General features: G+C 38.6%; 6 protein-coding genes and 1 pseudogene across 6 annotated transcripts; 5 read left to right on the forward strand and 2 right to left on the reverse strand.

Moving 5' to 3' along the window:
- Positions 1 to 223: 223 nt before the first annotated feature.
- On the reverse strand, positions 224 to 56628 carry LOC139708656 (uncharacterized). The gene is made up of 21 exons (XM_071620592.1): positions 56098 to 56628; positions 41268 to 41414; positions 40634 to 40729; positions 33471 to 33614; positions 32587 to 32637; positions 32165 to 32179; positions 30617 to 30784; positions 29730 to 29864; positions 17959 to 18144; positions 13746 to 13868; positions 12976 to 13050; positions 12394 to 12504; positions 11812 to 11987; positions 11260 to 11319; positions 10393 to 10494; positions 7801 to 7938; positions 6885 to 6890; positions 2517 to 2624; positions 2011 to 2058; positions 1164 to 1263; positions 224 to 601 (listed from the first exon to the last, which is right to left on the reverse strand). The coding sequence occupies exons 1-21, from the start codon at positions 56626 to 56628 to the stop codon at positions 224 to 226; spliced, it is 2898 nt and encodes a 965-aa protein (XP_071476693.1).
- A 2992-nt stretch (positions 56629 to 59620) lies between these two features.
- On the forward strand, positions 59621 to 64104 carry LOC139708649 (ligand of Numb protein X 2-like). Its single transcript, XM_071620585.1, has 5 exons — positions 59621 to 59699; positions 61021 to 61129; positions 61791 to 61837; positions 62913 to 63142; positions 63812 to 64104. Exons 1-5 carry the CDS (start codon positions 59632 to 59634, stop codon positions 64102 to 64104), a joined length of 747 nt encoding a protein of 248 aa, XP_071476686.1. The 5' UTR covers positions 59621 to 59631.
- Positions 64105 to 69164: 5060 nt separating this feature from the next.
- On the forward strand, positions 69165 to 84432 carry LOC139708650 (chitobiosyldiphosphodolichol beta-mannosyltransferase-like). The gene is made up of 10 exons (XM_071620586.1): positions 69165 to 69435; positions 71044 to 71121; positions 72080 to 72186; positions 72759 to 72907; positions 73384 to 73543; positions 73987 to 74176; positions 75030 to 75209; positions 76346 to 76460; positions 81400 to 81475; positions 83271 to 84432. Exons 1-10 carry the CDS (start codon positions 69165 to 69167, stop codon positions 83397 to 83399), a joined length of 1455 nt encoding a protein of 484 aa, XP_071476687.1. The 3' UTR covers positions 83400 to 84432.
- A 30757-nt stretch (positions 84433 to 115189) lies between these two features.
- On the forward strand, positions 115190 to 139735 carry LOC139708658 (uncharacterized). The gene is made up of 14 exons (XM_071620593.1): positions 115190 to 115333; positions 119748 to 119923; positions 125590 to 125751; positions 127051 to 127163; positions 130182 to 130274; positions 131105 to 131209; positions 132067 to 132255; positions 132619 to 132795; positions 133671 to 133796; positions 135099 to 135263; positions 136227 to 136265; positions 137354 to 137853; positions 138605 to 138724; positions 139334 to 139735. The coding sequence occupies exons 2-14, from the start codon at positions 119758 to 119760 to the stop codon at positions 139566 to 139568; spliced, it is 2190 nt and encodes a 729-aa protein (XP_071476694.1). The 5' UTR covers positions 115190 to 115333; positions 119748 to 119757; the 3' UTR covers positions 139569 to 139735.
- Positions 139736 to 158080: 18345 nt separating this feature from the next.
- On the reverse strand, positions 158081 to 183356 carry LOC139708651 (uncharacterized). Its single transcript, XM_071620587.1, has 12 exons — positions 183203 to 183356; positions 182378 to 182558; positions 178681 to 178795; positions 176264 to 176473; positions 172127 to 172322; positions 169728 to 169887; positions 165235 to 165458; positions 162785 to 162921; positions 161857 to 162076; positions 160546 to 161533; positions 159891 to 160002; positions 158081 to 158942 (listed from the first exon to the last, which is right to left on the reverse strand). The coding sequence occupies exons 1-12, from the start codon at positions 183345 to 183347 to the stop codon at positions 158877 to 158879; spliced, it is 2754 nt and encodes a 917-aa protein (XP_071476688.1). The 5' UTR covers positions 183348 to 183356; the 3' UTR covers positions 158081 to 158876.
- A 5989-nt stretch (positions 183357 to 189345) lies between these two features.
- Positions 189346 to 196975, forward strand: LOC139708659 (uncharacterized; annotated as a pseudogene).
- A 12707-nt stretch (positions 196976 to 209682) lies between these two features.
- LOC139708664 (ethanolamine-phosphate cytidylyltransferase-like) lies at positions 209683 to 236099 on the forward strand. Its single transcript, XM_071620599.1, has 12 exons — positions 209683 to 209914; positions 214728 to 214816; positions 218476 to 218637; positions 219445 to 219511; positions 221129 to 221176; positions 222756 to 222849; positions 230507 to 230645; positions 231497 to 231573; positions 232062 to 232139; positions 232706 to 232837; positions 233949 to 234037; positions 235237 to 236099. Exons 1-12 carry the CDS (start codon positions 209787 to 209789, stop codon positions 235403 to 235405), a joined length of 1272 nt encoding a protein of 423 aa, XP_071476700.1. The 5' UTR covers positions 209683 to 209786; the 3' UTR covers positions 235406 to 236099.
- The last annotated feature ends 52259 nt before the right edge of the window (positions 236100 to 288358 follow it).

Raw genomic sequence — 288358 nt, forward strand, 5'->3', positions numbered from 1 at the left:
CGGATTCACTTTGAACGCAAGAATGGATGGAAACGTGTGGACGGAGATGCAAAAAAATGGCAGCTATGCAGAAATCAAATTTGTACATGGTTTGAGTAGACAAGAAAAAAAAAATCATACAAAACAAATCATGCTCCTCGAAGAAGGGACAAAGTCTTCACCAATCACTGAGAGTGACTTTGGGTTCATAAGAGATAACTCAAAGAGGGTGGAGTCCATTATGCTATGACTGGACTGGGTCTTGCGGCGGCTGGGGTACGGTCACATCGCTTGCTGGTGGCAGTGGCGGTTCCCTGGGTGTGGGAGGAGGGGGAGAACCTCCACCTGTTACTGCTCCCACATCACCTGCATCTACCGTGTTGGCGGGGGCAGCCATGGGCGAGCCACGCCCACCGGAAGAGGGAGAGCTCGGGGGTTTGGCACTGCCGGGGCGGGCCGAGGTGGGGCGCTGGGTCACCCTGGCAGAGGTAGGGCGTGGCACAGTGGCACCAGTGGGTATGACGGGGGCGTTGTCCATGACGTCGGTGTTTTGCCGCGACGGCGGCTGAGTGCGACGCCCTCTTGCACTGCCCAGTCGGGGTGATTTTGCACGAGCCGACATCTATGTGGAGCAGAAAATATATGGGTCTGTCAAATACCAGTAGGAGATCAAATACACGTGGTCACATGATGATGGGTCTTCGTTACGTTCTTCCGTTCATGTACAGAAATGATAAATGACACCAAACTATAGAATGATATTCCTCATGCAATCTACAGAATAAAGTTTTGCATTCTACAGGAACATGTTTACAGATGGATCATCCTGTACCACACCACTTATCATCTACATATTCTAAAATTAACCTTATACTTGCAGTTCTTTATCAATACCATCACAAGTTATCCTTACTCTCAAAATATATTCCTGTGAAATGTTAGCCAATTTATCTGATTTATCTTCTTTTTTTTTTATCGTACAACATTGCTATGGCATGTCCAATGTCATCAAATTTCTATCACGGCACAGTAATGTAAGCACACTATATATCACACAACATAGTTTTTCCAAAGTAGAGGCTAAGTATTGAAAGTAACTGAAAAATCATTACAAGTACTGATGTTTTGGACAAGGAAACTTGAATATTTTAGGCGAGGCGAGAGTATAAGTTACTATAACTCACCCTTGGCTGGGTCAGGGTTGGCAAACGCTCTGTCATGTGACCCGTGTCCAGACGAGCCCTGTATATATGACCATCCTGGCCTTGTATATCAGCCTCCACTCTGAGAGTAAATACATAAAGAAAGAAGTGAATGAAAGAAGGAAGGAAGGAATGACCGCAGATGAACGAATAGATTCCAGCATAAATAAACAGATGCATGGATGAATGCATGGGAAAATTAATGAAATGAATGACTAAATGTGGTCATGAATGAATGAATGAATACACCACTTCAGTGAATAACCAAACTGTTACTTTTCCCACACCAATTTGATCAGGTGTACAAATCTATACGAACTGCTCTTAATTTCTGGGTGTTATGAATAGGTGGGGAACATTGTTTTGAAACAAAAAGGAGGTCATGAATGAATGAATACACCACTTCAGTGACTAACCAAACTGTCACTTTTCCCACTCCAATTTGATCAGGTGTCCAAATTTACACATACTGCTCTTTATTTTCGTGTTATGAATACATTGCAAACATTGTTTTGAAATAAAAAGGAACATATATATATCAAGAATGTCAAAATATACATAGGCACTGGAGCTTCACTTCCACCAGTAACGTCATCTCAAACAGAAAGGGTTGTGGATGGAATAAGATCTCAATAAGACTGCTTTCTAGGAAAATCTGAATTTCGGCTTGTATCTCAGACTGCTGAATAGTCCACACTCCTCGAATCACTCAAACACTTCATGTTTGGCAGCGACAGAGCGATTCTGTTTGTACAGGTGCATGTTTAAGCATTGATGTGCAAGGGATGAACATGGTTGGGTAATGAAGGTTGCAAATCACATCACTCACCGTCCATTGACTACAGGAGTAATATCTTCTGCTGTGGTGACAACATTCCTGTATAAAAGAGAAGGAAACACAAAAAAAGAATGACAGACTTCTAAAGAAAACCAATCAAAATACAGTAGAATGTAAAACCTGACATATAAAATCAAAATGATGTAGTAATTAAGTCTCTAACTTCTTCCCATTTCCATTTTATTTTATTATGACACATGAATTACAATGTATAATTGTCAAGAAGGACATACAGACATGTAACATTTCTACACAGAAAGGCACAAACCCTCTGAAACACATCCTACTATTACAAGTGTTGTATCTTTGGCTGATGACAAACACATCTAATGCTCAGCACTTTAAATCTGCTTTGTACATGAAGAACAAAGAACTGCCATTCACTCAAATAAAAAACAAACAAATAAAAGTACAATTTTGTCTGTGCATAATTACTTAAATATATATATATATATCCTTTCTTACTGGAGGAGCACATGCTCATCTCTACAACTTACGTGAGCTGAGAGACTCGAGTGATGCGGCGGTGAGGGTACGTGAGCGTGTGACTTCCTCCACAGCTCCGGTTAGCAACAAAATAGTCCGGGACATCTTGGAAATGAGAGCTACAATTGTAGGATGGGAGAAAAGAAAAAAAGGGGCGGGTAAAATCCAAGAATCACACATGTTTCTTCTCATTACAGTTCACTACTGCAAGCTGTCTCTAAAGCAGTATTTATCATGCTCACTAAAATTTGTGATAACCCTAAATTTGGAGGATTTTTTTTTTTTTCTGTTTCATTGTAATGGGACTAGGATATGGTGGTATCTCTTAATCTTCAGGATATCGCTTTTTTATTTAGAGTTTTCATTACCCTACAACGTAACAGAGAATGCATCAACAAGAAACTACATCCCTGACAATTCAAGTAGTGCCAGAGAACACTCAGCTGGACTTGCATGTGTGTTGTGTGTGAAGTGATACATATAAAATCATGACAGCTTGAATCATATTCAGACTTGTTCATGATGTTCATCCTTATCATTCACTATAATCTCCCATTTCTTTGTCCTTTGTTTCCATTTTGTTGTGTTGTTTTGTTATACTTTTTATTTAGTTTAGCTTAGTTTTATAGTTTTGTTTTTGTTTTTTCATGCATAGTCTTGATCTGTTCATCAATAATGTACTGTGGCATATAAATACCCCTCTCCCCTGGATATCCAAACATACCAGTTCACTAACACATATATCTAAGCTTATGCATTCCTTTATAACAAAGATTCTTCCTGACAAATATAGAAAGCTTGTCTGATGGGGCTTGTGGAACGTAGCAACAACCACAGCATGCAAATTGCATACCAGGTATTGAAATGCACCGAGTATGTACAGGTGAATGGAATAGTGGTCACTATAAAGTCCTTTAATTGAGACAATATCCATAAATTTGAAAATGAAGTAGTGAACTGGCCTATTGTGGAGTACAACCATAACTTGTATGACAGCTGAGCCAAGAAACGAAGATGTTCGACTATAAAAGCATCTTGCCTGCTGAGATATCTCACTGTTCATTCACTGAGGGATACTAATGGTCTTGGTCATGCAAATGAGATATGATGTGTGCAGTCAGTGCACGGGCATGTATGGCAACACACAATGCAAGATGTCCTATCTTCGTGTGCAGGGAATCGATCCTAGACAGAAGTGGGAGGGTGACTTGTCCGAGGATCATCCTGGAAGTGATGACAGGGTGGGATGGGTGACGTGACTGACAGCTGCACTTTCTACTATCGGATGCAGTTATATCATATTACATATTATATTCCACATACTAAGAATCTTGCTATAGGATTGGTCAAGAGCTGATCACGTGATAAAGCGTAGTTTTGCCCATCACATCACCTGAGAAGAACTAGGTCACTTGATAGTACACAGTGCAACGCACTTTCCCTTCAGTGTCGCGCGATGCGCGCAGCAAATTCATTGTTTTGTCATCTATACAGACAGCTGTTTGTTTTGCTGATCTCTGGCAGTCCCTACAGTCTTAACGCGAGATGAGTACGCGTGAAATAAAAGTGCGTTGCACTGTGGACTATCATTTAACTAGGTCATTTGACAGTACCCAGTGCAACGCACTTTCACTTCAGTGCCAAGCGGTGCGCGCAGCAAATTCATTGTTTTGTCATCTATACAGACAGCTGTTTGTTTTGCTGATCTCTGGCAGTCCCTACAGTCTTAACGCGAGATGAGTACGCGTGAAATAAAAGTGCGTTGCACTGTGGACTATCATTTAACTAGGTCACTTGACAGTACCCAGTGCAACGCACTTTCACTTCAGTGCCAAGCGGTGCGCGTAGCAAATTCATTGTTTTGTCATCTACACGCACACGTAGCCTAAGCCCTAAGGATAACTAAAGACAGCTAAAACGGTTTCAGATGTGGAATAAAATGGGAATTTCTAGGACCCTTGATGTGGAATATAAAGCAAATAATCAACTTTTAGTTTCAGGCAATGAGACAAACTATCACTTCCTCGGCGATCTGAATGTGTACGCTATCTTTCCTCAGCTGCGCTTCAGAAAGATAGCTACATCCAGATCGCCTCGGAAGTGATAGTTTGTCCCATCACCTTCACTAACGTTGATTATTTGCTTATCATATACGTGAGTATGTCAGCTAGTGCATGCATGAAGTGGTGGTATTCTGTGAGGTCTGTCTGAGACTGGTGGAAGCACACCGGCTATTAAATGGAAGCCCTCAATGATCTGGGCTGTGATGAATGCTAAGGAAGTCCTATGTTATGTGACTTTTTTTTCTGTAGCTCATTCTTTCCCTAGCTTTTCACAGTACAGCCACAGGGTAAGGCAACACATTCTAACTGGTCATCTAGCTGTGCTATCCTTCATGCTTTAAAAAAAAAAAAAAAAAATCTAGCCAAGTGGAAGTACATCACACAGTGTATGGTGACTTGGGATATTGCTACTATGGGGATGCAGTCTTATTCAAGTGCTACACAGTGCATATTTAGCTAGATACTTTGAAGTACACTGCCAACCCTGAGAATCTGGTCTGCCAATCCAACTGAGGTAATACCTAGTCTCATTACTTGTTAAATTGGTATCTCATCACTTGTTATGGGGCGGTGTTCATACATAAAGAATATAATCTTATCGCAAAAGGCCCTCTATAGGTAATCTTGCAGCCCACTTGTATTTACTTTTTCTCATTTCTACTTTCATAGCATGCCTCAGATTTATTTCTACCAGATGGATTGCAAAATAAAAGTGCCTGTATGTGGATTATTGTCCATGCTATCATTTTCAGGATTGTGAATTGATGTAATTCACACACCTTTGCCCATGGCAAGCAAACACATCCTACATATGTAGGTGTTATCAAATCAAACAGATGCAAGAGGACCATTAATTCATCTTAGAGCAGAGAAAAAAAACCATTGGAACCAAGACAGCAGGCAAAATAAAAAAATGCAAACAGCAATTAAAATTGGCGTCACATAATCTAACTACATATGAATACTACGCCTTTCCCCAAAAGGAAGCAATCAATGTCAGTACAGTCCAGCTGTCATTATGTTACAGAGCCCATTTTATGGAGAGACAAGCGTCACAGACTGTAAGTTACAGTAACAGCACTTGCATGTACCACAGCAATAATCAAAATCCTTGCGGATGACTGATTGTTATTTCCCCTGTTGTAACATCAACCACAATCATCTTCACTCACAATTGTTATAAACGACCTGATGTTTATTGTGTCCACTTTGTTTGACCATCAGGTCAATAATTTGAATTTTGTTGTTGTTGTTTTTTTTAGTTTTCTATTATTTTATTGGGCATATATAGTCACATGGAACTAAAATACAGATACGTTATTTAATATATTGTTTAGCATGTAATGCCAAGCATTTCATCCTAGACGAGGGCCCACAGATGGGATGCCAGGTGTGGGGAAAGCAAAATCAATTACTCTGAATGAATATACCTGTACTAGTACACAAAGGTGTCATCTAGCCAGGCTTAAGACTGTATACAAATGTAAAACTCAACTAGCAATTGAACCTGTTGATCGATTCTAACATAAGAATTCATACCCTCCTTCTAGCTTTTTGTACCTATCTGCGCTAATTTACTGTTAGTATTTACAAGTGAAAATGTTCTACAGCTTGCAACTGAGATGCGCACAGACCAAACTCAAATGATCGAGTGACTACTAAAGTGGGTTTATATTGTGAAGGGCATGCATGATAATCAAGGAAGAGATGATAAGATTATAAAAGCCTAGCTGTCCCCTGGGGTTGATTTCGGCTATTTTAAATGCATAGAAAGTCATATTAGACAATATTGAAGAGAGCTCATTTCTGTAATACCAAACAGGTACGGTAAGCTTGACCTCAGGGACATACATATTGCATATGAGCTGTGCAGGGCCCATTTCATAGCAAGGTTTGACAATATTCGCTGCAAGTTGTAGCTACCAAAGCATGACTCTAGTACCATGGCTGTATTTTTTTTTTTTTAATACATATCTTTATTTTAGCAGTAGTAGTTTGCATGGATAGCTGTTACCACAGCACCTAGCTGCTATCACAGTAAGTTGTGACTGTTGTAAACTTCCTTATGAAATGGGCCCCCATGTTTACATGGCAGTGTAGTATACCTCCACCAATAGTCTGACAGTATGAAACAAAAAGAAGAAACTCATTCAACATATCTATGGGATCAGGCACACATGTGAATATAAGTGGAAAATACAGAGGTAACTGCTAAAATACATTGCATAAAAATGTGAGATAAAGGGGAAAAAAGACAGGCATGATGACTGCATGGACTAATTAAGGCTAACGTCACTTTCACAAGACTGTACTTACCGCCATCTTGGTTCAGAATAATAATATCCATGCATAAGAGAAGAATAAACCATTTAGAATATAAGCATTAGAAGAAATGGCGACCTTTTGAATATCAGTACCAAAGCCATATCAGACCAACCACATACATGTAACCCACACAGAACGATACAAGCAAACCATGAAACAATATGACAATACACAACTTGTTACGTACAACAAACAACAGTTACAAATTCAAAACATTAAATGTACATTGTAGTAAAATAGGGATCAGTGTCAAGCAACAAATTATCTAAGCCCAAGTTAATGAATATCACATTTGTTCTATTTTTTGTCTTTTTTTGGTCACATAGCAAAGTGTCAACAATTCAGAAAAAAACAACAACATAAGTGCAGGAAGCAATAAAATGCCAGCAAATTGTATGACTGCATTGATGCAATTTCAGCATATGATAGCAGCATTTTGATCTTTCTTTGTTGGGGACCAAGTATGAACATATAGCAACAACCACATAAGCTAATATTTGTATAGTTTCTTACTGACAAAATATTCAATGATCACGAAAGTTAAAGCTTTGGAAGCTTTGATATTCTGGACATTGCACAGCTATGTATGTGATTTGACATACACTGTAGATGTTTACAAGCATAGAGCAATGTTATATCGATGTGTTAGTTAATATGTGTACACTAGTAGTCTGTCCTATTGCTAGATTGATGGTCCTGTTAACATGAACTAATCTAAAAATATTTCAAACACAGCTACAATACATTTCTTGTTATATGACCAACACAAATCTGGATGATGCGTGACAAAGAAACACTGAAATGGAAGTGACAAATGATGTTAGAAAAAAACCACCGCAAATGCCTTCCGAGAAGGCAATTAAGCCATAAAATTTTTGTCAAAATGGCAGAGGATTGGTCTGTATACCTTGGAGAGGAGGCTTGGCCTCGGAGATAGTCCGTCATCTGGCGGGTGTGTTTGAGTCGCATGAGCTCCCCAGGGATGGGGCTGGGGATGGTGTCTATGTAGGGGAGCTCATTCTCAGGGGGGAGGGACATTGCCATTCTGGGGACGCACAGCAATTTTTTTTTTTTAATGGGATTTTGGTGTTAAGGGGGAAGGGGATGATGGGGGTAAGAGCAGGGTAGGGCGTGGCAGGTGGGAGGGGGTGTGAAAGTTTCATTCATTTTGATCAGTGGGTAGGTATGGACAATATAGATTTTTTTTAATCATTTGGATGGAGTACATCCAGTTTATAGCAATGTAGGAGTTTACAATTGATAATGTTAGCCATTGTTTGGTTTTGTTTTGTTTTGATGTCAGCAATAGTTTCAAAATTGTTGGGATGCCAAATGATACAGGTATGCCGAATGATTGTGTTGGTTTAGTTTATGGCAAATGTGAAGGAGAAGTGTTGTTATGCAGAATCATTTCATGTAAAGGAGGTACGTTGTAATCATAATGATGTAAAACAGAAGAGAGGAGGGAGAAACCAGGAATCCAAGCAGCATGCAAATAAAAACACATGATAAAGACATAATGAAATGGAGAGCAAACAACAAAAAAATGAATCATGCAGTCACAGTTGATGACAAAGCATATACTTCTTAAGCAAACATTCATGCAAATAAAAAGACATGGTCTACAGAGTAATTATAGTATGCTGAACCTTGGTTAGTACAGAATCACCTTGGAAGAGCGACATTTGTGACTCATCACCATGACACTGATAAAATTGCAACCTCACAGTTGAGAAAAATATGAATTAAGAATGTGATTTGGATGAAAAATATTGGACTTGATAATTGATTAGCAACAGAGAGTTAGCAGTTAAGTACATCCTGTCTGAACTTGAAAGTACATGAATGTTAAGAAATCTGAACTTTCACTTTTACGGAGCATTAGATGTTCCCATTTAAGTGTTAATTAACTTTGCCAGTTTTATGTCCCTTATGCGTGATTGCATCTAAACTTCAAGGCTGGTGGCCAGCCTTTTTGTTTCTATAGTAGGTTTAGAGATAGGGTACGGAAAATAATATACACACCACTAGAAATTTAGCTACAACTGTGGAAAATCGAATGAAATTGAAATCAAAATATTGATATTCGGCAAACTTTATCAGGATTTCATGGTGACGGGTTGCGTTTACCTTGGTTGAAAACCTTGCCTAAGATATTTTGACCCACCTATCCCCAATCTTGTAGCCATATGTGTGTTGGCATTGGAAGTTTCTGAGTGGGGGCATGAGGGCCACCCCCTTAGTGCCAATCGGCTCCAGAGGGCCCCTGGTGGCGGGCTGGGCGGCCCCGCCCTTCTTGTCAAAGTGCACCAGGTAGGCCACGATGTCCTGGCGACGCTGTCGCGCCAGCTCCTGCAGGTACAGCGCCCTCTGGTAGTGCTGCACATTTCTACCGGGACGCGTACTGATTGGCGTGTGCAGCGTGACATTAGTGCAACCCAGCAGAAGACATGACAGAGTGTGAGAGAGAGAGAAGGTGAAAGGAGAAAATGGAAAAGTGCGGAAATGATAACAGTAAGAGGACAGGAACAACAGAAAGGTACTGCAGGAAGAAAGTGTGGAGGAGCGGCAGAAGAATATTGGGGTCAAGTGTACTTAGACATCAGTATCACAACTAAAGTGATTCTTAAAGGCAAGGAAAGTTATGAGCAAGTGAGGGATCTTGGTGTAAGAGAATTGTTAATGATTATAGATGCTGATGAACAGATGCATCAAACAATGAAGAAAGGTACACAAGGATTAAAGTAAATGGCTTTGCAAAGACTTGCAATATGAAGGTAGCAGACAAAGCACTGGAAACAAAAAAGTGGCAATTAAAGAGAACAGGCAGCTTTAAAGAAATAGGGGATAGAGAAAGGGGGATACACCAAAGACAGAGAGACTGAGTAAACGCGGAAAGAAAATTACAATAACTGTATATAGAGAAAAGTATGTGTGAAAAGAGGAGGTGACAGGCTGCACATATAAGAGTGATTATATTTGTGACTTTGAAAAGTAAGGAACACAGTGTGAAGAAAGTTTTAACTGTGAGAGAGGGTTTCTACTCAGTAAAACTTGAATTAAGTATATAACTATGCATGATGAAGGAGAATGTTATTTAAAGGTAGCACAGTGATAAAAAGTTAAATGCAAACAATGAAGGATGAGAGCAACTAGGGAACAAGGTGCCACACAACAACACTGAACAGAAGACCAATCAATCTGGCTACAGTGTTGTGCAAGCTTTCTTTTCTTCTCTCTCTTTTTTTTTCTTTTTTTTTTTTTACAATTTCAAAGCACCTGCTATTAATTAAAGAAACAAACAAGAATATTAAGATGTGGATGAAACACAAAATACCATAGCTGGTAAGCAACACAACTGCTTTAGAGTGAACATTTAGAAATATGGGGTCAAACTGTCCCATGTCAGATTTAGTGAACGCAGACAGAGCATGCAGAAAGTACATGGATTCAAGGAGAGACTAAAAAACAATTTCAGAGATGCACCACGGGAACTCACTTTTTCTGCGCTGCTCTGATCTGCTCGAGTTCAAAGGTCGTGTAGGGTCGTCCTGACCTGTTGGCTGGGAGACCTTTATTCTCTGGCAGCGAGGCTATAGGTCTGTTTGTATATGATCACAACAGTAGCAAACAGAACTGAATAATATATTCTAACTTATACAACATTACACACATACAAACATAGCTCTCATTCATCCAAATATTAACATCATCACAAAAACTCTCACAGGGACAAGAGGGAAAGACACATGAGAACCAATTCAAGGCAGCGACACAAGAATTGTTTAACAGACAGTTACTGATATTGTATGAAAGTTTAGATACATATTATGCTCCCTAATGGATCACTTCCACATGCCCTAGACTATCTGTTTTTAGCTGATCTTTTCTATGTTCTGACATGTATTGTGCATTCTGATTCCCAACTGGGCATCCATTGTGCCCCTCCCCCACCCACCCCCCCCCCCAAAAAAAAGAAAGAAAGATAAAGGTAAAATGATATACAATGAAACGATATAAACAAATATAGAAATCTATTAACTCTAGGCAAAGACAAAAAGCCTACAAGTATATTCATTCTTTTTATGTGGGCCGATAATATACTCTGCCAAATCCCATGAAGGAGTTGGCATGATGCCTTGGGTAGATGTCTTGGTGGGGAGACATAAATATTATCACCCTCACATAGTGGTTGCACGTTGTCAAGCAACAGGACATTTAGGAAACATGAAATGCCATAAGAATTATTTGGATGGCATGCATTGGCCTTCATTTAGGGATACACTTTGTAATTACACATGTACAATCTGATCTCAGTAAAATGACACACACAAAAACAAAAACCAAGAAACAAACAAAAACTCACGTTTGCGGTGTCATATCAAGTGGCCGATCGCAAGATATACAGTGGAACTTTTGTAGAGGTCTGTGTGGAATAATGTGAGAATACAAAAGACATGATTGCTCACTGAAAGAAAGATAAGATACAGAATCCATACAGAGCATGATGCCTGCATGACATAAATACTATCCAGTGTGAACATAAATATAAGAACATATTCCTCTCTTTGTCTTCACTTCGGCCAAGTTTTGACTTCACCTCTCTCTGACCATCAGTGTGAACACAGACATATGACTTTTTCTCACAATTCTCATCTTATTTTAAAAAGCATCAGAAACATATCGGGGCAGATTTCTAGTTTCTCACACTGCTTGCAATATGTACAGATACACAGGGGCATAAAGGGTATATTTTAATCAAGTGTTACATTTGCCTTTTCCCTTCAGGTCGGGACATTTTCCTCTGACAGATTGATGCATGAAATACCATTATCACAAAATTGTCCATAAAACTGATATGCAATGAATTCAGCAGTTACAGTTATAGTCACAGCCAGGAAGTGACCTATGACCTCACCTCCTGAAGCCGGCCGCGTCCTCGCCTGTCTCCACCTCCTTGGACCGGACCATCTTGGCGCTGACCGCCTTGATGCGGTTGTCCAGGTAGGACTTGAGCGGGTCCAGCTCCATGCGGTCCAGCTTGTTGTCGATGTCCAGCTTGAGCTCGCCGACCGCCGAGTCCCAGGCCACTTTCTGTTGACGTCAAAAGAAGCATCCAGTTTTAGATTTAAATGACAGATTAGAGTCAAGGTGATTTCCGACGCGTAATGCTGCTAAATGGGGATTACAGTCAGTGGTGTTCTGCAACAACGCTAGTGAATAATGGGCTTCTTGTAACTTTACATCATCATGTATTACTAACACATGCATTTTTTTTTTCTTTTTGGCAAAAATGCTTCAATATCAAAGCACAAAACAGGGCCTTGTTATATCGTTTTGAGGCACTACACCCTAGAACTAGTTACAACTTGCAAGGCAAGTAACATATATATTGCATACTTATTAGGCACAACTACAACACATCAAGGAATGGAAATATTTAATCTACATATTGATACGTGATGCAAATCTCCTGATCAGCATCAGGGATTAGACTCACATGCCCAGTCATCTTGTCCATGACGTCGTTGAGGTTCTTGGACAGTTCGTCCACTGCTCCGTCAAAGTGTGACCGGCTGACCTTGCTGTCCAAGGCGCGCTTGTCTGCTTTCTGTGTTGGGGATTGTACAAGGAAAGGAGCATTGCTCAGGTTCCCAGGTTCAGTAGATTGCAAACCTTGTACAGTATGTGGTTATTTCATTACCCTTTGCTTCCTCACTAGAGGTGGATTATTGGGTCTTAACTTCATCATGAATGCAAAACTTTTTTTGTGGATGTGTGAAGAATACAACAAATCACAACACTTATAACGTTTTAGCCATGCTCCTGCATTTCATAGGCAGGAAATAATAAATTTTAACATTTATATGTGCTCCTGAAATTTCTCGGCTTAAGAGCTTTAGAGAAACAAATAGCTAACTTGAAGGTTTTTGCTTCATTCATCCCTATTTCTACAACTTTCTCTTTGCCTCATTACTAACAGCAAATATTGCAACATCTACACATTGGGTGAATATTGTAATGCGGGCATCCAAGCATTCTCCAGGAGTAAATGATCAATGTCACAGACAGAATATCTCACCACGTCAATCTCCATAATGACATGCTCCTTGTCGGCCTTGTTTTCTTGGAGGCGATCCACAAAGGTGTATAGTGCCTGGGGTAAGAATGGGGGGGGGGGGGGGGGGGGTTGGGTCATCAAAGCGTCATTTGAGAACACTAAATATTGTCACACTCCACAGTGCATTTTTCAACTTGATTCAATCATACACACACACACACACACACACACACACATACTTACACACACACACACAAACTACTCAGTCATGACAGTATTCAGAACAAATGCAGTAATGCATGAGAGTGACACTTTCTTTCTTCCAATTGTACAGTCCTGCACAGTGCAATTCTGATATTCATAGCCATCTGTTTTGGTAGTGTTGTTGTTTGCAAACAGTGCATGTGTGTGCAACCATCAGCGATATGTATTTTACAAAAGATATACACGTGAAGTGTATTGTCCAATATGTATTTTTTGTGTAAATCATATAACCCTACAAACCTGACACTCTTTTTTCAATTCATTGTGCAATATGGATCTGACAAGGCTACACCTTATACTGTGGGAACCATTCCATAGTATTCTTATTGGGTAATGTATATTCTAGACAGTAACAGTTTTTACATACTTGTACATAAAGAACAGGAATCTAATGAAATCTTGATTATTATTACATGTGTCATCTTTTGGTCCAGTCACTGCAATGTAGTCTCTACTTCTCTTCATTAAATATTCACATAAAACTTACTCAGATTGACTTAAACTAATTTGATTTGAACATCACTCACATCGATGTGCTTCTGCTTGACATTGTGCTCATCCACCAGGTGAACGTAAGATGAGTTGAGTTTGTCCACGTCAGCCTGGAGCTGGGCAATGGTGCTCTTCAATTTCTCCAGAGCATCCTGGTCCTGTATAAAGATGATTATCAAATCATTAACCTTATGTTTATACTACTTTATACTACTTTATACTACTTTTTCATCATGATAATATATTGACTTCTAAACGAACTCAGTTTTGGAGTTTATCCCTCTTTATTTCCTTTGTAAACTTAGGGATGGCATATATATCCAGAATTTTCAAATATTTCATTCTTTCTCCACCCTCATGAGTCTACGTGCATGTAAACATACACAGTCTGTCACTGGATGTGTTTTACAGTTTATATGTGAGAGAAGTATATACTTTGACAAATGAATGTTGAGAATGCTACAGGTATATGGGAACACATTTGTGTCAAACACCAAGGCTGATGCATTCTGATGCAGTGTTGGGATCTAAGATGGGAGTGTATACTACATGTATGTTTTTGTGGTAGGAAGTAAAATTGCATGTGAAGATGGTACTTCCACTGAGAATAATGACACTACAAAAAATATTCATATGTCTGCACACTTACAGCGAGTGATGAATAATGTTGCACAGAAGTGGTGACAATCATGTAGCAAACTGACATCCTTTACAGATTGGGTAAATTAGCTTTTTGTTGAGCTTTATTCTTGCTTTGAATTCTATCTTCTATTTCTCTTTACAGTTTATTGCATACAAGTGCATGACAGAAGTGGAAATAATACATTTATCGCAACCAAATTCCTTTATTAAAAAAAAGTTTTAAAAAGTGTTGCTGTTGTTATTTTGTTTTGCTTTTTTTTGGGGGGGGGGGGGAGGTTCTCTGGGGTTTGAACATTCTAACATGCATGTATTTTATCAAGAAATTCCAAATGCTAATCTAAAAATCTGAAATGTAACCTTTCAATACTACAAATATTCTGAATGAAAAATGTAATATGATAGTTGCAGATTTATTCAAGTATAGAATCAACCAACTTTTCCTCTATAATGCATGGGTAGTATGTTTGCTACATGATATCAGCTTTATGTTAATCAATACTAATTACATTTATGATTATTTTCTTTATAAACAAAGGAATAATATGTATATTTCAATACTGCACATGCACATGAAACAATCAGCTAAATAATACAAAGCTTGATAAATGTAAACAAAATGCATGATCCGTATTTTGCATCCAAGTTGCAAAAATCAGCAAAAATAAAAAAGGGGACAAAATAAAGTAATGCATGCTGGGAAGGATAAAAACAATGTAACAGTATATTCTAAAATGTAAAAATATTGCCATCAAATATTCACAGGCATCTTAAATTAACTTCTATCTTGAAGCTTTAAACAGACGTAAGACCCCGAAGCAACAAACATAAAAGATAAGAAAACTGAAAAGGAAGTATGCACAAAATATTCATGCAGCAATACTCTTCACGTAATTCATAAAACTCACTATTCATACACTACGGACAAGAAATGTTGCATGCACAAAGGGCTACATGCAAAAAGGAGAAGAAAAAAAAAACATTGTCAATTCCTTTTGTTTACTGAGTGTGACCATTTCTACCAGTTGAGCAAGCGCAGACACAAATTCAGCGATTAAAAGAAAGCGTTTCATGCATATCATCGAACTGAAAAGTGAACAGTCTTGCTAGGGAGGGGTTCAAAAGAAGAAACCCCCAAGCATCACTCGTACCACTGATGGCGCCAGGACCACCTGTTCCTCCACGACTTTGCCAGCCTGGGGAACTGATTTAACCCTGGCGAGGTTGGAGCTGATCATGGCCCTCAACTCCTGCAGCTTATCCCTTAGGCTCTTGTCCAGGCTGCTGATCCTATCCCCCACATGACCCAACTCAACCTGGACATTTCCAGACAGTGCCTGGAGGCTGGTCTGGAGTCTATGCTCAAGCTCTGCTAACAACTATAAGGAGTTGTTTTGCGTCACGGTGGCAATTTTTTTTTTTTTCATCCAAATTGAGATTATTTTAGATCATTTTTTTTTTTCAAAGGAAAGAAGGATTTTAAATTGAATGGAAAATGGACACATGCATCAATTGTATTGAGAAATTACTAACAGGAATATGTACATGATATATTGATTTTTTTTTTAATAATCAATATTAGTCAGTGCATATTATCATTACACATAGCAAGGCACATTTGGACGTATATATGTGAAAAAGAGGATGTTAAAGTATGATGGGGATATTTGGTTAATGGGGTTATTACAAGAAAATGTCATTAGTGGCAAGTTGAATCAGATATCAGTTCACATAATAAGTGGAGGATGGAAGAAAACAGGAAAATAAGGGTGAGAGAGGGAGAGAGAAAAGAAGGAAATGAATGCCAGTAATGAATGTCATCGTTAACATGAGCAGCACATGTGTTGTACAATGTCTACATACACAGGCAATATGACAGGTTTCTGCTTTCATTATGCACAGGATACATAATACAAGATTGATGGTGTAAGAAAAAAAAAACCTGGTACATAAAATATGCCTTCAAAAGACTGTGTCATGACTTGATGTAGCGTCCCTGCACATCTACACTCAATGAAGTATTCACCTCACCTAGCTACGGGGGAATTTGAAGTATACACGATGCATCAATCACAGAGTCATGTCACCATAGTGATATCACTGTAGCGATTACAGAGGTAGCAAAATTTTTGTACCATGCCGGATCTTCCAGCATGACATTTAAGTACCCTATTGAATGCTGCTCAGAATCTCTCTCAGTCCATGACAAATGAGTTATCTTTATTTCCACAATCAAGAATTTGATAGACTGTCTTAAAAAAACCTCACCATTCTTTTGGTGATCATTACTCACTTTAGGAGGAACTGGGTGGATTCAGTCTGAGGAGGTATATTATATCTTTTTCCTACATATGGCACTATCAATCATGCAAACTAGCAGAATGACAACATAATTGCAAACATCATCCAGGAATCAGTCGCATTCCAGATTACAAACCCAGATATGATCGCACATGACAATTACAAGAATTGCTGCCTGCGAAACAAATAGCATATGTCAGCCAGTTCAATATAACTCTGTACATGTAATTGTAAAAGTTGAAGTTTTGGGGCCTTGTTACAGGTCTATCTGCGTACATGCACATACTTTTCAAATCATTGTTTACATAGAAGCATAAATTATACAAATTGTATATGCACTTACTTTTTTCTAGTGAATTCCACTATATTACTGTAATTGTAAACTTAAGCCAAACAAAGCAATAAAGTCTGTGAAATATACACTAGTATGGCAAGATGCGAAGCTTTGAAAGCCATCTCTTAAAATAATCTTTACTTTATGTCGGTTGCATTTGATTTGTACAACCTTTCTGCATTTGGAAAAATCTAATCATGCTGACTTTTCAATCCACTATGACGTACACTACATAATATGTGCATACTGTTTCTATCTATATAAGATATGAAACTACTCACGAGCTCAAATACACTGTACAGCTACAAATGTAGCTTTCAACTATCAATTCACACTATGATTTACAACACAAAGAAGAACACAATGATGAATGTGGATACCATGGAGCAAACATAATATACATGTACAATAGGATGCTCATGATAGTACATGTATACAAGATGACAATATACATGTCTGCAAGATATTCTATTTGTATACCAGTTGTAGCTTAATCTTGTAAACACAACATATTGCATTATACTACTGGTTTACATTCTGGTACGTGGTACGTGTATAAATAAAAGATTGAATTATGCCTCCCTTGATTTCAAACAAACATTCAAATGATATCTATTCTGACAATCATGTTGGCATTGACCCTGAAAACTGAATTCTTACAATAAATTTCAAAATAGATAAACATTTATTCAAGTTATCAAATTTGGTTAAACTTAAACCTTGCTAATGTCCATAAATCACAAGGAAAGAATAACAATCATCTCTTGGTTTGTTTATGAGTTATCTCTGCAAGTAAAGCATTATTGGTTAAAGGATCTAAGTTGGCGGCAATGATTTTTACATCTGCTCTATGATAAAGTCACATTAAACATCATGATGAAAGATTTTATTAAATCCCTCTTGATGTCATCTACACTAACCCTTGCATCAATCCCTTCCTCCCGCCTCTCTTCTTTCACTTCCGCCACCGCCACCCTCGGCACCTCCCCCACCATGGGCTCCACGGCGCCGATCTGCGAGACGTCTTTGGCGAGGGCGTCCTGGGCCTCGGCCAGGTCAGCCAAGGCCTGCTCCAGGTCACGACGCAAGGCTTCCAGGTCAGCCAGGGTCGCCGGACAGGTCTCACGTTGTTCCATCATTCTCTGCTCTAACTCTTCAAGCTAAAGTCATTCGGCATAGAATTACAAATACATATACACAGTGCACTCCCATTATAACAAAGTCTTCAGGACCAGCAGTTCTCTTTCGTTATATTGAAATTTTGCTATAGCCAAACAGTAAAGTATATATAAAAACATATGGATGATAATTTTGAGACATGAATGTTTACTTTGTTGTAACAAGAATGTTGGTATACATAACGTAACCATTTTTGTTACAAAGGGAGTGCACTGTATCTGCTGCATGAATCTCAGTGCCCTTATTTCCTCATGAAGGTTTAATACAGAGAATGGAGGTCTGTTGTGGGTAAATGGTGGGTAGGTTGATGACGGAAAGGACGTATGTTTCCATGGTGATGATGGCCGACCCTGAGTGCCTCCGCCCACAGCTAATCAGATTATGGGATTAGCTGGCTAATTATTGATGTTTGCTTTCATTGACATTTCCGCAAAACAACAAATTGTACCAAATGTAAATTTAACAAGGATACTCCAGTATGCAGTTCCTACATTCCCTACCTATGGAAAGATGTTCACAGAAATATAGATAAAGTGACAGTATAATGGTTCAGAAGTGGTCATTGCTCTAAGACTTAAAAAGTACCTGGTAAGGATACTTTCTCATTTTTAAATACTTGACAAATATGTTTATAAGAGTTAAAAATCTTATTTGGAAGAAACATGCATTAACTGTAGATAGAACTAGACTGTATTACAGGACATATGTTTTATCAAATCCACTTACACTACACATATACACTACTATTGTAAGTGCAAAAATTTTACAGAGAAGAATTCATTATCACCATACAGACATCAGTCACTGGAAGAACGGATGCCAGTTATTAGATAAAATTGGCAATATATACTGTATCTTGCCGATAAAAAAGAATTATACATGATAAACTGTTTTGGCCAGGAGCCACTAAAGATCAATGTTGGGCCACCAAATTTCCATAAAGGATATCTTTTGATGGCCTGATCAAGTACGAATTGTATCATACAATATAGGTTAAATGGATTTTTATGTTTCCTTTTATTTTAGGCTCGTGAGTTTCTTTTTTGGGCCTCTAATATTTCAAATTCAAAGATTTCAGTGGCCCGAATGAGGCACCAAGAGAAACAAGAGACCCGCGGGTCTAGCGCTCACCTGAGTATCGCAAGTTCACCTTTCACGCAATCACTAATCTAAATTATTCACAGCTCTACCAAAATTTGACCAGGCATTCTCAAGTAGAAGATGAAAATGTACAATAAGGGCCCAAATTTTTACAGATTCCTTAATTTGGGGGGATTGGAGCCCCCTGGGGCCCTCTGGGTGGGGCATGGTGCTCATTTTGATAAATTGAGATCCTGACCCCCTCAGGATGCTACCTGCCAAGTTTGATGAAAATCCGTCACGAGGTGTTCAGGAAGAGAAGATGAAAATGTACAATTCAGGCCCCCATTTGGACCTTCCCAACCACCCCCCCCCCTCACCCCTGCCCCCAAGAGGGGCACCCCTGGATCTCCTATGAACAAACTTGAAACTACAGTCATTAATGTACTCACTCGTAGTATTATCTTAGCTCTATAACTTCTGATTCTAGAGAAGATTTTTAAAGATTCCTTCATTTTGGGGGTGTGGGCCCCCCTGGGGCCCCCTGGGTGGGGCATGGTGCCCATTTTAACAAATTGAGATCCTAACCCCTTAGGGATGCTACCTGCCAAGTTTGGTGAAAATGGGTCATGGGGTTCTCAAGAAGAAGATAAAAATGTACAATTTAGGCCCCATTAGGACCCCTCCTCACCCCCCTCCCCTGGGTCCCAGGGGGGGGGGGGCACCCCTGATTCTGCCATGAACAAACTTGAAACTACAGTCATTAATGTACTCACTCATAGTATTAACTTAGCTCTATCACTTCTGGTTCTAGAGAAGAAGATTTTTACAGATTCCTTAATTTTGGGGGGTTTGGGCCCCATGGGGGCCCCCTGGGTGGGGCATGGTGCCCATTTTCACAAATTGAGTTCCTAACCCCCTACAGATGCTACCTGCCAAGTTTGGTGAAAATGAGTCATGGGGTTCTTAAGAAGAAGATGAAAATGTACAATTTAGGCCCCATTAGAACCCCTCCCCACCCCCCTCCCCTGGGTCCCAAGGGGGGCACCCCTGATTCTGCCATGAACAAACTTGAAACTACAGTCATCAATGTACTAACCCATAGTATTAACTTAGCTCTATCACTTCTGGTTCTAGAGAAGAAGATTTTTACAGATTCCTTAATTTTGGGGGTTTGGGCCCCATGGGGGCCCCCTGGGTGGGGCATGGTGCCCATTTTAACAAATTGAGATCCTAACCCCTTAGGGATGCTACCTGCCAAGTTTGGTGAAAATGGGTCATGGGGTTCTCAAGAAGAAGATAAAAATGTACAATTTAGGCCCCATTAGGACCCCTCCTCACCCCCCTCCCCTGGGTCCCAGGGGGGGGGGGCACCCCTGATTCTGCCATGAACAAACTTGAAACTACAGTCATTAATGTACTCACTCATAGTATTAACTTAGCTCTATCACTTCTGGTTCTAGAGAAGAAGACTTTTACAGATTCCTTAATTTTGGGGGGTTTGGGCCCCATGGGGGCCCCCTGGGTGGGGCATGGTGCCCATTTTAAGAAATTGAGTTCCTAACCCCCTACAGATGCTACCTGCCAAGTTTGGTGAAAATGGGTCATGGGGTTCTTAAGAAGAAGATGAGAAAATGTACAATTTAGGCCCCATTAGAACCCCTCCCCACCCCCCTCCCCTGGGTCCCAAGGGGGGCACCCCTGATTCTGCCATGAACAAACTTGAAACTACAGTCATCAATGTACTAACCCATAGTATTAACTTAGCTCTATCACTTCTGGTTCTAGAGAAGAAGATTTTTACAGATTCCTTAATTTTGGGGGGTTTGGGCCCCCTGGGGGCCCCCTGGGTGGGGCATGGTGCCCATTTTAAGAAATTGAGTTCCTAACCCCCTACAGATGCTACCTGCCAAGTTTGGTGAAAATGGGTCATGGGGTTCTTAAGAAGAAGATGAGAAAATGTACAATTTAGGCCCCATTAGAACCCCTCCCCACCCCCCTCCCCTGGGTCCCAAGGGGGGCACCCCTGATTCTGCCATGAACAAACTTGAAACTACAGTCATCAATGTACTAACCCATAGTATTAACTTAGCTCTATCACTTCTGGTTCTAGAGAAGAAGATTTTTACAGATTCCTTAATTTTGGGGGGTTTGGGCCCCCTGGGGGCCCCCTGGGTGGGGCATGGTGCCCATTTTAACAAATTGAGTTCCTAACCCCCTAGGGATGCTACCTGCCAAGTTTGATGAAAATCGGTCTTGGGGTTTTCAAGAAGAAGATGAAAATGTAAAAAGTTTACGCACGACGCACGACGGACGACGCACGACGGACGACGGACGACGGACGACGGACGACGGACGACGCACGACGCACGACGCACGACGCACGACGCACGACGGACGCCGGACGAAGGGCGATCGCAATAGCTCACTTGAGCCTTTGGCTCAGGTGAGCTAAAAAGTTAGTGCCAAGGACTGCATTAGTTACAATGTAATTGAAGGTATACTTCATGGCAAATCACATGAAATGACAATGGGTGCTATGCATTACATTAATGGGTCATGATAAAAGCAAAGCTTGTAATCAATACATCTCAGGTTTCTCAGCTTGATTTCAAAATAAAGTCACAGAGTATCCTCATGAATCTGCTTTCTATTTCCAAGTTTCTCTTAGAATGGATATGAATTTTCCTACAGACACAAGGAAATTTGTTTCAGAGATGACATCAAACTTCCAATACAGGAAAGAACTCATTTAACCCGTTGAGGATGGTTTGATTTTGCTACAACACGCATTTCCCATAGAAGCTTGCCCGAGTATACTCGGGACTCGTCCTCAACGGGTTAAGAGTGCTTTCTTTCAAAACTTGATGTTCTCCCCCCCCCCCCCCTTTTTTTCCCTTCATTTCTGAAGAGAAATGTTTAAAAAAAATGCTTTTAACTTTTATAAATGAAAAGATCACTGTGGGTGAGATGGATGGAATGATGGACTCATCAGACACAGTAATTATTAAACTCATACTGACATTTGCATTGTACATAACATGACATCAATTGATACAGGCACTGCACGCGATGGCAGTGCAGTCTCCCGTACAAGTTCACAAGGCTGATTTGATGCAATTAATGCACACTCGTCATAAGCGTGCTATTTACACTGTTTTTCTCATGATGGGTTTGATGAGACTGCATTATATTGGGTCAAGCTTGAACTCATGAACTTTGTACAAGGGGTGAGGTTATGAAGAGAGGAGAAGACCATACATTGTATAAACATAGAATGTGCCAAAGTGCTGGCAGGAGAAGGAAGCACACAGTCGAGTGTTGAATTAATGACAGCAAAGTGAAACACTGTTTGATTAGTTTTATATCACAAAGGATGTGTTATCGAGAAGTCTTCAATTCCATATGGCAAAAGTCTGTCATTGTGAGTTCTGGTACGATATTCATTTAAAGGGATAGTACAGTATTGGTGGAGATGAGAATTGGGCTTTTAAATTTTTGCAAGATACCAAGAAAACACTTATGATATAGCACAGAGCATACCATTTTAAAAGGTATTCAAAGTTTATTTGATGAAAATTGGGTTTGGAATAACTGAAACATCCAAAAACAAAGTAAAACAAAGCGATTGTTACAAAGTGTGGGTCCCACACTTTATTAGAATCGCTCTTTTTTTGGATATCTCAGCCATTTCAAAACCAATTTTTATCAAATAAACGTTGAATTCCTCATAGAATTACATGCTCTTTCATATTTCATAAGAGATTTCCCATTATCTCATCTAAAAATGTTAGAAACCTGAAATTAGGTCTCAACCAGAACTGTACGATCCCTTTAAAGAAATTATACATTGCATCAATTTTGGGGGTTTTTTTCCCCCCTTTAAGAGTCAGGCCATGCCTTAATGTGCAAACTGTTGAGATTGAGATATTGATGATATGATGTTGAGATATTTTAAATTGATGCTAGAACATTACATTTCCTTTCCAAGAGATGAGGGGCTAGGTATGATTATTAAAGAAAAAAAAAAATCATGATACAGTTGATGTTTAAAAGAGCCATAATTTCTGTCTCTACCTAAATGATAGTCTGGGCTCCTCATTTCATGAAAAGCTCAAAATACATGAATGACAATTGCAAATGCCAGAAAACATTTTTTCTGATGCCTAGACCCAACCAGAAATTGCTGTACACGGTTGGGCAAAGTTACAATATGCTCCTTTTATATTGCCACTAACTTTCATCATTTGGCATTTCTATGTATAAATTGCAAGATGTATATGGTTTGATTTCTGTTCATGAGTAGCTAACTTTGGGTACATTCTATATCAGCAAGCTTCTGGCTTTCAATGATGTCACACATGTACACACTAGTAGTTATGTACACGTACATGTATGATGTACTGTATGCCGGGCTGTTTTAATGTGTATGTACACAGGTGGACCAGATTAATGGAGAACATTCTATGTGGTATAGATATAGTACATACAGGCTGACCAGATCAGTGGAGAATTTTCTAGGTGGTATACAATGTAGCTATACAGTACATGCATGGAATAGGAAAAACATTATACTGTAGCTCACTCAATCTAGAATGATTTCACCCATTTCCAGAATGTTCTGGGAAGTGCTAACATATTTGGCTGAGTGAGGCACTGTCCCTGTAGCCCAATGTGATTGGTAGTTAATTTTGGTAATGGTGTTTAGTACATAGTTAGGCAGTGAGTCATCCAGGTTTCCTGGAACTTGGACTGGCTAGTAGGTTGGAGAGAGTTATAGAATGTGCTAGAAGGGGGTGAATGGATAGTATATAAGCCAGAGAAATTCTGCAGTAGGCAGAGTACCCAACACCTCTGCTCTGAGAGTTACGTCACTTCTGGCTCTGAAGCGACTTGTTATAGTCAGTCCTGTGTTACCTGCTGACCTGTTATGTTTGTGGAGATACTTGGCCTGGGAGACATTTTGCCTGCAGATAATTGATTTGCCTTCATTGGGGAAAGACACCATTTTTGTGTCAATGGACATTACTACGGAAAAGCTGTGACGGGCTGGATTCCTAGCTGGACAATATTAAGTGAATCATCATTCAACGCATCAACTGGACGTGGTCATCACAACGTTTGGACTCTGCACGTTTTGCCGTGGACGTATATCGTGGATTTTACCCCAGATCTATACCGTGGACTATCGTAACCTGTACCTCTGGAGTTACGTCAGAGGAATCATTCATCGGTGCATCGCGGATCATTCGTTTGTGCATCGAGCATCGTATTTGGACATTTCCAGGGATATTGCGTGTAATGCGTACGTAAGTGATTCCATTACTGACTATATTTGTTTCTATTGATCATTATTGTACTGATGTGAAACCGATTACCAGTCTGTACCCACAATATCACTGTTAATAAACCGCCTGAACATCAGTTGATTGTTTCTTTTGTGCGATCATTCTCAGAGTGATTTTGGTCGTAACAAAATTGGGGGCTTGTGTCCGAGAATTGAATTTAAAGCCAAAACTTAGAATTTGGAACGTTCCGGAAGCCAGAATATTGGTACAGACAAAATATCAGTTGAGTTGATTGTTCAATTGTATATTGTGTGTATTACAGTGTGACAATGTCAATCAGTACAATGGATGTTCAGGCATTTGTTCAGAGGACAGATTTGTCCCTCAAAGATTTGCAAAGGTTACGCAAATGTGATTTGACTGCTGTTGCACAGCATTTAAATGTGGATGTTCCACAAGGTGCTAGAAAGGCAGAGATTCTTGACTTAGTAGCTGGTCACATGGAGCTCAAAGAAGAAATTGACACTTCAGATCAAGCTCACATTTCAGATCAAACACGGCTTGAGCTAGCTAGATTGGAAATAGAGAAAGAGAAGATGAGATCGGAAAGAGAGCAAAAGGCTAGGGAAATGGAAATGCTGGAAAGGGAAAAACAAAGAGAAATGGAAATGAAGAAATTCGAAATGGAGCAGCAAATGAAATTGCGTGAGATGGAATTGACTCATGCACACGCTGTTGGAAATCGTGAAAGGGCTCCTTCTGATTTTGATTTGGCAAAGAACATTCGATTGGTGCCCAAGTTTGAAGAAAACAGAGTTGATGCATATTTTGTGTCATTTGAGAAGGTGGCTAACAGTTTGAACTGGCCACAGGAATTTTGGCCCTTGCTCCTTCAAAGTGTGTTTGTCGGCAAAGCAGCCGATGTGTACTCATCTCTCTCTGAAGAGCAATCACGTGACTATGCTACAGTCAAGAAAGCAGTGTTGAATGCTTATGAGTTGGTGCAAGAGGCATATAGACACAAGTTCAGAAATTCGTACCGCAGACCAGGCCAGACACATGTTGAGTTTGCTCGTGAAAAAGAAATGATGTTTGATAGGTGGTACAGATCCCTGAAAGTGGATCAGGACTTTGATAACCTACGTGAGGTTGTTCTCTTGGAAGAATTCAAAAAGAGTGTTGCTTTCAGTGTGAGGTCACATTTGGATGATCACAAAGTGACAAGTTTGCATAAAGCAGCCTTGATGGCTGATGAGTATGAGCTGACCCACAGAAATGACAACAGACCACCTTTCAGGAATTTCTCTGGAAATAAGAGAGACAAAAATCAGTCGAGCAATCCAAAGAATGCTGGTCCTGAAAAAGGCACGAGTTCTGAAACTTCATCGGCACCAAAGCCTCAATCTGACAAAGGGTCCAGTACAAGTGCAAATGTCATCAAATGTTTTCACTGTAACAAGACAGGGCATGTAAAGTCACAGTGTTGGAAGTTGCAAAACAAAACAAAGAAGGACTTGGGATTTGTCATGTCAAAAAGTGTCCTACCCGAAAACAGTGTCCCGTTCAGTGAAACACAGGCCATTGAAAGTCAGTCTCCCAAATTCAAAGAAAGGCTGAAGCAGGTGGATGAGAGCTATCGTAGCTTTTTATTTGATGGTGAGGTGACCCCATGTACTTCTGGTGAGGCAGGTAAGCCAGTAGTTATCCTGCGGGATACGGGGGCCTCTCAGTCGTTGATGGTGGATGGTGGTATGACTTTTCCACCAGATAGTGCAGTGAATGCAAAAGTCTTGATTCAGACTGTTGATGGCAGTTATATGTCAGTGCCACTGTATAGAGTGGATTTGAAGTGTGACCTAGTTTCTGGTCCTGTTACTGTTGGAGTTGTTCCTGAGTTGCCCATGGTAGGCATTGACTTTTTGTTGGGGAATGACTTGGCTGGAGACAAGGTGGTTGCGTCTCCAGTTGTTTCGGATAAACCAGTGGTGGTTGCTGAAACTGAGCAGTTGCAGGAGGAGTTTCCTGGGATATTCCCAGATTGTGTTGTGACTAGGTCTCAGGCTCGTAGAGCTGTTCAAGATGATGCGGATTCTGTTGATGTGGAGGAGAATTCCGGTGTTTGGTTGGCAGAAACCTTTTTCAAGGATTTGAATGATGGGGTTGCTGTATTAGGCTCCGAGGCTAACAGTGATGGGCTGTTTAGCAAGTCTTCCTTGGTTGAAGCACAGCAGGCAGACTCTGAGTTGAAAGGCTTGTCTCAGACGGCGTGTTCTGAGGCTGAGGCTGAAAAGGTCCCTGAGTGCTATTATGTCAAAGATGGCATTTTGATGAGGAAGTGGAGACCTCCCCATAGGCCAGCTGATGAGGATTGGACGGTGGTCCGTCAAGTTGTTGTCCCTCCTAGTTACCGCGGTGAGATCTTGAGGATTGCTCACGAGTTACCAGTTGGCGGCCATTTAGGCGTCAGAAAGACAAAGGATCGGATCATGAGGCATTTTTATTGGCCAGGGTTGAATGTGGATGTGGCTGAGTTTTGCAAGACTTGTCACACATGTCAGGTGGCTGGTAAACCACAGCATTCAGTGAAGCCGGCGCCATTGATTCCGATACCTGCGTTTGAAGAACCGTTCAGTTGGGTTTTAGTCGACTGTGTTGGACCTTTGCCTAGGACTAGGTCGGGTCACAAGTACCTCTTGACAATCATGGATATGTCTACACGGTTTCCAGAGGCTATCCCATTGAGAAATATCACTGCTAAGACTGTGGTAGATGCTCTAGTGCAGTTTTTCACTAGGTATGGGTTGCCCAAGGAAGTGCAGTCTGACCAAGGGTCAAATTTCATGTCAGGCATATTTCAAGAGGTGATGTATCGTTTGGGTGTGAAGCAGCTGAAGTCGTCAGCTTATCATCCCCAGTCCCAAGGTGCGTTGGAGCGCTACCACCAGACCCTAAAGACAATGATTAGGGCGTTCTGTGAGGAGTATCCCGAGGATTGGGATAAGGGCATCCCTTTCCTACTGTTCGCAACGAGGGACTCCCCAAATGAGTCGACAGGTTTCAGCCCATTTGAGTTGGTGTACGGTCATGAAGTTAGGGGCCCACTGAAGCTCATCAAAGAGAAATTCATGACTAAGGATGATGAGGTCCACCTACTTGACTATGTGTCAAAGTTTCGTGAAAGGCTTTCAAAGGCTTGTGAGGTAGCTAGGGAACACTTGAAAGTATCACAAGACTCTATGAAGAGAAAGGCAGACAAAAATGCCAAAGCACGAACTTTCAACCCAGGTGACAAAGTTCTTGTACTGCTGCCCATACAAGGTGAACCACCGAAAGCCAAGTTCAGTGGCCCATACTGTGTCAAAAAGAAACTCAATGATGTGACCAGTACGCCAGACAGACGCAAAGAACAGAAAATGTGCCATGTCAACACGTTGAAAGAGTGCTATGACAGAAAGTCAGTTGGTGTGACATAGATAGTGGATAGCAGAGTAGAAGTTAAGGGTGAAAAGTTTTCACCGCATATCATTTCCAGTGTATGTGTTTAGCATATATTCATTAATGTGTGCAAAACAGTTTGATATGATTGTATAAGCTGCGAGAATCCAAGCAATATCGTTTAAAATGGTATCCATGAAAAGAGAACATGGAATTAATGCAGCTATTCAAAAGGCATGTGATAGTATGTGATTGTTGTTGCTTGACTTGGACTTTACCTCACATTCGTTGTAAATAACAATGAGAAATTGTGAAGGTAAAAGAAACCCTTGCTACAGCAAGGCTTTCTTTTTCCCATGGGGGATGGTGTCACACATGTACACACTAGTAGTTATGTACACGTACATGTATGATGTACTGTATGCCGGGCTGTTTTAATGTGTATGTACACAGGTGGACCAGATTAATGGAGAACATTCTATGTGGTATAGATATAGTACATACAGGCTGACCAGATCAGTGGAGAATTTTCTAGGTGGTATACAATGTAGCTATACAGTACATGCATGGAATAGGAAAAACATTATAGCTCACTCAATCTAGAATGATTTCACCCATTTCCAGAATGTTCTGGGAAGTGCTAACATATTTGGCTGAGTGAGGCACTGTCCCTGTAGCCCAATGTGATTGGTAGTTAATTTTGGTAATGGTGTTTTGTACATAGTTAGGCAGTGAGTCATCCAGGTTTCCTGGAACTTGGACTGGCTAGTAGGTTGGAGAGAGTTATAGAATGTGCTAGAAGGGGGTGAATGGATAGTATATAAGCCAGAGAAATTCTGCAGTAGGCAGAGTACCCAACACCTCTGCTCTGAGAGTTACGTCACTTCTGGCTCTGAAGCGACTTGTTATAGTCAGTCCTGTGTTACCTGCTGACCTGTTATGTTTGTGGAGATACTTGGCCTGGGAGACATTTTGCCTGCAGATAATTGATTTGCCTTCATTGGGGAAAGACACCATTTTTGTGTCAATGGACATTACTACGGAAAAGCTGTGACGGGCTGGATTCCTAGCTGGACAATATTAAGTGAATCATCATTCAACGCATCAACTGGACGTGGTCATCACAACGTTTGGACTCTGCACGTTTTGCCGTGGACGTATATCGTGGATTTTACCCCAGATCTATACCGTGGACTATCGTAACCTGTACCTCTGGAGTTACGTCAGAGGAATCATTCATCGGTGCATCGCGGATCATTCGTTTGTGCATCGAGCATCGTATTTGGACATTTCCAGGGATATTGCGTGTAATGCGTACGTAAGTGATTCCATTACTGACTATATTTGTTTCTATTGATCATTATTGTACTGATGTGAAACCGATTACCAGTCTGTACCCACAATATCACTGTTAATAAACCGCCTGAACATCAGTTGATTGTTTCTTTTGTGCGATCATTCTCAGAGTGATTTTGGTCGTAACAATGAATTGTTCCTGTCACATTTTGTGAACATTTTAGACTGTATTTCCAAACAGTTTTTATCACTGAATAAACATATAAAATTGGATTGAGTTGAATATTTGCTTTTGGAAAGCGTTCCACTGAAGCACAGTTATAGAGCTCTAATTGTAAAGTCGCTGTTGATGAGATGACTTGCCACACGATAGGGAAAGATAGTCAAGCTGCTGCAAGTAGATGGTTGCATTAGAAGGCAAGTTTAATGGTACCAATTAATCTCCAGTTCTGCCGATGGATTCTTACCTTTTCCCTGCTGTCTCTTAAATGGTTGAGTCCTTCTTCCAACTCGGCCAGCTTGTTGGCCAGGTCCTCTGGAACATTCGTCTGTGATAGGAGGGCTTCTATCTCGGACATATCAGCCTTTTTGGCCAGGAGTTCCTATAAATGGAACACAAAATGGGATTGCATGAAAATACATTCTCACCATATCTGCCAGAATCACTGTAGTACTGCCTACCATGGTGCATGACTCTAGCGATTCGACTAACTGCACAAGGGAAGCAGCCATAGAACTGCTCATTATGAAAACAAATACAGCATTTAACGCCAGAATACATGTGTGACGGCCCAAACTTGAAACCTTTTCCACCTTCACTGTGGATGAATCTCATGCATGTCATCTGCATAGCCAACAGACGATCGCCCAATTCTGAGTAGGTTAACTGACAAAGATGCAACGAATCCTCAACTACAGGAACACCACATATTAAACTGCGCATATGTCATGTATTTAAGTAGTTCTCATTGGTCCTGCCTTTGGTGATTTGATCATGTTTTAAGAAATAACACACCCAAAATAACAGAACAACAACACACACAAATAGAGTACTGAAGTGTTACATCATAACCATTCATCGCCACAAAAACTGGCTCTAAGCAACCTCACTTAGTCCGAATATCTTTGAAAACAACAGCTGCTAACCACCCTTGTACCTGCATGGTTCCATATCACTGCCCAAAGCCTTCTTGCACAAGGACATCCTGTTTGGAACCATATCACAAAGCTATAACGAAAGACTGTGACATCACTTTAGTACTCTATAGAGTAGACTGTGCTTACGATTCAGATGACCTCTACAAACATATATAGCCATGGAGTACAATCAATTATAGTAATTATAGAGACCTACCTCGAGACCATTGACCCTGTCTTCCAGGATGTTGTGTCTCCCAGTCAGCTCTCCGAGCTCCCTTAGGATTCGCTGCAGCTCCTGGGTGGGCTGCTGTGTGGAGACCGACGACACAGCCGACCTCACAGACTTGCTGGAGACAGGGCGGGATGGGGGCGGGGTGGGCGTCTGTCATGGCAAAGGGTTAAAAAGGGGAGGAGCTTGATACCTTGAAAATACATTATGATATGTTATTGTGTGAGAATATGAATGTTTTCTGGAAGGCGTCGAAAATGTGTCACAAAGCACAACTTCAACTCATGAGAAAAAAAGGCCCATAACAATAACAGAATAATATTGACAAACACCCTACACTTATTTCTATAGCATTTCATTACACTTGTCCACAGATATGACATCTATCAAAAATTTCTGTAAAAACATCTTGAACTCATCTATCTTACAGAAATACAGCTTTACATTGCATAGAGTATGTGCATGGTAATAAAAGCAAACATTAATGGACCTGTAAATCAATACAGATCATGTACTTTTGAAGTCATCGTCGTCATCGCAGAAAAAAAAGGGGGGAATATTGATATGATTGTAATGATACAGACTGTAGCTGAAAAATAGAAAAAAAAAATTCTCCATACTTGCATCTTTGAAATCAATATGGGATGCACATTCATATAATTTATACAAAGGATTTGCACAATTAAAGATCACCTTACAAGTGCATGCAGCCCCCAAGAGCATTCAGGTCTGATTCAAGAGCACTACATCCCACTCCATCTGATTTAACAGTAAACTGATACAATGCCTCTGAATCTATTGGATAGCAATCTAGACCTCAACATTCCCTTATGATAACAACAAGGATCTTCTATTTGGTAAGCTTTAAGCTTTGGGGAAAACTGTCAAGTTTGCTACATCCTACTCCACCCGATTTAACGATAAATGATACCAAGCAGGGTTCGAAATTGGCAATGGTCCGCTGGCCATTGGCCACCCAAAATCACGTCGGACTAGCTAAAAATCATAAAATTCTGAAGTAACTACCGGTAGTCCGTCTGGCTAGCCAAAATATTGCTTCAGTGTCAAAATTGATTCTAAGTAGTCCGCCTGGCTAGTCAAAAAAAAAAGTTAAATGCGACCCCTGCCAAGACTGTGGATTTATTTCACAACACTCCAGACCCCAACATTCCGTCATGATAACAACAAGGATCTTACACTGTTTGTGGAGCTATAAAAAGCTTTGGGGGAAACTGTCAATTCTAATCCATTTCAGAATCTACAAGTTATATGGACCTTGAATGTAAACATGCATGGCACCAAATGTCAAGAGCTGTGGTTAAGTTTTTACTGTTTGCATTCTTACTCCTGAATCCACTCCCGTTTTCATTTGAAAATGCAATATTTTGTAGTTTTTGTATGGCAATCTATGCAAAGGATATGTCTGGAGGAAGCTTGCATGGATTGTTACCCCACACCACAGCTCATCTTTTATGAGGAATTAATACTGCAATGCTAACGGACCAGTCACAATATTCATGGTTCTACAGATGCAGGGTTCAAAGGGCACTTTTTGGTATCAATTCATTAACAGCTACATTTTGTTTGGCTTGTCAGTCTGCATTGCTGACAGTTTCTGGACTTCAACTAGTTGCCATCCTTGGCTACTGCATGTGACATGCTACAGGGCTTAGAAAATGTGTGCATATCTACAACAAATGCAATGTTAAATATTATTGAAGTACTAAGGAAAAAAACACAGTCATGAATTTCAATAAAGCATCTTTCAAAAATTGTTCAGCAAAGTGAAGTGAACAAATTGTGGTAGAGCGAATTAGGATATACTGCAGAACTGGAGCTCACACAAAGTATACTACCAAGAACTACTTCAAGTGGGTAAAGATTCCATCAATCAGAAAATAAGCTTTTACTACATGTATATAGAATTTTCAGCTACTTAAGATATGGCCACTTACTGTTGTCTGTGCTGAAGCATGTGTGGTAGGCATAGTCTGCATACGGGTATTCTGAAGAAAAGAATAAAATTTCAAGACGTGAAAAACTCGCCAATTTCTATGCTCATTCATACAAAGTAAACCTGGACTGATTGTGAAAAAAAGATCCCTTACATTTACTGCAAGATGCATGAACTCTAGCTCCTATTGTAACCACTTAATTTACGAGATCACAGCAGATATACGTGTAGCTGTTGCTAAGCCATTGAATTACCATAAGAGCTAAAACTTGTACAAGTTTCCACTGAAATGTCTCACACAAAAGAGGTCTGCTCTACACTGTGATCACCTTCAATGATGGAGCATCTAAAATCTAATTAAGAGAAATTCAAGGGAGAATCTAAGAGTAATGACATGGAAGGCACACTGTAACTCTGCCATATATATTATGTGAACTTAATCCCTGCCTGATACCTAGAGAATACATACTTAAGATGCAGTTACAGTATGATTAAGTGAGATGTAGTAGCTACATGTAGACCTTCTGTAGAAAGAGAAGCCATACAATATGAATGCTATTTTTTGTGTTTTTTTTCCCCCTGAAGTCATCCAAAAAAGGTTATTACAGTACTACAAACATATGAAGACCTTCTCTGCATAAATCAGTTCTATTTCCATCAAAACAACAGTTTATATGAGGACCCAAATATCCCTGCTCCTGTCACGAGATGCTCATATAAATACTGTTAAAAGACAAAAAAATAATAAAAGATTTCCATTTTAAGATCAATTTTGATGAACCATTTCCATTCAATGACGCAAAAAGTGCTCGTCCCGGTCAGAGTTTGACGCACTTTCAATTTCCTCTTTGGTATTAAAACGCATTTGTCATCTCACACACTCACATCTACGATTGGAGCCGTCTGCATGCTGGAGTCATTGTAGTCGATGGGTTCCTTGTACGCTCCCTTGAGGGCATCCTCAAAGGCGGGCCAGGTGACAATGGAGTCCACGTCTGGCAGAGAGGCCAGCTGATTTCGTAGGGCATCCTAGTGCAAATGAACAGACGTTTTAAACACCTTTATCATCCAAACAGGAAACAAGTACTTGAACATAAAAATAAACATGATTATCTCAGTTGTCAAGAGTTTGAAAGGTATCGAGTCAAATAAAATTACTGCTGAAAGTTATGCATGTAAGTCTTCTGTGATGCAAGCACGAATATGATATCATCCTCCCTTTGGGGTCAATGTACTACACATAGCGCAATTGATGAGAGGAATTCAGATGATTACACAACTGGTGGCAGCCTTATACCCCTTTCAATATTCTGGAATAGCAAATTATAGCAAATTTCACCTGAGTGCACCTGGGTCTGGGTGAAGGGCAGAGATCTTATAGCATGGCGAAATCCCAGCTGAAGTGCCAGTTCACTAAATGACAAAATTTTACCCTTGAACAATCCCTGCTCTTAAAATTTCTGGAGGCTCCTAAGAGCTCCCAGGTGAAGTTGTAGTGTGAAAGATATCACAGTAAAAATCCTGGGTAAAAACCCAACATTAATGGGAAAAGTCATGTTTTGTTTCTGGTCATAAAAATGCTTTTTGCTTTTTTATTTTTGAAACACTGGAAGCAAAAGGCCAGAATACCAAAAATTTCTATCAGGTAGGAAATTCAAATTTCGGGCATGCGCAATAAAATACCCCATACATGTTTATTGTACCTACTTCTGCTGCTGAAGCGCAGATGAGAGAAAAACATCCAGAAGCTTATTCACCAGCAGGGAATAATTTTCAAACTCAAATTTGATCAGCAATTTCAGCTGATGAAAAATATCTTCAATGATATCCTGTACACTTCTATGTAAGAAAACTGCTACACAAAAGTTAGTTTGTATAGCAGTGGTGTAAAAATGCATAGCAAATTGCGATGCGATTACCAGGAAAATTATTCCCTGCACCAGTATGGAAAAAAAAAAATTCTTCCTTGTTAATAGTTTTATTCCCCAGTGAATTTTGTGAGTGATCCCTTGAGTGACTAGCATGAAAGAGGTATTAAATCTCTATCACGAGGAGTATTAAAGTCTCTATCAAGAGGCTACAGTATATGTACACCCTACTTTGAGTAATGCCAGTCTACTTTATTCATTAATTTGTTTTGTTAGGGTAACTCTGTCAGTGGCTGCAACCACTGTTATTCCCAGAGGCCCTACTTACTCAGGAGTTTTAACAATAATGCATACAACATTATTGTATGTGTAATCTGCATGAATCACTCTTTGACAAATGTATAGCGAATATAACGAAGTTCACTTTGATCCTCATAGCACTGTACATGAATCTATAATGATACATGTATGAACAGCACAGGATTAGGCAAGTAAAATCTTGATGGGCCTTCCTAGATTCATGCTTTTTTAAAACCCAAGCAACATCAGAAAATTAGATAATACATTTGCAATACCATGGTAACAGATCTGCATAATGCACATTAAGGTATACAAGTACTACAACTTTCAATCATGAATAGGAAAACAAAAAATATGCCTGGTTGTGTGCACACATATCGGTATGCCATCAAAATATGAGCAATTTAGAAGTGAAGTAAATGAAATAAAGCTTGAATAATCAATTAAAATTTGATTTTTGAGGCTTGAGATTTATGATGGGCTCTCGGGGCTTTTCAAAGTGTGCACAAAACAAGAATATACTGTACATACTTTGCTTCCTATGAAATGAAGACAAATTAAAGAAATATTGAATGTGCTATCTTTCTCTACACATATACAAGTTGTACATGTGCTGGAAAAGCAATGATCACGAAACAAACATTCAAGTAAATCTCAAGTTCTCTATTGTCACTTGGATTACTTTCCAAGCTTTGGTCAACCATAATGCTGAACTTCCTCGGAAATACAACAAATTGATTTGGTCTGCGACAGCAAACTTATGGAGGTACATTAAATGACAAAAAAAAAAAGAGAGGAAATTCATGTACATTGTACACTTGTTTTCTGCCTGGCTTGGAATTTTCAATAAAGAATATGCCATGCATGCGGCCTGAGGTTTACCACTGTTGCCCTTCACACAGTTAGTGATGCAGTGCGGGTCTTACACATCAGTAATACAGCTAGCTACGAGAAACAAAGTGATAGAATAGATCAAGCATTATTCAAGCTTTCTATCTTGAAAGGCAGAGCAGAGCCCACCTGTCAATGCAAATCAATAACGGTTGTTTATCACTGATGTATACATTTACTGCAGTCATATCAGGTGTATATGTCATGGAATCTTGTTTAGTGCAAGTTCATGGTTTGGGCTTCTCATAGCACCAAAAAAAAAAAAAAAAAAAAAAAGAGAGAGAAATCAATACGGCTACAAAGGGGTTCCATTAATATGACCTTCGCCGATGAGGTACCATGATAATAAGAAGCATGATATCAATCCTATGTATATTTTGTTGCCATGGAGACTGCCAGATCAAGCGAATAAAGCAGGTGACATCGACACAGTCAAATGCAACTCAAATATTCCTGGTTTTGTTGGCTTTCATTTTGATGGAATGAGTCACGATCAGTACATGCCATGTACACAACTATAAATGTTAGTAATTGGAGCATTTTCTTGTGGAACCAAAACTAAATTGTGCAACTACAACAATTTTTCTTTTCTTTTTATGCTCACAGCCCTAATACTGATATCAAGATTTGTACACCTGTGGTTTTTTTAAGTACACATGGTTCAGACTATTTGGTTTGAGCTGTAAGCTAAACCTGAATACATTACACTTTTGCATCTCCCTGTGGATATCACATCAATTTTATCTCAGCTAGTTTGTTTGTAAATATTTGGACTGTTTTTCTTGTATGCATCTCTTTTTAGATACAAATTGATACTCACTCTCTTGTATTCAGGAGTAAGAAAAGTAGGGCAAACAATTAATGTTTGGTGTGACTTTTCCCCCATGAGCTACTTTTGTGTGCAAATGGGTGAATTGACCCAAACAATGCATGCCCACTGCGGGCACACCTACCATATGACATTTGAGCCTTATCACTCTTTGAACCTTGTTATCTTGGGACAGGCAACACGATCCACTATTTTGTTTAGTCTGCATTTAATTCATGAAGTACAGAAGGAGGAAAACATACAGACGGATAGAAAGACAAGAAAAGAGAGGGCAAGAGACACAGAACAAAGAGATAGACTGAGCGAAAGAGAGGGAGTGTGTGTGAGTGTGTGTGTGTGTGTGTGTTAAGGGGCAAGTCCAAGATAAGGTCCCCTCAGAAGGCAAAATTTCATCTTTGCTCAATATTGACATGTTTGGTATCATTTTGAAGCTTATGAGTTGAAGTTTTGATTTCCGTGAAGGAAAAAATGATATTATGTAAATTTATGCAAATTTCAAGGGCTTAATTTGCATAAATGTGAAACACAGCGTTACGTATGGGACATTTATAAAAATTCATATTAATTCAAAGGAAAGCAAATGATATTTGATTAATATGTGGACATAAGAAGTTCATCACATAGTTTACACATAACTTGGTATGAACATTTAGGGATTATGCAAATGATTATGCAAATTAGCTCGTGTCCTATCATGAGATGTCCCATACGTAACAAAATGAGGTCATTTTTTTAGGTTTTTTCTGAAATTGCTAAGGTTATTTGAATGCCCTTTTGGAAAGTTCTAATTTATTGTTTAGAGAAATTAAATACCAGAGAAAAAAGAAAAAAAAGTAAAAGAAATATTTTTTATTAGGCATTGAAATAATGTTATGTATGGGACAAATGCATTACGTATGGGACATCCTCATACATATTGCATGTGAATGCATGTAGCTAGCTGGGAAGGTCTCTCAGTACACAAACAGAGACTCCAACTCTCCCGTTTTCGACGGGAGATCTCCCGCCGAAAACCCATTTTTGCAAAATCTCCCGTTCTCCCGCTTGAGATTTAATTTCTCCCGCCCTGGCTCTTTGTCTCCCGTTGGAAAGGATTTCTTACTTATTTCTATCGTATACTGAAAAAATAAGCCTTAGATAGCACCAGAGAGCATCTAGAACCCTAGGAACTTCGCGCTTCGCACACATCAAGTTGGAGTCTCCCGTTTGCTAGGGGTTTGAAGCGGGAGAATCTCCAGATCAAAAGGTGCTTTGGGTTGGAGTCTCTGCACAAATGGTCAATCATCCTGAAGAAAGCATCCCAACATTGTAGCTACTTTTTGAGTTATAGACACTTGAAACAATACATGAACTTGACTGAACAATTTTCAGAAAGGGGGAGTGGAAAATGGCAAAATACACAATGAAAAATCAGCATTAAAGGGATGGTATAGTTTTTTGTAGAAATGGAGATTCAGTTTTCAACATTTAAAGAGATGATTGGAAACCAATTATATGAATCACCTAAGAGCATAAAATCCTAAGACTAGAGGAATTTAAAGTTTATGTGATGGAGATCCAATTTGAAATGGTTGTGATATACAGAAGAATAAAAAGTAAAATGATTTTTTTTTAAATTGCAAGTGATACACAAATTGTCCTTATTCAGTTTTCAAGTAGCCACAACAAAATTCATGGGTATACATACTGAGTTGTGACTCGAATCAATGACCTGACTGCTAGACAGACATCATATGTCTACTCGATCACTGGGGTTCCACGCAGCAGGTATTGCTTATTTATTAAACTTAATATTTCTTGTGTCAAGTTGTTTTTTATTGAAACTAAATGGCAAACTGCCCTTCATCAATGCAAGTAAACACTTTAAACTATTCAATTTTTCAGTAGTAACTATCCTGATAAAAATAGGGCATACATACTCAGGTTGGTCATAAAAAAATATAGAATATGATTGAATGTGATCATGATGGTAAATATCTGGGGAATATTGTTCCCTTGTCAATCTGGATCAGTATTTGAGTGATTTCAACTGATTCCACCTCAATAATTATGCAAAAATTTGTTTAAACGGGTATTTTGCAAAATTATTTTGCAAAATACCCATAAACATGGTTCTCCACACACTAAACGAATAGGGGACAAAGGGCATGCATACCCAGGTTGGTCATAAAAATATAAAAATATGATTGAATATGACTATGATGGTGAATATTTGGGAAATATTGTTTCCTTGACAATCTGGATCAGTATTTGAGTAGTTTCAACTGATTTTACTTCAATATATATGCAAAATACCCAAAAACATGGTTCTTCACACACTAAATGAATGGGGGACAAACTGTCCCATACGTAACTGTCCCATACGTAACACGTCATGTCTGTCTTTAATTAGAACCTGTAATTAGAGCTTTTTGCCTAATGACATGAAACTTACCTGTGATAATCTTGAGTGTTGTGACTTTCATCACAGTGAGTTACAAGTTGTAGAATGATATACTTTCAGAGAGTTTTGAGGTTGAAAAAAATGTTAAAAAAAACAAAATTTTTCTGGTCCCATACGTAACGGCACATATTTTCTCTTCTAGAATATAATTGTCAAGGTCATTTTTCTCAATTTTTTACATGATTATACTTCTTCTAGATATCAATCACCATGATGAATTTCAATATGATCAAAGGCCATTAACACTATTTTTCAGGTCATAAAAGTCTCTGAATGTCCCATACGTAACGTGCGTGTTATCTTGGACTTGCCCTAAGAGAGTTTTGAGTAATGGTGTTCCATTGATTTATTGCTGTCACTTCATTGGGAAAGAACACAAATTCATTTGGTTCAATATTCTCTTGTTCTACATTTTAAGATTTAGGATGCAGCTAACATTGACACACCAGAAATGCATCTAGAGCTTGATCATTACCAGCAGTTCATATACATGTTTTTCCACAGACTTTCAGCTTCACAATTTTGATAATTTAATTTCGATCCGTCATCAGGCTTTTGGTTGGCAAATATTAAAATTCCCTTTCAATTCAACAAGCAGGTATAAAAGTGACAGTTTAAAAACAATTGTGATAGTTACAGAAAATTATTATTTCTTATTTTGCCATTATATAAGACTTGTGCCCTAATACATGATAAATTAAAAACAAATAAAAAGTGTTTGCGTCGGGGGTGAATAGCAACACAGGCGGCACTATGGAACCATTTCCTAAATGTATTAAAACAAGAGTCAGCTTTACACTGTATCTTATAATGCAAGACAGTGATCCCTATGACAAAATCAATTGACCTTTTCTTTGGCATTGAAATCTACGTACATGTTCCAGTAAACTCTTGCTTAGAATCTAACCTTGCTACAATGATACCTTGAAAGGAAACAAAGAGGGAAAGGAAGAAAGAAAAAGCTGCCATTGTTTTGGATTCTCCTCGCCTTTCTCATGTACTTGAAAACTGCCATTCAAGATGCCTTAGTGTTAATCGCATGACTAGCCCCAGCCAGAAAGCACAAAAAGAGATGGCACTGTTTATCCTGACCTGCAGTATCTTAAATCAATTCAACCTGCCATGACATCAAAGCTATAGAAAGGGCACTTTTGTTTCTGCCAGTTTCCATTACATGGCACAAAGTTGTAATGCTTCTGTTTTTACAAGATAAGTGTCCAGGCTGCTGAATTTGTGTCAGGAGTCGGTAGGTAATTTTGTTTCCAGAAAGATATACAGTTCAGAAGTGTCTGAACCATAACTACACAAGAACTATGTACTAAGCATGCCACTGTGGCAAGAATGGATTTTGATAATAAAATCCACTATACTGTCTGCAACTCGACTTATCATACATCTGATACAATCTGACATTTTCATCAGAGTCAAAATTCATAAATCATTAAGGCCACACAAGATTGAATATGATGTGCTTGAGCAATTGGGAGACTGGATATTAAACTTCTTGGTACAAATACATTCTCATTCATGATTTCATGAACGAGCCAAGGTTACCTTAACATTGTCAAGAGCTGGACAAAAAGAAGAGATTTTTACTTCTATATTTTACATATGTGTACAGTATATCATCGCATACAGCAGTGAGGGAGAGAGAGATTGCTAAACTACTTAAGATAAACAGACAGACAGATAATATCTGTGTTAGATATTGACTTACCAGCAACTGGTGGAGTTCATCAATCTTGTCCTGCTGACCTGTTGACATTTCCAATTTATTGAGTCTGCTCTCTACTGTCTTATTGTACTCATTAACCTGTGAAAGAGCAGAAAAAACAGTGTCACTTTCTTTTCAAGGGGGGACAGTGGGAGAAATAGTGGGAAAAATATAATTCATGTCATGCCCACTGTTCGACCAAATTACCTACAGAATTCAAAGCATTAAAGACTAGGACTTTTGTGTGAAAAAAAGAAAGGATTGGGTCATGAAATCCACTATATTGTGAGAGAGATACAATGTTAGATATGTAGAGTGGGACTATTAATCTTACAATACATGACAGCAACTGATCAATTACCCCTGCCCTACATGTACAATGTGGGGTAAATTAGACACAGAACCTGCAAAGTTATTCAAAATGCAAAGGCCATCAGTATTTTGATGACTTTCAAATGGCAATTAAAACGAAAAGTTGTACCAGCTGGCTATGTATCAGTGTCAACAAAATATCAAGGTATGGTAGGCCCCACTATTTTAATAGCAAAGTTAACATTTAGTATGTATATGTTCAGCCATTGAGCCACACAACATTAGCCTAGACACACAAACAAAATGATATTGCAAAATAGCAAACCTTTTCAATCTCCTTTTGAAGATCTCCATGCTTATTGTCAAGAGCTGCAAATTTCCTCTTCAGGTCTGAGATGTTGGTAGAGTGTTCATCTAGTTGCCCGGCAACGCCACGCAGTTCTCTCATTATGTCTTCAACCATGCTCATCAACTGCAAGGGTCATTACAAACACAAACAAATTTGTTAAGAGAAATGGATTGGAAGTGTTCTGATCATACACATGTGTTACATGGAATATTGAAGAAAAAAAAATTAATCTCTGAGAAATGTGCATGGTTTGGATACACAACAGGAATTTCACTTTCAATGTCAAAACACCAATACATAAGAGAAGCCCTTTTTGTAATTAGTGTCATTTACTGCAGACTTCGTCTTGTTCAGTTCCTGTTTCAAATGTTTCGATTCAAGCACTGGTGTTGCTTAATCTTAATTTGGCTCTGACATTTATCACAGAGACAAAGAAATGAAGTAAAGATGACAATTATGACTGCATTGTCCTTAATAATAAACTACTGTAATTCTAAATCTGCATCACAAGCAAGTTACATTTTTATAAGCCTCAATAATTGCAATACAATCCGTAAAAATGAAAAGATAAATAAAAAAAAGAATTAATCACCCACATACTGGTTCACAGAACAAAGCTTTTTGTGTACAATACATGTTAAGGACACACCGTTTTCCTTCCTTTTCTTAACTAACAGATCAAAGGTGCACATATGATACGTACAAGTATGCTATTACGTGTACAAGTACACCTGTACAGCTGTACTCAAAGTTCCTCATTACTACATTTTCATCATGGTGATAATACGGCTCTAAATCTTCATTATTGTGATGAAACAAGAAAAGTCCCTGAGGAGAAACAACTTTCACATAAATGAGGATTTGAAAAGATTCACAGAAAACTCAGTGGCGCCATGGTTCAAGAGCTGTGATCACCATGGCAACCAGACATTTGATGTGTGGTAATTTGCGCAACCTAATGAGCCTCCTCACCAGGATACGTCAATCAATCCCTGTGAGATAGGGTCAATCAAGCATAGTAAGCAAACACTCTGCTGCTCAGCCGATAAAAGAAGGTCAAAAAGCACATCAATGATGACTCTACATTACAATGGCTATTTCTTTTAAACAATGGTGAGGATCCAAAGATAAAATACCACAGGGGTGTTGCGGTTTTCGATTCTGCCCTGAAGGTGCTTTATTCTCCCAAGATCCATGTTGTTTCATTGATTTTTAGTGAATAGAGTCTTTTGTTCAGGACAAGAATCTACAGGCTATTGATGCTTTTGTACAAGTGTACATCATCTGCGGTGTATATTGGGCTGCCTACAATATAATGGAAATGACAGATACAGTGTAGTAGCATTGTTATTTGCCTCCCAAATGAACAGGTGATTTTTTTTTCCCTATCAAAAATAAATCCTCCTTCCTGAGTTGTTTAACAATTATACATTTTGTTGTAAACAACTCCTTGAACCGCTTCATTGTATGATCTACAGACCAAACTTCATATTGTATTCTAATTCACTAAAATATATTATGTTATTTATTAAAGAGGAATCAGACCTTGTTCTCAGACACATGTGGCCCTGTTTTACAGTGTATGAAGAGTTATAATTGATTATATAGTTGATTTCTATGGTAAGTCTATGGCAGCCTGTGTGGTATGGAAATTTATAATCGATTATATCAATTTTGATAAAACGGGGCCTGTACAATCTCATAAAGTAGCATTATCTGCTTGGAGGTACATTGTATGCTTTACCCAGTGTTCTCAACAACAACATAAATTTCTATTCCAATATTGGTGTACATTATATAATTTGTACTGCACATGTCTGTGTATAACCCAGGTACAAGTATATATTGTTGCTGGTTTTTTTTAATTAGCAGGCATTTTATGGTATTAATTCCTTTTTCCATTTTTTAAAGTCATTATTTCTCATTTTAAAACCTTGTACAATACTATTAATTTCTCTCATTTGAATCACAGTGTATCAAGAAGGGACTAGAAAAATGAAATCAGTCAGGAAAAATCAAGTATAAAGTTTAGCAATACAGTGCATCAAATTGTGCATGCATGAAGACCTTGTGATACTGTACATTGCCCAATTACACTGTACACACTGTCAGACTGTTATTGCTCTGTTTAGATACATGTCACACAATGGTATTCAAATAGTTCTGCAAGGTACAATGTATGTGCTCCTTAGCTGAAAGGGTAAGGAAATAAACTGAACATTACATATTGTTGATGACATGAAGTGATGCTAGGAGCCAACTTTTAACCCCACCCCCCCCCTTTTCTTTTTGTGACAGACTGCTGCTACTATAACCAGCAGAATGTAGATCTAATCCAAAGCAATCAATCTGATCTGTCCGGAGGGTAGCTGATGATGTTCATCATGGAACTCAGGACAGTATCTGACACACTTGCTCAAGTACACTTTATTCTGAAAACATTTAAGTAATCTCCACAATCACACAGTCAAGTCTATAGGGCTCTTTGATCAGGATACAAGTGTACTTTAACACCAGAGATCAAAAGGAAATTATCATACAACTTACAGTTCATGGCCTGGTCCACGGCACATGCCTAAACTATTTTTACCAAAACCAATTTGGTTGACAAACAAATGATGTACACTGTACAGTACCCTGCTATACTATGTCTCACAAACATACTGTAAGTTGTCTACATTTCACTTTTAAAAAGATCGAAGTGTAACAAAGGAAGGAAGAAATGTGCAGTGAAAAACATGGTCAGAAGAGCTTCCAAATGTTATGAAGAAAAAAAAATTACATGTGAAAATTTCATCATAATTGTGAATCTGCATGCAAGTTAACCCACTGAATTCTGTATAATACTTTGACTTTGTGAAGTTATTGCCTCAAATTAATTGATAGTACAAATCACTTGGAACATATTGTATTGTGAAGAGCACTTTTTATACAGAATCTACAGAGACTCCAACTCTCCCGTTTTCCACGGGAGATCTCCCGCCGAAAGCACATTTTTGCAAAATCTCCCGTTCTCCCGTTTGAGATTTGATTTCTCCCGCCCTGGCTCTGTGTCTCCCGGTGGAAAGGATTTCATACTTATTGCTATCGTATGTTGAAAAAATAAGCCTTAGATAGCACCAGAGAACATCTAGAATCCTAGGAACTTCGCGCTTCGCACACATCAACTTGGAGTCTCCCGTTTGCTAGGGGTTTTGGGCGGGAGAATCTCCAGATCAGAAGGTGCTTGGGGTTGGAGTCTCTGAATCTACATTATCTGTTTGATTATTACATCTGACGTTGATAAATACCTGCTGGAAAACATAAGTGAGCACTCTGAAGCTGTAACTGTACTTTGGACAGTTAGTATAATGGCTACACTGTAGAACCTACATTTGCAGTACCGTACTTAGAGAAATGCTAGATCTTTCTTATTCTTGTCATTATCTTCTTAATGGCACTCTTATTCACACATCGCTCAAGCTCAGTTCATAATCCTCATAAGCAGATAGTAGATTGCTATGTACAATGTTCAGTTTTAGACAGATAACATTGTAGATTAACTCCAACCAAATTAAGAAGGTTCAAGTTTATTTGATGACAACATTGTACAGAGACGATACGAAGTCTGGGCTTTGGCATTTGGGTTGGGTTCTATTTTTGGTGTCTCAATTTCCTGTTCACGAAATTAAAAACACGCAAAAATATTGACTGGTTGATGATCCTGATATGGTTATGAATGTGAAATACGCGTACACATTTCTCCGTTCAGTACAGGACTCCACGATCGTGAATTTAACCACTCGTGAAATTGTCAGGAAGTCTTGTTTCGTGAAAATTTAGACTTGCGAAATACATGGCATATACAGTCAGACTAGTATGTGAGCAGACTTCCCACTAGACAGAAAGATCCGTCTGTCCGGAGGACTCTTTTGTATTTTGCCATTAACGCCGTCCTCCGTAGACAGACGGAAGGTTGTAGTACCCATTGCTGTGTGGATGTTCTTAACCACTGTCTCTATGGAAAATTGGGTGAGGTACCTCACCCTTCTCGATTGCGTCTAATTCACGGCCCTAGGTCGGCAAATTTAAACTTGAATAGTTAAATCAACTATTCAAGAACAGACTACACTCACCAGATTAATGAATAATCCAATATTTCGGTCGAATTTTCAACGCAAAACACACATCAACCAGCCCGTCGCGTCGTCACGTTCAAACTGCAGAAACATACAGTATGAATCTATTAGCCAATCACATGCGAGGTAGTTTCTACGTGTTTTTTTTACTTAATAAAGTACCTCGCATGTGATTGGTTTACAGATTCAAAATGGTGACTTACAGCTATCGAACGGCGATGTTGCGATATGGATAAAATTTCTGCATTATAACCGCGTTACTGTGAGTATTTCGATTGCAAAATGTGAGAAATTAACCCCAAATATTGCTGCATAATGTGTCATATCATGTCAAACTTGTTTGAATGTAAAAAAGCTGCCTGTAATTTGGTTTATCGTAACGTTTTATCTGTGCGCTACTGCCACACAGTAGCTGGCATCATTGACTTCGGTCTGTATACGGAGGGGATCCGTGAAGCCAGACGCAGTCTCCGCGGAACATTCCCCGACGGACAGATACAGACCGATCTTTCGGTCAAACTTCCCACATGCTAGCCTGACCAGACCGCTGTGCACAGCACGCTTCGCGACAGCGGCTGCGTGTAGTTACCCACATGCCAGACTTCTTAACTAGCTGTTTAATTACACTTGATCGTTAGAGTCTATACTAGAATAGTGTTGTGTTCGGTACCCGCGCGGTCAATACCCCCGGCGCGGGTTAGCAAACACAATGTGCACTAACGATGCCTCGCTAGTGTTGGTGGCTAAGCGGGGCAACTTAGCTACTTATAAACTACTAAAATACGGTACCTTATCTACGCCTTACTTTAACAGAACTTACTCTACCACTACTATAGCTACTGCTCCGCTCACCTCGGTAACCTTGAGGGTCTTGCGTTGCTAAACCGGCTGATGGCTGATGATTAGAGAATAGACTCGGGAATAGACCTCCGTTCGTATCAGCATTCATCCAATCAGCTCTTAGTTGACCAATCACGGTGCAGGATGGCAGCCCCCCAATTTACATAAACCCCGCCCCGACTGACCCATTAACTAAATAGGGGTGTTCAGCCCTACAACCCAAGGATAAACCCAATTTGCCACTACACTCCCCCCCGTCCTATAAAAGAGGAGACGCTCGGGGGTCTCGTCTTTAACGTGGGTTCTCTGGTGGAACTCGCGGTCCCTTTGGAAGTCTACAAGAGCTTCCAGGGCGCTCGACAGTCCCGGGAGAGAACTTAGCCCAAGACGGAGACAGCCCACGGTTCTCAACTTATAAGAACACCCCAGGTGCCTAACATGTGTATATCTGCGGGGGCTCCTGAAGGGGTCGGGTAGTCTGGGCAAAACTACTCCCGAGTCCCTGTGGAAGGCCTCCCGCCATGTGTTCCCTTATCTTACAACTGATTAATTTCCCAAAAACCACTAAAATATTAACCCAAATTTCTGCACCCCACTATCACCATAACAAGTGATACTCCCTTGGGAGTACCCTTCAGTATTCCAACAATAAATGTGCCCCACCAAATTGAACACAAAGAACTAACCAAGCACCCAAGAAAATGACTATCAAATACAAAACCCCCAAGAATGTATTCTTACTCAAAACTGATAGGAGAGAGTGCAGAAAAGGGAAGCGACAAGGAAAACACCAAAAACCTAAAAAATAAACAGTAGGCCTTGCTCCGGAGCTTACTCACATTCTATCACTCTGCAAGCATATACTCTCAGGCAGCCTAACAAATCAGCTCCACTGGCTCCCCTCAGGTCAGCGCAACTGCTTCTGACTCCCCTCTCGAGGTAAGAAGGCAAATTGCAGCGCAACACCAAGGGTGGTTTCAAATGAGGGGCATCTGCCTCCAGAAGCAACCGCTGGAGGGGAAAGAATCCGCAGCGCTTACTGGGCCGTGAATCCCATTTGGGCAATAGCCATGGTATGCCCAAAATAGCACTCCAGGAATGCCTCCATCCATTTTCGAACCTGAGCAGTGAAACTGGCGCAATGATACCAGTGGATCCATGTGTTCGGTGGACAGTGCTTCTGCATACAATCCCTGCAATGCAGGTACACAGCTTCCCCTTCGGGATCTTCCCGACTGCATCGTGCATGCAATACACGCACATTCCCCATGGCTCCAACTCTCAGGATTCTTTCCAGGGCACCCTACTGGATGATCCCATGAGAATCGGGGACGGAGTAGTCCAGTCCCAGCCCGCTGATCCCCGTGACGTGTGCATCTTTAAACAGCTGATTTAGCTGATAAGATTGCCAGTCTGCGACGATACCAGCGTGCAAAGGCTGGATGCCCACTACTCCTTGCCACCAGGCGTCCTCCAGTAACACAATGCTGGAGCATGGGTCAGGGTCACAGTAACTTAGGACTCCACTAACCACACTCCTATGCACCTTGGGTAGGTTGCCTCCAACCTTCCCCAAGAATGGATCCAGTCCTTGTACCCTAAGGAAGCGCTCCATCCTGTCCAAACAGGCATGGGAATCAATGACAAAGAGAGGGGAGGCTACCCCTCTGACCGTCAGAAGGTGTGAAACCCAAGGGGTCCGTGTGGCTGGCGTGCAAGCGAATGCTGGCTCCAGCCCCAGAGCCACCTCAGGCCCTTCCTCCTCAGCCCTAGGTTTGTCCCCCTCCCTCGCATCGCTCCCACACTCCACTGGAACAGATGGAGAGCCCTGGTCTTCTGGGCTACCTTCCAACCCAGGATCTTGTGGCATACTGGGAGAGGATGGAGGTCGCTCCCCACCAGCGAACTCCTGTGGAGGTGGGATAAGCTCCACTGGAACTTTATCCAACTCCCCTTGGGGAGTCTCCTCCACCTTGAGATCCACTAATGGGAGGATCTCACCACTCCCGCCCACATGGTCTTCAACCATCGGAACTGCGGGGGCCGTGGCCTTAGCGCTTGGCTGGGCCGGCCGACCCACAGCTTGAATGGGGGCCACATGGCCACGGGGCTCCCTTGGGTGCTGTCCCAGCCCAAGGAACTCACCCCATTGGCGGGTGGTTACCTTTGTAGCAAGGAACCAAATCACCCTCCGGTGGATCAATGATGCACGAGAATTCGGTGGTCTTATTGTGAACTTCTCGGGGACATCCCATCCATGGCGATGGGCCATCTCCTGCATCTCGTTGATCACACCCCCTGAGGCCACTTCCGTGGGTCCTTCCCATTCGTTTGTCACCTTCTCCAATAGGACGTCAAGATCGGCACGTCCAACGATGCACACCGCCAGGTACCGGAGCGCATTACACCTAGTCTGGTGCAAAACATCGGGCTCCCACCCCTCATACCCAGGGAAGCGGAAACAGTCCGGTAGGTGACTGGCCAAGTGGCGTCTCCCGTTCGATACGTGCTTACCGCAACCTGGAACGAAACATGGGAACCGATTTCTCCGCCCAGGCAATGAGGTACGTCTTGGCACCGATCGTTGATCCCCTTGAAGATGTGGCCTTCCCCCCGCGCTCCTCGGAGGCTCAGGACCAGGAGCAGGAGCAGGAGGCTGTTGTCCCCTTCGGGCAGAGCCTGCACTGCGCCCTTTCCTGCGAGCTTTCCTTTTTGTCCAGGAGCCGCTGAGGGGCGTCACAGAGCGTGGACGAGGGGCTGCCTGCACCTCTTGAGGCACCGGAGCCATTGCAACTGCGGCTGCACGCCCACCAGGAACGTTGCAAGAAGGAACCTGATGGGGAATATTCACCCGGATCCACTCCTCGCTGCGCACAGGCTGGCATGCCAGCTGCATCGCTCTCACCCACCACCTTTCACTGCGACTCATAGCCAGCTGGTACTGGGCCTTGATGAGCGAATCGACTCCCACCTGAAGGTGGAAAACGGGCTCACCCTGTCCCTGCACCTGCAAGACCGGGTCTAATAGCTCTCCCCGGTGGTGTCGGACCCAAAGGCACTCTAGAAGGGACAATTCCCCCAAATCGCGGACGTCCGCCCCCTCTCCCATTTCCTGACCTCCATTCCCCCATGAGGAGTTGGGCGGGATGGGGATGTTCGGTTGATCCACATGGACCAACCGAACCCTCTTTGTTCGGCGTTTACGTCCTAAGACTAAAGGGATGCTCTCCTCTCCGAGTACCAATGTGGAGTCCCGGATGTTGATGTTTATTTCCATGCTACGCAGCAGATCCAACCCCAGAAGCATGTCGCCCTGTATGGGTGCCACGTACAGGTTGGATTGGAACTTGGAGGAGCCGAGTTGGAGATCGATTGGGCCGACCACCATCCCACTCATCTGCAAGTCCTTGCCTGCTGTGTTCAGTTTGACTGTCTTCAGACATGTTGGTTTCGGGTCAAGTGACTCGTAAACCTCATCTGAAATGATAGAGACCTCCGCCGCAGAGTCTACAATAGCGCGGAGATTGCGGTTTCCCACCTCTATGTCTACGCTAAATAGCGACGACGATTGCAATAGGCACACCACGACCTCCTCTGCAGTGGGGTCTCTCGTCATGATCGCTGGATCCGTCACATCAGGGGCGTGGTTCTCCTGAGTCGACTCTGAGTCAGGTGGGTCCAGCTCTTCTGTGTCCCTGACAAAGGATGGAGTACATTCCTCTGCCAGGCCCGGATCCACAACTTGATCTAACAGCCAATCTGGTATAACTTTCTCCTCACCCCTCGAAGGGTGTGCAGAAGTCTCCCCTGAGGAAGCCTGCTCTGCTCCCTCTTCGGGGGGCGGGAGGACCACTCGAGGAAAGGAGGCCCCTTGGGCTAGGGGAGCCGGTGCTTCTGGAAACAGAGATTCGCCCTTCACGGTGCGGTCCTGTTCCGCAGCACGTGAACCCCCTACCTCCCCTTCGACTCGAGAGGCGCTCAGATCTGCACGAGTTACTAGAGGCCCTGGGGATTGTTCACCCTCCTGAGGCCCCCCTTGCCGCGCGAGGTCGGGGTCAGCTCGGGCCAGAGGTCGACCTCCTCCTCCGGCCCGCTCCCGTTTGACTCCACCTCGTCATCTAGCATCATCAGCACCCTTCCCCCTGTCGTCTCGGGGCAGTCCCGCTTGAAGTGGCCCAGCTCACCACAGAGGAAACACCGACTCTTGGACGGGTCAAAGAGCGCTGGTTTGATCGGGTCCTTAGGTGCCGGATGGGGGAGAGAAGCACTAGGCCGATCCGCTGCCTCGGGCTCGGGGGTCAACTTCTTGATCATGGAGTACAAGGAGCGGACTTGTGCCTCCAAATATTCCACCCGCTTCTCTAACCGCCTATCATGCACATCGGTTCGTTGGACCGGTTTAGGTTGAAAAACGCGACAGATGTGTGCGTCCGAGTCTAGCTCTGCGTCTGCGCTGAGCGTCGTGTGTTTTACGTCCTTCCGGGAGCGCCCATGTATCGCGCGGTGAGTGTGTTGGAACCACTGGACCCGTTCCAAGGCTTGGTCCAGGGTGCCAGGCTTCATAGTAAGCGCATGGAACCCAGCCTCCCTGTCCACGCAGCCTTGGCAAAAGCGCAGCGCCTGCTGCCGCTGCAGCTGGTCAGGCGGCAGGCCTGGGAACGCGCGCGCACCAAGATCAGCAACCCGGTCGGCCCAATCCAAAATGGACTCGTCCGCCGATTGCTTCGCGCTTCCGAATTCCAACTGCGTCATCCCAGGATGTTCATAGGACCCAAAACGCTTCGCGCATTTCTCAATTAAATCGAAATACTCCATATGGGGCTGGGCAGAGGTTAGGGCCACGAAAAATTCACTGGCCTTTCCCTCCAGACACCAACACAGCTGGTCCTTGCGCTGTGTGGCGTTCCAACCGGACGAACGCGCGTAAGAATCAAACTTCGCGTGGAAAGCCTGCCAGCTGCCCTTACCATTAAAAGTAATGGTCTTAGGCATCGAAGCCCACGCGGGTCGCGCAGTGCCATTCACACGCTGGCTTGCGCGCTCCTGAGAACCTCCCATCCCCTCCCATCGATCGGGAGTACGGCACTCCATGCGCGCGTCATGAGCTGGGGCCCCAACTGTATCGTAGGCGCCATAAGGAGGGGCCGGCCGGAAACCAGACCGTGGTCCTCTTCCCTCTGGACTGCCCGGTGACGCGGGAGTCCCACCACCCATGAAATCGCGCGGGGTACTCTCCATGCGAGGGGAGTCCCCCACAGCGGAGAATGCCGGCCCGCGGGCAGACCCCAAACTAGCGTCAACCTGCGACGGTGCAGGGCGAAAGTCGAACCGGTCGAACAAGTGCACCGCATCAGGCCAGGAGGAGAACAAGCCAGGGGAAACTCCGCCACGCTCGTACCTCGTGTCCATAATGCGATAGACCACCTCCCGAGCCAGTCCTGGTACCCTGCACAGCTCTTGGTACGAGCAGGAATTAATTAAAGTCTTGCTCGTAGCCATAATACACTATGCAATACTCCTAGCGTCAACAAAACAAACAGTGCTGCTAATAAAACACCTAACTTTTAATACCTACACTGCTAATACGCGCAGTGCACTGAAACAACGCAAACACCTAAGACAGTAGACTTATACTGTCCCTCTAACAAACGCGAAATGCTAAAACACAGTAGCGTATACTGTTCATATGCCAGGACACACAAAATGCTAAAATATGATAGTCCCCATATCAAAAAGCAACTACAAGCTGAATAACCTGAACTATGTGTGAGTGTAGGACCGCAGTAGCATATACACTAAATAAAATCAACTTTGTGGTAGACATGCGCTACCGACGCGTAATACAGTCTAATCAAACTTCAAATGTGGTAGATTTATACCCTAGAAGTAAGTTGCTGACTCGCAATAATCGAACAATTAGTAAATATAAACTATCCTGTAAATGCGGTCGCAAATGAGATCACGTAGACCACAAAAACAAATGACAATCGAAATAGCGCGTCAGGAAGGTAGTCTAACGCGTCAATAACAAACTGTACCCCTAAATCGGGATATAGCCAATACAATGCCAAACTATGTGGTTGACTTAAACCACAAAGCGGATGACCGCCTACAAAACACAGATGTGTGGATGTATTACACACAAATTAAAATAATAATATAACTTATGTGCCAACCGGCAGTAGACTTATACTGCCTGTGCGACACAGAATCAATTTACAATAAGATGAGTGTGCGTCTCCGCAGTAGATTTGTACTGCCTATCGCCACTCAAACAAAAAGAAACAGGGCACTACTCAACGGTAGGCTTGTACTGCACGTAAGTACACCGCCTATACCATCAATAAGTGCACAAGAATGCACCGATATATGGGCGTAAACAGGACGCAACGACTAAATAACAATGCTGTTGTCCACGGTAGACTTATACGGTGGATAGGTGCACTGTTGATATGCAATGAACACACTAATCCGAAAACATGCAAGTTTAAATATGCAAAGAACAGTACTACTCGTAACGGTAGACTTATACCACAAATTATACTGTCGATATGCTAAAAATCCACTTACAATATGTATAAACAAGATTTAAATGCGCACCAGTAGTGCACGTGACAGTAGACTTATACTGCCAAGGCACTGTCGATACACTAGTAACGCGCAACAATGACGAGCATGAATATCGGACTGGTAAGAACACGCAGGGCGCCCCACTACGCTTGCTAACTTACCCAGTACAGCAACAATATATCCGCGAAACAGCGCGAAACTCTGCTGCGGGCTAAGTAATTATAGCGTGAGGCTGTACCCGAATGTGACAAACCAGAAACACTAAACTACAAGGCGCACTCCGATGTGTATCAGCCTATACAAACACCAGTAAGCCACTAGTACGCTGATCACAACAATGTACTGGCGTGCGTACACTGCAGACTTATGCGGTGTGAACGCAACCGTACAAAATAGAATAACTGTATAGGATAGCACTATATCGTAGCCTTATACGATAAGTGATATGCGCGAGCAAACAATGTACCCTTCGTTTAAGACTACCGGGGCACCAGAAAAAACTCTAACACAAATCGTAAGAGATAATGCACAGCACCCAACACTAATATGGAACTCAATAGGAGCTGCACTGCTACGATGGTGGAGCTGTGCTTACCCGTGTGGACAGGCCCCTACCCAGTTAATCACAGTAGGTCTATGGGTGCACCGTATTGAAAACACGATCCTACTACACCGAAACAAGTTGTAACAGACAAAAATACCTACGAAATGGTCACAAATTAAGCTGCGCAACCTTGGAGCCTGCTTGTGCAACGCACCCTGGTACGTCACAATCCACACTGTGTTCCTAGCGGCCCTACCCGAAACGGAGTCGTAGTGTTAACACTTCCCTGCTATGAAGCTAGGCCGTAGTGTAAACACAACCCTGTCACGGAGCAATGGCTGGGCAGTATAAACACACCCCTGCTATAGAGCAAGGCTACGTGTAAACACAACCCTGCTAGGGAACTAACTCGAATCCGTGTGAACACACCCCTGCTATAGGAGTAAGTCGGTGCAGTGTGAACACACCCCGCTATACCCCTGCTATAGGACTACGTCGGGGCAGTGTGAACACACCCCGCTACCTGCTATAGGAGTAAAGTCGGTGCAGTGTGAACACACCCCGCTACCCCTGCTATAGGACTACGTCGGTGCTGTGTGAACACACCCCCGCCGTACCCCTGCTATAGTACTACGTCGGTGCAGTGTGAACACACCCCGCTGTACCCCTGCTATAGGACTACGTCAGCGCAGTGTGAACACACCCCCTCTGTACCCCTGCTAGTACTACGTCAGTGCAGTGTGAACACACCCCCGGTACACGAAAACTAACAATAACGGAACGAACGCTCTAGACCTAACAATGTTACGTGAGGGATGCCCGGAGTGAACAACACACGCAACTAATTAACGGCGCCGAGTAAACTCGACTTAACATACGATACACAGACCCACGAAACTAAACAACGATAGGACCTGGTCCTAATATCACACACCGTGCACACAGTACACACAGAACGCGCACTGAGTGCAGCACTGCTATCCCCCGGGTCCTAGTACTAATCACCGGCAAATGCAGTAGCAGCGAACCGGCACTAAACCAGTGCGCAATAATACTAACTACCTACGAACCCACCGATGTAGATCTAGATACCGCAACTGATCACAGCTAGCCAGTGGCTACTGATCCGTAATATAATCAAGTAATATATAAATCACTCAACAAATAAAAGAGAATCACGTACCTCGATAGGATCAATCACTGGCCGTCACTGCACTGCTACCGCTGGCTTGCAGTGTGCAAGCGGAGACAATCAACAGACTCTCACACACACACACACAATCGCAAGTATACACACACAATACCGACCCTTATTGGTCCTGGTACAGAAAATCAAGTAGCAAATTAACTAACTGCTGCGTTGTAATTAAATCCGCCTTATAGATTTCGATCACGTATAATAAAAAATTGAGTTTACCCACGATTTCAATCTGATATTCTTCACCTTCCGAATCACTATCCCTCAAAACACCCAGTCACACACACAATCGACCGTAGCAATCACCAACAGAAAGAAAATACAAGACAACCAATCACCAATGTAATATCACATGCACTGACACAATCACCGATACTCTAACACACCGCACTCCCCGTAACAAAACTTGAGACCTGAGGACCAGGACCGCTGCGCACTAAAGAGCACGCAACGCTATGAACACGGTCCCGGACCACCGCCAATAAGTTTGCGAGTACGGAATCGCTAAGCAAAATACGCCAAAAAGATACCAGAACAACGGCTCGAAAGAGGAAAAGTGTACAGAACACGAAAAAGACAAAAGAGAATATATACGATCGACAACCGAAGAAAAACCCAGCACTCGCGCTAATCCCAGGCCGCTATTAAAACAGACAACCTGAAAAGAACGAATAAGCAATGCGGGGCAACCCAGCTGTATGACAATGCACGAACGATGAAGTGACACACAAAACCCGTAAAGTGAAAATCACGGCACACGATAACATAAATATTAACAAGATCGTTTGATACAAACGAATAAAACGGACCGTCGGGGTGTCCCCAAGTTCGACGCGACCGATATGGCTCAATAGCCGACTACGCCAGTGTTGTGTTCGGTACCCGCGCGGTCAATACCCCCGGCGCGGGTTAGCAAACACAATGTGCACTAACGATGCCTCGCTAGTGTTGGTGGCTAAGCGGGGCAACTTAGCTACTTATAAACTACTAAAATACGGTACCTTATCTACGCCTTACTTTAACAGAACTTACTCTACCACTACTATAGCTACTGCTCCGCTCACCTCGGTAACCTTGAGGGTCTTGCGTTGCTAAACCGGCTGATGGCTGATGATTAGAGAATAGACTCGGGAATAGACCTCCGTTCGTATCAGCATTCATCCAATCAGCTCTTAGTTGACCAATCACGGTGCAGGATGGCAGCCCCCCAATTTACATAAACCCCGCCCCGACTGACCCATTAACTAAATAGGGGTGTTCAGCCCTACAACCCAAGGATAAACCCAATTTGCCACTACAATAGGTTTTATATCAATTATCATTTTGTTCTTCTGTTTCTAAAAATAACTTTGAACATGAATTTATAAAGGCGTAAATATTAGACCCCCTAGACTTCTATAGAACCCTCGTACAATAAATGATGAAGCCCTCTCTTAAACAACAACAGCAACACATTGTGACTTTTTGGAGCTTTGACCATGCAAGTCGTGAGATTAATAATCTCAGTAAAGCCTTAAAAGCAAACAAATATCTCACCTTTGAAACACCCTCTTCATTTGCTGCTGCTTTCTTCTGAACCTGCATGAGCTGCCACATATCCGAGACAGGCGTAGTTTTGTTCCCATCCACACTCGTTCCTGACCTGGCCATCAAACTCTGGTTCGATGGCAGGGAGTTCAAGGCATTTAGCTGTCCTTCAATCCTTGAAACTTTGTCTTCTATGTTTTGGAGAGCTGATTTATCAGACGAGAGTCCTGCTGCATCGCTGCTACTTTTGCTCTTTTCCATGCCATCTGTAACCGTGATGTCTTTATGATTTGTGCCAGTTGCAGGCCTGTCTGGTAGATGAGCAAGTCCGCCATCGGCCTCTCCTTTTGCCTTAGCTTCCCTCGCAGCATTTAGGTCTTTCTTGTCGCCCTCGTTTAATTCCAAGTTTACAGAACTTACGCCAAGCTTGGTCACGATAGCAGAAAGCAACACTCGCAATCCCTTGTAATTTACAATTTCTGGGGTCCCAAGGGATAAATCAATTAGTTCTGCAAAGTTGATGTCTACAGTAGTTGCCATTCTGTCAGATAATTTCCTTATATTCCTTCACAAAATATATGCGGTCGGTTAAATATGTTACAGCTAACGTTACTTGAGCACTCGTTGCATAGCCTGCCAGCGGCCCTGTCGGTGCATCCTCGCCGGGGACATCGGGGATTGAAGCCTCTAGGTTTCCGCTTCACACACACACACGCTGAACAGAATGCATTGCCATTGAACAGGTTGTATACCGGTATCCATGCTCGAGCGGACGATGCCTTTGCTTGGTAAGCAGATGAGGATGCCTGGCAACGCCGACGCACAAGCACAATGTTCATGCGCCAATTGTTAGATAAGTGCATGTTGAGAGTAAAGATCTATTTGTTGAAATGATACACTTTTTGACAAATTATCGATGTCAATTTATTCCCTAAGTGAATTCTGATATCTATCGGATTTTCAGTGTATCATCGGGAAGAATAAAAAACATTAAAAAAGTTTCAAGAACCGTATTACAAGAGTTAGCTTTGTGGTATACATCCGCAGCGCAAGTCATGTCAAAGGTTACATTTACAACGCACTGGACGCACGGCACGTGCAACCGCGGCCCATTTTATCACTCAGTGTACAGAGATCAGCAGCGCACTCTACTCTCCTGCGTAGTCTGGGTGTCACAGTCATTTTGGTCTAACCTTGTTTTACCATCTGCCCGATGTTGTTGTTGTTTTTAATGGTCTTACCTTTTTCAAGGGTGCTGAATCCGAATCAGGATGATGCAACTTTTGCATCCTTGAGGATTTTTAGATATTCAAAATGCGCCAAAATGGCCGCCAAAATCTGAAATTCCTAAATATTTCCTTCTAAACAGTGAAACAAAAGGACACAAAATGAGGTTTAACTGCATTTCCAGGGTGATGAATCCGTATCAGGATATGATGCAACGTACTTTGCATTCTTGAGGATTCTGAGATATTCCAGTTGCCGCCAAAAAAAAAAAAAAAAAAAATCCGGTAGGCCTATATTTCCTTTTAGATGACGAAAAGTTGAAAAGCTTTGGTTACTTTAAAGGGACTGCATAGTACTGGTTGAGGTGAAGATTCAGCTTGTAACGATTTGCGAGATATTTAGAAACCACTCTATAAAGAGATGTGTTAAAGAGCATACAATTCTAAGGGGAATCAAAAGTATATTTAATGAAAATCGATTTTGAAATGACTGAGATATCAAAAAACAAGGTAAAACAAAGAGATCCTAATAAAAGTTGTGGGCTGTCAATTTTAATAAGATCGTTGTTTTTTTTTTTTTGTTTTTGTTTTTTTGGCTATCTCAGCCATTTCAAGACTATTTTTCATCAACTAAACGTTGACATCCTCTTGGAATTATGTGCTCTTTCATATTTCATATGAGGTTTCTCATCTCATTATCTCACCCCCCCCCCCCCCCGGAAAAAAAAAAAATGTTATAAACATGACGTTAGGTCTCGACCAAAACTATATACGATCCCTAATTTGAGGATGCTGAATTCGAATATAGAGATGACAACCTTTGTATCCCTGAGGGTTTTGAGGAATCCAAAATGGCCGCCAAAAATTGAAATTTTGATATTTAGTATTTCCGTAGGCCCTATAAATTGTACAGAATTGAGAACAAATTGATGGTTTTACCTTTTTTCAAGGGTGCTGAAATCGAAACTGGTCGATGCAACTCTTGTTTCAATCATGATTTTTTTTCCATGTCCAAGATGGCCGTCAAAAATTTGGATACCAATCTAACTATGGAGTCTTTATAAATGGGGATTTCATCAATACAAAAAAAAAAAAGTTTACCCTATTTCTAGGGTGCTGAATCCTAATCTGGTTGATGCAACTCTTGGAATTCTTGATTCTTTTTTTAAATATGTTGAAAGATTTTTTTTTTTTTCATATTCAGTTTGGCCGCCATCTTGAATATCTCTGGCAAAAACCTCAACGATGCAAAACTTGCATCAACCAGATTTGGAGTCAGCACCCTCGAAATATAGGGTAAAACTATCACTTTATTTACTTCCAATTTGTTTACATTTCATAAGGAAATACATCAGAACTGTACCTCAAGAGTCGCTTAATTTGTCTTTGAACAACAGATATACGGGAACCTATAGTTTGCATAAATGTATGTATAGAATAAGCCATTATTTTGTTTGTTTTCATATTGCATTGTGTCAGAAAAAAAATGTTGGATAGGGAATATTTGAATTAGTCATTTATTTGTTTTAACTGTCAGATCCAAATTATATTGTGCTCATTTAGTTCGTTCAATTGACTTTGCATTTCATTTATGTATGAAAAAGAAATTCAGAAATAAAATCAAAATCAAATCAAAACTTACGTTTTTGGTGCCAGGCCTAAATTTTACGTCTGGGATGCAATATTAAGAGTTCGATCTTTTATCCAGATGGTGCAGATTCAGCACCCTCGAAATAGGGTGAGAACATAAACTTTGCACATTTTTTTTACTGTTTCAAAGGAAATATTTGGGAATTTCCATTTTTGGTGGCCATCTTGAATATCTTAAAATCCTCAAGAATGTAATAGTTGCATCATCCAGATTCGGATTCAGCACCCTGGAAATGCAGTAAAACAACGTAACTAGTGTTTTGTGCCCAACCTTGTAGGCACCATTTTTAATGTAAGGAAGGCACATTCGATTTTCAAGTTTCGGCGTCCATTTTGGCAGCCATTTTGAATTTCTCAAAGGTCAAAACCCTCGAGGATGCAAGAGTGGCATCATCCAGATTCGGATTCAGCACCCTTGAAATAGGGGTAAACCATCCAAAAGAGATCTCGGGCAAACGGTAAAACAAGGTTCAGCCTCGATCTGTAGCTGCAATGCGCTAACTTTAGATCGATCCCGTACGTTGAGGGCAGCATACTTCCAATTAATTAGATCCGCAGTACGAGTTTTGAATACTGGTATCGGGCCACCGTGACCGCGCGGGCATGTAAAATGGTGTAAAACAAGTGTTTTATAGAGTATCAGTATGTATTACACTTATCTTACAAAATGAAGAGGATCAGGACAGAGCCAAAAGGCGTTGGACATCTGGAAGAAGAAAGTGAATACAATGAGAGGTAACGTAATTTTTAACGATGCTTTGACGTAACTCGACTGCGTAAACAAAGTTTCTGCTAGTCCCGAGTGTTTCATTTTGTGTATGGCAAAATACCAGTATTCTCTAGCATGTGTGTGTGTGTGTGTGGGGGGGGGGGGGGGGGGGGGAGGGGGGGTCCCACATGCGGCATGGGCATGCATGTTGGGTGTTGACTTAACCCGGGCGGCCGCTTGTCCAGGGCCCCGTCTTATAAAGACACGTGTGTTTTAATGGGCGCTCTGCATCGGTTGATTAAAACTCGATTTTTGAAAAAAAAAAAAACAGATAGGATTTTTTCTTCTTTTCATCATGGATAGTGGACATGTGTGTGTAACAAAAAATCACTGTGCAAAGTTGCGACAATTTATACGTCAGATGTGAGATGAATAGAAGTGAATAGGGGGCCTCATGAGGCGTGGGGGCGGTCCTCATGAGGCGAGGCAGTCCTCGTACGCCGGAGCGGTCCTCATGAGCGGGTTTCCCGGACTGAATTAAAGTCTAAAGACTGAATATTGCCATGCCCAAGCCACAGCCAGCCGAGAAGCCCCCTCGGGGCCCCTTCCCCCCCCCCCCCCCCCCCCTAAAAAATGTTATGATTTGTCCACTATGCATTCATGCAGTCTATTTAAATGTTAGAATCTAGATATGTGTAATTTATAAAAAGACAATGTTTTGCCTGGCCGAATATCTGGCTGCTGTGCTGACCTGGCTGAACAGAAGGAGGAGTCTTCCAGCTTCCTTCTTCCTATATCCTAACCAAGTTCAATGGCTTGATATGACATTAAATGATTAAACATTGCATTGCCGTTATTAAACAACACTAACAATGCAATTTTTGTTAAATCTGAAGCTGTTTATAAATAAATCTGCATTCTAGTCCTAGTGTAGCCTGCAGATATCTATGTTACGTTAGTATTAAAGGGGAAATCCAGTCCAAATATAGGTTAGTATGATAAAAAAGAGTAAAAATCTTACGAGTTCTACGGTAAAAATTTGACTGAAATCGGATGAAAAATAAGGATGTTTTGACATGTTGAAGTTTTGCTAATTTCTGCAAAACAGTTCTTGTACAGTGGATATGAATATGCAAATGAGTGAGCTAACCATGTCATACCCTCATACCCTTTCATTACATGTATGATGAGGCACTTTTTGTTTGTTATTTATTGTTTTTTATGTTAGCTGCTTTAAAAGTGCCTGTTTGATGTGAGGGTTCTTATTTGCAACTACCCTGCAATCTTCTCATCTCATCTCTTTTTTGCCATTTACATTGTTTTTGTGAAAAATGTTTCTTTCTCTAGGTATTTCTTGGATCCCGAGGCAGTAAGTCGTCACCTTTTTTGCTCCGTCTGTCAGGAAGTCTTCTGTGAGCCACAGAGAGCCCCATGTGGTCACAGCTTCTGCAAAGAGGTATTGTCAATGACATTATATTCAAAATTAAGTTGTAGTTTGTAAACTCATTGTGGTATATACACAACTATTGCATCCCTGACTATAGCATCTCTCTGATGTGACAATATCATACAGTGAGCCCTCTTTGAATCTCAAACTCTAGTTTGTTTGAAATTTACAGTGAAGCCTCATAGGAAGTATATGTACCACTTTCATGTGCAGGACTGTTGCTCTGAAGTTATCTCCCCTGACATGTTTGAATATTTATTATTTAAATTTTTCAAGATCTGACTGCAGTGACACTTTGCTCCAGTCATGCATACAATAGCTCAAAATGACCACAACATGACGATCTGTGATCTCTCATGGTTGAAGACCATTGTACCTCTGCAACAAAGCATTGGGGGCTTAATTCTTGGTTGTCCATCCATCCATGCTATCAATCTGTCAATCTAGATGAGGTCAAAGGTCAAGGTCAAGATCTGCAATTCTCTTTCATTATTCAGAAAAGTTGTCATTGGGTCTGCAGACTTGCATGATATCCGGACTGTTTATGTGTTAAACATGAAGAAATAGTAAGATGAAAACCTTACACAATTGTCCCATATTAATACAGTGTAGTTTACTGCATTGATGAAGGTAAATGAGATGTTGTTTCTGACTTTCACTCAAACCACAGTGTATCTTTACCTGGCTGAAGCATAAGAAGAACTGCCCAGAAGACCGGTGAGTATCATTTCTGCTCTCATGCGCATTTATTTGTGCATTCTTTCATTCATTCATTTGTCTATCCTTCCATCCATCCATGAATTCATTCATTCATTCATCTGTGAACATTGATATTTAGAGTCAAACTCTTTCTGTAGTGTAAAAATGAAAAGGAAAACATTTTTTTTTTCATTATGTTATCATAGCTATGACGATGATGATAATGATTGCTGTTCGTATTATTGTTATCATTATTCATATTTTCATTCATGTATAGTTTATTCCTTTATCTTGGTGTATAAGGAAGTTTTCCCAAGATAGTGTGAGAATTGTCTGTGGATTTAATAAATGCAGAGGTTTTTAATATTATGAGGGCATTCAGACGATTTGTTGAAAAGTTGAAATCAGTATTTCAATAAATTTTACATGTGATACGATATATGCCTGAACATAGCTCATTGGCATGTCAACGGAATGAATATTTGTAGAGCAGGAATGAAGTTCAAGTTTGCAGCTTGTACGCTTTCTTCCTGAATGAGGATAACTGCATCTTTCATGCAGATGCTGTGACAGCATGTGATTTGCTGTCTTTGATTTAATCAGTTTGTGTCATCATCACAGACCATAGTCAACACATAAGTTTAGACCTCTATCAGCTTAAATTCTTATTGAGGAATGCCTATAAACAGGACCTTGATATCATGTTGTAAACATAACTTTATTCTTATGCTTTGAGGAAGGAAAGTCAGGGGGAATGAAGTTTTATCCTAATAATCATGTCATTCACGATGTGCGAGCTAGTGGTTAAAATTTGATGAAGAGCAAAGTCAGCTTTTGTGAAAGTCAGTTCCTGTAGGATCAAAGCAAGGACCTCGACTTGGTACACATGAATTAGGTATTCATCAAGGCATCAAATGGGAATATCATAGAGGTACAACCTTTGCAAAACTGACTTATTAGAGGTTTATTAGGAAGACATCATGCACTGACATGCAAACATGTTGGTATGTAGGGAATTCTTTTAAAGCAGTGACCGAGTTGTAGATTTTGTGTGGAATCCACTACATGAAGATGTCGTTTCTTTGAAAATCAGACGTCCCTTGAAGAGTTCTGACCTCCATTACGACTTCATCGTCGCCAACATCATCGGGGACCACACCGTGGCCTGCCCATTCCGAAGAAAGGGCTGCGAGTTTCTCGGCAAGCTGGCCAACCTGTCGTCCCATCGCAAATCCTGCGTCTTCAACCCCCACAATTTGCCGCAGTTCCTGCACAAGGAGAAGACTGTCCTGACAGAAATCCAGATACAGCCAACAACTTCAGGTACATTTGTACCAGTAGTCGCAAAACTACCTTAGGCTTTGTGCATGTGCAACGACACTATCACACAATTGCAATTACGCTTAAGTGCAAAAAGCTATCATCTGTTCCAGAACAATGTGATATGTGAATGCATGTCACAAAACTTACAAAAAGTTGTTTTGAGTCAATTCCATGGAGAGCCTAGAAATGCATTGCTTACGTCAATATTGGTGTACGATTTTTGTGTAAAAGTGGAAATTTTCGCGGTGTTGACATTTTTGCGCATTTTGCGTAACCAGAAACTAGCGCAAAAAAAAAGCACGCGAATATTTTTGCGTGCCATATGTTTCTGTACTTGGTGTCTTGATTCCACGGAATTAGAAACACGCGAAACTCTTCTCATCCAGCCAAGCGCGAAAAATTAGTCACGCAAAGATATCCACTTTTACAGTACATAACTTCAGGTTTTAAAAAAATGGTCATTTCTGATACAATTGTGGTAATGAAGTTCTCTAGAGTTTTCTAGAACAAACTCAAGTCAAGTTATATTCAAATGAACAAAATCGAAATATATTTGCTTCAGAAGAGGACCATGATTATAGTTCAAACACACATGAGAGAGAGGTAGTGCCAATTTAATGATTTATGTGCATCTCCTGTTTTGTCACTACAAATTTGTCCATCATGCAGATGTGAGTGATTGTTTGTCGCCCTCTGTGGACGAGGATCGCCTACCAACTCCGGCCAAGCCCTCCCTCAAGATGCGCCTCTTCTGCAACGGAGGGGGCCAACGGGACTTACTCTGCTCAATGTTTGAAGAGAGTAAGACAGACTCCAAGCCATCATCTTCCTCAGCATCTTCAGCATTATCTTCATCATCATCATCATCATCATTATCATCTTCAGCTCGCGGGTCCTCGAGATCTTCATCACGTGCAGCATCACGGAAAAGGCGTTATGATGACGTGATTGTATTAGATTGAGACGATCAGTTGTATACTTAATTTTCATTCAACTAAAGCTGCTATCGTCATTTGCTCAAACCAGTTTCATTTCTACCCAAAGCACACTTCTGAGCCCCTTATGTTAGATGCCGTATGCACTGACCTAAATTTGTATTGGTAGTTTGAATAAACTTTATGCTTTGAATTTAGTCCACAGACTAAAACAAGCAATAAAATGAGCATACCTTTCATTTGAGCTTCTCAGTGTGTTCATTTTAGGGTGTTTTTTGGCATACGTGATTTGTCAACCACACTTATGCAGATGAAATCTGCATATAAATTTCCTTTGTGAATTCTGTCCATTGTGAATTTGATTAGAACTACTAGCTCATACTAGAATGAGGTAGAAGGATGATATAGCAGTACAAAATATCGAATAAATCAATAAAGATCTGTTGTCTATACAAGATTTTATTGCTGTGAGGGGACTTTCCCTTGTATGGATTTTGTCAACATGCATGTCTGTGGCACAAATCACTTGTTATATCAAGCTGATTTCAGAAATACATAATGAAATGTCATAAATGGAACTTGTGCAAGAGGATTTTACCAGTTTAGCCTGCTATTATATCCTGACTTGTTTTGAGGAAGAGATTGAGAAAAATCACTAGAAAATGTTTGACTACCCAATGGATGCTGTGATGGATTCACAACCAGGCGCAGAACTTGGAAAAATTACATGCACACAGGCATTTGGTGCCTGCCTCATCTCATTACACACAAAGTGGAGACAGAGGCAGAAAGTCACTGTGCTGCATTCATAAGTTTTGTGTCTGCAGCATGCTGTATACTGTGTACTACCCTACCAATTTATGCACATGGATGGTAGGACTCCACAGAAAGCTTGATATTGGAAAAGAAGAGAAAGTTCCAAACAATTCTAAGGGTTGAACAGAGTGATTTCTTCTTTTTCTTTTCATGGAGATGAAATTTACTGTTAATAAATGAAAATTATTGAGTATATATTAATGTCTGTACACATATATTAATATAAATCATTGACATGAATCACAGATGTTTTAAATGTTCAATTTCAATTATTTTGCTGATTGAGCAGATAATGAGTGCCTGTACATGCTGCTTTATCTTGTAATTTCACTTATACATTCATCTTGGAATCTTTGGAGGTGCTCAAGGCTAATTTCATGATTCGTATAATTATGGTTTAACCTTTATCAGGCCCGGCTTTTTTCGCTTTGCTAAATCCAAAGGGAGCAGATCCTACACCCCGCCCCGATCACACAACATCCATGTCGTAATCTACAAGACTGTGTTTTAAGATTTTCTTAAATTACTATTTTCTATTTGAATTAATTAGTAAATCAATTAATTAATCGATTGGTATATCTGTTTTAACATATTCAACAGTTATACATCATAAAACTGCCAGAAGTTATTTTAATTCTTATGTATTTTATTGTTTTTGGAATTTGTTATTTTTTTTCAACTTTTGGGGGGTTTTTTGTTTTGTTATTGGAAATTATCATTGTCCACTTTTCTACTATAATTAGCCTAAAATTCATCAAAGGGATTAATAGTAAGAAATAGGCTTTTATGAGTTTTTCATGACAGCACTGTTTTCCATAGGAAATATACACAAAATCACAAAATTCTGCCCATTTTGGGGTGACATGCAGTTACAAAATTGGCTTTGTACTGTTACATGCAGCATTGCAAAGTTGGTCTCGAAAGTTGCGCTAGACTTGAGAGAAAACAGTCAAGAAGCTTCATGTGGAGACTTCTTGCGTTGCAAAATTATTGCACAAAATGTCTCGAAGAGATGGATTCCGCCCCCCACCCCCCGGACAGGTCAATGAAAAATTATGATGAGCTCACAGTCAAATTTGTGCTTTCTTTTCTCACTCAGGCAATTCTGATTTATTAAAAGCTATAGTTTACCATTGGGAGCAGTGATTAAAAAAATGTTTGAGTTGTCACATGTGATGCATATGCATAGGTAAGTTGTATCACAAAATATCCTACTAGACAAGAATTTTTGCATTTAAATCGAAAATATAAGGAGATATCACTATTTTTCTCACGAATCATCAGGGGTGGCACTTAACTTTTTTTTAACTAGCCAGGCGGACTACTTAGAATAATTTTGACACTGAAGCAATATTTTGGCTAGCCAGATGGACTAGTAACTTAAGAATTTTATGATTTTTAGCTAGTCCGACGTGATTTTGGGTGGCCAATGGCCAGCGGACCATCGCTAATTTCCAACCTTGATCATAACTGTAGATGGTTTATACTAAAAGCAATTTTATCATAACTATTGTTCACATTTTGTATATTTGTAATTACTATACATGTATCCTTCCTTGCTCAATGCTATGTCTGCATTTGATCTTTGATCAAGCGTCAATGTATAGCTTGATATTTTGGGAGGCAAGGTTTTCAATGAGGGCCATCTCTTGACTTTTCAGGCCTGAGTCACTGTGTGAAGAACTGCCATTGTTTCCTATAAGACTCCTATTCACTGACGATTTCTTCCAGGCATAAGCTTGAATATGAATATTTAGAATGACTATTTATAGTGTTATGATATCCACATTTTTATGTTCATATTGTGATATGAAATTGTAAATGGGTGAAATGAATGAGTGAATTATAGATTTTAATAAAATGGAATTCAATTAATTGTTTCAGTGTATATATTTCGTGTCTGTATGATGCTATACTATGTGAGCATACTTTGTGGCTGTGTTTATGTGTGGGTGTTAGTTTGTGTGTGTATGTGTATGTGTATGTGTGCAGAGACTCCAACCCCAAGCACCTTCTGATCTGGAGATTCTCCCGCCCGAAACCCCTAGCAAACGGGAGACTCCAAGTTGATGTGTGCGAAGCACGAAGTTCCTAGGGTTCTAGATCTCTGGTGCTATCTAAGGCTTATTTTTTCAACATACGATAGCAATAAGTAAGAAATCCTTTCCACCAGGAGACACAGAGCCAGGGCGGGAGAAATCAAATCTCAAGCGGGAGAACGGGAGATTTTGCGAAAATGGGTTTTCGGCGGGAGATCTCCCGTCGAAAACGGGAGAGTTAATGGAGTCTCTGTGTGTGTGCTTGCGACTGATGCTGAAGATAAAAGTTTACATCTTTTGGCAGAGAGATTTAATAGTTTTCTGAATACACACAATCCACTATGTGCAGTTGACAATTAAAGTTACTGAATGAATGTTGCATGACATTCTTAAATACCTAACATACATGCATCTTTTCTTTTATACCTTGGTACAAGTACAATGTAGTACATAATTATGAGTGTATTGGTACATGTGTATTATGCATCTAGACTACTTGTGAAGAGATGCTCAGTTTCTATACAGCAGGCCATACAAGTTTGCCTGCAAAATTTCATCCTTTGAATGTGAGACTCTGACATTCCATACATTTCATATCATATGTCGTGCTGATCCTTAAAATCTAGAGGGAGAAAAAAAAATCCTGATACATGTATAATTATGTACAATATATTACAGCCTCAACCTTTTGTGTTTACACTTTCAGGAGGAATGTGTTATTTATTTAGCTCTGTGGATGATTCTTCTTCTTCTTCTTCTGATTAAGTCTGCCTCCTTCAATAGACTGAAGATTCTTGCAGACTGGTGCTATTTACATTATAATACAATTTATTTACAGATATTTACAAGCACATAGAAAATTTGACGAAAATACTAGCCACTGTGATCAACCGTTAGACGGTTTCGAAATGATCCCACAGATGGCGCTGAAACAATTTCTGACGACAGGGAATTCCAGTTCCTTACAGTTCTTGGGAAGAACGAATGGCGATGCGATTCAGTTCTCGAATATGGTACCTGATAGGAGTGTGGTTGCGAGGCTCTCGTTAACTGAGTAGCCTGTTTGATGATATAGTCCTGTGCTGAAAGAGGAGTGAGATTATTGTGTATTTTGTACATCATAATTAGCCTGTCATTTTCTCTGCGCTGTTCCAGAGTGGTCCAATTAAGTTCTTGTAGCATTTTGGTGACACTCGAGGTGTTATGGTAGCGATTTAAAGTGAATCGCGCAGCTCTTCTCTGGACCATTTCCACTTGGTGGATTAGGTTCTTGGTAGATGGGTCCCAAACTGTGGAAGCATACTCAACAATTGGTCGAACCAATGTTTTGTAAGCTGTGGCTTTAACATCAGAAGATTTTATGCGAAGATTGCGTTTTAGAAATGCAAGCACGTTATTGGCTTTATTGACAGTATTGTTGATGTGTTGGGTCCACTTCAAATCAGAAGTGATGGTTACACCCAAGTACTTCACGGATTCAACAGATTCAAGAGGGGCGTTATTTAGATGATACACGTGTTGCACCTTACTTCTTTTCCTGGATATCGTCAAAACCTTACATTTATCTGTGTTCAAATCCATCATCCATTTTTTCGCCCAGTCACCAATTTTGTTTAGGTCCTCTTGAAGATTTTGCGTATGATGTTGATTGTCGATAGTCATGTAAGAAATTGAAGTCTTAGTCAGAGAGATTGGACTGGTATGGAAACGAAAAACAATACACTGAAATAATGCAACCGATTGTAAATACCTGTATGTGAAAATTCTATCTTGTGTATTCCCATTGTGTCTATGCCTCCTTCAATTTCCCCACCTCCCCCCCCCCCCCTTTTTCCGGGCCCCCATCTTTTTATTTCTACCAGGCTTTACATCTGTCAAGATAACTGAAATACAGTGTACTCATCAGTAGTGATGATGTTAGTCGTTTATATACAAGTATATCTTTGCAAACCGCATCTGTATCAAAAACAAACAAACAAACAAAAACCACTGACTTTGGAATATCGAATTAACGCGTTGGAAGTGCCGCCGAGCTATTTTACACCTTTGATTATCTTGTCGTCAGTGCCGTTTTGAGCTGCAATGTACCGCAGTACTCTATGATTCAGCTCTTGCGTAATCGTAGCTAGCTAGCTACGTGCGTTAAATGTTTTTCTCTATCAGCGTCAGTCACGGATGCGGCATTTTCCAACATCCTAATTTGTCCCTGTAGAGGAACGCGGTCGAAGAAAGATGTCTAATCCAACGCCGATTAATTTAGATATTTTGACCCAAGGAGGGTTGATTGTGTTTATGGAAGTCTACCTGTACAGCCAGGGTCTGTACAGCGTCATGTTTGTGTCGCTCCTCTTCGTCTACATGGCTTCTGGTTACCGAGTCGCCAGGACTGGGAGTCGGGCGTGCGTGCTGGTGCTGGGCGACATCGGGAGAAGTCCCCGCATGCAATATCATGCGCTGTCGCTGGCTGCCGAGAAATTCGACGTTGAATTGGTCGGTTATGGAGGTACAGTTTGAGCTTCTTGTTTTCATCGTACATCACCTTCCTTGATTCGATGGTGTGTACACTTCCCTTTCTGGTCAGTTGTATAGGCCAAGTAATGCCAGTCTGGATCGATGTATTTTCGGGATTATTAATTTGCAAGAGGAGGGAATGCAAATTGTTGAAGTCGAGCTGCTGTTTGCTAAGTCTAAACTAAAGTTTAATAGTCCAGTAAAGTGCCAGTATACTCCCCGGTAGAAATTTACATAAACTTTACAGACATATTGTACATGCATTGATAATTGTCTAAACCATTTAGGAACTTGTTTTCTGCAGGCAAGTTATGTAGCACTAGCAAATCGCAGATCGAGGATCAAGGTAACTACGATCAGCCCGAATGTGAACTGTGTGAAGGAGCGCCCTGGGTTAGGATTGAGTGTTGAGGATGGTCATTCTGTCAAAAACAAAATGGTAAAACTGAGGTACCAAAGAGTTATTGATTTCATGTTTACGATGTGGGGCTTCAGCCCCCCCCCCCCCCCACCTTTTGGCTCATAAAAAAAAAGAAAGAAAGGAATTACAACATCCATGAATTTCCTTCCAAAGGCACAATTACCCTTGACACCACCGCCCCCCCCCCAAAAAAAAAAAAAAAAAAAAAAAAAAATTCTAGGTAGGGCCTACTGCCCCTTCACTAATGCGTACAGTACTAGAAGTAGTACATGTGTATGTGCACATCGGCCATGTTTCATTCATTCATGCTTTTCTTTCACCCCCCTCCCCACCAACGTCCTTTTTATTTCTTTTGTCTTTAATAACCAAAAGTAAAGAGGGGGCACGCCCGATGTGCCCCCCTCTGGATCCGCCACTGGAGTGGGTATGAGTAATATTTTGACTGCAGGTCAAAGTTTGTGCAAAAATCTTAGGAGACAGACAAAAACATTCGGAAGAAGTATACTGTATCTATTGAGCAGATTTGATTTAAACAAAATAAACAAGTTAGTCATGCAAATCTACCCAGTCAGAAGAAATGACTGTAACACACTTTCAATGTGTGAGTGTGCAACCACTGGTTAATGGTATGCAGAATATGTGTCATTGATTATGCTACCATGTGCTGTTTTCATGGACTTCGACCCTGTGAGTAATAAATACTCTGTCGAGTTGTACGTGACCATCTGTGAGTAGACCGTTTGTTTGTACACTGTGCGGGCTAATTCAACAAGGGAACAAGCTGAAAGATTGCAATTTAAGAACTGAGCCAATTTTCACTTTATTTGGTCAGTGAAATGTCTACTCTTTTTAAATCACACACATCTTATCATTCTCGTTGAATTTTAATGTACCTCATCATAATACCTCATTTTGGTTGATGGGACAGGGTAGTGTATGGAGGGGAAGGGATGACCAGTGGTGATAATTATACAAAGTCATGATAAGGTTGAGAGGATGGGAAAAAGAGATTGACACTTTAACTTGTTCAGATACTTTATGTTCAGTGAATATTTTTCATGGTAATGGTTCTCATTAGCACCATGGTATTTTCGATCAACTTTTTCAGTTCCACAATATTTTCTCCCCAAAACCTAGTCTTCCACAAATTGTATCTTTTCCTTTTCTTCACCTTTACAGGATCCAAACCACATGAAGACCTGCTGAGTAATGAACGCATTGTGCTGCATGTCATGTCAGATCCGCCATCGTTTAAATGTGAGTCGACAACTTTGGCACACATGTGTGGCCCCTCATTGTCATATGCTACAAAAATACAAAGTGCAAAAGCATTTTATGCAGGCATTAAAGAATGTCATTAAACATATCCATGCATTCAAAATGTCATTAAACATATTCACACATCAAATGGAGTTATATACTTTGGGAGTTACAGGGATAATTATTTTCAATCGTGATAAGTGCTGCATATATGCAGGCCTCGAATTTCGCCAGTTTTAGGGACAGGCAATTTTTGGTTTTAGGGGCACTCTCTCTCAAAATTTTTTAAGGGCAGCAAGGAAAAGTTGCAGTGAGCATGGTAATTTTGAGAGAGGCATTGCGGCAAGTAGATAGGGCATTGCGGCAAATTGCCTTTTGCCTCCCGGGCAATTCGAGGCCTGTATATGTTTTTGTTTGTATTTAGTAATGACAAAATGAACTTTTGTGGTGAATGTCATCATATCAATAAGAGGATAATCATTGTTATGTGTAAGTCAACTAGATTTTGGACTTTCTGAGGATTATGATAACTACATAAAGTACCTGTAATACATTGAAGTCTTTATGCAATGCCTGTCACCTGATGTGTTGGTGACAATTTTACTTTATAAAGATTCTGTTGCATGTTATCCCATGTATGAGAAAATACAGCTGTAAGAGGCTTTGCTGTCATATTTGCTATATTCTGGTGTATTATTATCTCTGCAATATAAAGTAATTTCTACTGATATAACTCAAAACTCATATAATTTAGTGTGCTTTTATAGCATGAAATGTACAATTCTATTACTTGAAGTACTATGTAGCCATCATTTCAAATTTTCAAATTCAACAAATTCATCATTTTGTATTCTTATGATAGAATTTCATGCAGAGACTCGCATACATTCAAATGTAATGAGATTGAAGATTACCAATGTTTTGTATGCTTGTGGTTTTACCTTTTTATCTGCAGTTGTGCCTTCCCTTGCAAGATATTTTCTGAAGGTGTTGTACCAGTGTTGTCAACTTGGCTGGGTTCTCTTCTTCAAAATGAGATGGCCCTCACACATACTAGTGCAGGTTGGTTGAGGATAAGGTAAAACAGAAATTTTAATTACCATTTTGGAAGAGAGATTCCAGAATGGTGTCTGCATATGTTTGGATGTGTAGAAGATATATCAGATAGTTTTGAAAAACTGAGCTGTGTGGTTATGATTTTTAAAAATAAACCAAAAATTGCAGTTTAAGTAGACCTGTTCACAATTAGCATGGTTCAAATGACCCTGAATTTGAACATTAAAATGAAACAGTTTCAAGCTAGATATCACCCTCTTTCATAATTGAACTTGGTGTGATATTAAATAGCTCCCTTGAATGTATAGAAAATGCTCTTTCACTGCCCTTGATATTTCTCATCACAACCCTTGTGTCTCAGTATGTCTGTTTATTTTCCAAGTATCCTTTATCTTCTTATGTGCACAATGTAACTCCTAACTGGCTGATAAGTGCCTCATTACGTGGTTCCCCACCCCACCTCATTCCCCCCCCCCCCCAAAAAAAAAAAAAAAAAATCCATCATCTGTGTCTCTCAAAGTAATTGATATGAGGTATTAAGATTAATTTCAGCTTGTTTCACTTTCTGTTTTTGCCAGAACCCACCAGCCATACCGACATTAGCAGTGGCCTGGTTTGCCTGCAAGGTGTATGGCAGCAAGTTCATGCTGGACATGCACAACTACGGATACACCATCCTGGGGCTCAGCTTGGGAAAGGACCACCCGCTTGTCAGATTTGGAGAGAAGTAAGGGCTGAGGACTTTAACAGTGTTTCTCTTCCTCCGCTTCTACTCCGCTTCTTCATCTTCTGGTTCTTGTTCTTGTTCTTCTTCCTCTTGCTTTTCTTCTTTTCCTTTTACCTTTACATCTTCTATTCCTTCTCCTTTTCCTTCTTCTTCTACCTGTCTTCTCTTTTTTCTTCTTCAGCTTCTTCTTCTTATCCTTCTTATGCTGCTACAGATACAGTGTACAGTTAGTATCTCTATGATCTTAAATCATTTCATAATCACTTGATGATTCTCATCATGAGTAGTGTCAATACATTTATTGTCATCATTGATAACAGTTTCCAAACCTAGTCAGATGTGATGTCCTCCACATTAGGAGTAAAGAAATATTTACAGGAATACAAATAAGAATCATCTTTTTTTTATCATGTATAGTGATGTTTATCAATTTTGTCATTGATGAAGAAAGTCTTGTTTCTTGTATCTCTGTTAAGGTTTGAGCGTTTCTTTGGTCGCCGTGCCGACGGTCACTACTGTGTGTCGGAAGCCATGAAGGCCGACCTGACGGACAACTGGCAGATCAAAAGACCCGTCACGCTCTACGACAGACCGGCCGAGAAATTCAAGGAGACTGCATTAGAAGATCAGCATGAGGTGACTGTCATGCTGCAGTATGGAATATAAGTGATCTTATCATGCCAGATGTACAATGTAAATCATGTGTACTTCAGGCAAAATTTTTACACTTGCCTCCTAGAGCAACTTCAACTGGAAACCATGACATGTTACATAAATGTTGTTTGAACAAAGCAGTGTTTGTCCAGTTTGACTAAGATTCGAAAGGAAATGAGAATAATGTCTATTCTTGGGTCTGCATTCTAGAAGAGAAAGAGAGAAATAGAAACAAAGGGATAGAAAAAGAAAGAGGTGAATTAACTCAGTGAAATTATACAAGGAGATGACCAAACAACAAGAGGAGCTATAGTATATAAAGTTGTTGCCAAATCATTTTGTAAATGGGGGCACTGCTAGACACTTGGAAGTTGTTATGTTCTCAGAGATGAGCTATTTTATGCTGCATCATTGTATCATTTCAGTTGTTTACAAGGCTGGCAGTGGACTACCCAGAATTCCGTTCTCCGTCGGACAGCAGTGAACAGACGGCCTTCACCTCTTCGAGCTCGTCGGACGGTGTGCAAAAGCTGGATGACCGACCCGCCCTGATTGTCAGCAGCACGAGTTGGACAGAGGACGAAGATTTCTCAATTCTCCTCGGAGCTCTGGATGGTGAGTTGTGAAGATCTTTCTTCCCGAATGCTCGTTTTCAACTTATACATAACCAGACCTCTCGGGATGGCAAGCTTGACAAATATGTGATTGTGAAAGCCTCCTTTTCATTTTTTTATATTTTGTATTAGTGGAAAAATGAGCAAAGAAAATGGGATTCCAACGGGATTTTTATGTTTTCAACAACAGCAACAACAACAAAAAAAAAAGCCTCTAATTCCCCAAGATGGATGCTCTGGTGTACATACCACTGATTTCTTGTTCTGAAAGCCACTTCATTTTCAAATCAAATCTATATCAAGTGTCAATCAAGTGTATATTGGTACTCTATGCCTGTAATTACATTGTAAAGTGTCAGTTTTGGTACATTCAGACATGGAAATGCCCAATGAATGCATTTCTTGTGTACATCATATTTTCATTTTTGGCATGTATGTTCTTTTACTTTAACACTTACACAACATAAAACTACTTCAGTGTTTGTTTTTTGTGTTCTGCATGTACAACTGTAAAGTAAAAGTCTATAGAGGGCAGCATACCACTGCAGAGCTCAGGTATTTCCTTGGCGTTCTCCATTGTTTGTACTGTGGAGCGATGTAGTACAGTATATAGCATGCAGTTGAGAACTTGCCAGTGGAGATGCCCAGTAAATAAAACACACAGGACAAAAACTAAGTATGAGGTTAAATTTGTAATTGTTTACGTCAATGAAGGGCAATTTCTCAATCAGTCACAATAAAAATAACTCACTGCAAGAATCATAAATTTGAATCATTACTGTCATCATCAGCATCATGATTATTGTCTCTGGAGTGTGTTGCTAAGTTTACCATCATCCTCATTTACTTCACAGAGTACGAGGCAGCAAAGAGTGCAGGTGGGGCGGGGTCCAAGTTGCCACGCCTGGTGTGTGCGATTACGGGCAAGGGCCCGCAGAAGGAGCACTACCAGCAACTCATAAAGGAGCGCAAGTTCCAGCACATCCGTGTCTGCACCCCCTGGCTGCTGGCAGAGGACTACCCCAGACTACTGGGTTAGTACCAGGAGCCCCTGAGGAAGAGTTTGGCAGCATTCAGTCCCGATTTCCCGCTACCGATTTTACCAGGCTTTATTTTCCTACCTGATGTATCAAAGCAAATTGCTGTGCTTCGAATAGTTTTTAGTAGTTTTTAGTCCAGATTTAGCTTTCCCTGTTCTGTATTTAGCGCATCTCATGCAAGCGTACTGTGCGTAATTAGCTTTGCAAACATTAAATCAGGGCTTAGCAGCTCCTGTTCTTTATGAATGCATGTTAAGCCAGTCATGATATTTGCATAGAGTTTGGTAAATGTTGGTCCATATTTTAAAAGCGTGCTAATTTTTGCATAATAAACAAGCTACTATATTCAAAGAATTTGTCACCTTGGAGTTCATGTTTTGCACCCATTTTACCTGTATTCCATGCATCATAAAGAAATTGCTGAATTCTGGACTTAACGATAAAATGGAGTAGAAGTACCAGTGTTATTTCTGTACTCTTTTATCTTCTTTTTCTTGTCAAGAATTCCTTTCAAGAATTCTTGTGAACTGGTGCTTAATGACTCTTATTCTTTTTGTTTTTGTTTTTGTTTACCACACTGGCCAGGTGCAAGATGCTCTTTGTTTACATGATGTAAATATTTTTTTTTGTAAGCTTTAAAAAAGGAAAAAAGAGACAAGAACAGTTCAGGGGCTTAACTGTGCCCATCAGACAATTGATTATTTAAAGCTCCCAGTAATGGAGCGGTTGCAGTATTCTTCTGTTGGCTAATTCCGTTCTCTTCATTCTCATACCAACTTTGGTACATATTCTCCTTTGCAGTTCATAAAGAACAGTCAAGTCATTGGATACGAGGTTCCCCAGGAATAACATTATTAAATAGTCAGAACCAGCCTGCAAATATCTTCATTTGGATGCAAATCACCTCAGATGAGGTACCTTGCTTTGGGTGAAATGGATGATTGGCTTAAAGTTGTATCAGAGTGAGGCCTAAGCTAAGAAGTAAGACCGTGTCTTTTCACCTCCTATTAAAGGATGTCCATTGATACAAGTTGCTAGCCACAGAAATGTCACTTTAGATTTACACGTATGTCCATCTTGTGTATTTCATTGCAAGATTTTTCTTTCTTCCTGTTTTTATTCCACCCCAGGATCGGCAGACCTGGGTGTGTGCCTCCACTACTCCTCCAGTGGCGTTGACCTGCCCATGAAGGTGGTGGACATGTACGGCTGCGGACTTCCCGTGTGTGCAATAAACTACAAGTGGTGAGTTACGACAGGTTGACACAGGCCCCAAGAGAAGTACCCCACATCAGGGGTTATATTAAACCATTCAGTCATATTAAACCATTCAGTGGTATTAAACCATTCAGTCTTGGGATGAGTTTTGCTACAGAATTTTTATCTTGGTCCTCAGTGAATTGGCAACTCTGAATTGTACATCATATCCTATACTAGAGATTGAGTAGAGCAGATTTGTCTAATCTACACAGGCTCAAAGAGGAATTAATCGATATATGCCAGTTTTTAGCAAGGAAATTGAATTCAGACTTTCTCAGTATGTTGCAAATTGAGGAATCAATGATAAAATTAGCAATCAAGAGGCAATTCAGAGGTGCCAATTTGAAGATGACAAGAAGATTAATTTACTGCAGCAGAGTTTTCCCACGACTTGATGTGTAGAGAAGGCAAATGTTTGTTGCTATGGTTGGATTAATTGTAAAGATCAAAATCAATTCCTTTTTTTATGCTCATCCGGCAATGCGTGGGAAAAAAAAGGTTCGAGCAGTAAATGCTGGGCTCATTCATGCATGACAGTGAAATGGCCCAGCCTTGACACGATTGTGTGGTTTGGAATGCGAGTGCAGGACACGCGTGTGTGCCGATATAAGCAAACTTTTGACGCCTCCAAATGTGTACATGTATGTGCAGTGATGTGGCATGTTTGGGGTACAGGTGGCACGTCTTGATCGCAAAACATGTTGAGGCTTGAATAAAACAAACTCAGTGTCACATGAGAGGACATGACATAAAGAAGTGTACATCATAATTTTCATAATCACTGCCGTATTAGTTGACATAAAAGAAGAATTTTACCAGACTAAAAATCCACCTTTAGAATTCCAAGACGAAAAAAAAAAAGTGTGAAATGAACAGAATAGCAGTCATTCCTAGTTGTCAGCCAGGGGATTTTCAAGGAGGAAATTGTTGAGAGGTTTGGCAAAGTTTAGCTCTCAAGTTTATTTCTCAGTTGTTATCACATTTTTGCCTGATATGATATGGTGTCCTTCCTGCATTTTTTTTTCTTCAAAATTTATAGATTGACTGGTGGAATCAGTGGCAGATCCAGAGCGGGCGCACCGGGCTTGCGCCCCCTCTTTATTTTTGGTTAAAACAAAAGAAATAAAAAGAAAACTAGAAATGTCGCTATGGCGACTGATGCCTCCGCCATAATGCATGATTCTCCCAATAGGTGTGTAGTGCAATGTCTTCACAATGTGTGATGACAGTTTCACATAACTGGCAAAATATTGATATGACAGGTTTGTCAGAAATGTCTTGAATGTTCACTTTCCTCAAACTGGGTTTGCTATAATTGTCTAAGAGTGCAGGTACACATATTTGGGGAATTGAGGATTTTTACTTGACTTCTGACCGACTCTGTTATAAGTTTATGCATTGAGTAATTTTCAAGGTATGAAGCAAGATTGTAATTACAGTACAAAATATTTTTTTTTTCATTCAAACCTGACCTTTGACCCTTAACCTTTGACCTTTGACCTTCTGGCTGGAAATTTCCCAGAGAATCTCCATTAGGTAATACATGTATATATTAAGGTTTAAAACTAATAATGCAAGCATTGCATTATATACTAGTATATGAGGGATAAGTTAAACTTTTGAGGAGTTGACCTTGACCTTTGACCCCTGACTATTGACCCATGACCCCTAAATTCCCTACATAATCCCAGCCAGTCTGTACATGCATATGTATCAAGTTCCATGAAGATACATTGAACCATTTGCGAGAAAAGTGAAATTGCAACATTTTCACCTAACCTTTGACCTTTTGACCTTTGACCTTATGACATGAAACTCTCTCTGGAGAATCTTTACGCAGTAGTACATGTCTACACTAAGTTTCAATAAAATACCTTTGGGCATTGCATAGATATGGGGGAAATAGCAACATTTTTAGCATTTGACCTTGACCTTTTGACCTCTGACCTCTTGCCAATGTCACTTAAATCTCCTCAACTAATTGCCCCATCATACATCATCCTTGGACCAAGTTTGGTGAAAGCTGCTTCATCCAGTTTTGAGTTATCACGTAAACAAATAAATTTTAGGATTTGACCTTGATCTTTGACCTTTGACCTCTCTCCGATTTCCCTAAAAAACTAATCATGTAATTGTCCTATCATACATCATCTTCGAACAAAGTTTGGTGAAATTTGCTCAATCCAGTCTTGAGTTATCGCGTAAACGGATACAATTTCATGATTTGACCTTGACCTTTGACCTTTGCCCGATTTCACCCAAAATCTAATCAAGTAATTGCCCCATCATACTTTATACTTGGACCAAGTTTGGTAAAACTCCAGTTAATATTTTTCAAGTTATCACGTAAACGAATGCGGACGGACGGACGTACGGACGTACGGATGTACGGACGGACGGACAACCCGAAAACATAATGCCTCCGGCACCACTTCGTGGCGGAGGCATAAAAATGGGAGGGGGGTGAGTGCAAACCCCTTTAATTTTGCAAAGGCACCTCCCCTTTACGGAATTCCTGGATCCACCCCTGAGAATTTTATGTAGTACTTATTAGTCAAACTTATTAATTTAGAACTTCAAAAGCTAGTACAAATTGTAGCAGAATGTGGTTCAGTTGCTAGCAGTGGTGAGAAGTGGGCCAATGGGAATCAATAGAATTATTTGAAACCACTGGGTACATGGCAACTCCATTGTCAATTTAGGGATCATAGGCAAGTGACTAAGTTATTCAAAGATTGTTGGAGAAGAAGTAAATGAGGAAGATCAAGCATAAGTTACCAAATCATCATGATGAATCAAAAAGTGACGCAGAGATAAACAAACATTCTGTCGTAACAGTTAAGGGCAAAGTGATTGGGTGCACGTCACGAGACCATCACCCACAAGTCATACAGCCCATGAGTTTGAAACTAAATAAACACAACCCACGAGACAGACACATTAAGCCCCGTGTTGTAATATCAAACTCTTGGGTTATTTTTACCTAGTGTCAAACTTCTGGACCTTATTTGCGTAGTGTCGAACTCATGGGCTGTATGACTCTTGGACCTTTTTTCAATGTTGAACTCGTGGTTGTTGGTCTCGTGGGATGACCCCAAGTGATTGGCATTGATACAAAAATCTGATCCCTCCCTAAGTTAAGCTTGAAAGATTTTGAGTTCCATGCACATTTAATAGAAATATCAATTTAATCCCAATTCTCTTCCTTTGCAGACCATCCAACACAACTATCCCCTCCCCCCCCCCCACACACACACTCACGCACACACTCACACACAAACACTCAAGTGTACCAAATGTAAAAGTACCCTAGGCATTGAAACAGGGAATGGTGGGAATGCACTCTCCGTGGATAAAAAGAAATAAACCAGACAAACAAACAAAAAGAAAAAAAAAAAGCTTTTGTGATTGCTATCAGGACAGTTCAAACTTGAAAGTTTCTTATGCCACCTCTGACATCTAGAAGCCATTTATTGTGGCGAATTTCCTTTCATTTTAAAATTTACCATTGTTCCCTAACAGTGCAGTGCACTATTAGAAATTGAAACTGTATTCAAGTGTCTCAAAGCCATTGATCCCTTTGAGTACTGTATCAACTACCTTACATTTCCATATTGGGTCACTTTTCTTGGGAGTTTGAGATATATATGTGGAGTACTGATTTTATGTCAAGGGATGTATACACTTTTACAGGCAGTTTGCCTCTTTATTCCTTGAGATATATCTTTGATATTTAAACTAAAAGTAGCTGGATATCAAAACCTATATGCTTGGTTGGTTTATACATGTTAGTGCTTGAAGGGGACTGCAGGGTTAAGGACAACTTTTGTTTTCTTTTTTTTTTGTTTGTTTGTTTGTTTGTTTGTTTGTTTGTTTGTTTGTTTGTTTGTTTGTTTGTTTTGCATTAAAAACATGTGGCAATGAAATACCTACAGCGGTTCCTTGACAGTTGCTCCTGTGACAATTGCTTCCATGAAATATCCACACGCCCAGCCAAACACAAATTCTACCCACAAACATTACCCTAGCCCTAATCCCAACATCGAACTAAACCTAAAACCCTATCATAACCATAACCCTAAGTCCTCAGAGAAAATAAGACCGGAGCAGCTGTCGCAGGAGCAAATGTCGTGTCACCCCCTACAGCATTGCTGTGATTTCTGCGGAGGAAACCAAGAAATTATTACTGGCGCTTACAGATTTTATCAAGTGCACAAACTCTGTGTGTGACTTTTGTTTGTGCATCTGAGCATTAAACATATGTTTAATGCTTTTTCTTGTAAATTTCTTGTCAATTGAATCATAGTTAAGCATTAACCACACATGCATTCCTGTACACGAGGTAACTAGCTCTTTGTAATCAGGTATGCACGCATGGTGGTTGCAACTTGATGCATGCAAGGGCTAGCGACATATTGCTCAGCATTGCATGAATTACATGTAATGATGTATCGTTACAGAGTGTCAGTCTGGCAAAAAATTGCACACACAATGTCTTTATGTGAAGTCAGACAAAGTTTTTGAGATGGAGAGATGACATTATTGGTACATTACATTACATTACATTACAACAATACATTGTAATATGTAAATAAATAATGGAGGTGTGTGATGGCGACATTATCACTTCTCTTAATTTAAAAAAGTAGTCGTAATAGTTTTCACTGTTCCATGAAACTTGGTGGTCTCAGAAGTTCCACAGGTTTGCTCTCTTTGTTCGTATTGATTGTAATGAAAACTCCCCGTTTGCGTGATTTTCATTGAGTGGAATCAACCTTATAGCAATGAAGTAGAGTTGCCTTGCAGATTGAGTTGGCAAAAAATGGGCTTCCCTTGCACTATACAGTGTTTATACTCGTAATGTTTTCCCCTTTCTTATTTCTTTTGTTCCTACACCTAAAAAAACCAACAACAAAATATGCAGCATTAATGAGCTGGTCAAGCATGACGAAACTGGATTAATCTTCAAAGATTCCAGCGAACTGTCCAAGCAGTTGCAGGTAAGTGGGGATGGTTTGCAGTCATTACCCATTCTGCAAGCATGGTAGCGTTAGATTGCAGACACAAACCCTTGTGGGTCATAAAGGAGTCTGCGCCATAAAGCCTACATGCACCACTAGCACTGTCCCATAGGCTGTGAACACTGTAGCTGTTCCAAACAAGGGAGCAGTTACAATGCGGGGAATATGGTACATGTAAAGACCCTGAAAGGGATGCAGTGGCACAGACTCCAATACGACTGACAAGGGTTTGTGCTTTGCAAACTACAGTAGCCTATCTGAGATGAAATGATATTGTGCGTGTGTGTATGTGTGAGTGTGTGTGTTCAATTCATCTGATGACTGTACTTCATGAAAAACACTTCTGGGACCCATATTTTCCCATTTACTTGTCGTTCTACATGTCGAGATTCATTTACAAAGGTTGCAGTATGTACCTCTGTAATTGTTCCAGACATTCACATTTTTCAAAGTTTCAGTTCATCAAATGTCACTTACAATGTAATCATAGGAAACTGCATAACATGTAGAAGACATCTTCCTCATTCTTGAATATTATATTGAGGAAAGCTTTTTGTTTGTTTGTTTTTTGTTTGTTTTGTTTTGTTTTTACAAGTAGGAAAGAATTGACTAATATATTATCCAAAGATGAAAGCAGCATATATAGGAAATTCATGTGTGGACTTAAGGCATATGTAAGAATTGATTTGTATTGCCTGCAGTGGTGTCACAACATTTGCTCCTGCGACAATTGCTCCTGGGACAATTGCTATGGTCTTATTTGCTCCAATGACTTAGGGTTAGGGTTGTGATAGGGTTTTAGGTGTAGGTTAATTTGAGGATTAGGACTTGAGTTAAGGTTACAGTAAAACAAGGAATGTTCATGTTCATTTTAATTTCGTGAATTTCACAAGAGCACACGAAAGTTCTTGTCTGCACTGTATGCATCGAATGCCAGAGGCCATTCGCAAAAATGTCATGCCGTGTGAAAGGCTGTCGGCTCCAATTTGCAAAAGTTATATGCCACGAAAATATCTTGCTTTACAGTATGTTTATGGGTAGAATGTATGATTGGCTTAGCTTGCAAGATATTTCACTACAGCTATTGCTGCAGGAGCAAATGTCATGGAACCACATACAGTATACCGTTATGAAGTAGGTGAAGTGTGGTGCAATGATTTATTTGTGCTCTCACACTTGTATGCTCTCTCTCCCTCACTCTCCCTCTCTTGCTTCACCCTCTCTCTGTTCATTGCTCTCCCCCATCCCATCTTTCTGCTGATCTCTCTCTCTCTCTCTCTCTCTCTTCACCCTTTCCTATCTCTCACGCTCCCTGTCAAGCTATTCTATTCTTCTTCACCTCCTTCCCATTCCATCCTTCTTTTCTTCTCTCTGTGCATGTTGTATCTCATTCCATCCCTTTCTTTCCTCTCTCCCTCTTCATGTATTTCTATATATATATATATATATATATATATATATATATATATATATATATATATCTTTCTATCTCTTCCTCAATCCCCATCTCTCACTATCCCTGTCAAGCTATTTCATTCTTCTTTACCTCCTTCCCCCTCCGTCCTTCTTTTCTTCTCTCTGTATCTCGTTCCATCCCTCTCTCTCCTCTCTCCCTTTCTCATATGTCCATTGATATATCTCTTTCTATCAATCTATATGTTCTTCCTTCCCCTTTCTCACTCTCCCTGTCACCCTCTTCCTTCCATCATCACCTCCCTCCCTCCTTTCCTCTCTCCTCCTCCCATTCCTCCTCCTCCTCTGCTTCTACTCTCAGGAGCTTCTCATCAACTTCCCCGCCGAGCAGGAGAAGCTGCAGCAATTCCGGGAGAACCTGAAGACTTTCCAGAGCCTGCGCTGGGAGGAGAGCTGGAAACGAACCGTCAAACCAACCCTGTACATCTAGAGGCTGACGACCCAATGCCTTTCATCTCTCCACCCCAAGGAAATTTACTGTAGAAACCTACATTTTTGCGAATTTCGCAAATGGCCAAGATTTGTGAAGTTAAAATGCGTGTGAAAGTTCATGTCTACACTACATACATTGCATGCCAGTGGCAATTTGTGAAACTTTCATGCCGCGAAAAGGCCATTGGCTACAAGTCGTGAAACTTTAATGCCGCAAATATTACTGGTTTCACAGTATTTTGTTTGCAGAACTCCTTCCCAGGGGGTCTCGCATAAGGATTTATACTAAGCTGAGTGTGGAAATGTACTGTTTATTTATCAAGATAATAATCGACATCATTCTCAAGTTGGCCTGAAAATTTTTCCTTTGTGAAGTCTGTAATTGACAACATTCCATTCATGGCTGCAGCATTATTTATTTATTTTTTTTTTTTTATAATGAGAACGTCAATACTTTCAACTCATTTTGAGACTTCTATGTAGCTCAGATTGTGAAAAGAAAAGTTAGGAAGTTATGATAGGTTTGTTCAGCCAGCCAGATGGCAGTTTGATACAGGTGGAATTCTGCAGAAGAAATCAGGCAATTTGATACAGATAGGATGTTGTGAAAAAAAAGTGAGTTAGTTCAATACAAATGGGATGTTGCAGAAACTATGAAGCAGTTTGGTGCAAAGGGATGCTAACAAAGAGGACACTGAGTACATTGGCTGTTTCATTTCCTTTGTCCATGTATACTCACCTTGCTTCAGCTGTTCTGGAACAAGTGTTTATTTGTTGTGTTTTTTTCTTCCTTTACTCATCCCTTTCCAACTGCAGAGATTTCTGTGCATAACATGTAAAGAACACTTTCACGAAGGTTACGATAGTTTGTACGACATAGGTTATTGAATGCTGTAAAAGTAGACATTTTTATGCGACTCGGAGTTGGTACTTTGTGTAGTTGGGCAAAATTTGCATTTGTAAAGATTTTGCTGACTCTCAACCCTTCACTGATGATGATGTAAATTTGTGTGGACAATAGTAAGAATGTGTACACTTTTATCTTTTTTTCTATTTTTTATTTTTTTGCTGGTTTCACCTCTGGTGAAATATGTCATGTTTTCTACTTTTGTGTCTTTTTTTTTTTTTTTAATACCAGGATAACTGTTCTCATTTCAAATAAGATCAACATAGTTTCAGTTTTATGGGTCTTTTTAAAACCGTGATATCAGATTTCCTGCATATCTCATTTCATTTCTGGATGTAAAGTTAATTGCTCATGGTCCTCAAGTGGAATAAAATGAAAAGATTGTGGTTTTAATGCAGTCCTACCTAATATCCCTGTATGTGTTTTGGTCAATGTGTTGGTGTTGCATAATGTTTATATTTGCTGTGGAACATTTTCCTGCTTCCAACAAATATAACATCAAAATGCCAAACTCATAATCAGAGTCAGTGGTTTTCTTTCGCTTATATGGTATTTCAAATGGATTATTACTGCAAGAGATGACCATTAGTTTGCTTATCATACGTTGGTGCTGAGGTGAATTGTTTCCAAGACCATAGTCAAGTCAAACCTTAAAGGGATCATATAGTTTTAGTTGAGACCTAATTTCAGGTGTCTAACTTTTTTTTTGTGAGATAATGAGAAACCTCTTATAAAATATGAAAGAGCATGTAATTCCATGGGGAATTCAACGTTTATTTGATGAAAATTGGTTTTGAAATGGCTGAGATATCCAAAACAGAGCGATTCTTATAAATGGGGGACCCACACTTTATTACAATCGCTTTGTTTTACTTTGTTTTTGGATGTTTCAGTCATTCGATTTTCATCAAATAAACTTTGAATTCCTCTTAAATTGGTATGCTCTGTACTATTTCATAAGTATTTTCTTGGTATCTCGCAAAAAGGTAAAAGCCCAATTCTCATCTTCACCAATACTGTACTATCGCTTTAAGATTGTCATTTGTTCAGTTTTTAGCGAAATTATGTAGTAGCAAGATCACAAATACTATTGCTGAACAGGCCCGTAACAATAGGGTTAAACCTAGTTGTTTTCTGCGTTAGTTCTCATCATTTGTTGTTATAATTTTGTTTAATTAAAAGGTTAGGGAGAAATTTGTAGTCCTAATTATGTCAGTCGGATGGAAAGACACCACCTCAAAAGATGCCTCAAACAACGTGTGCTTTGCAGGTTGCCACAGACTTACGGGTATAGAGAATTGAGTGGGGGACATTTATAAGGGTCCATTTCAGAGACAAAATCTCCCTGCTGTGTTCCTAAACACGAACAAGTCAACAAATACATGAAGACAAGCACTATTTTAGTTGGCATTTCAAGAGGAACTTTCACTAATGTTGATGTCCTTTAACCAGTTGTCTACGGGAACCGGGTGGCCCTGTTTTGAAGCAATGGGAAATTGAGTAATCTCGGAAAGCAACGGGTTCATGTGGATAGTAGATAATATTTTTAACAACCTTGAACTCCTTCTTAGTTTACATGGAAGTCATTTATAGCTGAAACAGGCATTCACATTAAAAGAAGAAGTACTTGTGTGTATAAGGAATAGTATACTACCCTGCACCTTTACCTTTTATAACTTCATTTCCTTGTATTTATGTCATAAGTCAACATTGATTAGTGCCAAAAGAGGAACTGTGATAAAAGTATATAGTGGAAATTGATGTGTAATGGGGTGTTCTCAATTGCCGACCACTACCGTTTAGAGTTGTCTGTCGGGAGTCATGGGTTGGCGAGTAAAGTCTACTAATTGTTTAATCATTATCTGATGCCAAAGTTTAATTTGCTATCAGTATTGATTCTAACATTAAGTTTTACTGAGGGGTGACATTGTGATGTTTTATGTTTGTTGAAGTTTAAAGTGCTGGTGCTTAGTATGAGCATGGGAAATGCTGTGTCATCCAGAGCTACATTCACTGTTATATCATATTCACATACTTGATGAATTACAGTACATGTATTAGCAAGTGACATTGATTAGCAAAATAGTTCAGCGATACACGTTAGTTTGGGGATTGATGATATGTACATTTCTGTAATTATGTGAATGTATTACAGTATATTAATTCTTTTGTAGACTTTTCAAAAATTTTTGTTTTACATTTTCTTTCCCGAAATGTCAATCAAATTCAGCATTTATGTTTGAGCGAATCACCTTGTTTTTTTTTTTCCCCCTTGGTTCAAATTCGATATGAAGGATTTTTGACCCCGCCGAACGAGTTCGAGCAGGGGACTATGAAACGGGCTTCGTATGTGTGTGTGTCTGTGTGTCCGTCCGTCTGTCTGTCTGTCTGTCTGTCCGTCCGTCCGTCTGTGCGTACGGTCCGTGTGTGATCAAAATGTTCAAAATGCTACTCCTTCGCCATTTCTAACCCGATTTTGATTCCGTTTGCTTTATATGATGGCACTAGGTGAGGGCTTCAAAACTTCTACACAGAATTTTGACCTTTGACCTTGATTTTTGACCTATATTGTACATTGCCTACAAAATGCTACTCCTTCGCCATTTCTAACCCGATTTCGATTCCGTTTGCTTTATGTGATGGCACTAGGTGAGGGCTTCAAAACTTCTACACAGAATTTTGACCTTTGACTTCTTTGACCTCTGACCTTGATTTTTGACCTGTATTGTACATTTTGCTATCAAATGCTACTCCTTCGCCATTTCTAACCCGATGTCGATTCCATTTGCTTTATGTGATGGCACTAGGTGAGGGCTTCAAAACTTCTACACAGAATTTTGACCGTTGACTTCTTTGACCTTTGACCTTGATTTTTTACCTATATTGTACAATGGCTACAAAATGCTACTCCTTCGCTATTTCTAACCCGATTTCGATTCCGTTTGCTTTATGTGATGGCACTAGGTGAGGGTTTCAAAACTTCTACATAGAATTTTGACCTTTGACTTCTTTGACCTTTGACCTTGATCTTTTTACCTATATTGTACATTTTGCTACTAGATGCTACTTCCGGCGGGGACATATATTACGCACCGCGTAATTTCTACTTTTCCTTGTTTATTTTTGTGTTGTAGATGATCATTTCTGGCATCATGATATCATTCTAATTGGTGACAGATTAGTTTTTGACGATTGGGGAACAAGTTAGTCACTTGTCTCGTGAAGAAAATCGTAGTTCGTAGTATTTTTCTTTACGAGACAAGTGATTAATTTGAAGAGTTTGTTCGCAAAAACCGGTAAGTCCATATTTGCCAAATGGAGATATTTGCGATTAAGGGTCAAGAAAAATGAAGAGAATAATAAGAACATTTTTGCTTCTTTTGACCTTAACTTCAAAAATGTACCTTTATATGTAGTGACCAATATATCATTTAAAAGGTATTATTTTGTACTTTATGACAGATACGGTACTTCAAAATCTTCAAAAATGGACTTATCGGTTTTTGCGAACAAACTCTTCATCTGTTCCCCAATCGTCATAGTATTCACCGCGATGGTCAACATCTTCACAAGATTAGTTTTTGTTTGTTTATGTGTTTTTTGTGGGGTTTTTTTGGTGGCACAACATCTGCTTTCAGTTTCCCACTAGTCGAGTTTAGGGCATGATAATGTCATAAATGTTAGTTTTAATTTCGTTTTCAATAATACAAGGTCATATTTTCAGCAATTAATCTCATACATCACTGCCGAGATGCTGCAGCTGTTCAGTTTGGGGTTTTTGTGACTTCCCAATTTCTTTTCTGTTAAATTCTGGGGGGTTTTATCAAAATTTACAGAGATCATTCATATTCATATTTGATTTTTTTATCTACAAATCATATCAAGTTCAACAATCTTAAAAATGCTAACTTAATGATCATGACATCACCATTATTGGAAGTCGCAAGTCTCAATTTCGTAAAACCAGTAATGTATACATGCACGTCATAGATGTATCATTGACTTGCAAACTTTTTAGTCAAAAAACAAGATGGGAATGTGCAGTGATGTTTACATTTTCCGTACTGTTTTTTTTTAATCATCATTATCATTATTTCTGTTACATACATCAGTCTTTTCATCGGTCAATTTCTTGCCGTGTCATTGTAGGCATCTTAGCAGATATGTCTTGGAGAGTGAACCATTGACTGCTCCCATGGTGTAAACAATATTCAAAACCTCAATACCAAGCATGTTTTCCTCTTTACATACTTCAATGCTTGAAGGCTCCCACTCGGAAAGCCAGGGCAAGTTTGAGTGATACATTTGCACATATTTTAATCCTCCTATATACATGTATAACACTTCTGTCTTACAAAATCATGAAATCGCATAACTGTGCATAGATTAAATGGAATGCTCATTTTAGGGTTATTATTTCGATGTCAGTCATTCGAATTTTGTCCCAAATTGAAAAAAAAAAAATGTGTAGTTATTTGGTCGAAATAACTATGATATGAAAGGCCGGAAATGTATAATAATTAACATCCAAAATATACTCTTTAAGGAAGTGACTTAAAATGACTAAAAAAAGCAACAACAACAAAAAAAAACTTCCTGTCTTGTCGATTACCGACAATTTGCAGGTAAAGCTTTTATCACTTACAGTGACATTGATTTGGAGGAATTATACGTCAGAATGACTCCGACAAGAGATTTCTGAATAGACAAGCGCCACATTAAAATGCCGAGGTGTTCGGTACACGGTGGTCATACTCATGCGTACGATACAGACACTGGCAATGACTGCTATCTACTAACAGCAAGTTAACAGGAACGTTTTACATTCCACAGTACGCTATCTAATGGAACATGAGCGTGGCAGTATCGAAGGTTACGGCCTGGGGTAAGCACACGTGGACGTGGCGTGTTAGAGATAATGGACAGGACAAAACTATTGAAAATGAAAGTCTTTGATAGATATGACAAAATGAAAATAGATTGAATTTGTGAGTTTTATCTGCTTTCATGAGAATATGAGATTGTTTAGGACAGTGCTATTGTCGAGAATTTCTTGTGCAGGTTCCGTGACATTTGCTCCTGCGGCCATATTGCTCCCATGAAATATCTGCATGCTAAGCCTCACATAAATTCTACCCACAAACATTACCTTAACCCTCATCCTAATCATCACGTCAAACTAAACCTAAAACCCTATTGATCACACAGCCCCAACCCTCTAAGTCCTTAAAGAAAATAAGACCGGAGCAATTGTCGCAGGAGCAAACTAATGTCGTGTCACTCTTGTGCAGGCCTACCTGTTGGCATTGTCATGGCATTTTTAACATCCACTGTATCCTCCTGGTGTTTGTGCCGTTTCATGGCAGTGTATAGCATGCACTAAATGGTCAGATAAAGTTTCACTGCATTCCCTTTTCTAGATCTGTTTTAGAATTTCTCCTTCATGACGTCACTTTTGCTGTAAATCTTTGTATATTAGGCACACCCATATGTGTATGAAGGCCTATATTATGTTTTCCGTCATGGATATTTATAGATCAAACTACAATGTATATAGCCGTATTTGAAATCGGGTCGGCGTGTTTCACTGTGTAATAGGAAACTCTCCGAGCTGTGTGTGCTAAGATGATATTGTATAAAAGTGCGGACAAACGCACTGGGGAGCTTCCACTTTATGTTCGAAAAGTCAGAGATTTTACTTAGACAAACCTTCCTTATACGTCAAAGGAAGTTTTAGAAATTGAATTTCTCATATCTTTTCGGGAGACAGCGATGTCGATTGCAAACATCCATATGTAAATTAGATCTGCTGATTTCATCGCCTCGCAAACTCCCTATTGGCGTGGGCGCCGAAATTTTCACAAAATATCCTCGTTTGAAATTTGAAATTGACTTACAAAGTGGAATTATATGCACTGACTGCATGAAACTTTCGTGGTGGAGCTGAATAATTTGACAAAGATTTATTGATCTATTGATTACAAATTGGATTTTTGCAATTACAAAATTGGATCATTAAATACATGAGTTTACGTTCAAAGTATATGGCAAAGGTATCTGAGCTACTGGGCGACGACGTCACCTTATCTAACTTGCATATTACAATTTGATTGGAACCAATATTAGTCTTTGGCGCTATTCAAATTAGTCTTTGGCACTATTTAATATTCAAATTATACTGTGCTCAATTAGTTCGTTCAATTGACTTTGATTCATTTATGTATGAAAAAGAAATTCAGAAATGAAATCAAAATCAATCAATCAATATAAGTCTGTGGCGCAAACATGTTTGTTTAAGTGTACGTATAACCAACTTTTTTCCCCAAGGGGTTTTGCCATTAAAGATATGATAAACCTGAATGTGTTTACAACTATGAAGTGGAATTTTTCTGTAACGCAACCAAGCAGCAACCTTTCTGCTTCAATGTAAATCATCCTGTGGAACATTTGATGAGGTTCCTTTGTTTTTGTTTTTTTTATCTGACTCTTTTCCATTGAACTTTTAAAAAAAAAGGGTAATTGGTAATTGGTAAATTGGTAATATGTGAAGACGTGCGTGACATATGCACGTTCGGGGGAGGCATTTCATCAAGCGTTTTATCAGATATTTTTTTCTGACAAATTGTTTTAAGCTACTGAAATCCTTGCATCTGATTGGCTGAGAGCAAATCCAGTGTCTTGGACCAAAAAAACAACAACGACAAAACGCTCGATGAATGCCCCCTCCCCCTCCCCCCCCCCCCCCTCCCCCTTGGTGTGTATCATTATATTACGTGGGTGTCTTGTCTGTTTTGGTTTTTGTTCCAGTTCAGCTTTACTGAGATTGTATGAATTTAAGTTATGAACAGGGCATGGAATGAAGTAATGCAGGAGTATAGCTGCTTGTCTTCTGGGAAATGCGAGAAACGAAATGCCTCTGCCTCTATTTATGAATAATAAATGTGTTTCTGTTGGAATACAGATTTGTCAATAAATAGATAACTTGATTTTCTTTTTGCGTATACGTCTGTTTTGTCTTCTTTTTATTTTATTAGAATTCACGTACAGTACGTTTAGTTGAGTGTGGTTCTCTTTGAAGTGACGGCCGATGTAATATTATACTCCATTTATCATTGTGAAATTTGCAAAAGATCAGTTATGCTATATTCCGCAGTCAATTTGTACATGAAAAACTCTCCTCTGAAACAAGACATCGTTCTATAGTGAATACCAATGCAAATAACGACAACCCCCCCCCCCCCATGTACATCCAGTAGGCCTACTAGCTGACCACTTGTGAATCCAGAACGCAAAGTATTTTTATAGTAATCGGGCCCCTATTGCATAAAAAGATGCAGTTAACGTATGAGTCATCAGAAACTTATGTTTGATTTTTTTTTACTTATGTTTGATCCCAACTTTTATTCAACAGGGCCCTGATTGCAATCATTCATAGTTTTTACTTCGCGACTATGCTTGTATACTGTATAGTGTATAAAATGTATATTATTCAACGAGTTTACACAATTACACAGCTCTGCAAGTGATATAAATTTCGCTCTTTTTTTTTACATAAGTGTGTGTGTGTCTGTCTGTCTGTGTGTTGTGTTGAAGAATGGACACTGGTGGACATTGCTTTCGCAGATGTGCCATTGTGTCTATTTCGAAGGTTCGTTTATCCGAAAACGAGAAGGTTCATCGGTACGCATTTTTTTTTCTATATTGTAATGCACCCCATTGACGAAGAACACGCTAAATATGACGAGATTTTGAAACACAAAGTTCACGTCCCAATCAAGTCATAGATGTCACTGGAAGAAAATGTCATTTCAACAAACAGGACTATACAGCTGAACAGAAACATTTTGATGGACTTTCAACGAACAGCCGGGCTGTAGCCGAACAGAAACCACTTTTTGATGGGCTTTCAACGAACAAGGATATAGCCGAACTGAAACCATATTTGGTGGGCTTTCAACGAAAAGGGCTAGCCGAACAGAAACCATTTGATGGTCTTTCAACGAACAAGGATATAGCCGAACTGAAACACAACATTCTGTCCCTCGGATAGAACATAAAATGGAAGTCCAGTGTGCCATGCACGTAGAAGACAATGAAGATGCCGCCTCATTCATTCATTGCGAAGAGCAGAGTGCATAACCACACTACTGGAACCTCCAGGACTGGAACCCATGGAAGACCAGCTAGTGCCTGGGCTATCCAGCCATCTTCTCAGGTGGAAAAATGAAAAAACAAAACAAAAAAAAACCAAACCCTCACAACAACACAATAAAACAAAACAAGACGACGCCTCCTCTCTGATTGGACAATAGAAACAGCTGTTTCGCGCATGTGCAGAACACCATTTTTTCCCTATGATAGCGTCGTCTATAGCGTTCGCGTCGTCTATTGTATAGCGTTCGTCTATAGCGTTCGCGTCGCTTATCTAAATCTAATCTAATTTAATCCAATCTAATCTAATTTGAATCTTAAATCTTGAATCTTAAAGCTCGCTAATATCTATTACAATGTACTTTACGCGCAAGTATTGTTAGCAAAATTTTGTTCTATAAATTTTCATTTTTATATTATTATCTTTACTATATTAATGACGTACTGGGATGATCCACTGTCAGAGCTTTGTGATCTTCCCTTATTTCTGTTCTATAAATATTGCATTCATGTATTCATGTTGAAAGTTCTGCAATTAATGTTATATTTATGTTATTAATGTTTTATTGATGTATACTTTGTAATGACATTTTTTTTAATTAATCTGATGGAATCTGAAATAAAATCGGTCAATCAAACTCTGCGGTCTTTCAAATCTCTTTTCGCGCGTTTTTCACGCAGCGTGCGAGTACAACGCGTATACATCAAACAGTCGTCAAATCTGATGTTGACGAGCATACGACTTTTGTTTCCAAGTGTATGTGCAGTTATACTATTGAATGTGTGACAATACCCATGTCAGTACACAAAATACAAAGCAATATTCACAAAAGATGCGTGTTTTCAGCCTGTACGCTCTTTATGCAGGGCTCGACATTAGCGGTGGCCCGGGGACAGGGCCACTAAAAATTGATGTCGGGCCACCAAATTTTCAAAATGCTATCTTTTGGTTGCCCGAAGAGGCACTGACGATCCAAAATGGATTGTTGTGTGTTTTCGTTTATTTCGGGCCACTACAATTCTTTTTCGCGTCCCTGAAATTTCAGAATTAAAGATTTAGTGGTCCGAATGGGCCACTAAATCTTTAAATGAGATGTGAACCTGTGATCTCTGGTGACCCGAACGGGCCACCAGAGAGAAAAAATAAAAAGAAGTTAGCTATGAACTACGGTTAGTTATTATAACGAAAGTTTGATAGTTATAACGAAACAAAGCATCGGTACCAATGACCTCAATTTATATATTTTTCTTTCTTTAAGTCTTTATTGATCAAATCAACAAATCAATCATACAGAATCAAAATATTTACAAGATTAGATAGAGCGGTTTTCACATGATTACAAAAAAATGTGTCCAGATTGTATAGTGGAAACTATGAACACAAGAATCAGAGATACATGTACAAAAACAAAAATCTGACCAAGTCAGTCTATCTCCTTGATCCCTATGAAATTATCTCCATTTCCATATTATGTATTGGTACAAATACCTGTATACTTATGAAACAAAAGAACTAATATGAGAAACGAAACCTCATGGCACCAAGGGTATTGTAATAAGTAGTACGTATTACCCATATGATAGATTAGCAGACACATAAAAGACTAGCAAAAAATTACTCTAAACATCAAATCTCCATGACCTCAATTTATAAGAAAGACGCCTACAATAATTTATTAGGCCCTACTTTAATTCTGTATAGCAGTGAGGATACACTAAATCTATATTAGCAACTAACTTAACAGGGCCTTTTCAACGTCATTAAACCACATCATTATCAGTCCCGGTCACCGGATTTAGAAGTGCACGCAGAGAGTGCATGCACTCTATTTCCTTGTACTATGTATATAGTATACCAAGGAGGTACTAAAAGGTTATCATAGGTACATAAAGTTCACTGCCCTCTTCGGACTATACATAACTCTCCGACCCGATCTGAAGCAACCTGAAATAAAATTATTTGTAATGATTAAAAAAAAAAACCAGAACAACGCATTCTCTGAGACCGTCATCAAAATCCAAAATCAAGCTTCTGCTTACATAAGATTGCAGCCTCCTGCATTTGTTCCCAATAATTTGATTGAATAATCAACGATTTTCCATTTTGTTCGTGTATGGTTACAAATTACGTATATACATGATTACACATAACAATATTCATTCTTTGTCCAATGTATTCATTTTGGATTTTTTTTTTTTGTTGGATTAAATTTACTTTGTGAAAAAGCAGAAATCAAATCGAATCAAATCAAACCTCACTTGTCTTCCAAGTAGCCCCTCTAAATTGTCTCTCCTCTGTAAAACCACTTCCTTTATGACAAGATTGCCCTGTTCCTGAGTTTATACATCGCTTTGTTCGTCTCATCTTAGGACATAATGCAAGCCCATACGTGTATGCGCCCTTTTCCTGTCCCAATCTATCCAGCTATAATCATCTTGGATAATACAGCGCTCACTCACATCTGCACGTCCCTTCTCCGTTCTTATTATTTCTGTACGCCAAAGAACAGCAAACTAACTTGAATCACACCACACCCCGGTTCTCCTGGCAACTTATGTACTAGTACTTAATCTAAATATATTTAGATATAGATTAATCCAATCAGGATTCAGCTTTAGATGTGTTAGAGAAGAAGATCTCCAGTTATGGAAGTCTGAGATGCTATAGAAGACCATAACTGAAGATATTAAGAGATAATTCGGGGTCCCGTTTCATAGAACGTGTTATCAGTATCATAAGAACTGCCAGATTTATATGACAAATTTGCTCTCAGCCAATCAAATGCAAGGATTTCAGTAGCTTATACCATTTATCAACTATCGTAACTTGTTATTGATAACAGGTTTCATGATACAGGGCCCAGGGCCCCGTTGCTATAGAAACTTTGCGGTTTAAACTCAACTCCCAAAATCAAACCCAAGTTGCGGGCGATACTTGCGTGTCATGTGCAGGAAGTTGCGATTAATCGCACGTCGAGTTTCTAGCAAAGGAGGCCCAGATCTCTCTTGGGCTATAACTGTCATTATAGCGTCGAGCTGCGTGCTGACATAGGCCTATACTCTCTCAGCATTTGATTCAAATCTTCTTCAGTATCACAGCGCATTATTATTATCATTTTTAATGGTATCTTTATTCAACAAAATAATCATTGATCGCAGTCAGAGGCTGAATTACAAATGATTAGGCCTATATAACATCTATTGGCCAATGATGTGAGATTGTGCTGAAAATAACTCTTCCAAGAGATCCAAGCTTGGAATTTTAGAATAAACCATCAAACTTTACTCTCATCAATGCATTTCGGTCTCCTGACTCACTTTCATCAGTGCTGGATTCCCGAGATACATCGCACACTTCTCACACCAAATAAACATCATGAAAAAACAAAACACTAGGCATCATGCCAGATCTCTCGGAGATATGATATCATGCTACATGATATATGATTACATATGACTCTATCATGCACTCCACCACTGTAACTCTAAACTTCCCATTACCGGAAGTATAATGTGAAATCGTGGTCTGTCAGAGCAAAGAGGTACTAGGTACGCGTATAGTATCTCCTTGATATACCGTAATCTTTGTTGAAATTTGAGGAGCGTTACTCTTCATGGTTACCTTACTGCGACATCTGACCAACTAATATTATATATAAACATGTATTATATATATATATATATATATATATATATATATATATATATTATATCTCATATATGTGTGTATATACATAAATATATATACACTTGGTGATTCTATCCTACTATGAAGAGTGCTCGATATCCTCAAAGGAAATGCTTTAGACAGAAGTATTGGAACAAGTTCACGCGGTTGACTGCAGGTTCATCCGTATTTATTGCAACTCTGAGTTTCATGCAACCTCCATGAGGTGCAATCATCAGGCAATTGCCTGAGAATTACCTGATGATTGCACCTCATGGAGGTTGAATGAAACTCAGAGTTGCAATAAATACGGATGAACCTGCAGTCAACAGCGTGAACTTGTTCCAATACTTCTGTATGAATATATATATATATATATATATATATATATATATATATATATATAATATGTGTATACATTGTATATATATATTATATATATACCTATATATATATTTTTTTTTTAAATAAACATTATGTTTATATAAATACACCATGCATGCATATGTGTACTATGTTATATGCAGTATGTCGAAATCTTTGAAGGCTTCCGTGGCGGTAGAACGTTGGGTAGTAGAAGGCTTCACGGTGCACCACGTATTCTTTCTATAGGGTAAGTGTGTGGCCCTGAAAAGGGCCTACCTAGGTAAAGCCACAGGGATTGGGTAAAGGCCCTTTTCAGGGCCACACACTTACCCTAGAAAGAATACGTGGTGCACCGTGAAGCCTTCTAACCAATGCAGTATGTCATTACCAAAATAAAAAAAAAAGATAATTAGTAGTATATGTATATCTATTCATTCATTTATTTATACAGTCAAACCTGTCTTAGCGGCCACCTGCCGTATCGGCCACTAAAAGAAAATCCCTCCGAGAGAAAAGCCACTTTTAAGACCCTATTTATAGCGGCCACCTCTTCGTCTTCCTTGAGTGGCCGCTATAGACACGTTTAAATATGTTGCTAAGTCAATATTGCTAAATCAACTGTTCTTTAGTCTGCAGAATGTGGTTGTCTGTGTATCACTATTTGTATTGTATGAGAATATTATGTTTTTGCCCCGGGTATTTTTGCCTTTCATTTTTGTTTTCTTTATTTTGGTCCTATGTTGCATCCGTGCTCCTCATCTGTATCTTACACTCTGCTCAGAATTTGGGACCTACGCTTAAAGGACAAGTTCACCTTCATAAACATAAGGATTGAGAAAATGCAACAATATTAGTAGAACACATCAGTGAAAGTTTGAAGAAAATTGGACAATCGGTGCAAAAGTTATGCATTTTTTAAATTTTTGAGTTGGAACCGCTGGATGAGGAGACTACTACAACTTGTGAGTCATATGCGTACAACAGTATAAAGAAAATATAAAAGAAAATTCATCATATTTTCACTTTTTTCGCATAATAAAAGAGCAATTGACTTGCCTCTTTCTAAAGGCAGGGGGAATAATATTACCCATAACATTTATCGGTAACGAGTCAGAGGAATGTGTACTTTTTTCAAAAGATGGAATTTTGTGAAATTCTCTTTATATTTTCCTTATATTGTTGTACGCATGTGACATCTAAGTTATTCATACACTGCAGTAGTCTTCTCATCCAGCAGGTACTGCCCAAAAACTTCAAAAATTCATAACTTTTGAACGGATTGTCTGATTTTCCTCAAACTTTCAATGACGTGTTCTACTAATATTGCTACATTCTCTTAATCCTTATGTTTATGAAGGTGAACTTGTCCTTTAACAAGCTCGCTTTTAAGTAGGTTCCATCACATTTCTTTAACGTTATACATAGAGCGAAACCCATGACGATTGACCGCCATGTTTTATGTGTTTATATTGATTTACTGTGCATCCAAGCCGGATATTGTGATTCACTTCATGTTATTATTATGCACATTCCTTCATTGAGAAATCTGAAAATAAATTGAATTGAATTAGAAAAAACGAAGAAGTTTACAATAGATATTTGCGACTGATTGCAACTCGACTTAGAAAAAAAGGAGAAGTTTGCAATAGATATTTGCGATTGATTGCAACTCGACTTTCTTGCAACACCCCTTAACTTGATGAAGGTTTGTCAATACAAGACACGAAAAAGCGATCTCGACGCTGGATCTCCAGTCTCGGAATGTGTCCGAATCTAAGAGTTTGCGGGGCATTGGTTTCTAAAGATTTGATAAGTAATTGTACACCATCTTCGCTCCTCGATAGGTCCACCACTCATTAATGACATTCGCATTACAATCGCATTTGTAGCAATATCTTGAGCCTATTTCAACGTGCTGGCAGTTCTGCTTCTTTGAGTATGTGTAATTACTGCAAGAAAAATATGAAAACAAGAAGGTAGAATATTGGAGCTGATAATATTCTGCGGTTCTCCCACCAAACTTTAGCAGATTTGCATTCAAATCAATGTGAAGGCGTTCATATGCAAGTGATTTTCGTCAACGCTCTGCTTTCACGATTCATCTTATTTCTTTGATCATTAAGTTCGTCTCATGTCATTCCTTTCAAATTCTATTTCACACAGTTTAGTGAAGAATTCATTCAACTTAACGACGCAAAACTTTGCATTCAATTTCGCGCTGGCTGGATGGACGTTCAATTTCGTCTCAAGTAGGCCTACCAATTTCAATTTCATTTATAGGCACACAACTTTAAACATTTAATCTTCGAATTCAATCAACATAAACAAGTTCTGTTTTGTGATTCATACCGCATTTATAAACATCAAATTCCCATATTTCACTGTTGAATCATTGTTGATTTCATGATTCCATCTTTATTTCAAAGTTTCATTTAATCAGTTGATGTCAGTCATATTTCATGTATTCCTCTCCTTTCTAATCTTTCTTTCAGTTTCACTTTATCTCTATCAATAATATGAATATAACACGTTAAAGTTCATATCTCTCATTTTCTTTTTTTTTACACGACCATAGACCCATATTTACATTATGGACACTTCCCCTATAGCAGGAGGTCAATTTCTTACCTTCCTCTACTATCTACATTATACGTTGCTCGACCCAGCCGTAGACCTGTTTTTTTTTTTCTCCGAAGAGAATATTGACAGTTAATTTTGCGTCTTGCTGGTTGTCAAATGCTTCAGCTACTACAATTCTGTCCATATTCAAGATATTTATGTAATCTGATCCTCGAGCAGTTGCAAAAGTCGTGCATGATTATAATGCGTATGAAAGTTGTTTCTTCGGATGACGATTGAAAAGATTGAATAGAATATTCAGTGAAAGCGCAAGGAAAATCAAATAATCCGCTCAAAGGTTATTATCAATTCTAAAAGTTTAGATACTTCGTGGTTATAATTATCTCTAGATGTGAACCAGAACAATTCACCACGTCACTGTATTAAAATGCTATAAAGAGAATTGAATAGATGGGATTCAAAAAGAAATAGGACAACGGAAGAACACTTGACCTATCTCCTCAAGAAGGTATAAAGAACAATATTTGCACTAACATAATTATAACAGTAACCCTATCTCAGTGACTGGTAAAGGAAAGGTGAACGTACCATTAAGACTTGTGTGGCATAATTCATGCATTCAGAATACCGTTCTACGCTATTGTGACAGCATTCAGGCACGTTTGGAGAAATTTGCCTTTAATGTTGATTCGACTTGAGAAAAAGTATGATAAAGTATAGCAATGATAAAGGATAACTTTCTTCGTGATGGTGTCTTGACGAAATCAATGGGGACGGTTATGATGAAACGTAGAAGGCATTGCTGATTATGTTGATGAACTATTTGCAATAATGATTTTAATAATCAGTCCTTTAAAGGTCTGTTTGTTCATCGGTTTTGTTTCATTCATTTCATTTCATTCATTCTATTTTACCACGGATAAAAAGCCCAATCAGCAAATATGCTGTTTTTCAATGGGGCCGTGAATCAGTGTACACAAATCATATTAACATGATAAGAAATGATTTGAGTAAAAACAAACAAAAACATCAACATTTGTTGCACTTCATCCACAAAAGTAAGGTTCAACATGATAACTTTCACAACACAAATCTACACAATAATCACAAAATGAACATAAATATAACAAACTATGTATCACCGTCCCACCCTCCCAAATGATATATATACCCCAAACATCCAAAACATTTACTATTTATACCTAAAAATCCATTAAAACATCTACCGACTGAGTTGGCTCAGTCGGTAGCGCGTCTGCCTTACGATCACGCGGCCCGGGTTCGAACCCGAGTCTGGTGTGTAAACATACCGTCCCCTCTAGCAAGAGGCAAAACACTCTGTCCCTCGGATAGGACATAAAATGGAGGTCCCGTGTATGAGAGAGTCACAGCTCATGCACGTAAAAGATCCCGCTTCATTCATTCATCGCAAAGAGCAGGGTGTCTAACCCGGTGAAGTGGTCCCCACCCCACATCCAACTGGACCCCATGGAAGACCAGCTTAGTGTAGCTGAATATGGGCTATCCAGCCATCTTCACAGATGGAAAATGAACAACAACAACAACAACAACAAATATTAAATTATATGCAATACTTAAATATATATATATATATATGTATGACTTATCTGTCATGTCATTTCTAAACAATTTCTTATTTTTTTCTCGAAAATAGATATAAATCTTATACTTTTGAGATCAGTAGTTAGATTATTCCAGGCCACTGCCCCCCTGTATCCTAATCATCTTTTCCCATGTTTTGGCTCGAGGAACACAGATGCTGTATTCTGACTTCCGTGTAATATAATGAGGATTTCGAAAACTAAATCTGCGACTTATATAGTCAGGGACCACCCCGTATAAGATTTTAAGCATAAAAAATAATATTCTTTGATTAATCATCTCAATAACTCTATTAATCTTAAGTTGGTGGAAAAGTTGTTCCGTTGAGTATCTTTTATTTACCATAAGCACAATCTTAAGTGCTCGTTTTTGTAATAGATTTAACTGTTCAATATGCCCCTTTCCAGTGTTTCCCCAAACTCCATCACAATAATCCAAATGACATTGTATCAAAGTTTTATACAGTATCAGCGCTTCATTCTGAGATATACACGATCGAATCCTCTTTAAAAGGTATACACATTTAACAATCTTGGTCTTCATGTGTTTAACATGTGCTCCCCATTCCAAATACTCATCGATAACAATGCCAAGATATTTTGTAGTTTTTACTCTCTTAATCACATCACTATCTAATGATATTGTAATTGTTTTATCTACCTTCTTCAGGCGATTTCGTGTACCAATTAGTAAAAATTCACATTTTACTAAATTCAACTTAAGTTTATTGCAAGCAAGCCATTTCGATATAGCTTGTAAGTCACTTTCAAGACTTGACTTAATTTTAGGTACATTCTTGGAACTGTAATATATACAAATATCATCAGCATACAATGATAATTTCGATTTTTGTACTACTTTACCGAGATCATTAATGTATAATGAAAACAGTAACGGGCCGAGTACAGACCCTTGTGGTATCCCACATTCAACTGTAGCCTGCTCTGATCGTATTCCATTCATGTAAACATACTGAGAACGAGAGGACAAATATGACTTAAACCACTTGGTGGGTAGTACCCCGTATGCCAATGAAATGGAGTTTATCCAGAAGAATCTGATGAACTATACTATCAAAAGCTTTTTTTAAATCTAACATTACCATGCCAGTAAGCAATCCTTCATCCACATTATTTAAAACATCTTCTGTTGTATTCAAAACTGCAGTATAGGTGGAGTGATGTGGTCGGAAACCCCATTGGTATTCGATTACGATTTTTTTATCCGTGACATATTTATGTATTTGTTCAAATACTATCTTCTCAATAACTTTAGCTACTACAGACATAAGGGAAATATGTCTACAGTTGTCCATAACTTCTCTGCTACCTTTTTTAAATATGGGACTTACTTTTGAAATTTTCCAGTTTTCTGGTACATCCCCACTCTTCAGAGATAAATTTATGATATGATGGAGAGGTACAACTATATATAGTAATATTTCATGAATTAATTCGGCTGATATATTATCAGGTCCACAACCTTTACCCTTGGGGAGACTTTTCAACAGATCAGTGACCTTCTGAACTGAAACCTCATGAAACTGAAATGAATCTTCTAATTGAGTAAGGAAATCCAATGCAGACTTTTCCGCGTGAGGTATTTCATTCTGAACATTCTTACCTACATTAACAAAGTGGGTATTAAATGCATTTACAATTTCTTTGGGGTTTGTGACGTAGTGACCATCACCTAGTTTGACTGAATTGACCAGAGAGTGCGTTATTTTGTTTGGTAGTAAATGCTTGAGTGACGCCCACATCGAATTTCGATCTCCATTATTCTCATTGATACATGATGCAATGAATTCACGTTTTCGTTTGCGAATTATTGACGTGATTTTGTTTCTGACCGATTTGTATTCATACCAATCCTTTTCTGAACAGGAATTTTTTGCTTTCACTTTCTTTTCGTCCCTCTCTCGTATCAGACCCAGTATTTCAGATGTCATCCAGGGAGAAATTTTATTTGTTATTCGGCATTTCTTTGGGGGAGCATGTTTTTCAATTTTATCTGTGATAGTTTGATATAAATTGTCACAAGAAATCTGGCAATCAGAACATGTCAAAACATTCTCCCACTTCAGTTCATTAAACTCTTGTTTTACAACATCCCAGTTCACTTTTTCCAATTTCGAAAATACTTAAACTTATGCTTTTGTGGCTTTTCTTTTTGCCTACCTCTGACGTAAAGTAAACCATATAATGGTCACTGATTGTTAACTGCACAATCCCCGAATCTTGGATTTTTGAACAATCATTTGTTATAACCACATCAATTAGTGTTTGAGATAAATCTGTTACTCTAGTCGGATCTTTTATTATTTGTCGATAATTAAAATAATTTACAATATCAGATAATTTTTCTGCCTGCCACTTCTTAGGACTCGACAGCATGTCACAATTAAGGTCTCCAAGGATGATATATTCATACACTGCAAAAAGTCCGGTGTTAAATAGTGAACACCGAGCTGGTGTTAAATTTTCGGTGCTCATTTATGGTGTTAAATTAACACCTCCGGGTGTCATTTCCAAATTTTAAACTGTTTATTGAAGAGTTTCTTAGTAACTGCACTTCTTGTTGATTATTAATTTCAACAAGACGATCAAGAATTTTACATTAAAGTACTAGATTTTTGAAAAAAAATGTGAAAATAAATTTACACCAAAGTAACACCAGCTGGTGTGGTCTCTTTTTGAAGCTGGACGGGTGTTAAACCATTGATATTAACACCAACAAATATCAAATCAACACCATGTGGTGTCATTTTTTAATTAACACCAGTACAGTGTCAAAATAACACCAGATACAGTGTCAAATTAACACCACGAAGTGTCAGGTGAACACTTTTCAACACCATCACAGTGCATTTTTAACACCTGTGGGTGTGGTCCTTTATTGAAGTTTGATCGGTGTTAGATTTAACACCCGTGGTGTTAAATCTAACACCGATGTTTTTACAGTGTAGCCTGTGTCTTCCAGAACTTCAAAACATTCTTGTATGAGGCTAAACATTTCTGATCTTGCATTCGGTGGTCGATATAAGGTTACAACTAGAAATGGTTTTTGTCTTTCTAAGCATATTTCAGCTACCATTCTAAATTATCATGCATTAAGTCATATCTCATATGATAATTGATGTTGTCATTAATATACAATGCAATGCCTCCACCTGATCGATTCCTGTCTAATCTTTCTAAATTATAATTCTCTATGTAAATCTCATTATCAAATCAAATAAATGAGTTTCACTTAAAGTGAAAATATATATTTTAGAATGTAATAATAGCAGTTTTATCTCATCAAAATGCTTAGTGAACAGACATTTAGATGTGAAATAACAAGACCTTTACTTGAGGATAAAGATTGAAGTTTCTCATCTACCTCACTGCGTTCAGAGGGATACGGATCAATTTCATCGTTTACATTTGCATATAACAAAGAAGGATGGTTAATTGACTTCTCTCGCTCACATTTAGGCTCGTCTAGGCATATACTGAACGGAAGTTCTGAAAGTAGACTGGGATCACATATCCAATCATTATCTGAGTTAAAGACAGCTTCAGACACAGACGTACATCTGAAGTGGCACCAAGGATGACAATTTACACACAGTAATGCTCTTTGATTTCTTTTAACGGACTTTTGCCATATGTTCTGTTTAATTCAATAGGGGGAAAATTATCCTCTATCAGCCAAGTGAGGGTGTTTGGTTAGGTTTGGTTTTTTCAGAGAGGCCATGAATACAATATATAATTAAAATGAAGAAATCAATCATAATCATGTTAAAAAAATAAACCAAAAAATGCCAGGTACATATAAGCTATTGCAGTAGCTTTGCACTAAATCTACTTCATATCTCCTAACACACATGTGTTCTTTCAAATTATGATGATGCATCTGTTTACACACTTCACAATAACATCAAGTTGTTTCATATCTAGTGGTTGATGTTCTCCATTTTCCATATCCTTTGTAGATAATTCACAGAACTGGTGCATGTACAGAAGAAACGAAACAGTCTGATTAGCCATAGAGGACATTGACCCTTGACCCGATAAACTACGAGCACTAACCCCCCCCCTCCCCCCCCCCCCCCACACACACACACGCACGCACACATACATGCACACTAACAAACGCTCCGCGGCCCCTGTTGTTGGAGCCTTGGAGGACTCTTGAACAGAAATGACGCACGAATAACGCATGGTTCATCAACACATATCTATAAGCCATTCATCAGCTGTCTGACTTTTTTACCACGTTACGGTTGATTAGCAAGAAAAGGGATTTTCCCTCCCATTGTGGATGTATCGGTATCGGTATGCGCTGATACATGAATTTCACACGCCGTTCTGTCAATACCAATCCGTTTAAGGGGGTATCTCACTGAGCGCGAATGCTTGCGAGCTTTTAGCGAATTTAGTTTTCCGCAAACAGTTGCATGCGTTTGCAAAACAGTCTTAAGTCTTTACAAACGGTTGCAAGACGGTGTCGCTGACGTTCCGTCTACTTCACCGATGCTACCGACAAGTAACCGTTATATGCTTACTGTATGAAATCAGCATATTGAGAGAAATTTGCCATTGGGGTCGCCATGCGGAAGAAATAAGGTATTCTCTGACCCAAACAGTCTTTCTTTCCTTCGTCCTTTCTTCTTTCTCTTCATCTTCTTTAATTCTTTCTCTTAATTCGGACGATAGTTGTAGCAGCAGCAGCTATAGGCAAAGCAGATCTTCAAGGGCAGCAGCATGCTGGGCCTCTTCCTGGCAGAAGTTCGTTTCCATCATATTCTGGAAATCCATCCCGAAAATATTCTTCGACTGCATTCTGAAGATATCGGAATGCGTGGGAACGTTTGCTCACCCTTTTTTTTAAGGGTTAGGTCCATGATTATATAGATTCGCCTGGTACTTTTCTAGGAGTTAGCAAAAGTTCCCAAACATTCACAAATAGTGGTAAATGAAAGGATCGGCAAATAGTTGCTGATCTTCTCAAGAACTGTCGCTAATATTTGCTTGCGGTCGCAAATATTCGCCAACTCCTTTGCGCAAACACTTTTGCAAACATTCGCTCAAATGTTGCTATTTATTGCTAAACATCGCTAAAAGTCGCTATACTATTATGGCACGTTATAAAGGGGAGGGGGGGGGGGGTAGGAGTCAATTCAAATGAATTGTTGTTTGATATCATTCCAGTAAAGAATTTCTTTACTATCTATTTACCATCGTCAACTTGTACAAGGTTAAGGATCATTTGATGAAGGCGTTGGTTCTCAGAGAGTTGGGTGGTTTGTTGCGGCATCGTTTCCACGTTACTAATATGATTAATAAAAGACATTTCAGGAAAACATGCAGGTTATGCTTCGCCGGAGGGGATGTGTATTTTATGATGTCTTTTGTTAAACATAATTATTTTCCCTTTAGCAATGATTAACAGAATGACGTCACCACCAGAATCCTGCTTTTGAAGGATTATTCCTTTTTTTCTTTCTTTTTTTTCTCTCTCTTTCTTTCTCTCTTTGGTGGGGGTATCTTAGTAATCTGAAGAAGGATAATCCGGATACAGAATTACTATAATTATGATAATAATGACAATTATAATCATGCTGATAATGATAATAATAATAGTTATTACTATTAGTATCATATTATTATTATTATTATTATCATCATTATTATTATTATTATTATTATTATTATTATTATTATTATTATTATTATTATTACCATACAATATAAACATATCAATTTTTCAGATATTGTGCTGGCGGCGTATCGATGATCAGGGTATCATGATTCAATAGAATTCAAACATACACTTGCACTGCAAAGTCTCTTTAAGTTGCACGCTTTTTAACAAGTCGCTGAATTGCTAAAGTTGTACGACAGATTCTTATAATTTAGAAGAGATTCATTCCTGTTTCTTTCTTGAAATGATAAAGATTTTAATTCTGAAGAAAACAAAAGATTCGTTTGAAGTTTTGCAGATAATAGTGAATTTATCAATGGGCACCTCATCTTTTTTTCCAGTGGCATATAGTGAGATGAATTAATGACGACATAAGATTATAAACTTCTCCTGTAATATTCTCTTGGGACCATAAACAAGATGGGATGATTTACTAAACTATACATCCCAGATTTTTCTCTCCATGATGTTGTTCTATCTCGGCGTGGCCGGTGTTCCCTGAAACACGACACGATTAAAAGCATAATATAGGCAGCGTAATCAGACTCCTACAGGATATTGATGTACATTATGGCGCTTTCAAACATTTCCTTGACTTGTCGGAGCGTATGTATACATAGGGTGCGAAGTAAGGAAAAGAACTTCTTACTATTGAGCATGCCACTAGGAATGGCTAAAAATGAAGCATTTGTGCACATTACTATACTATATTGAGAGTGCTACGCGAATGTGTTTACTATCTGCAAAAAGATCGGTGTTTGATTTAGCACCATGGGTGTTAAATCTAATACAGTGTACCGCTCAATATTAAGGGTCAAGAGGACCACATCTATAGGTGCAGAAAGCATGCCGTATGATGGTGTTGGAAATATTCCCTTGGCACTTCGTGGTGTGAATATTTGACACTAGATAATTATGCTGGTGATATTTTTGACAAAGGTTTTTATATTCTGAAGTGACACCAGGAGGTGTTAATCTAACACCAAAAATGAGCACCGGGAATTGAACACCAGCTCGGTGTTTCATGTCTAACAACCGACTTTTTGCAGTATTACGTCATTAATCTGTGTATGTTGAAGAAACGACCAAGGACGAGCACGCTGACTGCATAGAAGCGTATTGCAGGGTCATATCAGAACAATGTTATAAAAAACATGTCAAGAGTCAACCTTTTAAGTAAAAAAAGAACGAAAAAACACTTTGTATTCTTCAATAAAGGCCGACATTCGTAACAATGCCTCTTAATTCAGATTTAGATTTTAAAAATGTATAAAAAGTCGTAACTAAAAGAGAGCACAAAAAATAATGAGGATAAGTATGCTTCACACAAAAAGGAAACTGATCTTATTGTATATCATACACCTTTAGGTATTGCATAATTATGATCAATGCTTACATTTACTCTGTTGAACATACAGTCATTGTAATGCTATTTAGTCGGAAAACAACAAATACTTATATATGTAATAAGTTGAGGGAAGGGATTTGGTTGGGTAAAGTACATTGAGTATGCAGTCCAGTATAGATCACCATGCTTTGATATAGGAAAACATTTTTCACGTTACAGATTTCCTTGTATTTTCCTCCCTTTTCTGTGGACAGGGAGAGGTAGGAAAGTACCTAAAATCACCCAAATCGTCACTTTAAGGATTGTGACAAGGTTGATTGCTTATCATCATCATCATCATCATAGCATCGCCCTGATAAAAAGTTTTAGTGTAATGTTGGTGACCCAGAATATCTGGCAACATTGTGGGAGGGGCAAAAAATCAATTTTGGGGAAAGAGCTTAAATACAGTAGCCTCCAAATGAAGTTCGAGTGCAGTTATGGTAGTACGTGTATGGAAGCGATCCAGTAATGCCCATACAGAGTGACGACTTTTAAAAATCTGATCCCAAACTCAACTCCTACTCTGCAGATCCCATAAAATGTAAGAGCCCATCACGAGCTTGACATTAGGCAATTAATAAGGCCAACCAGTCACTAGGTAAAACAAGGACTATACGAAACTGACAGTACATAATGGGGTTTCATGTAAGCCTAGTCGGACTTGTGGGCCTTGTTTGCTTAAAGGGTATTGTACAGTTCTGGTCGAGGTGAGGATTTAGCTTTTAACATTTTGCGAGATATTCAGAAAACACTCTATGAGATGCCACAGAGCATGCAATTCTAGGGGTATCAAAAGTTTATTTGATGAAAATCGGTTTTGAAGTGGCCGAGATATCCAAAAACAAGGTGAAACAAAGAGATCCTAATAAAGTTGGGGCATGTAGTCTTTTATTATTATCACTTTTTTGGATATCTCAGCCATTTGAAAACCAATTTTCATCAAATAAACGTTGAATCCTTCTTAAAATTACATGCTCTGTCATATTTCATAAGAGGTTTCTCATTATCTCACTTAGGAATGTTAAAACCATGAATCCCAACCTCAACCAGTATTGTACATGGGTGTCGGACTCGTGAGATTACCCCCATTTAATTGTAGGCCCATATTTCGTACCAGTCCAATCAAATTGAGTACTGTCGATGATATTCCGAGACACGAAACCTTCATAATGCAACTTTACCAGACCTATGGCATTCTTGCTTGGTTAATTCTATATAACTGTGCTGAATGCCATTAATGCTGTATCCGGCAGAACTAGCGAAACAGTAACATCAAAACTCTGTAAAATCTGCACGAGATCAGTGGCAGTAAGAATTGATGAGATCCGCTAATGAGAACAAAAGTGCATGTACCTATCTCTTCTCGTTTTGATTTTGATAATGTTCTCATTTATTTTGTTGCGGTGGATTCATTAAAAAAAAATGATTGTCGAATTTCAAAAAACACCACAGGTCGGGATTGCCATTGGCCTTCTCCAACATTGTTCCCTGAGCAGCCAGATCAGATTATAGATATTGATAGAACATGCTTGAAAGTATCATATCTCGTTATTCCACAGTACAAACAAACAAAAATATTGCACTTACAAAAACAAAGTGATCCTCTCTCGTCAAAATTGCTGTCCTTGGTGTGTTTCAAGTTTCAAGTTGTTTTATATCTCCAACAAATTGAGCATACAATGAAATATTTGGGTAAACAAATAGTGTCACGTAATCAGCACAACAATGTAATGACATAATGAACTCGAAATGTGTTGTGTGTTGTGTCGTGTTGTGTTGTATTGTAATATTATGTTATGTTGTGTCTTGTCTTGTCTTGCCTTGTCTTGTTGATTGGACGTCACTGCAATTCCAAATTCATTTCCAATGTCTCAATTTGGCAAACAAGCTGCACTTTGTCCTGGTTAAAAGTGCACTTTATAGGCTTAGCTTCACAAAACTTGTGTAATAACTGGATATGAATTAGATTAGTTCCGTATATTTCTTGCTACATCAGTGCACAGCAACATCATAAGGCAGACAAAAAAAAAAACAGTTAGGTGGTATATTTTCTTCTATGTATGTACTTCTTAACGTGCTTAAAGTGTAGATTGGGGGATTTGGGGATTCCTTGCACAGTTAAATAGTGATATACAAAATTTTAATTTCGCAGTTTATTTCTACAGTATTTTTGCATAACATCCCTCATAACATTTACGTTTTATATTTTGTGCATTGAATGGAAGTTGGTACAATGTATACATCTGCACAAAATAGTAATAAGTAAGATAATATATTACAATGATAATAGCTATGTTGTCCTCTCTATTGATACCCAAGCATGTACATGTACATACCGATATGTAATATGATATATATATATATATATATATATATATATATATACATACATATATATATATTCCTTTATTTATTTATTTATATACATGTTAATGGTTTTTTAACATATCTATATTTATATATATAATATATGTATATATGTATATATGTGTATATGTGTAAGATAATAAGGAGAGCAATCGGAAATGGATATATTGAAAGACATAATATATGTCAATATGACTCGTTCATTAATGCGCTGGCCTCCTGGTTCAATCTACTTTTTTGATTCAAAAGAGTCATAAGTTGGTTGTATCAGTTCCTTTCTAGAAACATACACACACCATTTATGAATTTTTAACATTCCATTCCTTGACCTCAATTTTTTTTTTTTGTTTCCTCCCAGTCAACTTATTCTTGCATTTTCCTCTCCTTTTCCTATTGTGTTTGTAAAGGCATGATATACGATATATAAGCACTCTTTTTCTGTATGCGGCCTTCACTGAAACCGACAAAAAAAATCCCGGCCATGATCGTGTTCACTGTCTCTGCGGTTTGTTTTTCCTTTTGTTTTATTTCATTTTGTTTTGTTGTTTATTTTGGTCGTCCTGGTATATTTCAAGAGGGCACTTCCTCCCGTTTCCTCTTTCTTGCCCTGATGAACGGATATACCACGTTCAATTGCCATCAGTTCACTTCAGTTGCCATCCAGGCTGTGATCACAGACCGCGAGTGTATGAATTAATATAAACACCACTGAGAAGAAAGTTATAAGACGCACATCGTATTAATTTTCATTATTGTTCTGAAATTAATTATAAAGGTATATACACACACAAAGTCATATAGTGTATACATATTCATATATATATATATATATATATATATATATATATACATATATATATATACATATATACATATATATACATATATATATATATATATATATATATATATATACATGTATGGTACATTATATAGGGTCTGTAGCCATCACAATACATACGCATATACATAATTATATACATATATTATGTATGTATAATATGTATCATAATATGGTGTATGTATGTGTGTATGCATGTATGCGTATGTGTATGTGTGTGCTACTGCTATGAAGCTCAGCAGTGTCCGTCGCAGTTAGAATAATAATACAAATTTAATTGCATTATCATTACACTCGTTATTGCTTTTAATCTCGTTTCCACTTCTTTCATCTCTGAAGTTCCTATTAATAGTTTGTGCTTCCATTCTTCGAACTTTGCAAAAATAGTTCTTTCAGATATTCTTGGTGACGTGAGAAAAACTGAAACTCGGAGGCACCGAATGAATCATTAATCATCCTGTTGTTTGCACCCTAATGAATTCTATACCGAGTTTGTTTGTTTGTTAGTTTGTTTGAATGTTTTTCTTCAACACGATTTTATACATCATAAGTCAAATTTCTTTTCAGTAATATCAAACAAAACATCAATATACGGATCGCAATATACATGATTAAAAAAAAAAAGAAAATAAATGTTTACATTAATTCCATTGACAATTTTTTTTTAATGTATTACCAAATTTGCAAATAATTCACTAAGGAATTATGCAGAAGAAGGACTGCCACTATTATGTGGTTGCTTGAGCTATACGAGGAAGCCCAAAAAACTTACCTAGGGGTGGGGGGAGGGGGGGTCAGGGCGGGGTAGAAACTATTGTTTAACAAAATGGGAAAAGAGACCTGAACATGAGTAATGCATTATAGGTTAATATTCTAGTGCATCAGTACTATAAATAAAGATATGGTAAATTTATGATGATGATGACAGGGTAATAATAATAATTTAAAAAAATGAGTTCACACTCGTTCCAGTCGTGACCATAACATAATATCATATACCTTGTTACACTATGTTACTTTCCTTCACATTTGTTCTTCTTACGTTTGTATGTTTCTGTGTGCTTGCACATGATATTATTTTTGTGCATAGTACTATAATTATATTAACGTTATTAAATTTGTGTAGCTCAATGCACGGTTCCGATAAAGTCTTGAGTTGATATTTAAAGGAGAATTGCGCTTTCTCCCTATAATACCCTATAAAGAGAATTAAAACTAGCAAAAACAACAACAACATATACATATATATATATTATAGCAACACAGATGACAACAATAGTGACAAAACTTTTCTAACAAGCACTCGAGTCCCTCATTAGTTAAAAAAAAACAACTTCTAATCCTCACCTTATACCATCCCGACACATCGTTATCATAGTAGGGAATTAGCACTAGCAACAACAATAAAATAAGTATACAATCTACAATAATGACAGAAATTGTGACAAAACCTTTCTTTTCTAACACGAGTAACAGGCGCTCGAGTCCCTCATTCGTTAAAAACAAAAACAAAAACAAAAAATCTCCTAATGATATTCAGAACGTCGTCGTCGACCTACTTACAAAAATTGCTTGAAGTTTAGCCACGTGACAACTGTGATAGAGAACATTCGATCAAGTAGGCAATCAAAGTTTGATAAACAGTTAACTTATCAACAATAGCTTCTTATCATTCAAGAGCCTTCATGAGACTTGTGAGAGGGAGATGGTCTGTACTGTTCTCTTGTGTTTTCTTTTCCTCCTTGATATGTGCGCGAAGTCTGCTGCTACAAAGGTTGAAGTGCACACCTTTTAACTGGGCCACTTCTCTTGTGGAATATTAGTGCCCTCTGAACCAATTGATAATCATTTCACAGTGTTCTTATCCTGTGGTCTTTACATCTGGAATGATACCTCAAATACGACATTTCAAAGTAGGAACGTCAAAACCTTTGTCAAAATATTTTTATCTCATTTATATGTATTTATATACATAATATAACATATGATACAGCATTGGAGATGTACTGAACCAAGTTGCTGTCAACCAGCACATCAGTAGCACAGTTCAACTAGACGAGTTGAGCTGTTGAGCGCAAAGTTATTGAAATACTTAGACATCACTTTCTACAGAATAGAAAGGGCAGTAAAACTCCACTATACTATTACTATATCTACACTACAATTCCTACTACAAACTATAATGCCAATAACTACAACTACTTCTTCTACCACTACTTCTACTACTACCACTACCTTTACTACTGCTACTACTGCTGCTACTACTATTGCTACTACTACTACTACTACCACTACTACTACTACTACTACTCCTTCTACTTCTACTACTACCACTGCTACTACTACTACCTTCACTACTGCTACTATACTGCTGCTACTACTATTGCTACTACTACTACTACCACAACTACTACTACTGCTGCTACTACTACTACTACTACTACTACTACTAGGATCACTGCTACTGCTACTACTACTACTACTACTACTACTACTAGGATCACTACTACTACTACTACTACTGCTACTACTACTACTACTACTACTACTACTACTACTACTACTACTACTACTACTACTACTACTACTACTACTACTACTACTACTACTACTACCACCACCACCACTATTAGAAACTACTTATACAACAATCACAACTTCTCGACACTGCTACTGCCAGTTCTTAAAAGTATGTCGCCGAACCGTGTCTGCCGTATTGACACTGCTAATGCGGGCTGCTGAGCGTGAATGGTTTCTACGGCATCTGTATGTATCTTGGAAACCAGTATCTCAAAAAGGCTCGTGGGAACGCGAACCCACTTCGGTTCCCTAATCTCACTCAGTCATTAAGCAGTTTTTTTGCTTTTTATGTTTAGTTTTGGCTTGATATGAAAGAAATGAGTGTACCACACGCCAAATTAAGACGCTGAATCTATAGACTTCGGACATGCGACAACGGCCTTTTGATTTGGTTTATCATGTGATCACGTCACCTATATCCAAACAAAGTAAAGACAAAAGTTTTAGGGTGAGGATGAACAATAAGATAAGGAGAAAAAAAAAGATATTGCCAATCAACAGTGTATGCTCAAATATTTACTTGGGTGGCGTAATGATATCCCAAACATCATGTACATATACGAAGAGCTTTCAACCAAAAGGCTTATTACTGTGTTATATTATACTTCCTCCTTATAGTTCCACATCAGATACCATTGATTTTTGTATGTTTTGTGTGTATGTGTGTGAGTATGTGTGTGTGTGTGTGTGTTGGTGTGTGTGTGTGAGTGTGTGTGTGTGTGTGTGTGTGTGTGTGTGTGTGTGTGTGTATGTGTGTTATGTCGAAGAATGGAAATTAAAGGACATTTCTTTCGCAGATAATAATTGGGTCACTGTGTCTGTTTTGTAGGTTGGTGTATTAAGTTACTAGGTCGTTTATTCCGAAGGTTCGTTAAGCCGAAAACGAAATAAGGTTCGTAATTCCGAAGGTCCTGGTACGCACTTTTTTTTAAAACGAATCCTAGGCCTATCTAATTTTCGGATTAACGAACATCAGCTATGTAATGTGATTTCGGAGGAACGAATCTTCGAAATAACGACCCTTATTTCATTTTCGGATTAACGAATTAACCTTCGGAATAACGAACATCGCTCGGTATGATATAAGACGAAGCGGACAGAGAGATAACAGTTTGTTCATTTGTTCGTGTTTGTTTTTGTGTGGTGTGGATGTTCTAGGGTAGATGTAATTTCTTCATCGTCACTGTATAAATTTTGTCGTAGGCTCCATGAAAATCCTTCAGTATTCGGCGCAGCAATCTCTTGCCAGCCTGTTGATCATCCCACCCCTCCCCCTTCAAAATCAGAAGAAAAAAAGCCAGAAACAATCGAACAATCTTTTTATCACGGCTTTCTAGGCTATTTGTGAATTAGACGGACTTGTGGGCATTCTAGAGACATAATGGTAAGGATTTTGTTTTCATATCCTCTTACTGTTCTTGATTAAATAGCTAGCTGCCTATATCATAGACATGAACAGTAAGTTCTGGCTTCGCTGAACAACCCGCTCCCCCTTGACGCGCGCGCGTCTCTGGCCGCATGTTTGCAGATTGCGCTGTGCGGAAGCTTTCGGCATCGTAGTTCCTCTCAAAGCGACGCGACGGTGCGTTCGTCAGGAACCACTTCAGTTCGCTTTCCAACACCGCTCTTGTCAAACGTTGCCACTTTAACGTTGTCCGCACAGGACCACTTGTTGAGAGAACTAACACACTAGCTTACACACGGACGGATAAGGTTCCATCGGCTTTGGACCAACCACACTGGAGTACGAACACAAGCCAGCAAGGAAAGTAAGTTGCGCAGAATAATTACCCCGGTGCCGCGGGTACCTATAATGTTATTGGGGTAGTCAAGTTATCAATTTTATGTGACGAATACTTTTCCAGCGCACCAAACAGATCGAATCGTATCAATAGGTAGCATAGTGTAATGGTTCCATTTTTGTACCACTACATATACAGGCCTACTAAAGCTTTTGATGTTATGACCTATCGCTAGGGCCGCTTTTTCGAACGCATGAACTCTGTGATTACAACAGATAGATAGATAGCTAGATAGGTAGATAGATATAGATGAATAGATAGATAGAAAGATAGATAGATAGATAGATAGATAGACAGATAGATAGACAGATAGATATGTATTATATCAAAACAATTTTTGCTATTACTCTTCATACTGCTATAGCCTCCTACTGTAACACTGATTCTGCGACAGCTCTCTCTCTCTCCTATGACTAATAGTGATACCCCCCCCCCTTGTCAGATCCTGAGACTGATACTCTTTAGGGCTTCTTTATCTAATTGCATCTATACACGGTAATGACGTCGTTAAGAGAGCTCAGTCACATAAACGCAGCAAAATTAATTATCTCTCTCCTGCGCATCTGTACATATTGATGTATATATATAAATATATATATAAATATATATATATATATATATATATATATATGTGTGTGTGTGTGTATGTATATATATAACCATTTGTAAGGGAGATGAGGAGGGAAAACGAAACTTACTTTTTTGTTACCATGACAAAGTGTGCATTGGTTTTTTTTTATATAATATCATTCGTGCATATACTTTATATTATTTTCTACGAACTGTACATTATCAGATGAATGAAAGTCAAATTGACTGTACCGCTTTGAATCATGTTTTCATTTATCTCTTTGATGGAAATAGATAAACTACTGACTTGAATTGAATTGAAAACGAAACAAGCTGATGGAAAGTGTGTAAAAGCTTCTTGGAGGCAAAGCATTGATGGTCAACAAACACTGAATGAAACAATAATGAGACGTCTGACGATAGTTTTCACTGTCATAAAGCCTTATCTCCCTGTCTTGAGATTATCTAGTCTTCTTCTTGCCATCTTTTTTTATCAGTCACCAGAATATCAGGTATGCAGTTTGTTACTGTTATTTCTTATGTAGATGAGCAACGGAATATAAATTTGTGTATCAGCCTTGTCCTCACTAAAAGGGTATCTCAATGCAGACTAACAGTTCGTAGGAATTACGAAATATTAATGCACCACCCCACGCCCACCCCAACCCCCCCCCAAAAAAAAAGAACTATCATTATATATGAGTGGCAACTAAACCATACCCAGACGATCCTTCATTTCAAGATTTCAACTGATATTGAATTATGAAGATGTGACAGTTTTGGTTTCTTTCACACCATGCATGACACAATAAGCAGCTATAAGCTGTCGGCTGTAATGACTACATGATGGTCTGCTGTGGTGCATTTGTAACTCGTATTTAAAACATTCTGCCCCACTGGAGTAGAGCTTGTATACATTTGATACCCATGTCTCATTGTCAGCGGAGTTCAAAGTCCAAAGAGGAAAGAAGCGATGTTAAACTAGATCTGTCGTCTTTGGGACACGATACATAATGGTATAATTTTGAAATTGATAGGCAGAGGACTTTCTGAGCTAACCTCTACACAACTTTTGAGGAGAAAGAAGAAAAAGAAAAACAAAGAATCAGTACCGATACAGAAGGTGATCCGAGAGGATACTCGGATCACCTAAAAAAAAATACATATCAAGCAATCCCTGCTATCCGCTGGTACATGAAAAGCACCCTTGTACCATGATTGTATGGCATAGACATACAAATACACGGAATTGAGACTCATGCTGCATTAAACTGATACCAATCGCAACAAAAGGCATGGAACAAGCAATATTATCATCTTTGCAACTCACACAGAAGCATCAAGCACGACCAGGATCAGTCATTAGGGGAACTTACAGCGTTTTAATCTTTTTAGAAGAGAGAAAGAGCATTATGAAGGGGGAGGGGAAAAAACAGAGGCTCTAATGTGGAAAATCCCCTCTTACGTACAAATGTATGGACAGTAAGGTACCACGGCGTATGATGTCACAGCCATTCATCGCCAAGTAAACGTGTAAACAATCTTACCTGTCCTCGCGTATTAATTCAAATGCATCCAACCCAAGCTATAACAAAATACTGTAGCTTTATTTCGGTACTCTCTATTACGGAATATGCTATGAATTCTTACGCATTGTTTTGCTTGTGTGTGTGTGTGTGTGTGTGTGTGTGTGTGTGTGTGTGTGTGTGTGTGTGTTGGTGGCGGTGTTTGAACGGTTCCGAACCAATCTAGTTTATTCGTCTGCTTTGTTTTAACACCTTTTTTTTTGACAGAGTACGCTAGGTTTTGCTTTTTGACAGTATTACAGGGATGATATTGGTTGAGATGAGGATTCAACTTATAACTTTGTGTGAGATACTCAGAAACGATTTTTATGCAATGTTAAAGAGCATACAATCTGTATGAGAGGAATTCAAGGTTTATTTGATGGAAATCGATTTAAATTTGCTGAGATGTCCAAAAACAAAGTAAGACAAAGCGATCCTCAAAAAAGATGGCCCACCTTTTATTATAGGATTGCTTTGTTTTGGATATCTCGGCCGTTTCAAAACCAATTTTCATCAAATAAACTTTGAATTCCTATCAGAATTATATACTCTCTCATATTTCATAATGGGGTTTGTCATTATCTGAAAAAAGTAATCATAATAAAGTTGGAAAGGTGAAGCCCCATCTCAACTGGAACCATCCCTTTAAGGGGATTATATAATTGGCGGATATCACTTACATGCGAGTTAAGATTGCGTATCAGTATGAATAATGTGGATGTAAATGTATTTGTTTATTATTCTTGACATACATTTAACAACAAAATCATTCATACCCTTGGGAAATTTTTAGTTTTGAGCAGATTTCTTACAAGTAAAGGATGGAGTGACAGTGATTGGGTGTTGTATCTCAACATTTCTATTGTTATGCAAATGAGGTGAAACTGGAATTAATGTCAATTCATAGAGGACGAATAAGAGTAAAAAGTTAACACCAGCACCATCACTCCATCCTTCACTTGTAAGAAATCTGCTCAAAACTAATAGTTTCTCAGGGGTATGAATAATTTTGTTGTTAATTGTATGTAATTCTTGGTAATGATAATTTGTGACCAATGCGTACACTTTCACATACTAGTAATTAATTTCATTTCGTATATTTCATCTTCAACAAATATTGTCATAACATCTGAATTCACAAATGATGTAGAGACGGTAATATAGTATATACAAACATACAAACCGTTAACTGAGATGCAATCTTGTAGATTTTATGCCAAATACCGAAAGAAAGTTGTTGGAAATGTAGGGAACTGCTAAAAGGCAGGACTTGTAATTTACAGTCCCCTCATAGAAAATATTTTATACGTGAAAAATTGAGCAAAGAAAATTGGAATCCATCGGGAATCCCATATTTTTTGCTCAATTCTTCACTGGTGAATTCCATACATATTTGGTCAGTTTTCCTTTTCGTTTAAAAGTATCTCATTACAAAACTGACAAAAATAGGCAAATTGTTGAAAAAATGAAAGGAGAAAGACAGAAAGGAAGTACACAGGTGCACAAGATACATAAACAAACACGAGACAGCCCTCTTGTTAAAAGAAAAAGAAAAAAAAAGACAGTGAGCGTGGAATGAATGACAGGAAGAGATTATAAAGTAGACAGGGAAAAGGGAGAAAAAAGAGGAGATAATGGATCAAAACAAGGGCATGTAAGGCACGACTTTGGATATATGGACTCACCAAAATACAAGGAGGTATAGAGAGGAGTTGTATAGAAGACGATAAATGATTGTGATAAAAGGGGGATTTGAAATTAAGGCTTATAAAGGTACAACTCATTCTGAAATGTAAGTATATGTCTGCTGAAAATGCCTTTCATTTAAAAGTTAAAGTATCAATACTAACAGTTTCTTTCATATTGCTATCAAGAGAATTCAAAACTTTCGCGCCGAAATGAGAGAATAGGCCTACAGATTTGGCAAAAAAATAGTCCTGGTCAAAGGCGAGTGAAATTCATCAGATTGTCTGGTACGAATGTTATGAATGGACAAGTTCTTTTTTTGACCAACGTTGAAAAACACGAGGGAGAAGTTGCCGAGTTTAAATACATAAATAGTCGTAAATTGCAAACCATGCAAATCATGATTTTTTTTTGTAATGTGCAATAAAACAATAGCTTGGCATCTCCATGATTCACTACAAATAAATATACGACGAATAGCATTAAATTGATTCTTGTCCCTACTGTGATTAAGCAAAATGATTAATTTGACGTCTTTATATCTCGATCGCATACAGACACAAGACTATGGAGAACTGGCAGGACGCGCTGGAGGACTTTCGCGACGAGCTGACCAAGGTCCTGCGACCCGACCGATATTTCGACAAGCTCCGGGCCAACGGCATCCTCGACGAAAGCGACACGGAAGAAATCGGCAATGACGTCATCAACCCGACGCGGTCGAAAAAAGCAGGTATATATAATTATGATTATACACTGACGGATAGCGAACAGGGCGATTGTTTTGACGAAACTTCTTCACAATTCTGTTTGTTTGGTTTCGATACGTGCTAGCAGCGCGAAGTAGAAAATATTGATTTCAGCTTGACGTTGAAATGCAGACCGTTTGCTGTTAGTTTCCCTAAAGAGAAATTCCAGGGCAGTTGAAAACTAGTCTGTAAAGAAGGAGTCAGATTTTCTAAGGGCAACAAAGGAAATTTGATCACAATCGGATGAAAACGAGGAAGTTATGACATTTTTAAGTTCTCAGGGAACAGTTTTTGGACAGTCAATAAGTATGCAAATGGTGAAGTGATGTCATCACCTCACAACTAGCTAAAGAGCTTGTACATAAAATGTAAGTTATATTTTCATTTATTACGCATTTACGCCCAAGTCTCAAATCCTGACATATCTAACGTATCATTGTATCATATGTTATGAAGCTATCAAGCCAGAAATAACATAAATGAATTTAAGTCAGTTTGTACACGTTCAATGGAAAATTGTGTGGTTATGACATCATCAGCTCACTCATTTGCATATTCATATCATCGAGAACAGTTCTGTAGAAATTAGCGAAACTTCACAATTTCGTAAGTTCCCTATAATATTTTCATCCGAGTTTGATCACGTTTTCACTGTTGTATACTCGTAAGATTTAACTCTTTTTTTTATCAGACTAACTTATAACTTGACTTGAATTCCTCTTTAAACATACCCCACCACCCCACTTCACACACAAACACGTACTCATTTGACTTCGAACGACTATACAAATATAATCATTTCCGATTGTATTCCTCCATTATCTCTAGGTTTTACGGAATATTATTGTCAATCACTTCCGCCTAGTCGCAATTGCATGTTATCGATGGCCATAATGCATATAATTCATTCATCATTCCCCCCCCCCCACACACTTTTTGCAGAAAATATAGGGTTTGACCTTTTTTTTGGTTTATCTTTGCTTGTCAGCACCCGATGTTGATTGGGGAGTGGAATAAAAAAAAAATGTGTACCTTGTCAGCCGACTTTGGTAGGGAAATGGGAAATGGCATGCAAAAGTATGACGACCTTTTTCTTTCTTTCTTTCCTTCTTTCTTTCTTTCTTTCTTTTCGTTTGTTAGGCGCTTAACCGGAAGTGGCACCAGAAAATATAAAGCTTTTTTTAAAATCATTTTTACTGTAAGCCAATTTTGGGACACAATTAACTGTCATCAAAATGTACCCCCTTCCATCCTCGAAATGAATCGACGTCCATGTTCCCACAAACTGGACCCCTCACTCTTAAAGACATAATTTGCCATTTGCAAATGAAACAAAAACCTCGCATTAGTTCTTCAAAATAGTTCTAAAATGTTAATTAGGGCTAAAGACAACCACTATATAGAAATATGAATAGCTTAATTTAAGTATATTGTAAAATGCACAAAATGTGAACAATAGTTATAATAAACTTGTTTCTGAAATAAACCGTTTTCAATTATGGTTTAATGAGAAAAATCGTGATATCTCCTTATATGCTATGCTTTATGGTGAAATGTTTGTAAGGTAGGATGCTTTGTAATATACAACTGACCTGCACATATGCATGAAATGTGATAACTATAATGCTCCCAATGGTAAACAATACCTTTAAAAACGTCGCACCGGCCCTGCTGTTTTCCGTACCTTTTCCTTGTAATTGGTTTGTAATGTGATTCCATTTTAACTTACTCTTCTTCTCCGTGACTGTTTGTATAAATATGTGTTTCTACATGTTTTAAAGGCTGCATTTCATCAAGTGTCATTGCAATATGCACTCGAATTGAGTAATCTGATGGTAAACTATAAAATCAGTGTTCTTTCTGTAAAAGAACCTCCCCAGATATGACCGAGAGATCATTATGATTTATTCTGACGGCGGAAGTCATATGATTTGATTTTTGAAATAACCACAAAATACCGCAATTGTAAATGTGGGTTTTCAATTAACTTTTGTGATGAAATATATAAATGACGGCGCAAATCATTGTTCAAAATCTCTTTATGTGTTTCTATTTTACTTGATACACAAAAATGTCAAACGATCTCTCGGTCTCTTTAAAAAGCGTAAGGAATAATCAAATACACGCAATAGTACAATTTGACGTTTGGCATTGTGTTTTTTGTTGCCCTGCTTTCAACCGTTGATGGATGATTTGTCGGGTTGTTTGAATCTGAGTAAATATTTTTGTGCAAAGGTTGTGCTTGATGGAAGGAATATGGGATATACATGAATACATTTGCTACTAACTCATAAAGAACGATTAGAAGTTGTGGTATTCTGAGGTGCGCTATGGTGGAAACTTTCTTTACAGAGTTTAATCGAAAGCTGTAAATCACCCATTGACACTCTCAGAACCTGCATCTTGTAATTATGTTTCACAACTGTGAGGCTGTGACGTTTATCTTTAAATAATTGAAACCTTATACGGCGCTACTCATTGGCAATATGTGTGTGTATATATATATATATATATATATATATATATGTATATATATATATATACAGGTGTATATATATATATATATATATATATATGATAATGGCAAGTTGGATGATGATATTGATAATGACATTAATAACAATAATAGTAATAATAATAATAACAATAATAATAACAATGATAATTGAAATGAAATATTCCTTTCATGCCAGTCAAACGTGGCAAAAGTGACTGAGTACGAACGCCTTTTTTTTTTTTTTTTTTTAGATTTTGAGTGAAAAGGAAGATGTCAGAATTCAGTTAAAGGAAATTGAGAAGAATAGAAGAAAAGGTACCTCGAGTAGAAATGCATGGGAGTGGCAAGTAAAAAAAAAACAACAAACAAAATAATGTGGACAGGTTTTCAGTCTATCTGATTCCAAAAGGAAGTACAGATTATTAACTATTCCGGGGAAAAATTGAGGCCTGACGTCTGTCATGTATTAAATAAAAAACTATCGAGCCATGAACTATCTCGAAATGGAAGTTTACAGTCAGGAATGGAAGTTTACAGTCATTCACCTAGATCTTTCGTGGGCATTATAGTTCTTATTCTTATTCGACAATGGGAAAAACAAAAAGTATTACTGAATATTTGTTTTTCATTATTCATGACTCAGAAAGCTGTGAAAATAGTTACAGGGACTCCAGAAAACCCTAAATGTCTCGAACAAAGAAAGATGATTGGTGATGCACTGTGAGATTATACGTTTGTCTCTTATAATACCAGTTATATTTGACTGCCGATTTCGATTGTTTAATCGATGAATTGTTTTTGTTTCTGAATTTCTTTTAGTTTTCATTAATAAATGTAACATAAAGTCAATTGAACAAAGTTAGTGAGTACAGTTTTGTTTTAATCTACCAATCATAACAGATAAGTGTTTAATGAAATGAAATAAATACGAGCAGGTGTTAGGGCAAACTTAAACGGATGGCATAGGATTTGTAAGGTGAGAATTCAGCTTCTAAATTTTTTTGCGAGATACTTGGAATCCCCTCCGCATGACATGTTAAAGAGCATACAATTCTAATAGGAATTCAAAGTTCATTTCGTAAAATTCAGTTTTGAAATGGTTGAGATATTAAAAAAAAGTGAAGCAAAGCGATCCTAATAAAAGCGTTTCCCAATTTTTATTGGGATTTTGGATTTTGGATATCTCAGGCATTTCAAATGCAATTTTCATCAAATAAACTTTGGATTCCATATAGAATTATATGCTCTTTCATTATGTCTAAGAGGCTTTTCATTATCTAAAAAAAAAAATCATAAAAAAAATCATCATCAAAACGTTGGAAACCTGAATCTCCATCTCAACTGAAACTGTATCACCCCGTCAATAACCACAATATTAGATATATGCCTGCCTTTCAAAGACAGATGAAGCAACTCTAGGTATATAACAGAATTACAGAAGACGGTCATCATAAGCAAATGCTTGCAACACATGATGATGATTCGCCGAACTGAGAATACTCACAAAGAGATACAGTGCCTGAGGGATAAATGGCCTCAGAAATAACCATGTATTCAGTACGACAAACTAAAGGGATACTCGAGTCGCCATTCACTGAGTGGAGGAGAAAAAAAAGGAAATACAAAAAAAAAACCCAAAGTGCAGCGATGTGTCGTCATTATAGTTCGCATTAGTGTAGTGTAGTGTAGTGTTACTAGTGTAGTGTAGTGTGTAGTGTATTGTTGTTGTTGGTAGTGGTGGTGGTATTATTATTATTATTATTATTATTATTATTATTATTATTATTGGTGTTGTTGTGGCTGTTGTTACTGTTGTTATCATTATTGTTGTTGTTGGTGGTGGTGGTGTGGTTGTTGTTGTTGTTATTGTTATTGTTGTTGTTCTTATTGTTGTTGTTTTATCTTTTTCTCACCGCAAATTGTTGCGTGACTATCAACCACTCGATGTCTTTGTTTTTATGCAACGATTGATAGAGACTGGGAAGTGATATTCACTTCACGGATAGACGGCAGACAGGAAATAGAGATTTTTTTAGAAAGATTAAGGAAGAAGATGGAGAGAGAAGGGAGTGGGAAAGGTAGAGGTCAAAACGTTTTATGACCGTCCGGAGCGTTGTGTTGCAATAGCATTCATTTGGAAAGATTCTAAAGCGGGAATTTCCCTGTAAATTTCACGGCTTCGATACACGCGGATATAATCATCGTATGTATCACTAGTATAGTACTTGAATAATCCTGCTCTGTTGAACACGAACGGCAGTGAAGGACACCACGCATGCTTTTATACTGCATAAAAATGTTGTCATGCGATCAGCATTGCTGCAATGTTTACTTGGTATAACAAGTCTTGGTAATGACAGAAATTCTATCTGCTTCCTGATTGGTTGTTGTTACAATTAAAGATACTATACTTTCAGCGAGGTTCTGCTTGCCTCTTTTTCGTAGCGCATCGCTTCCCCGTAGAATTGTATCGTTTTGGCAGGTTGACATTACATTCCATTTCAAGATTTCGTATCTGTTCATATTTTTTCTTCATATTCCTGAGATTAAAGGCATAATTTACCATTTGCAGATAAAACAAAACCCCGCTTTAGTGCTTTAAAAAGTTCTAAACTGTGAGTTACGGATAGGGATATATGTATATATGTATACACACACACACAAACACACAAACACACATATATATATATATATATATATATATATATATATATATAATGTATATATACATATTTATGTTTATATATTGGTGTGTATTTCTTTTTTGTGTAGGTTGCTTTATGTTATATTATATGTATAACAGAAACCAAGTTCATGCTGTTATTACCAACAGTTTATATTAGAGCGCAAATTTATGAGCGATTTGACATTTCTCAAGTGTTGTAAGAACACTTGAGAAAAGGCGAATCACTCGAAAATAATTATGTGTGCTAAAATAAACTGTTCGTAATAACAGCATGAATTTGGTTCCTGTTTTATTTTGATACTATTACACCAACACGTGGCAACACGTGGCCCTAAATATATATATACATATATATTGTTATTATTATCATCATTATTATTATTATCATTATCATTATTATTATTATTATTATTATTATTATTATTGTTGTTGTTGTTGTTGTTGTTGTTGTTGTTGTTGTTGTTTAGGTTGCTTTTTGGACATTGTGCGGAAGCGAGGTCTCCCGGCCTATCAGCTGGTACTGGAATGTCTGGAAGCAGACCATGGTGATCTATTCAAAAAGATGACAGGACGCGAACCCAAGCCGAAGGAATGGACGCTACAGCTCAAGCCTCTCTGTTCATGCAGCTGTAAGCAATATAGTTCGGTTTCCTTTTCGTTTTCAGGGGTGAAGTATAGATGAAAGAAAATATGTAGTGGATATATAACAATCTCTTTTTTCGATCATAATATGTTTATCTTGTTGCATGACTGCTCTTGGCGTCATTTTACGGAAGTAGACCTTTCTTTGTGTCACCAAGTGACCTGCTTCAATTTAACTCGTCTATTAAATCCGTACGGCTCTTATAATTACAGTGATGCAGGTTTGATATTGTTGTTTTTTTTTACACAATGATTTCTACATGCAATTTCGAACAAATATGTGTGCATATATTTTTGGAATATTCGTATCTCAGTATTGAATTGAATTTCTTCAGATCTTATATTAGGTCACATGCACACACACACACACACACACACACACATATATATACATTCACAACATGCACATGGTGCTCAAAGTTGGAAGTCAAATAAGGCATAGTGGTATGGTGAATAAGGCTCTGGATTTGTTATGTGAGTGTAGTGTCTGGGGTTTGAATCTTGCCCGATGCGTTCATCCTTGGACAAGATGTTTTGCCCACAATGTCCCTCCTAACCCATGTGTACACCAGACAACTTTGGGATAATGATAATATTATAAACGAAATCAAATTTATTTTAAAAAAAAGTTTTAAAATGACCTTCCAAGAGTATATGTCATACCATTTGATAAATGAAGTGCGAGACAAACTATATAATGATGATCGCGCTTCATAAAGGTGTGGCTATATTCGCATTTACACTCCCGCACTAAGTCATACACAAACAAACACACACAAAAGTACAAACACATATAGACCTTGTATTGTACATCGACCAATCACCATTAATTAATAACACTATAATTATTGTATAAACAGTCACATAGACATTCACATTGCTCTTCAATATGTATTTTTCCTACTTCCTTATTATTTTTTTTAAACCAAAACTGCAATTCAATTAAGTTCAGTTCAGATTTTATTTCTATTCTTTGACAAACATAGAAATAAAAACGATTCTCTTTTTGTGTCGTAGTGAAGCCAATAAATGATGTGGGATGAGCAGAGTATGTAATACAAAAAGGCAAAACATTGTAATAAATAATTGGAACGAAGAATATGTAATGAACGAAAAGTGGTGGGACCTACTGAAAAGACAATAGGCTTAATTATGCTTCTCTGATTAAAAAAAAAGACAGCGTAACAGCGTAACAAAGTACTGTAATACGAAACTCCTGCTTTTGCTCTACATGTATTCTTAAAAATAGTAATGATAATGATTAAAAACAAATCGACTTGTTCCAGGTCACGATAGCAGCCGAAGTGACATCGATTTCGTCGAGGCGCTTAAACAGGAGAAGCAGGCGACGATCAGCTTACGGAGCCAAAATAACCAGTTGAAGTCAAGTCTGGACAAGGTCAGACAAAGTTTAAGGTTCACGTATGATCTCACTGAATGAAAATGTTTGCAAAGATGTTTACGAAAAGCTGTCGATAATCTGTTCACGTTGCAGGACGTTATAACGGCATTACACAATACTAAGTATACAAATATTGCACAGTGGACATGGTATCTAGAGTGCGTTATAGTGGATACACGTTGCAAAACATTGTGCATCTTCACTGACATCACGACCTTAAACAAAAGCATTATCTGTTTTATAAAAATGGATCTAGGGACCCACTATGAAATTGATAAATTTTGCAATATAAACAAAGGGTCCAGTTTTGACCGGCCGTGTAGACAACCGTCTGAATGAAAGCAATTACTGGTCGGATAATAGAAAGTGATATAATGTGTTTATGCAGTGTTTATGCAGTGTTTATTTCATTTACTTCAGTATATTTCTCAAGTGAAAATATATAAAAACAAAAAAGTGCAGTACAACTGAATGCTCTTACTTGGCATATTATTTTATAAACATAAACACAACATATATGTATATGTATATACACGTGTATATATATATATATATATATATATATATATATATATATTATGCAATGAACAATGTGGGGGCGCTGTGGCATAGTGAGACTCTTGACTCCCAATCGGAGGACCCGAGTTCGATTCCGGCCCAGTGCTTATGTTCTTACACAAGATGTTTTTACCCACCATGTCCCTCTCAACCCAGGTGTATAAATGGGTAACTGACAACGCTATAGGGTGATAATAATGGCAGGGCCCTCTGGTAGAGCAGTGGCAACACTGAAGAAGCTACTCTGGATGAATAAGACATTATTATTATTATTATTATTATTATTATTATTATTATTATTATTATTGTCATTAACAAAATGGTAAATGACGAAGGAATAGTGGGGATACCAATGGAATATAAATGAATTATAGGCTGATGGGAACCCTGAGAGAAGTAGTGTATATATAGCCTGGGGGTAGGGGGCTTCAAGACAGTTCCTTTTCCAAAGACATAAATTTATTATAATTTATTGAATTTATTATTTTTTTCTCACCGTATGTAATGATAGAGATTAACGATATTACTTATGACCCTAACTGGCAATCGTGTACATTTTTGTTTATCTGTTGAGGCACCTCATATTGATTATTCACAATCAGAAACTCGAATGCGGGTTCATGTTGACTTCTGTAAAAGGAGCATTGTCAAGGGAATAAATGACTAAAAATTTCACTGAGATCGGGCAAAAATTCAAAATTTACTAATGCTTTCAGAAAGAAAAGGATATTGGTCACTCTTACAATTGTATATCAAATAAAGCAGTAACGTCATTATAGCATTACAGCTCGCCCGTATAGTTTGGACTTTGAATAAAACTAAAGCCCATCAAACACAATGTGGATTGAGTTACAGCAGTAATATTAGAAGAATACATCAGTGAAAGTTTGAGGAAACTCTGACGATCCCTTCAAAAGTTATATATATATTTTTTTAATTTTGGTGCCGTCGTCGCTGAAAAAATGAGACTCCATCACCTCGTGGCGTGATTATGGGTATATATGTCAAGAAACTATGAGAATTTGACAAATTTCATTTTTCCTGAAAAGTAGGGTCCTACACATTCCATTGACTTGTTACTGACATACAAAGGATTATTTCATTCCCCATGCTTTCTGAGAAAGATGACTCAAGTGTTCTTTCATCGTTCTAGAAAAAGAAAAGAAAAGGAAAATACGTTGACTTTTTTAATATATATTTTAATCCATCATGACGTCCCGAAGTGTATAGTCTCCTTACTTACTAATCCAGCGATATTGGCTCCGAAGCTTTAAAAATCTATCACTTCTGAACGAATGATCCGATTTTCCTCAAACTTTCACTGATTTACTCCAGTAGTATTGCGGCTTTCTCTTAATTCTCAATCATATTTCGGCTTTAAACAATATTCTCTCAGTTTTCATTAAATGTGAACCCTCTTTTAGTCTCTCACCATTTTCTTATTTCATACTATTATTCTTTATTTCTTTTGTCAATAAAGAAAATTGAATGATAGACAAAGGTACAGGTTGAAATGAAAGAAAATGTTCTCAGGTGCGAAAGAATTAATATGGATATTTGATTCACATTTTTTTTTTGTCTTCCGTTGACACTCCTATTTTCGGTGCTGTTATGGGAGTACAGTTTGAATACGTCAACAATGATGCAATACTGAATTTAGAACTGGACAATTCTATAGTTAATCAGTGCTGCGTATACAAAGGTATTTTTAGCAATATACAATAAGATATTTGCACAAGATTCACCAGCACGATGTTTCATGATCTATTTAAAAGCATAGAGTATATCAACATAGGCTTGCATTTTATGAACGATGTGCGTCATCGTCAATGTGAGTTCATTAGTTCGTACTGCTCTGTCAGATAAGATCAATATTACTTCCTGCAAAAGTAAATATTGTAAACTGTAAGTCCGCTTCCTATATTGAAACCGTGCCGTCAGGTTTGATAGCACTCTAGATAACAAGACAGTGTGTTGACTTGACATCATTTCGTTCCAAAAAAAAGAAGAACTTCTGATCTCTTCTCTTTTTGTTGGTAACGTCGTTTTGTTGGAGCCGTTTCCGGCCGCGACTTAGAAGACGTCTTGAAGATGTCACCGCGACTTCGGGTCGAAAAATTAGCTGTCAGCGTTTATGTTTGTTTGCTTGTTTTTTAGACGTTTCAAAAAGTTGCGCTGGAGTTGACTTCTTTATGAATGGCGCAAGCTTTTTTTCCCCTTCTTTTTTTTTTTTGGTCTTTCGATTCGCATAATATTATGTCACGTCTCCTCCAAAAAAGATAGGCCCTTGAGGCTTGCCCCAAATTGCTTCAACTAATGCTAGCAGGGTAAATTCCTAGTACTGGAATACATTGAACATGCATAATACAGGTGCTGGTACGAGGCAGTTTTTTCTAAATGAAAAAATTAAAATATTTGATTTTCCTCCTTACTCAATAAATATTCTATCCCAAACAGATAAAGGAAGATAGGATGAAGATTCGGCACGACTTTGACATCTTGCGGAGAGAATTTGATGTGTGTCAGTCCGACAGACAGGAGATTGACAAGGTGAGAGATACACTCTTCCTGTAATGATACACAAACACAAACACAAACATGAATACACAATGCTGGACTTGAAATGGACTCTTCTCTACCCCCACACCTCACCCATGACAATATCAACCTGGTATATACATACACTGCAAAAAAGATTGGTGTTAAGATTTAACGCCACGGTTGTCAAATCAAGCACCGATCAAGTGTCAATAGTGGACCACACCGACAGGTGCAGAAATTATGTTGTGATAGTGCTGAAAAGTGTTCACTTGGCACTCCATGGTGTAAATTTGACACTGTACCTGGTAATATTTTTGACACTGCGCTGGTGTTAATTCAATAATGACACGCATGGTGTTTGATATTACTGGTGTTAATGTCAATGGTATAACATCCGCCCAGTGTCTGTAGGAGACCTCACCATCTGGTGTTACTCTGTGTCAATTGTTTACAACTTTGAAATAAAAAAATCAAGTATCTTATCGGCAAGTTCTTGTTTATCTTGTTGAAGTTAAAGATCAACAAGAAGATCAATTACTAATTTTCCTGTCTATAAAAATGAACAAAAACAAGTTTCATACTTTCGAAGTGACACCCGGAGGTGCTAATTTAACAAACAAATATGAGATACGAAAATTTTAACACCAGCTCAGTGTTTCATATAACACCCAACGTTTTGGAATGTAGTATGTGATAAACATTAAGAGTAACATTCGTCGTCCCTTGGGTCCAAGAACAATAGTGGTACCCCTCCTCCCAGGAGACCATGTCAGAACCAGACTGTAACCAAAAGCAAACCTTTTTTATCTCTCTCTCTCTCTCTCTCATCTTGTTGAAAGCTGAAAATGGACAACCAGTGGAACGCGAGAGCAAATCTGCAATCTCCAGGCCCAGGCTTTGAGCTTCAGCGAGACCTGATGTACGCTAAGGAAGCACTGAGAGAAGTAAGTCTTCCGTTATGCTGTAAATCAGTGGTCACTGAAAATACACTCATATATATATATATATATATGTATATATCAAGTAACAAAACTGCCACAAAGTTCATGCTGTATTCACCAACGGTTTATTTCTTCACACAAATTTTCGAGCGTCTCGCCGCCCTTTCTCAAGTGTTGATACTGAGAGAACAATAACAAAATTGTTATTTTTCAATAGCAATTTTGTTATTGTTATCATAATTTTGTTATTGTTCTCTCAGTATCAACATTTGAGAAAGGGCGGCGAGACGCTCGAAAATTTGTGTGAAGAAATAAACCGTTGGTGAATACAGCATGAACTTTGTTGCAGTTTTGTTACTTATCTTTTTATCTTGCCAACACGTGGACTACCTTATCGACATAATATATATATATATATATGTATATATATATATATATATATATATATATATATATATGTATGTATATATATATCATATAAATTATATATATATATATGTATACATTTGATATACGTATATATATATATATATATATATATATATATATGTATACATACATACATATATATATATATATGTATATTATGGATCCAGCTTTAGGGAGACATTAAACCATAATTGTTATAAGGAGACACAAGACCTTTATGAGACAAATTGTGTCGTGTTCAACTACTTGAGTATATTGAATCCCATTCAATCGCATGCTTTTGCTGCCGACATTGTTTATCTGCTATCTACACAATGTCTTCCTATCAAAGTTTTATCCAGAGTTATTGATGTATATGTATGTATATATGTATGTATGTATATGTCATATATACATTATATTCACTTTTTTTCATATTCCCTGATTTGAAGTCGAAGCTGGAGAACAACACGTTGGAAAACAAACTGCGAGAAGCGAGGGCGCGAGAAAACCTGCAGCGCAAGAAGTCGATTCGGCTGGAGCAGGAGCAAGCCGAGTCCACGGAGAAGATGAAGCCAGCAGACACCCTGAAGAAGCTCGTCGAGCAGCTGCAGCAAGAACTCTTCAAGGACAGACTCGCCGTGAGTCTGGTTACCCCCCCCCCCCCTCAAAAAAAATACAATTATAATCGGATTTTCACATTGATAACTCCCCAAATGATAAAACTGTTTAAATGATACTTCAGGGTCTTACGATATAACATCTTAGCTCTATTTTTCAGAAAACCCCATTCAATTTGGTTAAGTAGTCACAGAGAAATTTGGATTGTTGTAAAGCAGGTCATGGGTCTGATTCTTCTAAGTTTAGCACTTGGATGCTCTTAGAACTGCATATGAATGTGTGAACACAATGGACAGAACTTGGAGGGAAGGGATTCCTGACATCCTTAATATTACTATCATTATTATATATCATTCTCATTTTTATATTCTTCTTTCTTTCAGGGGACGTTGAAGCAATCTTCCTTCGTGTCTGAGCCGGAGAGGGAGATGCAGGAGGACACCGCGCGGGACATCATGAGGGAAGACCGGGATGCTGCCCTGCGGAAATGCGAGGAAGCGGTGACGGAGCTCTATGAAGTCCGCCAGGCGAACTACGAACTGCGCAAGATCAAGGAAAAGGTGAGCACGAGGCCCCGGCCCGCGACTCGGGGACAAAGCCCGCTATAAATACACGGCTATTGAAGAAACTATGATACGGTGACTACATTGTGTTGAAATCCGGGTGCGAGGTACCCGCGCGGCGCGCCAAAATTCTCAGGCTGTCTTTGTGCCAGGAGGGAAGTGTCGTTCGTTCGTTCGTTCGTTCGTTCGTTCGTTCGTTCGTTCGTTCGTTCGTTCGTTCGTTCGTTTGTTTGTTTGTTTGTTTTTTTGTTTGCTTGTTTGTTTGTTTGTTTGTTTGTGGAACCGAGAGATGAGAAACTGTCTAATTCAATCCGTCTACGTTTGTTAAATGCACCAAACGAGATTTGATAGTCTGCCCTGTATTTATGTACGCAGAAGTATTTAAGCGTGTGATTTTTTTAAATAATATTTTAATCAAAATAATATAGACTGATGTACTGGTGTTTTTTAATGAATTGTTTATGCCTATCCTTCCGCCACAAGGATCATTTATTACAATCAAACAGCTTGTTTAACAGCACTATAGCAACAATTCAAAACAGGGGGAAATGAGATAGATAAATTACAAGAACAGGAGCACTGTAAGAAAAACACTGAAATGCTAACAAGAGCACACAATTTCGTCGATGCATTTCGACGATGGTGTATAAGCAAACATGAACTTTTCACACAATCATACAATTAAGTTACACTGTATGTTGCCCATTCCATTTTGAAAACAAAGGATTTCATTACAAAGGAATCTAATTGGAGGCCTATTCATAATGTAAATTATACAATAGTGACATGCTGGTGTGATAGTGACGATAAAAATTATGACTTTCATAAGAGGAATAGCATCAAATATATTAATTCAATGCTTTCACCATCAGTTGGAAACGAGCAACGAGGACCTGGAAGATCACGTGATTCATCTGAACGAGCAGATCGATATGATCACCGATCGCCTACAGATGGCGCAAGATCAGTTGGAACAAGTTAGCTCCGAGCGAACACAGGTGAGTCTGTCTACAATGTTATGTCAAGGTCTATCCATATCATACAAAATAATAAATTGAGTAAGTGAAGTCGACAAACACGTGATAGGAGAACACCTTACGACTTCTGCGAATATCGACTTAAGCGGAGTTAGCGGTATCGGAGTTAGCGGTATCGTCACTACACTTTGATTATGAATACTGGTATATCTTGTTCTGTTGTGGGATGATTACGTGGGTTGCTGCTGATGTTATGAACTCGTGGAGTTACAATGATCTTTGAATTCCCTTCCCTACACTACATTATTATGACGGAGACCTTTGGGATAAACAGAAATGGAAGTTCAGCCAGTCGCCTTGAAAAATGAATATATTTAATAAATAAATAAGTGAATTCACAAGTTGCAGCTTATTGTGAACTATGCCTTAGCGTCCTTTTCTCTCCTAATGAATTAATGCGTTGAACTGGAGCGTTTATTCAATTTCGATGAGGAAACCTGAAAAATTATGTGATAAATTTTACAAGAAATCAAAATCTTATAAGCAAACATTCTTACTGCGTCGACTTACGTAAATTATCAACATATGCTATTTCGACTTTGGCGAGGTTTACTGTTTATTTGTATAGTTATAAAACGTGTTGTAGGAACAGACCACTACTGTTGTCCTCTCATCTCCATAAGTAGTCATCTAGACCACAAACATAGCAGTGGCACCCTTGTTTGTTCTTGATCATCATCACTGGTATTCATTGAACATACCATGTCAATGATGTTTTAAAGTACAGTCCAACCTCTCCTATCCGGACATGTCGGGACCGACACTCATCCGGATAAGGGATTCGGCCGGATATAGGAGACTCAATGTTTTATACACGCAACTACCTACCCAATGGTATAGCTACATGCGCATGTATTAGTTTTGCGTGAACATGTCACGTCCTCGTCAGCTGGTCTGCTTTCAGCATTTTCTGATAATTTTCTCAATGAACAATCACTTGTACCGTGCCCTAATTTTCTGTCAATGTTCTTGCTGTGACTTGGGAATAGTGATCTGCATGATGTTATTTAGATGAAAATTTGATATGCCAATGTACACTATGTTGAGAATAATATGTTATTCGTGTGAGTTTGTGCAGGAATTTTGTCTGAGTTTGGAATTCCCCCTTTCCCCGTAATTATTAGACTGGAAAAAAAAAACCACGGCGAGATCGCGTCTGGATAATAGAGAGATCCGGATGAATAGGAGAGGTCGGATTGTACCACTTGTGAAAAGTTTAATCGTTAGCACTTCTGTCGCTATGATAATAATTTCCCAATATAGGCTATGCAAGAGAGAAACCGATCCTTCTCCGAGATAGCGCAGTCCTTGGTGGAACGGGACGATCTAGTGAAGAAGCTCAACACGGAGCGAGCCTCCTACCTGAAGATATCGCGGCAGCTCTTCGTGGCCAAGACCAAGATTCAGCACCTCCGACGAGAAAAACAGGTATCAATCGCTGAATGTCAAATAGATCATGAAATCCCCCTCCCCATCCACTTCCCCATGCAATATAAGCTTTATTGCCTCCTGACAACTTTTCACTCTTTCGTCACGACTCTGTCATTTCTCGTGCGATTTCAATGAAATTTGTTATTTGCTTTTGATTTGGCATTACTCTGTTTATCATTAGTTTCCCTGAAAGCTGCTCACCCTGTTCCTAATAGTTTATGCAAGAGCACTTTATTTCCATGACCAAATTCCCTGTATAGATTACGTTCTCAATTGTTGGCAAGCTCAGATGAGTTGTTGTTGTTGTTGTTGTTATGTATTATCTACTTTTTCTTAAAATCGTGCGTGCGTACATTTTATGCGGATTTAATAATAAAATTATCAAAATGACATTATTTTCTCGTTTCTTGTTGTTGTTTTACAAGATGATCATGTTGACTATGTGATAAGTCCGTAATTATTTTCATAGTTCTCTATTGTTCATCCACGATATCATCTTGAATGAATATGTTTACTTCAGTGATGCCTATATACACGTTATAATCTTTGAAAGTTTATAACATATTATTCAATCAGCTGTAAAATAGTGTCACTGTGAAATGATGTTATTATAGTGTCATGAAAAAGAATGAGGCGAAATACTGCGGGTTCCGACAGATCTGAACCCATGGTAACGTCCTCACGATAACACTGCTGCATTTTTCTTCTTTTTTTAAACAACTGTAGTTATATTGACTGTCGTGGTATTATTATCATGTTCACTGCCATCATTAAAAAAAAATCTGAACGAAGACTAAAATTTTGTAGCATGATACCCTGACTGTGATTATACTATTACCAGCTAGCTGAATCTAGCAAGAGGAGCAAACTTTATGATTGATGGTTATGTGTTATTACCTGCTTTGAAGATCTATCAGTTATGTATATAGTTATACAATTTGAACCATCGATATTTTTCAGACGTTCTATTCAGATCGACCGTCATCGCAGTTATCTACGGTAAGTTCCATAGGGTACACGTCACGAGACCGACACCCACGAGTCATACAGCCAACGAGTCATAGATCTCACGAGTCATACAGCCCATGAGTGTGACACTAAGCTAACAAAGCCCACGAGACCGACAAATTAAGCCCCGTGTTGTATCTGTCGAACTCGTGGGCTGTTTTTACCTAGTGTCGAACTCATGGGCTTTTTTTCGCCTAATGTCGAACTCATGGGCTGTATGACTCGTGAGCTGTATGACCCATGGACCTCTTTTCAATGTCGAACTCGTTTGCTGCATGACTCGTGGGTGTCGGTCTTGTGGGATGACCCCAGTTCCACGTTCCTCCTGGTATGTGTGTCTCTTTTCAGTTCTCTTTTTCCTCTCTCTATGCCCCCCCCCCCCCCCATTTCCTCCTCCCCTCTCTCACTCTCTCTAGCCTTTTTCTCTCTTTTTGATTTCTCTCGATTTCGATCTCGATCTCAATCTTCTTTAGATGTGAAATAATTCCTACATCCACACAGTGAATCTCTATATGTACGGCAAGTGATAATAATGTATGATACCACACCTATACAAAATCGCAGTAAAGATAACAATGATGATAATATTATAGTGACGTGTGTAATAATGATGGTAACTATCGTGATGATGCTAGAGCTATTTTTGCACAGCGAAACATGTCAGTGGTAACGTCTCTTGAAATCAAAGTTAGAACATTGAATACTTACAGTTCAGTTGCTCAATTTTATTGGAATTCATTTCCACCATTCCAACAAAAATTGAAAGAAATTACAAAGCCTACATTATACAACTATTGTTTTATAATTTTGAAGGCATGCATAATAGTAATAAGGATCATAAAGTATGTAATAAACTATGTGCAATTCGTAAAGTCGTACAGTTGCTTAGATACAGTAACCAATTCTATGGGTTTTCTGAGCGGCTTTAGACCTGCATTAGGAACTGCTTACTCAAAATGACATTGTCACGTAAATCAAAGCGGTATGTTAATTGTAGGCAGGGCTCCCCGTAGGGAAAAAACAACAACAACAAAACGAAAACAAAACCAGACATTTTCATGATCACTTGTCACCTCCAGGATGGCTCAACCAGCAATGATTCGAAGAGAAGCTCCACCGCCAATGACCCGCAGTCCCCGGAAGTGTCAAGCGAAGCTCTACCCCTGTCATACAGCCAACAGTCCAGCGTCTCCTCCTCCCACAGTAAGCCAACTAGCTCCCACAACGGCCCCCATTCGTCCAGATCGAAATCGACCCCATCTCTGGGGAACAGCACGGTACACTCGAGCTTCGACGAGGACGAGGAGAGTGCGGAGGTGGAGGATGACTACGAGCATCCAACAGGGTTCGGCAATGACGCAGATTTGCAACAACGATATAGGACAGCAGTTCTTACCAAAGAGCCGGCGAGTGTTACACGGCGGAAAAGCAAGGGCACACAGGAGGACGTTGGGCGACTTCCGGCTTTGAACGGGAAGAACCAAGAACCAGTTCCACGGGAGACCGATGAAACGGAGAATAGCTTGCCCGAACTGCCTACGGCAGAAGGGCACTGGGAGGGCTTCGATTACAACGCAGAGTGAGTGTCTTCAACTCAGTCTTGCAAATCGAAAAGGTCGTAAATCCAGACCATTCACCCCTGATTGAAATGATCCAAAGATGACAGACTGCTTTACTGAGACATTCAAAGTGTGTTCGTTACAGCCTGAAAACATACTTAGATTTACTCCGATGTACATAGTAACAACTGGTGCATGCAAATTGGATGTATTTATTAAAAAAAAAAAAGTATAACTGAACAGTTCGTGACTGGTAGTCTTTGAAAAAAGAATATTCATGAATCTGAATTATGCTTACATTGGGTTGCTGGGTAAGTCTAAATTCTTAAAATGATGTGGCGTGCCTATTTAGCAGAGTGTCAGTCATAGGTCGACTTTCTCCCGAAACATCCAAACACTGAAATTTGTTGAGAGTTCAATTACAAGACTGCATAAGCATTTTGTAATGCAAATCGGGCAGTGTGTTTGGTATGTACGATCACACTTGCTACATTATTCAGATTTTTTTTTTCTTTACATGCTGCGGTAAATTCTAAACACGTCTGTGTGATTTGATCAATTTTCTTAAAATTCTGTGCAAATAAGACCGCATACGCCATTATTTTCTATGTAGACGCCGCCAAGAACTCTAAAACCCTTCTATTACATGCAACTGGCAAAGAGAATAAAGGGGGGAGGGGGTCTCCCCCCCCCCTCTCTCTCTCTCTCTCTTTCTCTCTCCATTCCCTTCCCTCACTCGATATCCCCCTCTCATTTCTTTGCACGTTGCAGCGATAGTCCTCTGCCCTATCTTAATCGGTCGCGGAGAAGCCTGCCTCAAAGCGACTCGATGGAAGTCCAACAGGGCTCCCTGAAGGACAAGAACAGACACCCAAGCCCCCGCATCAGCACGTAATGTTGTTCAGTCATGATGTATACAGTGCACTCCAGTTATAACGACACGGTTTTAACGAAACTCCGGTTACAACGAAGTAAAAATTCAGGCCGCAACATTATCCGCTCTGTGTGTTCTTATTGTTAATTTGTTTTGGTTTTAACGAAATTTCGATATAACGAAAGAAAGCTGCCGGTCCTGAGGACTTCGTCATAACGGGAGTCCACTATAGTAATGATTTTATCATTTTCATTTGGAAAACCTCATTGCATACTCAACTCATTCATAATAGAGCGATATCTAACAATACAATTAGAACAGTGAAAGTGTCCATATAAATTGGCAAGAAATGAGATATTTATGCATGGTCGTCACCAACTTCATGAAAAAAATGTTTCTTTTACGCTCATTTTGTCATTTACAAACACACACACACACACACACACATCCACACATACACATGATGCCAATGATCGTTACAGGAGGAAAGCTCTTACATCACAGCATTCTTTTTAAAGCCATACCAGTCTCTATTATTATGATTTCTATTCGACAAATCACGGACGATTGAGGGATAATCTTGCATTCAAAAATTGTCTTCATTACTTGACATTTCCCACCTACAGTAGTTTTGACGTGCCCCCAGTGCCTAACTACATGGCCCAGCTAAATCGAAGGAGTAAAACGCTTCCCGGTAAGTATTCTTTATATTATGTTAACACTTTATTTGCCACAAAAAACCCAAACAAACAAAGAAACAAACAGACAAAACAAACCAAACAGTCACGCCATTTTGTGGTAAAAAAAAAGCTGGTCCATTTCAAGCCGAAAAATCAGCTGTTTGTGCACTTTATATTCTAGTTTTTAGACATTTATGCCTCCGCCACAAAGTGGCGCCAGTGGCATCGTGTTTTCCGGTTGTCCGTCCGTTCCTCCGTCCCTCCGTCCCTCTGCCCATACAATGATCGATTCGTGGAGGACGTATAAACCGTTTTAGGTATGAAAACGAAACTAGGCATGAGTATATATGTATGAGTAGACGAAGCTGTGCCTGTAAACTTTTGGGCGCACTCGCTCATGACAAAGGTCATAGGTCAAGGTAAAATTCTAAAATATAGCCATTTCCCCTTATATAGATTCTCAGCAATGCCTCAATGTATGTTCATAAAACTTAAATTTCCCTAGGGAAAGTTTTGGGTCAATAGGTCAAAAGTCAAAGGTCAAGTGAAACTGTGGATAGCTCAAGGTATCTCCACTATAGTTAGCACATGGCATACTGTATGTAGATCCCATTGCCTGTCATTGATTCTCTCTGAAGTTTTGGGTCTTGAGATCAAAGGTCAGGGTCAAAGGTCAACTTAAAACGTCAAATTGACACTCTTTTATGCTGAAATTGCATTATTTTCTCCATACGCTAGAAATCATTGTGTGTACACACATAGCAGGATGTAATTAAACTCGGTATACACACAATTTTGTGCATGCAATACCCCACAATGATTGTGTAGAGAGCTTTGGGTCCATGGGATTAAAGATCAAGTGAAAGTGATAAAATTTCACATTTCATTTAATGTTGAAAGTGTCTCAAAGTATTGTCACGAAAATCGGTGTATAATGTACGAGCTAATGATAATTTGCCAATCACGTGACATGATTGTCGCCTCACATCGACAAGAATGTACTGTAGACCTTTTGGGAGAAAAATGCGATTTAGCGGAGACATTCTATCGCCATACCATGGTATTTCTAATCTTATCTTTAAATCAACAATACTTATTTTCTTCGCTGGGCAACTTTTTATTTTCCTTACATTGAATCATGGTCTGATATTAAGCAACATTTTGCTAAGTGTAAAGGGTCTGTAGCTGATAAGAATAAACCATTCATGCTGTACAGACTTCAAAAAAGTTCAACTCCCCGGCGAAATTTAAAACTTTCCGGGAATATTTCTTCGTTTGTTTTTTGTTTTTTGTTTTTTTTTTTAGATTCCTACTTATCGATGTTTTCTTTTCTCTTCCTTCTCATCGTTTTTTTTCTCTCTGTCTTTTTTTTCTGATGTGTGTCGGTGTGTCCACGCCCGCTTGCGTGCGTGGAGTTTGTGTGTTTGTGTGTGTGTGTGTGTGTGTGTGTGTATGTGTGTGTGTGTGTGTGCTCGTAGAAGTACCTATATCGGACTACTTTTCTTGAGACCTAATACTTCTAAAGCATCTGTTTTGCTGTTGGTTCTCCCATACAGCATTTTAATTGCAAATATAAATGTCATATTACATGAATTGATAAAAGTGTGTCCACATATTCTGTTTATGAAGTGAAGTTTATTCTGTATACATGGGATTTTTTTAAATCATTGTTACTATTGTTTGACAAACATGTCACGAATCCACGTATATAAAATTGTAGAAGAACTTGATTATTAACAATGAAAATTGATATGATTGCGTTGATTTAAAAAAAAATACTAGCTAGGGGGAATGAGTTAAATGAGATATGCTGGCATTGATGGTTTAACCGCTCCATATTAAAGTGTATATGTACTTTCATTTTTCTCGTTCACATAGAATACTCCGCGGGTCCGTAGATTTAACCCTTTCTGTGCCGGGGACTTTGGACAGCGTGTATACAACGTGCGTTGGATGTGAAGTTTTCTGTGACATAAATGTTGAAAGCACGAAAAGGGTCAAACATGTCTGTCACCCGTGTCTTGTGGAGAAGATATTAAAGAGATGTACACGTTTTATCTGTCTGCTTCGTATCTGTTGGTTTGACTGTCTCGTCGATTTGTAAATAGCGAACTTTAGATCTGCGACGCGAACGCTAAGACGACGCAGCCTCCCGGGTAGGACAATGGAAACAGATGTCTGGCGCATGTGCAGAACACCGTTTTTTGTCTAATTAGCGTCATCTTAGAAATAAAGCTCGCTATTAATCGATATTGTGGAAGGATGCAGTGACGCTACAGCTTTTAAGGAGAACACAGATCTTAACTAAAAAGCCAGTACTGAGACTAAGCATCTATACAAGATGGCCAAGCTTGAACAGGGTTCATTATTTTCAATTTTGTTGTTGTTGTTGTTGTTGTTGTTTTTGTTTTTGTTTTTGTTTTGTTGGGGGGGGGGGGGGGCTGAAATACACCCATACTCCTTATATGCTGTAAAGACTAGAAACTTTATATTCTCTATCATACTAACTCGTCTTTCTCGGGTTGTTGTTTTTTTTCGTCATAGACAAGTCATTTTGTCAATTCTACAGCAACTCGTTTATTTGCATGGTCTTTCGTCCTAAAATCAAGTCGGCATGTTGAGATTCAACAATATCCGTCTTATCGCGTTCCACGCAATTCAACTTCCGGTTCTGCAGTTATACTCGTTCTTCCCGCCCTTGAGAAGTTTGCTTGACATGTTCCAACAACTCGCCTTCCCGTCTTTACTTATCAGCTTCCATGCGAGTTGTTGTTTGTTGTTTGTTTTTTATTTCCGAAACAATAAAATCATATACAAGATAAACAGTGTTGAACATGACATAACTGAAACATGAATCAAGATTGAAGTATCAAAATACAATGAAAACAAGTTGACATGTGATAATGATGATAACATGTAACGGTGGATAGCCCATTTCAGATCTGTCAACATGATAGATCTGTTCTTCCATGGGGTCCAAGATTTATAAACATATAATAACTAACATGTCTTTCATTCATACCAAACATAATATCTAAAATCATATCACAAAACAATCCCTCAAACACCCCCTCCCCCCCCCCCCCGAATCATCTTAGATCTCTGGTAACATAGGGTAATATACATGTAAATACATACAACATATATTCATCAATTCATTTTCAATAATTGTACTATTTTACGGTTCAAAATCTACACATACGATTTTTGATTTCTCTGTGGAAATCAGTAAGGCTGCTCGACTGTCTAATAGACAAAGGTAGATCATTGTACAATGTACTACCACGATATAAAAATGTACGTTTGCAATTCTGAGAATTAGGTTTCGGTAAAATCAGTTTCTCACATTGTCTTAAAGAGTAACCGGTTTCTTTGTAAATAAATTTATCACGTAAATAGGTAGGTGCCATTTCATGAAGAATTTTGTACATCATCAAATAAACATGCCTTGTGCTGCGACTTTGTAAAGTTTCCCACTTCAGATTATCATGAATTTCACTTATTGATTTATGTTCAGACGACTTTACTTTGAGTATTATCCTGCCTGCTCTGTTTTGTAGTTTCTGTAACGTTTCTACATGGGATTTGGCTGCTGAGTGCCAGATCATATCACCATAATCAAAATGAGGTAAAATTACTGAATTATACAGCAATTTCATAGTTGATTCGTTGACGAATCCTCTCACCCTGGCCAAAAAACTTATCATCTTACTAATCTTTTTACACAATTGCCCAATATGTAAGTCCCATTTTATAGAGTGATACGGAGCACGTTCTTTAAATAAGATTTCGAGGGACAAAAAAGTCTAATACGAGCGCTTGCTGTCTTCTATGAGCTATATGACTTTCACATGTTTTTTTTTTTTTGTTTGTGTGCTTGTTTGTTTTTTGCTTCGGAAAGCTCTTTAAAAGAAAATGGAAATAAAACTAGGATATAGGCTTAACCTTTTGATTCCTTAAACGTCATTGCCGCTTGCTTTACTTTTTTTTTATAAAAAACAAAAATACAAAATTCCTTCACTGCTCATTACATATCTCAGTTCTTCCGTTTAAACAAAATATCCACTGTTGATATTAATTTGAGATTAAAGAATTAAAATGCCATTTATCATATATTCATACTCTCAGTCTACAAAGAATTGCAGGCCCTTTTAAAACTTCTCCCAAAAGAAGCCATTGAGAGAGAAAAACAAACAAACAAACAAACTAGGTTTCGTGCTCTTCAATAATGAAATGCTAAGTAGGCACGTTTTGTAGACAATTTTGTGGATGAAAAATGTATATTATTCTCTTTTGATGTCAGTTCCAGGTTTGCACAAACATTTCACTTAGCGATTGTTGTACCTATCGGCTCATGCGCCTCTCTGGCACTAACGCTATACTGTTGATCTATATATACAGATTGTAATCACTGGTTCCGGGTATTTGTTACTTTACTGACATGACACATTTTGAAATACGAGAACGTTTTGTGTGATATTATGTTTCAAATACATTATAAATTTTTGTTAAATTGCTGATATTTTGTTTTTCTTGTATTCATCTAGGCATCAATATCAGGTTGTCAATTTTACGCTAATCTTGCTCAACGTATATCAAGTAACAAATTCGACACGAAAGAGCTACGAACATGAATTCGACAAATTAATCCGGACGAATTATTTCAGATTATTGTGCGCACGTATACACACTTATTCTACGGATATACTACGCGTTTCGGGTATCCATCAACGCACTCGTCAGTTTTATAAAGTGTGATAGTATGAACTTTATGGTACCCCATGTCAGCACAATGGGTGTAATATCGATATGAAATACAAACAATAAATGCATATACAATGCAATATTGTTATATTGTCAATTTTCGAACCGAACGCGTGTTTGCATGCGACATGTTGGGTCCGCACCATCACCGAGTGCAACACAAGAGTTAAGAACTTCTTGGGAGTCCCCCCAAAACTTTTTTAGCAACCTTTTAAAATTCAGGTTGGGATTTGCCCAACCTGAATTTTTTAAGGTAGCTAACCTAAGAATGTAAAATCCGTTGCATAAAAACTCTGGTTGGGAGCTTCCAACCGGAATTTTGTGATTTCAACCGGTAAAAAATCCGGTTGGAGTTTTATGCAACGGGCCCCTGAAATGGACTGCGTGTATACACAAATCACAAAACTCGCCAATAGTCGTCTTTAAAAGATACATGCACTACGCACTCTCTTGTAAGTGCCGCTATCTCTATACAGGCCTCATCAGTGACCTATAAAGTGATGCTGTACAGCATTCATGGAATACATGCGTGGCGCCACATGTGGTCGTTTGGTCTCACTAAACATCACAAGTAAGTCGTGTAGACCATGCATAAGAGAGCGCTGAGCATTATTCTCGACAGTCCCTATCACACAATCATGTTATGAAAACGCACCAACCTGCTATAAACTTCCAGGAGTACTAGTACCTCAGTTGCAAAGTTTATTTATTTACCCATAGGTTATATTTCAGGCCCGTAGCCAGGATTTTTCAAGGGGGGGGGGGGGGGTGCGGTCACTAAAAAAACGGACCTTCGGTACCAATACCAATGATGACACACACACACACACACACAGACACACACACACACACACACAATTATATATATATATATATATTCTTTGGACGACCGAACTACAAAAGTTGTATAAGAATTTGCGCGCGAAGCGCGCCGCAAATTGTGAATTTTGACTGTTTTAATGACGTTTTAAAGTCTCGAGGAAATTTGTATTTTTGTCTGTTGCATGCAATCGCGTTACGGTATTTCATCTAGGAAATAGTAAAAACTCATTTTGCCAGGAAGTTGCCAAGTTTAATTGTGTTCGAGACTCTGCGCGCGTAGCGCGCCGCAAAATTGAGAATAGTGATTTTCCTGGTGTTGTTTTAACTTTTATTTTTTCTATTGTATACCCGCGTTAGCAGGCCTGAAGCCAGGATTTTTAAAGGAAGGGGGGATTGCGTTAATTAACAAAACGGTCCTTTGATACTGTCCCGGGAGGGGTAGCGACAATTAAAAGGTGGACACCATGCTCATACATGGACTTTCAAAATGGCCCCTAAATGAGTAATGATCATATGATTTCTTCGGGCCTTAAAAACAAGTATTCCTTAAATGTTTCCTGCACCCTAAAGAAGTACTTCATCATGATTGAACAATACACCATTTTCCCAAATTTCGGCCTTTTTGATACCCTTTGATTATATACGCTCGTACATCACACTTTCCATCTAATCCGTGAGAAAAAATCGACCCCTATAACGCGTTTTCTTTAGCGAGTATGGTCACGGTGTCCACCTTTCAGTTGGAGTTTTCCATCCCATTGGATGCTGTTTGGAAGATGAAACATTCACTTTACTATACAGTATATCAGCCGTTGGTATGCGAGTTTGTCAAAAACGAAAATAAATAAGAAAATTTTTAAAACAAAATGAATTGTAAATGTGAACCATTTATATTTTGCCTCCTTGTGGTAGGATATTTCCAGCATTTCCGAACTTTCAAATAATCATTTTAGATTTAATAATATTAAAGGTAGTAGATCCGATTCGCAAACATCTCCAATATCAGTCAAATGTCATATTAACCATCATGCTAAGGTTGTTTTCTTTGTGAAATTTGGAGGTCAGTGAAATTCAAAAATTAAACATCCGTTAGCCATTGGAAGAAGTTGAGTGCAAATTCAGACCTCAGGCTTAGTGCTCAGATGTTTTCCTATTTGATTTGATCTGTCTCACTGTGCACACTAAGATACATACTGGAATGGTTATTTCTTATTTATTAAATTATAGTAGCATATTTGGTTACTAGCTGTCTCTAGGCATTTTCGAATTTGGGCTGCAAAGAGATCCACTACCTTTAAGTTAGAAGAGAGATAAGTAAATAATGATAAAATAAACAAACAAAAAAGAATGAGTTTCTTTTGTAATACTATCTGACAAACTTTTTACTTTACCATTTTACTTCATAGCTCAGCACTTTCCATTCTCTCTCATACCCTCTTACCCATTACATTTAAATGAAATACAACTAAAATGAGTTTGCGTGCCTGCATAATACTCTTTGGAAATTATAAGTGAAAATGTTCTTAGGTTTTGGCTCACTTTAAAATGAGAACCAATAGAACTGTCACAACATGAGAAAATGAATAAGTAATAATCAACACTACATTTCCGAATTTGGCCTGCAAAGAAATCCGCTACCTGTAAATCAGAAAAGAGATCAGTAAATAATGATAAAATAAACAACAAAAAAGAATGAGTTTCTACCGCCGTATCCAGAACAGAGCCTGAAACGGTGCAGGCTCAAGAAATCGTTTGTACTATAATACGTCTTGAAGTACTGTGTGATACTGTTGACTCAGACTTCTACAAAGCTGTAAGTGAGAATTGTAATCCAATCCGACTCATTACCTGAGATATTTATGAAAATATATCAATAAAGAATGTAAATTAAATAACGATGCGTCACAATGCAGTCTAACGCTCTCACAATGCTATCATACATAAGGTTTTTCATTGACTGTTTTTACTCCGGAGCTCTTGCAATATTCAGGCTTTTGTAATACTATCTGACAAACGTTTTACTTTACCATTTTACTTCATAGCTCAGCACTTTCCATTCTCTCTCATACCCTCTTACCCATTACATTTAAATGAAATACAACTAAAATGAGTTTGCGTGCCTGCATAATACTCTTTGGAAATTATAAGTGAGAATGTTCTTAGGTTTTGGCTCACTTTAAAATGAGAACCAATAGAACTGTCACACTGCTGACAACGGCAGACAGTGAAGGTCAACGGCTCAAATTTTCGTTGGTAGTCTCGTCACGTGATAGTTCTGTATGGATTGTACACGTTCCCTATGACAGCAATTGTGAATGGGTAGTCTAGCTTTACTGCAAATTTGCGTCAGGACTGCTCAACCAATGGACAAGATTCTTATGTCACAAAAATGGGCAGAACCTCTACGTTCTGAAACCGTGCGCCCCAAGTTTGTGCGATCTTCCGTTCTCGAGATATCCCGTCTGGAAGAATTGCAAGACGGCAAAATATGCTCAAATTCGTCAAATTTGGACTGTTCGCCATAGACAATTCTACTCATAAGGTACTTTTCTGATCTAATTTGCGTCACTGCTACAAATTGTAACACCCCTAAAAGGGTATAGGGGCTAGAATGATGAAAGAATGAGGAGAAACAAGTCGTTGGTTGTGGTAGCAGCATCTATGCATGGAATGGCACATTTATTGCTCTCATAAAAAGTCACAATCAGACAATTAAGTATTGACAAACACTGCAGAGCAATCAATGTGTAACAAAACAATAATAATCAGTTCTCAGTTTAACACATAAATACACACGAGCTCGATGTAACTGTATCCAAATCTGTCATAAACAGTGTTTCCACTTAATACATGAGCTGCATACTGACACTCGTAACCAATAATCAGTATAATATCTGAACGTCAATGACTGTAATTCTAACAAACTATTGTCTGATTTCATTATCCTTCTCTTTTCATCAATGATATGTTCATAATATATTCTAATATCTTCTTTATACAAGTAACTAGTGATTCCCGCCTGTGCTGAATTCTCATTACAATACAAGTCTCACATCTGTTCAAATCTTTCTTCCGAATAATATCAATTCTTATCAGTTTGAAGTGTATGAACACATCTGGCCTTTTCCTCACACGAGTGAGATAATTCTAAATATTAATTGTAGAGTTTGCCGAATCAAACAGTCTTCTCATATAATAATTCCCAATAATATTACCCCTTTAGTATGAGTCTTCATACTAAAGTCTGAAGCTTAACTACGATTCAAACAATTATATTCATTCCACAACCATAAACCAATATTTCTCCTAACTAGTTCATCTAACGTTTTTCCCATAAAGGGAACATTGGGAATAACTAACTTTTCTGCTTGATACTCTTTCTTCAGATAAATTTCTACAACTCACTCACTAGTACAGAGCCATCAAACATAAACTGAGGGAGGAAGTCTATAAACTCCTTTCTTAACAAAGAGCACCACGGCCCTTGCCTTCATGTATACATTAAACTTCCCTTATCCTCCTACCTGTAAGTTTGCTCTTCTCTGTGAGCTGGGGGGACAACATCTCGCTGGAGACTGTACTAACATACAGCATTTCCTGTCCCCTTGATAGTGTATGACGCAGACCACACAGCTATATGTACACTCTATAGTCTTTCTTTCTATCAATGTATCCCTACTAAGAAAACTTACTCCTATATGCTTCTGTGAATTAACATCAATAACATATCTACATAACGTGCCTGAAGATCCTTACAGATAAAGACACAAATGACATACAAATTATATACATGCATAGTAGTTAAATATTTCCTCACTTGTAGCGGGTCTGAATAATTCAGACTAGCTACACAGGTTGGCAGTCCCATCTACTGACCATAAAACTCTTAATCTCTGCCTAGTCAGTGACTGCATCTATTCAGTCTCTCACACAGAACAATAGCCTAGACCCCATCCATGGGCAGAGTGATAAATGTACTGGTACTCTAAATGCTGCATCTAGGCATGAAACAAAGGACCAGTTCTCAAGCCAGTGCCCTATGGTATAAACCATGTGTGTACACCTGTATTGCAGGGTGCAATGTACATTCACATCCAAAACTTGCTTCTAAGTCTCTATACATTAACTACAAACTAGACATCCTCAAAAATAACATGTACAAGTTATATACAAATTACACATTCAGAATGTATATCTCATCATGTGCAACAAGCCACCACCAGATACATATTCATTCATCACTGGTAAATCAGAATTAGCATAGTAGCAACACTCAAACTCAATAATATACATACTCACATAGTTACTATGCCATACAATGCTTTCTGACTGAAGTGTTCTCTCAAAATAAATCTTATCCTTGAAATGAACATATGTCAGTGTATTTCCAAGAATACACATTTCAATGTTAAATAAATAACATTCCTTATTGCAATAACATTACAAATATATGAAATCAGAATGAGAAGAGACTAACCTAGAATGATGAAAGAATGAGGAGAAACAAGTCGTTGGTTGTGGTAGCAGCATCTATGCATGGAATGGCACAAAGGCTGCTGTCACTTCCTGCCACTGCCTCTCCTCACCCAAACTCCTTAGACTCTTCCATTCTCTAATAGGGAGGGGTTATGTAATCTGGGAGGGGGTGCCTTTTATCAAAGTGTGTATGGTAAGCATGTGTTATAACCCTTTAAGGTAAGTAATGAAAAAATGGGGGGGGGGGAATTTCCGTCTCATTCCCAGGATCACAAAATGTTACAATAAAGATATATACACATAAATAATCCCTTAAGTGTCCACTTTCAGAATCCGGGCGCCCCAAGTTTGCTTCTTAAACAGTTTAAAAGTTATGGCAGATTTCGTGGAAAAATGCGTTGATTTTTGACCCGTTTTACGTGTTGTAGCGTTCGCGCGGAAGCGCGGCTTCGCAGATGACCGAAAGTTTTCAATATGTAATAGCTCGCACAAATTGATACATAACATTTGTGTTTGTGTGCATGGGGACGATCCGATGGTTCATACAACAAAAGGGTTTCGTACAATTATTTTTAACATTGTTAAACGTACTCTTCCACATTTACGTAGCATATAAATGTGTCTTTATATTTATTTGGATTGTTATCTTGAGAATTGCTAAAAACCGTTATTATGAAAAAGTGGACCTTTCAGAATTTGGGGGGGGGGGGGGGGTGCGTACGCACCCGACGCACCCCCCCCCCCCCCCCCCCCCCCCCCTGGCTACGGGCCTGTATTTCACACCGTAACACAGCATTAACTGTAACACCGAACTTTTACTCACTTTATAATCACACTGTATTTCTCGACTATTTTATCGTCAATTTATGCTTGGGATCATCGGCGTTCACTGAAACGCATGACAAAATCATACCGGTACTAAGTATTAAGCGAATGCGCAAATGTTTACAATTACGGGAGATTGCTATGTACTATAGGTGATGGTTGTTTGCAAGGTTATAGAGTTATTCAAAGTGCTGGTGCATCATGGGTTTGTATAGAAGTATTATTTGGTACACTATGGGTGTGTATATAGTGTAATTGATTATGAGTACTATTAAGTTATAATTATAGGCCTATAATGAGTGGCACTATGATACGGTTTCATGATATAAATAATTTCAATGATATACAAATTGTAATGACATAAATCGTAATGTTAAAACATTATGTTATAATTATCCTCATTTGGGTAAAAGAATGTTAGTTATGTACATTACAATTATGCTATATTCATATTTAGAAATACAAACTGAAGTTTGTGCTCCATTCTCTAGAGAATGTCTAAGCAACCTATATTTTTGGTAAATTCCAGTGAATATCGTGCTTTTTGCGAGATTTTCATAGCAATGTATAGTCGTAGAATGCACTAAAGGCAACAATTCGGTTTTGGGCGGCGAATCCTTTTCTTCAAAATATACAGTCGACCTCGCACGAGTCGAAAAATTGGCCAAGATGAAGGAAAATTCTGCCCTGAGGTGAGGTGGAATAAACATTGTTTAAATTCTATCGTGTTCATCGAAAGTCAATCAATTTTCACCGTTCCCTTTGGATTTGTCTATGGCGAGGTTGACTGTACTTCTTCAAACCAATTCAAACCATATTCCGTAGTTACCATTAGCCGACCTACTTCATAAACGTTCATGGCCTTTTAAAGTCTTTGGTCGCTTATCACGTTTATGGGAGGGTAAACGATCATTAGGTTACACGTAATGAGCACGCAATCTGTGTCTGGGAAGTTTATAGCAATATGCTAATAATATAATTAACCTAATATCAGTATTTTGTGTCTATACTATGAGCAACGGGTGACTTTTTTGCGAAAGATAATGGTACTCTGAGAGTTAAGGTGCCTTCTATTTGTCTTGGCTTCCTATATGATCTGGAAAGAAAATGTAATGATGATCCACGGAATTCAGAATGGTATTCTACAAAGTGTTTACATGTCGTGCGCCTTTGAAATCGTGGCATCTGAATAACAGAGAAAAGAGAAACAGCTACTTTCCCACACTGTACAAAATCCGGGAAATACCTAATCCAGTTGTAATAGTCAGCGAGGTTTAATATAATAGTTAATACAGATTAATAAGACGTTTTTTCCCTTGTTTGTGCAATAACAGGAAAGCCTTTGTTACGTTTTGTTATAATTATGCAAAATTATTCTTCACATTTGTTTTCATAATTCTTATATTACATTGTTCCCAAGTTTACGAATACGAGAAGTCACACCACATAAGCCTTAAAGTACACTGTACTGTTGCGAACATTACGAATATGTATACAAACTAAGTATCAATCAAAGTTACTTAAAAACGCACGGCACAAGCATATAACACTCGTGAGAAACAAAAGGTAATAAGAGAATATGTATGTATGTATACTATAGTTAATGCCCTTCTGCCTCTCAATAAACTGCTGCTATGTGATGATCTTTGCACAACCTATAACATTGTGTACGTGAAATTGTTGAACATTCCATGGTGTGCGCGGACAATGTGTTTTACATACTATGACTGTGATGCTCATTGAGGTAAATCTGCACCACAACCTTCAATGTACCAACGACGTTTCATGAAATAAAAATCCACGATGCTAATTTCAACTAAGAACAAAACTTGATCCCATGAATCTGTCCTCTTTAGATTTTAAATACTTGTACAACGCCAAATGTGTATAGCTATGCAATCGCACATTTAACGCCATCTAAGAATTTGCAATGTTTGCCAGGTTACAGTTGGTTATTCCGAAGGTTCGTTATTCCGAAGGTTCTTTAGTCCGAAGGTTCGTTATTCCAAAGATTCGTTATTCCGAAGGTTCGTTAATCCGAAAATGAGATAAGGTTTGTTATTCCGAAGGTTCATTAATCCGAAAATGAAATATGGTTCGTTATTCCGAAGGTTCGTTCATCCAAAATGAAACAAAGTTCGTTATTCTGAAGGTTCGTTACAAATCACATTTCATTTTCGGATTAACAAACCTTCGGAATAACGCCACAAATGTTCGGATTAACGAACCCTTTTTCATTTTCGGATTAACGAACCTCTAGGTATAGGGAATTTGTGCGTTTCGGAACGAACAGCACCCGTTTGCCACGCTCATCATTTCATTATCTCACAACCTCTCAGCAAGATCTTTATTTCCTTACAAAGAAAAAACGGTCCCGTATCTGAATAACATTCATAAAATATCGCAATGACTAACTTGTTTATTGTCTACCTATATATAAACAAGACAGACAAAACATAATTTTTAATATAAGCATATATATAATTTTCACTAAAATATATTTCATATGCATAAAATTGTTGAAACTCGAATAAATGTATCTACATTGACATTAACTCTTGCTGTACTTCATTTTTGTCTCTAAACTGTTGAGTAACTCCGGAGAACGCTGCTAGAACTTCTCCAAGGAAAATGCCATACTATTATGCTGAAGCTGTACAAGCACCACTGAAATAGACAAGTATTGATAAGAGGGACAACCTCTCTTTGAAACGGTCGATTACATTTACCACACAAAATATGGATATCTCACTCACTGAGATGGCTACACAGAAATTGGTCAAAACCACCTTAAAGGGATATATAGTTTCCATTGAGAAAGGGCTTCAGGTTCCAAAGGTCTTTTTGATGGTGATTTTTTGAGGTAGTGAGAAAACCTCTTATGAAATATGGAAGAGCATACAATTCTAAGAGGAATTTAAAGTTTATTTAATGAAATCTGGTTTTGAAATGGCTAAAATATCCAAAGCAAAGCCATCCTAATAAAAGGTGCATGGGATCCACCTTTTATTAGGATCACTTTGCTTTACTTTGTTTTTGGATATCTCGGCCATTTCAAAACCGATTTTCGTCAGATAAACTTTGAATTCCTCTTAGTTATTGTATGCTCTGGAAAATTTTATAAAGTGGTTTCTAAGTATTTCTAAGTATCTCACACACACACAAAAAAAATAAAAGCTGAATTAAATTTTAATTGAAAAATGAATATTTTTGTTGATGAGCTGGTCACTAAAAAAACAAAAACAAAACAAAACAAAACAAAACTCTTTCCGCTTTGCCAGGTTATATCAAGACTATATACAATAATTTGATGTGAGGTTCAAGACTGCTTGCTCTATTGCACTTCAGGCCAGTAGAGGAATCTTAAGATTTATGTTCATGTTACAGGTCACCTTGCGCATGAAGTGAAAATATCCTCGCCTATACCCCAATTCACTTAGTCTTTGTGACCCAATATCACTCTTTTATGGCAGCACAAGAAAAGTTAAAATTCCACTTAACTTGTAGGTCCGATTCTAATGCAACTCATTTATTAATTTATTTGTTTGTTTTTGCTCTCTTTTTCAAAACGGCCATCTTGATCCTCGGGTGGAATTACTGAAGCAGCCCCGATCAAGCAACAGCTGCATCTTCAACATATCTTTGTATGGGCCTATCAGAAACCTACGATATATGACCAAGTAGAGACAGTTCTATTGCACTACACACCTATGCATGCTGCTAACAGAAATATACTAATCCACAGTACACACAACACGACTACCTAATCACAGACAAACCAAATAGGGACTTCGTAATCAGTAAGACAAGACTACAATCTACCATAATAGACAATGCAAATATATGGAAACATCAGTAGAAAATATCAAGGGTATTATACAGAGAATTGTGGACATTCTAACATCCTTTCCCATGGGAATTGTCGGTAAATGTTTATGACAAGCTATTTAGTACATATTTCAGATATTCTCGACAGGACTGGGTCACAAGTGGAACTTATATATGTACATCAGTTTTCTGAATCTCCACTAAGGATGTCGAAAGGGAATGTTAATATTAGTTCAATACGACGTATGAACTAGTATGGTCTCAAGGATACACTACAGGAAATGTACAAAAAAATAGAGCATTCGAATGAAATCAGTGTTTAGATTTCTCTCTGGATACATTCAAAACTCTCACAATGGATACATATATGAAAATACAGTATACATGATTTACGAGTTCTGTAATGTTTTTTTTTTAATGTAGTACAGTGTACTCCCGTTATAACGAACACGGTTATAACGAAATTCCGGTTACAACAAAGTTCGGGCCACAACGTTATCCACTCTGTGCTTTTTTATTGTTTATTTGTTCGCTTATAACAAAATTTCGACATAACAATAGAAAACTGCCAGTCCCGAGGACTTTGTTATAACGGGAGTCCACTGAATGAAATATGGAAGAATTCTTACGCTTTATCATATAATCATCTTGTAAGACAGCATACACCTACATACAGTATCATAGATTGCACAAACCTACAAAAACTAGAAAGAATATTACTAATAAAATCTGCTAAACTTGCAAATACCCAAGCAGTTACAAAAACAGACAAAATAATGATAAATTTTGAAAAGACTCTTTTTTTTTGGTTTCTTCACTTTTTTACCTGGTTTACATCACCCACATAAAAAGCTTGCACCATCTACTTCATTTAGCTTGGTAAGTTCCCCAACCCACAGCCCATATGGCAAAGAAAAACTATTGCAAAGAAAAATGGGTAGTCCCCCTATACACTCCACCATATCCAAACTAGGTGTAAAGAAAATATTTCCCTAAATATACTTCTATCAGCCTTTCAGAAGGTATATGTACGAGTACCATGACTTATTGCTCTGACTTCATGGGTAAGTCCCTGCATGACTTTGTGATAGAAAATGAAGAGTATCCACATGCTTTCATATGTAGTTGATAAAGTACTTTAGATCCTGAGTTTCTTATTTACCTGAAAACACATAACTGCATGTGTTGTAACCAATTTGTGTATATTTGTATTGCTTCATCACCAGAAATGATAGACAGTATACTTTCTCTGCACATACGGTACATCCTGATATACAGATGATTCTTTTCTTCTTATGGTTCATTGCAAATTACCCTCCCTGCCTCCATTTACTGAAATAATTCCAGAAAGACAAGAAAGATACTGCACTGGTTACCAAGAAAGTCTGGTACATTCCCCACTTCTTGGCAGTGCAGGTTATTTTGGCAGTTTTAAAAGATAATGTACACACGCAGGTAAGTCATTCGCTCCATCACAGTAAAAACATAGCGTGGTGGTCTTTCCCATGCAACTGAAATGTAGAGTACATGTCATTTCCCCCCGACATCTAAAATGATCACACACACACACACACACACACACAAACAAACACACCAATAAACAAACAAACACACACACCCACTGATGAACATAGAAACTTAGAACAATGAGCTGCTGTTGGTTTGTCAACATGCCATACCATGAAGAAATCCGATTCTGAAATGTGATGGGGAACACCCTCAAAATCACATGCGTAAGTAGACTTTTACATGTGACCATCACAAGCACACATTATGACCTGCAGATATTCCTCGGTCTTATTCCTTCTCTTCTTTTGTGCCTTGGTTCAGTTTTGTTTGGGACTGTTATTCCAACGTGCAAGTCCTAAACTGATCGTCTCAATAAATAAGACTGTAAGTGAAATAAATAAATCAATAAACTAGAAATGTCGCTATGGCGACTGGTATGCCTCCGCCATAATGCATGATTCTCCTAATAGGTCTAGATAGTACATGCGGACAATGTGTGATTACATTTTCACAAAATTGGCAAAATACTAAAATGACAAGTTTGTCACAAATGTGTTGAATGTTCACCTTCCCTGGCCTAGGTTTAATTGGATGAATAGGAGAGCATGTATTTGGGATTTAAGGATTTTAACTTGACTTCAACCCATTCATACATTTATGCATTGAGTAATTTTCAAGGTATGAAAAAAAGTGCAATTTCTGTATTGAATAGTAAATAGTTACAATTTTCATCTGGTCTTTGACCCTAAAATTCATAAGATAATCACTGTCATGCAGAACATGCATAAATATGTAGTACGTTTCAAGATAACTTGAGCCACTTCCGAGATATGGAGGAAAAAATTAGCTCAGCACTTTCACTTGATATTTGACCTTTTGACCTTTGAGGCAAAAACAAAAGAAAAATAAGGAAAAGTAGAAATTACGCGGTGCGTAACATATGTCCCCGCCGGAAGTAGCATTTTGTAACAAAATGTGCAATATAGGTAAAAAATCAAGGTCAAAGGTCAAAGAAGTCAAAGGTCAAAATTCTGTGTAGAAGTTTTGAAGCCCTCACCTAGTGCCATCACATAAAGCAAATGGAATCGAAATTGGGTTAGAAATGGCGAAGGAGTAGCATTTTGTAGCCAATGTACAATATAGGTCAAAAATCAAGGTCAAAGGTCAAAGAAGACAAAGGTCAAAATTCTGTGTAGAAGTTTTGAAGCCCTCACCTAGTGCTATCACATAAAGCAAACGGAATCGAAATCGGGTTAGAAATGGCGCAGGAGTAGCATTCTGTAGCAAAATGCACAATATAGGTCAAAAATCAAGGTCAAAGGTCAAAGAAGTCAAAATTCTGTGTAGAAGTTTTGAAGCCCTCAACTAGTGCCATCATATAAAGCAAACGGAATCGAAATCGGGTTAAAAATGGCGAAGGAGTAGCATTTCGTAGCAAAATGTACAATATAGGTCAAAAATCAAGGTCAAAGGTCAAAGAAGTCAAAGGTCAAAATTCTGTGTAGAAGTTTTGAAGCCCTCACCTAGTGCCATCACATAAAGCAAACGGAATCGAAATCGGGTTACAAATGGCGAAGGAGTAGCATTTTGTAGCAAAATGTACAATATAGGTCAAAAAATCAAGGTCAAAGGTCAAAGAAGTCAAAGGTCAAAATTCTGTGTAGAAGTTTTGAAGCCCTCACCTAGTGCCATCACATAAAGCAAACGGAATCGAAATCGGGTCAGAAATGGCGAAGGAGTAGCATTTTGTAGCAAAATGTACAATATAGGTCAAAGGTCAAGGTCAAAGGTCACGACTGAAATTCTGTGTAGAAGTTTCAAAGCTCCCATGTAGTGCTATCATATAAAGCAAACAGAATCAAAATTGGCTCATAAATGACAGAGAAGTAGCAAATTGAAGATTTTGATCACACACGGACGCACACACGGACACACGGACACACGGACGGACGGACACACGGACGGACGGACACACGGACACACACACGTACGGAGCCCGTTTCATAGTCCCCTGCTCGAACTCGTTCGGCGGGGACAATAAATTGATCAAACACAATGTTAATCAGTGGCTTTAAACTGAAGTTTATGGGTCTAACATCTGTAATATTCTAAAAATATTTTATTTTTGTTATATCATAAGGACCCTTGTGACCTTTGACTTTTGACCCCAAAATACCAGTGAATATTTGTCTTGTCATAATCTACCCTCACACCAAGTTAAACGTTCATGTCTCATAGTATGTAAAATACTGTACCAAAAGGTTTTTTTTCACAAAATAACCTGTGACCTTTGAACTTTGACCCCATGACCCTAAAATCCAACAAAGTATTATCCCCCCAGGATATACCCTCATACCAAGTTTGATGTAAAACCACCACACGGTTCTTGAGATATCGACAAAAACAAAACAGGACGGACGTACGGACCAATACGGACGTACGGACCGACGTACGGAAGGACGACCCGAAAACATAATGCCTCCGGCCACTTCGTTGGCAGAGGCATAAAAATATGTCACGCACATCTTGTTAATTTTACACTAAGCTTGTTCACAGACAAATTGATCAAATTTCTTTCAGTCACAATAAAGATAGGCTCATCAGTCAATACCAAGTACTGATTAAAATTACTAGATAATCCCCATCATTCAATATAAAGTAATTGTCTACACCACACCACTCAGTATCATATATCATACTTCAGTCACTATAGAGTCATTAACGTTAGTATTGAAAAAGGAAAAGAATCCCATCAGCCAATATGAGGAAAGTTGTGCTAGTGTATATCAAAAGCCATTCACATTGTACAGTATTACTGTAGGACATAAAGTGGAGGTTCCCTTGTGCAAGAGAGTCACAACCCATGGACGAAAAAGAACCCCGCCTCATTCATTCGTCCCAAAGAGCAGTTTGCATAACCCTGTGAAGTGCTCCCTTTCCTCCCCCCACCCCCACCATACATCAAATTGAACCCAATGGAAGACCAGCTAGTGCAGCTGCAAGTAATGGGCTATCCAGACATCTTGTCAAATGGAAAATGAAAACAAATGGACAAGCATTCCACGTATAAAGATTCTCATAGGTCAATATCAAGATGTTCACTCCAGTCAACATCAAAACACATTCAGGTCAGCCAACATCAAAGCAATCCAAACCAGTATTCAGGAATATTCCATCCCGTAACCATTCATCTCCTAGGGGGCATATATCTCTACCGATGACTGGCCATCTTCTGTCCTGTGCAAGCCATAAGTGTTTTCCCATCTCACATAACGGCACAAGATTTGCTCCCTTGCTTGGGTACGGACTGAGATGGAACCTCCAATAGGTACTGCTTGGAAAGAAGAGGAGATATTCTATAATTATTTGGTTGTAGTTGTAGTTATTCATGACAGACTTTTTTCCCCCACAGAATTTGGAGATGTTAACGGCAAAACAAAAATCAGAAAAGTGATAGACACTGGTAAACATACAGCAGAGATACCATAACAATTAAGATACTACACCCTGGCTTACACAAACTTTGATGTTAGAGAAGTACCCTGGGGGTTACTAACTATATTGCACTCCCGTTATAACACACACTGTTATAATGAAATTCTTGTTACAATGAAATAAACAAGCCATATCCCAACTTATCATCTATGTATCTTTATATATTTCACTGTTTGGTTATAACAAAATTTTGATATGACGAAAGAAAACTGCCACTCTCGAGGACTTCATTATAATTAGAGTAATCTGCACATATGAGTTTTTAATAGATGATGGGTCTTTACAGAGACTCCAACTCTCCCGCTTTCGAAGGGAGATCTCCCGCTGAAAGCCCATTTTTGCAAAATCTCCCGTTCTCCCGCTTGAAATGATTTCTTACTTAATTTCATTGTATGTTGAAAAATAAGCCTTAGATAGCACGAGAGATCATCTAGAACCCTAGACCGCAAGGAACTTCATGCTCATGATGGGTGCTTTGCGCACATCAAGTTGGAGTCTCCCGTTTGCTAGGGGTTTCAGGCGGGAGAATCTCCCGATCAGAAGATGCTTAGGGTTGGAGGCTCTGTCTTTAAATCATCCTACCTATTCAAATCAGCATCGTTGAAGAGAATTCACATCGAATGATTACCAGCTGTCTCATCCAAGCTCAACAAAGGGTTAAAAACTCATGCACACAAAAAGTTACCCCAACCAGATAGGGACAAAGAACAAATACTTGATCCATCACCAATCACATAAACAAATCAAGATAATTTGGGAAAGAGTGAATATAAGACTACCCCACCTTAGCCAAGGATGGTGATTTCTGGCCTTTCAGGGTGTCAAGCTCCGCCTGTAGCTTGACCGTGTTGACCAGGGCTGGGCGGACTTTAGGTGGATCCTCCACTGGGATGGTCCTACACAGGTTGGAAGGCATAAGAGGTTATCAGCGATGCAAGCATATTCCAGCATTGCATCTCTTGGTGTGGAACAGTGGTAGCGAACTCTTGGTACAAGGAGCAAAAAAAAAACAATTTGTCTCCAACTTAATTTCCTTCCCTTTGACTGTCTGCCAGAGTTATTACTTTATGAAATAATCTATGCAAAAAAATTCAAGACAAATTACCAACATCAATATATTCAAATCTGCCTTGAAAATGCATGTTTTTACAGTCTAGACAAATACAAAACTCGGTACAATTGCAATTACACTTGCACATTCCATTACAGTAGTTCCTTTTCTTGAGTGCATAGGGACATATGTCATACACTATATATATGTTGTTAATTTTTATTATCATTATGTCTTTGGTACTTAGGTCACCAAGGTATCCATACGAATTAGCGAGATAAATCAAAATACAAACAATGACTGCATTGTTATATAAGGCTTTTTCCCTTTCTCACAAATTGCATCACCATCATGACTTTACAATAAATGTCAAGGCATCTGTACAAACCTTCTTGCTTTGATGGCCATCATGAGAACCTGTGCCGCTTCTGTCATCGGGAGCAGCTCGTCTGGGGACAACTTTGGGAGGTCCTGCCTCCCGAGAGCATGCCGGATCTCCATGATCTTCCCCGCGGACTCTATCCGCTGGACGCCGGTCAGGTTGGCCCAGAAGGCATCCCAGGTATTCACCACGCTCCCAACCAGCTGGAAGTAGGAGGGGCGCTTCGGCAGCATGGCCACCTGGACCGGTATGAGGAGGGGCGCCAGGGCGGGGCTGACCCTCTGCCTCCAGAGACCGATGTGGAACTCCTCCACGTGCTGGGGTGACTCGATGTAGCTCGGCGAGAGCAGCGCCACGATGCTGTCGGCCGCCTCCAGGCTGTCCAGTCGCTCTTGGTCGCTGGCAAACTGCCACCTCAAGGCCACGTTAGGGGCGAACTCTTTGAGAAGGTCACGCAGGTGGTACACAAACTTGATATCTGACTCGTGATAGCTGAAAACCACAGTGGTCTTGTGCTTCTTTGAGCTGGATTGCTCCGGCATGTCCCCAACATCAGAAGATGCAGCTGCACCTCCCTTTTTGTCAATTCCAGCATACGCCACATCACTCTTTTCTCCTTCGTTCTGTCCATCATCCACCTCAGTTTTCTCCTCCTCACTTGCCTCCTTCTTCTCCTCATTCTTCTGTTCTGCACCTTCTTTCTTTGTCACTGCACTTGTTTCTCCTTCTGCAGCTTTACCGTCCATCTCTGCCTCTGCGCCTTTCTCTGCCTCATCTGCCTTGTCTTCCTCCTTGGTCTCAGAATTTTCCTCATTTTGTCCCTTTTCCTGCTTGCCATCATCACCTGCTTCCTCCTTTCCATCATCTCCATCTGCAGCATCGGTGAGTTTGTCCAGAGTCGGTGGGAATATTTTCTGGCTCTTCAGACTGTCCCTATATTCTGCCATGAATCGGGCACTCCTCACCTCCTCCATCATGCCTTGGACATCAAATTCTTTTGCCTGCAGAGAAAAAGGAATGCATTTCATGAAAAAAAAATTCTCTCTCTCTCTGAATTGTGCTTTGGTTAAAGTTTGCATTTGGCAAAAAAAAAAATGTAGTGCCTGCCATTTGTAAAATCGTAATGGTTCCCATCAAAACACCAATCTCAAAGCAGTTTCTGATTCACTCTGCATGCACACGACTGACACCTCATTTACATTTGGTTGCATTGATGTAATAGCAAGGATCTTTCTAAAGATTTTCAATTGGTTTCATCAACATTTCATAAGGTTTCATGTATCAAAACTTTTTACTGTGAGAGGGAAGTTTGAACACCATTATGAGGACTCCAGATTAAACTTACGTCCTTCTTGAGCAGATCTGACAAGTGATTGAAAGAGTCTGTCTCAAGCCAGGACACAACGGCCGAGCAGATGCTGCTGACGGACTTCTCGTAGACCTGTGGACGAGCATCCAGCATTGGGATGCAGGATATCTTGGCGAAGTCGACCTCCTGACCATCGGCAATGCAGACCGGCACCAGATGCAGCTTGTCCTGGAAAGGAGACAGACTTTGTCATAAAGCCATTTTATATTGCTTTCCCATTCACTAGTTTCTATTCCATCTCTACTCTTCAGTCCCCTTTCTTTCCATGGAAGACTTACTCTGATAACATGAAAAAAACATGAGGAGAAATAATGTTTTTTTTCTTTTTCTTTCCAGCAGATTCTGGCCAGCAAAATCACCCCCAACCAAAGTTGCAACTTCTGTTTCATTAACTACATTTGAAATTACATTTGCTTCTTCATCATTATTCAATTGATTCCTATTTTCATTTCTATTGACTTGTTTTTTGTAATCCAGGAAAAGCTTAAATGACAATTACGACACTCTGTCAGTCTGGTCATATTACATCACATACCAATCCAAGTTTGCAAATCAAGTTTTGGCATTTTAACATTCATTGATATTCAAAATGGCTGTCTTACAAAAAAAAAAAAGCATCATTTCCTTCTGTCCTACCATTAACAAAATCTTGTGAAAAAAATTAAAACCTATGCTCTCATTTACAGTGGACACCCGTTACAATGAAGTCAAGACTGGCAGTTTTCTTTCGTTATATCGAAATTTCATTATAACCGAACAAGAAAACTATAAAGAACATAGAGTCGATAATGTTACAGCCTGAATTTCTATTTCATCGTAAAAAGAATTTTGTTACAACCGTCGTCCATTATAATGGGAGTGCACTGTATTCCTTACCCCAGCCAGGTGCTTCATCTGGGCCAAACTGTACTCCTCCATACAGACAGCTGACTTGAGGTACTTTGGCGAAATCAGGGCTATCATGCAGGATGTTCCATCGATGGAGTGGTAAAGGGTCCGCTGCCACTCGTGTCCTGTTGGCAGACAAGTACAAAGTTAGAAGAGAAACGGTTACGATTAGATATTATGTGTGCTAAACCAGCCGCAACCCCCCTCCTCAAAACAAACTTGCCAATAGCCATAATAACAAACTCAGGATCATTAATTTTCATTGAAACTACGGTATTGGCATTTCTGAAGAATAAAGCTTATGGAGGTTACAACGGTTCACTTTATGGCAATTTCTGTTAGAAGAAGATGTAAGCAATTGTTCTTATCTTCTGCTTGGAAATGCCTCAATATCTTCAATATTCACAAATGAAATGGTTTTTCTATTTAAATAAAAAATTCATATGTACTTCAGGATGCTTTTATAAACTTTGCCCATTGGTATCATATCAATATACATTGGTCAGAGATCATTTTCATACAAAGAATGAAAAACAAACACCTCAGATTTACAAGAGTTACGTCTGACTTAAATGGAAATAGGCTTAAAAGATAACAGGACCGCATAAAGCTGAAATTTAGTACACCAATGTGAAGAAATGGGAAATATATGTGAACTATATTCATTATTTTTTAAACCGTCTTAAACACATCATTGACATATACAAGGGTCAGTAAAATTGAAAGTTTTAAGTTAGTACTTAATGTTAATTCAGTGAGGGAAATGAAACAAATGAATCAGCGATTTCGAAAGAAAAGAAAAAATATAATGTTAATATGTCTGTATGTATGTATACATATATATTATCTGAGCCTTTGGTCTCTACCTACAACAATTAAAAAGCAAGATCACAGGCATTCGGGTACAAGATTACTGATGATTCAGACACACATACATTGTGCTAAATAATATATTGCTGTTAAATAGTGCAATGACATATTAACATACACCATGTGCGTATGTGTATGTATATGTGTATTGTTAGTGTGAGTGCGAAGTACAGAATAGCTTCATTCATTTCAGTAAAGCTGATACTGCCAGAGACTCCAACTCTCCCGTTTTCGACGGGAGATCTCCCGCCGAAAACCCATTTTTGCAAAATCTCCCATTCTCCCACTTGAGATCTAATTTCTCCCGCCCTGGCTCTTTGTCTCCCGTTGGAAAGGATTTCTTACTTATTTCTATCGTATGTTGAAAAAATAAGCCTTAGATAGCACCAGAGAGCATCTAGAACCCTAGAAACTTTGCGCTTTGCACACATCAAGTTGGAGTCTCCCGTTTGCTAGGGGTTTCAGGCGGGAGAATCTCCAGATCAGAAGGTGCTTTGGGTTGGAGTCTCTGTACTGCAGACATACAAAAACACGGATATAGCATGAATAACACAAAACTTCCTCTCATCTTATTTAAAAAAAATAAATAAATTGGTCTCAAGTTGATGAAATGATGACAGATATTGAAGTGACAAGGGATGATTCCATATTTCTAGTGACACACAGAAAAAATTGAGTGGGGGAATGCCTGTAGGCAGCTGCATTTTTCATCTGAAAGTAAGGAAGATTTCTTTAACACAAAATTAGTTTCAGGGTGGAAAAAAAAATCACATTGCAGATATTACGATGAACAGCAGCCTGCTTACCTGACAGCTTAGACAATATTCAGGTAATTAGAAGATAAATGAGCATGCAAGCAAAAATAGAAAGAAATACAAGGAAAGCTCTCATTTCTTATGTCTTCATTTGACATTTTACAGACATATTCCACTATTCTAATGTCTCAATGTCCTGTGCACACAGAAATCTAGGGAAAATGATATCCCAAAGATTGAAAAAAAGTAATAAGTGGGACCTGTGCTTTTAATCAGAAAATAAGGATATTGTGATTTAATATTTTAGATTCATCAAGGGGGTGCCAATGCTGTGTGAAGACAATGGCCACTATTCCACAGACGTTGACACAGATCAGCAAAGACGTCATTTCCAATATGAGACCCTAGAACTGAGGAAAAAAGGACTGGACAACAACAACAACAACAACAACAACAAATTAATCTGGGCAATGTTAGAGTCTGATATTTGTTAGTGGTGCATCAAGGTGAAAACACAATTGTTAATGTCTCCACAACAGAAATATCACTGGCTGCCCAAAAAATCATGAGTAATCAATTCAATTATGAGAACACTGATGTTGAGATCTTTATCAACACTTTGAATAGAAGGGCAAGCACACTCAAAAGAAGTTCATTCACTTCAAGTCACCTACGTAATGAAAGAAGAACATATACATTATTACACAGACAGTGATATGAACAGGACGAAGGTCAGAGTGGTAGCATGTCACATTTGAAACAGAAGGGCACATACACATGTGAAAGCTAGCAAACTTGAGATGTGGCTCTCACCAGTCTTCAGCTCCTGTATATCATAAAAGATCTTCAGGCCCGGGTTAAGGCGCTTGAACTTGTTGACGAAGGGCGTGGCCTCGTTGGAGTCCGCGTGGCAGTACGAGATGAAGATGTCGTAGAGATTTGGGTCAGTGGTGGCAACTTTGACCACTTTGTCTGTGGCGGTCAGTGATTTGACCAGCTGACCACAGGCCCTGGCTATGCCATTCTCTAGGTCCTCCCTGCATTCAGACCATTAGTGATAGTTGTCATGTGTTATTGATGGAAAGAGACGAAATCGGTTTGGTGGAAGTTTCAGAGACTCCAACTCTCCCGCTTTCGACGGGAGATCTCCCGCCGAAAGCCCATTTTTGCAAAATCTCCCGTTCTCCCGCTTGAGATTTAATTTCTCCTGCCCTGGCTCTGTGTCTCCCGCTTGAAATGATTTCTTACTTAGTGTCATCGCATGTTGAAAAAATAAGCCTGAGATAGCACCGGAGAGCATCTAGAACCCTGAGAACTTCGCACACATGAACTTGGAGTCTCCCGTTTGCTAGGGGTTTCGGGCGGGAGAATCTCCAGATCAGAAGGTGCTTGGGGTTGGAGTCTCTGAAGTTTGTCAGGAAAGTCTTTGCTCAAGTGATGAGGTTGGAAAACTAAGCATGTCTCCTTTTTTTTCTGTTGTTGTTTCGTTTTTTTGTTTTTTTTTTTGGGGGGGGGGGAGGTTGGGTGACATATACTCCTAACTTATATGTTTACTTTCAAGACACACAAAAACACTAAGTACTAACACAGACTAACAGAATTAGATCTCCTTGCTATGAATGTTTTTGGTATCTGGCTTGACTTGAATTTCAGGTATTCAAATGCAATTTGTGCAACATACAAAAACTTGGAGCAATTATAAAAATAAAAAATAAAAAAAATTATCACAACCATCGTCTTGTTAGATTTCAACCCTGCCATCAGTGTGGTCCACAATTTGGTCCACATGCAATTTAAAGGAGTATATATACCACAAATGAAATTCAAGTGAAAAGCAATCATAAAGAAAAAAAATATATATATCCTCTGTAATTTCCAATGGAAAAATCATGATGTAATTACAAATTTTAGGCCAAAGTGCGGTTCAATGTATATCAAAAATGATTCACATTTCACACAGAGCATGATTCTGCCACAACAAATGTAATTTGAAAACAAAGTTATGCACATACAATGTATCCTCAGGCAAAGTGCTTTGTGATAACACAGTAGCAAATCATCAAAATAATTTCAGAAAGATGCCACAACACTATGAATACTCCAGAAAAAAAAAATCTTTCACATGCAAAAACATTTAAAACTTTTTTATCCAATCATTTAAATACTTTGTGGAGCTTAATCTTTACAAAATAAATTAATTGATGGCTATGAATATGTAGAATATCTCAGGTAATGCAAAAACACAAATATACTGCCACAGAGAATATATTTGCAAAGGGTTTAAGACAGTGATTTCAACAAAGTCTAACTGCAAATGAAATGACTGTAGTTGTTTTGACAAAAAGCAGAAGCCAGACACAACAGCAAAAAACAACTCTTTACAGAGTCTTCGTAAACGTGTTCTAAAAGACCTCTGATGGTCCTTTCCCTCAAGTGATATTGCTTTCAAATCAAATGAAAACTTTGGATGAGCAATTCTTTATTTGATGCTAGCAACAAAGCATAACTTTTTCATCTTAAGTTACGAGAAGAATGAGTAGTATACATTTCATTTGTAAATTGAGCTCCTATTTAACCCTTCAAATTCAACCCTGCCCCACACAAACACCGGTCTTAATATAATCTATATAAATATCCAGCTTGCTGCTCAAAATCTTTAAACTCAGGCTAATGGTCCTTGAAGTCCTTATTAATGGTCATTGCATGCTACACACACACACTCAGGCATCGCTAGAATTCCTAAAATGCCAAGTCTGGATACATCTTTGGCTTAAACTTTGTAGAATTAGGGTAATTTCTTGTTTTTTTTTTAGTTATAAACTCAAAGGGGTGGTATAGTATTGGTAGAGACAAGGATTGGGCTTTTATCTTTTTGTGAGATAAAACAAAAGTACAGAACAAAAAAAAAACAAAGTAAAACAAAGTGATCCTAATAAAAGGTGGGTTCCCACCTTTTATTAGGATCGCTTTGTTTTGGATATCTAAGCCATTGCAAATTCAATTCTCACCAAATAAACTTTGAATTCCTCTTGGAATAACACATGTTTTCGTATTTCATAAGAGGTTTCTCAATATCTCATCAAAAATATTCGAAAGCTGAAGCCAGCTCTCAACCAAACCTTTACCATACCTTTCAAGACTGACACACAAACACAAAAGAAGGTTGCTAAATTTGGAAGCTCACACAGAAATGAATTAACATACAAGTGCACAAATGAATGAATGAAGGAACACAACAACGGATTGATTGTTCTCCGCATCTCTTTGGAAAAGGCATCGAATGGAATTGCGTTACTTTAAATAAAAATGATAACAAAGATGGACAGACATGTGCAGCTCAAAGCACTAGCACTAGTAGTAGTGCTCACTTACATTCTCTTGATTTCTACAACATAAGAAAGAAAGGTAATAGGAAGAGACCAGTATGAGTTGCCGTTGTTTTATGATGCTTTCTACGATTTGGTAAATAAAAAGTGAATACAGAACTCTCTTGCTGATGTTTTGAGATACATAGACTTGATAATTTGTCAATGTCAAACACATTAAAGGTTCCCTGAAATACAAATGCATGTTGATTTGTGCTGATTTATGATACCCTCAACATCACTTTTGCGGTGAAATGAATATCTAGAAACATTCCATATATTTTTACTAATTTTTCTTCTATTTTTCCTCAGATTACTTGGATATGCCCACAAAAAATCCTTCCAAACCATTATTCCTGTTGTGACCTCATCTGTCAATCATTGCTAAAGTACTGATATGTTTAACAAAAGACATTGGAATGCACCTTCCCCTTGATTCAGCATAACTTGCATGTTTCTGTGATATCAATGTGATTAACAAAAGACATGGCGAAGGAACATGCAAGTTAAAAATATATGAAATGTTTCTAGATATTTGTTTCACTGCAAAAGTGATGTTGAGGGTATCATAAATCAATGTAAATCAACATGCATTTGTATTTCAGGGAACCTTTAAACATTACTCTACTGCAGACTGAACTCCCCTCCCCCCCCCCCCCCCCCCCATACAATATTATCACACCTATAAGCCAATATGACAAGCAACAACTTTGTTGGAAGGAAAGTTTATATCACTGTCACATAATGCAAATTCAAGGATGTCTAACATTCACTATTCATGTGTAGCGATAGTCCCTTATAATTGCAAAGGCCTATAATCAGTACCACCTGAATGTTTTGAAGCATTTGTGCACATGTGTATGTGTGTTAAAATGATACAGTGCAAGTGCCAAGAAAACTGTGTGGATGCGACAAATTACTTTGTTCTGTATGGGAAATCTGGAAACAAATGTGGCTTGATCACTGCATATACATCTTTAAAAGCTACCCTCAATGAACACTCTGGAGTTCTCGAAATGTCACGGTCAAAAGACATTAGATATTTGTAACACATACAAAATATTTTGGTCAGTCTTGGGACAGTCAAGATATACAACAGATTCTTTTCATCCCCTTTATGAGTTTCCATTGGTCTTCCTTTGTAAGACAAAGAGAGTACCTGATACTCAATATCACTTTTTAACAAACAATGATTAAATAAAGCAACCAAAATATTTCCTATCACACTTAAACCGGAACACTGACATTTTTCTTTGGCGGCCTGTTCGGGCCACTAATATCTTTAAATTTCAAATTTTGACGGCCATATAAAGAAGTATTGGCCCTAGGAAATATATTATGTACAGGAAACATAACAATCCATTTTGAATTATAGTTGTCCCATTGGGCCCTTAAAAGATAGCACTTTTGGAAATATTGTGGCCCAACTTCAATTTTTGGTGGCCCTGGGCCACCAGGCCTCCGCTAAGTTGAGTTCTGTCTGTAAGACAAAAAGTGTAGGTTACCAATATACCTGTGGCATTAGTGAACTTCCTGGATATATTAAACAACTGCAAGGTATCATGTACACATAATCAGAAATAACTTACACTTCCAAAGTTATAAGGGGTATATACCAATTTGGTTTCGGTACTGTTTTATGGTAATTTTTAACTGGAAGCTTCCAGTGTGCCTAACAGGCTCATTGCATAACCCATTAAAAGCGCTTTTGCTCTTCTTTGAAAGCCCCCCAGTTATGGCAGCCATAAGTTACAGTGCTCTGAGGCCGGATTTATCTATAATCAAGATATGTTTGCTATCATTCAGGGTTGGCACAGATGACTGTCTTTGTCAGAGATGACAGGAATCTTCATAAAACAGAAAAAAAAGGGTGAGGAAAGATGAATGGAGGACCTAGGTTGGTAGAGAAACGAAGCTGTCATGATAACACGATTCAGGTACCTGCAGTCTGCATACTGCACGAGGCCCATGTACGTCGGAAGGGACACCGTCTCCACAAAGAATGGGGCCAAGATGTTCCGATGCGCCTGCCTATTGCAGCAGAGGGCGATGTTGTACTGTTCCATGCAGGCCTCAGACGACAGGTAGCTGGGAGTCAAGACTTAGATAGTTACAGGAATCGGGGAAAGGAGACAAGGTAACGTTCAGTACACCAGTTGATGAAAAATTTACCATGCAGCTGGCATACAGGTATACTGGGTATTTGAAATAACATGGTATACCAGTTTTCTGCCAGATAACATTTTGCTGCTTTTTTTGGTATGTATATTACACGCACTCTCAGCCCTATGGGTAGCATGAATCATACTCTAGCTGCAAAAATATGTTGATTTCCCGTAAACTTTATACATAAGAAACCCACTTCTTTGAATCATGTCAATGTGTTCTTGTTCGTAGGTAGGCCTATATATTTCACATTAATGTCTTCTTGTAATGTGTGCAATTGTGGAAGTTTTTTACATAAAGAAAATGAATTGAATCAAATTGAATTGCACCAAGTTTCTGTTAATCATATGTAATTAACAATGGATTATGTGCTCACTATAGTATATGTTTGTATACTATAAAAGTGGATATTTTCGCACAACAATTTTTTGCGCTTGGCCGGATAAGAAGAGTTTTGCATGTTTTTAATTCCACGGAAGACATCAACTACCGGAACATATGGCAAACAAAAATATTTGCGTGCTTTTATTTTCGCACTAGTTTCTGGTCGCGCAAAATGTGCAAAAATTTCAACACCGTGAAAATTTCCACTTTTACAGTATCTGTGTGTATATGTATATGTATGTACAAATGTATGCATGCATGTATGTATGTTGTATGTCTGCATAATGTACAAATGTATTGTGTGTATGCACTGAATATACAAGTGCATCACATGGGGTGTAGAAGCACAATTTTGCTTCTATGGATTTGTCCCACTTTTGATCATTTTCTGTCTAAGACAGGGGCGGATCCAGGGAGGACCGCAACCGGCGCACGCCCCCCCCCCCTTATTTTTTGTTGAAACAAAAGAAATAAAAAGAAAAAAATGGGGGGAGGGGTGCGTGCATCCCCCTTTAATTTTGTAAACGTGCCCCCTCTTTACGGAATTCTGAATCCGCCCCTGTAAGATTATATATTTTTCTGTCATGTGCACTCACAGCATCAATAAAGCCGAAAACAAAAATATAATTTATGTGGTGGTTCATGCAAATATGGCGTATCTAAAGCAGCGTAAACAAGCAGGATACCCTATTGTAAAAGTAGATATTTTTGCACGAGTAATTTTTCGCACTCTGCCATGTATTCAAAACATGAATTTTTCTATGTTTTTGATTCCAGACATTACATAGTGTTACATATAACAAGCAAAAATACTCACACACTTTTTGTTTTTGCCCTAGTTTCTGGTTGTGCAAAATGGCAAAAATTTCCACTCCACAATGATGTCCACTTTCGCAGTATTGCAAATGAGTAATGATGGAGATGAAGCCAAAAGCCTGCATTAAAGCCATGCACATGAGTTCTTGAATTTGGAATAATGTTTAATAGCCGCTAAGAGAGTCATTGAATGCTTAGAGTTAGAAAGCCAGGCTGGTGCCACATTTTTAATAGTGTCAGGGGGGCAGAGGAGACAAGCAAAAAAACAAAGGCCTTACCCGCACTTCTAAGCCCTCTCATTCCAAAAAAACAAAAACCAAAAAACGGAAGTTTGTTTCTTTCTTTTTACTGGTGCCACTTCCAGGATGGAAAAAAAAAGTTGGATGTTGAGGGGGGGCCCAAGTGATTAGACTTTATGTATTCTTATGTAATTATCCAAAAAAGTCTGATAACTCTATTCATAACTTAGTGTCATTTTGGTTGCTGGGGTTGTGCTGACAACATTTTAATTAAGGTAGCAGGCGTGAAATTAAACACCTCTGAATTTTGAACATTAATGCTCAAAGTTCTACGTTCATAAATCAATTCACTGCAACCTATGTAAAACAAAAACAAATAATTAATTTCATAACTCAGTGTAATGTAACCCTATCATTCCAATTTCTATCACACAGTATTCCACTCATAGCCATTGTGTTTTGACTCAGATTGTAAAAAAAAATAGATGTTAATTTATGAGTCAGCAATAGCAGTAGTAGCAGTAGCAGCGATCAATAAATCTCCCCAAATATAACAATGGCTGGGTACAAGTATTAAAGGAGACACAGGTATAACCAGCAGGCTGTGATTAACCCGTTGAGGACGGGCTGATTTTGCTATAACATGCATTTCCCATAGACACCCGCCCGGGTTTACTCGGGATTCGTCCTCAACGGGTTAAAGGAAAAAGATTAGTCTCGCAATCCGCAAATCACCTGTCAGGACGCGGGCCGACTTGGTCATCAGCTCGTACATCTGGTCCTGCCAGAAGGACTCCGCGTCGAGTTTCTGTCGTGAGTTGTAGATGCGCACGTCGGGCTTCTCCTCCAGGAGGCATGCCTGGATCCTGTCTGCGACCTCCTGATCCTTCTCGCTGTAGGACAGGTACACGTCATACTCAAGGGTCACCTCCTGAGGGCGTTATCATTTTTTATATCAATTAAAGATACAAGCAAATTAACAGACATGCCATCGAAATGTTTGACAAGTATGTACTGTACCATACTAGGGTCAAAGATCCTTCTCATGTATCATTTGACAGGTTTATGTCATACGAAATGTTCACCTCCCACTGAAGCTTCAGCTATAGCTATAAAATATCTGCTGTCAGATATATTTCATTTGTCAGTATTATGTCGCATTATGCTTTAACAGAATAAAATTGATGGAAATCAACTCAAATGAATTGAGGCTGATTTGGGAAATTCTTCTTCAGTTTGGTGTGCTAGCCATGTCTTAATAGCAATCACTATGAATTATGGAGTTTGAGTGCCTGGTTTAATGACTGAAAGTCATTGATTCATTGATTCATTCATTCTTTTCATTTCATTCTTCAGATCAAAATGGTAAAATAACAAGCATTTATATATACACAATTATGTACAGGTATAAAAATGATGTAATAAGATATTTCAGTAAACAAATGCCATAGAACAAACAGAGTGCATTATAATAAAGAAAAATGAAATAGGATGTATTAGTAAGAGCCTATGAGGCTTGAGAGGTAGATACATCCATCACATATGACATAAAAATAATTACAGCACAAAATTACTCAATGTGTGTTTGTGTGTGTGTGTGTGTGTGTGTGTGTGGATGTGTGTGTGTATACAAGAATGTTTAACCTTTGTCAACAAATGACATAAATTGTGGAGTGCTGCCAGCTTTTTGTCCACCTTGTATCACGTGATCAGTGCATATGAGTAACCATAAAGATGATAAAAAACAGAAACCAGCTATTTGGTACAAACAAATATTGAGACAGAAACTTCCCTGATAATTTAAACATTGTACTCGCGAAGGCATCCTCTGGCTCTTTTTAATAGTTAATGAGAAGGCAAATAAGACACTGAAATGTCAACAGACAAGAGTTTCAGTTATGTCACAAACAAAGAAAAAAAAAGCCCACAAAGATACCTCCGATGAGGACTTTAAAACAAAAACAGCAAATAAAATAAGAACAGACAAGTAAACGTAGGATGTCTTTAAAAGGATGGTATAGTTTTGGTTGAGATGGGGATTCCGGTTTCATACTTTTTTGTGAGATAATGAGAAACCTGACATATGAAAGAGCACACAATTCTAATAGGAATTCAAAGTTTATTCAATGAAAAATAGTTTTGAAATGGCCGAGATATCCAACAACAAAGAGGTCCTAATGAAAGGTAGAACCCATCTTTTATTAGTACCACTTTGTTTTACTTTGTCCTTGGATATCTCAGCCATTTCAAAACTGATTTTCATGAAAGCAACTTTGAATTTGTCTTAGAATTATATGCTCTTTCATATATCATAAGATGTTTCTAATTATCTTGCCTAAAGTTACCCGTTGTAGACGAGTCCCGAGAATACTCGGGCAGGTGTCTATGGGAAATGCACGTTATAGCAAAATCGGTTCGTCCTCAAGGGGTTGAAATCTGAATCCCCCATCTCAACCAAAACGCTGCCATTCCTTTAAAAATGCATCCTCACCTGTGCTGTTACTTTTCAAATCACACTCATTTTGACTATAAAAATCAATTTTGACTTTAACAATTTCTAGCCGCCCATGCGTTTACCTCCACTGCACGGTAGACACCAGTATATTAATTGTCAAGTGGCTTGCTGTATGAAAAAATACAGATGCCTCTACCAGCACTACAGAGTAGTATATGTTCTCACATGTCAGTGGTGGCCAGCTTAGATTTCACCTCTCGATGACAGCACTCCAAATTGTGCACTTGTGTCTTGTTATGTTTCAAACATCTGTAAAACTCAGGTCAATTTTCTTCTTGGCATGAAAGAAATAATGCTTTTGTCTAGTCTGCTGTATGAAAATCCGTCAATTTTACCAGACCTCAACTTTATTCCATCATTGAGTGTATATTTATGTGTCCAGTCACAAAAAACAAAAACAAAAAACTCAAGAGTCATAAAAAATAACATAGATTTGTTGATTTTGACTTTTTTAAATACTCAAGACCTCAAATATTTCCAGTGACAGGCAATTTGTTTTCCTCTGTATATTGAATAAAAAAACGAAAAGAAAACCGCAGAAATAGTAAAAATGACCACTGCAGGTGAGGGACTCAAACCATGGACCCTTGATTTGATTTGATCGATTGGTTCCCGCATTATCATTGCACATGCAGATACATACACACATGTATATATACACTGTTGGTGCCATACATATTATATATACATTGTTGGTGCCATACATATACATAAACATTAGTTGTTAACAATGTAAGATTCTTCATTGCCTTTACAATGTACAACAAAACACATCAGCAATACAATGAATAATACAGAAGGGCTAAAACTTAATATCTATGATGATAATGATAAATGACAATAAAATAATAATAATGACAATAAAAATAATAATAATAATAATAACAATAATAATAATAATAATAATAATAACAAGGAAAAGTAGAAATTACGCGGTGCGTAAAATACGTCCCTGCCGGAAGTAGCATTTACATTGTAGTAGCAAAATGTACAATATCGGTAAAATATCAAGGTCAAAGGTCAAAGAAGTCAAAGGTCAAAATTCTGTGTAGAAGTCTTGAAGCCCTCACCTAGTGCCATCACAAAAAGCAAACGGAATCGAAATCGGGTTAGAAATGGCAAAGGAGTAGCATTTTGTAGCCAATGTACAATATAGGTCAAAAATCAAGGTCAAAGGTCAAAGAAGTCAAAGGTCAAAATTCTGTGTAGAAGTTTTGAAGCCCTCACCTAGTGCCATCACATAAAGAAAACGGAATCAAAATCGGGTTAGAAATGGCAAAGGAGGAGCATTTTGTAGCCAATGTACAATATAGGTCAAAAATCAAGGTCAAAGGTCAAAGAAGTCAAGGGTCAAAATTCTGTGTAGAAGTTTTGAAGCCCTCACCTACAGACTGTAGTGCCATCACATAAAGCAAACGGAATCGAAATCGGGTTAGAAATGGCGAAGGAGTAGCATTTTGTAGCAAAATGTACAATGCAGGTCAAAAATCAAGGTCAAAGGTCAAAGAAGTCAAAGGTCAAAATTCTGTGTAGAAGTTTTGAAGCCCTCACCTAGTGCCATCACATAAAGCAAACGGAATCGAAATCGGGTTAGAAATGGCGAAGGAGTAGCATTTTGTAGCCAATGTACAATATAGGTCAAAAATCAAGGTCAAAGGTCAAAGAAGTCAAAGGTCAAAATTCTGTGTAGAAGTTTTGAAGCCCTCACCTAGTGCCATCACATAAAGCAAACGGAATCGAAATCGGGTTAGAAATGGTGAAGGAGTAGCATTTTGAAGCAAAATGTACAATATAGGTCAAAGGTAAAGGTCAAAGGTCACAACTGAAATTCTGTGTAGAAGTTTCAAAGCTCCCATGTAGTGCTATCATATAAAGCAAACAGAATCAAAATTGGCTCATAAATGACAGAGAAGTAGCAAATTGAACATTTTGATCACACACGGACGCACAGACAGACGGACGCACAGACAGACGGACGGACGGACACACGGACACACACAGCCCGTTTCATAGTCCCCTGCTCGAACTCGTTCGGCGGGGACAATAATAGCAATAATGATAACTAGTATTACTATTATTATCATTATAATAATGATAATAATAATAATAATAACAATAATAATGATAAATATTATCATTATTATTATCATTACTTGCATGTGTAATCACTTCACCAGGATATCTCTCTTCTCTTCACATGAAGTAACGTGGGTTATTTCACTAGCATAGGCTATGACTCTCCTAATTATGGGACTGAGGTTGACCTGGACTTTACACTAGTCTAGCACTCCTTGGTGACATGGTGAGGATCAAAGAAAGATGACTGAAGGGCATTTGACCAGTATACTTAGACTCACCATGGGAATGAGGTTGGCAGACTCGTAGCGCTCTTTGAGTTCCTGGAACTTTTTCAAGATGTCCTCATTGCAGCCTCTCAGGAACTTGGGCTTGCTGTCATCTAGCTTGGCATAGACAACAATCTTCAGCAGCTTAATGGCCAGACCTGCCTTGACCCAGCTGACTGCTGCCTGGACCATCCCATCCAACATGACACAAGGGTCATAGCCCTGGTAACAATAATCAATACGGCATTTTATTTTTCTCTTTTAGCACAGTCACAAATAGACTTCAACTTTCTTTATTCCTTTAATTTTTTAAACAGGAGATAATAGTTTTATGGTGTACATAATAATTTATATTGGAATTTTTTTGTAACAGTTGTGAAGTACTTTGCCACTGTCTGTTTTGTTTTACTGTTTTGATGGTTTCACTAGATCATTTCATTGCAATCAAAGAGAATAACATTGTACGGTGAGAACTGGAACCCAGCCATGTTGAAAGCTGTATGTTTAACCATATCCCTTGAACATAAATCTCTACCAATTTGCGAGACAATACATCACTACGTTAAGGTAAATACAGCTTCAAATCTCTAGCTCAAATGGGATGATTGATGAAACCAAGTACAAGTCAAATAAGAAGTGATAATACACAAGCCCCCCCCCCCCCCCCCCCCCCCCCCCCCCCCCCCCCCATCATTTTGCTCCCCTGTAGTTGTACAGAAGAAAACCCACATGATTTATTACACTGGGACATTATTTATCACAGAAACTTAATTTACAGCAGGGTAGACCATTTTTTAGACAATTCATACTGACAAGCAGGTAAAATGCGATCAAGGATAAATCCTGATTATGCCACCGAATAGTTTAAAGGATAACTTTCTTTCCTGTGAGAGAAGTTCCCAGGCAGATATCACTAACTTAGTTCACATGAGCCACGAACGAACAGTAGAACTTCTTGTTCTTTAGGAATGGCTTCTGTGCCTGACATCATGCACTGAGATTCCATTGCTAACCCCTGATCCATTTTTTTTTCTGCAATCTGATTTAGGCATAGGCTAAGCTGCAGACCAACTTAATCCTTACATACATTTTGAAGAAGAATTCACAGGTGTAAATTACTGTCATATTTAAATTGAAGAAAGAAGCAACCACTAAACAACTAAAAGTAATCAAAACAGATTAAAAGTTATTTTTTTAAAAGGAAACACATTAAAAGTTTTTTTTTTTTAAATGAGAAAACTTAAAGGGATGGTACACTTTTGGTTGAGATAAAATATGAAAGGGCATACAATTTTAAGAGGAATTCAACATTTATTTGATGAAAATTGGTTTTGAAAAAGCTGATATATGCAGAAACAGAGAGGTCTTAATAAAAGGTGGGACCCACCATTTATTAGGATCATTTGTTTTACTTCGTTTTTGAATTTGTCTTGGTGTCACTTGCACTTTGATATTTCATAAGTGGTTTCTAATTATCTCGCAAAAAGTTAAAATCTGAATTCCCATCTCAACAAAAACTATAAAATCCCTTTAAAGAAATCAAACATACACCAAGATCACAGAACAATCCCCCCCCCCCCCCCCACACACACACACACAAATGATATTTTATCCGTATAGAACTCACATGTCTGGGGATGAGACTACTAAAAGCACAAAAAATAATTTTTTTTTTTTTTTTTTGTCATCAATCAAGGTAGCTTCCTGCCACAAATGGCAACCCAACACTAATCTTCCCACAGGATAGGATAGTAAGGTCTGAGGTCATGTAGAGGAAGGACATCCCTATCATCTGCAGCCCTCATCTGTATTGACACTACAAGCAAACCTCTACATCAGACACTGGTTACTTCTGTAGCTCTCAAAGTGCCTGTTTAACTTTGGGAGCAGTGATTTTAAAAATGTTCAAGATATCACATTTGATGCATATGTGTAGGTCAGTTGTATCACAAAACATCCTACCACAGAAGAATTTTGCAATAGAACCTTAAATACAAGGAGATATCACTATTTTTCTCAATAAACCGTAACGGTAGATGGTTTAGTCTGGAAACATCTTTATCATAACCATTGTTCACATTTTGTGTATTTAACAATACTTAACATTGATTATACTTATTCAAATTTTTATAATGGTTGTGTCTATCCCAAACTCACATCTTGAAACTATTTTGAAGCACTACTGCTGGGTTTTTATTTCATCTGCAAATGGCAAATTATGCCTTTAAGGAAAGTTTCCCAAAACATGTATGTACAGATAGAAATATCCCTGTACTCAATGAAAGCTTGAGGAAAAGTGGACAATCCATTTAAGAGAACTGGAAATATTTTTTTTCTTCTTTTTGATAATTCCAAGTGTAACCCCAAAATTACTGGCCTACTTTCCCACACAAAAAAAAAAGTTGCTCCAATGTCATATAGAATTTTACCTGATTCCCTGTGCTGAGAAGTGGTGTGATCACACTGGCATCCTTGTTCTTCAAGATGGGTACAAGACACCGAAAGGCGTGACCGACGAGCTCTTGGGGGCGCCCTGCTCGAAACCTAAAACAGACATCAAAAATATGATTCTCTTGGGAATTGGAGTACTGGCTTGCGTCAAGATGAGAGATGATTCATTTCTCTTTTGTTGTTGTTTTTTTCTGTTCTTTGGTTTCTTTCTTCTTCTTCTTTTTTTTTTGGGGGGGGGGAGCCTTTCAAAGAGGACAGAATATTGACAGTGTAAAACAAATAGAAACAATCAAGGTGGAACAGATCTGAAACATATGTGGATGATTCACTCAGAAATATATGTTTCATATACTTTTCTAAACATATACAGAAAATAGACATGAAATACAAGACATATAACTAAAAAAAGAAAATAAAATGCTCTATATGAGTGCATATTGAATACAGGATAACACTATTTATCTGCATATGTCCCTTTCTCTACCTCTTTATCTGTCTGTCTATATATCCACTATCTACCTAATAATCAATACATTAATCATTCACTCACTTACTATCAACAATTAACCAATCAATCTATCTACCTATCTATTCATCTCTTTTTTTTCCTCTATATATATGTGTGTATGTAATATCTATATATATATATGTGAGTGTGTGTCTGTGTGTCTGTGTGTGTGTGTGTGTGTGTGTGTGTGTGTGTGTGTACGTGGGTGTGGAGAAGTGCAGGAAGCCAAATTACCGGACATCCCATCAAATCACTAATCTATTATCCCAAAGTTATGCTTCATTGAATGACTCATGCAATTCACCTTGGGCACAGCCATGTCAAACATCAGATTTAAGAACAAAAAAAAAGCCCTCTATTATAATTATGACTCACATAGCACTGCATACAGCAGGCAAGATTGCATGAAGTAGCACCCATATTATATTCTTGTATGTGTGGGTGTGTGTACACGTATACAGGGTTGCACACTAACCTGTTTCTTCTACTGGTCCGACCGGTACGTCGGTCCAGTACATACATGTGGGTACCTATTTTTCCATTTTCTACTGGTAAATTCCTGAAAAAATTACTGGTCCGACAGTGATTTTTATTGGTCAGGGACCGTCAGACCAGTGCCAGTGTGCAGCCTTGATGTATATGTGCAGTGCCGTATCTAGGGAAAACAGCGCCCGGGGCAAGCGCGAAAATTGCGCCCCTAATTTCTGAAAAAGTGTTCAACAACAACCCCGTCCCGGTAGGGACTTTTAAAAAGTCCACATGATATGTTTTTTCAAGCATGTAAAAGGGGTCTATTGAGGGTGATTTAAATGTAATAAATTTTGATAAATTTTGGCGAGTGAGCACAGCGACCGAGCCGAAAATTGTTGTATTTCAGCTTACAAAACATGGAATCCTTGTCATTTTTTGCTTATTAAAATAATCTTACAATACTAATCAAGATATAGTGACGGCCTTATAGATAACGATTTATACCAACAAGCTGAGGACTTGAAAAAAAAAACCCTCTAAATTAGTACGCGCAAGTGAGCCGAAATACCAACAAGCTGAGGACTTGAAAAAAAAAAACCTCTAAATTAGTACGCGCAAGTGAGCCGAAATTTTGTATATTTCCGAGTCATCATCACGTTTTGTTCTTATCTTCTTCTTTCTTGATAAATTTTGGCGAGCGAGCCGAAAATTTTTGTCTTTCAGCTTACAAAACATGGAATTCTTGTCATTTTTTGCTTATTAAATCTTACAATTCTAAACAAGATATAGTAATGGCCTTATATATAGATAATGATTTATACCAACAAGCTGAGGACTTGAAAAAAAAAAATGCTCTAAATTAGTACGTGCGAGTGAACCGAAATTTGTATATTTCCGCGTCATCATCACGTTTTGTTCTTATCCTTTTTTTCAAGTTTTGGCGAGCGAGCGCAGCGAGTGAGCAGAAAATTTTTGTATTTCAGCTTACAAAACATGGAATTTTTGTCATTTTTTGCTACTTAATCTTACAATTCTAATCAAGATATTGTGATGGCCTTATAAATAACGACTTATACCAACAAACTGAGGATTTGAAAAATGCTCTAAATCAGTACACGCGAGTGAGCCGAAATTTGTATATTTCCGCGTCATCATTACGTTTTGTTCTTATCTTTTTTTATTTTTTTTTTGCGCCCCCCATATGTTCGAAACCGATGGCAAACTCTTTTGATCCAATCGGCGGTCGCTTAAGAACGAAAGAAATTGCAGCCGCTGCTCCGTGTAACATTTGCCTTCTAACGATGGCATGTGTGAACACGATACATTGTCATTTTGTCCGCTTCAGCATCACGTTTTGTTCTTATCTTCTTTTTTTTATATGAATTTTGGCGAGCTAGCGCAGCGACGAAACTGAAATTGTCGTATTTCAGCTTACAAAACATGGAATTCTTGTGTGAACACAATAAACATTGTCATTTTGTCCACGTCATCATCATGTTTTGTTTTTTATCTTGTTTGATTTGGTTTTGTGCCCCTCCCCCCCCCCCTCGTCCGGGCGAGATTTTTTTTTTCTTTCTTTCTTTCTTTTCCTTTTTTTTTTTTTTTTTCTTCTTCTTCTTCCTTTTCTTTTTCTTCTTTTTTTCATTTTTGGCGCCCCAAAGGAGTGGCACCCGAGGCACGTGCCCCCCTTGCCCCCCCCCCCCCCTAGATACGCCACTGTATATGTGTGTGTAAATGTATGTTTTGTTTTTGTTTTTGTTGTGTACATACATTTAAGACAAACCTCATGTTATATTATTGAAATCAAATAAAGATTTGGGGAAAATAATAGAGGGTGTGAGTGCATGTGTATGTGTGTTCTTGCAGATTGCCTGCATGTGTCTATCTCTGGGATGCATGATAGGCCTGTGGCCACTGTTTCAGTACAAAAACACAATGTGTGCTTTGCTCTTGTTCTTGATGATTAGGAAGGGGAAAAAGAAGACAATTCAGCTTGTACAGTGCCTTGTGAGTGTTAATTGGATGAAAGCATTTAAAACACTGAATCCCTAGTGTATAGCTTCAGGAGAACAAAGCCAGGAAACACTTACATGATAACATCCCCTGGTGTTTCTTGTAAAGTTATTGCTTGAGGTGTGAAACTGATTACTACAACATTCGCTATGGCCCAATCAGCGTTGAGCAAAAGATCTACAATCTAATATCTGCATGTCATAATAGTCAGTATGTGGATGTTTCACGTTTCATAAATCATTGGCACTGAAGATAAATGATCCCCTCCCCCCCCCCCCCAAAAAAAAAAAAGTACACAGAAACACATACAATGGAAGACAGGAAAACAAAAACAAACAAGCATGACTGCCAATACTCTCTGCTCAAGATGACAGACAAGGCCTGACCTTTGTCCTGACCTGACCTGACCTTTGACTTTCAGAAGCACTCTCTAGCTTACTGTGTACACCATAATATTTAGCGAGTCTAAATTTTTTGCGAAGCAGGACTTCCCAACGATTTCACGTGTGGTTAAAGTCGTGACCCTGGAGTACTGTACTGAACGGAGAATTGTATACGCGGGTGTCACATTCATATCGGGATCAGAATCATTATTTTTGCATGTCTTTAATTTCGCAAATAGCACCTGACTCGCAAAATTCGTGAAAATAAAAACCTCCCGAAATATTTGGTGTATACAGTACCTCCTGCTTTCAAAGCAGAGCACCCTCCTGTAGGGCAGATTGGACGGGAGGGGCTTCGACCACCAGCAGGAGTAGAGCACCCTCAGGTCCTCCTCTTTGTCCTCCGCCAGCTTGGCGACGTCGATGCCCAGATTCTCATACAGGGCCCCGATGACTGTCCCTGGAATCTTCTCATAGTTGCCTGGGAGACGAATATTGCATCAGAAAAAAGAGTTTATTGGTGAGAATTCTGGTATGAAGGGGTACAGAATGATCAAAGGGTGTGTAGGAAGTCAACTTTGCTCTTGATGAGATGAATAATAATTAAAGAAGGTGTATAGATCTGTCATGTGCAACCATTTCAAATTGGGTTGCAACTGATCCTACAGTTTGTTGCATGTAGGCCTACACTACTAGTCAGTGAGTTACAACATGTGTGAATATTACTGTATTACTGACAAATCACAATCTTTCTCAAATATTATGATCCTATGTGTTGATGAATAAATACCCTCTCATTCAGTTGGCTTTTAGTATATCCATGACAGCCCTTCACAAAATATAGTTCCACAGGTAATGAGTAAGATAAAGAATTTTGATACACACCGAATCGCTATGTCAACTTGAAATTATCATTATGTTCCAAACAATCAAAGTTTTAAACCTAATCTAACTTTAGGAATTCAAACCTGAAGTATAAAGGCTGGTTTATGTGATCAGATAAAGGGTACATGTCAAGAATCAAGCATGCTAATCATGGTCATCTTTTAACTTACAGTTGTACAATATCATGACTCAAGGTTGCATAGTTTGGAAGGAAAGGAACAAACTCTACTGCCGATTTACCTCCAAATGACGACACAAAGATGACATCCACTTGTTCTTTCTTCTGGAGCTTTGTAATGTCCCCCAAGCAAAGCTGAATTTGGCAGTCGCCCTCCTGAGTTTTCACTGTGATCACATCGTGACCTATCAATTCCTTCTTCGGCATGATGGAAAATAATCTGTCTTTTGGAGCTGTAGAATGTTAAAAAAAACAGAAAGACAAATGGGGAGTCATCATTCACACAAACACTTACTGAATTAAACAAGATTATTAAAAGAGAAATAACAGCACAAAAATTACGTCACTCTTTGGTAGCTTCAAGCAACTAACAAAACAAAAAAATGCATGTTTTCCTTTCATGTCATTGACCTTTTAGTGAATAGAAATTGGTTGTAAATAGAGCTAAATTTGTGGATTATTATACACTGATTTCAAGACATAGATGCCATCATAGAGTGTATAATGATACATATGCCATCATAGAGTGCATAAAGATGTACAAGCTATCGGCTTCTGTCGGTAGAACAAAACAGATATTTGCAATATTTTTAAACATTTCAAAGTAAGTCCATCATCAGATTAAGTAAAATCAAACCTTTCTCATCATACCTCACTTGTAACATAATAAGGAATATTCTAGAAGTTGTAATAGCAAACATCTTGTATTTTATTATTTTCTTTGTTTTTAGCAGCTTTAATCACAAATAACTCAACAAAAAGTGGAGTCAGCTCTTTGTCTCGTTTTGCAATAAAACTATACTTTTCCTTGAAAGTTTGTGATTAAAACTATGGGCAGAGATGACTCCAAAATACTATTCACTGAGAAGTGAGAAATACTATTGGAGGCTCTGAGGCCTATACTTTTAACCAATAACTCAAATAGGCACAGTATGACTGTTTTATATTTTGGATCAACAATTTAAACAAAAGAATATTGGAAAATGTGAGGCAAGAACTCATGTCGTGGATGCAATGTTGTGCAGGGATCTTGCATTGACAGTACAAAGCACCACACAATGTCAGAATTGCTTTTAATTGTGATGTTACAATTGTTCAATTCGAAATTGTTACATTTCACAGAGTGGTGGTACAACGCAGAAAAAAACTTTCAGATTTGCTTTAGTTGTATGATGTCACAAGCATGCTTTTTGACATCATTTTACAAATACTGTAGTAATATTTGGAAGATATCTATAATTATGTGAAGCTTTTTCAACAAATCACTAGATGATAAATATTTGATCGAAAATCTAACATATGTTTGGAATTCATGCTCATATTCCAAAGCTAAAAGATACACACACCACTATGGCAAAGTATAAAATGTATCATTCAGATAATTATGATTGCTTGATATCATAAATTTCACAAGGAATTTGATATTGATGTGTAAATGTTTTGTTGGTAAGTTACAAATACATTTTAGACATGTAACATTATAGTACATATAGGCGCAAAAATACATAAAAATATAAATGTATCTACATGTGTAAACAATAAATGCACATATCAAGTAGAGTAGGTATCTGTCAGCCGCTTGAAACAAAGTCCTGTAACCATTACCATTATCAATACTTTAACAAAATGCTCACTTGATATCTAATTGTAATCTTATGGTTTTCAGAGTTTTGCTAAACTTATTATTGTAAATACACAGTCTTTCCATTCAGACACTGTAGGCCCAAAACCACTATTTCGGCGCAATTGGTCAAAAATCGTGTCGCTTATGTTCCTACTCACCTAGGAGAGATAAAAAGCTCTTTCAAAATGCTCCTGTGATTTTATGTGATGCCAAGGGACATATAAACAAAAACTGAAATCATTTCAAAGGCGAAATTATACCACTAAGCCATTGGTGGAGGGTTAAGTTCGGCCAACAGGCTTAAAAGTGCATGTCGCCAACGATGATTTTTAATGTTTTCTCAACTTTGTGGGAAAATATGAGCATAAAGAGGAAGCTTACTCACAGTTTCAGAAAAGTGGCTTAAGGTTCTATGAAAACTTAACACAACTTTTTAAACTAACCATTCTTTAACAACAAAATAACTGATGGAAATGTGTCGCCAGATCCGCTGAAACATACGTTACCATCTTTGTACTGCCAACTTGGTTATGCTATTACAGTGAGTACTACACAATTGTATTGTTTTTCTGACCAAAAGGGGTCTAAGTTTATGTTAAAAGATATTTCATCACTCAGCTTCAAAAGACATGCGACTGCTAATCTCGCAAATATAGATTTTAAAAAGGTAGATTTAAGAGAAGTAACATACGTTACCATCTTTGTAAAAAGTATGAAGGTGCATGGCTCTGAATGATTGTTCTAGAGTTGAGACTAATGGAGTAGATTGTCGTCATACCCATGGGTGGCAAAAGATTCATTATTATGTTGCTAACTTATACGATTTAATCCACAAGTGTAACATACGTGATGTAACTTACGTTACCACCAAATGACAGAAAGCTTAATTACACCATTAATTACCACCTTAATGTACATTTCTCGAATCTGTGCCGTCGATTTGAGGTCATGGGATAGCTCAGCAACTTCTTTCAATAACATCTTGAGCATTGGCAGCGCGCAAAATACCTCTACATGATGTGTTGAAAAACTGAGTAAGTATTTGATTGTTGGAAATGTGTTGTTGTTTTTTATAGAATCATGCTTTACTTCTATTTATTGTGTGTTTATTAAGTCAGTAGATTCCACCGTAAAAATCCAGTTATTACTTTGCTGTACAGGTTTATTCTTTTGAAATAAATCACTCAATTTATTACGTAACGTATGTTTCAAATTTTGGTAACGTAAGTTTCAAGATGTTGTCATGTTGATAACAGACAATCCACAGAAAAGCCCATTTAATTTGAGACAATTTAATTGTTACAGTTATGATGTTGATGAGTTTCTCCGTCAAAACATATCAAATTCATTTACAGCTGTATGTTCTTGTTTGTTAGGAGGATGCAGTAAAAAGGGACATAATCATAGTATCTTTGAAAAAAATCGTTTGGTGGGCGTTGATGTTCAACTCGGCTTTAATGATGTCACATTCCAGGTATAAACAATGAATTTAACATTGTTTTAAGAAAATTCAATGAATAGCTAATAAACTTAGGGATTGCGCAGATCTCTACTCCAAAACTATTGGATCAGGTCCCTGCATTAATAGTAACGTAAGTTTCTAGTTTTGGTAACGTAAGTTTCATCAATTCATGTCATTGAAAAAGGATATTTTAGAGAATGTGCGTGGATAAAAATAACATTTAATTGTTCTAGAACTATAGTTGAAGGAATTCCATAGGGAAATAAGTCTTTTCAATTATATTTATCTTCGGTTATCATAAATCAATATGGTGACTTACACTACCTGACTATTTTTAGCGGAGAAAATTAACTCAAATTTGTGTCGTTATATCGTTGATGATCTCAAAGTGAAGAAAAACACACTTTGAATGAAGAAAAGGTAACAAAAATACATGTGCATTAAAGAAATGTAATTTTAACTATTACTGAGTATACTATCATAGATCAGGCCTACATGATAATAATAATGATAATAATAATAATAATTATAGTGATGCATGTTTCAGTAAGATATATGTTTAAGACATCATCATTTTTTGTTCTTCCTTCTCGTTGAAGTTAATGCAGTTGCAATGGGGAAGAGCAGTGCTGAGATTAAAACCCCACATATAGGGAACGTATAAGCTGCAATCAGATTGGCGAAAAATCATATCTCTAAGCAAAGATTCAAGAAAACAAAAGCATGTACCCGTCGCGTAGTTGACAAAAAAAGAAGAAGCAAAGTCACGCATCTTTTTTTTTTTTATTTACCCTACCAGGGTAACTATAGGGGAGGGGGTTCGAGGTCCCCCGCCCCTTTGCTAGCAGTCAAAATATAAACAAAAGGAAATCAAAAGAAAAAATGAATCGCAGAATCCTCCTCCCCAGTTTGAAATAAACAAATCAAAAACCATGAAATTGGGCTTGTACTGGCAGCATAGAATTAAGCTGAAGCCTTTCTTTATATTTCTTCAATTTTCTTTTCTTTCTTTTTTTTTTCTTGCTTGTCAGTCGATGAAACCCGGTAAAAGAAATGAAACAAAAGAAAAAATGGCACGGGAGCTTTTATTTTTCTCCCTGTCAGGTGATTAAAACTGGAAGTGGTCGGCTTTTTCTAACTCTGACCCCATCCCCCACCCCATGAAAATCCTACTTACGGGCCTGCCTGTAATCATTATCAGTACCTTTGTTGTGCATGTATAGCAATGTGTCCTTTCACTTTTCTTTTGAAAGATTCAAAAACATTTTTCCATGCAGAAGACAATTTCCAGATACGGCAAGAATTATTAATGCAAGACTTGTTATTCTTGTTATCCTCGTGGATTATACTGTCTTATGCATACATAACAAGGACAATCGAGTACATCATTTCACTAATGACAATTTCATTCATCCTACCCAGTATTGTGCTAATGCAACTATGTAATTTGACGTTATTTCATCGACCTCATTTGCCATAGTCAACTTAGTAAAGTGGTCATTTATTTAATTAACAAAGAACATTTCTTGGTTCCTTCTTTCCCTATCTCTTGTTTACCGAGTTCAGAAATTTCAAATACAAGCAATACGGCGTTATTGTTCATTATGAAGCACTTTGATAGTGTAACCATCTCGTTTCTGCCGTTTCCTGTTTCATTAAGTGTTAAAAATTTTGTGAATACTATTGTATTGCAACTGCTATTTTCAAACTGTTCCTGCATAGAATAACTGTTGCGACAGCAAACTTATGGAGTCTGCAAAGTTATGGATTCCAAACATATCTTTCAACAGCATGAAGTGACAGCTGAAGATAACAAGTTACAAGACATCAATATGAAGATAACACGTTACAAGACGTCAAGCATACGAAAACTTCCATTATGATAAAATTGAAGTGAAACCTATGTTACCCACCACTCGTTTTATATTACACGTACATCATGACAATATTTTCGTCCATGAAGGCACGTGAAAGCATGTTCGCAACTTTTATCATTTCAATGCCATAAATTCATACCACATAAGTATGAAGCCAATTGTCTTCAAAATATCAACAGTTACGGATTAATGTTCTACTCCAGAGTTTATACGCGGACATGTTATAAAGTCTTGTAGTTTTACAACTATTTCAATTATAATTTTTGAGAATTGTATCACCATGATATTGCGACCTCTTAGAGTTGACGAGAAACTAATGTCAGAATATATACCAAAACCAAAAAGAAAAAGTACCAAAATCAGTTACACATGTAGTAGTATTATCTTTGTAACTTACATTACATTAACGTGAAACATACGTTACGTGGAATCTGACGAATATATTATTGCGCGCATAGATTCACATGTTTCATCGATGATACTCAAGAATTGGCTGACAATTGGGGACTGATAAATGTTGAAAATATTTTCTGAAGAAAGTCTGACATCAAATTATCGAGAAAACAAATGAACATTACATGACATAAGGTTTAACAAAATAGGACATGCAGTGTTCAGTATAGCATACAGGTCATTTTCCATCCTTCCCATCTGCAGGCAGCATTTACAAACATGGCAGCCGATGGTATACTTCACATCTGACGCATAATTATCTCAATCATAGACTGTAGTCACCAATTTTAAAGCATTTGAAATAGAATGACATTGGTAACGTATGTTACATGATGGAATCTACGCCCTATGAAAGAAATTATCACACCACAAAAATAAAGCAAGATTGTGTGTTCATATTTTTCAACTACAAACTTGAATATTTGTGTCGTGGATTAATGGTATAAAAATGAAAACTATTCTAAAAACTTTAATTTTCGCGTTTTGCCATTGTCCAATTGTGCCGAAATAGTGGTTTTGGGCCTGTATGCCACTCATTCATTCCTTTGGACGAGAACATGAAAAACAAAATCACACACCAGACAAACAAAAAACGACAGAGAGCGCCACGCACCCACCATTGGTCAGTATGACGGACGGGGGAGGGGAAGGGGAAAGGGGGAGGGGACACAAAGGGGGGTGGGGAAGAGGGTTGACACCAATGCATCAGAAACTCGACGACATTCGACGTAAATACGTATACAATGTATATCAAACTTTACCACAGAGCTCAATGGTCATGGTTTCACCATGCATGCATGGGAGCTAGACAGCTGCCACATCACTGGAACTGGCTTTCCAGCTTTCCTGTGCTGTGACAAGAGGTTGACATCGTGCGACGCGCCGCAGAGCTATCAAAATGCACCGGCAGGATGCGGGGGATACATAGGCAGGGTAATGCCTGTCAAGACCGTTCCCTGCCGCCCAGTGTTTAGACCTAGTGTCTAGTAGTAGTTGGCTTTGCTCTAATGCTGTGAACCTCGACTGCTGGTATTCGATCGTTGACATGGTCATTGAAAACAGCACATTTACAATGGCTTTTAGCCATACATCTCTCTCTCTCTCTCATTACGAATGATAACATGAGAAGAAGAAGAAGAAGATATGCGTTCTGACTTACCACGAGAAGGAATGATTGTGATTGCTCTGCCCGTCAAGTAACCGAGCAGCGGAATGCGAACAGTGTACTAGTAAACCAAAGAGCGTTAGACGGAAGGCATACGGCCGGATGCACAATGATTGTCCTTGCACACCATTTCCCACATCCCAACAGAGAGGTGGTCATAACGCACCGTGAGAGCATTCTTTAATATTTATATTAATTATGACGCGAGAATCCGCAAGCAATTATCCTCCTGAAACTTGCTCAGACACGATAAAAGTTGTCGGATCCATCATAGTGTATTTTCCTTTTCTTTTTATTAATTGAATAATTTCCGTTCATCAGCAAAACAAAGTTAAACCTCGAACGTTACGTGCAAAAATCACACGCGCCATACGGTTTCTTTGTACAGTAGTACCCTTTTCTCTTTTATCGTAATCAAGACTGGGTGAATAATTCACATACTGCTACTTAGCAGGGACAATAAAATATAATTACCTTTGTTTCTATTTTTCAACCTTTTTTGGCAAAGAAATTCCAGCTACGACATGACAACCACAAACAACAAAATTTCTAGCGAGAAATGTTTATTCCGGTTGATGTAATTTGCAATAATCCATTCAATGATCATGATTACGTACATAACATGATATTAGGTTTGCTTTTGCTTTGATTGATCTACTGAGTTGCACACTTGTGGAACTGAAATAACAATTAACCAGCAGTAGCAATAGCAATCACAATCGAATCAGTGTTAGTTAATTGGACCCTATAGAAGAACGTGAAGTTGAAATTGGTAATCCATCCATTTTTAAATCTTTATTTGATGCATCATATGATTTATGTATTGTGCTGTGAAATGGAGAATAAATGAATAAACAAACAAACAATATCGGGATCTTAATCGGCATTCTTCAGACAAACTGTGCAAAAGTTGAAAGTGTGATAGAATGTCCTATACAGAACTGTAGCCCTATATACGGGAGCTTGAGATTTTGAATAACTATACTTATCCGCATACACAATATAAGACTGTATATTTAACCTGTTCTTTACTGAATTCTGAAATGCCCATAGACTTAATGCGCAGGCCACCAAGCTCCCGTTCGGAACGGGTTAAGGGACTAATTCTAATTTCTCAGAGGTAGAGTCAGGCAGGTTGTGTTTGTAAAGAAGTACCGGGTAGGTTTATTCATGCTAATATACAGTATTGAATACGGAGTCATATATATTTGATCTGAAAATGTGCACATTGTAAGGTAGCCTATCTCTCTTTGTTCAACATGACTTCTTGTTGTAATTCATAATTTGCGAATGACCTCCCACTAGCTGAAATTACCCTCAGGATGCGTTAAGATATTAGACGATCATTTTTTTTAAGTGTATGGTTAATGGTTATCATGATGTGTGTTAATTATGTGAAATAAGTATATTCCCAGGTCCATTTTCTCTTGTTCTAGGCCTATATAGCGATGGAGCTGGAACCCTTTCGCTTAAACGCATGACCAGTCGCGTGTGATACCCCTCGGGCGTAGTCTGCAACTTTTCCATAACTTGGCCATACCTCGCATTCTGATTGGTCAGAACGTCTTTAAACGCGCGCATAGCCAACCGTCCAATCAGAATCCATTATTTTTGATACGCCTAACCAAGGGAAGTTATGGTGTGAGAGGTGACCGGACACGCCGCTTGCTCCTGCCTTACATTTTTCTCCAAGGACATAGGGTTAGGGTTAGGGTTGTGATATGGGGTTTCTAGTTTAGTTTGACGCGAGGATTAGGATTGAGGTTAGGGTTATTTTTTGGGTAGAACTTATGATGCGTGCAGAAATTTCGTGGGGTTTCATGGGAGCAATATTCATTGTCGCAGGAGCAATCAAGAACGTCATGGAACCCGTGTGAGATGCCTCCTTTTACCTAACTGCATAGTCCGCAACTTTTGCATGTCCTGCTGTTCGAGGCATTGTTGATAGGTCTTTCACTGGCACAACGGCCCCTTAAACCATGTATAAACTTCCACACTTGTGCTTCAAGTCATAGCATTGATTTAAAAACACCCCCACCCGCTACTAATATTTAATATTACCTACAGAGGTCCATGATGTCACTGAATTCATGCAACAAACAGTTTATTACTTACATTATCTGGTTCTTGCTAGTTTTATCATTTTTTTTTTATTGGGGAAAAATTTCAAAATGTACAAAAATGCCGCTGCATATTACAGTACTCTGAAATAATTCATTGTTCTCCGGCGGCAACAAGTATGATACTTTACTTGACATCTTTGAAGTTCGCAACTGTTCTTGATGTCACAGGAATGCAACAAAAGGAGAAGATTCCGTCAATTATTTATTTTATTGCTTGATAAGCATTATGAAAGAAGGCAGGGAACAGTTTAGAAGTTCTTGGATTTTTTTAATACTTTTTGAAAAAGAAAGGACATGATGAATATTTGTTTTGTTTTGGGATTTTTGGGGGGTTGTTTTTGGAACATGAAAAAAGAAATGAGGCGATAAAGTTTAGAATTTTTTAAATCAAAATGAATAATATTGTGATGCTTTATTTTTTCCTCAGCTGGCAATAAAAAAAAAATTAGATGAATGATGCAAGCCCAGTTGTATGTTTTCACCTCTCATAACCTCGAATGAATAACAGATGGAATTTGTAATGCAGAATAAAGATACATGATTCTATCACAAAGATATAAAATCACATCTTAATTGGAACTCCATAGAATCTAGAAACAGCAAAGATCCCTAGTGTATTAATTTGAAGAAAAAAAAAACATGTATATTTCACATAAATTCCATGCTTAGGAATAAAATAAAACAAAAAAAACTATTGTAAGTAAAATGTTGGAATGGGAATAATTTCGATGATATCAGACAATAAACCTGTCAGTGTTGCATACGCGACTGAAGCCACTGTGTGAAGTCAGGGGAATTGAAGGCTTTGTGTATTCGTTATGTGTGACGTTTTGTTATAGCGCCATCTTCGAGGAAATGATTGTAATATTGATAAAAAGGACATGGCGAAGGATGTAGCGTCTCGTTTCTATGGCGGTGTACTCAGCTTCCTGTTTATCCTGTTTATCGGTATGAAACAATATTTATATTCTGTTCCATGTCTCTTTAACTGGCAAACTCACGTACTCTAACATATTGTCCAGATGATGATAAATGATAAGAAGTTAAACTTCAACATATAGGTCGTCTCTTCTTCCTCGATCTCGAGTAGCCGTGCTACGTCGTAGTCGTATTACTATTATTACTATTAGTGATGCCCGGCGCCCGCAAGGGTGCAGTTTGTGGCATATGGTGGTGCAGTGCCAGTGGTTAGGCTGCGTTCACATAGAAGTATACTATTCGGGTATTCGGGCTCGTTTTTCGAGGGCACGCGAATAGCTTGAATCGAACGATAAGATTTCCTCACACCGGTTCACATAGGAGGGCACTATTCGAAAGTACCGAATAGTTGCGAAAAGTATAGCAAAGTGGGAATCGAACTTGTTCGATTTTCTTGCAGCGTATAGAGGTCTAGATACTACCGTCTCTCGTTTATGAAATAATGACACTTTCGGTCTGGATTTGCCCTTTAGCAAAAATAAGCATGTAGACTGACATTCTGATGCAGTTTAGAAATTGTTAATAAGATTTGCTGGGATGTAGGAGGAAGAAATCCTCACTGCATGGGATGGTGAGTTGACGGTGCGGGTGATGGTGTATTCGGTGCTCGAATAGCGAATACCGAGTACCGAATACCGAATACCGAATACTTCTATGTGAACGCAGCCTAATGGTGCGTAGTGGTTGGTTGTAGCATGGTTGTGGGTTAACTACACGCAGCCGCGACGTCTATACACACATCGACACCCTAATGTTTTTCATATCAATAGTTACTGAAAATATGTCACAATTTGCCTGAAATTTTACTAGCATGTATACTCTTAATTCACAAGCTCTCATTAAAAATGTGATTTGCGGTACACACTCCTAGATAACTGCTTTGAATGCTTGGGTTGTTATTTTGATGCGCTCTATAGACAATACGTGTGAAATGTATGTAGTACTTTTCCTATGTGCATTTAAATCTACGGTGTCATTGTTTTGCTGTTGATCTTGTTTATTTTTGGGTTTTTCAGTATATTTGGACATCTTCAAATCTCCAGTGAATGTGGTGAAGAATGCAGAACCACTGCGCGTAGTTGCATGCATGAAAGTTTCTTTCTTTCATTATCTCGTCACAACTGACAAATAAAGTTCAGAAAGACTTCCTTATCTCCCCCGTCCCATTTTGTCCTAGCACTCTACACTACTCTACCCTTGTTTGCTTACAAAGTGTGAATGCATGCACGTATGCGACACACACATTTGGCAAGTGCTTAATAGACGGAGTGGTGGGTTAAGGGGGTGGGGGAGTCCTGTTATAGATCTATCATGAGAGTCTTGCCAACTGTAAATAATGTAGATCTCCAGAATTCACATTACGAGGATATTGTGAAATCTTTAATGCCAACAAAAAGCTTTAGGGATAAACAGCGTTGGTAGTGGACTAGTGGCAGTAACTAATTCAGGTAAAGGGGAGGGGGGATTCTTGATAGGAAATATACACTGATATTGTTGTCGGATGGAAAGCAGCCCACCACTTCCTAAATGTAGGTGCTTGCATGCATCCGTGTTAAGCCAACATCGAAGGTGGGGTAATGTAGCATGGTATGGCAAAATTAGTGGGGGTGATACTAGGAAGACTTTATCAATATTTGTGGGTAAACAAAAAAGAGACTGTGCAGTACAATGTACCGTACTACTAAGTATTAAAGTACTGTAGCTTCTAACCTTAATCTACTCCACTAATATTACTAACCTACTTTTACTTCATAGAACATTGAAATAATCATCATTCATTATCAATTACTGCACAAGGAAATGTGAAAAGAATAGGAGCTCCTTTTGTTATGGAAAGAGTAATCATGCGTGGATATGACTAATTAGTACAAATAAGGTATATTTCTTGTTTGTATATGCAGCTGCAGCAAATGAGTGGCACTACCCTTCATGCGTCGTGGTGGATCCAGACGACACGACTTGCCTCAGCAGCTTCTTCAGGTTTAATGATGGCTATGCCTCAGCCATAGGAGGTGGGGATCTGGTTGAACACATCTGGGTGCGCTACGAGGATTACATCTACGACTACAATGACATCAGCTCGACAAACTGTGCCATAAGTGAGTATTAAATGCTGTTGCTCTGTGGTGCATTTTACAGTTGATGCATGTTAAACTTTACTAACTCTGTCAATCCTCGTGAGCAACATGTTTATACTGTGCACTTCTGCTATAATGAACACCATATGACAAAACTCTTGTTACAACAAAGTAAATTCTGGGGCCCGTTGCATAAAAGTTGCTATTATGGTAACTTTGCCATCCAATGGTAACTACCATGGCAACAATACTCAACAGCCCGTCAAAATCAAGAATTCTATGGAAGTTACCATTGGATGGCAAAGTTACCATAATAGTAACTTTTATGCAACGGGCCCCTGGTCCCATAATTATAATATCTATACTTTGATCGGCTTTAACAAAAGTTTGATATAATGAAAGAAAACTGCCAGTCCTGAGAACTTTGTTTTGAGGAGTCATTTGTATGATATCAAAAGGATTTTACACAGGTGATTCTGGAAGGGTTAATCAGTGTGAATTGTTTTTTGTATTTGATGTGTGAGTCAAAAGTTTTAAAGGATTGAAGGTCTTGGTCTAAATCTGATATCTATACAAGATATACACTTGTACAAATTAGCTTAAAAGACAATATATTTGGCAAAGGTTTTCTTTGTTTTTAGATGATTAATTTCACAAAGTACAGAATAAATCAATGATTTTTGTTCTGTTTTTGCAAGGCTACATGACAGAGATAATGGGTCAGCATAAATGTATGTTCTCTGACAAGAGTTTGATAAACTTGACAAGAAATACTCAGTTGTGTATATCCATGTGAGACATGTTTACATAATGACAGATTTATTAGAAAGGAATAGAAGGCCTCAATGCACTCATAAAAACTGATTCAAAGCACAGGTTACATGAACTTCTTTTAAAGGAGTATCCACCTGTGCATTGTTGACTGAAATGGAGCTGACCAAGTGGAAACTCTCTATTCCACAAAATAGTTCTTACGGCCAAGAAACTTGGGTTACTATGTACATGAGGTATTTTTACAGAATGGAGCCAAAAACAATGCAAACAAAGAGGAATTTGTTTCATTTTGTTATATATCAGGTGTTTTGTGTGATCAGGAGTTTCCACTGCATTAAGCCATGCAATATAAATGTTGCTGTACATATACAAATGTATAGTGTGCACAATATCTCTTTCAGTTATTCTATTGCAAGCAGACTGATATAAAGCAACAAGAAAATAGTACCTCTTGCAGCACACATGTGCAGTATATCATCTCCAGGGGGAATATTCCCAACCTTGCCCTTGAAAGGAATAATACTATACTTCTTTTTTTATTCCATCAATGTGTTTCTCAATTGTGAATTTAACCACCTCATAAAATTGCCTTACAAGTCGCATGGCGTAGCAGTGCCTGTATATAATACAAGTGTCATGAACTTTTTGGATGTGTTTGCTTTACTCTCAGGGCGACAGTCTGCATCAAAGGATTCGTTTGCAAACGTGTCGTGGACGAGAGATGGCTTCTCCGCATGCACCACGGAGAATGTCCTCACCTTCAACTCGTGGTGGGGTGAGCAGTGCAGCGGCATCTGCGTGGACGACAACAACTGCCGCCGCTACGCCGTTTACCTGACCTACCACTTGTGGAACAACTGCAGCTGGGATGCCGAGGTGGGCAGGCCCAACTACGACCTCACAGTGCCTTGAAATTCATCTTCCATTCCAGCTTTTTTTCTGATATCGTTTCTAATGCCTCAAATGCCTACACACTAATTTTATAGACAGCAGGGCCCCGTTTCATAAAACTTGCTATCAGTGACAAGTTGTCATAGTTGTTATAAGCTACCGAAATCCTTGCATCTGATTGGCTGAGAGCAACTTTGTCATAGAAATGTGGCAGTTGTCACTGATAACAAGTTTTATGAAACGGGACCCAGATTGGACAGACTTTTTATAAGAGTGGAGCCTTATGCAAAGGACTACTTGAAAGCCATGGAGCATGAACTGACTTTTACACTACAGCTAAAACACAACTCACATTTGTGTGGAGTGCGTATTTCAATTATCAGCTCATGATTGTGATAAGAACAAGCTTTTTTGAGGGTAATACTCAAGAGCATCAGTTGCCCAGTTAAAAGGTTTTTGCTGCTCGCATTCTTGTTGAGCACTAGCTTCAGCAATTGAAAATTTGGTCCATAGCTAAGCAAACTCAGAATTGACTACATGTATGTCTTCTTCAAAACACAACGGGTATTTTTCCAGAATATGCTCTTAGTGCCTAAAACAATTCACTTTTCTGAGACATGCCCAGGTATGTATATGATCTATCAAATGAGTACAGATAAACTGTTGACATATTCACTCAGAGAAAAAAAAAAATGCTTACTTAGTAACACACCGTGTTTAAACAAATGAAAACAACATTCCTCTTAATTTATGGTCTTGTATACTCATACCACTTTAGTATTTGTTTAAATAACGTTTTCTTCCACCAGGTGTGTGCCTTTATTATGTTACCTTTGGCTGGTCAAAAAGTTTCAGTGAGAACAGATTTTGCACCATGTTTTAAGCTGAACTTAGTATATCTTATCGCAACAGTCAAAAGTATGGTTTCGCTTCGATCCTGTGTTTACAAAGAGTACATTTCTCCAACATGTACATTTGCCTTGTGCTTTTAGGTAATTTCATCAACAACATGTTGTTATGTTGTTGTATATTTTGTCACAATTAAAAAGTTACTAGGATCAGACAATTTGAAAGTTGTCATTTGGTATTCAAAAGGATGCTAGCATTGCGATGTTTGACATGTTTATCATGAAGAAAATTACATTTGAATATCATTCAATCCTTGTAAAATGTTTGTCTTGAATTTAGTGTTAGAGATATCTATGAAAAAAGTTGTGAGCATCTACTGAAAGTAACCTTCTTTTTATCCAAAGGCTCACACACATAAAAAAAAAAAAACAACGATGTGAATTGGAGAATGCTTTGGACGAATAAGTTAAAATGTATGACAGAACATTAGTATATTAATCACCTTTTGCTATGGTCCCTGGTGACACGCTCAAGAACTTTTGTCTTTATTGCATGATTTTTATCACATTATAAGCAACTCATTAGTTATCTGAATGAAATGCTGCTTGTTTCAATATCTCTATGGGAACATAAAATTAGCCACTGTCACTTGGTGAATTTCTGTATCTATCAACAGCTCAGTGGTCATGCAACATACAGTATGTCACCTCTCAATACCAAAACTACTGTTGATTTTTATAGCTTTGTTCTTAATCGAACCGAACGTACATTGCAGGGCTGCCAGCATTCATCCATCAAAATCAGGGAGATTTCAAAGAGCATTCAAGAAGAAACTCATGTGTTGCATGCATCTCAATGGGTAAAAATAAGTTCAGAATCAGGGAGATTTGTATACAATAACATTGTACTGTATTGTGATCTGGATATGGGAAGATAGTCTACGGTTTCAGGAGACTTCTTGCAGAATCAGGAAGCCTTTACAGCTCTGACATTGTATGATCACACAAGTAGTGTGTTGGGCACTTAATGAAAGTGAGCTTTAGATATTACAGGTACATGTACTTATCGTTAGATTGGTGCCAGCATAACTCACATTTTAGGGTGTTCTGTTATTTTTACTTCCACTTAAATGTGGCACTAGATGTCATGAACTGTTGTCTTAGAGCAAATTTCCTGTTTTGAAAAAAACAAACAACAACAACAAAAAACAAAACCCTATTGGTATGGCTTACGATTTGTACAGATAAACCTATAGGTATATGTTGCAGCAGTTGTATCATGCCTTCACAGGCAGACTTAGGGATATACACTGTATCTTTCCGAGTTTTAGAATTTATTGTAAGAGCGCTACAGCTAACAGCCCAACACTTCTTATCACTGAAAGATTTACATTGTCACATAGTCTGGTGAAACCATGATTAGGTGTACAGTGCACTCCCGTTATAACGAACACGGTTATAACGAAATTTCGTTATAACGAAGTAAATCTTCTGGTCCCAAAATTATCACCATTAAAGTCTGTGGTAAAAAATTCGCTTCCAACGAACACGGTTATAGCGAAATTTCCGTTATAACGAAGTCTTTTCCGAGCGCCACAGACAAAGAAAAACAAAAGAAATGTGCTCCGTTATAACGAAACGCGAATTGCTTTTGAAAATTCGTAGCGGAACAAGCATTTATAGCTTCTCTGCATGGGTGAACGCTTCACACCACTGTGTGTACGCTCTTTGTGTCACGCACAGTTTCTGAGGGGAACTTGTGTTTATTATTGTGATACAGTTATCCCATCACATTTCACATAGCTTTCCAGTGTATGACGAGTATTCAGCAAACAGAATATGATATATATACGTGGTTTTCTTGTTTACGTTATATATTATATTTGTGCGGTTATAACGAAATTTCGTTATAGCGAAAGAAAACTGCCGGTCCCGAGCATTTCGTTATAACGGGAGTGCACTGTATATTGACTGTACATACATGTATAAGATGTGAAATTAGTGTGTGTGTGTGTTTGTGTTACAATCAAGATGTATCAATTTCACCTTATGATACTTTATAGGACAGTAAAATGTACATTACATACATGTATGCATCTAGTCAAATGAAACCAAGTCGGGTGAAACCATGTTCATCGGGTGTATAAATGTATGTGATATAACAATGTGTTTGTGTTAGTCAAGAGATATCATTGTCATGTTCTGATGCATTTACACACCATGGAATTACATATTTGTGGTAAATGCTTTCACATACTATACAAATGTAGTACAGTGCACTCCTGTTATAACGAACACTGTTATGACGAGATTCTAGTTACAACAAAGTAAAAATTCAGGCTGCAGTAATATCTGCGCTATGTTTTTCATTGTTTATTTGTTCAGTTATAATGAAATTTCGATTGAACGAAAGAAAACCGCCGGTCCTGAGGACTTTGTTATAACAGGGGTCCACTGTAATGTGTGTGCATACATGTAGGCATCTATTTGATCCCTAATGCAATCCTGTAGAATTTGCCTGTTTGCATATATTGTATGTTACTCTAAATTAGTTCATGGTACTGTATAGATGTACATTTTGTGTGGAATAAGAGTGTTCTCCAGTCTGAGAAATCTAATGATTCCGCAGATATCAGGAATAATGGTGAAGGCAAAGAACGCATTTTTCCCCATAGACTACTGCATACCATATAGAGTACTGTATATGCCATACATTTAGTGAGTCTAAATTTTCGCGAATTGGCACTTTCCAACGATTTCGAGAGTGGTTAAATTCGCAATTGTGGAGTCCTGTCCTGAACGGAGAAATGTTTATGTGTACGTCACATTCATATCGGGATCAGAGTCAATATTCATGTCTTTAATTTTGCGAATATCACCCAACTCGCGAAAAATAAAAACCTTGCAAAATATTTGGCGTATACAGTCATCATCCCCGTTTGTGACAAGGGTGCTTAGTCCCACTTTAGAACAAAAGCAGGAGGAAGTGTTATGGGAAGTGAGAGTACTCTCACACCTGATTGGGCCTTTTCATCAAGGAATGAAACAGCCCCTGCTGCAAATAGGCACCCTGTCACAAGCAGGGATTATAATGTACATTACTCTATAAACATTGATTTTTTTTTCCTACCTCACTTTTCTATTAGCTTGGTGCCCAACTGAAGCATGTACATGTAGCATCTCACTAGATACTCAGAGATTTTTGTACACAATGTTATATTTTTTAGAATTTCAGATTTTGTCTACTTATTTTGTACAAATTTTAAGGAAATGCTCAATATCATATCTAATTATGAAAAAAATCGACATATTGATAGAACTGTGTACATTTACATTGTATGTAACATTTTAGTTGATGCAGAGTTTTATTTTCAAATCAATAAATTTGATCTTATCAACAGTATTTGTGTTCGAAGTCATGCTTCATGTAGTCTGCTCATTTTTTTTTTTTTTTTTGGGGGGGGGGGGGGGGGGGGTGGGAGGTGGGGAGGGAGGTATTATACTTCCCAATCAGGACCTGAAGCAGGGCTCCTACAAGACAATCTCCCTTCAAATGCTGTCACTCAAACACAAAAGAATAGGGATGGAAATTAGAAAGAACCTGAAGCTATTCTTTTTTTTTTTCTTTAATGTACAAAATTCCATGACCAATTTCAGGTCCTAGAACAGATAATTGCCAATCTTAAGGCAATCTTTAAAAATCTTCTCTACACATCTCCATTGCAACTGCAAAAGACGTTTCAATCACAGAAATACGACTTGAATGTTGTGTATATCAAGGCTCCACACTTGCATGTGTAGCAGATGCTCCAAACTATATGACTGCGACATAACTAACAAAAGACAGATGTATCAGGATGTATAATGACGTTTGGTACATTGCATATCAATTAAATACGAAAATGGATAGAGAAAATAAATAACTCCATATCAAACAATCAAAAAATCAAAAAATGGCTGGCCTGACAAATTTGGTAAAGAGCCAAAAATCAAGAACTGAACAGTGAGAGAAGAGCTGATAGCAGCAAACTGGCTACTTTTCATTTCAAACAGTCATACTTCCAGAGACAATGAGAAACCATGACCTAAGTAGAGTACAGCTATCACATCAAGGCACTGAAAAGAGTAAGCACTAACGATTGCTGAAGACGTTGTGCTTTGGCCTAGAATAAACAAACAAATCAAAGCAATGGTGGTAAACTGCAAAATCTGTGCAGAATTTATCTAAAACAATACAGTGGACCACTACTAGGGCACCCAAAATCAGAACATCACAGCAAAAAGTGGGACTGTACTTGTTACTTACAGCAATATTTACATGCCAGTGGTTGATCTCCTATCAATCGAGTGCGGAGTCAAGTAAAGGAAAAGTTTGCACAGAACACTTTGCACAATGTGGTACATGTATACCAGAGATGTATCAATTAGATATTGGTACACAATTCATCAGAGAACACTTCAAAGAGTTTGTTTGTATATTATGGCATGTCATATCTTCACCTCACTTTGTTCATAGTAATTGACCCCTAAAAGTAGGTCTGTTCAACTTGTTATAAGGAGAGTGGGAGCAAAGAAAGATATAGCACATGTATCCATATGCGGCCTTTCTAAGCTACAGAAACAACACTGATGGGTTAACCTACAGCCCAGCACAACTGCGACTACAGATGAGAATGAAAGTGACCCTGCCAACAACTACATGTAGCAACCAACAGAAACCACAATCTGAACAAAGCCAACCACACAACAGTAAGCACAAGAGAAATACCTCAATTGAGCAGCAAATGACTTCCACCACTGAAAGGACAGAAAGTGTCTGTGTAAGAATGTGGAAGGATGCTGGGTGTTGTTGGTGACTGGTGTCTATCTGTGAATTTACAAGAAGCTATGTGGTTGATCTCTATGTTACACATTGGCATGGAGACAAAAGGCATACGGTATCAAGTTTTCCATGATCTGGAAAGGAAGATAATAAAATCTAGGATTAAAAAATCCTCAACAATATGCCATAGAATTAAAGATCCAAAGCGAAATGGCAATCATTACGCTCTCGTTGTTAAAGACAGTTCCTCCTTCTAAGGGTAAAATCACTTCTCTGCGGGGCTCTTGGTTAAAGTCTGGAGCAAAATGCAACTTTAAGGTCAAAGTGAATGCAGTCTTCCAGTGATGAGGGTGCATGGCTTGAAGTTGTGGGACCTCACTCCACATAATGGCCCTGTTTCCATCATCAACTAGTGTTGTCCTTTTGTTCCTGTGCTGCACAGCCTCTAAACTTTCAAAAGTCCAGGAGCTAGATGAGTGTGAGGGCAAACGTGACAAGAAATACAGAACAATATTACAGATGGCCTTTTAACAAACAGTCGGGGCAAACACTGAAATCCTTGAAAGTATTTTAGTTTTGATTTTTTGCTTAGATCTAAACGTTTGACACATTTGCAGATAAAAAACCAAAACATAGAGACATAACATTGCAATTCGCTTAGCACCCATGTGCCAGGTCATTCATGAAAGTGAATGAAGTGAAAAAAAGAAACTCATGCAACTTGAAACAAGTATACAATACCATCCAACTCGTAATTGACTATGAAGCTGATGAATACAAGATAAGCATTACAATTCCTTAGTCTGGTTGATCTGAAAATTGTCCAATGACCTTTCTTTGTCATCAGCTACATCTACAGTGTACTTAAAATCAAGGGAAATTATGTAGCACAATACAATAAGGATTTCAAACTTAAATGTATATCTAATACATAATTACCCCTCTTACCAATTATAATAAAATAATAATAATAGGGAATGATAATTATTATTATTATCATGATCATCATCATCATCATCATCAAAATAACAACAACCCTGGACCTATCTATAAAAAGCCAATCATCAACTTTCTTCCTTTTCCCCGATTGGCCCGCATACCAGCGCTGGAGGGAAACAAAAAACACCAACAACAAAAACAAACAAAGACAACATAACCTTGAGAAACCAAGAAGCCAGTCAACGAGGGTAACCTACCAGCTGTGGAAGGATTTTCTCAAGGTGTCTTGGTTCCACCACCAAGGCCGACTCTGACTTCGCTTGCTGCGCTGCTCTGTGGGCCCCTTCTGAGTGTCAAGAGTGCAATGTAAGATGACATCTCAAGCATCAGCAGGCAATGCTATTAAATGTGCACATCCACTTCAGGTCCACTTTGAATCATAGGTATAAAGATTATTTCCATTTCAAATACTTGTTTAACCTGTTGACGACCAGTTCCTAGTATACTTGGGCTGGCGTAAACAGGAAATGCGTATTATAGCAAAGTCAACTAGTCCTCAGTGGGTTAAATGGTGTAGTACTATGGTGCATGCATCTTTTGCAGCTTCATGCATATTATATAGGCCTATCACTTGCAAAAAAAAAAAAGGTCCAGGGCCTGCTCAAAGGCCTATCAAATCTAGGATTTCAGATGTTATCCGGTGCTATTGTAGCAAAGTTTTAAACATTTAACAACAGTGCATGTGCTGAATCAAAAGATTAAACTCGTTTGCCGGATTTCCATAAGTTTGCAGATCCCTTTGATTAATCTATAAGTTTCCCATATTCTATTTGTCATTAAGTACTGAAATAGGTACTGTGCATTAAAGATGTCATGCAAAAAAAAAAAATAATAATACTACATGTAATGATAATTTTGAAAAAAAAATCATCATACTATTGTGACACACTAAACCCCCTAATAGCCCATCCATCATACAGTGAGATGATAGATCGTACTCACCACTAACAAAGATGCGGGCTAGTTCAGTAATCAGGACCAATGCATCCTTATTAACTGCAGAAAGAGAAATCATTGGTAAGTCTGAAGAACATGCACCACTCACATAACATGCATAATTCAACTCTGATAGAATACAAACACTGGTAAATTTACATGGTATCATGGTTTTGTGCGATACTTGATATAAACAATGGTATTATACAAGTGAACATCATAGGCCCTACACATATACATAGAGTAAATGACACAACTATGATAATAATTAAGGGCACCTACAGTAATTCATTATTTATCTTTTTTTTATATTTTTGCCACCATTAAAAAAAAGAAGAAAGAGAAAAAACAGTTTCGAAATTAGTCTTGACAAGCTTTGGAAGAATGAACCAATGAAGTTCAAGTTGTATACCATTCCACTTGGTCATGACTCAGCCTACTATAAAGCACTGACAAAATCTGGACCTGAATAGAGGCCAAAGCCTGCATTCAGTATCATCTATAGCCATAGGTAGCCATGGAGAAAGGGAAAACAAATCACTTACTTTTTGTTTTCTCTTCCTTGAAGTGAGTTTGCAGCAATCGTTGAATAGTGCCCTACAGGGAAATAATAAAAGAACTACAATATCACAAAATAGCCACAATCCAATTATTGAATAGTGCCCTACAGCCTCAGGGAAATAAGAAAAGATAAAACTGCAATATCACAAAATGGCCACAAGTTTCAGGTTCTACTGTACAATTAAAGTGTTTAAACTGTGAGTAAACTTCACAAAACACTCCACCAGGAATGTATGCCGTGTCAGACCCCGTTTACAGTGCGGGGCTGGGCCGAGCCGCGGCCGAGCCCAGCCTCAATTGCGAGGCCGGGCCCCGCAATTTTGTCCGTTTACACTGCCGGGCTTGGCCGCGCTTTTGACTCAAACCTTTCAATATTTTGTCGTAGTGGCGCTCTGCTTGTAAACAAATGCAATTTGGTATTGTCTGGTTTTCAGACCCTTTGCCAAATGAATTACGTGGCGACGAAGTCGCCGTTCGGGCATAGGCCTTTGCCGGACAAAACCACCTTAAACTATACTAGTTTTCGACGTTGAGGGGGTTAATATCCTGAATAGCGAAAGATACAGGCAGAGGGTTTGGAAGCCAGACTAAAATTGGCCGCGCAATTGGCCTCGCATTTGGCCAGTTTGCGTTTACACCAAGAAAAGGCCAAGCTCGGCCGCGGCCGAGACCACCTCCAGAGCGAGGCCAAATGCGAGGCCAATTTTGGCCTCGCATTTGGCCTTTTGCGCGTTTACACTGAAGCGGGGCTGGGCACGGCCGCGGCTCGGTCGCGGCCGAGCCTCGCACTGTAAAACGGGGTCTTAGTCGTAGGATTCTCGTATTTTCTCTCTGATTTTGTTCCGTGTCCTTCTGTCATTTTAGTTCTTACACTAGTTAAACTTAAAGATTAATTACGTACCACACGCACATGTTACACAGGCACCTGCCTGTCACAAGTGACATCTTATTTTCTAGCTTCTACTTTAACTCTTCTTATTAAATTCAATTCCACTTTACACCTCCCACATCATGGCCCACATCATTAAAGGACAAGTCCACCTTCATATACATATAGGATTGAGAGAATGCAGCAATATTAGTAGAACACATCAGTGAAAGTTTGAGGAAAATGGGACAATCCGTTCAAAAGTTACGAATATTTTAAGTATCTGCGTATAGTCACTGCTGGAAGAGAAGACTATTACAGTGTATGATGTCACATGCGTACAACTACACAAGGAAAATAAAAAGAGAATTTCACAAAACTTTACTTTTTGAATAAAGTGCACATTTCTTCGACTTGCTAACGACGTATGTTAAGGGTAATATTATTCCCCCTGCCTTCTGAAAGAGAGAAGTCGAGTGTTCTTTTGTTATGCGAGAAAAATGGAAATATGTTGAATTTTCTTTATTCTTTCTCTATACCTTTGTACTCATGTGACATCACAAGCTATCATAGTCCTTTCATCCAGCCGTGACTGAGCAGAAACCTCAAAAATGCATAACTTTTTAACAGATTGTCCTATTTTGCTCAAACTCTCACTGATGTGTTCTAATAATATTGCTGCATTCACTCAACCCACATGTCTATGAAGGTGAACTTGTCCTTTAACTTTAAGGCCTAAAACTTGCACTTGATCGAGACATTGAATGATCTAGATTTTCTGCACTAGATCTATGTTCTCTACTCAGCATGCTCAGTTACCTGCTTAAAGGTCGCACTTGCACTTGGCCCTGGATTTTGGTGTGATGAAGATGCCATTTCACTTCTGATTCAGATTGTCTTTGGAGATCTATCACCCCATCTAACGACGTGTATGTAACTGATGAGTGAAATTGGGTTAACGTGTGGCAAGATCAAGACCAAGTCTAGCCTGACCAGACACTGTGAACAGGGTCTGACATGAGTTAGTGTTTCAACGTTGTCAACGACCGTCACTGTTGACAGCAAAATCACATAAAATACCTTTTATTTGGTATGATTTTAAGAGTAAAATAATTGTCAACACTTACCTACAGCGTATTTTCCTGATGGTTGAGTTAAATTCGGCGTTTTGTTGGTATCCAGACCTTATTGTTGAATTTTTCGGAGTAGATCGTGCCGTGGCATCTTTTCCTTCGAGAGCTTCACAAAAGCAACAAACTACCACGCATGCGCATTCAGAAGTGGTTGCTTTTTACGTACGCCCGTGCGTTTCATGTGTTACGTAAAGCTTGTAGTAGATCCGCGCGTGCTGCACCGGCAATGATTTGAACTTTTTTAGTCGGGGTCATCCGACTATCTGCGACTACCTACGTTGTAGTATACGAGAGTGAATGCTATTCATACAACACGCAGATGAGGAGTGAAGCAGTAAGGACGTTTACAGACCTGATTTCAGCCATAGATTTCGGTAAGTCTTAGACGTAATTAAACAAAAAATCGCATACCGGTTATTGAATGATGATCATAGATTACGATAGTTCCTTATATTTTAGTTTTCCACGATTAATAAAGATATTCATGAAGGAAACAGTGAACGATATAAGCGCGATAACAACGTCCGCGAAGGAAAAGGGGTGCAGCGCTGTCGCGATTTGCGACAGCGCTGCGTGTAGTTAGACCAAGTCCAAAGAGAACCCGTGCCGTAGATTTACCCCAACACTCAACAGGCTCTCAGATTGACTTCTCGCGATCACCGGTAGAGTGTATCAAGCCCCTCAAACACCTCAGTATGGATAGGGTCTAGTTCAGCATGGATGTAGTACTTTGTGTACATTCAGGCTTCTATAAACACTTAGGATTTGCGGGCACAGACGGAGCTGAGGATCAAAAGAATTACACTGTATTACACCGTTCGTTTGGTAGACGGGCATGTGGACATCACGGCTGGATGATAGAAAAGAGAGATGCTGTGTGACACACTCGGGTGCTGGGCTCATTCACGTTTACTTAGCGGGGCCGGGGCCGGGGATCGGGTACATGACGACAGGCCACCCAGCAAAACTAGACAGAGCTAGAGCTGGCTGAGGCACGTGTGCGTGCTCTACATACAGGGCGATCCACTCGACCCGTGGACAACTGATTCCGCAATGCTTGCTGACTGCAGCACAAGTTGGATTACTAGTATGCCTTGATTCTCCGTGGCGCGCGTTCAGAATTTCGCGCGACGATGGACGGGGGAAACCTCCCTCGTCACTTCGGGATCATCGCACTTTTGGACGCATCAATTATTTATATGGGTAACCTTTTAAAGCTACGAACTGACAAAACATGAATTCGACAATATGAGATACATACATATTATTTTAAGGTGGAAAAAGTGGAAGATCAAGCATTTGAAATAAATGTCGTAAAAATAGTTTCTTTTGTATTCTGTTATTTTGTTATGATTTTTCTTTCCTCCCTAAAAGACTATGGACTTGGCGCAAAGAGAGAAAATCACACCATCCCGTTGCGAGGCGATTGGATTACTACATCGGATACAAATAACATCAAAACAGAACAGTTCCGAGTCATATGGTTTCAAATAGAATAACGAAACACTACTAAACAAACAAATAAATAAATAAACAAATAAAAGTACACACAGATTGTGTATCCGCATTCATAATTTTGTCATCGAGAATGGGAGAATATAGGTAAGAGAAAAAAAAGGAGCGCGCGGGTCTCCTCCTACGTGAAAACGCACCAAGGTTCATCTCGGACTATCCCGCCATGTATTGGTTGAAATCAGAAGTTAAGCTTAATAGCATATTAGGTTCTTAAATGGTTCATGATACAGCGATTAGGCCTATGGGTTATCAAATGCAAGCCAGGTAAGATGATACAGTATTCAATTGTTGTCTACACTCATCTTCACAACTCTCCTATCATCAGTGTGTGTGTGTGTGTGTGTGTGTGTGAAGGGGGGGGGGGTCTAGGCCTATAGGCCTATACAAAAATATAAAATCATAATAAATATGCAGCAACTTGAAAACGCACCATTTACATCTTATGTAAGCCTATTAGGCTAAATTGTTGCAATGCTGTATGATATAGAGCAATTCGATGTGAAGAAATTAAAGCTCTTGCACTCATATTTACATCAAGAAAGTAGACGTGGTTTGTTTGCAAATAGGTCCTATAACTTTCGAACATATCCACCCGATGTTATTTGCATCGGGACAGTACCGGTAACCAATATCATTGTCCTGGGAAAACTCATTAAACTATAAATACATATAAATTCTCCTATCTTTCTTAGTATATATCTGAATTGAATAAGACATTCAAGGTTCACATCTATCTATACCGTTGCAGTTCTTTAAATAATTATATTCATATCAGCAAAAGCGGAGGTTAGCGGAGGAAAAGTGTCATGGTACCCAGTTACAATGTTAGTTACTTTGTTTTCCATTAATTTCATTGAAAAAGAGAGAGCATACTCCAGAATAAAGACTTAAAAACATGACATAAATATTTGTTGAAGACTCGAACTATATGGTTACAGCACATTATGATTGTACAGCTAGGTCGAGAGAGGCATCGTGTGTGCGCCCAAGCACGGGGAAGCAGACACGTCAGGATTTGTATCCGTTTTAATCCCGAAGTCATTCTGTTGCAAAGTTGGAATCATGGTACATCCAATTACTCAATTAATTTTTTTAATGAGCTTAAAATGCAATAAATTAAATCTTTAGTTAGTTTTGGATATATTTGAAATATACAAAAATGCAAAAAATCATTTCAAATACAATTTTTGACAATATAATGTTAAGATATAGTAATCAAATTGGCATTTGAGGGCGGGGACAGTTCTTTCATGACTGACTGACCCTGGGGCCCAATACACGACGAAACATACACACGCCTACAATGCCGTACTCGTACTCGTATTCAATCACATCGCGCAGAAAACCGGTACCGGCACATGTAATGTGTAACATGTGAATGAATATAGGTTCTATTCAAGATCTAAGCTAAGAAGGAAAAGAGAAACGACCTCGCCATCGTCCAACGAGTTAGACGGATCTTTCAATTTAGAGATTAGTGTAATTCCAACCAGACTGCATTCTGCAATTGTGTGTGCTCATCAAGAAAGTCACTTAACCATGGCATCAGGCTGCAAGAATGGAAACGGTCATATCTCAAGGGAAACTGAATCGCAGCAGTCCAATTTAGAGAATGATTTTCCAGCCAAGAGACAGCGCAAGATTGTGAGGGTGTGGTGTGATGGATGGTAAGTCAGCCGGGCCGGGTGTACATCCCCTCCCCGCCCGCCCCGGCCCCGCCCGTCGGTGAATGTTGTGAGCTATCTGTGACAGTGTGAGCTGTGTGGTTATAATTCTAATGCATGCTTTAAAAAGTCTACCAAGCAAGCGCAAGCACATTGAGGTTCAGAAGGTCTGGAGTGCATTTTTAAACACAATGAATAGCTAAACTGTGGCAATTTGCCCCAGGATACAGATCCTGATCGGTCTTTGTATCTTGCCAGAATACTAACAGTAACACTATTGACAGTAACAGTAACACTAACCTGTCCTTACTAACACAAGCTACCATAGTATGGTAGGTGTTCAACCCACCGACCGGGTCCATAACGACCGACCGCGCATTATAATGGCATTGCGCGTACAGAAAGAAAATGTACGCATGGGACTACGCGCAACGGTGTTCGATTCTTCACTGGGCTACGCTACCGAGTAAAATGTGGCGAAAACAACTAGATCTAAGTATTCCCTCTAAATTACCGAAATTTAGCAAAATCGAATGAGGTTTATCGTGTAACTACATATAACTAGGCCTACCTTTGCTGACTCGTTGTTAGATGTAGAGTATCCTTCCGTAATAAATTTGACGATTTTGACCGCAAAATTGTCACCGCCGCTTGTACGATCGTGCACACACGTTACACATACACATGACATAAACATTTTGTCGCCCGCTACGACCGTACGAGTTGATGCAGAAACGAGAAATGAATGTGAAAAAAACAAACCGACTCATCTAATTTATTTCAATTACGATGAAAAGTTTCCTAATGAAAATCGAGTCAAATTCATCAAACAGTCCTTCAAAAGTAATATCGAAGGATTCAAAATATATTCAAATATTATTGGGGAAAAAATGACGGCTAGAAAAAAACAGCGGCCTGTCGAAAAAACGCATTTAATGTGCCCTTTATACGTATTGTCAGGGTGGTCGGCTGAAATGAACAGGGCAACTGAGTGCGGAAAAAATGACACCCCACGCGTTCGAAGCCGCCATCTAAAAGCGCGTACCTCAGATCGCATTTTCAGTGCGCGCTTGTGAATCCGGAGTATTTTCTCCACCCGTGAGTAAAATTTCAGGCAAATTGTGAGATTTTTCACGTTTCTATTGATAGAAAAACGTTAGGTGTCCGGTATTATGAACACCCAACCATACAACCACTAGTAATTTATTAACGACAGTGCCCCGCGCCGGGGTTAAGCTGAGCTGAGCTGAGCTGAGTGAATAGGGAGTTTTCAATTGGGTGAACGAGAAGCCTAGAAGGTTGTGACGCCGAGCGCAAGCGTATGTCAAGGCGTCATGTCTACATGTACGTTCACCCGCTGCTAGTAAACATTTCGATTTTGGACGTCACGTCTCGTGGCGTGTGCAGGAGGCAACCCGTGCCTTGGGTGCATATACAGGGTTGTATGGTTGGGGCACCACCTATCGGCAGGGCACCTTCCCATCGGCACCCTGCGTATCATGGCTGTTTACGTATAGAACGAAAAGGTACGCGCGGGATTAAGTGTCATTAGCTATAAAGACAATAAAAACGAAGAAACGAAAATCAAACTCAAACAAACCAAACTAAAAATTACACATCCGCTCAGTAACGACGCATGGCTGTGAAATTCACGTGTATTACCTATGGCCTGTGAAATTCACGTGTATTACCTATGCTGTGAAATTCACGTGTATACCTATGGAGGGGAGGGGGTGCCGATCGCAAGGTTCCCTTTTTAGCTGCGCGAAGAAAACGGAACGCACGCACTAAAATTGCGCTATTTTAAAACGGAGATTCATAATCAACAAGACGGTCACGACATTCAAAACTGCAGTATTTATGGCATATTTGAGGTAAGAATTAGGCGGATTTGTGGTATATTTTTAGAATAAACAAGCTACAGATCCTTAGGGTGACGATATGTGGTACCCCCAACCCTACTATGCGGAATTTGTGACTTGTATTTTTACATGTACTGTCTTTGAATAGATGCTGATTAATTCTTGGATGAATTGTGTGGATTTTAAAACATGATGCAGGGTCAGACTACAAGCAACTTACAAGGTAAATGCACTGCCCCAGGCCAAGCACCGAGATGTGATTGCGTACAGCATTACGTGTAAATGCATGTGTGGGACTACGGTATGCAGTTGCAAATTGCAGAACAGTGAAAGCGGGCAAATAAAGTAGGTACCAGAGGCTGTAGTTTGTATGTCAGCGCTGCTGCTGTGACGTATCAAGATCATGAGCTTTCATGTAATCAGAATATCAATATTCTCTCGAAAGAAATAGGAAAACAGGTGATCTGAGCACGGATTTCCCGGGAGTTATCATGCTCTTTTGCACAATTTTTGTCTATCGTGAGAGGAGTGTGACATCATAGATAAGGTGGGTTGGTGAGTGCTGCGCGAGTGAATTGGGTGGACGGTGATAACCAGGGTGAACGCGTTCGAAAATTGGGTGATGAGCCGAGGGTCGACACTCACGCATGCGCAGTACGTAAAAATTCCGTAAACCCACGGTAACGCCTTGCTCAAAGTACAAATCGAAAAGTGCCTAATGATTGCAGAGTCACAGGAGGCTTTGCTATAAAAATGCAATGCAATGGCAGTGAAAAGCCACAACACAGCCCACAGCAGGTCTACTCCAAAGGCAAGCAAAGACAAAGCGCAGAACTATTGGCTTGCATTTCCAAAATGGCACTGCTCATCTATCACTACACTATATCTAGGGTTCTAGCTGTTCTGTCACTGTCCGTGACCGTAGTCTGTAGGTCATCGATACTTCATGGAATTTTCCTGGAATCGATACATAAACTTTTGTTGCAATGGTGTTGGGTCATCACATTTTGTTGTCTTGATTTTGTTAATGCTTGTAATAGTGAGTTGTAAAGTCTAGCTAGTCTAGAATTAGTCCTATAGTAGAAATGGTTATGTTCTCATTGCAACTGAATGACAAATTGCCCTACATTGACATATTCATTATGTTCATGAATCAGTATCCCATTTGGCTCTCCTGGGTTTTAGGGGTTTAAATTGATATATAGCTAACATTTTCAATAGAAACTTAAAGTACATTCCCCATTAGCAAAAATGAATTCAAATTCCAGCACTCAGTGATGATTATTTGAATTTTATAGACTGGCTGTGTTCAGTTTTGAGGGGAAAAAATGCAGAGTAGACTTGTTCATCCTGGGTATCCATCTTCTGCATGCCCTAAAACAGAAAAAGTTTCCAGTTTTAGATTATATCCAGCATCCCCTGAATGGCTTTTTATCACATTCTTTTATATTCATTTATTTTTTTTTGTACAACTGGCCTTATCACTTCCTTCCACAAAAAACATCTAGACTAAACTGAAGGTTAAACATCAGAAGTATTTCCCATCATATTTGCATCATTGCTTACTGTGTCTGTGTGAGTGTTTAGAAAGCTTAGGCCTACATGTATTTGCATTGACCTCTTTACATTGTACTGCTTTTATGCATTTTGCAATTGTATATGAATGAGCCATGTGTCTGTGTGTGTGTGTGTGTGTGTTTGGGTTGTACATTTTACTGGCATAAAAGCAAATAAAACAACCTGGACTAGCCTGACATTTGACGGCACACTGACAAGTGTTGTACTGACCTTGTAAATTAAAGATAAGAATCTGAGTTTGTTCAATCTCTTTCAGGAGGGGTTGATAGTCCTTTTGTGTCTCAGATTAGTGAGAGGGTGATGGCATAGTTATGACTTATGAGGTCAAAGGGTAGTTGATAACAACATCAGGCCATTCTTGCTGCTTGAGAATTCCTATCATTGTTATTTGTTTTTGTCTTTTTTTCTATGAGAATCCCTGTTCTTACCAGTGTAACACACCGTCTTACCCAAATCAGATCTGCAAGAATATTTAAGATTTAAAGGTGGATATTATCATATTTGACAGAAGTTGATGATGAATGTATGCATTATTATTGCTTGCCAAGTTTGACAGTATGGAATCACAGGTCAAAACCTGGTAACAAACAGACTTCATGGAAGTCCCATGTGCACATATTGTGCTGGCATTCTACAGTACTAGCATGGACCCTAGGGTCCATGGTACTAGTAACTATTTCAATGGAGTTTGGACTGCTGAACTGAACTCGGACTGAATTCATTTTTCTGTTCACAATAGGGAATTTCTATACAGCTCAAACTATACTCGGAGGATTAAAGGGATGGTGTAGTTTTGGTTGAGACCTGGCTTCAGGTTTCTGACTTTTTATATTGAGATAATGGAAAGCCTCTTATGAAATATGAAAGAGCATGTAATTCCAAGAGGAATTCGAAATTTATTTGATGAAAGTTGGTTTTGAATTGGCTGAGATATCCAAAACAGGCAATACTAATGAAATGTGGGTCCCACCTTTCATTGAAATCTCTTAGTTTTACCTTGTTTTCGGAAATCTCTGACATTTTAAAACCGACTTTCATCAAGTAGACTTTGAATTCCTCTTAGAATGGTATGCTCTGTAACATTTCATAAGTGGTTTCTCAGTATCTTGCAAAAAGTTAAAAGCGCAATATTCTCATCCCCACCAATACTATACCAGCGCTTTATATGTTCTGTACACCACAAGCTGTCAGTAATGGAAAAGCGCCCTCTGCAATATCAAAAGGGAACTAGAGCAGAATTCATAATTTGCGGTGAAAACAATCCATGTGTAATCATGCAAGCTAAATGTGTACAGGGAGGAGATCCTTTGCAATCCAAGTGAGATGTGACCATCTGTAACTAACTCATGCACCCTTTCTCTGTCTTCTCTCCTCAGCTACGATATGGTTCACTTTGGTCATGCCAACTCATTGCGACAAGCCAAGCAGATGGGAGATTATCTGATTGTCGGGGTTCACTCAGATGGTAAGAATCTCCAAGCTTTTCGCGGCAGTTCCTTGCATCTGTGAAATGTGTCAGGCTCATACTCGTGCCCGACGATTGCGATGTGTCTTGCAACTTCTGTTGTTTTTAAAATTTAGAATATCACTTTAACCATTGGACCTTCAAAACTGTCATAATTTTTATGTATGGGAACAAACAAACAATGGTGTGTTTTGGGGGGAGCGAGAACAACCTTTATCAGATTAATGTCGGATACAACAAACAGACATAAAATAGTTATGAAGTGTTCTCCCAGTGATTGGTTCCTGTTCTAACAATTGCAACTTTATTTACATACAAAACATTGTTATTGTTATGCTTACATCTTGCTAAAAGTACCATTGTTTGAACTGCATATGTGACCCGCTACAACAAAAGGATCTGAAAGTCGGGGGAGGACAATTTTCTGAATATGGCATGACATTATTCCCTTACTCTTCTTCTTTAATTTCATATAGCACAACTCATAAAAGTACTTGGTTGTTTAGATATCAGTGATTTTTATTAGCGCATGTCAAGTGGTTGATGAAATCAGAGTTTCGAGAAAAACGCTTTCAAATTTCTCCTTCCGACGCTGTCATGATCAAGGGGAGGCGAGACAATATTCACCGCTTGACAATAGAAGGCATGCTCCTAGCGACCTCCACAATGTTCATTCAAGCTTAGCACCAGTGGTCTACGCACGACCAGTCAGTAATCAGAATGCCACGCACTGACCAATAAGATCACTCCCTCGTTGCTAGGGGCAGAGTCTAGCTGCGGCGCTAAATCTAAATCTTCGGACACGTTTCTGTTACGTTGAAGGTCGGGAAATCATGGCCCAGAAAAATGCTGATTTCTTGCCTTTCCTTTGATCATTTAGCTTCAAAATTTCGGCAGATGATAGACAAACATTAGATTACAAAATTATGCCAAAAACGGAAATCCGATTGTTTTGACCGATTTTGAAGATGTGACTTCAAACTCGATTTTCTCGGCTCGACCGTCAGCGACTTTAGGATCCTTTTGTTGTAGCGGGTCACATATTGCCTTGTTATTACTAGCATCTATTTACAAACATATCTATATTTGTTTTCTTTCTTTTTTTGGTCTATTTTGTACCAGGAAGGTATTTTGTACCCCATAAAATTGTATCAGTGTTGCAACAACTTTCACTGAGCTTTCAATGTTTGAAGTCTTGTGCAAATGTGGATCCAAGTAATGTACTGAATGACCCATATGCTACTGAGGTCAGGGCACCGTAGGTCAGAGTACCAATTGATAATCTGTTTATTAAGTGCAACAAGCTATAGCTAGCACACCAGTGGCGGATCCAGAAGTATAAATTTGTTTTACAATGATGAGGCGACAAAATTGTAGATTTTTATGGCAGTGTTTCAGACTGAGTTATTTCTTCTTCTTCTTCTTCTTCTTCTTCTTCTTCTTCTTCTTCTTATTATTATTATTATTATTATCATTATTATTATTATTATTATTAATTTGTTATTATTATTGTTATTATTATTATTATTATTATCATCATTATTATTATAATTATTATTATCATTATTATTATCATCATTGTTATTGTTATTATTATTATTGTTTAATTCATAACTTATTTATTTATTCTATTTTATCTTATTTTATTTTATTTTATTTTATTTGTCCTTTCTTGGTCTGTCCGTTTGTCAACAGTAAAAGCATAAATATGTGTGGATTGTGCAAGTGAACTGCTGACTGTAAATTCAGTTGCAGGCAAATATGAAAAGCAATATCTTTAACATATTGAGTTGCAAATAAATACTGTTCATCTGTCCATCCATGCTTTCAAGGATTTTTTTTTTCTGTTAGTATATTTCTATTCAAATACAATTGTACTTATCAGTACTGGACCTATTTGTTTTTTTTTTTTTTTTTTGGCCCATTTATCAACTTAAGTACAAATATGTGGATCGTGCAAATATGCAGCTGACTATAGTTTCATTTGCTGGCAAATATGAAATTTCAATGCTATTATGAACAGGTCAATCTACAAATAAATGCTGTCCATTCATCCATCAGTGCTTTTAGCAATTTGATTTTTTTTTTTTTTTTTGGCACTAATGCAGTGTATTTCTATTCATGTTCATTCATCTTACTGGACTTCTTTTACTAGAAATCAAAAGCTTAGATTTTTTATGCATAGGTGAGCTTGAAGTATGTAGTAAAATTTTGAATAGCTTCTTTTTTTTTACATTGACTCTACACCCAAAATGTCTGCAGCATCCCACACCTTCCACAGTCTCTGTGAATATAATTTGCCCAACCTCAAAAGAGCTCTTGAATGCATCCCAGACATAGGGTGCGTTAAAGCGCTCTACTAAAGCGAACTGTACCATACCGTACCCGCGCCAGAGGAGTGCTCAAACGCTCCTAAAGTGTACCGTACCATACTGTACCGAGCCAAAAGTGAACCACTTCACGATGTGCTCCAAAAGCATACCAAAAGTTTGCATGTGAGAGTGCACATATCATGCACATACGTCATAATGCAAAGAGTTCATTCTCTTTGTTCGAGATAGCTGTAAGCAGGTCAAGTGCGCCAGAGGAATGACCCTCTTGCTACAAAATGCGTGACCCCCTCTGAAAATAACTCATGAGATAACTCTTTCTCAACAGAGCTCTCGAACGCTTAAAATCTGGCACAATTCAGTACAGTACGCTTTAGGTCAGCTCACTTTGGTTTGCTCTAGAGCGCTCAAACACCCACCATGTAGAAATTACATTTAAGGTACACGTCATATATTTTGCAATCACATTTTGCCGGTTCCGATGTATGCAAAATGATGAAGATGATTTTGCTTTGATTTCATAATATTTAACGTAGTGTAGAAATGATGTTATTGGAGGTACTGGTACTTTCAGATGTGGATCCACAAGCTGAAAGCTCCCCAATGAGTACTGTCATTACCATTGTTCAACCCATCAAGTCCTTGGGGCATTTTGTGCAGAAATTACCATCTTGTGATGATTAAACTGGCAACTCTTAATTTTACTGCATATATCCGATAATGCAGAAAGACTTGACAGACCTGCTCAAATGAACTAAATCTGTACAAAGTCAGAAAAAAAGTAAAAAATTTGTTCTGTGAGGGACAAATATCAACTTTAATTCAAATGTAAAGTATGTAGCCAATTTAAGGATCAGTTGTGAATTTAATCAGTTACATAAGGCGCAGTCAGACTGGCAAAAGATTGAGAAGATTAAGTTCGCGATCTTTAAGATCTCGAAGTTTTGCCAGTGTGACCGCAAACTCCCCACTCCAACTAGGGATATTTCCCTCACCCCCGACAAACTTCTCGATCTGTTTGCAGGCGGTGTCTTCGAAGCTCGAGGCCATTGTCATGTACAGTTGTGCATTGTTACGTCACAATCACTAGCCTTCGGACAGCGCGCTCTTTTCTTGCATGCGCGTACCAAGGACCCAAACTTCTTGATCCAAGTTTGGCTGCCAGTGTGACTGCACGACAAAAGATCGCGAAGCCTTCGCAATGTTAAACTTCTCATTCTTTTGCCTGTCTAACCGCGCCTATGGAGGCCTTTGATAACCAAATATTTTCTTGGACTTGATTGATGAGATTATAGTATTAGTATTTTTTTCTTATGTGTGTGTGTAAAGCTGACATTAAGGAGCACAAAGGACCGCCGGTCATGAACGAGGAGGAGCGCTACAAGATGGTCCGCGCCATCAAGTGGGTGGACGAGGTCATAGAGGGTGCCCCATACGTCACGCAGCTAGAGACGCTGGATGAGCACGACTGTGACTTCTGCGTCCATGGCAGTATGTATTGTATTTGCTGTCTTGGATCGAAGTCTTCAGGCAATCAAATGAAAGGAAATACATGTTTTCACAATATTGAATACATTGTTGCACCGGCACAGTACAGAAAGGAAAAAGTGACACTGGCTTTGCTGTTAAAACACAGTGATTTCTTCTGTAAATATGTTGGAGATGATACAAGCTGATTATGTCATAGTCCTACATCTTTTCAAATGGTTTGTACATAGAAATATTATGAAACTAGTCTTTTCTGAGTTATGCGGCATCTCATTAGCCCTCTATTCTATCGGTATTGCTTATTCCTTATAGCTCTGAAACAATTTCATTCAAAGGACATACAGTTTCATAATTTCTTCTTTGTGAAACATACTGGTACAGTAATATTTTTGTGAAGATTTGTGTGCCAGCAATTGAGAGGTTTTCAGTGTTGAGTTTGACGTGATTTACTTAAAGTGAACAAGGGGAACATGAATTTAGGCATCGGTTCTTGTTCTTGCTGTTGTTTTGTGTATGTGGGTGTTGTTGTTTTGTTATATTCTTACATTTGTATCTTGTTGTTTTCATTGTATGAATTGTTTAATGATTTTATGTCGAATGGAAATAAACTTGAATTGGACATGGCGTGCCTTTCAACTTTAAGCATTTGTGGGCTTTGAATGCTGTTTAGCACGAAAACCCCCACAACATTGCAGTCACTGTCCAAAGACCCTGCGCAAACAGGGTGAACATTGTTTTGTATTGTTGTCTTGTCATGGAGAACTATGTGACACTATTGATTACTGTTGTCTTGCGCTTCAATCGTTTCAGATGACATAACACTTGATTCAGATGGCCAGGATACGTATCGCATCGTCAAAGAAGCTGGTCGATATAAGTGAGTCAATTTTACTTCTGCATTTGTATTGAACCATTTCCCCCCCCCCCCCCCATACAAAAATGTACCTCCAAAGTTGATATGTTGTTGTGTTTTAAAGAAAGAAGAGAGAGAAAAAAATTGGGGCCCTATACAATATGACAATGATATGACTTCTTAACTTTACCAAACAATGTTATGTACTTGATTGTGATTCTTACGGATCATCATGGCCCGTATGGGTTTTCTCCTATGGATTTGTACGTATAGGAGATCATTGTTGTTGAGCGTTGCGCAGTAACTGGTTCTTGTCATTTGGCCAGGAAGTGAAGAAAGCATTAATTTTATAACATCCTTCCATTTATCTTTTTGTGTGTTCTTTTATCAGTGTTAAATTGAGGTATTAATTGACAGTCTTTGAGGCTCCTTTTCATGTGATCGGAATGAGACCAAACCTTTAAAGTCAAGCTTCAAAGTTGTTGTTTCTAAGGAACAGGCAAAATTAAGCAGGCCACATTTATGTGGAAGCATTGGCTCCGAAATATGGGTCTGGTCTTTGAACTGGTGGAATAGGGCTTCTTGGAGCATGAAGTACATAGTTCATTGTGCTAGGTCCTTGGGCCTTGGTGAAGTTTCTGCTTGTGAAAGTGCATCGTATTTTCCTCAGTGATTGATGCATTGAGAGAAATTGTTTGTTTAGTTATTTTAAATCAGCAGTCAGTAATGCTCAATGTCTGACCAGTGATAATCATAGCAATCCTTCCATTCCCATGGTTAACACAGAGTATGGTGTGAAGATGAAATTTAAAGGGATCGTATAGTTTTAAATGAGACCTAATTTCAGGTTTCTAACATTTTTTGGTGAGATAATGAGAAAACTCTTCTGAAATATGAAAGTGCATGTAATTCTAATGAGGAATTCAACGTTTATTTGATGAAAATTGGTTTTGAAATGGCTGAGATATCCAAAAAAGAGTGATTCTAATAAAGTGTGGGACCCACACTTTATTACTATCGCTTTGTTTTACTTTGTTTTTGGATGTTTCAGTCATTCCAAACCCGATTTTCATCAAATATACTTTGAATTCCTCTTAAAATGGTATGCTCTGTACTATATCATAAGTGTTTTCTTGGTATCTCGCAAAAGTTAAAAGCCCAATTCTCATCTCCACCAATACTGTACCATCCCTTTAACATCGAATATCACTCAAGGTAACGAGCACAATAGAACTGCAGCTTTTAAGAATAGAACTGCAGCTTTTAAGTAGAACCAGTCATGTGGCCATGAAATAAAAGAATAAGCAATGGAATTTAGGATTGAAAACTGTATATTCTCTTGAGGCAATGAATAGATTAACTTTGACCTTTCCTGTTGATTGCTGTTGTTTGCCTTGCAAGGAATAAAAGAGAGAGAGAGAGAGAGAGAGAGAGAGAGATTAAAAATATATATATACCAGAGAGACGAATATGTTTTGCATTCCAGTCTTTATATCTCCTCCCAGACATAGTATCTATTTGTCTGAAATTTTTTTCTCTATTCTAAAGGAATTTTTTGTTGTTGTTCATTTTTTTTGCCTCATTGATTTTCAAAACAAAGAACGCAACAACAAAAACTCCCTTTCTCTTTCCAATATGCAGGGAATGTCAGAGGACAGCGGGTGTGTCAACAACCAACATTGTCGGCAGGTAAAGTCACTATCTCTGTGCTTATTAGGATAAACGGGCCAGTTTACAATTTATGGATGTTTTTCCTCGGAGGACCAAGTAATATGAACCTTTTTGTTTGTTTGTTTCAAAACACTGTAACTTGTATTTGCCATAGGTGGAGGGCTTCCAAAATAAGAAGGAATGATGATTCAATGGTGGCTTTTGCGACAATCAGGGGGGTGTTTCATCAAATAGTCAGCGCTGACAAGTTGTCAGTCCCTGACAATAACCATAGTAACAGTCAGTGACCAGAGCATCTCAGCCAATCAAAAGCAAGGATTTCACTGAAATTGTCAGAGACTGACAACTTGTCAGTGCTGACTAAATTGATGAAACACCCCCAGGTGCATTACTATGTCAGTGTATAAATTAACTATTGTTAAGTTACACTGAAGCCCTCCATTATGGCTGAAATAAGCATTTAAAAAAATATGAAAAACAGTCAAACAAACAAAAAGCAGCACCAAACTGATTAGGGCCATGTTGTGTAAAAAGGTGCAATCAAATATAAATCAAGAAATTAAGCAGAAGTCAGGTATCAGCCAATCAGAGTTGAGTTTTCAGAGACTTGATTATCTGAATGACACAGTATGTGTGATCTGAACTTCTATGCTAAAGGACCCAGATTTATAAATTATTCCATTCCTTTACATACTCAAACATACATTGTAGCAATACGTGGAGTGCACTTAGCAAGCAGTAGTTATTGATATGTCTGGTGAGCCTAGGCAAGCTTTGTGTTTGTTGGGGAAAAGCTTTTGTTGCACAGTTGTATACATACAAATTTGATTCGATAGATTGTTCTGTTGTGGCCAGATTCTGTGTAGCAGTAGACCCATATTGGTTTCTACAAAATTGTACAGTGTTGTTGACTTACAAATAATTTTGTGTACAAAAACAGTTCCTTAGAACATAAAACCCTAACATTTAATCAATATTTGATGTTGATAGTTTATTCATTTCTTGTTTTCCATCCCGGCAGATCGCATGTTCAGAATGCGTCACACTTGGGTGTCAGTACTTCCTGATTACTGATGATACATACATTATATTTGTAGCAAATCAAAACAAGCTTTGTCATAGGTTACATGTATGTTTTAATAGGTGAGGAGAATAGCACAGAAAATAACACAGCCATTGCTGTTGTTAAATTTACACATGAATACTTCACAAGCAGTGCAGTAAAGTCATGATTTTCCTAAAAACAGGAGGGGGGGGGGAGTTGAATACCTACATTATTCATGTTCATACGTACGTACAAGACCTTGCCACCTTTACAATTGTGTATATTATAATTGATTAACATTCGGAAGGTAATGTGATCTAGATTACGCAAATTAAAAGCTGTTCGAGCTCTGTTGATATGACCATATACTCTCAGCCTTGAGATCTTAGGTTCAAGTCCACTGGCAGCTTTGGTAGTGGTAGGGAGGGTTGCTGGAATGGTGTAGGGAGCAAACAGCCGTAAGGTTGCTTGCTGTGTATAGGTATTTTAATGGCTTCCCTCATGACCATTAGTCATGGCTCACTAGTCACATCATTTCCCTGCTTAACGTAGGATGCTGCTGATGACCAAAGAACACCACATGGGCGGGGAGAAGATCGAGACGGAAGGGAACGTGAGCCCGAAGTCCAAGACATTGCAAGCATCGGTAAGTTGATGGTCGGAGGACGCAGTCACTGGAAGTCCATCCAAGCGATTGTTTGTGCTACTGCAAAAGGGTCTAGGGCAATTACCCCCATGGCAATTACCCCGGACCCTTCCCCTGACCCTAACCCTAATCCTAATCCTGAACCTAATCCTACCCGTGACTTAAACTCTTACCCTGAACCTAGCCCCAACCCTAATCTTTACTCTAACCTTATCACTCACCAGTATTTAGCCAAGGGGTAATTGCCCTCAGGCGGTAATTACCCTGATGCGACTGCAAAAATGGCTGAATTTTGAAAAGTCTTGCTTCACACAGGATATGAAGACTACAGAGTTGTATGTCATTCCGTGGTTGAAGAAGTCTCAAAAAAGACTGGTAGTGTCATACCCTGTTGGATGATCCAACAGTGCCCAGTGGATTCAGCAGTAGTGTATCATAGAAAGTTCATTCACTTATGAGATTAAGATTAATGACTGAAGGTGAGGACATCTTATTATCTTCTCTGTGTTTTAGAGTTTGCATAATTTCTCCTTTTGTATTCCTCTAGAAAGTGCTTGTGAAGGATACCAGACTTTGAGGTTAGAAAAATAAATTGCATTGAGATATCACTGTCTAGATTTTCACTGGTGTGTTCCTAAGGCCATGAGAATGGTGGAAATTTGTGTAGCTTTGTTTTTATGTTTATGTTTATGTTTTTTAGGCATTATGTTTTGAGGTTGTCCGTTCTTCAATCAGCAATCGATTTTGTCTGAAGGTTGATTTGTTTTAAAGGTCCAAGAAAGCATGAACTCCCCTCAGCAGCTGCGTGTATAGATCATGAAGAAGAGTGGCGACTACATGTACTTAAATAGACACAATATGTCTTTATGTAAAAAAGTGTTCAAACTTTGAAAACCCAGTACGTAATTTGCCATGTGAGCAGTTTATATTCCAGTGAGGCCTGACCCTTTGTCTGAAGTTTCTATTCCGTATCCTGCAATAGTCTAGCCATACATCCATACGTCAATTTCTCTGCATGGTGTAACTAAAGTTCTTACCACTTTGTTGCAAGCAATGCACCATCAGAGGAACAGTTGCAAAGTCTACTGTTAGGGAGAATGCACTTTAAAGGGTGTGTGTATAGTTCTGATCGAGGTGTAGATTTAGCTTTTAACGTTTTGCGAGATATTCAGAAACCACTCTATGAGATGTCAAAGAACATGCAGTTCTAAGGGGTATCAAAAGTTTATTTGATGAAAATCGGTTTTGAAATGGCTGATATATCCAAAAACAAGATGAAACAAAGAGATCCTAATAAAGTTGTGGCATGTCGCCTTTTATTATTAGCACTTCTGGGGATATCTCAGCCATTTGAAAACCAATTTTCATCAAATAACTGTTAAATCCTTCTTAAAATTACATGCTCTTTCATATTTCATAAGAGGCTTTTCATTATCTCACTTAGGAATGTTCAAAACATGAATCCCTACCTCAACCAGTACTGTACAGTCCCTTTAAAAGGTCAGAAGTAAAGAATCTTCATGGCCAAATGATGGTATTGCTCAGAAACCAGCTTCCAGAACTGCATGCATTAGGACTCTGTTGTCCATGTTTCTTCCCGCACACTTCTACAGTACACTATAATTTCATGCACTGCACTATGTTTGGCTATCTTATTTGTTCCCTTCAAATTTCTGAAATCCACATGGACTTGTGGACAGTGTCCTGTGGACTATTGGTTATATTTGATTTTTCTACACTGAAAATTGCAATGCACACATCTGTGCGACATGAATATCAGAGGAACAAGAGTCTCCTACCCACCCCCCCCCCCGAAAAACAAAAACAACCAAACAAAAAACAAAAAAACTGCTGAGTCACTTCTGTTCATGCCAGCATTGGCAACTGTGCTCCTCCTGTTGTGTGTTTATGTGTCTGTCTTGGTATGTTTCAGAGAACGCAGGGAAGACTACTCACCAATGGATCGGTAAATGAAGCCAAACGCCCCCATGATATCAATGCACACATTTTGTTTTTGTTTTGTTTTTGTCTTGTCTTGTCTTTCCTATTATAAAAAGTGGGACATTATTTACACTGTGTAACCTCCCTCATATGCTGAAAGCATAGAAACAATGTGCAGTCATAGTGATGTTTGAATTGTCACTTAAATGTGACCCGCTACCACAAAAGGATCCTAAAGTCGCTGATGGCCGAGCCGAGAAAATCAAGTTTGAAGTCACATCATCAAAATTGGTCAAAACAATCGGATTTCTGTTTTTGGCCTAATTTTGTAGTCTAATGTTTTGTCCATCATCTGCCAAAATTTCGAAGCTAAATGATTAAAGTAAAGGCAAGAAATTAGCATTTTTCTGGGCCATGATTTTCCGACTTTCAATGTAAGAAAAACGTGTCCGAAGATTTGGATTTAGTGCCGCAGCTAGACTCCACCCCTAGCAATGAGGGAGTGATCTTATTGGTCAGTGCGTGGTATCCTGATTACCGATTGGTCATGCGTAGACCGCTGGCGCTAAGCTTGACTGAACATGGCGGAGGTCGCTAGGAGCGTGCCTTCTATTGTCAGGCAGTGAAAACTGTCTCGCCTCCCCATGACTATGATAGCGTCGGAAGGACAACTTTGAAGGCATTTTTCTCGAAACTCTGATTTCCTCAACCACTTGACATGCGCTGATAAAATCATTGATATCTCCGCAACCGAGTATGGTAGGTGTTCAACCCACAGACCGGGTCTATAACGACCGACTGCGCATTATAATGGCATTGCGCGTACAGAAAGAAAATGTACGCATGGGACTACGCGCAACGGTGTTCGATTCTTCTATGGGCTACGCTACCGAGTAAAATGTGGCGAAAACAACTAAGTATTCCCTCTAAATTACCGAAATTTAGCAAAATCGAATAAGGTTTATCGTGTAACTACATATAACTAGGCCTACCTTTGCTGACTCGTTGTTAGATGTTAGATGTAGAGTATCCTTCCGTAATAAATTTGACGATTTTGACCGTAAAATTGTCACCTCCGCTTGTACGATCGTGCACACACGTTACACATACACATGACATAAACATTTTGTCGCCCGCTACGACCGTACGAGTTGATGCAGAAACGAGAAATGAATGTGAAAAAAACAAACTGACTTATCTAATTTATTTCAATTACGATGAAAAGTTTCCTAATGAAAATCAAGTCAAATTCATCAAACAGTCCTTCAAAAGTAATATCGAAGGATTCAAAATATATTCAAATATTATTGGGGAAAAAAATGACGGCTAGAAAAAAACAGCGGCCTGTCGAAAAAACGCATTTAAGTGCCCTTTATACGTATTGTCAGGGTGGTCGGTTGAAATGAGCAGGGCAACTGAGTGCGGAAAAAATGACACCCCACGCGTTCGAAGCCGCCATCTAAGAGCGCGTACCTCAGATCGCATTTTCAGTGCGCGCTTGTGAATCCGGAGTATTTTCTCCACACGTGAGTAAAATTTCAGGCAAATTGTGAGATTTTTCACGTTTCTATTGATAGAAAAACGTTAGGTGTCCGGTATTATGAACACCCAACCATACTTTTATGAGTTGTGTTATATATGAAATTGAAGTAGAACAGTACGGGAATAATATCATGCCATTTTCGGAAAATTGTCCTCCCCTGACTTTGGATCCTTTTGTTGTAGCGGGTCACAAATAGACCGTGCAAATGTTGAAAACAATATTAATTTTGAACATGGCAATTCAAAAAAAAAAAAATGAGTGATGACATTCAAGTTTAGCAACTGCCGAAGAAGGTATACATGATGCTGTTGTTAAGGGTGTAGAATCACAAGAGCCAAGCCTCTTCTCTTTTATTATTTCTGTCTTTGAATACTGCAGCTATCATGGCTATATGTTGAAAAAAAAAGCAGAAACAAAAACAAAAACTGGGGGGGGGGGAGAACTGTCCTATCATAATCCTTATTAGACTGGCAAGTTCATTATTTACCACATAAAGTACATCATATATTGGATGGTTAGATCAAACTGCACTCATTTATATAATCAGCACAAATCAGAAAAAAGAAATATGAAAATTTGCCAATTTGAGTTAAGAATACTTCACTGTAGTATTCTTCATTGTGTTTGACAATTTAAGGATTAGATAAGATTTAGTGATTTTGAGGTTTTTGATGATTCTGCAATCAAGATAAATGATGGTATATGAGGGAGATAGTGAAATGAAAGATAAGTTTTGAGACAACCTTGAGTTATAAAATACTATCAGTGAATACCAGTACTCATAAGTATAATAAAAAGGCAGAAGACCAAAACCACAGTAATACGGTTTCTGGGATGAGAGGGTAAAACCAACTGTGCAATTACTAGTTTCATTCCTTATCAAAATACATTTTTCTGGTACATGGCAATCATAAATCCATGTTGAAGTTAATCGTGATAAACGTATGGGTACATGTCAGTTATGATGTCATTGACTCGCAATTTTCACTTGCTTTGTTCACAAACATAATTAATCAAACTTCTAGTCAATTATGTAAAAACTGCAAACCCCTTCCCCCATTTAAATGTTACAATTCTCAGTAATGCTCAAAAGATTAGATGTAAAGGATACAACTTGTTGTTGCTAATTCAATTTCAGATCAAAAATTTTAATGTTGACTTGGGAGCAGTTTAATGGGAAATTTATGAGGAGCTGATTGAGCAACAATCTCATTGAATTGTATTTGTATATGATTTTGAACAATATCTTTGAAAACATGTGAGAGAAGACTTTGAAATATGATAATTTCCCAAATTTTTGTCCAATTCAATGAGTTTCATTTCATCTCTGTTTAAGATTCATTCAGCTGAATTCAAAGGTAGAGTAGCATGTCACATCAGCCTACATAGCACAATTAGATATGTAGTAAGTGCGTTGGAGTGTATTATGAAAACATTCCCTCAAATTCAATGCTTTGGTGATGTATAACACTGTAAATTGCATCCGTCTCTTAGGTGACAAGACCTTGTATCACAAATTTTTGTGAAAAAGCCTTTTTTTTGATTAATTGTCAGATAATTGGTTAAGTGATGTTCTGTCTGAATCCTAGCTGTCTTACCTAAAAAATAAGCCATCACGGCACGTAAAGGAAAGGCTATCACATTTGATGTAGTGCTATAATTGTAGCTTTCTTATCCAAACAATGAAAGCACATAGTAGACTGATTTACCTAAATCTCCTTTGAACTTCACTGAATATGTTCTGCTAAAATTCCTGTACTCATTATATATTAACTCTTTATGTGCCGTGTTCGCACTCCCAACTCAGTTGACGGCGTGCCAAGTTCGTATATTCTGCTCAAATGCACAAACCCGCCCAAACTGATCGATATGTCGCCAAATGTTACACTGCAATGAAAGCGTTTCTTGCGATTCCATTCCTGTCACATATAGCTTCCATTTTATGTGGTGGTTGAATATTAAGCGGTGTTCCCTACTGGATTGGCATGTAAATTCTAAGTTTCTCTCATTCTTTTTTGTGCAGAAGTCATGGCTCTACAATAATGTAACTACTAGTCATTTGAAAGAAAACAATCATAGATTTGTCATATAATTGACATCAAAGCAAAGCTCTGCATTTTCTCTACAACTTCGGTCATTGCATGTCCAGAATAACAACAACCTATAAAAGTTAAACAGATTTGAAAAATAGAATGTTTTCCCAAAGAATGACCACGTCGCTGTCTCAGAATAATGTGGCACACATGGGGTTTACACCATGGGATATATAGCGTTCAGGTTTACATTCATGTTTGGGGTAGATTTCTTTTGAAGTGGTCTGTGCTTTGAGCAATGAAATGTGGAATAGCATTCATGGTGACAAATTCATGTCGTCTATCACTTTATATCTATTTATGTGTTTTATATCAGCGCACTATTTACCGGGGTATTGTCATTTTTTTTTTTTTGTCCTGTAGCTTTTGCTATGCTCATGTTACACATTTTCACTTTTGCTGTATAACAACATTCATGCTATTGTGACAAGCAGCCTTTCTGAATATGATCTTTTGATCTATGCTTTGGCTTATAACCGTTTGCTTTGTTGTTTGCTTGGTTTTTTTTTTTTTTGTCTTTTCTACATTTATCCTAAGTGAAACAGACTCAAAGTACTGGTTATTTGTACACTGTCTTTGGTAGAGATTGTCATGATCAGAAGAAAAGGAATGCTATTGTGTGCAACCAGGTCATTTACAACTGACTTTTAAACTTGGAGGTGGGGGGGGGGGTGGTAAACAGGCAACCGGCATAAGTCCTATATCAAAACTTAATCTGAAATCTGTACATCAAAACTTCACCGCTGAAATCCTGCATTGTCATGTTTTATGTACATGTATAAGTGATCGTTTCATCAAATTGTGTGAATTGCCTCTCAAGCAAATACAACAAGAAAAGGGTCATCTGGGCAAACATAGTTTTATGACAAAAAACATTAATAAATTGGTCATGTTACCAGGTATATATATCTCACAGTTTTGGGAGTCACTGCTAGTAGGGCAACTGTTATCGTCTGTTTGGACAGTCAAAGTGACAGCTTGTTCATCCGTCAAAGTTCTGCACTCGAATACCCCTTTTGCCAAGGTTTACATGCAGCTGCAGACAGACATAGCTATATGTATCCAGGAAGTTGTGACCCTTAAAATAAGTCGGCAAGTCATCTGTCATAATGTTAGTCAAGGTAAAAAAAACTGTAACATTGCTTTTATAGTGGTAATTCATGTGTATTCTGTGTCCAGCTATAGAGAAATGTACTGTATACGCCATATACTTCGCGAGTCTAAATTTTCATGAATCGGGAATTCCCGACGATTTCACGAGTGGTTAAATTCGCGATATCGTGGAGTCCTGTACTGAACGGAGAAGTGTACATGCGTACGTCACATTCACATTCTGAGAAGAGTCAATATTTTCGTTTGTCTTTAATTATGCGAATAGCACCTGACTCGCGAAATTTGTGAAAATAAAAACCTTGCGAAATATTTGGCGTATACAGTAATTGTTATATTGTGCCGGAAGCAACTGGCTCTGTAAGGTAAATTTTCCATGATGTACCGTCTTTTCCACTGCTAACCTCATATGATTGCTCCAGGACAGAATCTGCTTTTATACATGTAGTATACAATATTTGGTTCTTCTATATACTTCTGCTGGACTAACATGTTATATTCATTACATTTTTGGCATTCTATCCTAATGTCTCCATACTAGATTAATGCTTCAATTTTGGAGTGTCTTTTTTTTTCCCCTATAGCCACAATGAAAAGGCAGGAATAATAATGTGATCATGAGAAATCACCAAGATGATATGCTGTACTTACAAATCAAGCATACAACAAATCTGTTTCATATACTGCATATCTCTCTCCCTCTCTCTCTCTCTCTTTCTCAGATGGATTGGGATATTTGCTCAGTAGAATGGAATGTTCGCTCTCTTTTATTTTAAATATCATAAAGTTGCGAAGTACATGTTACAAAATACCAAGTCTGCACAAGACTGTATATAACATTACAGAGGTTTGCGAAAAGATCATCGAGTGTTTTTATACATCTACACAAGTCCATTATATCATGTGCACGATTTAAGTCTTATGTGTGCTTCAACACAAACCTTGCTTCTTCTGGGTTTTTTTCTTCTAGTGTTCAACAATGAGCAGTCCATACACAGGTATATCACAGTTTTTGCCGACCACACAGAAGATTATCCAGTTTGCCGAGGGCCGGGAACCCAAGCCCGGAGACCGCATCGTCTACTGCCCAGGGGCATTTGACCTCTTCCGTATCCTCTTTGATTGTATAAAACATCAATCAAATTGAGAGAGAAAGAAATTACTCTCTCCTTCTTTTATTTTCAGCATATCAGTCATGAAATACACATAGTTAATCCATCAAATTAGGTGTATAAAGAAAATGCATAGCAGATTGACCAGTAGATTGAGAGATTCTTGAGTAGGAATGTAGTTATGTTGAAGGAGAGAGCTCAGCTATATAGATTGCTATATTCTTATAAGAATTTCATCAGGTAGGTGAATAGATAGATAGAAGTGCTAGAGGTAGGTAGATAGATAGATAGATAGATAGATAGATAGATAGATAGATAGATAGATAGATAGATGGATAGATGGATGGATAAATACACATTGTAGATAGATTGAAAAAAAAAAGCCTTGGATTAATATGTAGGTAGGAAGATGCCGAGAGTGATAGATATATAGATAACTGTGGGGTTGATAATTGATATCAATCTTGTTGACTTATGCCCAATACCAACTGATTATATTAAAGTGGATATGTTTATTTAATTTTCCAAGCAAATCAGATGAAACTTTATTCAGTTACTAGTATTATTTCCATATCATGGATTAAATGAGTTGTGTCAAATGCATGAACTTTTGTAGATTTGTCTTTAGGTAATGTCAAATTTCTTCAATTCCCTTTCATTTTACAGTGTCAGAAGGCTTGCAGTGCCAAATCTGTTTTGTTGTATTTGTTTTGATGGCTGAACTTTTTGTTTGTTTGTTTGTTTGTTTTTTCTGAAATATTTGTGCATAGGGACTTCAAAAATTTGTATGTAAGTTAACATGCCAAATGGAGTCTTTCCCTTAACCACAATTACTCACCACCCTCCAGATGTTGGGCATGTAGACTTCTTGGAGCAGGCCAGGAAGCTTGGCAACTACATCATAGTGGGCCTGCATGACGATCAGGTAGGTAATGGCATCTCCCACAACTCACCTGCCCAGCCTAGCCCAGCCCAGCCAGTTGCAGCCAGCAAGCTTTGCACATTCTCTACAGCCACCCGTATCCCCCCCCCCCCCCCCCCCCAACCATCACCATTATCACGTTGTGGAAGAAAGTTTACCAAAGCCTGGTATGCTCTAAGCAAGCAAGCCATTTGATGCTTGCTAGCTTCACAGTATCAGTATCAATGCATCCAAACTGAACTTGAATGAAAAGGGCATGGCACCTAGGAAAAATGAAATCTGTGATAGATTGGGTCATCTAAAAATATCGGAAATCAGTTCAAAGTGTGGCAGAAAAGCTGAGATTGCAAATTGTCAGTTTATTGTGTTTTATTCTATGTAGCGTTTCAGCTCACAAAACAACACACAACTTTAGGATGTACTGTATCTGTTGAAGAAGACATGTTGTCTCAACATAATGTGACTGGTTTCTTCTTGTGTTTGCCTTCCAGGAGGTGAACCGTTACCATGGCAGCAACTATCCCATCATGAACCTGCATGAGAGGACGCTCAGTGTCTTGGCGTGCAAGGTGGGTGCACTGACCTCATTTGAATCTTAACTGTGAATCTGTGAAAATTCCAGTTGGACAATGAACCACCTTTTGCAAACTCCTTAGCTGGTTGAGGACAGGCTGATTTTGCTACAACATGCATTTCCCTTAGACATGTGTCCAAGTATTCTAGACACGTGTCCGAGTATTCTTTGGAGTCTTCAACAGGTTTATGTGGACATGTGGAATGTCATTTCAGAGCTGCCAAGTCTATTTTTATTTTTTTTTTCATCTAATGTAGTTTCATATTTTATCTAAATATATGCTTTTTTTATTTGAAATATCTAAATATTGTTATTCAATTTTTTTCTTTAACTTAATCAAGAAAATATGTTTTCAAGAAACTTGATCTAATATGCTTATCTAGTACATGCATTTTGTCTATTTCTAAACCAGAATATGATATTTTCCTTGAAAGTATGTTATTTACTCTACATCAGTTTGTTATTTCATCTGCAGAGATTTGCAGCCCTATTATTTTTGTTGTTGTAATTGTCATTACATATGTATCATATTCATCATTGCTGTTATTATGAAAATTGCAGTATGTGTCGGAGGTAGTGATCGGCGCCCCCTACAAAGTGACAGCAGAATTGTTGGATCACTTCAAGGTGGACGTGGTGGTACAAGGGAGGACCACTGTCTACCCTTGCCCAGACGGAACAGATCCGTACCTAGTGAGTCAAAAGTTGTAGTCACTCTTCATCTAATTCAACACATTAACCCATAACCCGTTGAGGACAGACTGATTTTGCTACAATACGCATTTCCCATAGACACTTGCCCGAGTATACTCGGGACTCGTCCTCAACGGGTTTAAATAATGTGCTTTGTTTCCCAGTTGACACACTCACTAGAGTGCTTTCTTTGCCAGCACAGACGTCTGGAAGCTAATTATCAAGAAATAGAGATTACCTAATCCGATCCCCATATCCATATTTTGTTATCATGGCCTTCCTGTTGGACTGAGGCACATTACTACACTTTTTGTACACCCAAGTAGGGTTGTTCATCACCAACTACGTAAAAGCTTCAATGAATGTTTCTGAGTACTGCTGGAAGTGCTTGGCAAGTTGAGCTTAAGTGCTTGGGTACGTTAAGGGTTAATTTTAACATTGGAGAGAAGGCAAGTACAATTCTTATTTCATAATTTCCAGAAAAGCTGACATCCCTGTTGAGTGTCTACTATGCAGGAATTTCACAATGTATCCAGAAAGGACACTCGTACATTCATACATGGCATGTAACCTTGCGTACAAAATTATGATTTAATGTGACCCGACACAATGATACCCGGATGACGATGCAGGCATTAGGGCGTACAGCTTAGAACTTTTGCAAAGTTAGGTGATTTGACTGAAAATAAGGAATTTGACTTTAATCCTAAATCAAATGAGAGTTTGATATCATTACTACCCTGGATCCATTGTCAAAGTTCAAAAGTGTGTTGATTGATATTCAAAACTCGTTGGCTCATATGGAGCATGCTTCTCTCATGGTTTGACTTAATTTATAGAACGTAATTGTCTTACTGTTATAGGCTTGCATGGATGATTACATCCATAGTTAAAAGGCCAATTTACTTGAAACGTTTTCTGTTGCGGCTGTCATTCCTGCTGTTGTTGTGGTAGGTCTTCAGATGTAACATGGGCAATCTTGTCACTTTTCTTGTCAATTTTCTGTCACTTTGGGGATGGAAAGTCACATTCAAATGAAACACAATTGGTAAGACACAATGCAACTGAAGATTGTTAACTCCTCTTTTCAAACATTATTTTGCATCACTAGGAACCAAAGAGCAGGGGAATTTTCCAGCAGGTCAACTCTAAGAATGACATGTCCTCCTCGAAGATTGTGGAAAGGATAATCGCAAACAGGTAGGTTGCAATTTATTGCCTTTCTGTTTTAATTGTACTCTTTCAAAGAAATCCATCATGTTCTCAGATTTCTTCTCCTGACCATGCGATCAAGCTAGACAGTCTCTTTCATGTGCATGTGTATGTGTATTGTGTCAATATTTAGGCACATGACAGAGCTATTGAATGGTGGATGGTATCATTTTGGTGGTTTTTTTTTTGTGAGGCGTGATCTGAAGTACAAATTGCAAGTTCCTGGTTCGGCAGATGAGGGTATAAAATGAACAAATGTCAAATTGAATTGTGAACTTGCTTATCAATTTTGATTGAGATACAGTGTAGATAGATAGATAGATAGATAGATAGATGGATGGATGGATGGATGGATGGATGGATGGATGGATGGATGGATGGATGGATGGATGGATGGAAGGATGGATGGATGGGTGGATGGATGGATGGATTGATGGATGGATGGATGGATGGATGGATGGATGGATGGATGGATCGATGGATGGATCGATGGATGGATGGATGGATCGATGGATGGATTGATGGATGGATGGATGGATGGATGGATGGATCGATGGATGGATTGATGGATGGATGGATGGATGGATGGATGGATGGATTGATGGATGGATGGATGGATGGATGATTGGATGGATGAATGGATGGATGGATGGATGGATGGATGGATCGATGGATGGATGGATGGATGGATCGATGGATGGATGGATGGATCGATGGATGGATTGATGGATGGATGGATGGATGGATGGATGGATGGATGGATGGATGGATGGATGGGGGAGGGTGAGAAACAATAAGATTAGCTTCATTATTTAGGGTGGTTTCTAAACAAAGCTTTCTTTGTAGCTAAAAAGGACAAGTTGTGATCTCATGTTGCCAGATATGGCTGCAACTTCCTATTCATCCCAATATTACACCCCTAAAAAGACATATTTATCTATTCACCTTGAACATGCCAGACAAACTGAAGGAAAGCAAAAGATAAACTATTCAATTCTTTCTTGCCAAGCCACGGAATACTTGAGCTGAAGAAAATTCCATGGACATATCCAAGACAAAACTTCATAAAAACTAGATGGACTTGCTGAACAACTGCCTTCAACTTTTCTTTTCTTTGATATTATACAAATGTATGTAACTATTTTAGTGCCATGAAAATAAAAATCTCCCACATGCTTCTGCCACAGGATCCGATTCCAGAAGCGAAACAAAGACAAGGAGGCCAAGGAGCTCCGCAACATCCGACTCATTGAGGAGAGGCGGAGACAGTCGCAGAGCAGCTCAGGGGAGGAGACGCCCTCGCCGCAGACACGCTCCCCGGAGACGCCCAACCCTCCAGTCACCATCGGCCACTAACAGAGCCCATGTTTATCTGCCGCTTGTACATCCCTGTGATCGTCAGTCGCCCGCAGTTGTCGATCACTCATAGGTGTCGTGATCACTGACCGTAAACAGCAGGATCGTCATTATGGGCCACTGAAAGTCACATGATCACCAGCCACGGACAGTCTCACATTCATCACTCCTTTCTGTAGCAGGATCTTTTAGAATGAAAAGTTTATTCCTACAAAGTTCACATGCACCTGTATGTATGATATGAAGTGTTATGCGGAGAAAGTGGCTGTTATAGAAAAGTTCTTTTCTACGCATAGATGCAACCCTTCAACTGTTTTATTCCTAAATATTTCTCACTTTATTTTCTTTTGAACCTAACCATAACAGGTTAGGTCCTCTGTGAAAATAGCAGGAACTCACTGAAAAATTGTCTAATAATATGGTTATTGGGAATAAAGAGTTCATTGAACAAATATAGATCTGAATATTCCATCTGGTTGAGATAATAAAGTTGTATTTATAGTTGTGACTTGGCTTGTGCAATGTTGATAAAAGGGTGTAATAGTATATTGTCCACCTGTGTAGAAGAGTGTTGAATAAAGCTTTCAGATATTATGAAGATATACTGGAGCACAACAACTGACCTTTGACCTTATCTGTGGCGATTTGAGTCAGGTAGACTGCAAAATTGATCAAAATCAGGATTTTTCTCTTTTTTTTTTGGGGGGGGGGGCAATCTTTCTGCTGGCTAAATGCTTTTAAGAACAAAATTGGAAATGTGGCAATATGGCCGACCGTTTGCTGAGGTTCACTGGAATCTAGTGCGAAGTAGTTTGGCCAACCGTTTGCTGAGGTTCACTTGAATCTAGTGCGAAGTAGTTTGTGAGGAAGCAATACTTGGGCAGTATTTGTGTAGTATGGGCTATGCACGATGTCCACAGTCGAAAAGAAGATACTGCCTTGGAGCTACAGCTGCATTGCAAGATTTCAGCAAGGCGTCTGTGGCCTCAAAGGGGGCGATGATATATAATTCCTCATTTCCTCCCCTCTACCACACCCATAGCAAAAAAAAAAAAAAAAAAATTAAATAACGGGAAATGAGAGGCAGTCAATATTACATATATTGTGATCATATCCTTCAGTAACATCTAAAGACTGGTATTCACTCTCAAATGTGGTTAGATATACACCTCCTAAGGCAGGAAATGGAATTTTGGGCTATATTCTATGATAAAGTTGTTTGTCTTTGTGGCGTGCTGGTAGGCATGACATTAATGATCATGAGAATTCATGTTTAAGTGGGTTTGCTCTTTACATCAGAGTTGGTTGCTGTCTAATGTGATATGGAGAACTCAAGCAACTACTACCCCTGTTCTGATGAAGCCTGTGATATTGGGTTCTAGTTTGAGTAGATAGGATGAAATACATCCATAAAAGTATATTAGATCTATATGAATATGCTCTTATGATATGCACATATTATATAATACATTAAAATTTCTCTGATAAGTATTGGATGATGAAATTTTGGCATGAACATATTTTGAAAATGTTGAAGTATTGTGCATTGGATATATATACATGGTGAAGTATCTTACCCATGTACTGGTAATGACTGTGTAGGGGATTTTTACTGACCATAAATGTGCAAAATATATTTGGGAATTTTAGCTAATCTATAGTTTCAAATGTGTATAGTAATGTATGTATGTGTTTTCAGAGATCAATTGAAAAAAAAAAAAATGTATTCCTGATTTCATGTTCGGTTGATGAAGGGCTTTTTAATGGGTGAATAATGCGTTCTGTGTATGAATTGTGCTATACACAAGCATCAAAATGATTATAGTATGTGTACCCTGTAATTGCAATTTTGAGCCTCGTATTGCTGTATACTCAAATGCTCCTGTGAGCATGATACACACACACATAGGTGGTATGCCAAGAATGTTAGTGTGTGTTGATTTGAATGTAATGATGTTGCATACTTCAAAACACTGTGTGTAATATACACACAATGATGATCAAATGTTGCATTCTGGCATGCTGTGAAACCTGGCAATGAGGTATGCATGTACAGCAGACTATGTACCTGCAGCTGCTCCAAAGTTATTATCTGTGGCATACATGTACAACATGCTTGTAATTCACAGATTACAACCATACCACGTTGGCTTGTTATTTCTTAATATGGCAAGCTTGACATTTAGTCCCAACCAGAGAAGTTTTTTGTAGGCCACATTGGAAATGGCCCAAATGTAAGGAAATGTAGTAAAATATGAATAAAGCCTATAATAAAATGCAGCCATCGAGTTGACATTGATTGCCATGGAGCTAATCACCCAGTCGCATATTTAGGCCTACTGAGAAACCTCAGGCACATAACAGGTAGTTGACTTGAGCAAACAAGTCAGAGTGGTAAAGTTGGTGACTACCTAAATGATGGAATTGGTCACATGTACAATGCAGTCCACTGAGATCAGCCACCCATAGCAACAATTAATCACCTATTGGTATTCATAGCTGTGGCAATGGTAGGGTTGCTGACAGGTTGCAGAGTTGTTGAACCAGATTGCATGTATGTGACGTTGCCTTCCTTGGTTCATAAAAATGTCGAAAAGTTGTGTTCACTTCACATGTCGGGGAATTAAAGACATTGTGGAGTTACATGTTGTGGCCTGTCCCTCGTTGGAAAAAAAAAAATGTGTGTGCAAAATGTTAGCACTTGTTTCTTCAGTAGAGTTGTTTGATTTATTTATAACACTGTTTACTGCCCTGGGCTGAGACAAATTATGAACTGGATTGTTTTTCACACATGAAATGTTGAGACTTCTCTATGAGAAGCCATGAACAAAATCGATGTGGAAGCTGCCAGAATTGTGAATGAAGCCCTTTGCAGCCCTTGTGTTGTGTTTGACAATGTTTCATATCCGAAGAATTAATTTGTTTAAGACTTGATTTTGCTTTTTTTTTCTTCTAATTAATGATATGGTATTTCAATGTGTTAACCATGAAATTGTGTGGAGGGCGTGTCTCTGATACGATCATTTTAAAAAGACTATGCCATTCTGGTATGTAGTTGAAGAAATGCACCTTTATAGTACAGGAAAACCTGCTATAATGAGCTCGCTTACAATGAGGTACCGCTTTTCACAAGGTGTATTCGGCAGTCCTGATTTTCTGTTACTGTATTTAGCTGGTCTCTCCGTTTAGTATGTTTATGAGGTACCAGTTACAACAAGTTAAAATCGATGTTGGATAGCTACATCGAAGGGGGGGGGGGGGGGGCACAACTCTATATCAATGTGTACAGTGTATGTATATGTGTATGTATATATGATTTGTGGCTATGTCATGATCTCAGTTTGCGGGAATATTTCAGTTTGCTGCTACTAATTTATTTTTGTAAATGAGCAAAAGGGGGGGGGGGGGGGTCAAGTGGAGGCTTCCTCTTGATGTCTGTGCTATGTACGTTCAACCTCAAACTGCAATATAGGTGGAAGCTGCTTGCCATTTTCAGTTGGATTTAGCATTTATGTGCCTCTTAAAGTGGCAGCTTGAATTCTCCTTAGGGAGTTGACCGAGTGTGCAGTAGTTGTGGGTGTGATTTCCAGGAACTATGGTAATGGTGTGCTGTAAAGCACTTTGAATATAGTGACATGGTGAAAGGATGGTATATAAGAACAACGACCATCATTATTATGGTTGTATAATTCTTCCAGAGCCCTCCTACAGTTGTGCCTGCACTCGAAAATTGTGTTTGACATAACATGGCGACTCCCAGCCACTCTAGTCCAGCCAGATTGTAAGTTTTTTGTGGGGTTGATTGTCTGTGGAGTAGTCGCAGTGGCCGATTCCCAGTGCGATACGAACATATCTGAAGCAGCTGAGTCATCCTGTTAAGTGGTTCGTGTGTGGCATTCATCTAAGATACTGGAAAATAATTCTGTATTTGTATTGTATTCATTGCTTGTTCATCATTTCATTGTGTTTTTTGTTTTGTTTTGTTTAGGGTGTTTTCACAAGGCTACAGTAAAAAAAAAAAAAATACAGAAATGAAAACAAAACAATTTGGAGTGATACAGCTGTACATAAACATTCGCTGTTTGTTCAAAGTTGCACATTAGGCAGACATCAGGGATACATGTAATTGTAGAGCAAAGCATGGCAAAGTCTTGGATGTCATTTTAAAATTGTTATCTAATATGTAATGCATCCTAGCCTAGACTTTAAAACAAAAAGAAAATAAGAAGAGAGAGTCAACCTTGCCTTAGTCGAATCTATTTGGACTGCAGAAAGAGCTTCGACTCATGAGGGATTAAAATCAAAAGGCCCCTCTGGAAAGGAGAAAAAAAGGTTACACAGTTGATTGTACAGTGTACTCCCGTTATAACGAAGTCCTCAGGACCGGCAGTTTTCTTTCGTTATATCGAAATTTCGCTATAACCAAACAAATAAACAATAAAAATACAAAGAGCGGATAACGTTGCGGCCCTAATTAATACTTGTTATAACCGGAATTTCGTTATAACCGTGTTTGTTACAACGGGAGTGCACTCAGTTTTCTTTCGTTATATCGAAATTTCGCTATAACCAAACAAATAAACAATAAAAATACAAAGAGTGGATAACGTTGCGGCCCTGATCAATACTTGTTGTAACCGGAATTTCGTTATAACCGTGTTTGTTACAACGGGAGTGCACTGTAATATGAGGAATAGGCATATCTTACAATGTGAGACAAAGTGACCAGTTGACTGCATCAGTCAGCTGTTATGTAAATTAATTGTATTTTCAGACTTATAGATCGTATAATAAATGTTGATGCATCTATAATGTGGTGTGGATACTGTATTCCTAGAATGTTTTTATTTCTACCAAATAAAGAATGGTCTATAAGCGACCGTAAAAATCAAAACAGATAGCATTAACTGTGTCTTGATGTGTTAAACATTTTGTCCGTCTGGGTGGTACAACTTTGGCTTGGAGAGTGATGTTTGGTGAAATCGGAGTGTAGCAGGATGTGATAACCTCATAATTTTTCAAACAAGTCCAGTAAAGTCTTTGGTGTTTTTCGCAGTTCATCAGAAATACTTGAACTACAGTCAATCTTCAGAACCATGTGAATATGCAATTTGTCATCTGGGATATTTTTTTTCCTTTTAATTAAACTAAAGCAGAACAAACAACTTGAAATTAGTTCACACAATGTAAAACTCGGGACTCGGATAGTCAGTCACCAAACCTACGCATTTGAGATGCGGGACTGCATGTCACTGCTGTTGTTCTGTCATGTTTTCTTTGAATTGTGTTGACTGAGTGACAGAGCTTTTTGAAAAAAATAATAAGTAAAACCGACCACAATGAGAATATCTCCTGTAATGTTTCTTGATGGCTCAGCTCACAGCTCCAAAACACAATGATCAATCATGCCAAAACATCCACTTGTGTATGTAGGTATACCGTTTTTAATATTTTGAAACTCCAGTTATACACTGACATCGCAGCTGCATATTATATAGCACATAACTGTTCCATAGTACAAAAATGGAAAGACAATGGGCAAAAATGACAATAAATTCACCATCTTGTGATTAATACATGCTAAGGTTTGTATTAGCAATCCTTCTTTGACTTAACACATTCACAAGTATTTCTGCAAAAACTGAAGAAAAGATGAAAAGGTTGGAGGTCAACTGCAGTCTGGTGTTGATAATTCAAGCATCAGCATGTTTTTAGTTTCATTACGTGAAAGCTCAGCTCAAAATACTGCAAAGAAGTGGCTTTAGCATTACTATATCTTACAGATATAAAACTCTCAGCTTCACCTCAGTGTAGTCAAAGTGACTTCCGTTTGTCATGTTTCTTGGTGTCAAGTCCTCACACGACTATAACTGCACCTCCTTAATACAGCCTCCATATAGAGCAAATAACTTCTTGCAGATTCCCACTTGAACAAGCTTAAAATCTCACAATGTGTTTCACCTCGCTGACAGTTCAATTTGAACTTCATGTTTTGATTCCTCTCTGTTTTGATTACTCTCAAGGAATACTAGCTTCTTGTACAACTTTTCAAGCTTCTTGCCTTGTCTTAAACTTGCATTATCTCACTTACACTAAAATAAATCATACAAACATCTAGACTATGGCACGTTATGATTTCATTTATGGAGAAATACAGTTGTATTCCCCAACAAATTTCAGCTCAAAATACAAGTGTACAAAAATCAGGTTTACTCATGGCAGCTACATGTCGTTATATAAATTTTTGCATCTCTCCATATATATCATATAAGAGGGGATTGTCAATATTTTATGCACACATTTTATTCAGCCTCCTTTCAAACAATAATCTGTGTGCACTACATGAGGCAAAATAACCCTAGGCAAAATAACCTTAGATCAGTGCTGTGTTGAAGCCTAATTAAAACAAAAACAACAACAAAGAACATGCCTAATATCCCAAAATCTGCTCGAAAACATCAGGTATGGCTTCAATACGGATCATTAACTCCTTTTCACCCATCATTTACGAGGAATTCCCATTGATTCGGGATGTCACAATTTTCATGCCTGTTCTACACATATTTGAAAAATATTACATCGAACTTTGTTAACATAATTCAAATCTGCACAAAGTCAGTAAGTTTTCCTTAGAAATAATTGCAGGGATTTCATTATCTTACCAGAAGTATTATTTTCTAACCAGTTCCTGATAGATTATGCTGACTGCAGTCTAAACATTTGCTGTTAATAGACAGTGAGACGTAGCGCAGAGGCAGTCTTATTGAACGTCACCTTATTGTGCATCGTCAGCTTCTACTCATGCACTTACACTAGTACCAACCCTTCAGTGCGATACGGAGACTCACCTTCTCTGCGTGCGGCCCATACTCTCCTTGTTTGTGCATAGTATACATGCATGCAGTATGTGTGTTTGTGTGTGACGGCGTAACAGAGGGCATGAATATGAGAAAAATGTGTTCGTACGATCATCGCGGTCAGTGTCGTCGCAATGCATACGCATGTTGTTAACATGTTAAACAGCATGTGGAAGTTAGCATACACTGTAGCTGCCTCTTTCTCTGCATCAATAGGGTGGGCATTGCGACTTGGTATGTACACCCATGTATTTTGAACTCTAAAAGAGGGTTACTTTGTGGATCAAATGAATGAAGGTTTGTTCCAATGATGCATTTGCCAAAATAATGAGACTGCTGTGTCTTTTCTTATCGCCGTTTGTGTGTCTGCGCGTAATAGCGTGCATGTAGTTGCTGTGGTTATTGGTGAGTTTGATAACTGTGCATGATTTAGTGTAATGCCCACATACTGGGCTTCATGTTGTGTGGTTTGCACAGGCTGATATGGGCCACCGCGTAAAGGGGAGAAAAACTTGTCTTCCGACCCCTCCCGATTAAGCGGTGAGCACTGTATCAGTGATTGCGAGCACACTATTCACTGTGCACTTGTAACAGCAGGTTCATCAGCAGGTTCATCAACATGATTATTAAGATTATCACAAAACCATTTTCAAAACAAAAAAAAAATCAAGGACAATGATCCCTCGAACATTTTTATCACATGATTTGATTGTCTGTTTGTTTGTCTTTTACTTGCAGTACAATCTACAAACTATCTGATTCCCATGATTACTGTTGTAAATTCATCTTCCCAAGACCAAGAGATAAATAACCAGAGCACCAATGGATAAATGCATAGATAACTTTCCCTTTCTTTGAAACAAAACAAAATAGTGAAAAAAAGAAGAACATAATATTTCTCAAAGCGCATGTTCCTCGTTCTCATTCTGGATTTCTGCTGATGGGTTTATGTGCCCATTTTCCTCTCCAATCCTGTGCTTTTCCAGGTTGGACAATGGGATGTTTTTCGGGTTGAAGTTCTGCCTTGTGAGTGTGCTGTTGGCCTGCGTGTCATCAAGGAACTGCTTTGGCGCATTCTCGGGGACAATGTCGGGGTTCGGGTGCCACTGCGACGCGGAGAAGTACGGCTGGAACGACCTTGAGCTCTGCCTGCCCTTACCAGAGACGGCCATGACCGCTAGCCTCACATCCTCATCTAAGATGCAGAGTATGAGCAGAAACGCGACGGCCTGCACGATCGCGGCGATTCCGAACACGTACTGCAGTCCGGGCAGCGTGCTGTAGACGACGGCGAGAAGGAAGAGCCAAGTGATGTAGCAGATGATGAACAGCGCCGTGACCTGCACGATGCGGCTCGTAGTCAGCCACGCCCACGGCGGCTTCGCACCGCCCTCCCTTGTCGCCGAACTACCTTCCCCCGTCTGCTTCACGACGTTCCGATTCGTGAGGGAGAGAAGGACTGCCGTTATCACCAGGCAAGCTATCACGGGGAGCGTCAGCGAGAACACTAGAGCATAGGGCAGCTCTGAACTTAAAAAGCACCTGTAGTGGTCAGAACGGCAGAAAAAGAGACATGATAACAAAATGAGAAAAGGGAGACGACTACAAAATATCAATACAAAGAATAGATCTGAACCAGACCACCAACATGAATTATTTGATGATGCCAAACCACGGAGACATTCTCAAGTAAAACTGCATAGGTGTGCTCAAAAAAAAAAAAACAACAACTCATATAAAGTCTGTAAAGTATGGTATTAAATGTCTTACAGCCAAGTATCATATGATTTTCTATATTTCAGTAAAATAATGTCTAGATGTCAAAGATATTTTTTTTGACTGAGTGAAGTTAAACCTGTTTATTTATATATATCCTTTGATATAATCCTTTAAATCCAAACATTCATAGATGGTTGGATGTTTGATCTGCTGCATTATACTTCCAACACTATTTCAACAGAATCTCTGTTCTCATAATATTCTCCTCTGACGGCATGATTTCAGGAAAAATGTCTACTCTTTGTATCTATGACTGAAAAAAATAACAACAAAATCAATGTTTGGTTACATTGGAGATCTTTAACAAGCACTAATTCTGAGCTATATACAATATTTGTACATCTACAGACAAACAACTGAAAAACATATTCAGTGTATCATCAGCCTGAAGTGACTTCATACTTCATTACCAATGAAGACAAAGCTTTCCTGTTTGAAAGAATACATACCGTGGAATAGAATTGTGATAGACTTGTGGGTTTGGGGCCGCTGACACTACAACAACGAATGTTGGCACACCTGACAATATGAAGACAGGGAAAAGAGAAACGATTTTGAGCAACATGGCATCTCAACACGATTCATTTCAAAGCGCAACAGGGGGAGGAATGTTGGCCGGCTATTTTTTGCATCATTTCGCTAAATAACAAAGAGAGCTGTCCAGTTTATTTTCTGTGGTCTGAAGTGATAATTCATATTCATCATTTTTATCTATATCATCAGATCATAGTGGCAATAACACCTATATCTTCCATGGTCTCCAGTGTTACTTCATATTCAGCAGTTTTATCATAATCATCAGATCATAGTGGCAAAAAAATAGTGAAACAGCTGAACTCTTGGTGCATAAAGACTGGTTTTAAAACATATGTATACACATTACACACTCTCAAAACAGCAAACATCGTGTACTAGTCTGCATTGCTGTTCAAGAATTCATCATTATTATCATTCCTTCTTCTTCTTCTTCTTCTTTTTTTTTTTGGGGGGGGGGGGAAGGGGGTTGTAGTGCTTCTCTCTAGTTGGTAAAATAGAGGTCTTTCTCTCTGCTTTTTTTTCTTTCTGACTACCTGGCATCTAAACCGAAATCTTAACCCTTTTGGTCTGAGTACCCATTGGCACAGTGCAAACCCTGTAGCAGAATACACACTGCCCAAAGGTGCCTGGCAGAGGAAGGATTAATAGTAAATACAGGAACTGACAACAGCTGAACAAATTTCTAATCCAGAAACTCTGTTTGGCACATACAGATTTTTTGCTATAAAAGAGATTAACTGTGATAAGTTTTGATCTATGTCTACAAAGAACTGTACCCTGTCAGTGCTCCTATCAAAAAGGTTAACCACAATTCCACATGGAAAAAGAGAAGCCTTTTCAGAGAGAGAGAGAGAGAGAGAGAGAGAGAGAGAGAGAGAGAGAGAGAGAGCTCTAGTAGGCATGGGTGACAACCAAAATCAGCAGTTATCTTTATAAGACCTCTTGGAGGCGTGATCTGGACTGTAGCTGATAGACCAATCCGCGACCTAGCAGAAAGTCCGCCATTACTGCAGTGTCCAAAGTGGACACGCGTATGATGAATGCATTATACACTTTGTATGTGTGTGTCATCATCATTATATAGCAGCGGGCGTGGGCCAGTCGCAATTTACATGTATATCATGCATGCCCACATGGGACACCGCAGTAATGGTGGAATTTGCTGCCAGGTTGGATCAGTCTGTAACCTACAAATTTAAACACTGTTTCCTTGCTCACCCCAAGCCGGTAACAGCCGATTGAAGGCGAACCACTTGGACTCGGCCGCCTTCTGCCACGACGTGTCGAAGAACTTCCAGGCAACGGCAATCATGGAGCACGCCGCCACAAGCAAGAGGTAGTGGAGGAAGACTGCGATGATGAGGCAACCCAGCGACATAGAGGGCGCACTCACACCAGACGCAAAGACCAGGTAGAAGAGGGCCACTGCCAGACAGAAGGAAGCTTCTATGCGGTACAGCTGTTTCCTGCGTAGTTTCCTATGACAAAGTAAATTTAACCCACATTATTATCATAATATGCAATTATTGTTCTTCCTTCCTGTATAAATATGACTTTAATCCATTTTATTATCATAATATGCTATTACTATCTATTGCTTCCTGTGAAAACATGGCTTCAATTCATTCTGTTATCATAATATGCTATCACTAATATAATCGCTTCCTGTAACAAAGTAAATTAAATCCATATCATTATCATAATCATTGCTTCATGTGACAAAATAAATTCAATATATAATATCACAATATGCTATCATTAGCATTGCTTCTTCTGACAAAGTAAATTCAGTCAATATTATCAACACAATATGCACTATGATACTTCATCCTTTCTTCATTATTACCTCCGCAAAGGGAGGAGGTTATGTTTTCATTACCGCTGGTTTGTTAGTTAGTTAGTTTGTCCGTGTGCAAAATAACTCAAAAAGTTGTGCATGGATTTGGATGAAGCTTGCAGGGAAGGTTTAGAATGACACAAGGAACAGATAATTAAATCTTGGTAGTGATCCGGAAATTTTTATGGATTTTCGATATTTTGGCAGGGAGGGTCAATGAACTTGGGATTTCAAGCTGCGCATTTTTGAGGTTTTCATACGCGCACAAAAGCGCGTGCTCTAGTTTCTGCTAGGGCGAGGCGCGCCGCGCAAATGAGGGTTATGACGTAACAAAGGCTTCTATATTGGGACCAGGTAGAAGAGGGCCACTGCCCGACAGAAGGAAGCTTCTATGCGGTACAGCTGTTTCCTGCGTAGTTTCCTATGACAAAGTAAATTTAACCCACATTATTATCATAATATGCAATTATTGTTCTTCCTTCCTGTATAAATATGACTTTAATCCATTTTATTATCATAATATGCTATTACTATCTATTGCTTCCTGTGAAAACATGGCTTCAATTCATTCTGTTATCATAATATGCTATCACTAATATAATCGCTTCCTGTAACAAAGTAAATTAAATCCATATCATTATCATAATCATTGCTTCATGTGACAAAATAAATTCAATATATAATATCACAATATGCTATCATTAGCATTGCTTCTTCTGACAAAGTAAATTCAGTCAATATTATCAACACAATATGCACTATGATACTTCATCCTTTCTTCATTATTACCTCCGCAAAGGGAGGAGGTTATGTTTTCATTACCGCTGGTTTGTTAGTTAGTTAGTTTGTCCGTGTGCAAAATAACTCAAAAAGTTGTGCATGGATTTGGATGAAGCTTGCAGGGAAGGTTTAGAATGACACAAGGAACAGATAATTAAATCTTGGTAGTGATCCGGAAATTTTTATGGATTTTCGATATTTTGGCAGGGAGGGTCAATGAACTTGGGATTTCAAGCTGCGCATTTTTGAGGTTTTCATACGCGCACAAAAGCGCGTGCTCTAGTTTCTGCTAGGGCAAGGCGCGCCGCGCAACTGAGGGTTATGACGTAACAAAGGCTTCTATATTGGGAAATCAGGTGATTTCTCAGCATGCATACATACACTTTGTATGGGTGGAAATCACTTATCTCTATGGAAGAGCAAGATCATTGGTAGAAAGTAGCTGCTTAGCAGAGGTCTGCACTCTCAGAGTGCTTTTCTAGTTATTAATGCAACCCTTGACAGATTATCAATTTAGACTACAGAGCTTGTGGATTCATAATTTTCCAAAGAAATTGAATAATATGACTGCCTGACAGAAGTATAATGTTCTGCAAACAATGCAGAAACCATGTGAAAAGCAATTCCTGTAAAATAAGGTGAGAATCTTACCACGATGGACTTCAAAAAAAGAAAAAAAAAGTAAACAAAACTTCCCCATGCCCCTATAGTCCAGGCTAGGCTCCATAGAAAGTGCACCTAACCTTGTTTTTTGATATATACAATGTTTTTTGATGGTTTCTTGTCAATTCGAGGGTGCTGATTCCAAATCCGATTGATGCCACTCGCGTAACCTTGAGCATTTTCGGCAAAATGCAAAAATCCAAAATGGCCGCCAGATATGCTAATTTGGCCATGATAATCCCAGTTATGTCAATTTTATGACCAATTATTCCCTTAAAGTTTTTTAAATTGTTGTTCCTTGAGTAATTCTACTTGCACTTGCAAGAAATTTTTCATTTGAAGAGGTTCATTTAGTATTTTAAGCTTATTTTCAATCCAAAATGGCCGCCACTCCTATACTCATGTACTATATGAATGGCAAAAAATATGCATAGAAATAGAAGGCGAATTTTCAGTCACATACCTACGCTTTTATCAAATTTTGCATGTGCCATGCAAATCTGATGAGTGCCACTAGCAAAACAAGCAAACAAACAAGCAAACAAACAGCAAATGTATTGTTTTTAGGCTTATTATATTCTTCTTAATACAAAACTTCAAAATGGATGCCACTCATTATACCCCTGCACAATATGAACGGCAAAGTGTACATGGAAAAAAAAAATCTTTTTTTTTCTGTCACCCGGGTACACTGTTTATCAATTTGTGTGCTGATTATAAATCAGAGGATTGTCACTAACAAAAGCTGTTTTATTCTTTGATGCAAACATCCAGATTTACTACCCCAATCTGAATTCTTCCCAAGAAATTTGGAAAAACCCACCAAAGCTTGAATTGACGCCAAGATCAAGATCGTTTATCAGGAATTATTAGACATGAACAATTTGATACTTACTTGCCCTGATATGTTGAACATCATAATATTCACGCTGAATTAAAAGGCTGAATCCTAGATGATGACACAATGAAATTTCCAATTACCTGCCCTGTTCTACATTATCTAAAAGCGATATTATACAAACTTTTCAGTCCCCTCACCCGAGAAAGAACATGAGGCAGGGGAAAGTGGTAAAAAGGGACCACCTCACTTCCTGTTGTTAAATCTCTGAACTGAAAACAATGCCCAAAAGTTTTTCATGTTAACCCAGATATATGGTAGATGAATTCTACCTCCATTTTTTTTTTCTTCTTCTTTCTTCTTCTTCTTCCGTTAAGTGCAGCTTCATGCCTGAAGATTACGCACTGTAGTGTGTGAGAGTGTGCAGCCGTATGTGTGCCCCACCAGTCAAATTCCACAAGTAGTGTATTTACAAAATATATACATGGAGTGCAAGTAAAAATCCATAATTTCATACGTGAGCTGCAGTTACGTCTCCCTCAAGAAGGACATGAATGCCTCGAGGGAGGGTGAGTCAGCTGGGTCTGCTGGTAGGTGGTTCCAGTCTCTGGCAGTTCTGGGGAAGAAGGATGAGCTATACACCAGATTGGTGCATAATGGTGTCCTGAAGCGGGAATCATGCCCTCTTGTGGAAGATGTTGACTTCTGTAGGTATTGCTGCCAGTCAATGTCCACCAGATCATAACGGATGCGATACAGCATTACGAGACGGCTTTGTAGACGCCTGCTAGCAAGTGATGGCCATTGTAACCTGTCTAGCATGGCGGTGACACTGCTGTGACATTTGAAGTCGCCAGTCACGTAACGTGCACTTCGTCGCTGAACCATCTCGATCTTGTCCACATTTTTTCCAGTGTGTGGGTCCCATGCTGTTGCAGCATACTCCACAACTGGACGAATGTAGGTGAAATAGGTGGCCTGTTTTATCTTCTGATTGCAGTGTCTGAAGTTACGACGGAGGAAGGCACAAACAGAGTTAGCCTTCTTGACGGTGGCGTCAATATGCGTGTTGAAATTCAGCTTTCTGTCAAGATGGACCCCCAGATACTTTGCTGAGTGGACTTCTTGGAGGTGTTGGCTGTGGATATTATAGTGACCTATGATTGGGTTTCTTCTGTTAGTGACACGCAGCACCTGGCACTTGGAGAGATGAAATTTCATCTTCCACCTGATCTCCCAGTTTTGAAGGCTGCTTAGATCTTCTTGCAGTTTGTCTGAGTCTTGTTGTGATGAGATGCGTTTGTACAGGAGGCAGTCATCAGCATACAAACGAGGGGTTGAGTGCTGAATGCTGTCTGGGAGGTCATTTATGTAGATGAGGAACAAGAGAGGTCCTAAAACGCTACCCTGTGGCACGCCAGAGGTAACTCTTGCTTCATTACTGAGTTGGCCCTCTAGCATGACTTGCTGAGTGCGGTCAGTTAGGAAGTCTGCCATCCACTGGAGAGTAAGTCCACGAACACCATAGTATTGTGCTTTGAGAAGAAGGCGCTGGTGAGATACCTTGTCAAAGGCCTTAGCAAAGTCAAGTAGTATGACATCGATCTGTTCTTTGTCTTCTAATCCCTTAGCAAGGTCGTTGATGGTGAGTATGAGTTGTGTCTCACATGATCGCCGCTTCCTGAATCCATGCTGGCTGTCAGAGAGAATGCGATTATTGATGAGATGGTGAATAGTGGCACAATGTACGATGTGCTCACACAGCTTGCACAGGATTGCTGTCAGGGAGATTGGTCTGTAGTTTGCTGGGCATGATTTGCAACCTTTCTTGTAGATAGGAACCACAAGAGCTTTTTTCCAAGATGATGGAATGCGACCTTGATGGAGGGAGGCTTGGAAGAGTAGAGTAACTGCAGGTGAGATCTGCTCTGCAGTTTCTTTCAGCAGTTTGGCAGGAATTCCATCAGGCCCTGTTGCTTTGTGTTGCTTCAGATTTTTGAGCAATTTTGTTACTCCTGCTGTGGTCACTTCTATGTCTGCCATGTCTGGGTATGGAGTTTGTCCCAAGTCCGGAAGGGATGAATCATCATCATCATCAATTCCAAACACTGAGGAAAACTGTTTGTTAAGGATGTTTGCCTTCTGCTTTGGATCACAGTGTAGAATGTTTCCCTCCTTGAGGGGGGCTACACCTGTTTGGTCACATCGAATGGTCTTGATTAAGGCACCCAGGCGTTTGTTACTACTGGGATCACTGTCAATCAAGTCAGTCAAGTACTTGTTGTAAGCTTGTCGGCAGGTTTTCTGTGTGTCCCTTTTAATGGCATGATAACGGCTCCAGGCCTTCATCTTTGCTCTAGCAGTGCTGGTGGACTTGCTTGAGATGTGCCTTGCTTTTCTGTAGGCCCTTTGTTTCTTACGGCACATGCGTTTGGTTGTGGTGTTAAACCAGCATTGATTACATCTTGATGAGGACATTTTTGATGGTACATGATCTTTGACAAGTTTGTCCAGTGAGCGCTGAGTGTCCTCAAACAAGGTTTCAATTGGAGTGGAGGTGTCGTTGTCAGTGACAAACTTGTCTGCCCACTTCTTGGCACATGTACGGATACACTCCAAGTCTGCTTTTTTCCAGAGTAAGATTTCTCTTCGGACTGGTTTTCGTTTTGTCGCCTTGATTTCCAGTTCTGTGAATATCACATCATGGTCACTTAGCCCTGGCATGGGCTGACACTGCCGAACTAACGTTGGACGATTTGTAGAAATAGTGTCCAGAATGTTGTCTCTTCTGGTAGGGAAGTTGACGATCTGTTCAAGCCCTGTTCTAGCAAGTGTTTGAAGGTATGATTCACTGATGGAGTGTCTATATTGGTGAGATGTGATCTGTTCTGTTTCCCAGTTTACATCTGGTAGGTTCATGTCTCCGCCAATCCAGACTGCTGAGCTAGGATTAGCACTGCAGATATCCATGATGGCTTGGTTCAGGTTGTCCATGTAAACTTGATTGCTGTTTGGTGGTCTGTAAGCAGAAGCAAATACAATGTCCTGCTTTCCATCGAAGACCTTAGCTGCGACAATCTCAGCTTCCCCAGCAAATTGGATTCCATGACTGTCAAGACTTGCTGTAATTGCCACTAGAACTCCACCGTAACCATCTTTCCTGTCTTTCCTGTAAAGTTTGTATCCAGACGGAAATATTTCACCATCTCCTATTCCTGGGTTCAGCCATGTTTCACAGCCCATGATGACATCCGGCCGGGCTGCATCGATCAGACTCCAGAACTCTTCTCGTTTTGAGAATATACTCTGAAAGTTGATTGTCAAGGTTCGTAGGTTGGTTCTATGGGGATGTTGCTTTTTAGAAGGGGAAGAGGATGCAAGCGGTGAACCTGGTGGCTCTGAGTTTGGTGTTGTGTTGCCTGAGGTACTAGATTGACAAGTTGAATCATCACTTGACGTTGATGAGTCTAACAAGATAATTGTGTCAAAGAGGCTTGATGAAGGGTTGGGTAAACCACATTTACAACACTCCCATGGCAGTTCTGACCTCCCAAGGAGAGCAAGAAAGGAAGTGTTAATGCCAACGCAGTCAGCATGATACCATGTGTCACATGATTCACAAAGAATGCTGGATTTAGCACCTCTATAACTTGTGCAGGCTCTTCCACATTCTCCACATGGGAACTTTGGTGGTCTGGGACCTGGGTTGGTTTCCACATCTCCACTGCGCAAAAGTATCAAACTTGATGTTGGGATAATAATGACCAGTGATGATGTGACAATGAAATATGCTACTAATACTATCATATAGCATGAGAGTATCCAATGGCCCATTGTGCAATGCTACAGCAATACAGTTTATGCATGGCTGGGTACATAGAGTAGGTGACCACTATACTACTAGAGTACTAGTAGTACTACTTGTGTACATTATTCAATGGACCTTTGATGCACTGTTCACAAGTACAGGGATGACAGCATGTGGGACTAGTGTGAAATCACAGGTCAGAAAGCAGAAATGTTCAAAATCTCAAGTCAAGCTAACGTGAGGAAATACAGAATACTTCACCAAATCCATATTCTGATAGCACCCCTGGTAGAGAATGAGCATTCCATTTGCAAAATAACAATACACAAATCAGTCCAAAAGGTGAAATTTGGCCTGTGTTTGAGGAATGAAAAACCGGTGCATACACACACGACTGCACACACACGCACATTCTGAGTGAATGTGTTTGCGTATATGATGTCAAGGGAGACTCTGAGATCTGTACAGTGCTGCCTCATTCTGAAAGTAGTGTTATAACAACTTCACACTGCTTGTCTTTAATCTTCAGCACTCAGAGACTCCAACTCTCCAGCTTTCAACGGGAGATCTCCCGCCCCCGTTTTGCACAATCTCCCGTTCTCCCGCTTGAGATTTAATTTCTCCTGCCCTGGATATGTGTCTCCCACTTGAAATGATTTCTTACTTTGTGTGTTCGTATATTGAAAAATAAGCCTTAGATAGCACAAGAGAACATTAAGAACCCCATTAGAGCTTCCAGAGCTCAAGCGGGCCCTGGACCCCGGCCGCAGGAAACTTCACGCTCGTAATATGCGCTTCGCGCACATCAAGTTGGAGTCTCCCGTTTGCTAGGGTTTCAGGCGGGAGAATCTCCAGATCAGAAGGTACTTGGGATTGGAGTCTCTGTGCACTTGCAGATTCAGGATTGCTCTAGGTAACCAGACCAGCAGTGTTAGGACTCTGAATGATGGCCTCCTTAATGGTGGCTGTAAACTAACTCCACTAGAGCTCTTTTTACCATATACATGGTGACATAACATTCCCTTCACTTAGGAAGTTTCCAGATGATCTTGCCTTTGCGTCTCATAGAAAGTCCTTGGATGGCATGAGCCGAGTACTGACCCATCTCAAGACAATAGAGGAGTTCTTCACGTTCTTGAGACTTTGTCCCAACCTTTATAAGATTATAATCCGACCCATGCCCTCCATCTTAGTAACCATCTTGCCAATGCTATGTTCAAGGTAGTCCTCTATGGCAAGCCTTCCAAGCATAGGCTAAGGAAGTCTATCCTCCTTCACTGGCACTCGATCACTCTCCCTCACGCTGGAAGGAAAGGATGGCAAGTGTCACCAGTGCTGTCAACGCATACCCTGACCTTCCAAACGCGATAGAATGGGGGCATTTCATGAAGCGTTTTGTCTGACAAATTTGTCTGACAAATTTGCTCTCAGCCAATCAGATGCAAGGATTTTAGTAGCTTATAACAGTTAGTCAAAAAGAAAAGATCTGACAAAACGCTTCATGAAATGCCCCCTTGAACAATCTGCCATCAATGCGTCTGAAATCCCACAAGCCTATAGATTTCCCTCCCGTAACTAGACAGCTTTGACCCCAAAACCGGTTGGTGAAGATGCTGGTCTAATGTCATCTCTGACACCACCTAAGTTACCTACAACACTGTCTCTGGCCTGGCAACAAAGCCATAGGGCTTCAACGGGTGGTGATCAAGCAAGTCTTCATGTCTTCATTCTGTTTCTATGGCAAATAATCGCCCTCTGACCCCTGAGGAAGTGCTGAACATCACCAGATGTGGTTGCAATTAAAGGAATTGCAGGACTAATAGGCCTCTTTAACCTGAGAATTCTGCAAATTTGAGGCTGATGTCACCTGCTGCCAAACGTCCAATTAAAGGGTTCTTTAAAGACAATAAAAATGAAAGTTTTAGTTTCAAGACAAGACTGAATGAGATCATGATGTCAAAGTGTATATTATCAACACCTGGGAACTGTGAGAGAACTGAAAGAGGTATCTCACATTGCTACTTGGTTGATGTTTAATGAATAGTTTGTACGGTATTGCGTTTAGACAGTTTCGTTTATGCCTTCACCAGTTTTTGTGGTTGTTTTAATTCAAGAAGAAAATCAAGTTTGCTCTATAATATCAAGGCGGTACTTCTAAATTATATCATACCAAAGTGATGGAGGTTATGATCCATTTCAAACTCACCCCCCCCCCCCAACTCCTTGCTGGAAAAAAATCTACAATGTAAAGGGTTTTTAGTTGTGTCATTAATGTCCGGTATGTTTTTGTCTTCAACTATGTATCTCTGCACTTCCTGTATAGGATTTTTTCTGTACTTTGTTAACATGGTTTTAGGGGAATGTATATTAGAAGCCTGCTTTCTAGCTTCCCCTCCATTTTCAACATTATTTGATAAATACCATGCATCTAGGCTTCTTAATATATTGTGTTAGTATTACATTTTCATATTCAACCTGCGTGTAGAATAATGATGGTATATTGATTTCGTGCGAGACGTTTGGTGAACTTATATTCGTTGTTGAGACAAAATGAAATAGACAAGAAATTGTGTTAAACATAGTAAGGTTTATGAATATTAAATGCTCAAATATACATGTAGGCCCTCTATATTGTAAGTGACACCCAACATATTTGTATTACACATGCAACACTTTATGACAGCGTAGGTACGGGACTGGAAATACAGTAGATTTGTTCTATATTCTATGCATTGTGTTTTGCCATTCATATAGTACATAAGCATAGGAATGGCGACCATTTTGAATAAAAAATGAGCTTTAAATACTAAATGAACCTATATGAAAGGAAAAATCTCTCGCAAATGCAGATGGAGTAACTCTAGGAACAGAAATGTACAAAGTTTGGTGGAATAATTTGTCATAATAATGCACATTATTATGTTTATCACGGCCGAATTAGCATATCTGGCGGCCATTTTGGATTTTTGCATTTTACCGAAAATGCTCAAGGTTACGCGAGTGGCATCAATCGGATTTGGAATCAGCACCCTCGAATTGACAAGAAACCATCAAAAAACAAGGTTGGGTGCCTTCTAGCCTGGACTACCTATGCCAGTCCTTCTTTTATGTTTCTGACATTTAAAATTCTAGAACTTCACACTCAATATTTACATTTATGCTGATCAATCACTTTTGTTCATCTGAGAACACACAAATACAGTACACTACTTCAAACAATAGGGTTCAGCTAGGTCATCTCTGAAGAAATCAAGACATAAAAAACAAAAAGTGCTACAGTTAGCATTTCGGTTGATACTTGATGGAATTGTTCTATCAGTGAAAAGGGGTTGTATCATGAAGAAACCCCATAGAAAACTCTGATAACTATTTTCATGCAGTAGTTTACCAGTCTTTACATCAACTAGTGATTTTTGCAGTGACTACCAATATTAAAATGACGTCGCAGTATTTACATCAAACTTGCTGGACATTGCACTACGGGGTAGAATTTCATTTCATACTATTTCAGAATTTTCTCAGACTCCAGGAAAAAGATGCATGCAACTTGTTAATTGGATGAACAGCCAATGTCTGTTTTGAAACAAATCAAAGCTATCAAGGAATTCCTTGCTACTGTAAGATGGAGAAATAGGGAGTTTATACCTTAAAACAGAACAAACCTCATGTAATTTATAAGTGTCTCTTGATTGACCAAGTTAAGAATTTATCCCTATTTCCTGCCCCAATTATACTGTCTAAATATACGACCAGTCCAATCCAAAACCCTATGTTCACTTCCCAGCTTTATAGTCTCATATCCTTTTATTAACAAGACCATCAAACCTCCAATGAAACTTCCATTCCAACCATCTTTGTTATTACTTAGGTTAATCTCTACTCTATAGTTAATCCTTCCCTTTGTCCTCAATCAAGTTTAAGTAAATTCAGACTAACTGTGTTTACAATTCCCACCACCAGTCCCTTACACAGTACTGTTCAATGAACCTATAATCCCCACATCATAGACCCTCTCCTACTAATCTCTTAACTTCTATTCATGTCCCTATATATCTTATGCTTCTGGAGTTGAGGAATCAATCTTACTCCGGCCCCGACTCTGTTCGGTCATGTGCCAAGAAGGAGTGGAACAGTATTCTTTATATATATACTACCGACAATATTTCCTCGTCAGTATTATGCACCATTCTGGAATTCCTGATCATTATATCTAATAAACTAAAGTGTATGTCTTGGAACCACCACCTTGTCTCCTGCATTAACTAATGTTCGACTGTGGCTTGACATCGTATACTATAGTTGAGAGTGCACACCACGCTACCAACACCATTAAAACCAGCACTCTTACACTACCACAAATGTGCAATAAGCATATGCATATCAATGTCATTCACCTTGTGTCAAAATTGTGTTCTAAGTCAACAGTTATCTAAAAAGAAAAATATCAGATTTAAATGACTAACATGAGGAAAAATGTATCAGTCATAATTAAAAACATGTGAAAACAAAATACACACACACACACAATCACACACATGTATGAGTGGTCAAATTGGCAGTAATATAATGCATCATTTGCTTCAACCTACCACACATCGGATCCAAAAGCTGTGAAATGTCGAACACGCATCTTTACAGCAGTTAAAGTTATTAAAGTCTTAAAATCATAAAGTACGTATGCGCAATTGACAGAATGGATGGAACACTGTGAACAGGCATCTCTTCCTTGTAACCTCCGCCAAGGGAGGAGGTTATGTTTTCGTTACCGTTGGTTTGTTTGTTTGTTAGTTTGTATAGTTACAAGGTTGTTTGTCCGTGTGCAAAATAACTCAAAAAGTAGTAAAAGGATTTGGATGAAACTTGCAGGAAAGGTTTAGAATGATACAAGTAACAGATGATTAAATTTTGGTAGTGATCCGAGAATTTTTTTGGAATTTATGAAGGATTTCTGATATTTTGACAGGTAGGGTCAATGAACTTGGGAGTTCAGGCTGCGCGTATTTGAGGTTTGCATGCGCGCACTAAAGTGCATGCTCTAGTTTCTGCTGGGGTGAGGCGCGCCGCGCAGCTGAGGGTTTATGACGTAACAAATGCTTCTATATTGGGAAATCGGGTGATTTTTCAGTGGGTGGAAATCACTGATCTCTATGGAAGAGCAAGATCACGGTGGAAACTAGCTGCTTGGCGGAGGTCTGCGCTCTCAGAGCGCTTTTCTAGTTTTTCATCATATACTCACTTGCATGTGACAAATATCACAGAGCACCCAAATGCAGACAAGAACGCCAAGGCAGCTCCGACGAAAACGATGGCACTGACAGGATGTGGGGTCACCAAGTCAGCGGACACATCCTGAAAAATTCAAGAGACATTTCAAATTTATCTTAGATATGCTACAAAATACCTAAAATGAAGCAATATGAGCATGCATCTATTTGGGGGTCCATTACACGTCATGCAAAGCGCATACGCTGTCTTCTGTTGTGTTGTTGTTGTTTTTTTCTGTGTGTGTGTGTTGTTGTATTTTCAGGCCGAGAAATAGTCTGTATTCACTGTTGTTCTTACCCTGACCAATGCAACTGCACCAAGATGGTCACACTGGCACACCACCAGTCCTTGGGGGAGATAATGGGGGAGCTGCTGGCAGCCTGTGTCTGACCAGCTGCCGTAGCCGTCATGGGAGGTTGCATTCCAGGCGCCGCACACAGGGCCATCAACGGTCAGTACATTCTGGTGAGGTACAGAGGTATTTGACTTGATTATTTGATGACAGGAAATATGGTTCAGTGATTAGGTGATTTGATGATTGGATGATTGAATAATTGGGTGATTTGATTTGATATGATTTAATTTAATTTGATTTAATTCGATTCATTTCAATTCAATTCAATTCAATTTAACTTAATTTGATTTAACTTAATTCAATCTAATCTAATCTGATTTAATCTGATCTCCACAACTCACACAATAAACAAAAAATCACATTGGTCCAATCACAAAAGAAATGTGGGTAAAGAGGAAGAATGTCAACATGTGGCACTTACATATGGGCAAAATCTGAATTTAGCATAAACAAATTTGGACAAATATCTAGTCCTGATTGGCAGATGCATCGCAACGCACTTTTGACTGTATGTCATACAGTGTATGGTGGTGGGATGAATGATACTATATATATATGGAGAGAGAGGTCAACAACATGTATGCCTTTGCACCATTGAGTAGAAGATATAGAAAATGAAAACTTCTTTTATTAAGTCTCCAAGGACCACTGCAGAGGACAGTGTTACAGCTCACATAGTATGTCTGTCGCCATAATAATGCCAAGAGTTAATTTCAGGAATTCACAACACAGGCAACCAAACCAACAGACTGGCTTTTAGTCTTAAATTGGTAACACTATTGAAAAAAAAAAATGAGTAGTAGTAACAAAGCTGAAAATATGTACCTATGTACCGGTAATGAGCTAACACACAGAAAGCAAACCAACACTAAAGTTAATCTTTCCGAGAGTTGTAGTTGAGAGTCTGCTTGAGATCATCTTATTTCAGAGGTCTCTGTATCCATGATGACTTCTCAATCCTTTGCGGAAAACCTTCATAACACGATCATTTTTTCTTTTTCACACACAATTATAGACGTGCTAGAGTCACTGCAAGGATGAATGGGGCGGATGAGGAGCATAGAGGGAAGGTATCAGTACTATCCAACTTACCTGTCTGCCTGTGGTTGTAATAGTACCCCTCGGTAAACCCTGGATCCCCGCAACGGCGACAGATGTTATCCATCCGTTGGCCCTGAACTGGACCCCCTCTGTGGCTGGGCCACCAAAAGACTGGTACAGCTTGTCACCAGGATGAAAGATATAGGTCAGGCGAGGATCACCAAGAACTTTGGAGAAAACGAAAGTTTCAGTTGTTACATCAACTTTTATGATTACACTGGGTTGCTCGTCGTAGGCATTGTCATTTGAAGAGTCATGTGACATTTGTCACAAGTCTTGTTCTTTATTCTCTTATAAACTGGTACTGTTTATGTTAATGAGGCAACTGCCATATCAACATTACTCCCTCCCCACCCCCATTTAATACATATTGAGCATCATGTTTGCCCCTCTTGAACAGGCCCTGTTCAAGCATCATTCCCCATGTAATCTCCTCATCTCATCCTTGTTTTACTCAATCCTATCTGCTCCTACCACTGCGACACATGAACACATCTGGTCCTCTTGATTACTCTTTCAATAGTCTTACTACTTGAAGCAGACCTTTAGTGACCATGCATCACAAAACAAACAAAAAGTAGCACCCCTTGATTTTACATGAGGACTCAAAAAAGGTGAAATGGGTCAACGGAGCCAATCTTGAGTTTTTCATATTTTCTGATAGATCTATCCTTCTACGTTATTCTTAAGTTTGGGATCATAACATGAATGGAAAAGTGCGTTTTGAGCAGTTTTTCTACAACCCTTTTTGGGGAGAGTAGAATGATCAGCTATGTCTTAGAGGCCCCCTTTCATTTCTTGAAATCCTTTGCATACTCTTCACTTTCAAGTCTAATAACTTTTAAAAGGATAATGCTACTGCTTTAAAAGATGGCATTGATTATGGACAGAATGTGTTAATAGAGCATGCTTAATTTCAGCTTAATCTGATAATCCCTTCATTGTTGTTGCTCGGCTGTTTACATCCTGTGTTTTGTCCCTCTCATCACACAGCTAGCCTGGCTTGGTAAAGATTCAGCGCTTGAATAGACCCTGTACTTCAGAGCCTCTTTTCTCAGTTCACACTTTTCCAGAGTGTGTGCTTTCTTTCCAGTATTTAGATAGGTTGGGGAAGTCCATTCTAATTGAGTTATACATCATTTTAAAGCTTAGAGTCTGCTCTTTCAGAATCTGCGCTTAACTAAAAATCCATGTCTGGCGACTTTTTGTTGGTTTCGTGATGCAGAGTCACATCTGGAAATCCAAGCTGGAGTTCAATTTAATGAGCAACTTAACAGGGCCATTTGGATAAATCTTGTCTTCACTTTACACTGAAAATGTCAGCAACAGAAAAATCACATTTTCTGCAAAATTGAGGTAGTCTAATTTACATCCATTTCATTGAAAATCAATGTTTCTGGGAAACATGTAAACGTTGAACATTCTGCAATTTTCATATTCTACGTTCAAATTTACTGCGTAAAGGATAATGATCGACACTTCTTCCCACATGCAAAGTTGTGGTCTTCTTGAGTGCACAACAAATTTAAAGTTTCAATGTGAGACAGAACATGGAGACGTGAGACTAACCTGATGGGGGTAACTCATCAAATTGGAAGTGCAGCGATGCCTCAGCACTGGTATCGTAGTCAAGTGTGGGCGTTTCGTGGAACGCTGGGGGAGTCCTTGTATTGCCACTCGAAGGGGGATACACACTCGTGCCATACCAGTGGTAATCCAAAAGTCGGTCCACATTCAACCTCTGAATTCTGAAGACGACATTCGCGTTGGAAACTGTGAAGTTCTGCTGATCGTCCTCCAGTGCCGTTATTGCCAGGATGCCACGGAGGGCGCTGTTTATGCGGGAAGAGGTCCGGTACTCACTCTCGGCCTCCACGATGACCTCGAGGTCAATGTCAAGAGTGAGGTCCACAAGTGTTCCAACCTCGGTCGTCACCTATGCATCAATTGTACACACATATCATTTTGTATTAATAATTTTCACACTAAGAATAACATGCACATGATGTAAATGAAACTTTAACAAACTTTTACAATGCAATTTATGGTTGATGATGTTGAATTCATCTCACTAGAAATTTTGCTCAAAGAGCAGCTACATCTTGAAACAATCTCTATACTGGTAAGCTTTTGACAAACTGTTAAAGACCACACTGAACAGTATTAAAATATCTCAATAATTACATTCAAGGCATATGCATACTGTACTTGATCCATTTTTGCTAAGCTAGTGAATTTCTGTACCTGGTGTAACTGGCATGACTTTTTGAATGGTCAACAATGGTCTCAATAAAAACTAATTGCAATATCCATATTGGTAAAAAGTTGTAAAACTTTGAATCCATATATCTGGAGTTTCAAGACTTGCTGCTTGAAATCAGAAATGTTCAATGAGTCAGTGTTGTTGCTGTTGTTGGTTTTTTTCAGTGTTGTTGTTATGGCTAGATAGCCCATACTCTGCTGTACTAGCTGGTCTTCCATGGGGTACAGTGGGATGTGAGGCGGAACCACTTCACCAGGTTATGCACCCTGCCCTTTGCGATGAATGAATGAAGCGGGAGCTTTTACGTACACGAGTTGTAGCTCTCTCACACATGGGACCTCTATTCTATGTCCTACACGAGGGACAGAGTGTTTTGCCTCCTACTAGAGGGGATGGTATGATTAGATATAAAATCATTGCTCATTTAGACTAGAGAATCGAACTTAGGTTCCTTTGGATCTGGCGGCAGACATGCTACCGACTGAGCCAAATCACCAGTTTGGGGGTATTTTTTTGTTGTTGTTGCTCTTTTTTTTATGTGCATGTGTGTGTGTGTGTGTGCGTGTGTGTGTGTGTGTGTGAAGTAATCACAGTACCATATGTTCTTTCACTCACGACGGACAGGACTCACAGTCAGACCATTAATTACCTCTGCAGAAACACTGTTGAGCCTCGCCAGGGACTCTAGAATTCTGGTCACTGCCAGGATTCCAATGCTGGAGATGTCTGGAGTTGACCTGAACAGAGCGATGGCACTGGTCACTATGTCCAGGTTGGGATCCGACTCATCATCAGAACCACCAGAGGTAATCTGAAAATCACAAGGAGACAAAATGCGTGGAAACTTTTTGACTATTTCTTCCCCCATGATAAATGAGTTCAGGTGTCAGAAGTACTGCACAGAATCAAACTATTACGGAAACCAACCCAAACAACCGCCCCTCCCAGATGAAAATAATAATAATAATATTAATAATGATTTAATAACACAAAAAGTGTCAATAATGCACATGACAGGTTGACTGCAGTTACATCATTTATGAACAAAATGTTACAAAGAAGCAAAATAATACACAAAAACCATCATTGCACTTCTCTGTAGAGTAAAAAAAAACAAACAAAAAAACTACGTATACCATCAAAAAGTTTTCCAAGATACCAGGTTGCTTCGATAATCTCGACAGGAGAGGATACACATGGGCATTGTGGCTACAAAATCCAGATTATATTGATGCTGCGGACATTGAAAGTTATCATGTAGCAGTGTATATACTACAGAGTACTTCCAGGAAAACTTTTGAGCGCGCCTTTCAGCAAATATGACTCGAATCTTGGGTGAATACTTGCAGATGTCTGAGAAGGAGGACCTCTCTTCATGGCTGCTGTAAGTAGGTTAGGTACCTTAATCCCATCCCTTCCATTCCGATGAGGGATTTTCAACATTTTAGAGTGCAGACCATTTTCATAAAGGGCAGTACCCTTCATGCTGAAAGGTTTCTGAGTCTGCACCAACAACGGACGCGGAACCACACCTGTTAGTATCTTATGTTCAGCACAACAACCTCTCCAGTGAATGCCGGAGTGAATTCCTAAACTCCATGTTCGTTGATCCAATACGTGTACATCGGTCACACCTGATCAGTACATAGCAATGGCCTCTGTTCCACCCTCAACCAGATCAAAGACAAAGGAGGTGAGAGAAGTTACGCAATCGCCCCTGATTCAGGATATCATGAAAGACCTCCTCACAAATAAACAGTTCCTCTCGGTCATCGAAGAATCTGTAAATAGACGACTGACAGAGCTCGAGGGAGAGATAGAGAAACAAAAGGGTGACATACATGATCTTCAAGCTGCAAGTGAGAAAAAGGACATGGAGATCGCACGTCTGAAAGAGAGACTGGAGAGACAAGAAAATAACCTCCAGAAGGTCAACAATTCTCTGAACGAACAAGAGCAATACTCCAGGCGCAACTGTTTACGTCTGTTTGGCTACCCTGAGAAAAGAGGAGAAAACACAGATGAGATCATTGTCGGGCTGGCAAAGGACGTCTTGAAAGTGGATCTGCAGGAGTCAGACATCGAGAGAAGTCACCGCGTAGGGGCACGGAAAATGCGAAAGGACGGCACAGAATCTCCGCGAGGAATTATAGTGAAATTCAAGGCATACAGGAAGAGACAGGAGATGATTGCCCACCGTAGGAACCTGAAGGGAAAAAAGATGGTTTTGGTCGAGGATCTGACGCAAAAGAATCAGGAACTGTTGAACTCTGCAAGATCGAACAAGAATGTTGAAAATGCCTGGAGCAAGGATGGTCGGATAATTGTGCTGTTGAAAGGAAATAAGAAGGTGACAAAAGTGATCCACAATGAAAAAGAAATAAAGTCACTGTAATTTATGATATATATGTTTAACATGTTTTGTGACAAGTGATACATGTACTGTACAACCTATTTTATAGTCACCTAGCAGTTATACACTTCCTTGGAAGGACATCTGACCCTGAATAGTAGTGCTTTGCGTGATTGTATGATATTTCCTTTTCCCTAATGTTTGCACACTGACTGGTTTTCAGACGCATTACCTTTATATGCCTCTTCTGTTTGAGTGTCTTCATCTATACATCACTTGTATTACCTTATTTGTGTGTTGTTGTAGTGGTTTTTTTTCGCATGTATACAGATTAAGTCCCGGGATATATGTTTGATTTGTTTGATTTGTTTGATGTCAACGTCAACCCATCGTCACTTATGTGTAACTTGTAGAAGGCAAATTTCTGGTGATCATAATCAAGAATGTATAAACTGTTCACAAGAAAGTTTTGAAAATGCAAATCCCATGTTCGACAGGTACAAGCTCCTTATTGAGGACGTAAACTACATCTTGCCCCATGAGTATGATAATGCTGTAAATTATGTGTATTCAAGCAATCCGAACGTTTTATCTATTGTGCATTTCAACTGTCGAAGTATTAAGAAAAGTTTTGACAATTTGACCACTGTTCTTGCCAGTATATCGAATTCTTTCTCTTTTATAGCATTAACAGAGACATGGCTGTGCAATCATGAATCAATTACTATACCTGGCTACACATTTATTGGATCAGGTAGGAAAAACAAGCGAGGAGGAGGAGTTGCATGTCTGATACAAAATAGTACTCGATATAAGAGACGGGAGGACCTGGACATTTTTAATGATCATATTGAAACAATTGTGGCCGAAATACAGTGCAATCATAACTTAAATGCAATTCTTGCCATAGTTTATAGACCTCCAGGACAAAGTGTCATTGAATTTATGTATTTATTGGAGGCATTTCTTGCCAAGGTGACACGTGAAAGAAAAATATGTTACTTAATCGGGGATTTTAATGTCGACCTACTGAGTTCCTCTTCTAACTCACATCGAAATCATTTCTTAGATTTATTAGCTACTTTTTCATTTCTTCCGCTGATATTAAAACCAACTAGAATTACCGCAAATACTGCAACATTGATTGATAATATATTTACAAATGACGCAAAAAATGTAATGAAAATGGGTATTATTATGGCTGATGTGAGTGATCATTTTGGTATATTTACAATCATTGATCATCACAACTGTCCAAGTTTGAATGTAAACCCTAAAGTATATAAGAGAATAATAACTGATGAAAATATATGTCAATTTCAATCAAGGCTTATTGATATGAATTGGCAAACAGTGTATGCTAAAAATGATGTGAATGGTATGTATGACTTATTTATGCAGCAATTTCTTAATGTTTATAATCAGTGTTTTCCATTGAAAGAGAAAAGACCCCCTAGAAGTAATATGAATCCGTGGTTTACTGATGACATAAAGAAATTATGTAGGAAGAAAAATATGTTGTACAGAAAATACATAAAAAGTCCAACTCAGTATAGAAGATCAGTTTATGTTAAATATAGAAATATGGTCAATAGTGCAATTCGTTTTCGTAAAAAAGAGTATTATAGTAATATGTTTGAGAATGTACGTAATGATATGAAAGGTACATGGCGATTAATAAATACTGTATTGAATAGAACTAGGACAAATGTGCAAAACCTGGAAATTAAACATGATGGTGAAGTTATATCTGACCCTCAAACTGTTGTCAATACATTTAATATATTTTTTAGTAATATAGGGTCCAAACTTGCACACAGCCTACCTGAACCTGACACAAATCCTATGCATTTCTTGCCACATTTATCATTCTCGCATTCTTTTTTCTTGAAGCCTATCCATATAGACGAAATAGTTAAGATTGTGCGGGAATTGAAAACTAATAAGAGTCCTGGTTTTGATGACATCGATTCTTTGGTTGTAAAGAAGTCAATACATTATTTTGTAACACCATTGTGTCATATATTTAATTTTTCTATAGAAAAGGGTGTATTTCCAGATAATCTAAAAGTAGCTAAAGTTATACCAATATATAAAAAAGGAGAGAAGAGTATTTTATCAAATTATAGACCAATTTCTATTCTCTCTGTGTTTTCTAAAATATTTGAGAAACTTTTTCATACACGTCTTATGTCTTATCTTTCCCAAAATAATATATTATTCAACAAACAATTTGGATTTCGACAAAAATACTCCACTTATATGGCATTATTAGACTTTATTGACAAAATAACAACTTCTATTGAGAACAAAAATCTGTTAGGACTTTTCTTTGATTTGTCGAAGGCTTTTGATTGCATTGACCACACCATATTGTTGAGTAAACTGCAGTTTTATGGTATAAGAGGTACAGCCTTCAATTGGCTTAAGAGTTATCTTTTAAATCGTGAGCAGTATGTAACATATAATGGTTTTTCTTCTCCCCGTGTGAATGTAGATATTGGTGTACCTCAGGGGTCGGTTTTAGGTCCATTACTTTTTATTCTTTATATAAATGACTTACAGTATGCTAGCAAATATTTGGAGTTGATCTCATATGCAGATGACACCAGTTTTTTTATTTCATGTAAAGATACACAAAGTATCAGTGCAATCTTAAATTGTGAATTAGAGAAAGTTAATCAGTGGTTCATAGCCAATAAATTGAAATTAAATGCAGACAAAACATCATGCATGATATTTAGACCAAGAAATAAAGTAGTAAATACTGATGATTTTGATGTTCAGATTGCTGATTTTATAATTCCAGTTGTTTGTTCTACCAAATTTCTTGGAGTTATCATTGATGATCATTTAACATGGAGATATCATGTCAATGAAGTATGCTGTAAAGTCTCCAGAGCAATAGGTGCAATCAATAGTATACGTGCAATCATGCCCTCTGAAATTCTTTTAAAGTTATATCACACTTTGATTATGCCTCATTTATCTTACTGTAATATAGTTTGGGGAAATTGTGCAAAGTATCTTTTAAAGCGTATTTTTGTCTTACAAAAGCGTGCAATCCGTATGATAAGTAATAGGCCATTTTTAAGTCACACAGGTCTTTTATTCAAAGAACATAAATTATTGACGATTTTTGATATGAATAAATTCTTTCTCGCTGTCTTCATGTACTCATATATGAATAACATTTTGCCAAGGTTTCTTGATACTTCTTTTATTCAAAACAAGAATAAATATAATACTAGACAGGTTGATAGATTGTATATCCCAAATTTTAAGTACTGTACAGTGCTGATCACGTTAAACTTACCTACGCGTTACCCCAAAAACGCGTCGGTACGTGTACTTCCGCGTTGCGTTTCGCCATACGCGATCGCAACGCGTACACATTGTACAGCAAAATATTCCCTTCCCTTTCACTATTGTGGAATAGCGCCATCTCGCGGGCAACATTTCATTATCTGTACTTGTGTTCGCGCCCGCGCTCCCACCGCAATGCGATCCATATCGGGCCGCGCCATGATATTGACTCAAAGTGAAAGAGCTTTATAACTGACTGTGAATTGAAGAAAAAGAAGAAAACATGTGTGCTTTTATAGTTTTTATGTGTCACTGAGAAGGGGTGATGTATTCAAAAATGAATAAACACGTATTTTCGGCGTTGACTTGCTCATTTTTACCTGTCGGTACTGAATATTGCTTTAGCTTGAGTTTCATATTTATGGCATGCTTGCTCTTCATGTTGATGTTTCTTTCATTCCTTGGTGGTTGGTGTTGTTTTTTTTTTCTGTGAGGTGACCTACTAAGTATCTTGTTTTAGTGTACGGGCTGAAATTTTCGCGGTGGATTTATTTTCGCGAATTCCGCGAATTTCGCGAATCGCCTTTGAACCGCGAAAATAACAACACGCGAAAATAACAACGCGCGAATAACTAAGTTTAGTTTACTTAGGCCCTCGCAACCGCGAAATTAATAACACGCGAAAACGTCCCCCCAAATAGCAATTTGCAAAAATATCTGTACGCGAAAATTTCAGCTCGTACAGTAATTCCTATCGTTCCGAACGCATACAATCGCGTTAAATCACAAAAAAACGTAATGAATAAACACGTATTTTCGGCACTGGCTTGCTCATTTTTGCCTGTCGGTGCTGAATTTCGTTAGCTTGATTTTCTTTTTCATGGCATGCTTGTTCTTCATGTTGATGTCTCTTTCATTCCTTGGGGGTTGGTGTTTTGTTTTTGTTTTTTCGTGTGAGGTGACCTATTTTGTTTTAATTCTTATCGTTCCGAACGCATAAAACCGCGTTAAATTAAGAAAAAAAAAACACGTAATGAATAAACACGTTTTCACGGCGCTGCCTTGCTCAGAGTCATTTTTGCCTGTCGATGCTGAATTTCTTCAGCTTTAGTTTCATCTTTATGGCATTCTTGTTCTTCATGTTGATGTCTATTTCATTCCTTGGGGATTCGTGTTTTGTTTTTTAATTCTTATCGTTCCGAACGCACACAACCGCGTTAAATCACAAAAACGTAACGAACAAACACGTTTTCACGGCGCTGACTTGCCCTTCTTTTGCCTGTCGGTGCTGAATTTCTTTAGCTTGAGTTTCATTTTTATGGTATGCTTGTTCTTCATGTTGATGTTTCTTTCATTCCTTTGGGGTTGTCGATTTTCTTTTTCTTTTTTTTTTCGTGTGAGGCGACCCATTTTGTTTTAATTCCGCCTGTCGTTCCGAACGCATACAACCGCGTTAAATCACAAAAACGTAATGAATAAACACGTTTTCACGGCGCTGCCTTGCTCAGAGTCATTTTGCCTGTCGGTGCTGAATTTCTTCAGCTTGAGTTTCATTTTTATGGTATGCTTGTTCTTCATGTTGATGTTTCTTTCATTCCTTGGGGGTTGATGATTTTTTTATTTTTTTTTCGTGTGAGTTGACCTATTTTGTTTTAATTCTTATCGTTCCGAACGCATACAACCGCGTTAAATCACAAAAACGTAACGAACAAACACGTTTTCACGGCGCTGACTTGCCATTCTTTTGCCTGTCGGTGCTGAATTTCTTTAGCTTGAGTTTCATTTTTATGGTATGCTTGTTCTTCATGTTGATGTCTATTTCATTCCTTGGGGATTCGTGTTTTGTTTTTTAATTCTTATCGTTCCGAACGCATACAACCGCGTTAAATCACAAAAACGTAACGAACAAACACGTTTTCACGGCGCTGACTTGCCCTTCTTTTGCCTGTCGGTGCTGAATTTCTTTAGCTTGAGTTTCATTTTTATGGTATGCTTGTTCTTCATGTTGATGTTTCTTTCATTCCTTTGGGGTTGTCGATTTTCTTTTTCTTTTTTTTTTTCGTGTGAGGCGACCCATTTTGTTTTAATTCCGCCTGTCATTCCGAACGCATACAACCGCGTTAAATCACAAAAACGTAATGAATAAACACGTTTTCACGGCGCTGCCTTGCTCAGAGTCATTTTGCCTGTCGGTGCTGAATTTCTTCAGCTTGAGTTTCATTTTTATGGTATGCTTGTTCTTCATGTTGATGTTTCTTTCATTCCTTGGGGGTTGATGATTTTTTTATTTTTTTTCGTGTGAGTTGACCTATTTTGTTTTAATTCTTATCGTTCCGAACGCATACAACCGCGTTAAATCACAAAAACGTAACGAACAAACACGCTTTCACGGCGCTGACTTGCCATTCTTTTGCCTGTCGGTGCTGAATTTCTTTAGCTTGAGTTTCATTTTTATGGTATGCTTGTTCTTCATGTTGATTTTTCTTTCATTCCTTTGGGGTTGGTGATTTTTTTTTCCGTGTGAGGTGACATCTTTTGTTTTAATTCCTACTCGTTCCGAACGCATACAACCACGTTAAATAAAAAAAAAAAACCGAACAAACAACATAATGAATAAACACGTGTTTTCGGCGTTGACTTGCTCATTTTTACTTGTCGGTGCTGAATTTCTTCAGCTTGAGTTTCATTTTTATGGCATGCTTGTTCTTCATGTTGATGTTTCTTTCATTCCATGGAGGTTGGTGATTCTTTTTGTTGTTTGTGTGAGGTGACCTACATGTATTTTGTTTGAATTCTTATCGTTCCAAACGCATACAACCGCGTAAAATCACACACAAAAAAACAAAACACGTAATGAATAAACACGTATTTTTGGCGTTGACTTGCTCATTTTTACATGTCGGTGCTGAATTTCTTTAGCTTAAGTTTCATTTTTATGGCATGCTAATTCTACATGTTGATGTTTCTTTCATTCCTTGAGGGTTTGTGATTTTTTTTTTTTTTTTGTGTGTGTGTGAGGTGACCTTTTTTGTTTTAATCTCTATCATTCCGAACGCATACAACCGCGTTAAATCACAAAAACGTAACGAACTTTACACGTTTCCACGGCGCTGACTTGCCCTTCTTTTGCCTGTCGGTGCTGAATTTCTTCAGCTTGAGTTTCATTTTTATGGCATGCTTGTTCTTCATGTTGATGTTTCTTTCATTCCTCGGGGGTTGGTGATTTTTTTTCGTGTGTGTGTGTGTGTGTGTGTGTGTGTGTGTGTGTGTGTGTTAATTAGGTGATCTACCAATACTAGTATTTAGTTTTAATTTCTATTGTTCCGGACGCTATGTCCAGAGCGTCTATACACATTGGAACTCGGGGACTTTTTGTAGCAGAATACTAGTATCCGATGCGCGTACCGAAGTTTGGATACGAAATCGCGGTAGAGTGCATTCTTCTTCACAAATTTTCACCACAGCCAGTTTTACAAAATGTACGCATCTTAACACGTAACGCTATATCATGAATATCATGGAGTATGTTTATATGACAGAAATAAATCGAAGTGATAACATTAGAGTACACGAAATATGTTCAGTTTCGGGAAATAAAATAAGATTTACTTTCTGAGATTGCATCATCGAAGGATTAATCGTGAAAAAGCTTTTTATTCCCTTTCGACAAAATAAATGCAGGAGACTAAAGCTGTGATTGTTGTTTTATGAACTGTGTACTAGTATTGGCATTCAGTGCTTGTGCAGCAGTGAAACAAAAATTTTATTCCAACCCATTTGTTCACACATCTTTGCCATATGCCACACGCAATTTATCGAAGCGTCCACATCGTCCTCTGATAGCGGAAATGGGCTCCGGGACATTCCATTCAATGACGGGGTTTTTATTTTGCAACGTTGTCAACTAACTCTCGTGTAAGCAAGTTCTTGCTACGGCTAATCTATTTTATGATGCATCATAATCTATTTATGCTTAGATAACCTAAATTTGCAGAGACATAGAAAAAGATTTGACATTCAATCGTGATACGTTTAACTACTCATTCACCCTGTACTGTAATCCGCATGAGATTGTCTGCTCCGCACGTGTTTTCGCTATAACTAAAAGTTCGATCGCGATGGTACGCTGTGTGTGTGTACCATAGAGCTGTATTACCGATTCTCTACGGTGTGTACTGACTGTGAAGGGTGTACGTAGTATACTGTATGTACGGCGCAGCACGTGACTTTTAATGGTACCAAGGCACAAACAAATTGGACATACGAAGTCGTACATTCAAGAGCTAAAACAAACAAATGGCGAAATCAAACTCCACCACTGAAATGGTATTGACACTTTAATGTAATGAGTATATTCCACGCTCATGTTTGACCGAGTTTTGAGAAGAAATTCTATACTTTGTAAGTTTTCCTCGCATGAGATAAGGAATGTGATCGGTGAGATAGCTACCCATACAACAGTAGTGTGTATGTGTACTGCACGCATGAAGAACGGTCCCTTTCCCTATAATATCCCATACATACCAAAGAGTACTGCAGTATACCAAAATGAGGCAAGAACGTTAGGAATGCACCACGGTGTGCTGCAGATTCTTGGGCGAAATTTGCCTTTATTAAAGCCCTTCTGGTATTTAATATTTTATATTCTATATTTCATATTTAATTCTTATTCTTCATAAAATCACAAATAAAACTACTTCATACATTTACAATATATTTTGTGTTTCTTTTTTTTTTTCAGTCTAAGAAATCTGGTTTCGGATTAAAAAAAAATAATATGTACAGTTCTTGACTCAAGTCTAAATTCCATGCACCTTCTTGCAGTTACCCATGGATAAGATGCATTTACGTAATCAGCTGTTACGGAGTTGTTATATAGGCCTGCGGTACTACGGTACCTACAGCCCCTGCATGTTAGACTGTAATTGTGACTGTCATTTTATCGGTGGCGTTTATGATTTTATAATCTTACCCGTTCAAAAAAAAACAAAAAAAAAAAAGAAGAGGCAAATTCGAACATTATGGAATGGAGTAAGTTTTTGTCAGAATTCCTTATCAATATCAATTGTTTCCATGACAGTTTTCAGATTTCACTTGCTTCATTATCAAAGCTGTTGTACATCTTGGTTGCTTCATAAGAAATCACCTTTGATTTATGATTTTACAAACGAATTTTCATCGTTCACCTATTTTTTCTTAATTTCATGTTATAATATTTCACGATGGTATGTGCATGCAGGGCTGCCAACTCTCACTCATTTTGGTCCTTTCTCACTCTATAACTTTATTTCATTTGCATCTCACTCATTTTGACTCCTGTCCTAAATTATAGCATTGGCCTATGGGAGTCCCACTCTCAACTAGTTTCCAATGTTGGCAGCCCTGTATGTGTTGTCTTCCCATGGCAAGATATGGCATTTTTTTTTTCATCCAGGCTCAAAGAAGAAACCGACAGGAAGGAAATGAAAAAGGATAGAATGAAACACCAGCTCAGCAGGCTCTTTTATCGATATGACACAAATAGTGAACGTACGTAGCTGCATTAGAAATTCGATAAAGTTCTGAATAGTGTGATATTAGTGGAAAAATGAGCAACAAATTTGGGGGATTCCATCGGTTCGAGATCAAGAACTAAATAGAAACTAAGTACATTACAGCAGTCTGGACTTGATGCAAACCTACTGTCTAGCTATGATTATAGTATTATGGTCTATAGACTCTATCTAACGTTAGATAATTCTCTAACATAAAGATGTAATGAACTGAGAACACGTGGATCATTGACGTGCGTGACATCGAAGATCCTATGTTACGATCTGTATTAGACTAGTTGTGCGTTGACCTCTAAGCTAGCTGGATATGAGCACGGATGATGAGCCGCAACCACAAAAGTGGCCGCAACACACAGACACATACACATACTGCGTTCATCTGCAGCACACTGGGCATTTTGCCTGAAATGGTAATGGTATGGTAGGAGACTCTGCTGTTTTGGTAGGGGTAGGTGCGCGCGCTACCTATCACGCCTACATAATCATACGGTGTATGTACACACACCATAGAGCTAGCTGTACGTATAATACAGTACACACACGTCACACTTGCTTTTCCCCCCACGATGAGATGAGCGAGCATGCTGCATGCTGCTAGCAGCATGCTGCATGAAAACTGGCGGGTAGCTCGCGGCGCGGTACGGTACGCAACAGTTACTTTGTATAGCGTGTTAGGCTATGTCGCCGGTAATGTACATGAACAACAGCAGGTCTACTTCATACTGGTACTCGTATACTACAATGTAGTAGTACGTCGGTGTCCAAGACTGCATGCATTGTAACCAAAGTCACTGGCGAAAATCTCTTTGATTGTAACGTTTATAACCGACACCCCATTACTACCAAGCTATAAATAGATCAAAGAGATTTTTGTCCTCCCCACCACTGCAGTGTAGCATTGGGGGTACCACCTATCGTCACCCTAAGGATCTGTAGCTTGTTTATTCTAAAAATTAATATAACACAAATTCGCCTAATTCGTACCTCAAATATGCCATAAATAGTGCACTTTTGAATGTCGTGACCGTCTCGTTGATTATGAATCTCCGTTTTAAAATAGCGCAATTTTAGTGCGTGCGTTCCGTTTTCTTAGCGCAGCTTAAAAGGGTACCTAGCGATCGGCACCACTGTACCCCCTCCCCTCCATAGGTAATACTCAGTACACGTGAATTTCACAGCCATGCGTCGTTACTGAGCGGATGTGTATTGAAACGTTTAGTTTGGTTTGTTGGTTTGTTTTTGAGTTTGATTTTCGTTTCTTCATTTTTATTGTTTTTATAGCTCATGACACTAAGGAGACTACTTGAGGTTATGACGTATGAGTGGACTACAGTGTAAAGAAAATATGAAAGGAATTTCACAAAAATTCACTTTTCTAGCAAAATGAAAGAGAACTTGACTAAACTGCTTTCAGAAAGCAGGGGGAATAAGCGCTAACCCTAACATATGTCAGTATCAAGTTGATGGAATGTGTAATTTCATGAAAAATGAATTTTTATTGAATTTCCTTTATATTTTCTTTATATTGTAGTCCACTCATACGTCAGAACCTCTAGTAGACTCCTTACCCAGCAGTTCCAACACCAAAACTTCAAAAATTCATAACTTTTGCATCGATTGCCCTATTTTCCTCAAACTTTCACTGATATGTGTTCTACTAATGTTCCTGCTTTCACTCAATCCACAGTGTTCTTTGGGTTTACATTCCCTTTAAGAACTGATCACTAGTCGGTCTTAAGTCCTTCTTAACTTTAAGAACGGCTTTGTGACACCCTCCCCCCCCCCCCCCCCCCCCCCCCCCCCCCCCCCCCCCCCCCCCCCCCCCCCCCCCGGCCCCCAGGCCACGCGTCGACCATGGCCATCGACTTGACGTGCGTTTTGCGCATGCTCAGAACATGTTATTTCCCCTAGCCAGCTAGCTCTGAGCGTCCCCGTCGCGAAAATCATAACGGCGCAACTGACTGCATCGAAATATTAACCCACGGGTATGCGCTCGAAGCAGTTATATTCGAGTTATAATGCCGTAAAATAGCAAAATTCTTTTTTTTTTTTTTTTTTTTTTACTTGTGAGCATTATTTTTGTTTGCTGTTGGTTTTATGAATAAATTGACTTAAGCATGTTGAAAAATAATGTATTTATCATTCTGGATAGTCACCATAATTTTATATGTTTCAATGACAATACAGACTGTAGGGCCTATACTGCCTTAAGGTGTTTGGTTCAGAGGTAATTTTGTTCAACAGATTCTAAGCTGTTGACATTACAAAGATACATTTTACCTATCTTTCTAAATGATGTGAAAAGTGCCTGTCAGTTATGCATGTTAGTCATTTTTTAGAGTAATTAGTAAAAGATTAAAAAGACAATAGTTCATGATGTTAAAATATGACTATTTTGCAAAACTTCATTGATTTATCTATCATAGCTGTAACTTTCATACATTAGCGCTTTTTCTTCTTCTTTTTTTAGTTCTTACAAGGTTGTCTTCGCGAATACTTCCATTCTTTCATAATGGATGGTTCCCAGTTTGCTTTACATTGTTATTCGGACTAATCACTACCAGGTTTTTACAGTTTTGTTGAGACAACGCAGTTTGTGTTTCCCAGCTGAAGAAAGCAGCGTTAAGCTTTTCTGTGAACTTGAAGGGAAAATTTTGTTTACAGGTGTTTTGTCCGATAATTTTCCAAATCAATTTCACAGAAGGTCCCGGACACAAATTGGTCTCAAATAACCCTATAAGGGACCGAAACTGGAAAAGAAATTTAAGAAAGGAAATTCTTTACTTGAAATTTGGGCGGTAATAACCACATTCTGTGTAAACACCAAATTAAAATTCAATGGGGATAGAACTGCAAAATTAATCGTGCTTTCGAATTTTTCCTTTTCCAGTACTGGGGACTTAAAGTTCCTCTGTTTACTTACTTTGGTTGTTCTTGTTACATTTCGCGTAGTTTTTCTCTTTATGATGTTGTAATGTATGGTCCATTATAGTTTGCTTCATATTGCAATTCGTACTAAATCACTACCAGTTTTTTAAAGTTTTGTTGAGACAACGCAGTTTGTGTTTCCCAGCTGAAGAAAGCAGCGTTAAGCTTTTCTGTGAACCTGAAGGGAAAATTTTGTTTACAGGTGTTTTGTTCGATAATTTTCCACATCAATTTCACAGAAGGTCCCGGACACAAATTAGTCTCAAATAACCCTATAAGGGACCGAAACTGGAAAAGGAAATTTAAGAAAGGAAATTCTTTACTTGAAATGTGAGCGGTAATAACGACATTCTGTGTACACACCTAATCAAAATTCATTGGGGATAGAACTGCAAATCATGCTTTCGAATTTTTCCTTTTCCAGTACTGGGGACTTAAAGTTCCTCTGTTTACTTACTTTAGTTGTTATTGCTACATTTCGCTTAGTTTTTCTCTTTATGATAGTGTATGGTCCATAGTTTGCTTTATATTGCAATTCGTACTAAATCACTACTAGTTTTTTACAGTTTTGTTGAGACAAGGCAGTTTGTGTTTCCCAGCTGAAGAGAGCAGCGTTAAGCTTTTCTGTGTGAACTTGAAGGGAAAATTTTGTTTACTGGTGTTTTGTTCGATAATTTTCCCAATCGATGATTTCACAGAAGGTCCCGGACACAAATTGGTCGCAAATAATCCTATAAAACAAGGGACCGAAACTGGAAAAAAAATTAAGAAAGGAAATTATTTCCTTGACATTTGAGCGCTGATAACCACATTATGTGTAAACCCCTTATCATAATGAATGGGGATTGAACTGCAAATAATGTTCTTGAATTTTTCCTTTTCCAGTACTGGGGACTTAAAGTTCCTCTGTTTACTTACTTTAGTTGGTGTTGTTACATTTCGCGTAGTTTTTCTTATAGCAGTTTGCTTTATATTGCAATTCGTACTAAATCACTACCAGTTTTTTACAGTTTTGTTGAGACAACGCAGTTTGTGTTTCCCAGCTGAAGAAAGCAGCGTTAAGCTTTTCTGTGAACTTGAAGGGAAAATTTTGTTTACAGGTGTTTTGTTCGATAATTTTCCAAATCAATTTCACAGAAGGTCCCGGACACAAATTAGTCTCAAATAACCCTATAAGGGACCGAAACTGGAAAAGAAATTTAAGAAAGGAAATTCTTTACTTGAAATTTGGGCGGTAATAACCACATTCTGTGTAAACACCAAATTAAAATTCAATGGGGATAGAACTGCAAAATTAATCGTGCTTTCGAATTTTTCCTTTTCCAGTACTGGGGACTTAAAGTTCCTCTGTTTACTTACTTTGGTTATTGTTACATTTCGCGTAGTTTTTCTCTTTCATGATAATGCATGCTTCATAATTTGCTTTACATTGCAATTAAATTGCAAGTCGATATGAGAAGAAGGATGGGGCCTCATGGGGCCCATGTCTCCCGCCACGCGAGCCAGAGAGTCATCATGCAGTCTTCTATACAAGAAAAACTAGCGGAGGAGGTATCACTGGGAGCCGGCAAGCGATATTATCAGTTTTAATTCCTGAAGCAGTCACTATACGAGTCAACGGGCTCCACAGGAGTGAAGAAGATTACTGTAAAAATAACCTCGAAGCTCGAAGACTTCCGTATATACCATAATCTACAACCTGTGAGGTCCTTTTAACGACGAGCTCTGAGTAGGGACATTCAACTTGCCACAGGCTATACCATCTTGATCTATAGACGCGTCTTGCTCTATACCATCAGGCGGGGTGCAGGCAAGGCCTAGGCTGGGCCCCTGAAACAACGGCTCTTTTTAGAGCCACCAGAGATTCAAGAAAGAACAAAGAGATATGCTCTCATGATTGAACATAATATCACTTTCTCAACTTTCTTCCCTATCTTTTCCTACCCTATATTTATACGAATAGCATGCTCCCTATATAATTGCATGCATATGAAACTGTTTTTCATCCCTCTTTTCCCTTGCCTCCAATGTAAGAAATGACTATTAGAGTGATTGTGTGCTATTGACAATGTTATTACATCATTTCTCTGCAAGTGGGAGGTGAGTTTCGGTTCGTGTGTTGATGTGCACTGCAGTTGAAAAGCGTTCGAAATTCCTTTCCCGTGTATCGTGGAAACTCGATAGATCTAGGCCTACTACAGGAGATCTCATATACAAGGAATACATACATCAAAATATTTTTTCCGTTCCCAATGAATTCACTTCCTTTTTTTTTTTTGGTCGTTTATTGACAGTTGATTCCATAAGAATGTTGTGGCCTATATGTTTAAGTCACCAAATAATTCTTTATATTATGTTCACAAATTCACTCTAATAGTTTGCAATTATACTGTCGATCAGGGACACTTCCCATTCCAGTAACTATGGACGGCGTGTATCAAGCCAGAAACAGATAGGTCCAGTATTATTATATATCATTCCCTGTTGACCAGGTTATATTTACATTGGTATATATACATCCGAACACAAACAGGCTTTCTATGATAGCGGTTATATAAGACAAGCATATACGCATGTATTCATTGTCTTTTGCTGTTGTAAACCGAATGTCTGCCTTTTGAAATGAATATGCAAGTAGTATGCCTTAGAGTGAATTTGTCAACATTATAAAACATTTTTGGTAACTATATAGGGCACATACATCCCCCCCCCCCCCCCCCCGCCTCACCGAGGGACATTTCCCATTCCCGTTACTTCGGCGATGTCATTTATATTGAGCATGTGTATCTACACGTTTGGTGGTTATTACGCATAAAAATGCGTTCATTCGATACCTTTACTTGCAATAATGCGAATCTACACGTTCTATACGTATACACGTTTCAAACACAGGAGGGCGGTTTTTTGATGCACAAAATATCGTGCGTACTAAGGACTTTCACGATTTTATAGAGACTATTAAAGCTCACATTATCCTAATGAATCATGTAAACATTTAAGACATCAAGCCAGATACAGATAGGTCCAGTAGGTCTATCATTCCCTGCAGACCAGGTTTATTTACATCGGTATATACATCCGAACACAAACGGGCTTTCTAGCGGTTATTGAAGAGAAGCGTATACGCATTTATTCATTGTCTTTTGCTGTTCTAAACCGAATGTCTGCCTTTAGAAATGAAAATGCAAGTATTCCATTACAAAAGGGATCTGCCACATTAATTTCTTTCTAACCCTAACCCTAACCCTAGTCCTAATCCTAACCCTAACCCTAGCCCTAACTCTAACCCTTTTCAACAGCAAAAAGTAAAGATAGATAATGCGTATGCTTTAGAGTGAATTTGTCAACACTATAATGCATTTTTGGTAACAATATAGGCCACATATACACCCTCCGCTCCCCCCCCCCCACCCCCCCCCCCCGCCTCGCCCAGGGACACTTCCCATTCCTGTTACTTCGGCGATGTCATTTCTATTGAGCATGTGTATCTACACGTTTGGTGGTTATTACGCATACAAATGCGTTCATTCGATAATTTACTTGCAATAACGCGAATCTACACGTTCTATACGTATACATGTATCTAAACACAGGAGGGTGGCTTTTTGATGCACAAAATCGTGCGTACTAAGGACTTTCACGATTTTTTAGAGACTATAAAAGCTCACATTATCCTAATGAATCATGTAAACATTTAAGACATCAAGCCAGATACAGATAGGTCCAGTAGGTCTATCATTCCCTGTTGACCTGGTTTATTTACATCGGTATATACATCTGAACACAAACGGGCTTTCTAGCGGTTATATAAGAGAAGCATATTATATACGCATTTATTCATTGTTTTTTGCTGTTGTAAAACGAATGTCTACTTTTTGAAATGAATATGCAAGTATTCCATTACAAAATGGATCTGCCACATTAATTTCTTTCTAACCCTAACCCTAACCCTAGTCCTAATCCTAACCCTAACCCTAGCCCTAACTCTAACCCTTTTCAACAGCAAAAAGTAAAGCTAGTTAATGCGTATGCTTTAGAGTGAATTTGTCAACACTACAAGTATAAAGCATTTTTGGTAACAATATAGGCCACATATACACCCTCCCCCCCCCCCCCTCCCCCGCCTCGCCCAGGGACACTTCCCATTCCTGTTACTTCGGCGATGTCATTTCTATTGAGCATGTGTATCTACACGTTTGGTGGTTATTACGCATACAAATGCGTTCATTCGATAATTTACTTGCAATAACGCGAATCTGCACGTTCTATACCTATACATGTATATTTAAACACAGAAGGGTGTTTTTTTTTTTGATGCACAAATATCGTGCGTACTAAGGACTTTCACGATTTTTTAGAGACTATAAAAGCTCACATTATCCTAATGAATCATGCAAGCATCAAGACATCAAACCAGATACAGACATGTCCAGTATATGTCTATCTATCCCTGTTGACGAGGTTTATTTACATTGGTATATTCATCCGAAAGCAAACAGACTTTCTAGCGGTTATGAAGCATACGCATTTATTCATTATCTTTTGCTGTTTTAAAACGAATATCTGCCTGTATTATGCAAGTATTCCATTACAAAAGGGATTTGCTACATTAATATCTTTCTAACCCAAACCCTAGCCCTAACCCTAATCCTTTATACAACAGCAAAGTATAATAAATGGGCTCTATGAGTTAAGTTACCAAATAATGCTTTTTAGTGTTGACAAATTCACTCTAATATAATTTATGGCAATTATATTTCAATCATTACTAATCCAAGGACATCTTCCATTCCTGTAACTTCGGCGATGTCATTTCTATTGATCATGTGTATCTCCACGTTATGATTGTAACTACGCATATTTATGCGTTCATTTGATACCTTTACTTGCGATAATGCGAATCTACACGTTCTGTATACATGTATTTAGACACAAGAGGGCGGTTATTTATTTATTTTTTTATGCACAAAAATAATCATCTATCGTGCGTACTATAGATCTTTCGCCATTTTTTAGAGACTATAAAAGCTCACATCCTAATGAATCATGTAAGCATTTGAGACATCAAGCCAGATACAGAAAGGTCCAGTAGGTCTATCATTCCCTGTTGACCTGGCTTATTTACATCGGTATATACATCCGAACACAAACGGGCTTTCTAGCGGTTATGATAAAGAGAAGCATATTATATACGCATTTATTCATTGTTTTTTTTGCTGTTGTAAACCGAATGTCTGCCTTTTGACACGAATATGCAAGTATTCCATTACAAAAAGATCCGCCACATTAATTTCTTTCTAACCCTAACCCTAACCCTAGCCCTAAAAAGTAAAGATAGTTAATGCGTATGCTTTAGAGTGAATTTGTCAACACTATAATGCATTTTTGGTAACAATATAGGCCACATATATACCCTCCCTCCCCCCCCCCCCCCTCCCCCGCCTCGCCCAGGGACACTTCCCATTCCTGTTACTTCGGCGATGTCATTTCTATTGAGCATGTGTATCTACACGTTTGGTGGTTATTACGCATACAAATGCGTTCATTCGATAATTTACTCTAACCCTAGCCCTAACCCTAACCCTAACCCTAACCCTAACCTTAGCCCTTTTCAACAGCAAAAAGTAAAGATAATAAATGCGTATGCTTTAGAGTGAATTTGTCAACACTATAATGCATTTTTGGTAACAATATAGGCCACATATACACCCTCCGCTCCCCGCCTCGCACAGGGACACTTCCCATTCCTGTTACTTCGGCGATGTCATTTCTATTGAGCATGTGTATCTACACGTTTTGTGGTTATTACGCATACAAATGCGTTCATTCGATAATTTACTTGCAATAACGCGAATCTACACGTTCTATACATATACATGTATTTAAACACAGGAGGGTGGCTTTTTGATGCACAAAATCGTGCGTACTAAGGACTTTCACGATTTTTTAGAGACTATAAAAGCTCACATTATCCTAATGAATCATGTAAACATTTAAGACATCAAGCCAGATACAGATAGGTCCAGTAGGTCTATCATTCCCTGTTGACCTGGTTTATTTACATCGGTGTATACATCCGAACACAAACGGGCTTTCTAGCGGTTATAAGAAAGAGAAGCATATTATATACGCATTTATTCACTGTTTTTGCTGTTGTAAACCGAATGTTTGCCTTTTGAAATGAATATGCAAGTATTCCATTACAAAAGGGATCCGCCACATTAATTTCTTTCTAACCCTAATCCTAACCCTAACCCTAGCCCTAACCCTAACCCTAACCCTAACCCTAGCCCTTTTCAACAGCAAAAAGTAAAGATAGATAATGCGTATGCTTTAGAGTGAATTTGTCAACACTATAATGCATTTTTGGTAACAATATAGGCCACATATACACCCCCCCCCCCCCCCCCCCCCGCCTCGCCCAGGGACACTTCCCATTCCTGTTACTTCGGCGATGTCATTTCTATCGAGCATGTGTACTTACACGTTTGGTGGTTATTACGCATACAAATGCGTTCATTCGATAAGTTACTTGCAATAACGCGAATCTACACGTTCTATACGTATACATGTATTTAAACACAGGAGGGTTGTTTTTTTTTTTCTGATGCACAAATATCGTGCGTACTAAGGACTTTCACGATTTTTTAGAGACTATAAAAGCTCACATTATCCTAAAAAATCATGCAAGCATCAAGACATCAAACCAGATACAGATCCAGTATAGGTCTATCTATCCCTGTTGACGAGGTTTATTTACATTGGTATATTCATTCGAACACAAACAGACTTTCTAGCAGTTATGAAGCATACGCATCTATTCATTATCTTTTGCTGTTTTAAAACGAATATCTGCCTGTATTATGCAAGTATTCCATTACAAAAGGGATTTGCTACATTAATATCTTTCTAACCCAAACCCTAGCCCTAACCCTAATCCTTAACAACAGCAAAGTATAATAAATGGGCTCTATGAGTTAAGTTACCAAATAATGCTTTTTAGTGTTGACAAATTCACTCTAATATAATTTATGGCAATTATATTTCAATCATTACTAATCCAAGGACATCTTCCATTCCTGTAACTTCGGCGATGTCATTTCTATTGATCATGTGTATCTCCACGTTATGATTGTAACTACGCATATTTATGCGTTCATTTGATACCTTTACTTGCAATAATGCGAATCTACACGTTCTGTACATGTATTTAGACACAAGAGGGCGGTTATTTATTTATTTATTTTTTTGATGCACAAAAATAATCATCTGTCGTGCGTACTATAGATCTTTCGCCATTTTGTAGAGACTATAAAAGCTCACATCCTAATGAATCATGTAAGCATTTGAGACATCAAGCCAGATACAGAAAGGTCCAGTAGGTCTATCATTCCCTGCAGAGAAGGTTTATATACATCGGTATACATCCGAACACAAACGGGCTTTCTAGCGGTTATATAAGAGAAGCATAATATACGCATTTATTCATTGTCTTTTGCTATTGTAAACCGAATGTCTGCCTTTTGAAATGAATATGCAAGTATTCCATTACAAAAGGGATCTGCCACATTAATTTTCTTCTGAACCCTAACCCTAGCCCTAACCCTAACCCTTTTCAACACCAAATGATAATACAGTAAATGCGTATGCTTTAGAGTGAATTTGTCAACACTACAAGTATAAAGCATTTTTGGTAACTATATAGGCCACATACACCCTCCCCCCCCCCCCCCCCCCCCCCCCCCGACTCGACCAGGGACACTTCCTATTCCTGTTACTTCGGCGATGTCATTTCTATTGAGCATGTGTATCTACACGTTTGGTGGTTATTACGCATAAATATTTAATATGCGTTCATTCGCAAGCCAGACAAAGATAGGTCCAGTATAGGTCTATCATTCCCTGTTAGGTTTATTTACATCGGTATATTCATCCGAACACAAACAGGCTATCTAGCGGCTATAAGATACAGTAAGAGAAGTACAGCTGTATATGCATTAATTCATTATCTGATGCTGCTATAAACCGAATGTGCGCCTTTTAAAATGTATATACAAGAGTATTCTATTACGGGTTCTGCCCAGCATGCAGTTTCCAGTTCATAGTGGTACAAAAACAGATGTCATAAATTAAGTATTGCCACATTAATTTCTTTCAGTGGCCTATTCTGAGCATCAATCTTAACACAATCATATTTCGCTCAGCAAAAATCATTCCAGAAGTAGGTTATTGAGGGACCAAAATGCTCTTGTTCGTATTAGGGGGGGGGGGGGGGGGGGGGTGTTTGTGGCCTATGAATTCAGTTACCAAAAATGCTTTATATTGTTGGCAAATTCACTCTGATAGATGGGAATTATATTTCAATCATTTATTACTGAACAAGGAAAACTTCCCATTCCTTTTACTACTGCGATGTCATTTCTATTGAGCATGTCTATCCACACGTTTTGGTGGTTATTACGCATACAAAATAAAATGCGTTCATTCGATACCTTAACTTGCAATAATGCGAATCTACGCGTTCTACGTATACATGTATTTAGACACAAGAGGGCGGTTATTTATTTTTTTTTTTTTTTTTGCACAAATAATAATGTATCGTGCTAACTATAGTCTTCAAGATATTTTAGAGACTATAGAAAAAGTTCACATTATCCTAATGAATCATTAAACATTTAAGACGTCAAGCCAGGTACAGGAAGGTCTACTAGGTCTATTATTCACTGCTGACCAGGTTTATTCACATTGGTACATGTATATTTATCAGAACACAAACATGGCTTTCTAGTGGTTATAAGAGACATCATAATTATTCAATATCTTTTGCTGCTGTAAACCGTATGTCCGCCTTTTGAAATGTATATTCCATTACGAAAGGATTCTGCCCCGGCAGTTTCTATTGAAAGTGGTAGAAAAACATGTTATCAAGAGATTATTGCCTCATTAATGTCTCTCAGTGGCCTATTCTGAGCATCAATCTCGACACAATATTATTTCGCTCAGCAAAAATTATTCCAGAGGTAGCTTATTTAGGGACTGGAATGTTCTTGTCTGTGTCAAGGGAGGGAGGGAGTTGTTGCGGCCTTTGTGTTATAAGTTAGCAAATAATGCGTTATATTGTTGACAAATTCACTCTAATAGATGGCAATAATCTTTCAATCACATTAACTACTGAATTAGGAATACTTCCCATTTCTGTACTACTGCGATGTTATTTCTGTCGAGTATGTTAATTCACACGTTTTGGTGGTTAATAAGCATATTGGTTCATTCGATACCTTTACTGGAAATAATGCGAATGTACGCGTTTTGCGTATATTTAAACAGAAGATGGCGCTTATTCGATGCGCAGATAATCAATTAGGTGTACTACAGATCTTTCATGATTCTGTAGAGAGTATAAAGGGTCACATTAATGTTTACAAGATTATTAGGACTATGTGAGCCTTTAAAATGCTTCAAAATCTCCCGCTACAGAACGATGGCGAGCTGCTGTTTTTTTTTTTCCTTCTATACAGTGCGTACATTGTATAAGAGCCATTTTCATTGGTATAAGTTTTATATTAAGGTTAGCAACTAATGCTTTATAGTGTTTACAAATTTACTCTAATAGCTGGCAATTATCCTTCACTCATTTATTACTGAATCAGAGACCCTTCCCATCCCTATTACTATAACTGCGATGTCAGTTCTATTGAGCATATGTATCTACACGTTTTGGTGTTTATCACGCATATATACGCGTTCATTCGATACCTTTGATGGTTACAATGCGAATGTATGCGTTTTACGTACGTTCTAACAAAAGTGGGTGGTTCTTCGACGAACAAAATAACCTATAAAACGTGCAAATAATAGAACTTTCATGATTGTCTTAATAGTAATATTTGCCTAAATAATCGTAACGGATTTCATGAACACTTTAGACATCAAGCCAGACACACGTAGGCCCAGTAGGTGTTTCACACTCAGTTGAGCATATTTATTCACATTTTGTCCATTCAAACTCTGTGGTGGTTACAACGGAAATATATTCATTTTTTATTACCTTTTCTGGTTATGATGCGAATATACGGGCTTCACCTACATAATCTATATTAAACACAAGTGGACGTTTATTCAATGCAGACGTTTTTTTTTTTTTTATTTAACGTCATACGATAGATTTTTTCACGATCGTTTATAACGAGGGAAAAAACATATAGGCCGATAGAATCATAATGGAACTTAGGAACTTAGAAGTCACGCAAGGCACAGATAGACCGAGTCCGTCTTGCACTATGAAGCATGTTTGTTCATGTTTATGCACACTTTGTGTTGGTTGTAATCCAAATATACGCATTAATTCACGTCGTTTTGATGATTACAGCGAGAATGCATGCGTCTGAAATGCATAAGAACCAATACAAGATTCGTAGGTGATATCCAACGTTATGTTTAGACCAATCTAAAATAATTGTCAACATAATAACAAACACTATTAACATAATAACAAACACTACCATCCATGATTGATTTTTCACGTCGCTACCCTGCTTTGGACTTTCCAGGTATCCTTAGATATATAATTATCAGTATACCTGGGGATGGACTCGTCAAACCATCATTGTTGGTACTAATGTGACGTAGATATACACAGCGCGATTAAATGAAATGCCTAAAATATATATGTACACGAGGTACATTATCTTATTATCACTTTATGTTGACTTATATGTTTCAGTTTAAATGTGGACACCTTCATCCAAATGAAAAAAAAAGTATTTGAATATGATCTTACATGTACGTACAATCTGATTGTAATCTATGTTATGAAAAAGTTTTATGCATAATTATCATAATAACAGAGAAAATTAATTAAAGTGCACATTCTATATTATATGATCGTACTGAAAATATTCACCCTGTAACCATATTATCATACATTTTACATGATATCATAGGTACACTGTGTAATAATTACGAATACATGTATCTATCATGTTACACCGATAATGATTTCTCAATTACTCTTAATCATATCATGGAAGCTGGAAATATGCAGATGTCAGTTGAATCAGTACTGTCAAAAGAAACCAGTTAAATGGAAGAAGTGACAGATAAGCATTGAACCAAAATCATTCATAACGCAGTCATAATTATGCCTCATTCACTTTGTCAAAACGTCGGGAAGAACCTCAATCAACATTAAGCACTTCAAATTCTGTCATTCAGAAGTTGTGCATAACTTTATGAACAGTTTAAAGAAAAATACTTGGTATCCCGGATTACGTAGTCTCCGTTTTATAAAGGGCTAGTTGTAACATATACCTTTAAAGGTACGTATAAAATGCAATATAGTCATGACCGTAATTTCATGTTCACCTGTCTGCTGATAATAAACGCTTAGTTGCAATAAGCATATCTAACAACGCAAAGGATTACATGGAACTTAATAATAAACGCGTACGGCAGGCTGTCATACGAGATGTATACATGGATACTTTAGCCATAATTCTTTTAAATAAAATTTCATAGAGCAATTGAAATATCAAAAAAGCTGAAACAATACGAAAAGTATTCAGTGATACAAGTGGTATATTATCAACGCCTTTTCAGCTGCATGAGGATTCATAGCCTTTCTAATTGTTCTTGAATTTCGAATGTATAGGCTAAGCAAAATGTGGAAAGGTTACAAATTCGAAAAGGAATTACTTGACTAGGGGCAAAACAATCGAAACACATAATAGAAACTAATATTCACTATCTATTTCATCTCAGAAAAGGTAGGACTCTGACAGGAAACAGATTATAGATTGTGGTCATCAGAAATACGTAAGTTGCTTATCGCACATTTCCAGCTATGAGGAGAAAAATAATACATCACCACTATCAGAATGGACAGTTGGTTTTCTTATAAACATGACCACTTAGACATACTAAGTGTGTATACATTAACAGACATTCACCAGGAGAAAATATGCAATAAAATACAGTCTGTCAAAAGATAAAAAATAAAAAAAAAAACACAGAAAGACACCGTTGCAGGGTAATTGGGTTTTCTGAACCAGGACGGGAACTTTCCTGGACACAGGGTTTGAGAACATGTGAATAGTAATAATGATAATACGTTCTGTACTAAACCCAATCGAATTCTCCAATGAAAGTTGTAAAACTACTGCACCCATGTCCCTGTTTTCATGACATCATTTACACGAAATAGCTTTGAACAAAAATTGTCGACAATTGCAAGTATTTGTATGAGATTGGGTGTGTATGCTCTATTGGTTTCCGTTGTTCACAGACCCGCTGGCCGGAACGTTCCCCCTCTGTTTTTAAAAGTCCATAAAAAACAAGCGTGGAATTCTTGTTGTTGCGCATGCCAGTGTAGCAGACGTTTGTGCCAGTGTCAGTAAGTATGTCGAGTGAGGGTCTCGAATGTGGACACCAAAGCCTGGAAGATAACTGAAAGAGAAACGGTGAGAATATGAACGGGTTTTTTTTTCTAATAACGCATAGTAATGACGAAAATAAACTGCCACTTTGGGCTCGCTGCACGAGTACTCGACTCTGAGATCAACCCGATTTTGATAAACCTAACCTGACCAAGCAAAATAAGTGAAAAAATAATCACACTTGGAAGAAAGGTCATGGATTTTTAATTTCTCTATAATATTTGGAAATTTTGATTTGTATTCTGCAAATGAGTGAGACTCAGTAAGCTAATGACGACATAAATCTACTTTTTTTTT

The sequence above is a fragment of the Diadema antillarum genome, unplaced genomic scaffold (genome assembly GCF_040938485.1).
Source record: "Diadema antillarum isolate AM-2024a unplaced genomic scaffold, OU_Dant_1.0 seq00001365_RagTag, whole genome shotgun sequence".
NCBI classification, from domain to species: domain Eukaryota; kingdom Metazoa; phylum Echinodermata; class Echinoidea; order Diadematoida; family Diadematidae; genus Diadema; species Diadema antillarum.

Coding starts and splice junctions, on each gene's coding strand:
- LOC139708664 (XM_071620599.1), top strand. CDS start 209,787: ATGGCATCAGGCTGCAAGAATGGAAACGGTCATATCTCAAGGGAAACT. Junction 219,512..221,128: donor AAAGAAGCTGGTCGATATAA/GTGAGTCAATTT, acceptor TCCAATATGCAG/GGAATGTCAGAGGACAGCGG. Junction 232,140..232,705: donor TCAGTGTCTTGGCGTGCAAG/GTGGGTGCACTG, acceptor TGAAAATTGCAG/TATGTGTCGGAGGTAGTGAT.
- LOC139708658 (XM_071620593.1), top strand. CDS start 119,758: ATGGAGAACTGGCAGGACGCGCTGGAGGACTTTCGCGACGAGCTGACC. Junction 130,275..131,104: donor ACAGACAGGAGATTGACAAG/GTGAGAGATACA, acceptor TCTTGTTGAAAG/CTGAAAATGGACAACCAGTG. Junction 138,725..139,333: donor CCAAGCCCCCGCATCAGCAC/GTAATGTTGTTC, acceptor TCCCACCTACAG/TAGTTTTGACGTGCCCCCAG.
- LOC139708651 (XM_071620587.1), bottom strand. CDS start 183,347: ATGCCGAAGAAGGAATTGATAGGTCACGATGTGATCACAGTGAAAACT. Junction 172,323..176,263: donor CTGCCAACCTCATTCCCATG/GTGAGTCTAAGT, acceptor TAACGCCCTCAG/GAGGTGACCCTTGAGTATGA. Junction 169,888..172,126: donor GTCGGCCCGCGTCCTGACAG/GTGATTTGCGGA, acceptor TAACTATCTAAG/TCTTGACTCCCAGCTACCTG.
- LOC139708649 (XM_071620585.1), top strand. CDS start 59,632: ATGAAGAGGATCAGGACAGAGCCAAAAGGCGTTGGACATCTGGAAGAA. Junction 59,700..61,020: donor GAAAGTGAATACAATGAGAG/GTAACGTAATTT, acceptor TTCTTTCTCTAG/GTATTTCTTGGATCCCGAGG. Junction 63,143..63,811: donor GATACAGCCAACAACTTCAG/GTACATTTGTAC, acceptor TCCATCATGCAG/ATGTGAGTGATTGTTTGTCG.
- LOC139708656 (XM_071620592.1), bottom strand. CDS start 56,628: ATGGCAACTACTGTAGACATCAACTTTGCAGAACTAATTGATTTATCC. Junction 29,865..30,616: donor ACAGGGTCAATGGTCTCGAG/GTAGGTCTCTAT, acceptor TTCCATTTATAG/GAACTCCTGGCCAAAAAGGC. Junction 13,051..13,745: donor TCAAGCAGAAGCACATCGAT/GTGAGTGATGTT, acceptor TTCTTACCCCAG/GCACTATACACCTTTGTGGA.
- LOC139708650 (XM_071620586.1), top strand. CDS start 69,165: ATGTCTAATCCAACGCCGATTAATTTAGATATTTTGACCCAAGGAGGG. Junction 74,177..75,029: donor TCTCCTCGGAGCTCTGGATG/GTGAGTTGTGAA, acceptor TTTACTTCACAG/AGTACGAGGCAGCAAAGAGT. Junction 76,461..81,399: donor TGTGCAATAAACTACAAGTG/GTGAGTTACGAC, acceptor CAAAATATGCAG/CATTAATGAGCTGGTCAAGC.